This window comes from Acipenser ruthenus, chromosome 2 (assembly GCF_902713425.1).
Source record: "Acipenser ruthenus chromosome 2, fAciRut3.2 maternal haplotype, whole genome shotgun sequence".
Classification (NCBI taxonomy): domain Eukaryota; kingdom Metazoa; phylum Chordata; class Actinopteri; order Acipenseriformes; family Acipenseridae; genus Acipenser; species Acipenser ruthenus.
The window spans coordinates 112,427,360-112,715,717 of NC_081190.1; the positions used below are offsets into that span (position 1 = coordinate 112,427,360).

The window sequence follows — 288,358 nt, forward strand, 5'->3', positions numbered from 1 at the left end:
AGGAAAATGGATCATGAGACAATTTAGTCATACAAAGGCACCTGTTGGTAATAGTGGTCTTTCTTCAAGTCCTATATAAACTTGTAACTTCAGCCACACCCCCTTGTTTAGCGAGTGCAATTGTTCTTCCTCCAATCTGGGGCGATGACTTGGTGTACTGCGGCTCCGCCCCCTTCCAGGATGGCTGACTTCCGACTGACCCTGGAATGAACTGTCAAACCATCCAGTCCAGGGCACACTGTTCCCTTTACACAGCGCCCTCACAGGTCGGGAGGGAGATTTATAACCAAGATTCATTCTTTCTCTGTCACACACTGTCATTCATAATATTACACATATAAAAACTATTTTACTTAATTATTCTATTTTAAATTTCAAATTACTTGGATATGATTCCTGTAAATGTAACAGTAAATCAAACATAATCATATATACATCTATTAAATTATAATGGACTACACATGATCAAGCTAACTAAATCAATTAATAATCTTAAGAAATATGCAAAATGGTCCCAACTGAGTACACTGCATATTTATATAATACATGCATTTTTAAATTAACAAATGAAATAGCCTTAAATTATAAAATATATGAAAGAAGTTTAAAATACACTATTTAAGCTATACTGCAATTCAACTGACTGTAGGTTCCAGGTCATGAGAAATATCTAACAATGCACTCTATGGGTACTTTGATTGTACAAATGTGTACCACACTTGAGACAACTGTAGCCTACATAAAAATGAAACATGGTCACTTTATTGTATGTCTTTATTCAGTTAATTCTATATCTTGGATACTTCATTGAAAAGTACAGAGGATTTGGATGCCATCATGTGTACAAACATGGTCATTGCATTGCTTGTCTAGCTTTCACTCAACATGTCATTTTACAGTCCAGTTTTAAAATATAGCAGGTAATCAACAAATGAATACAAATACTTAGTACTATATAAAAAATAAAATACGTGTACAATACATGTACTCAGATCCTGGTTTAGATCAACTCTTAGTTATATCTTATTATAACTAGGACTTCACCATGCTTACTGTATGCAAGTTACAAATCTAAGTTACTTGTGGTTATTTTAGCAAAGTATGTATTTATTTTTTTTACACTTCTATTTAAGGAACGGAACTGTATTAAACCTGATCACAATCATTCTCCTTGCTCATTATTATTACTGGCAATTGTCTTATGTAAACAAAGATCCTTTACAAGATCAATTCTGCATTTGCAAAGATAGCGAGAGAGCAGATTGATTTTGTCAACAGATGTTGAAAGGCTCTTTCTCCACATGACAAGAAGTTCATAAATCTGATCAGTCAGATTCTCTGGGATTCTGATTGACAAGTTGGATGGAACTCCGAGCGACAGCACAAGCCATCCAGCGTCCTCCTCGGAGAGCTCATCTGATAACCAGCACCACAAGGCATCAGAGAGGGACTTTGAAAGGGAAATACTTTGCTGTGGTTAAATCAAGGCAGAAGTTATTTCCAACATGTTTTCTCTCAGCAAATATCTTTGCACTTTTACTTTCTTACCTGATAGGTCAGAGGAGACAACTTTGGCAGTTACTGATCTCTCTCTCTCTCTCTCTCTCTCTCTCTCTCTCTCTCTCTCTCTCTCTCTCTCTCTCTCTCTCTCTCTCTCTCTCAATTAGTACCAGAAAAAAAGAATGAACCCACAAGTTTAGATAAGCCAAAGAAATCAATGAGTCCTAATACTATATTCATACAAACTGTGTCTTGTGTACCCATATTACACTTAATAAAAAGTCTCAATAAAAGATAGATACTGATATTTATACTGTAGTATGCACCTGAAGTGTACAAGAACTATGATGTAAAATGTTAATCTTTCATTGTATGTGGATTACTGTGCCTGTTCAGTCTGTTTCATCATTATAATTTCTGTGGCAATCTTTATTGTCATGTTTTATAACTTGGTCCTTGACATCTGCATTCTTGGCTCAGACATTCCTCCTTGTCACTCATGAAAACCAGCCAAAAGGAAGTTACAACTTAAGAACGCTGTCAGAACAATAACCAAAGCACCCCCCTGTTCAGCTCTGTTGTTGCTAAGGAACCCCTGTTTATTCATTCCCACCCCCTGTTTTAGCTATGACAGAGGGAGTAGGCGTGGCCAAGCTGAGGTTCCCTAGCAACAACGAAGGTTTCTGCTTGGTCTTTGTGATGCATTGTGTTTCCCGGTTTCTAAGTAATCAAAACATATTTGCATTGATCTGAGCTCTTTTATTAAGATCATTCAGAAAGTTTAGCCATTAATGACATTTCATTCAGTAATAGAAGCAGCAATTTAAATTGTATATCAAAAATAGCGAGATAGAAACACAAGCACACTCTTTTCACATCAATTAAAAAGACTGCATGCTGGCAAACATGCCGGCAAAACAAATTTGGTGCATTGGTGCATACTGTATTTCCTCTGATTCCAAATTCCTTAGTTAGTCATGTTAGTGTGCTGAAGTAGCAAGTTTCAGATCACATCATTTATGCTAGAAAGTTTGTGGCTTTAGGTATCCATGGACATGCAACAGGATTTCAAATTAAATGGCTACACAACTAAAATATCATAAAATACCATCATTATTTAGCAGACGCCTTTGATAAAAGTGCCTGCTAAATAAACCACATGTTCATACATGTTAAAAGCCGACAAGTCTTGTGGTGTTTAGTAATATCAGTGTGTGCTTCATCGGGATTTATCATTTTCCACTGGTAGTTCGGATAGATGTTACTTAGTAATGGCCATGCTTTATCACAGATAGGCATTTGGTCTTTACCTTTGGTAAGGTCAATGGGAGCTTGCACACAGGACCTTGTTGAGGGAAGTCGGAGATAGTAGTGACTATCTGAGTCCTTGTTGTAGAATATTGCCATCCCTTTGTAATAAGGGGAGCAGTAGTTACTAAATTCATCTCCCAGCTTGAGGTACAGTTCCAGTCTGTTCCTCTTCTGAGAGGAAAGTGAGCTTTTGAAACTGGGAATCGTCATTGCCATTTCCTGTAATAGGGGCAGTGTTAGTGTTACAGTACTTAAAAAATGAGACCTTATTTATTATTACCTCAGACAATAATTATTACCTCAGACAATAATGACTCTTGCAGGTTATTAACTCGTTAAGTAACTTTGTATCAGTCATTATTAACATCATTATCACCATATCACTGCACTTTATCAGCACCAGGCACATCCCTGTTTAAAATGACTAATGTCGGAAGAGTAAGGCAAATGCTTGAAGTGTGACACAATCCCCACGGTGATTTTCGGCGTCTACCGATTCACTCCGAAGAAGTTTTCTGAATGTTTTTTGTCTCCATTCCGGAGTTGATTTATGACCAAGATATTTGAATACAAATATCAAAACAATTGCAATAGGTACAGCACAGGAGACAGCAATGATTAGCAGTAACACTAAAGGGTGCTCTGTAACACTTTAAAATTGACATTTCTAGCATTGGTATACTTTGAAACTAGCAAGAAATTACCTGGTAACTATGTTGTTTATTGTTTATATGGTATTATATGGTTACAAGTGTTTTATTTATGTTAGACAATTAGCTTTTGACTTTGCACTCCCTATAAAAAAAAATTGCAGTTTCTATAAGTGTAACAACCTCAACATTAAACGTTGCTTAATTCATACATACTGGTTGTTCTCTTTTTCTCTTCAGCACAAACTGATGAGTAATATTAGAAGAAAAAGGAAGAAAGATAGAAAGAAAGAAGCTACGGGATTTGTTTTGTATAACTACCAACCTGAGGATGAGATGTTTTCGCTAAACTTTAGAATAAGTTGTTCTGTTTCTCGCATTGAGATCTCTTCAGATGGATCTGGCGGGCTACAGTCTCCTTCCTCGCGCAGTTTCATCAACTGCCAGCTCACTTCTTTATAGGGCATGACCACAGCCACAGCATCGTTTGGGTTCTCTTTTTTACGATATAACACAACATTAACCATGGTCTCCTTGTTACCCCTCCATTGCGCCTCTCCACCATGGGTGAGGGTATGGAACCAACTCCCCAGTAATGTTGTTGAAGCTGACACTCTGGGATCCTCCAAGAAGCTGCTTGATGAGATTCTGGCATCAATAAGCTACTAACAACCAAACGAGCAAGATGGGCTGAATGGCCTCCTCTCGTTTGTAAACTTTCTTATGTTCTTATGTTCTTATGTCGCCACAGGTGGCTTTTTCAAGATCACTGATGAGAGTGATCAGGAATGCATATTTCACAATTAAAAAAACAATCAATCTGGAAAACATGCATACATCTTATTACTTTAACATATACATTGCATTAATTTTTTTATGATCAAACTCAAAGTCCACAATCAAAGCAACTCTATCCAGGTACCAGAATACAAAGAAACATTTGTTCATAAAGTGCAGTGATATTCCTTAGGATCGCAAAATGTTGCTAAGATGATGATGATATTTTAGTTGTGCAGCCATTTAATTTGAAAATTGAACATTCTGAAATGGTTCACAAAAATGTAATGGATGCTTGAAGGATATTATTTGTTATCCATAATTTCATTATTATTATTATTATTTATTTCTTAGCAGAAGCCCTTATCCAGGGCGACTTACAATCGTAAGCAAATACATTTCAAGTGTTACAGTACAAGTAATACAATAAGAGCAAGATAAATACAATGACTTTGGTTCAAGCAAGTACAAGTGTGACAAAATACAATTATTATTATTATTATTATTATTATTATTATTATTTATTTCTTAGCAGACGCCCTTATCCAGGACGACTTACAATCGTAAGCAAATACATTAAGTGTTACAATACAAGTAATACAATAAGAGCAAGAAATACAATAACTATTGTTCAAGCAAAGTACAAGTGTGACAAACCACAATTCAATAATACAGCAGATAATCAGGATATGATTAAATACAAAATACTACAGGTTAAACACTTGGCAGATTACAGTATTCCGAAGTACAGGATTAAATGCAGTAAAATAGGGGGCAGATAAGAGCAAAATATAGCACATTTAAATGAAGGGTGATAGTGTCCCAGGATACAAACAGAGGAGTTCTACAGGTGCTGTTTGAAGAGGTGAGTCTTAAGGAGGCGCCGGAATGTGGTCAGGGACTGGGCAGTCCTGACATCTGTAGGAAGGTCATTCCACCACTGCGGAGCAAGGGTGGAGAAGGAGCGGGCTCTGGAGGCAGGGGAGCGTAGCGGAGGTAGAGCCAGTCTTCTAGTGCAGGCGGAGCGGAGAGGTCGAGTGGGGGTGTAGGGGGAGATGAGGGTCTGGAGGTAGCTGGGTGCAGTCTGGTCAAGGCATCTGTAGGCTAGTACAAGAGTCTTGAACTGGATGCGAGCGGTGATCGGGAGCCAGTGGAGTGAGCGGAGTAGTGGAGTTGCGTGGGAGAAGCGAGGCAGAGAGAACACCAGGTAATTTCATGATTCAGGACCTCATTTACTTGCACTCAGGCCCACCGAGAGGGCGGGGAGGACGGGGAAATTTCCCCGGGGCCCTGATGAAGGGGGAACTTTTTTTTTTTTTTTTTTTTAATATATATAAAATATTTTAAAACAACTAGCCCTGCACAAGACCCTTTGAGTTCCCACCACCACATTAAAAAGAAAACCTCCCGTACTGCACACCGAGCCGACGTGCTTCTGTTGTGTAATGATTGTGTATCCAGGCGCTGTCAAACACTTCCTTTCACACAATGATTTGAACTTTCGCATTTCATATTTTAATACACCAAAAAGCTGAAAAAAAGGCATAGCAATTTTATGTATTTTTAAAAACTTTAAAAGAACCCTAAAGTTGCACAATATATACCACAGTATGAATTATTCTATTATTAAGATCTATAATTTGCTCAAAACAATGCGGTGCAACAGTTTGTTAGAAAAATTGTATCGTGTAAAATAAATAAAGTACTTTCTTCAGCTGGTGGTAAACAAAATTTGAGAATGCTTAAAATACAAATATATTTACCAATTGTATAGCAACACCATTAAAATGTAGTTTATGCTAAAAACATATGTTATTTGAAGTTAAGTAAGCTTCTGATTAATGACTATTACACGTGGAGTTTGTACAAAAAAAAAATGTATTCACTTACCTAAAAAAAAAGTTTGGATAGTGTTATTAACTTAATTTGAGTAAAAGTAAACTATCCTGCTGTAGATTTCAATTGAGATATTGAAACTTCTAGGCGCCGTTGACAGTTTCCTTCAAAATACTGTATCGGTTGAAATGATCTTCCTCAGACACTGCTAAGATTTCAAGTATCATTGCTTGGTTTAGAAGCTTGGTTTAGACTACAGTATAGTACAAAGTAGAATGAATGTAGTACTTGGGGGGGGGGGGGGGGCAGCGGGACATACCAATCCTTCCCCGGGGCCCATGACAGCTCTTGGTGGCCCTGCTTGCACTGCTGTTTGTACAGTCGCTGTCCAGTGATTAAACTGATACGGACCTCACTGTGTTTACCTCGTGCGATGAATAGGAGCACTCTTAGGAACTGCAGCACTTGCTCGTCCTGCATGGTCTGTATCATCTCCTTGCTTCTTCTGCTCTGGGTTTGGGGGACAGGGAAGAGTAAACGTGACAGACTTCCGAAATGGCTGCAGTGAGGGATGTGCGATATAAAGCAGGGGTTCTGGTCGACACAATTGAATGGTATGCATCACTCTGACTTCATTGACAGAATTGTTGCATTAACTGGCTAGATCCAAAAGATTAGCTGATACAATTAATTAGGAAAAAAACATTAGAAAAACCTCAGGTATTGAAATTATTATTAACATAAGGCACATTAGGACAAGTGGCATGTTTTCTTATGCATTCATTTGGGTTGTATTACAAGTTCCCCAATGCTAGTGTTTGAATTCCCCTCACTCATTGTTGTCATTTCATTTTATTTGTAATTATCATACATCACACAGTACATTTTTAAATCTGTGCCCATCTATTGTAAATATCATATTATGTCCGTCAGGGTTGTTACAATAAAATAGTCTCAAAGCTACCTCTTTTTCAAAGCTAATAAGTCTAATTAAATATTTACCATGAGTCTGTCCTGCTTCATTCTCAGCTCACAGTCTGAGAACTATATTAAATACAAAAACAGTTTTCTTACCATTAACTTACCATTGCTGGAATTTCACTAGACTTTAATCTCTGCAAATGAACACTAAACAGTTTAAAAATAAGGGAATTACTTAATACTAAAACATGAATTTAAAGAATTTAAAGATCCGTTTCATGCAAGGTATTAATTCTATTTTCACCTTCCCTTCTGAAGGGCAGCAGTTTGTATGTCAGCTAAGGGCACTGTTCATATATTTTTGCTTTCACTGAAATCTGACAAAAGAGAAACAGATATAATTCTTTTACAGTATAATGCAAAGCGAGTGGTGCATAGCTAGCATTTGTGTTATTCTCCAGAGAGCTGCAATGCATTTTATTTGACACTCAGTAAATTAGGTCTTGGAAGGACAATGAACGTTTTTAGTGTTATAATGATATGATCCGGTTGCTGTTCACAATTAATCATTTCACTTCTGTGGTGAATTACTTATCAGGGGACAAAATGGGTTGAACTGGGTCAGACTGGAAGAGACATTTTGTTTTTCATTTTACCCTCTTACTACCAAAGCTGGTAGTAAATATAATGTTGTGTCCGTCTTGGCAGTTACCTTTGATAAAAAACCCACTTGTTTGGGGAATGCAAAATAAATGCAAGTTAATTTATAATATTTGAGGTGCCATTGTATTTGTGGGTCAGATTGCATGTATTTGCTCTGCACAATGCCTAAAATATAAGATGTGTACATGTAACTTGCACTGCCGTTACAGAGCCTGTCCCGTCTGTGAGATAAGATGATGTTAAAAGCCCAATTTATTTATTTTTTATTTCTTAGCAGACACCCTTATCCAGGGCGACTTACAATTGTTACAAGATACCACATTATTTTTTTACATACAATTACCCATTTATACAGTTGGGTTTTTACTGGAGCAATCTAGGTAAAGTACCTTGCTCAAGGGTACAGCAGCAGTGTCCCCCACCTGGGATTGAACCCACGACCCTCTGGTCAAGAGTCCAGAGCCCTAACCACTACTCCACACTGCCCTAACCACTACTCCATGGATGCTTGCTTCGATTCCGCAAGGTCGTCGATTTGCCAGACCCACCCAGTTACATACATATACTACTAAGCAGTGTGGAGTAGTGTATACATACAATTACACTGTATAAAAGTGTAATTGTATGTAAAAATAATGTGATATCTTGTAAGTCGCCCTGGATAAGGGTGTCTGCTAAGAAATAAATAATAATAATAATTATACTGTATTAATACAAAACTGTCCTGGATTTAAAAACTGTTAGGCAGGTAGTTTACAAACCTGTTGCCCATTGTAGGTTCCCTCAAAGGAGACAGGATTTAGCTTGAGTGTAACTCATATTCAAACACATTGACCAAGATATCATAATTCCCCCTGAAACGAGCACTAAATAGTATGGCAATGGCGACTGGAAAGGGCATTTTTATCCTGGAGTCAGAACACTGAATGCTGATGATGTTGCTTACCAGTTCTTCAGAGTCTGACACAACTAATGAACTCATGATGTTTACAATTTTACAGGTCAGTTTCTGTCCTATAATATAAGGTGCTGTAACGTAGCAGGCATTTTGTAGATCACTGCTGTCTTCTAATTCTGCCAGAAGCCTAAGAAAACAAGATTTGAGAAATTCTAGTTTAGATGTTAGACAAGTAAGAGAGATCATAATACTGTCACATATTGTGGCAGGGAGCCCCGCCGCTGTGCATATTTTATGTTTTATGTGGTGTGTTATATGTATTGGTGCACGGGGTACAAGGTGGGCTGTGTAGCACATGTGATTTAAAAAGTATATGTGTATTTAAGCACAGGGATTGCACAATCACTTCACATGCAGATAAAATGTGTAGTAGTTATGTGGGCATGGGGATTGCACAAATTAATTCACGTGCCGGGGTTCAAGTGAATGATTAATTAGCATTTGAATCCCGACACAGCTGTATATATACAGAGGTACGAATCACTCACTCGGGTTGTGTGTCCAGGGAGAGAACGGGAGAGAAAGTTATTATTTAAAATGTCTATTCTGTTGTACAGAGTCACTTAAAGAGTGGGACGGCTTGATTGGCAGATGTAAACACATTGTGTTTGTACAGGAATGTATTGCTTGATAATTTCTGAAATAATCTTAAAACTTTAACAGTAAGTTCGTTTTTTCGTTTACTTTTTAATTTACCTCCTTTGACACGATGAGGGTGATGTTAAATGAAACATATTTTAATTGCATTTGTCATAAAGCAGGTAATGCATGTCTGCTATGGTTTTTGTTGCATGTTATACTGAGGAACCACATACTCAGCTGAGCAGGTAGTAACTTCACCTACCCTGTTACATGGGCTACAAGAACACTCGGCTGCAAAAAGCAGCACAGATCTTATTTGCAAAACACCTGGAATACTCCCTTAAGTATGCTAAACAGAAAGCATACCTGAGAGAGAATCCACTTAAATCTTGACAGTTACCCATTTCATACTACCTAATTAATGTAAGATCTTGAAATTGACTTTTTTTTTTTTTTTTGGGCGGTGTGAATAGTATCTAGTACCTAGAAATAGAAATATAGCTTAGCAATGTTGAAATGCAATTTCAGTTCACCTAAAGCTTTGAAATAATGATCAAAGCCATCATGGCAGGCACTCATTATTAATGAGATACAGAGAAGAAATAAAGGCAGTGGATCAAATAAGAACCTACATTAATCTCAAATGTTCCTTAAGCTCAATTAACACATTAACATGCAACAAATGTAAAATCCTTATGGGATAAAATGTGACATGCTTCAGTGCAGAGTAACAGCATGTAATTGATAATTATGTTCACTTCTGGCTAAGCTTAAAATATACACTTCTAAATCACAGTTTCACAGTAATGATTTTACTTCAGTATACATGTTAAAACAACTCTAAGCAGACACAATAGGGAAAGCAAAGCCTCAGGAAGCATGTTTATGAGGCCTGACAGCTGTACTAAATAACTTCTGACAGACTGTCTCTGCAATTATAAACACAATAGGAGTTGGAAGACTATGTTGGTGGCTTGAAACCAACATAGTCCCTTGGGCCTTACACTATAGCAGGGTAGTTTTATTTAAATTGAGGCTTTAAAGAGCAATGGGTATGAAATATCACAGTTCTCTTAACTTATGTATTGTTCTTGTTTAGTTACACGTTGTATATCATATATAATTTATCTTTAAGTCATCACTTCAATGTACACCAGCGTGTAACCGTTAACATTACCCCCTGCAACAAATACATCAGTGTGGAGTACCACATAGAACATAGTATTGTGGGGGCAGGTTCATGATTACACTCTACCAGCAGTGGTTCGAGAGAAGACATGTTTGAGACCTCGAACAGAAAATAATAAACAACAACAATAAAAAATAAATGAAATGTAATATTCAGACCAGGCCACATTTTGAAAAAAAAGCCATTACCTATAATGTGAAACATCTCACTCTTACAAAGTTATGGGTGTAAATGTTATTCATACAACTAATTTAATAATAAGAACAGCGGTAGATACTAATACCACCAATCACCAATCATTAAAAATTAAAGATCATTAAATACATCCAATTAAAATATAGGTTAGAAGTAGCTAATTAGTTTGCTTATGCTCCTTTGGACCACCCTCTTGGGTCTTCATGTTCATGGGATTTTTCAGATTCTTTCTTGCCATCCAGGGTGCCAGTTGTTGTCACTGGATCAATGTCTTTCAGTGCAAGGTCAAAATTTCCAACATCGTCTACTGTGTTGCTGTCTTCCTCTGGCTTTGATTCTTCCATTTGCGGGTCCCCGTTCTTATTGCTGCTTTCCAGCTGCACATGTGCCATAATCGTTCCTTTCTCTTTTTCACGATCAGATTCACTTAAGGATTGCAATAAAGTACTTTCTACCCCTTCTGATGAAGCATGTTCCTTGTTAGTCACGTTACCTGATGGCAAACTGTCTGTACCCAATTGTTGTGACTGTTCATGGATAGACGGGATATGCTGAGAATGATTATCCTGTCTTTTGTTTGCTTTCTATTCATGATGCATTCTGAATAAGGCCAGGGTTTTGATTTGAATCAATAGAAGCAGATGGTACACTCAACAGTTTAGGACATCAGCAGTATCCACCGTACATTTTACCGTACATGGGGCAGCAGTGTGGAGTTGTGGTTAGGGCTCTGGACTCTTGACCGGAGGGTCGTGGGTTCAATCCCAGATGGGGGACACTGCTGCTGTACCCTTGAGCAAGGTACTTTACCTAGATTGCTCTAGTAAGAACCCAACTGTATAAATGGGTAATTGATTGTAAAAATAATGTGATATCTTGTAACAATTGTAAGTCACCCTGGATAAGGGAGTCTGCTAAGAAATACATAATAATAATAATTTCATCTCATATAGGGCGTTCTTTGTAGTTTTTAGATCACTAACAAAAGCATGTTATTCATTCTGAATCTTCTTTAAGTGCTCCTCAAATGAACTTTCTGAAAAAAACAAAAGATTATTATTATTTGTTTATTTAGCAGACGCCTTTATCCAAGGCGACTTACGGAGACTAGGGTGTGTGAACTATGCATCAGCTGCAGAGTCACTTACAATTACATCTCACCCGAAAGACGGAGCACAAGGAGGTTAAGTGACTTGCTCAGGGTCACACAATGAATCAGTGGCTGAGGTGGGATTTGAACCGGGGACCTCCTGGTTACAAGCCCTTTTCTTTAACCACTGGACCACACAGCCTCCTATAAAAAGATGAAAAAAAAAACAATGATTATGTCTCCCCTCCATAAAAATCATATATTTCTTGTGGTTGCACCCAAAGTGTTGACAAAAGTGTATGACAAGTGGAATCTATTTGCCATTGACTTTCATTAGGATTCCAAATCTGTGTTCTGCAATATACAGGATACTGCCTATTGTTGATATATAGCAGGGACATTTAAAAGAACTTCCACTGACAGCACAGCAGGGCAAACAGCTTTTTTTTTTTTTAATTTAGAGTGACCAATTTTTTTTTTTTACCCCCCCCCCCCCCATTTTAAATGTCCAATTATGTTTTTTCTTCTCACTGCAGCGCTTCCCCACACAGCACAGACGTTCTGAGAGCGTCCTCCGATCTCACAAGCCTAAAGCCAGAATCGTTTTTATGCCGAGCAATCCAGTCCAGAAGTGGGCGGGCTACAGAAACCCGGAAGACAGAGCAGACAGCTTTTGATTGATTGTTATTTTCTAAATATATGCTTGTTAAAATATGCTATACCTCAACCCTGATTTTGAATTAGGTGATATACTTTGTGCATCTAGTTAAGCATTTGTAATAATCATTAAACAAACCACAGTGCATTTGAAATGAACTAGCATATATTACCTTTCACATCTGTATCTTTATAATTTATCATATGGGTATTTTTCCACGGCAAGTATTATTGTTTCCTCCATCATTTTGGATACTTCACCCTGCTGGACCACATGCATTGAAGCTGTTCTCTGATTGGTCAAATCACAAATCACAAAAAATAAGATTCAATTCTGTTTATTTCGCGTCGCTCTAGTGTCAGCCTGGCGTCGCCTCTCATGTTACCTGTGGTGTGAAAGATACTTATGAAAAGTATAGTTTCTATTCATTTTGTTGGATCGCTGCACAGTTTCACTTTTCACATCGTGTCTGGTGTGTAGCAGCCATGAGGTATCGACACACCGGACGCGATGCGATTTGTCCTGTGATAAAATTGTACTTTTGCTGCGACACTACCTTTCACACCAGTAGCGACTCTCCTCTGACTGTATCATCAGCTGGAAAAAATCACGCGTGTAATGGTCCTGTTTACAGCTAAGAGGGCAGCAGTGTGGAGTAGTGGTTAGGGCTCTGGACTCTTGACCGGAGGGTTGTGGGTTCAATCCCAGGTGGGGACACTGCTGTTGTACCCTTGAGCAAGGTACTTTACCTAGATTGCTCCAGTAAAAACCCAACTGTATAAATGGGTAATTGTATGTAAAAATAATGTGATATCTGTATAATGTGAAATAATGTATAATGTGATATCTTGTAACAATAGTAAGTCGCCCTGGATAAGGGCGTCTGCTAAGAATTAAATAATAAAAATGAAGAATACATAATAGCTTTTCAGAATACTTATTTCTGTAAAGGTAAACGAATCATACATGCCAGCTATATCCAGTTCTCTAGAAATGCCAGACATTCTCCCTCAATGCTGTGTCTTTATAATTTTTGTGTCCTTTATTGTACAGCTCCGGGTATTTTGTTTCTGCAAGAATTATCCAAATAGCAGTTCAAGTTTCATTCCTTGCCATTGCCATTTCTTTGCAGTAAACAGTGGCCATAGACATGATTTCATAAAGTAATAACATGAGGTTTACTTGTGCCATTTTGTAGCTGAACAAGCAAACGAAAACTGAAATTTAACTTTAAACACTTCAAATAAAACAAACGTGGAAATGGCGTTGTAAAATGAAGGGGAAAAAAACTCACCATTTTGGTTATCGTTTATTACATAACAGAAAGCTGCAACAAAAAAATATATAAGATATAAAATCGATATAAAAATCACTACAAAACATTTCCAGCAAGTTGGGCACTGTTTAAGCAACGCATTTGAGAATGACGTGCCTGCCTTTTTTCTGTCCCAAGAGATTCTGACTCGCTCTAAAGCAGCACAACGCATCTTTGACCCAGATGGCCTTTGTGATAGAGATCGAATGATTCTTGGTGTTAGATTGCCCTCTCGACCTGTGAGGGCACTGTGTAAAAGGAACAGAGTACCCTTAACTAAATGGCATGACAATTTATTCCGTAGGGTAGGTGAAAGTCGGTCATTTAGGAAAGGGGCGGAGCTACGGTATCCAAACTCAATGACCCCGACGGTAAACGGTGTGGCATCCGAGGATTGGAGGAACGGATGCTCTCGTTAACCTAGGGGTCATGAGCGAGGATATAAATAGGGGACATAGCGTAAGTGATCTGTTCCTTTGTAAATGGTTAGAACAACCTAGAAGGAGAACGCTGTGATAAATAAAACGTGAGTGTTGTGTTTGTTTGTTTTGTCTTAGTAAAAACTGTTTGTTTTTGTTTCTGAAGACTACTAACACTATCTGGAGCTGCGGCCGCAGGCCAGCAACAAACCCGGACACCAGCACTTCCCTGTTTCATAACGTCTTTTCACCACGAGCACTAGTTTCACGCACTAAATAAACTCTGTGTCTTTGTGTTCTGTGTTACGTGTGGGTGAGAAAAGAACAGGACTTTTTGTTATTGGTTTTGGGTCAAACCCGAGGTTTACAAACAAAGTGATACACGCTGCTGTATCACTTCCAACATTTATTATTTACAGGTGTTTGCCCTAAGGCTCTGGACATTGTAAAACAATAAACACCCTTGCACCTGTTAATCACTGTCTGTGTATTTTGTATCCAAAATATCATACAGCTTGGACCATGCCAGGGATTGCTTCTCCTCATCGTGCAATCTTACTGGCCAGACACCGAGCACATTCAGAGTGGATAACAAGCAGGGCTGGTCTCTGTTCCCAGAGATTGGTAGCCTGGATTGCTCGGCGTAAAAGCGATTCTGGCTTTAGGCTTGTGAGATTGGAGGACGCTCACACACCCTCAGAATGTCTGTGCTGTGTGGGGACTCGCTGTGTGAGGAGAAAAAACATAACTGGACATTCTAAATTGGGGGAAAATAAATAAAAATAATAATTGGTAATTTTAAATTTTAAAAAAATCAGTTCAGTCAGACAAAAGGCTGATATATTTAGGCCAGGTTTTAAAAATATTCACTGGAGATAGAACTTGTCTCAGCATAATTAAATTGAAAGTTTGTGTATTTCAAGTTGCACTGGAGCAATATAAAGTAGGATTTCAGTCAAAGACCCAGCCAACATATTGTGTAATTGAGGTGGCTTTAAACATGTAGACACTTCTCAATGTCTATTGGCAACATTTCAATACATTTTTCAGCACTTCAGGTTTGCTATGTATTTTGACTAAAAACTGATTTGTTGAATAGACCATTGCAGTGCTGCTGTGTAGAAGTGATTTGAATAGACCATTGAAGTGCTGCTGTGTAGAAGTGATTTGAATAGACCATTGAAGTGCTGCTGTGTAGAAGTGATTTGAATAGACCATTGAAGTGCTGCTGTGTAGAAGTGATTTGAATAGACCATTGAAGTTCTGCTGTGTAGAAGTGATTTGAATAGACCATTGAAGTGCTGCTGTGTAGAAGTGATTTGAATAGACCATTGCAGTGCTTCTGTGTAGAAGTGATTTGAATAGACCATTGAAGTGCTGCTGTGTAGAAGTGATTTGAATAGACCATTGAAGTGCTGCTGTGTAGAAGTGATTTGAATAGACCATTGAAGTGCTGCTGTGTAGAAGTGATTTGAGTAGACCATTGCAGTGCTGCTGTGCAGAAGTGATTTGAATAGACCACTGCAGTGCTGCTGTGTAGAAGTGATTTGAGTAGACCATTGCAGTGCTGCTGTGTAGAAGTGATTTGAATAGACCACTGCAGTGCTGCTGTGTAGAAGTGATTTGAATAGACCATTGCAGTGCTGCTGTGCAGAAGTGATTTGAATAGACCATTGCAGTGCTGTTGTACTGAAGTGATTTCAATAGACCATTGCAGTGCTGCTGTGTAGAAGTGATTATTGTTTTGATCTATAGCTGAGCATTAATAAGTAAACGTGGCCCAATGCCAGTATAGTCTTTAATGCTCAGAAAAAACAAAATGGTCATGAAACAAGCATAATTTGTCTGTCAGAATTTGTCTAGCATTGAACCCAATTGTCTCCATACTTGGTACACTGTGTAAATATGTTTGGCATGGTATAGACTAGAGTGTACCTTTTAATTGAAGTTTGGGGTCACTACAGAGACTGCTGAATGATTCATTTTCATAACCTTGTGTAACAGCCCTGTACAGGGTTTGTTTATTTTTAGAACGGGGTCTCCCCCTCCACCCCTGTGTTATTTTGTATTTGTTTATGATTTATTTATTGTGTTAAATATATGGATGACAGCGAAGCGCCATGGGTATTGTTTTGTATTTATTTATTGTTTATAAATAGGACGGCGTAGCCGATTGTTTTGTTTAGTAGCGTGGATGAGTAGCCCCATGAACAGCAGTTTAAAAACCTTGTGCAGAAGGTGGTCATCTCCTGAATTAATTAAGTGATTAATTTGTTGCTAAATCGGGAGATGGTCACCTGCATAAAAGCTTGCAGCTCTGTACCCTCGCAGTGGGTGTTAGAGCGGAGAGAGCGAGCGAAAAAGAAACTAAAAGAAAAACGTAAAGGATCAGTGACGGCTTTTGCCCAGCCTGATCGTGTATTTTGTGTTTGTGATTTTGATTCTGTTTAAACCTTTTATTTTCGCTCTGTGAGCAAGTCTTTTTGTTAAAACCATTTATTTTATTTTTGTATTATTTAAATAAAACGGCACCGGCACGTCTCTTTATTTTAAACTGCAGTATTTGGTGTCAGTATTTCCCTTCCTGCATCTGACCTGATGTCACCACCCAGCCATCCTGCCACACGTGGGATCACCAGCACCTCTTGGACTCAGGCAGAGTAGGATACTGCAGTTTGTTTTGTTTTTTTCCCATTTTTGCTATTTTTCTATTTTTCTTTATTATTACTTGTGGAGAAAGGAGAGTGAGGAGGAAGAAGGATGGGAGGAAAATGGAGGATGGGAAGGAGGAAGAGCTGCAGAGAGCTGCAACAACAACAGCAGCAGCAGCTGAACAAGAGGTGGTGGTCCCGGGTGCCAAATAAGTTTGGGCCCCCGGACTTGGCAGCCAAACAGGAGCAGTGGAGGATGGAAGGGGCTCCTATGTGACGCGCCTGTGGAGAGTTTGGGCATGTCCGGGAGGACTGCCCCTACGGAGACCCTAAATATGAAGAGGCATGGAACCAGGGTCTGGTGGGGGATGCTGCAGAGTGGTTCTGGGCAGTAGACCAGACCCGGCCATCTCCAGCACCCAAGAGGGAGGAGCCCGAATGTCCTGCGCCTGAGTGGGAGGAGCCGAACGTCCTGCGCCTGAGTGGGAGGAGCCCGAATGTCCTGCGCCTGAATGGGAGGAGCCCGAACGTGTGGAAAATCTAATTGTTTCTATTTAAGTTGTAAGGCTGTAACATTTCTTTCCTATAAGCTCTTGACCGCCTGAACTAAGCTGAACTACTTCTTATTTTTTAGCTGTTCACAAACTGGCTAAAACCAGTTTGCTTGAGACACCTCTCTCTTTTCCAATTTCAGTAGCGATTCCTACCTCTACACCTTTTGCTCCACGTGCTTTTTTTTCTGACCGGCAACTAACTATTTTAATATATATTGGAATTAGTCCATTTCTATTCTAACCCCCCTTATTCTAAGACGAGAAATAATTCTGGCCTTGATGCCGTAAGTTTATTGATAAGAGGATACCCGCATTTCATGCCAAGTATACCTCCTTGTACCAAGCAATGATCTTTCCAAAGGTCGGCTTGTAGAAAGTTCGAGAAGACAGGTCACGTACTGGTCCTTTGTAAATCTTTTAGTCCTTTTTACCACAACAGTTTGTATTACTTAAAACAAACATATTAACACACACTTATTTAGTACAGCAACTTTCTATATTCAAGCTGAAATGTGTTAACAGAGATTTGGCACTCAATTCTGTGAGCCATGCCTATCTTGATAAGCCGGCTAGTGTATCAAGCTGTACCTGTATCTACTACATGGTTTTTACATAGAAAATATACAAAGCATTTTACAATATTTGTTACAGACTAAAGATTACACCGTGTAACAATTATTTTTTTTTTGGTTCCTGGGTAGTAAGTGTTATTTCCTAATTGCTTATGCCTCAAAAGTATAGAACATGGCTATTATCCCCCACAAACTTTGCTTTTGTGACCAGGACAGTGATATTTTGAAATTTACCTATTTTCCAGAACATTCCAGATAGATTCAGTGCTGAGTAAACTTGGAGTAACTTCTACAACTTTCTAGAACTTTCCAGTAATATAAATAGTAGTATAAATACAGGGGCCTTAAGCACACCAATTCAGTTTAGTTCCAGCTGCCTAAGTGGATACATATCTGCATTTTTCTGAGATGGCATCAAGGTCATAAGAGACTTCAAAATGGTGGCATTCCTGATGGGTCTCCAAGGCGGTTTTTACCAAGTTTCCCTGCTATCTTTGCCTTTGGGACAGCAGGGACACCAAGGCGCACTACCACAGGCGGGACTGGCCACAGTGGACCGAGTTCTCTGTGGGGAGGAACAACGTCAAGTGGGAGCCACTGGTGGACCCCCGGAAGGTGCTGATGCCACCACTGCACATCAAATTGGGCCTTATGAAACAATTTGTCAGAGCTCTAGATAAGGAGTCGGCAGCCTTCAAGTACCTTCAAGACTTCTTCCCTAAGCTGTCTGAGGCAAAGGTCAAAGCCGGTGTCTTTGTCGGACCACAGATAAAGAAGATCCTGGAGTGCAATGAATTCCCCAAGAAGCTCACTAGTAAGGAGAAAGCGGCTTGGAACAGCTTTGTCGCAGTGGTTTGGGGCTTCCTGGGCAATCACAAGGCCGAAAACTATGTGGAGCTGGTTGAGACTCTGGTGAAAAACTACGGCACAATGGGCTGTAGGATGTCCCTCAAAGTCCATATCCTTGATGCTCATCTTGATAAATTCAAGGAGAACATGGGAGCGTACTCGGAGGAGCAAGGCGAGCGCTTCCACCAGGATATACTGGACTTTGAACGCCGCTACCAAGGACAGTATAACGAGAACATGATGGGAGACTACATTTGGGGGCTGATTCGTGAAAGTGATTTACAGTATAATCGTAAATCTCGAAAAACTACTCACTTCTAAATCTTTTGTAGTCATTTTTGTATTACTTTAGTATAAATACATGTTAATTTGGATTCATATGTTGTTTTTTTCTGACTTTATGTGAACGAAAAGACACAAATTTGCCTGTTTTCTCATTGGAAATAGGTAAATTTCAAAATATCACTGTCCTGGTCACAAAAGCAAAGTTTGTGGGGAATAATAGCCATTTTCTATACTTTTGAGGCATAAGCAATTAGGAAATAACACTTACTACCCATGAACAAAAATTGTGTTACATAGTGTTATTAAACACTACAAATGGTTACAACACATGCATTGTAGTACAAATGGTTACAACACATATCATTCCATTAATATATTTAAATCATCCAGTCCATGTCCAGTGTTTCAGCTCATTCCCAGCAGGATTCCATTTCTGTTCTTGGTTCAGCAAATACCACCACAGGCCCCCTGATCCAACGTTTTGCTCTACATCATCAGAGGGCAGACTTAATATAACTGAATCTGAATCAATCGATGAACCGTGAATACTAGCCACCGGAATTCTCCATGCAAAGGGATCCAATGTCTTTCTACACATAATATCTGGTTCAGGGTCACCCGTGACAAGTCGGTGCGTCCACAGCCCAAGAGAGGGAAGGCCGAACATCCACAGCCCAGGTATGCACCAGCAGAGGGAGAGTACCTGCTGGTTCCACCTCCGCCAGCAGAGGGTGAGTTCCTGCTGGTTCCGCCTCCACCTCCGTGGGAGGACGACTTGCCGCTCCCACCTCCGACAGCAGAGGAAGAGTACCTGCTGGTTCCACCTCCATCGCCGTGGGAGGACTGTGGGTCGCTCCCACCTCCACCAGCACAGGTAGAGTTCCTGCTGGTTCCGCCTCCATCGCCGCCACCAGCAGAGGGAGCATGCCTGCTGGTTCCGCCTCCATCGCCGCCACCAGCAGAGGGAGCATGCCTGCTGGTTCCACCTCCATCGCCGCCACCAGCAGAGGGAGCATGCCTGCTGGTTTCCCCGCTGCAGCAAGAAGGGGAGGAGCCCCTGCCACCTTTGCAGCCAGAAGGGGAGGAGCCCCTGCCGCCTTCGCAGCCAGAAGGGGAGGAGCCCCTGCCACCTTCACAACCAGAAGCGGAGGAGCCCCTGCCGCCTTTGCCAGGAGCAGAGCTGCAGGAGCTGCCTCTGCCTCCACCACCACCACCTGCGGGAGAGGAGCAGGAGCTGCCTCTCCCTTCAAGACAAGACGAACCGGGACAGGAGGCTGGTGGAGGCAGGAGGCTTGCATAGGTTGCTGAGCCGAGCAAAGGGGAAAACCGCCGGGTCGCAGCGGCTGAGAAGAGAGCCAACCCCAGCACCACCACTGCTCCTGGCTCCCCTCCTGCAATCGCCTCCCGTGGGTCCGCTGCCGCCGTCGCCTCCTGAGGGACCGCTGCCACCCTGTAGTGCATCGCCCGGGATGCCAGTTTGCCATCGCCGGGTGATGCCAGCTTTGCACCGCCCGGGGATGCCAGCCTCGCACCGCCCGGGGATGCCAGCCTCGCACCGCCCGGGGATGCCTGCCTTGCACCGCCCAAGGATGCCTGCCTCGCACCGCCCAAGGATGCCTGCCTCGGACCGCTCAGGGATGCCACTTCCGCGTCGCCTGGGGCTGCCTGCTGCTCCGCATCGCCTGGGGCTGCCTGCTGCTCCGCATCGCCTGGGGCTGCCTGATGCTCTGCATCGCCTAGGGCTGCCTGATGCTCCGCATTGCCTGGGGCTGCCTGCTGCTCCACACCAGTTACAGGGTACGAGGGAGAAGTGGAGCTCCCGCTGCCATCTCCATGGCCAGGGGCTTCCCTCCCGAGTTCGCCTCCCGAGGGTCCGCCGCAGGAAATACTGTGGCTGGAGCCCCATGAAGGGGAGCTGCTGGCCATGAAGAAGGGGGGGAGGTCAGGAGACCAACTCCCCCAGCCACACTTTCGCGGCAGGAGATAGTGTGGCTCAAGCCCCAGAAGAGGGAGTTCTTAGCCACAAAGAAGTGGGTGGTGGAGGACATTCCACCATGGCCACCCCCAGAAACACCTTTCTTCCCCCTCTTCCGGGACTTTGAGACTAAGGGGGGAGGTGGCTGTTGGGGCCATGTGTGCGTCGCACAAGGGGGGGGGGGGATATGTAACAGGGCGAGCAGCCCTTTACAGGGTTTGTTTATTTTCAGAACGGGGTCTCCCCCTCCGCCCCTGTGTTATTTTGTATTTGTTTATGATTTATTTATTGTGTTAAATGTATAGATGACAGCGAAGCGCCGTGGGTATTGTTTTGTATTTATTTATTGTTTATAAATATGAAGGCATAGCCGATTGTTTTGTTTAGTAGCTTGGATGGGTAGCCCCATGAACAGCAGTTTAAAAGCCTTGTGCAGAAGGTGGCCATCTCCTGAATTAATTGATTAATTTGTTGCTGAATCGGGAGATGGTCACCTGCATAAAAGCCTGCAGCTCTGTACCCTCGCAGTGGGTGTTAGAGCGGAGAGAGCGAGCGAAAAAGAAACTAAAAGAAAAACGTAAAGGATCAGTGACGGCTTTTGCCCAGCCTGATCGTGTATTTTGTGTTCGTGATTTTGATTCTGTTTAAACTTTTTATTTTCGCTCTGTGAGCAAGTCTTTTTGTTAAAACCATTTATTTTATTTTTGTATTATTTAAATAAAACGGCACCGGCGCGTCTCTTTATTTTAAACTGCAGTATTTGGTGTCAGTATTTCCCTTCCTGCATCTGACCTAACGTCGCTGCCCAGCCATCCTGCCACACCTTGGTATACAATTATAGTTATATCAATGGTGGTATATTGATATGCTGCTGTACATCAATTGAATAGATGCCATTTTGTTTTGTTTATGAAACTAGATGAATGGAAGCTATACTGAACCCCAATTCAACATTGTTTCATATGTAATGATATTGTTTATTGTACAACACAGGTTTGCGATGAGTTTGAAAAGGAAACTATATTTTAATAAAGCCTTCAATTAAAGGTCAGACAAATGCTTTAACTATGGTTCTCTATCAGCACTTAGTAAATGTTTGGCACACTCCTGTGATATAATGTTAATGCCTTGCAGTGCGTCTTTAGTACAACTACACACACACACACACACACATATACATATATATATATATATATATGTATATATGTGTGTGTGTATATATATATATATATATATATATATATGTGTGTGTGTGTATATACGTACATATGTATATACATTGTGGTAACCTGACTGGTGATGAAGGCTGGCCAGTGGCAGAAATAGCAAACACCCACAGACAGTACTGCAGTTCAACACCTTGGTGCATTTTTAATCACACAAACAAACACAGCACTAGTGCTAGGACTGAAGCCTCAGCTGATTCATCCCCACATGAACCAATTGAAGCAAACAGTGTTACGAAGCAAAGGTTCAAGTGGTTCACTGAACCACTACGTCATGTGACCCATGAACATTGTTTAGCAGTAGCTGAAATGACCTTTTTTTTAAATCAAGATGCTGCTTTTTGTTTGATATTTCATAAACATTTAGGTATTATTTCAAATTAACAACAAACAAAAAAGCATTAAGTAAGTATGTACAAACAGAGCTCTTTATGAACATTATTGGTAAAACAAATCCTCCGATCTATTATAAGTGTATAAAGGATACAGAGTACACAATTTCTTTAAAAATGGAAATGGCAGGGATTCGAAGCCACTGTTTTCCACCTCTCTACTTTATAGCTAGAGCTATACTACATGCGCCACCAATGAATCTGCTTGGAATCAAAATATCCTGCTTAGCACACCATCTACGGTTGCTGAAGTCATCAAATTACGCTGTCTCATTTCAAGCAACAAGAGCTTGTTTTCGATTGGACAACACTTTTATTGATTATTTAAGAAGGTTTTATTGGTTAGTCGTATGTGTGGTTGATCTATAAAATAAATATTCCAGGCAATTTTGAAAAAAGCAACGTCCGGGCTCTGTCTTTAGAAAAAGCACTGAAATGTTCCTTTACACAGAAAATTGTTTAAATTATATATGCTCAATTAACCGAGAAAATTCAAAATGAAATTGCTTGATATTGTATGTCAAAAGTGTATGAAATGTCAGTGCAATCTACCAAGAGATGGCACTAAAGAGCATGACGTGTTTCATGTGCTTCAGCTCAGTGAATCTTTTTGCAAACCAAATGATTCAGAGGGTTCAGTGAAACACAGGAACAAAATACATGCTTTAAACTCTTAAACACACAAAACAAAACAGCACCCAAACACAGGTGCGCAGTCTCTCTCTCTCTCTCTCTCCTTTTCTTTCTTCCACTCTCCACTCCTTTGTCCTTTATTATAGGGTGTGACCAGGGGTAATTGACAATTAATCATTCAATTACCACCTGACCACATTCCACACTTTTCTAATCACACCTCTATCAGTCAATTAGAAAATTTAACAATGAAACACAATTTCCATCACCAGACACCCCCACACACGTCCACCCATGTGCAGAGCAGAGGTTCTGGGGCAACACGGGGAGCGAAGTAATACATAGTTAACTTAAACACAGTTATTCAATACTAAAGATTGGAAGACATTGGAACGTGATTCTCAACCGCTGCTTTTTGTTTGTTTCAATAACAATAAAACGTTTTTTAAACAAAATGTAAGAGGAATCTGGTGTATAATATTAGTGATCAAGTCTTAAAGAAGAAGAGATTTGTGAGTGAGTAACCAACTCCTTCTCTACGAGCATCATCGATGAAAGGGGGACTAAACACCTTCGTTAAACCTTGGTCACTTATTTTCTTAATATGATTAAACAGTGTGCTGTATAGCAAAATAATAATAATAATAATAAGAAGAAGAAGAAGAAGAAGGTATGACCATATACAGAAGGCCATCATACCAGAGTATTAGCTCTTACACGTTCTGGGCATTGTACTGATTTTGACTGTGTATATAAACAATCTGGCACATTATATACTTATATTTTAACTGTCAAGTTAAATACGGTAGCAAATAGATTAAGTAAGCTAATTGCAATTACGACTTAAGACTTGATATATAGAGATATATATATATATATAGACTTGTTATATATATTGTGAAAGAATCGAACCTCTTCGCGGTTCGTTGCCCCTTTAAAAACACTGACCCAACACACAGAAATGGATTTTTAAGCGTGGTTACGCTATTTTTAATGAAACACAAAAACAAAAATAAACAAAACAAACACCTAGCTCTCTTTGAGCAATAACTAAACAGAACAGGAACCTAAACTAAAAGACAGGACAGCTAAGCTGTTTACCTGCATCAAAACAGCACATACACAACAAAAAAGGCTTCACTCTACCTTTTTCACTTTTTTAAAATTACAGCTGTACCCACACACCAGCACAGTCGGGCCTCTACCCTCTTCAGCAGCTGCCCAGAGCAGACTGACTGCTCTCCTTTTAAACCCTGGACCTGGCTCTAATTTTCAATAATAGCCAGGTGCAGGTAATGATCAATCAATAACACAATTAAACAAAAACAATTAAACAATTAAACAAAACAATTAACAAATCAAAAATGTGCCTTACGCACGTGTTTTCCTAGAGGGAGGAATTAACCCCCTCCCTGCTGTCTCACACCCCCCCCCCCCATGTCTTTTCAAGACACTGGCCATACAACGGCCACCTCCCTCCACCCTTAAAAGACCACCCACCCTCAAGTCCACAAATGTCCATTTTCGCCCTCTTCCACGGGCGGGCTTGAGGGTGGGTTGGTCCCTCCGGCGTTTCCAGGGAGGGACCCAGGACCGGCGAGGAGGGACCCAGACGGCTTGTCCAGGGCGACCATAGCGCAGACCGGTGACCGGGAGCCAGGACTGACAGGCAGAGGCGTGCGCCTGTGGACCTGTGCAGCGACCTCTGGAATTCCAGGTGGAGCGCAGCACGATGCAAGGGGAGTGGAGCAATCAGCAGGGGGAACGCTACTGACCTCTGCCCCTTGCGTAGCGACGTCTGCCTCTTGCGCAGCGACGTCTGGGATTCCAGGGGGAGTGGAGTAAGGGACCAGGCAAGCGACTGTGCCTGGCAGTGCTGCGACCTGGGAGCAAGGTCCAGCGCAGGGAGGTCTGGGCATTCCGGCCAGGTGTCCACGATGACGGGACTGGGGACCTCCCTCGGCAACGCCGGACTCACTTGCATGGATGATGGTTCTGGGAGAGGCGGCTCCTCCCCTCTGGGCTCTGGTAACGGCAGCTCCACCCCCTCTGGCTCTCGGGACGGTAGCTCCACCCCCTCTGGCTCTCGGGACGGCAGCTCCACCCCCTCTGGCTCTCGGGACGGCAGCTCCACCCCCTCTGGCTCTCGGGACGGCAGCTCCACCCCCTCTGGCTCTCGGGACGGCAGCTCCCACTTTTGTAGCAGCCGCTCCAGTTCCGTTGGCTCCCGCTCTTGTATTATCAACGGGGCCCCGCCCAGCTCCTGTCTCTGCCTCTCCATCTTCTTAATCTGCTCCACCTGAGCAGCTGTGTTTTTATTGAACATCTCAATTAATTCTTTAAAATCCATTTGGGTCTCCAGGGGCACCCACACTCGCTGCCACCATATGTGAAAGAATCGAACCTCTTCGCGGTTCGTTGCCCCTTTAAAAACACTGACCCAACACACAGAAATGGATTTTTAAGCGCGGTTACGCTATTTTTAATGAAACACAAAAACAAAAATAAACAAAACAAACACCTAGCTCTCTTTGAGCAATAACTAAACAGAACAGGAACCTAAACTAAAAGACAGGACAGCTAAGCTGTTTACCTGTAACAAAACAGCACATACACAACAAAAAAGGCTTCACTCTACCTTTTTCACTTTTTTAAATTACAGCTGTACTCACACACCAGCACAGTCGGGCCTCTACCCTCTTCAGCAGCTGCCCAGAGCAGACTGACTGCTCTCCTTTTAAACCCTGCACCTGGCTCTAATTTTCAATAATATCCAGGTGCAGGTAATGATCAATCAATAACACAATTAAACAAAAACAATTAAACAATTAAAGAAAACAATTAACAAACCAAAAATGTGCCTTCCGCACATGTTTTCCTAGAGGGAGGAATTAACCCCCTCCCTGCTGTCTCACAATATATATATCCAAGGAGGTAACCAGGAGGTCCCCAGTTCAAATCCCACCTCAGCCACTGACTCATTGTGTGACCCTGAGCAAGTCACTTAACCTCCTTGTGCTCCGTCTTTCGGGTGAGACGTAATTTTAAGTGACTTTGCAGCTGATGTATAGTTCACACACCCTAGTCTCTGTAAGTCGCCTTGGATAAAGGCGTCTGCTAAATAAACAAATAATAATATGTATATATATATATATATATATATATATATATATATATATATATATATATATATATATACAGTGCCTTGCGAAAGTATTCGGCCCCCTTGAACTTTGCGACCTTTTGCCACATTTCAGGCTTCAAACATAAAGATATGAAACTGTAATTTTTTGTGAAGAATCAACAACAAGTGGGACACAATCATGAAGTGGAACAAAATTTATTGGATATTTCAAACTTTTTTAACAAATAAAAAACTGAAAAATTGGGCGTGCAAAATTATTCAGCCCCTTTACTTTCAGTGCAGCAAACTCTCTCCAGAAGTTCAGTGAGGATCTCTGAATGATCCAATGTTGACCTAAATGACTAATGATGATAAATAGAATCCACCTGTGTGTAATCAAGTCTCCATATAAATGCACCTGCACTGTGATAGTCTCAGAGGTCCGTTTAAAGCGCAGCGAGCATCATGAAGAACAAGGAACACACCAGGCAGGTCCGAGATACTGTTGTGGAGAAGTTTAAAGCCGGATTTGGATACAAAAAGATTTCCCAAGCTTTAAACACCCCAAGGAGCACTGTGCAAGCGATAATATTGAAATGGAAGGAGTATCAGACCACTGCAAATCTACCAAGACCTGGCCGTCCCTCTAAACTTTCAGCTCATACAAGGAGAAGACTGATCAGAGATGCAGCCAAGAGGCCCATGATCACTCTGGATGAACTGCAGAGATCTACAGCTGAGGTGGGAGACTCTGTCCATAGGACAACAATCAGTCGTATACTGCACAAATCTGGCCTTTATGGAAGAGTGGCAAGAAGAAAGCCATTTCTTAAAGATATCCATAAAAAGTGTCGTTTACAGTTTGCCACAAGCCACCTGGGAGACACACCAAACATGTGGAAGAAGGTGCTCTGGTCAGATGAAACCAAAATCGAACTTTTTGGCAACAATGCAAAACGTTATGTTTGGCGTAAAAGCAACACAGCTCATCACCCTGAACACACCATCCCCACTGTCAAACATGGTGGTGGCAGCATCATGGTTTGGGCCTGCTTTTCTTCAGCAGGGACAGGGAAGATGGTTAAAATTGATGGGAAGATGGATGGAGCCAAATACAGGACCATTCTGGAAGAAAACCTGATGGAGTCTGCAAAAGACCTGAGACTGGGACGGAGATTTGTCTTCCAACAAGACAATGATCCAAAACATAAAGCAAAATCTACAATGGAATGGTTCACAAATAAACATATCCAGGTGTTAGAATGGCCAAGTCAAAGTCCAAACCTGAATCCAATCGAGAATCTGTGGAAAGAACTGAAAACTGCTGTTCACAAATGCTCTCCATCCAACCTCACTGAGCTCGAGCTGTTTTGCAAGGAGGAATGGGCAAAAATGTCAGTCTCTCGATGTGCAAAACTGATAGAGACATACCCCAAGCGACTTACAGCTGTAATCGCAGCAAAAGGTGGCGCTACAAAGTATTAACTTAAGGGGGCTGAATAATTTTGCACACCCAATTTTTCAGTTTTTTATTTGTTAAAAAAGTTTGAAATATCCAATAAATTTCGTTCCACTTCATGATTGTGTCCCACTTGTTGTTGATTCTTCACAAAAAATTACAGTTTCATATCTTTATGTTTGAAGCCTGAAATGTGGCAAAAGGTCGCAAAGTTCAAGGGGGCCGAATACTTTCGCAAGGCACTGTATATATATATATATATATATATATATATATATATATATATATATATATATATAGTAACGACCCTGGCGATGGCAGTATCCTGGACGTTGTGTTTGTCTTGTTTATTACGTCCCGTTTAAGGTTCAGTGTATTGTGAGGGTACGGGGCACGCCGTTTGTGTGTGTCTGCATGAGTGCGTATGTGTGTGTGCAGTGGGCGGTTCCCCCGGAGGCTATAAGTAGGAGGGGGAAGAGCTGCGAGGGGGAGAACGCGTGTGGATGTCTGACTGGAGAGAGACTGCAAGAGACAGAGTACCGGCTGAGAGAGTGCTTGTCTGTGAAGCAGTGTGTGAACCCCCAGTGAGTCTGCGGTGTAAAAGAGACAGACAGATATTTATTATTTTGGCGTGAACCCCAGCCCAAACAGGGTTTTGTTGTGTTTATTAAAAAGAAGAATAAAAGTACGTGGTCTCCCCTGAGTCTGTCTCACCCCCATAGCACACAACGCTACAATATCTATATATATATATATATCTATATATATATATATATATATATATATATATATATAACAAAACGGACTATATAGACTAGCAGCTATATTATCATATATACAAAATAAAACTGACAACATAAAAATCTACCATAGTATTTGTACCACCGGATTTGGGATATTATGGTGATACTGCATTATAGTACCATAATACAGCATTGTACATTGATGGTATAGAACATACTGCAGAGATTTGCTTTTTTTACTGATTACTTATGATACCTACTTTTACCATAAACAATCCGCTCAACCGTGTGGTTGAACACGTTTTTAATTAATTCGTATGCTGTTGTTGTTTAATGCATTTGGCTTTTATTAATATCTTTCTGTTTCTTGTGGTCTAAAATATACAAAAATAAGTAGTTGCCCCTTACCTACGGAGAAGCTTTTGAAAAAAATAAGTAAATCGGATTTGTTTTCGTACGTCTACACTTCGTGAAATGTGACCACTTTGTAATAAGTGTAATTAGACGATGCAGTGCCATCTAGCAGCAAAACAAGGAATACACTTCAAACAGCCTGTAGAGATGGCCAGTTCTGTCTGTGCAAAATCCTGCAATTTTTTCATTGTTAATTTGTATGTTAAAGTATGCTCGACCGCCCGGTTGAGCTGGCCGTTAATTAAGTTACTGTACACTGTACCAGCAGCAGTCAATGTAATCTAGAACACTGTAATTGCAAGCACTTTAACAGCAATTTTATGCAAGTGTGTGCACAGGGCTTTTGGAGTATATATGAACCCCTACATACATTATAAAGGTTGGACAGAGCAATATGTAGGAGTGTACAACCGGAAGGGGTGCTTCTGTTTAGGCTATATATAATGTAAAGTCCTATAAGATATTTACATACCCATGGCTGATTCCAGTTAAATATATATTTATCTAGATAAAAAAAAAAAAAGGTTTGAAACAAAGTAAATGCATAGAGTTACTGGAATCATACCACGTATGTTAGTAAGCTTTATGTTGTAAACAATATCATAACATTTTTTTTTAATTTTTAATGTTTTTATGTTGGAGCTCCACCATCTGGCAGAGTGCGCGTATAACAACACCGACACAAGACATGAAAAGAAAATGCACAGTGATAAAACAGTTCCAACTTCAGAAAGATTAGATGAAAAATCACTCGGCCTGATTCACAGAACTTACCTCAAGCTTTAAATAATGAAGGTGTATTGAAACTATCTAATTGTATTATTTGTTTATTTATGCAAGGCAACATACAGAGACTAGGGTGTGTGAACTATGCATCTGCTGTAGAGTCACTTACAACTACGCCTCACCCGAAAGTCAGAGCACAAGGAGGTTAAGTGACATGCTCAAGGTCACATAGTGAGTCAGTGGCTGAGGTGGGATTTGAACTGGGGACCTCCTGGTTACAAGACCCTTTTCTTTAACTACCGGACCACACAGCCTCGCCTAATACTGTATACTGTATGTATAATGTAAGTAACACCAAACACACACCTAGACCTTTAAAAAAATATTACAAAGGAGTATGACGACAGACAAAAAAAAAAAAAAAAACAGCCCACGAAAGAACCATGAAACCACCAAATAATTATGTATGTGTTACTTCTATATCTTTATGTTCACAAAGTCTGTTTCCATTCACATACAGCAGGGCATCTGAACAAACTTCCTCTTTATTAGTTGCTATACATGTGCACATTTGCAGGCTTACTTGCTATCATTGATTGCAACCACTTCCTGTTGCATTTTTAATTGTTAATGTCTACTATGCATTGTACAAAATGAGAAACTAACACCTTCCAAATGCTTTAAGAGAGCGTTGATCACATTAGTTAGTTGTTTGGTTCTTGTTTTGTAAAATGAACATGAGTTTTACCTCTTTCAAAAAAACAGAGTTCTTTCAAGACAGGAGTAAACGCTTTGAAAATATGTTCATAACCACAAGACCAAGAATGGCATGTTCGAACAGTACATTGCCCTACGTGAATTATTCATTTAGATACATTGAACCTTTATTTGTTGCCAGGGGCTTCAGTACCAGGCCCAAACATGCATTTTTCTTCCATGTTGTATGCTTCTATTTATTGAATTGAAACAGCTCACTCACGTTTGCTACAACATTTTGCCCATTGTTTCGAGACCCAGCATATTAGAATATGGCTACCACAGCAGCAACTATCGAACACAAGGACCCTGCTTTAGCTTCCAGCAGTATAATGTGTATGTGATGCTACTGTCATGCGTATATTACTGTTTGTATTGATGCATATAAGATATGATATAATAACACCAAGTGAAAGTGTTAGTGTTTAAGCACAGCAAGCCAATCAAGTTGTATTATAAATATGCCCTTATTGTTAATGCTCCTCCCATTATACATATAACACAGCAGCAACAACAGCTTTTTTTGCCCATATTGACTAATTCACAGACAATATACTTTTTACAATGGCTGCAGAACTCCAGTAAAACATCAACGTTGCTGTATCATAATGACAGTAATGCAATTTGGTTTGACATATCACACTTATCTTAACTAATGTATTCTGCTTTTTGTTGAGATTCACTTAGCATCATCTTCTGTAACACCACATCATGGAGACTTTCGCAACCTAACTTTGCATGGCCTCCTCTTTCATCCAGGGGAAGGTCGAGGGCTATGTGTGGATCCAAAATTTTGACCCCCGGGGTACTTTATTTAGTATTTAGTAACTGCATCACTGCAGTAGCCATGTATCTCAAATTAAAGAAACCCACAAAACAAAAATAAATAAATAAAAAGAACAAAAAACAAAAAACAACAACACCCAAGATCGGTATCTTATAGGAAACCATAAGGCTACCATTCCCCAATTTGCCAGGCATTAAATATTGAATTTCCCAGGGCAACGTCTATCTATGAGACCTGAAAATGGTGAAGACTGCTGTCTCTGCTGTTCATGCAATGCCTGTGAGACCAATATTTAATTACATTGATCTCCCAGATACATGATCACACATTTATGCATGGATGCCAAGGTCAGTTCATCAAAAAATATTATTTGAATAAATAAATAATACTAATAATAAACAGTCGGCAGTAAATTCTCAGAGAACGTATAGTGAGCCCTCGTGTGGTTCGTTTGCCACAACTTCACAGTTTTGCTTTCTTTCAGGGAGTGCTGTTTGGCAGCTGCAGTGGGCGGGGGAAATGATAAGCAGTAAAGCTAGGGAGGAAACTGAAAACCAACAGACGGGAAGGAAAAAGCCTCTGTAAAAGTAAGAAAGAAAGAAAGTTAAAAGAAGCGTTGATTACAAATGTGCGTGATTTGACAATAATTTGTGAGTTGAAGAAAGAGAGGACCATTTCAACTTCCCAGCTTCATACCAGGTGAGACACATTTACGAGTAACAAATCTGACAGTTCCACTCTGGCGGGGCACTTCAAGATAAATCCGCGCATCACACTAAGTAGCTTTTTAGTGCAGGTATTATTATTATTAGTATTGTGGTCAGAGAGCATAGGAGACATCGACACAATTATTACTGCTTATTTTTGTACTTGAAGAAATAAAACAAATCCTAAAGTAGAACAGCTTTCACCCACTGAACTTTCTGTATGCAGTTAAGTGTCCTGTACAACTTAAGTAAATAAAGGTGTATTCTCTAGACGCTTGTTGTCTTGGGGATGAAAAAAAAAATGTAAAGGTTGTTATGAAGTGTGAATATTTACCTGTCTTAATGGCGTATGATGAACGATTAAGGCATTTCCTTGGTCCCAGGTATTTCTTTTAAATATGTATGTAGTTAGAAGAATTTCAGGAAACATAAGGAATTGTTCAAGTTTGGAGGAAAGCAACTTATTTGAGGAGGATTCGAGTCCATGCAGATCCCTGCTAATTGTTCTTGTTATTGAAGGTTTCTTTTGCTCAGCTTTTGATGTTTGTTTTGGTCGTCTCTCTCTTTCTTTTTCTGCTTTTCGCCATTTGAAGCATTTAGGTCTCGTTTTTGGCACTGTCTTTCGATTTTTTTTTTTTTAAATATACTAAAGTTTCTGTTGTGGGCTTCATTGCTAGCTCTACTGTAGCTAAACAAGTGTACTTTTAAAATAATACAAGCGCAAATCACACCTTGTTCAAACGACGCTCACAAAGGGTACCAAACTAAAGAATGTGAGATCCAATGAAGACAAAACAGCGATTGGCTGGATTACATGGGGGAAAAAAATACATATGTTAAAGCATGTCAGTTGAAACTGAGTATACCATAGATGTAAATGTTTACATGTAACTTTTTTTTTAGTTAACCTATGGTTTAAGTCCTACAAGTGGCCATCGGTAGTTCTAGTTCTAGTACCACAATTGCATACCTTATTGATGCAGCGAGGCTAATTTAGATGTATAGGTTCTTGATGAGGAAACAGTTAAAACTTAAGTCAGCCTGTGGTGTTATGTAATTTGGGACTGTCAGAAGTTGAGGACAAAGGTTACCCATTTTATTTAGTTTTGCTTTTGTCTTTTATTGCATCTATAGAAGATTAAAATAACCAATATAAACAGACTTTGCTCTAGAATTCAGTACAGCACCATTTTAGAAAAAAGTATGAACTGGTTTTGAAATCTTCTCTGAAAGCACCTAACCCAAAATATATATATATATATATATATATATATATATATATATATATATATATATATATATATTTTAACCTATGGTCATACACAAGCATTGTTCAAAGTTTGGAGAGGGGGTAGGCCTAATTTTCTTCATGTGGTCATCTTCTAAAAAAGCTTGTCTCCATTCTTGACACATTATGCCTTTTTAATTTGACAATTTGGTTTCTTCTCCCCTCTCTGGTTGTGATTTTATTAGTCTGGTCTGGCAGAAACCAATGTGGTGTTCTTGTCTTTCCACTGTGATGGGTTAACCCAGCGACCCACCTCAGGATCTGGGTTAACACGCTTTGACCGAGACAAAATGCTTGACGACCGTTCGTGAGCCGACGTTTATTCTGTTTAGGCATACTTTTGTTGATTGAGACACAGCATGAGCCAGATTGCAGCAGGGATGAAGAAGCATTTGCTCTAATCAACATTTGGGCCGACGGTTCAATCCAGAGAAGCTTGGATGGAAGTGTCAGTAACAAGCTGCTTCCGGGGCATTGATACTCGTATTGTGCACTTATGTCTGTCACCCAGGTCAACCCTGCTTTATCAAAAGCAGTATGAAATCACATAGCCTACCCGCATGACACCGGGTCCTGACCCAAGCAAGTTCTGACCCAAGTAGAGCATGCCAGTGTGAAAGGGGCTTTAGATTTCTGTTTTCCCTATTGTTCTTCCCACTAATCTGGCATCAGACCGGTCTGTATCAACTCCACCTTTTAATACCTGCTAATACTAATTAATAATGCTGATACCAATTCAACATTTGCAACAGATCCAACACTGTCTAGGATGGCATCAGTTAAAGCAAGCAGTAACAAAAAAATGAAAAAACAGTAGTCCCAATGACTTGCACGTACAGTGCGAACAGGTATCCTTTAAGTGTGGGTAATGTAAGGTATGGTCTCAGTTATGGAAAGGAACATTTTTTTATTGATGTACAAGCGTTTTACCTGTAATACCTGTAGTTGACAATCTCTGGAATTTCCAAATTCAGGGGTTTGTGACGAGACTTAAGCAGCCTTTTGGTCCACTTGCTGCTTCACGAACAGTACACTACGAACACATGTTTTATGGACTTAACTTCAGAATACCTTAAGAATGACTACTTTGCATTAAGGGAGCGGTGTACCAGAAGAATGCTTAGTTAAGATGTGGAAATAGCTGGAAGTAAAATGGCATGTACAATAGCGTAGCCTGATGCGTGTTTCCACAGGCCTTGTAAAACATCAGCAGAATGGTATGCATTACTCATATTTATAAAGATTTGTAGTATTTTGTTCTCGACTAATCTGTATCCTGAATTAAAGATTATTATTATTTTTTATTACAATGAAAAGGAAATTGTAAGCCTGCACCTGTTAATAAAGGTCATTCTTTAGCACACACTTCAGTGTAACATAGTCTGGGGTTATACTGTACTCTGCCCCATTTACATTTTTACATATCTCTACGCAGCCACTCATGCATTTGTGGTGAAACTTGCTAAAGACATTTTTTATAACAGGTTATTAATAGTACATGAATATGGGGGTAAACAGACTGTCTGTCAGTCTATCAAACTGTCTTCAGTTCTGATGAAACCCAACAAAGGCGTTCTTTAGCATAACCCTTTGTGAGAGTATCAGAATCTGGATTACCTGTGCATATAGGGTGGATGTAGGTCAGGCCAAGCTACTATTTCATGATACTAATGGCTCTAATTTTGTATTTATACTTGTGGTGTGGAATGCATCACTGACACTGTCGTTTGTATTTGTACAAGAAATGGTGGAAAATGCAACTGATCCTCCCAAACAGCCACCTAATCAGAAAACATACCACTCTGTTCTCAGTTCTTGTTTCAGGCGCTTCATTGGAAGCTGTAAATGAGTGTATTTGATTTCCCTTTTTTGTTCATGCTTGTTTTGCATACATCCCTCAGATAATGCTATGTTTGTTTTTGTGTAGTACTGTTACTGGTACCTCTTTATCGACTCCCTGAAAAAGAGATGAGAGGCACAAAAAACAAGTATTACTGTGGAGATGTTTGATAAGTATATAGGCATATCAAAGTATATTATTGCAATTTAAAAGGAATAAGATCTGAAAACAGCATGACGACTTGCCTGCTTTAGTTTCAGGTTATTTGTTGCCGGATAACTTCTTATCTTCTGTAAACAGAAACCTGTAGTTTTTAATTTTAAGTTTAATTTTTAATTTAGAGTTCTTACTTTCACTCAAAAGCATTCCACTAGGGTTCGTGTTGCTTTTATATTGCTACATGCTGTATAGTTTAAAGCTTTTTAACGTGTCAAGCAATCAGAGACTGTAAAAACACACTGCTGAGAAATTTGTGTATAGCTAGACTGGACTGACCACTCGTGGGACATTTATTATCATTACTTACCTCTCCAGTGTCTGGTACTGAAAAGATATAGAGATCAAATGAACAAATACACATTTTATCCTGGCTGTCGGAGGCATCCAACACATTGGAACTGGATGATCAGTAAATTAAATAAGCATTTTGTTTTTAACATGTCAGTTATTTAAAGAGAAGCGACTCTCTTTAAAAGAAAGGATATAGTAATAACCCTAGTGGTAATGAGTGAAAAAATATGTATGTGCCTTGTCATTGTATGTGCATTGTCATCATCTAATTCCGTGTTTGGACCCTGAAATTCTATTTTACGACACTGAAGTCTGCAAAGTATCGATCTTCTTTTAAGCCTAAAAATACAACCATATTTTTTTGTTTTATAATAGAGGTGCTTTTGAAAATATTTTGCTTGTGGCAATGTAAAATCTGCTCCCAGTCTGCAGGTAATGGACGGCCTTTGCATGCAAGATTAACCTGCTTCTCCCAGGTATTAACTTGAACAAATTACTGATTAAACAGATTATGAATGGTGACACAGTTATAATAAAAAGAAGAATAACCTGATTAACTATTTTTTCCCCCGTTTTATTATATATAATTTGACTGACAAACTTCTAGTTTAGGACAGAACACCAGACAGTAATTCTTAGTCTTTGGATGCATTCAAGTAAAAAAAATAATCTCTTTGGTAACACACATATTCGCTTTCTATTTGGCAAAGTTATTATAAATAGTCCAACATACTCTCAGCATAATTGTGTGCCATTTAAAATGTTTACAAAATCAAAAACCTGAACCTCAAGATAAAACTAAGTAACAATGATAAAATGATCCAAAGGGAACTTTCTTTCGCTTTGAACTTTCTGTAGACTCTTTGTTTTCTTCTTTCATTTTTCTTTTGCAAGTAAGAAATGTATCAATTTTTGATTCAAAGTGATACACAGGATAATATGGATGAACTCTGTCAAACACCGAAAACAATTCAACCAGCCACTATTGCTGTTGCTAGAATTCACATTTTTTTGTCCCTTACGCCTTATGCATTAGGGCCCTTCCTCCTACTTGGTTGTATCCTTATTGCACTGACATACATTAAGGTGACTTTACATTTTCTTTTCTTTAACACAATCACAATGTTTTGATATTTGTATTCACATTTTGCAGATCTAGACTAGTTATGGAGGGTGGAAGACGGACAGACAGACGGAAGGCGTTGTCTTAGTTATGGAGGGTGGAAGACGGACAGACAGACGGAAGGCGTTGTTTTAGTTATGGAGGGTGGAAGACGGACAGACAGACGGAAGGCGTTGTTTTAGTTATGGAGGGTGGAAGATGGACAGACAGACGGAAGGCGTGGTTTTAGTTATGGCGTGTGGAAGACGGACAGATAGACGGAAGGCATTGTTTAGTTATGGAGGGTGGAAGACGGACAGACAGACAGACGGAAGGCTTTGTTTTAGTTATGGCGTGTGGAAGACAGACAGACAGACGGATAGACAGACGGAAGGCGTTGTTTTAGTTATGGAGGGTGGAAGATGGACAGACAGACGGAAGGCGTGGTTTTAGTTATGGAGGGTGGAAGACGGACAGATAGACGGAAGGCATTGTTTTAGTTATGGAGGGTGGAAGATGGACAGACAGACGGAAGGCGTGGTTTTAGTTATGGAGGTTGGAAGACGGACAGATAGACGGAAGGCATTGTTTTAGTTATGGCGTGTGGAAGACAGACAGACAGATGGAAGGCTTTGTTTTAGTATTCTGTGCCCTGCTTTGCATGCTGCAGACAATAATGCAAGACTGAATGAGTGTAGTCATGGTTTTAATAGAAAATTATTCACGGAACGGCATTATTTAGCAAAGCACTCAAACTGAAGGACTTGTGAACGGGAAGTTTATTTTTTTTAAACTTTGACAGTTCATTGGATCGAAAGAGGGTTACTTGTATCTACTGTCAAAGTGAGTTCCAGTATCACAGAAGGTCATCTAGTCTGTTTTACCTCCTGTGTGCTAAACATGCTTTCACTTCTCAAAATACATTCTAGTAGTTTCTGCTACAGACATCAACAATACAACAACAAATGAAACCCATCAGTTTCGACAAAGTACACTTTTAGAAATTCAGGATCATTGCAAACCCATAAATCAAGTTCAGCACGACACTGTAAGTATAACCAGTGTTGTTGGATAGCTACCGACTGCAGACCCGTTAACATTGTAGCTTTGTTTTTATTTCAATAACCACATTTATTTTTAAATTATATTATTTACAAGTATGGAGGATATAACCGTTACTCAGAGAATGTTTTGTTTTATTTAGGCAATTTAAAGTTATTAATAAGAGCACTTAAAATGATTTATTATTATTATTATTATTATTATTATTATTATTATTATTTAAACGGCAATGAAAAACATCAGTTTTATGAGTAAAGGAAACTGATAATTTTAAATCAGAGTGGAGAACGAGAGAAATTGGAAAAGAGAAATTACAAATTCTGCTTGTGTTGGAAGGTTCAGCACAGCATGTGTTTTGGAAGGTAGTTTTGTGCTCAGTGAGCTGTATTGTGTAAAAGTGTTTATGTTTGTTTTCGATTATAATTAACACATGGAGCAGCGCATCAACCTGCAGTACTTGTGTGGCAGTGTCAATTTCCTGGTCTGGGGATAAAAGGAAAGATGAACTGATTTAAAAAAAAAGATAAATTGCGATTACATTTTTTTAATCTATTGACAGCCCTAAAAATATATACATCCTCTATAAATCGTAAGACCTAGAACTGACCTGAGATTCATCCACAACTTTATTGACTCTGGAAATGCACTTTCTGTTCATCCACAGAGAAAATGAACATTGATAATAATATAATATTATGCAATGTGATTGAGCAGTCACAATTCACTGGGCAACAAGTACACCTGTATTGAGGTAGGAGTCAGTATGGCAAGAGAAAATTAAGAGCCAGTAAGTTTAGAACTTTAACTTTATCTGTATCTGTGAGAAGACTATACCTGTCTGTTTTCCAATCTGTTTGGTTAACATTAAATCCCTTGTCAGTACTATTTCAGAAGAAAATAACAGCTGGTGACTTTGACCTCTCCTGAAGATTAGTGGCTGTTTACATTTAGGGCTACCAGCCCTTGCCAGTGTATGCTTTGGGTGTGTTGTTTTATTCACTGGTTGTTTCCCAAATGGACAATAAAGTATAGTGGGGATGCAACTGGTGAATAAAACATGAGATGGAAAATGTTTTGAAGAATTTATTTCCTGGAGAACTATATATATTGGGGCTGTCAAGCAATTCAACAAATTTAATTTTAATCTTGGGTAAAAAATTAATTAATCTCAGTTAATCTTGGTTTTAATTTCATATTTAATTGATACAATTACTGCACGTTTGTTTTATTACTGATGCTATTATTATTATTATTATTATTATTATCTTACTCCATAAAAACCCTGTTTTCCTATTTTTGGATTCTAGTTATACTTTTATATTTGTTGTTAAATTGTTTGAACCAACTGCTAAATCACAATGGAGTCAGTTTATTACTCACCTTACTGCATTTACAAAGATAGGTTTCCTATACTCATAAATGATGTTTTTCATTGCCGTTTAAATAATAATTTTAAATTCTCTTTTATGAATAACTTGAAATTGCCTAAATAAAACAAAACAGTCACTGAGTAACGGTCTATCCTCCATAATTGTAAATAATATAATTTAAAAATAAATGTGGTTATTGAAATAAAACAAAGCTGCAATGTTAACGGGTCTGCAGTCAGTAGCTATCCAACAACACTGGTTATAGTATTGTACTTAGCTTGATTTCATGGGTTTGCAGCGATCCTGAATTTCTAAGAGAGTACTCTGTCGAAACTGAAGGGTTTAATTTGTTATTGTATTGTTGTTGTCTGCAGTAGAAAAACTATTAGAAAGTGTATTTTGAGAAGTGAAAGCATGTTTAGCAGCACGCAGGTGGTACAGTAGACTAGATGCACTTCTGTGATACTGGAACTCACTTTGGCGAGATACAAGTAACCCTCTTTTGATCCAATGAACTGTCAAAGTTTAAAAAAAAAAAAGAAAACTTCCCGTTCACAAGTCCTTCAGTTTGAGTGCTTTGCTACATAATGCGGTTCCGTGACTAATTATATATTCAAACGATGACTACACTTATTCAATCCTGGCATGCACTAAAAAATAAATAAATAAATAAATATAACTTCGAACAAATTAACTTGTTAATCGCAGAAGTTAAATACGATTGACAGCCCTAATAAATATATATATAAGGCCCTGTGAAAATCACGGAAATTTTCTTTAAAATTAGGGATGCACCGAATCCAGGATTCGGTTTCGGATTTGGCCCGAATACTATATCCACTCAGACGCACATCCATTTTAATACATCCCTCCAGTGTGTTTAAATAAGACACGAATCCGGTATTGAATGTAACTGTTGTAGTTAATAACAAGAAAACGTTTGCTGAATTCTGTCGCAGCTCTCAACTCCCAAAATTAACTTACTGGGGGCGCACGCACTAAACACATTGCACAGCTGCTGAATGCAAACTGTATACCCCCGTATACAACAGCACATTCACATCACACTTTCCATGCTTTTGTGCTTTGTTATTTTGTCTGAGACGTGTTGTAGAGATCATACCGAGAGAAAAAAAAAATAAAAAATTGTGCACAGAAATATATATTTTTTTGTAACTTTACAACTGTCAGATGTGCAAGACGTTGTTGAACAATATACTTTAGTAAATTAAATTTTACGTTACTGTAATGTGCCAAAACAAGTTGAACCATTTGGGAACAGCTGTGTTTTATTAAAATCATTTTTAAACTATTTCGTAGCCTGTTTGATATGTGTTACACACAGTGCATTTAAATCAATGTGGGTTTTATTTCTTTGGGAGATTCAGGTCACTCATCACGGTAATTTTCCGGCTAGGAGTATCGCATACACACACCGAATACGTCTTTGGAAAACCCAGAGTCTGTACTTTTTAAACAAGCAATTTTAGGTGGCTTTTACGGTGCCTGAGTAATATGTGCGGAACCTTCGGTGCGCTGGTGCCCCAAAATGAATGGGTCTGAGTTTTAAGAGTTAAAGCGAGTCACCGCTTGCAAAACAACACCTAGATAGACTTAATATCATATTTTTTTTTTCAAAACTGTTTACTTATACTGCAGTATACTGAGTTGCTATAATGCTTAAAGATAGCGGCAGAGAATCACGTACGAGAGAATAAAGTCTCGCGGCACTTAAAATATCCAGCACTACTTTTTTAAATTTTTTTATTTTAACCAGACACCCACTTCTTTATAGACTGTTGTAGCGTTCCAGGCATTCTAAATTGGGTGAAAAATACAGTAGCTTGGTGTCTTAAAATTTTCCCGCACTGAAAGTTGCAGATATACGGGAGCAACTTGGAAAATGCGCGATTCCCGCAATCCCGTGCTGAAATTCAAGCCCTGTTACAGTGTGTAGTATTTTAATTTCCTGCTTAGATTGCATATATAGTGACATGACATAATCACTACACAGCACTGTGTGAACAGCGAATATTACACACAGGCACATAGCACAGCTGTAAAGTTTCGTTAATGTGATTTAAAAAAAAAAATAAAAATTATGAAATACAAAGAATTATGAAATTATTTTTATTTCTTAAGAATATTGTAAAAATTGCGGTATTTGGCTAATTTCACAATTTTCAGAGGGCCTTATTTATATTAGTGCTGAGACGAACACAGGATTTTCATGTTCGGATATTCGCTCATAATTTAAATATTCGTTTGGATATTCTTTCGTTTTCAAAAAGTAATAAAAGCCATTCTATTGCTCAGAACGCAGGCAGAGACAGCATAGCAGCAGAGGCAGAGGGGAATTATAATATGTAACACGTTAAACTAGAAAAATATCCCAGGAGTTGTGGGATATTACGTTGTGTAGGCCTTACTGTACCCCAGTGAATTAACTACGAAACAAAGAATGCTAAATTCCTGAAATAAACAGTACATAAAGTTGACACCGCATTTTCTTTATATTGTACTTTTTTTTCATTCCTTGCCATTGCCGTTTCTTCACAGTAAACAGTGACCATAGACACGTTTACTTAAAGTAATAAGATGAGGTTTGCTTGTGCCTTTTTGTAGCTGAACAAGCAAACAAAAACTGAAATTTAACTTTAAAAACGTGGAAATGGCATTGTAAAATATTTATTACATTCCACATAACAGAGAGTTGCACCAATATATATATATATATATATATATATATATATATATATATATATTTATCATTAAGGGGACAACTTAGCTGTAGGTGCACTGACTAGTTGTCTGGCCGACATAAAAAAAATGGCTTCCCCTGTAATTGGAAGTCTGTAATTAGAAATGTAGGCGTTATTTTCGAACAAGATCTTTCCTTTGAGCAACATATCAGGAATGTCACTAAGATACTCTTTTTCCATTTACAAAATATTGCTAAACTTAGATGTATTTTCTCTGTCTGATGCAAAGAGACTAATGCACGCTTTTATAACATCAAGGATAGATTACTGTAATGCACTGTTCTCTGGTATTTCTGGCCATGTTGATTTCACAGTTACAACTTATACAAAATGCTGCGTCCAGAGTTTTAACAAGAACCAAGAGAGATGAACATATCACCCCTGTTTTGGCAGATTTGCCCTGGCTTCCTGTTAGTTTCAGGATTGATTTTGAGATCCTGCTCCTGACATATAAAGCTCTCCACGACCGTAGTTCCTTATACTTAAAAGAACTCCTGACTCCATATTCTGCTAGTCAGCCTCTTAGATCACAGGGTGCAGCCTTGCTTAACATTCCACGGATACAGAAAAAAAACGCAGGTGGCAGAGCATTCTCTTACAGAGCCCCTAAACTGTGGAATGGCCTGACTGCCACCATCTGTGAGTGAGGCGCTCTCTGCTGCTGTTTTTAAAATAAGACTAAAAACATACTTTTATGACAGACTGTTCACAGTCCTGTAATTTATATTTATTTATCACTTGTTTTTACTGCTCTTTAACTTATTTACTTACTTATTTATATGTATTTATTTATTACATGTTTGTGTTGTTTTTAAGTATTTTAATTTCTGTATTCTTAAAAAAAAAAGGCTTTTATTTTATTTTCTTAGCGCTTTGAGGCAAATTTTTGTGAAAGGCTCTATATAAAAATAAAGAATGACTGATTGATTGAGATATGGGTCAGAATATATTGCCACGAGTGCTCCAGATAAGGTTTGGGGTCTGGGAGTAACAACCTGTAATTGTAACACTGAGAGAGTAAAGGGCTTTGCCCACTTGATCCGTTCTGTCATGCGTTTTTTAACATGCGAATTGTGATGCATCAATTAGTTTTAACGAGCATGTACATTCACTATTGCACCTTGCACACTGAGTCTGTAACTACGTGTTAAATGTTTTACACCATGGAAGTGTGTTTCCTAGTATCTGAAGACACTGTATTCTGGGAGATATAGTTGTTAGTGGAAGTTTTAGAGGAGGCAGACAAGCTATGCAGCAAAATTGCTGTGCATATTTTTATGCATTCAGTTTTAATTTAGTGCATATTTTGGATTTCTTAATGCATAAAAATGGCAGGTACAGTGCTACTAATGCATAGCCACAAGTGCATTGCTAGCTTAAAACTAATGACACATTTTTGTGTGGTAATATATTCTAACCCATATTATTATTTAATATATTCTGTGTTTCTTGCCTTCTAGTTTAAAACAAATAAATACTGTTAATGTTTGTATCTTTTTTCAAATGCGAGTACTAAAACAAACAAAAAAAAGAAAATGGCAATACTTATTAGGTAAGGTTTACAGGAATTATTTTATTAGCTTCATATACTTTAAGCACTTTTTATGCATCAGCCAATAACACTTTTGGCTGATGAAACATATGAAAGCTAACTTTGGTTGCCTGACCACAATGTGAAAGAGTGTATTTTGTACACCTCAGCAACTCTGTGTTTCTCATGGAGTACAACAGAATAAAATTACCAGATCTACCAGGGTCACCTCTGGCTGCTTGACCAAGTTCTGGTAAAGATTGAAAGGTAAGTTTAAGAACAAAGATTAGGAGATGAATTCTGCTGTTTAAGACTATTGTGACTGAGCTCCATGAAAGAAACGCTGTGGTAATTGGAAGAGGGAGGAGAGGGAGTACAATTGGTAAATGCTCATTTATATTTTAATTTAGAATTATGGTAGAACATGGTGTTGTGATGAGCTGAAATATCACTTTGGCTTTGGGTGTGATGAGGCACAACGCAGAGTAACTCTGATCTGTCACAAAGCTTGTTGCTATGTTTAAATGTTTTTTTCTACAGTGCCGGAATTGCTGTCTGCATTCTTTTTTCACTTTTTTCTTTTTACAAACCATTCAATCTGAAATGACATACTAGGGATGCTTTATTTTTGTTGACAAAAACTCCCATGTCTAGTTCATCATGTGATGACACTACTTTGCATTAATCCAAGCTGGACGCCACTCCACCACCACATTTTGGGATTTCCTCAATTAAATGTCAGAAAATGATCAAATACAAGCTAGGATATGTACACAGTAGTTTTGTCTTGGGCAGTCGACTGTAAATGTGTATAATTTACCAGTATAGCAGTTAAGTATAAGGCAGCTTTTATTATTATCGAAACAGGAAGCAATTGTGTCCGCGTTTTGTGTTGTGGTGTATTAGGAACATATTAACCCTGCCTGTCAATATAGGTTTCTAGTTTCCTGTGCACATGCATTCTGAATACATAAGTTTAAGTTGGGGTTGGAACAGCTCAGTCCCCTGTTGGGCATGCTTTGTCGGCTAGATGAGCTACAACATGTGTTGATGCACCCCAATGACAGTTTTGTTCAACCTACTGAAGAAGAGAATGGGGGTGTGAAATAGGTTCCACATACTGTATAGTTAGAGCTTGATTTTTTTTAGTTTTTATTTTTTTGTTTAGTTCAGGGTGTGTTTTTTCGGTTTTTATTATTGTTTTGCAAAATCGGTTATTAAAAATAAACAACACTCAAACACATCAGCTTTCGGTTTCTATAACAATTTAAATTTAAATAACATTTTCCTTAATTGTAGTACTTTGTAACTGTCAGAATATAATTATTCAGTGTTGAAGTGCACATTTAGGATTCAGGCAATTGTGAGATGTAAAAGGTACCAGGTAGCTCTTAATTTGTGCTGGGGTGCAGTCCCAGAACCTCTTCAGTTATGAAAGTTAAAAATCTCATACACATTTTTGCTCTCAAATTTGTTTTCTTAAAATTCTCAACACGGTTCTTGCGTCTACGCTAAAGAGAGACAGTCTGCTGCCAAGTTTGTATTTTATACTTTACAATTTTAGCTGAGTGTGTCTTTAATGACACTGGCAGCACAACAAGGACTGTGACTCCTGTCGTTTTTTATTCACAAATAAGCTTACTTGATTTGAAAAACATCTTCTTACGCTACTTGGTTTGAATGAGTACACAACAAAATATGAAAGCTGAACATTCATTTCAACAAAGAACATGTTTTAACGAAAAGAATACTGTAGCCTACTTCAATATGAACATTAAGATAATTGCTGCAGTATTGCCACTTACCCGGTTTAAGTGATAACAGATTAAAACTTCTGAAAATACAGCTGTCTGTCTGTCCACCAACACGCAAGCACACCACGTGTGTGAGTCTGAAAATCACGCGAGAGTGAGGAGACGTGCGAGAGAAGTACTGAGTTTGAAAATGAAATTTGTTGGACTGGTCAAAAGAGAAGAGCAAGTCCAAATTTAAAAAATAGACTCAAAGGATATTATGTAGGCTACAACATTCTGAAACATCGGTTCACATTCAAGTTCTCTGTGCTGTTGAAAACAAAAAAAAATCTCTTAATAAATGTTGCTGAAAACACGACCATGGTAAGATAAATGTAAAATGATATCTGCCGGTTTATCTTCTGTATCTATATATCGCTACCTGTTTATCTATACATGTGTATGTGCTACTGTAAATTGCTGTTATAGTGTATATATAATGGGCATAATAAGTAAATAATGTTTATTTATTGCCGATGAGAAACATCCCCATAACATGATGCTGCCACCACCATGCTTCACAGTAGGGATGGTGTTCTTTGGGTGATGCGCTGTGTTGGGTTTGCGCCAAACATAACGCTTTGCATTTAGGCCAAAAATTTCCATTTTAGTTTCGTCAGACCACAAAACTTTTTGACACATGGCTACAGAATCTTCTGAGTGTTTTTTTGCATACTTCAAACGGGATTCAAGGTGGGCATTCTTGAGTAATGGCTTCCTTCTTGCCACCCTGCCATACAGGCCAGATTTGTGCAGTGCTTGGGATATTGTTGTCACATGCACACTTTGACCAGTCTTGGCCATAAAAGCCTGTAGCTCTTGCAAAGTTGCCATTGGCCTCTTGGTAGCATCTCTGATCAGTCTCCTTCTTGCTCGGTCATGCAGTTTGGAGGGACGGCCTGATTTAGGCAGGGTCTTGGTGGTGCCATACACCTTCCACTTCTTAATAATCGTCTTGACTGTGCTCCAAGGGATATTCAAGGCCTTTGATATTTTTTTATACCCATCCCCTGATCTGTGCCTTTCAACAACTTTGTCCCGGAGTTCTTTTGAAAGCGCCTTGGTGCTCATGGTTGAGTCTTTGCTTTGAAATGCACTACCCAGCAGAGGGAACCTACAGGAACTGCTGAATTTATCCTGAAATCATGTGAATCACTACAATTTAACACAGGTGGAGGCCACTTAACTTGGTGTGTGATTTTGAAGGCGATTGGTTACACCTGACCTAATTTAGGATTGCTATTACAAGGGGGGGGGGGGGGGTGGACACTTATCAACCAAGCTATTTCACTTTTTATTTTTAATAAATTTTCTGCAGATTTCTAGAATGTTTTTTTTCACTTGGAAGTTGTGGGGTAGGATGTGTAGATAAATGAAAAAAAAAACTATTTTAATGCATTTTATTTCCAGGCTATAAGGCAACAAAAGGTGAACATTTTGAAAGGGGGTGTAGACTTTCTATAGGCACTGTATGCAAGCTTTATTTATTTATTTATTTATTTATTTATTTATTTATTTATTTATTGTCCTGCGGTTGCCTTGAATTAATTTTTATGCAGGTACTACTACTTTTATATATGAATGATGTAGAATATGTGGTTGTAAACATCTAACACTAGTACATTCAATATTCAAATAAACGTGTGTGATATCTGATGTGCTGTTCTTAAGAAGGTATATATAAAAAAAAAAAAAAAAAAAACTACATACACATGGGTATTTTTGAATACGGAAAAACAAAACAAAACTATGAGTTCCAACAGTCAACGTTAGTAGCAACAAAAAACACAGTCACTCAGAAAACCCGTTGTTGTAAATCATGGCATACATTTTGAAACTGTCTGTAGACATTGACGGTCTCCAATATTCAACCAAACCGTTCACAGCCTCTGTAAAGAAAACCAATGAGACATCGTAACAGACGGGATCAGTTTTGTTTTTAAACCTACTTCTTCACAGGTTGCAAAGTAAGCTCGCTTCAGCTCCTGTGCATGTTTGAATAAAGCCCGAGCATGAATGACAGAATCCACTAGATCTTTAAAATGATCTGAAAGAAGGCCAGCCTTTATCACTGCGTCTAACAAGTGGCAGGGATCCCGTACATGTATTGTTCTAAAATCAGGGTAGGTAGATTTCAAGTCACGAAATAGTTTTATCATGTAGCTTGCAGACTCTGAGCACAAACATATCACATCAGACCACGACTTTTTGAATTTGTTCAAAACTTTTCCAAGTGTTGCTAAAGAAAGGGGAATTGCATACCTGCACAATTTCCATATCGGCCATTCCAATCTTTCTGCCATTTACGTTCTCATAATCATAGAAAGTGAACAGGATACTCGCAGCTGGATCGCCATGTATCTCGGGACTTTCATCAAGGGTAATGGCGAGTTGTTGTTTTTTTTTTTTTTTTTTTTTTTACCTCCCACCATGTTTGCAATGCGTTCCAAATAATTAAAAAAAAAAAAAAAAAAACTTCTGGCAAATACTTGCTGTAAAGCTGGTGTGCATGCAGCATGGTTTTTGCTGCAGGAGCTCTTTTATGAAACAGATCACCGATAGGCCCATCCGCTTGGTTTAAGATGGTCCCTGATTGTGCCATTGCTCGAACAAATTAATGACAAACGTCCTCCTTTTCCTCGCGCTTTCTTTTCATTCTTGTTACAGTTTCTGTTAATGACATCTGTACCGCACCAGATGAGGTTGATGGAATTTTTAGTTTGATGTGCAAAGCACTGCATAAGTGCTCAGAGATTCTACAGGCCGTTTTGCCGGGTACCACGGAAATTATAACCCTGCAGTATTTCCACACAAATTCGGTCTTACCCTATAACAATTTCTTCCACCAAATCCTAATTTTCCTTGACATAATCGCTAACCCCTTTCGTTTTAGGCCTCATTGCCGACCGCGTGTCTTTCACACAGTTTATTTTTTCAACCAGCCCCACTCACGTCATACTAACCAGTGTATTCTCAGGGTGACCTTTCTATCCTCACAGCAAGATGGGGCTGTCTGCGGGATGTAGGAGGCTGCCTTCCACCACTGCCAGCGAGTTTGGGCACGGTCCTCTGCTGTTGGGGTAGAGGGGACATTGCATCCGGTATACTGACACTCATTACAATTTGCACGGCCTACTATAAGGTATGTTACAGATTGGGGTCATACAGGAGAGTGTTAGTCCATGGGCCGCGCCTATTGTACTGGTTCAGAAGAAAGATGGATCCTGGCGGTTCTGCGTGGATTACTACAAGCTAAATGCAGTGACCCACAAAGACGCCTACCCTTTGCCCCGGATTGAGGAAGCATTGACTATCCCCTCCAAGGCAACCTGTTACTCTATCTTAGATTTGGCCAGTGGTTACTGGCAGGTGGAGGTTGACCTCCGTGGTCGACAAAAGACCGCCTTTACTGCCCCGATGGGCTTATACGAGTTCAACAGAATGCCGTTCGGTCTTTGTAGTGCCCCAGCAACATTTCAGCAGCTGATGCAAAGATGCATAGGAACACTAGTAACTGAGACCTTGTTAGTTTACTTGGATGATGTGATTATGTTCTCTGCAGATTTCAAAACTCATCTCCGTGACCTGGAAACCATGTTTAAGCGGCTGTCCAAATATGACCTTAAACTTAAACTTGAGAAATGCCGGCTGTTCCAAAAGAAAGTGAAGTTCTTGGGACATGTGGTCAGCACAGAAGGGGTATCCCCAGATCCAAAAGAGATGGACAGTGCAAGGCCTATTATTTGGACCGGCAATTGTGAATAGGCTTTCAAGATATTAAAACAAAAGTTGACAGAGTCCACAATAAAAATGATTGTCCAGTAGAAATGTCTTCCTTTTGAATGCCACTTTCCAGAAAAAATAGTAGTGCATGGTTGACATCATTAAAAAGATATTGCTAATGCAGTGTTTTATCGGTTTTAAAAAAAACAAACACATTTTCTAAGTAGGTCTTCGGGGGTGTGTTTTCGGTTATTAACGGTTAAAACCGAAAACATCAAGCCCTATGTATAGTAATATAATTTTCCCTTGCCCAATTATTTGAATTACTATTATGGGAGAGAAGACTGAGATAAAAAAACTGGATCATTATGATTATAGTTATATATTGAAATGTGTTATATTATCCAACCCTTGGTATGTCAAATCCTTAACAATACTGTATGCCAGAGCGATATAAATATGAAATATCTATTTAATATTGCATTAAATACATTAATAAGACAAGTGACTATGTGTGTGACGTATTTTAAGAGATTCAATACATTAACAGGAAGACCTGGTAACAGAAGTTAATTTTAGTTTACAATTTTAATTTCCAGGAATATGTAGATTGGTATACCACTTCCTTTTGAGGTCTGCATACACTGTTTTATCTGGGTTTGTCACTATGTTGTCTGCATTTACGGTAAATCATACATTGCAGGTGTTTGATGCTCTTCTGTGCTTTTTTTCAGAAAGTTCTGTTATCTAGTTAAACTTTTAACTTAAAATTAGATATATGTTGTACTGAATTTTCTGGACTTGTGTACTGTTGGTTTACTTGATATGTTTTTTTTTTTCTTAACTAAATACAATATAAAATTGGTTCTGTAAATTGTTTACCATATTTAGGGCCCTAAGAAATCTCTGTTCATGAGAACACAGATGGAATCAAAGAGTCCCGTGCTGTACGGGGGAAGAAAAAAACAATAATACATGCATTTGTCAGAAGAGCATTTAGCGAAAGGGAAAATGTGAAACTTTTGAAATGTGCACGCATTTTGTACAGTACAGGGCAGGCACACAACATTCGGATGGGGATGCCTATTTCAATTGCCTGTTTACTTTCGTCCCACATAATTGTTAGCTAAATTGCATTTTTGAAAACAGAAACAAAATAAAACCCCAAAAAATCAAACAGATTTCATAGGGTCTTAAATATTGGTGTTTTACTGTTACATTTATTAGTAATTTACTCTGTTAAGTTTCAAGCTATCTGTCAACCATAACATATCTTCTGGGCTGACTCTACCTGGGATGTTTTGACACATTTGGATTGTCTAGTCTTATAGTTATGACTGATAACTGTCATTTATGAACCAAATCAGAAATCCATTGTATTGTTTCAAGCATTTTAAAATCACATCTAGACTTGTTGTATAACTAAATCTATTTTGTTTTTCTGTTTCTTTTTAAAGGTTGCTGATTTATCGATTTTTAAATGATGGTGCAACAGTACCTTTAAAGGCAAATAAGTACTCTCTTATATTAAAGGTCATGGGGACTTGACCTCAACAACAGTTTTTCATAATTAAGAGACACTTGTAGAGCGTCATGATGTCGTCGTCTACTGACACTGGTGAAGACATCCGAGTCTGGTTAGAAAGCATCCACCTACAGCAGTACATCGGTGGTTTCATACAGGCTGGTTATCACACGCTGGAAGACTGTGCCAATCTGAATAATGAGGTTCTTCTGCACATTGGGGTGACACCTACAGGACACAGGAAGAGAATTCTTAATCATCTACAATCCCTGCCCCTGCTGGATTGCAGTGACAGAGTGGCAGTAGATGAAAGTGAAACAAAAGCAACACCAGCTGGGACCGGTGGTTACGATTCTTCTTTACAGACTAGAGTATCAAGTGAGAAAATAGGAGGACAACCAACTCCCAAGACTAGAACTATTTATTCAAAAGGTAGAAATGCTGTAAAAGGGGCAGAGATCTTGTCTAAGGCTCAGGATGATGGACATTATATTGAGCCATACAGTCAATCACATAATATTGAAGCTAAGAGTGCAGACCTGGTCTGTGGGTCACAAACAGAGCAAGGCAAGCCCCAAACGTGCTGCATACAAAGTGAACCTCCTTTTTCTTCACTTTCTTCCTTGTGTCCGATATCTGAAAATGAACATTCATTTGAGGAACCCATATACAATCCTTTTAAAGGGAAAATGGTCGTCAATGAGTTATACTCTGAAAGAACAGACTTGGTAGGACAGGCTCCCATGCAGCCAGTTTCTAGGTCGTTTAAACTTCGTCACAGACCAGTGCCACAAATTCCATTTCACACGGTTGCTCCTTTGGAAGACAAGTAAGTTAATTCTCTGATGAATTCCATCATGCTAATAATGTGTTAATGACTGCCAAGAAGCACGGTATTTGTAAATATCAATCTATAAGGGAACTGTATCTCCTTGCAGACGTTTTATTTTAACTCCAGTGTAAGCGGCTAATAAATTGTTAGTCTGATTTTTAATTAGTGACCACAAGCAAACTTCTTGAGTAAAAAATCCCCTGAATTAAAAACGAAAAATTAAAAAAACTAGAATTCACGTTTCGTATGTTAGGGTAACTGCAGTAGAGTTATAGGGTTGTGGTAATTGTTTGTTTATTAGTTTTAAAATGTTTAGTAAAATGTGGCATATTTTTTGACCTCGTTAGTACAACCGGCCCCCTTTGCTAATGACATCTTTGTAAAATGACTTTACACTTACTTCAAAGATGCAACACCAATAAACTTCGTATCCCGCGCAGAGGGAGAACTCAAACGTAAAACGTCATTAAGTGAGGTTGGCATTGCAGGGGAGTGACTTTTGTAAGCACTATGAATGCTTATTCACTACTGCTACACTCCTTTAGAAAATTTGCTTTCCTGCATTTTTTCAATGCAACAGTATATGTGTACATATAAGTATATGTATATGTGTACATGTAAGAGTATATGTGTACATTTGTTTTAAGTACTGGCCCAGAGGACTACTGAGACACAGACATCAACTAGTCCTCATATATATATAATATAATATATATATATATATATATATATATATATATATATATATATATATATATATATATAAAATATAAAACCGTATGTCCCAAATGTGTTTTACATTTTCATTTTCAATTTAGCAAAGCCCCAACCTAATTAAATACAGAGAGTTTGTTGTAACACTCCTAAAGAAGCAGGTAAATACAAAATGTTATCATATTACAAAGGTGTGCCAACTGGGTACCAGTCTTGTTTGTTTTTTTTTCACTGTAAACATAGCCAATGATGGAACCCAAGCATTAGGTTTACATTATTTCTTAATGTGATGGGTTTAATACCATACCAGCAGATATTCTAATTATTTTAACTTAAGTATTTGTGTCTATATGTTGATTGTTGCTAGCTCTTGCATACCTTATTATAGCCTTTACATTGTGTGCAGTAACTCGTCATTGTCTTGCACAGGAATCTGCTAAAAAGAAGAAATGCTGAACTGTCATCTATCTGCAACGTACAAAACATTTCGAATGCAGCACTGCAGAAAGGTTGGTTTGGCTATTTTATTTGTGTGATCACTGTTTTGCTACAGTACTACTTTCATAGCATTGACCGCAAACTATTTTAAGTTCTGTCTCTTTTTCCTTCCACTCAGTAGTGTTTGCCCTCAGAACCTTTTTTTTATACCATCTACAGTAAATATTAATAGAATCACTGTACTAGAACCTGACCTTGTATGCATTAAAAGTGTGAGAATTTTTTTTTTGTCTTGTCGGATTGAAATGTTTATATTATATTGCATTAGCCACAATTGCATCTATTTTTTTTTTTTTTAAGTTCTTTTTCTAATTGTATGTATGTTAATGCTTGTGGTCTATCATAAATGCAATTATTAAAAAGAAAAGTGTGTGTTTCTTTCTGTCTTTAGTGTTCATTAAACCAGTCTAGACAGGATGACCTAATAACACTTAATAAAGGGTTCTCCCAAATGTTTTTACTTGGAACACTTGCCTAGGATAAATGTAGAGCACCCCATTATTTTCAATGCCCTATTTTAACCCCAAAATACATTAAAAAAAATAGAATGGCAACTTGTAGGAACATGTGGCAGTATTACCTTACACCTGCATCACAAATTACAGCCCTCGGCTTCTCTTGGGATGTGTTTGCGCCATCTTGTGGTAGGAATACTGCAAGTCAGTTTTGTAGCATTTACAATAAAGCAGGCAAACAGGTTTCAAATGGTTGATGTGCCCAAGAAGAGACAATGTTTCTGAAAGATAATATTGCTGCATTTTTCAAATGATAATGGAATTTAAAAAAATGTCTAATTTGATTTGAGTTTCATAGACTGGACATACTGTCAAACATTTCATTCACACATGTCTTTAGTATGACTTACAAAATAAACCCCTTTCCTTAAATTGCAAGTGTTAAATAATACCTGGAAATAATGAGCCTGATTTATCAAAGTCTTTACACCAAAATCAGGGCCTAGCCAGCCATGAAAAATCACAGAGGCATTTATGTGTGTTACAGTGTCTATCGGGGGCAAGCCCCCAAACCTTTACCTAAAATTATGGAATTAATTATTCCTTATTATTAGTCTGATATATACTTCTTTCTAATCAACATTATTACTTTGCCTCACCTTGGCATTCCAAAACGTTTAACTAACAGCTATGGTGGTATGATCTGAGCTGTATGGTGATTTAGAAAATGAGGTATCTAACCTACAACCATGTGTTTTTGTTGTTTTTTTACATATAAAAATATATTTTGTACTGCCATTTACAAATAAATATATAAATAAATATTGTGATTTTTAATTATATATATATATATATATATATATATATATATATATATATTATATATTTATTTATTTATTTATTTATTTATTTTTTTACTTTTTTTCAAAGCATCTCTTGAGTTCACCCCATCTCCGATATGTCCATATGGAGAAACATTTTTATATAACAGTCCTGGACAGTATCAAGTAAGTATGCAAACTAATATTCTCAGAAGAATGGCAATGATGTATATATTTTGTATTCAGTTATGTTGCTCCCGGCCATGTACTTAGTTAAACGTTTGAAAAAATATGTAGAATTCCAAGTGATTTCTAACAATTAACTAGAGATATAAAACCGGTACTTGCAAGGGTTATTTTGTGTTATTATTGCACTGACAACTGGTAAAGACAAAAAACAGAAATCAGTCACTTGCTACATAATTCAGAGCTAAATGTAATAATGCTTTTACAAAACAAATATAAATATACCTTTGTTAAACAAGGGTATGGAAATATGCAAACAAGCCCAGATTTACTAACTGTCATACAGCAACCAAGAAACCAGCAAAAAATCAACAGTAACCTAAAACTTTGACATTTAAGAAAACTTTTTGCACAAAACATGCACAGTAAAGGAACAGCACAAGTTAGTAGCAGAACACAATTTTAAGATGAAAAAAATTCTGCTTAAACCTGTAATCACTTAACACGCCAGAAATTCTATCTTGAAAAAAATAAGCTTCACATAGATTAAAACATTCAGAATTGCAATATATTGGATAGAAAACAAATGATGCACATTGTATAAGATAAAAAAAAATTCCAAGGTAATTAAACTGTTTATTTTAACCCCATGAAATGTAGTGCCAAAAAACTCTGTTGGTGGACTGCGTGTGGATTTGACTCACTACTTGCAAAAGTTCAGCAGTTCTTTAAATGGAAAGTCTGCAGGCTTGTGAAACTAAAGCTGATGGGACACTAGTCTACATGTTGCTAGAACAATTTAGGAAAGGATACTTTTGTGTAGAAAGTGATGTGCAATCTACAAGTTTTCAGGCAACTTAGTTGCAAGCAACTGTATCAAAGGACTGTTGATTTTGTAGAAGCAACATTATGTCATAGAATAAATCAGTCAATGAAAGTGATGTAAAAAGTCATGTGACTAGCTTCTTCGCTGGCAAAAAGAATGTAGAAAAATGGCGTAGAAAATTAATGTGGAGCCGGTGTGGTATATTGTGAGGGAGATTTTTCACTGCAGTGAATCAGGTAAGGCACCAGCATAGCAGCGCTGTGGTGTTGATGGTGGGCTACTCGGGAGATGCTGTGGCCGTACAAAATCACGCTAGTGGTCGCATTTGAGAAACATTGTTCAAGGTAGTCCCTCTCTGCATGAAGAGCTTTATTGTGGTTGTGTAGTTTTGTATGTATAAGGTGCCCTGTATCAAGAATGATGAGGATTTCCACTAAGCTTAAAAATAATGAAAATCTACCTCTGATAACTGTATGTTGGAGTGGGTCCAGTTCTTGCTTGCTTGCTTGCATACTTGTAAAAAATGCCCACGCATACCAGAAGTTACTTTGGTTTTCTAAATGAAAATCAATTTTAGTATTTTGTCACTGGCTTAAGATGATTTGCGGTTTTTTAAATCATGGCTGAATGTTATTTGATAGTAGATAACAAAGCATATTATTCACCTGTATTTATGAACCTAACAATAGTCTGGGCCTTAGCTTTAGATTTGGTAAGCTCCCCAGCCGCACTGTGCCGAGCGTTTAGGGCGAGTCATGCAGTAAGGGGCTAGGGGCTAGGGGCTAGGGAGGAATTTTGACTGGGATTGGTTTGGCTCACCACCCCACCCCATAGCGAACACTGCTGGTCAGGTAGTGGGGCCAGGGGGAAACCAGGTAGTGTGAGCATTTGCCTCCAGGCTTATGCCAACAAAGGTATGCCAATACCCTATGGTGAGGTTTTTCTGAGTGAACAGAGGCATTGACTTTGAAGATTTGACATAGAAATATAAGTAGAAGGAGTGACAAAATAATAAACACGCAGTAATTATATTTGTACTACAAAACATAAGTAAACTCACATTTTGACAGCCATTGCCATTTTATAACAAGCTATTTTTATTAAAGTGGCACATATTTCATATTAGAATATTTAACACCCTAAAAATCTAGTTTTTAATACAGCATTTTTTTCTATTAGTATTATAATTGTGTATCTTTCTCAGAAATTGTCTGACTTTAGCTGAGTGCTTTCAATGTTTATTAACCTTTATAGAATAACAGGGTGCTTTTAAAACAGGACCATGAGTGAGGCATCACTTGCTTATACATTTGAATGGACTTTTTAAAACAATGATTAAAAATAATAACCACGTTTGATTCAGTGTAACGTTGAGATAATAAACTGAAAATTTAAAGGAAGTAACTAGGTAAACCTGAGGTTAAGTAACTATGAGGTAAAGTAATTGCTTCTCATTATCCTACCTTTTTTTTGTTTTTTTTTCCAGGAGAACAGTCCACAAGAAATGGAAGAGCAGTTACAGAGTTGGAAGTTGTGGTAAAACTATTAATCTCTCATTTATACTTATTTGTATTGTTCCAGAAAAAGTCTTCGGAAACATGAGTTTTTTAAATGGAGTTCAGTAAACCTATTGCTTAGGTTCGTGTTCCGAACTGTATATGTAAAATTGCATTTAAAAAACACTGGTCATACTATAAATTGTTTAACAAAAATATAGTCTTTTGTTAGACACATTCACAGAGCTGTTGTAGTATAATGGGGTGTTTTAAAAATGGTATTGTCCTTTTGGTATGCATGCTGAAATTGTTCTCGGCAATAACAAAGGACAATTAAGCAATACAGTGGTATCCATGGCAACTATAACAATAATGAAGTGTGGCGCGTTTTGCCCCCCACTAAAGTGAAGGTCAGTGCCACTTGGTGATTGGTTGAACTGTCCTGCATCTTTTGCACGATAGAGGCCGTTATCTGATATGGGAACGTAACTCAAAATGTTAGCGTCACATCATCAACAAATGTTACGATTGTCTCTAAAGCTTAGTCTTTAAGTCCACAGCTCTCCCTGCTGTTTTGTTTTATGCATTTTCTGTTTGCTTCTGCCACCTGGTAGCAGGACTAATGAAGTGCAGCTGTCAGAGCTGGTCAGAAAGAAAACAGGATTATAATCTTGTAACATTTTGGCTTTATTGTACTTCCGCTGTATGTCCATACAGGCATCCAGGATATTACCCACATAAATGTTGGAATAAACAAGTTATTGTCGTCGCAATATTCCCTGGGTTTCTCGTGTTAGTTGAGCTGAAGTCAGTTGTACAAAGCCAGTTTTTCTCTCCTATTTAAAAACAACAGTTTTTGATCTGCAGTTGTATTTTGTACAGGGGCTACAATCTCATGTCTGTAACCCACTTTGTTTTGTTAAAACCTGCTTTGACACATTCAATTATTACATTGGTATTCAAGGACCCTTTCTAGGGCATTTTTTAAGTGCAGTAGGAGTTTTTTCTTGTGTTCTGAACTCTTACTAACCTCTAAATGTTTTCATGAATTAAAGCTCTGTGAATTGGGTCCAGGGCTTGAAATAAAATCTACAATGCCTTTTTTCACAGTTCCAAGGAATCAGACATCACAGACAGTCAAGACAAGGCACAGACCCAACAGAAAGACACTTCATTGTCGAAAGAGGACTATTCTGATTTGGAATATTCCACAGTGAAATGGTGTTCAAGGACCTTCACAAGAAGAAGCCCTGATAGAACCAAATATGATTCATTCACATTAGAAACCTTCCATCAAACTCATTCACACCACTCAGCCTATAGCATGGGATATTCCTTGCCATGTGATGTGGTGGGCGCACGAGCATGTAACAACCTTCCAGCTCGGATTGACTCAGAAATCTCTCCCTATGCTTGCTACTACGGGTCTTCAAAGAGAAGGAGTCTAAAGGGATGGCTCGATAAGCTTTCTCCTCAAGGGTATCTATCAAACTTAGCTGTCAAATCTGTGGACTGTATCTAAATCCAGGCGTTTTCATTATAATTGAACTTTTTCAGGGGGGGGGGGGTTTGTATTCATAGTTCCTTTTCAGTTGTCATATTTAGGTGGTTTTGAAAATGTTCTATAATTTTTTTTTTTTTAAATCATGTACATTCTTAAACCAACTAAATGCACAACTGGCCTTTTAAGAAAAGATGTTGAATAAAAATAAAACTCAAAAAAACACCAAGTGACAAATCCTCAATAGATTAAGTACTGGACAAATCCTCAATAGATTAGGTACTGAACAAATCCTCAATAGATTAGGTACTGGACAAATCCTCAATAGATTAGGTACTGGTCCGTTTTTAATAAGAAACTGATACAATTTAAACAGAAGGAAAGCAAGACATTGACAATATTTTATGTTTTCAATAACAATAAGGGCACAGTCTACCAGTTTCTTATCACAAGAAACCCCTAATTTATTGGGCATTGTCTGTGGCATCAGATGGTAATGTACTCTAATCGTTCCCCTGATTCATGTAGAATGGAGGCCAGTACCAAAAATATATGTAATTTGGTGGCAGGTTGACCAAGCTGGCAAACGGGGAAGTTTGAGTCTGGAATTATTTTAACATTTTACGGCTGGTGAAATATAGCCTGTGCTACACCATTTAGGCATTAAAGGCTTGTTTTGCAGACCCTAATTAACACTAACCATGATCTACCTTACCTAAGGTAAATTAAAGATGGTCAAAGATTAGAGTTAATCAGGTTCTGTGAAACCAGCCTCCTATTTGTTGTAGCATAGGCTATATGTATTCATTTAAAAAATAAAATCTATATTGATAATACATTTAGATAATTTCCAAATAATTTGTTTCTATACATTAAATACTTTGTGAATGTCTTCTATCGTAGTGACCAATTATTCGCAAATCCAATGTTCATTATTATCTCAAACATAACCCTTATCTTTTTATTTGTTATGGTTTTTGGGATAACCTAACACATGACTTTGTTTGATTAGCATATGGACATTACTCAATATTAGGTCTTCTGTATAGCTGTGAATGGATGTGTCAGGACCTAAGTTAGCACCCAGTATGTTTGCAGTAAGCCAACAAGGAGTTTTATGTGAACTAATGAGAACAAGGTATCGAGCTTTGCAAATGAGAATGATATTAGCTAATTAGTATTTGTGCCAATGAGGATTGTATTAATTGCAAAATACATTTTTAATGAATTTAAAACCTTTATTTTGATCTTTGCAAAAGTAAAAGGATTACTTCTGTTAAGCTTGGTGGTAACACTTACTATCATGTATAATGGTGGTCAGAATTAATTAGCCTTTGACAATTGGAGTAGCTCCAAAGGGCATTGACTTTTCTGGAAGTTTTTGAAGGATATAATCCAAGTTTACAAATGATTTACTTGAGTTGCAAATGGCTATGTTTACTATAATAATAGAGGTAGCACGCTATTTTAAATTGACACAGATTTACAACATACGTCTAAGTAATATCAGTGATATGGTGATTATTTTATATTTGTCTGATAAACTTAGAAAGCGATTATTCATCGACGACACCCTATTTGAATTATAACAGTACTTTAAAACTAACCGAGATAAGATGGTGAGATTTAAAGTGTTTAATCGTATTATGTTAGTGTTAATAAACCAGCATGAACTATCCTGGTCTGCTGATCTAAACCTCCCATTAAAGAGAAAGTGAGAAAAGTGCCTTTTGAAAGATTATCATTTAAATAATTCAAATCCTACTTCAATCAGTCATATTAAGGAAAAAATATGTAACTCTAGTAAGCAGTATGCATTTTAATAAAAACTTTTTGGAATTGTGTTAACTTCATATCCTTTTTCTTGTAGAAAATGTGTGTTTCAGAAGCGATGGGTTAAGTTTGATGGGGAAAATCTGTCATACTTCAACAATGACAAGGTATGTGCATAAAACAAAAAATAAATCATGAATTCTCTTGTGATTCTGCTATTGTTAGAGCTTAGAGGGATGCTCCAAGTCCTGTGGGAAAAGGCATTGCTGGTTTAGAAATAAGAACTTCAGCACTCTCACTCACTTGCTCTGATTTTGGATTTTAACTTTTGTTTGACTACATTCTTCAGTTGCACAAAAACCATGAATTTGCTTCATAAAAGCAGGGAAATACAAGAACAAAAATGTGCAGCTCCTTTACTGACAATTTGTTAAAATAATAAAAAATACCGAGGTTGGTATTGTTAGTATTGCCTGTATGTTAGTCATGCTTCTTATTGGAAAGCTGTGCTTTACAGTAAGTCAACTTCAAATACAAATTTTTATTATTATTATTATTTATTTCTTAGCAGACGCCCTTATCCAGGGCGACTCACAATCGTAAGCAAATACATTTCAAGAATCACAGTACAAGTAATAATACAATTAAGAGCAAGATAAATACAATGACTTTGGTTCAAGCAAGTACAGGTGTGACAAAATACAATTCAATGATACAGCAGATAACAGTGACAGTGATAGTTACATCAGGATATGATTAATTACAAAATACTAGATTAAACACTTGGCAGATTACAGTACTCTGAAGTACAGGATTAAATGCAGTAAAATAGGGGGCAGATAAGAGCAAATAAAGCGCATTTTAAGGAAGGGTGATAGTGTCCCAGGGGAAAAACAGAGGAGTTCTACAGGTGCTGTCTGAAGAGGTGAGTCTTAAGGAGGCGCCGGAATGTGGTCAGGGACTGGGCGGTCCTGACATCTGTGGGAAGGTCATTCCACCACTGCGGAGCGAGGGTGGAGAAGGAGCGGGCTCTGGAGGCAGGGGAGCGTAGAGGAGGTAGAGCCAGTCTTCTAGGCGGAGCGGAGAGGTCGAGTGGGGGTGTAGGGAGAGATGAGGGTCTGGAGGTAGCTGGGTGCAGTCTGGTCAAGGCATCTGTAGGCTAGTACAAGAATCTTGAACTGGATGCGAGCGGTGATCGGTAGCCAGTGGAGTGAGCGGAGTAGTGGAGTTGCGTGGGAGAAGCGAGGCAAAGAGAACACCAGGCGGGCAGCGGAGTTCTGGATGAGCTGGAGCGGACGGGTGGCGGACGCAGGGAGACCAGCCAGGAGGGAGCTGCAGTAGTCTAGGTGGGAGAGTACCAAGGCCTGGACCAGGAGCTGGGTGGCGTCGTTGGTGAGGAAGGGTCGGATTCTTCGGATGTTGCTCAGGAAGAATCGGCAAGTGCTTGCCAGAGTGGAGATGTGCTGGGAATAAGAGAGGCAGGGGTCCAGGGTGATTCTGAGGTTCTTAGCGGAGGAAGAGGGAGAGAGTGTGGTAGATTCCAGAGGAACAGAGATAGAGAGATCAGAGGAGGGGGAGGAGGAGGGAAAGAAAAGGAGGTCAGATTTAGAGAGGCTGAGTTTGAGGTGATGCGAGTGCATCCAGGAGGAAATAGCAGACAGACAGGTAGAGATATGGGAGGAGATGGTGGAGTCAGAGGTGGGGAAGGAGAGGAAAATCTGAGCATCATCAGCATAGAAATGATATAAGAAGAGGTTTTCGATTTTTATTCTGCCTTTTATCTTCAGTAGTGCCAGCAATGCAATATTTTGTTTAACTTGTCAGTTTCGTTTGGTTTATTTAAAGCTGAAGGCATGTTGTTACTGGAGAGAAATTTGCACTGAATTTTATTTTATTAGAAGTAGGGGGTTTAGATTTTCTCACCTTTTTAGAGTAACGTATTTGTTTTGAGCAGACTCTGTACTTCTTTTAAACACCCTGAGACCTGTTATTTGTGCAGTGCAGTGGATTTGGTACTTAATTCAGTAACTTTCAATGTGTTCTTTGTTTTTGACCAGCAGCTGATTAAACGCTGTGTCTGACTAAGCAGGGTGGGGATATCTAAGGTAAGTCTGGAAGTTTGATGTCATTCATATCTAACACCTGCCTTGCCTAACTTAGTCACAGTGAATCAGAACGATGTGTAGCAATCTTGTCACTGTGGACTTACTCTGTTTTTTTTTATCTTTTTCTGATTCTCTTTGAGTAATGCAGGCAAGCCGAAATATAAGGTATAATTGACATCCAACTTGCTAGCGTTCCTTGTATATCCCCCCTACTCAGTCAGGCACAGCGTTTTAATGCAGCAAAACAAATGGAAAGTTATTGAAACCAAATGTGAAACCACTTGAATCATTTCAAGGCTAAGTGGTCGATCTAATGGTAGATATTGTTGCCTTTACCGGAACCATCAATAATAAAGCCACAGAGTACAGAAATATTGACTTTGCAGACATTATATAAAACTGACTGTACAGGTACTTGATATACTGTAAAAACCTTTGTATAAGTCTATTTTCTAGGTATTTTAGGGGGTCCTAAATAAGGGGAGCGACTTCTTCACCGGTGTGACCTATACGCTTTTTCCTGAAATTGTTGTCTCAAAAAGGGAATACGAGTTATACACTAGTGCGACTTATACACCGATTTTTATGGTACTTACACTGGCAAGAAATGCATTGCACAACTACCATAAACATTTGAGTGTATTCTAGGCAATTCTATAATGCCTGACTTTGCAGCAATTTGAATTGCAGCAATTCCTTAACCTTAATCTGCTTCACCAAGTACTGTCGATCATGATCCAGTGAATCTTTTGAGTTGTAGGGGCAATGCATTGCTGGGCATCCTGAATCCTGTGGAGTGTTTCATAATACATTAGTAGTAATAGAAAACATTTTAATTAAAATACAACTGATAAATAAACTCTTGAAGTGGAATATAGACTGCATCTTTGCAAAAATGTGCAAAGCACTACCATTCAACCATGAGAACAGTCGTATGCTTTACATATTTGGAAGTAAACAATATCACATTAGGGTATTTTATTTATCTGGAACACAATATAATAAATCAATGTTTTTCTGTTGAACCAACCAAAGCCTCATTACAACTGCTCAAAAATAAATCATGACTGTAGAATCCCTAGTTATAATCTATTTATTTATGTTAAAGGTGTTATGAACTCATAATTGGAACTTCAATAACATATTTTTTAGATTTTTCTGTGAAAATTGCATTCAACTACAATATTTGTATTTTCAGTACATCTCCAGTGGGAATTCATTTTAAAAAGAAATCTCGTTTGTATGACGCCTTGGCCATTGCAGTCCATTCTTAGGAGAATCCATTACAGCAACGTGTTATGTTTTGATGTAACATTTAGATTGAGGTGTCTAAGCCTTCATTGGGATGTGCATTATGGACAGCAGAATATGCCTTTCCAAAGATGTGTAGATGCCTGATGCAGCAAAAACATATGCCTGGCAATGCACAAACCAGGAAAAGATATTGGGAAAAAAAAAGATTCAGAAACTACAGTACATTTACTCTAGTGGTCATCTAGTGGCTTAGTATTTTAAAGGCATTGTCAACCCTGATCTTTAGCATAAGGAATACGGTTCATGCTAGATTTTAATGCTTCGGTTACAATTTGGAAATTGCACTTTGATCAAATCAGTTGAGTTTTAAGTTTAGCGTGTTTAATCTTTTATATTTAATTGCAACCACAATATTGTTTACATACATTCATATTTGTCATTTATAGTCCTTATTTGTGGGGGTATAGAGTACAGTTTTCTAATAATATACAAACTGCTGTGCAAAACGCTGTCCAGTGTTCAACAAGGCACTGTCTGATGTCTTGGCCCTGATAATAGCTGGAGCAATAACAAACATATGATCCTGCGCTCGAATCTCAAGAGGTGTGTTCGATATAAACAACCATGTTTCAGTCAGAGCAGACTGTCATACAGGTTTGGACTGGAGAATAAGAAGTGCTTTTTATCGTTGAGTTGAATTATGCATTTTGTTGTTGTTGTTGTTGCAATTCTAAACACTGGTTTTAAAACTTCAACTGACAAAATGCATGCATGCTCATTTAATTGTTTAAAATTGTCCAGCCTAAGTTAATAAACAATTGCTACAATAAAAAAAAACATAGTCTGGTGATGTTAAGTATTTAAAGACAAGGACAAATAAGTACATTTGTAACCAAGTTGCTTACATAAAAATGTACCGCATTAATACTACACATCCCCATCACAGTTATGCTGCCATGCTTTTAGTGCTAGTACGGTAGATTAGCACGTTGCTAGGATACACACTTTAGGCCTCTACATTCGCGTTGGACAAGCCAAATCAGAAATAGGCCTATTGAGTTCACGTTTTCTTGATTTAAAAAAAAAATGATGGCAATACGTTTTTTTGTTTTGTTTTAAATCTGTTAAATCTACAGATTTTATCTTATTTTGTTTCAAAGCATGTTGTGTTTGGATTATATGGCAATATTATATAAAAAGAAGCTGAATTTATTACGATAGTTAAATTAGTCAGGATTTGTGAGATTAATTCAGATGTTTTGCTTTGCTTTTGGACATAAAATGTTAACAATAATAAACAACCATAGTTCAGATAGAAATTACTTCTGTTAAAATATGGCTTTTCTATTATTATTGCAATTTTAAACATCTGATGTGGACACACATTCTTTTCAGTTGTTAAACTCAAGTCTTTTTTATTTCTTTTTTTTATAATTGGAAGTGTTCTAATTTGAATGCAAGTTGTGCCTTTTTGTTGAACTGTTATGCACAACAGTGTTCCCGTTCAAGTAGGGAATATTAACCATTACAAAATGGGTGTTTCCCGTTTAAGACACCCGAACCTGAAACCTTTTGTACCAAAGACTTCTCGTCACTGCATTGTGAGATGGCTGCTGCTTCGCCCCCGAGAGCATAAAGGAGCTGCGCACACTGACAGCCATTTTCCTTTTCAGCTAAGTCTGAATACTTGAGAGAGTGTTAAAAAGAAAAAAAAAAGCTTTGCTTTTAAATGTTAAATTAATATATTGAAGCACTGGAGTAAAATTGTTTATTTCTATCTTTTCTTGTGTTTTCAGCCGAGTGCTGATAAAGTCCCGCCGCGGCCTATTGCCCCGCAGGAAGCCTGCGGCTCAAGTGCCGTCCTTCCTGGGATCCTTAGCACTCAGTCGGCTGTGCAATATTCTACTCCACATGAGTTTAGAAAATACATTTTATATATATATATATATATATATATATATATATATATATATATATATATATATATATATATATAAAAATATAAATATAATATAATTTTCGGGTGTCCTTTGCAGTCCATTTATTAAGTGCGTGTCAGGCACGCCAGGTCTAATTTATTTTCACACGCGCAGTTCATTTTAGACGCGCTGTTTAAAAGTATTTTTTTCCACAGTCAAACAGGTTTAAAAGGCCCTGCATAACAACAAAGCACTCACTAGGCATCTCCAGCCCCGCCCCACCCTTTCGTTCGCTATAGCTTTCACCTATGTAAGAAATAATTAATAATAATAATAATAATAATAATAATAATAATAATAGTCGTACATACCGATCAATCATCTCCTGATCACTCGTTTTATCGCCAAACTCCTCAATAATGCGATCCAAGTCATTATTTTATTACTATAACATCTCAAAAAAGCTCTGCAAATGTCTGTGTTCTCTGTGCGCTGACGCACTATCAGCCAGCTTGTTTACTTATGACCTCCCCGTTATCTGATACCAGGGCCATGTATGACTATTCATGAGATACGCCATTTGTTTTTTTTTGGGTTTTTTTTTCGACTTGTCTCGGCTCCTGTCGTTCCCACTCGGCCATTGAATGGTTTTCTCGGCTTTTTCCGGAGAAAAAATGACTAAAACCTGTTTTTTGCGTTTCTATAATGATGTCGGACAGGGTCCGACAATGGACCTGATAGGAATAATTGCAATGTCGGACCAGGTCCGACAATGGACCGCAAAGGGTTAAAGGGAAACACCCATTTTTTAATGGTTAATATTCTATTTCAGGGAACCAGGGTTATGATATTAACGTTTTTAGTTACTGGACCTTCTGTTTAATAAAAACATTTTTGTTCTTTATTTTGAAAAATAAAACGTCAGTGCATCGATTATCGTTGATAAACCTCTGTATGGTAAATGAATATGAAATTAGGGTGCTGGTTGCACCACTGGTTGTTAACCAACCCTGTTTTTTTTTGTGTGTATTTCAGTAAATATGTACATGGTCATATGTCTAGTGCATTTTACTACTCTGGGGAAATAAAATTACCTTTACTATGCTAAGTTGTTTAATTATTCTTTGTAATATGACCGTTGCATTCTCAAATTATTTAATAGGCTGTGTCATTTAATATGGTTACTAAGCCAATACATAATTTGTTGCACATTACAATACATACAGATACAGCTGCCTTATTGTAAAAAGACGCCTTCCTTCACCCCCAGTGATTACTGGAAAGCGATGTTCCAAGCTGTAGTCTATATATAATTGAAACCCAACAAGTGTGTTCCTCATTTCATTTAATAATAGATTTTGTCTAGTCAGGGTTATTAATACCTTGTTCCTTGGCTACAGGAGCTTATTTTTATTTTGGGGTAAGATGTTTATTGTTTTGTTGTACAGCTATAACCAGCATTTTTGCATCCCCTAGAATTTTACGTTTGAGACATAATTTAAAAATAAGAATAATAACAATATATATCTAGTCTACCGGAAGCCGTAATAGTAGTACAGTATTTCATGTTAGATTTTGAAATGTCACCTTTTTCTATTTTTGTCAGTTTTCGTGTTAATTAATATGGAAAACTACAAAAATGGTATGTAATTAAATATGTTAACGTAACATTATTCATCAGGTTTCATTCAACTCTATAAAGCAAGTTAATTCTATAGTGCTGCAAGACATTTGTTCATAGCTGTAGTTAAATAAATGGCTTTAAAATCAAAGTTTTTACCACTTGTTATGATTACCAACATTGTTTACTTTAATTTGAGATGCAGTATACAAGAATTAAAACAATTCAATGGCTGCTTCCTGGTAATTTATCACTTTCTGTGCTGTATGTCACAACTGATTGCAGCTCTACCATTGGAGTAGATTTTATGTTCCACTGTAGCACAGGGCAGAATGTACTTTCTTTGTCTAATACAACTAATCAGTACACTAACTAAAAATCATGTAGCTTTAATTTGGACAAACGCACACATATGAATGTGTCTCTTTAGATTTAATATTACTACACAAATTTTGTATTTTTATTCTGGCTTTTGGTTTTGCAGGAAATGTATTCCAAAGGACTAATTCCACTTTCTGCAATAAACACGGTTCGACCTTTGGGAGATAGCAAGTTTGAAGTTGTAACATCCCACAGGACCTTTGTTTTCCGGGTTGAAAAAGAAGGTAAGCAAAATCTATTTCTTAAAGGCATTATTTACTTATTCCCTACTGTGCCTGTAGAGCAAGCCAGCATTAAATCAGCTTATTTGCATCTGATCTTTTCGACTTGCAGCTAAATAGGCATGTTGTGTTGGATGCTTTGATGCGTTTCAAGTTTTGAGCTTGTGGTTTTACACTTTTGGAAATTTATGCTGACTGTTCCTAGAATTTGGACTGATTTTAATTAAATAATTCAGTTTTCAATTTTGCTTATGTAGTGTTACCAGTAGCATAAGGTTTCCTTCAAAAACAGTTTCTCATTTTTTTCTGTTATGGCTATCCTAAATAGCTAATCTTTTACAGAATGTTAGTAAAAATGTTTATTATTGGAACTACTTTTTTTTTGCTGTCAAAATACAGCTGTTGTTAAAAAAAAATAATAAATACAGCAGTAACAATGGATCAACTTGACTGGTGGCAGATAAATAATTGTGTATGTATGCATCTGCAGTTTATTATAAAGCAAACACAAATCATTTGAGATACAGACTTCATATTTATAAACTCCTCAAGCTTGACTTTATCTTTTACCAAATGAAGCTGCCACATTGTAGACATGTATTGTTAAAATAATGTGTTGGTTTGAGATACTAGATGCAGCGAGATATATGGTACACAACTGTATTCTAGAATTCTATGTCTGGTTTCATTTATAATGCAGTTTCACAAAACACAGCCACTGTTGGGTTACTTAAACCCTGCAGTTTTGAATTTACTTTGGAAGCATAACCGATCCAGCTAATCAGTCACTTGATTTTTTTAAGGACCACAGAGATTTTCTTTTATTGTATTATTTATTTATTTAATGAGGAAGTGAGCACTTGAGAATGCAGACCTTATGCAGATTTCAATGAGTGGTGAGACACAAAGTTACAATTGCATATCACTGGTCTCTTACAGGTTATACAAAACTATTGGAATGACCATATTTACTATATTGGTGGCCTCTGTAACCCTTTTGACGACATGGTAAAAACACAAGGTTATAGAAGCCTATCTCTTACAAGTTCAGTTTCTCAAGTTCAAAAGTCACTATGATTGGAATGGAGGGGGGAGGGGGGAGGGGGGGCTGCTCCACAGAACAATGTATGCACTTGTGCAGGTAGATAACTGCATATAGAGATTGTTACGACAGCACTCACAAGTAGGGCTACTGATGTTCTGCGATCGCAGAATTGGGCATTTTGGGAATGGAATTTTGCTATGTGTGTTTATTTATTTATTTATTTATTTGCACTACACCCTGCCAAGTTTAGTTCATTCTTCACGTGACTTCACTCACTGTCTCTGCTGAAACTCAACATGACGGCTGCACCAACAAAGAAAAGAAAAATGCAATGTTTCAGCAAAAGACAGGAGCTAAAAAAGGTTCTGAGTACCTATATAAGGATACTATTCTGCACATTTTGCTGTCATGCATGAGTCGATACCATTAAAGATCATAAACCATGACCGTTTAGTAATTAAATTTGATTATCTGCTGAAGAAACGAGCTATACATTCTTTAAAGGATATTAACCGCTTCACTGGTTAAAGGATGTAGTCACTGCACTACACACCGTTTGTTTCATAAAGACATTCGGTCTGGAGACGCACCTTTTGTTAAATTTAGCAAATAAGGCAGAATTAGCAAAGAAACAATTGGGATGATTCATTATGCATTTAAAAGGCGCCATTTTAATTATAATCGGGTGATACAGAGCCGTGAACCTGTGTAGCAACGAGTCTGTCAACATGCTTTTTATTTATCAGTGTTTCATATTTTATTCTGGGTATTGTAATGCCAGTAAAACACTAAACTTAATTTGAGGAGTACTCTGCATAGGATTGCTCTTACATGATACTGCTGGACTGTCACTGAACTCTTTCATTTTTTTTTTATTGTAATGCCAGCAATAAGCTAAAAGGGTCTTTTCAAAACACCTGTATTTGTAGACTGAACTACAGTGTCAGTGGAAGACTGTATGATTCTCACAACAGTGCTGGACATCATTTTTCTGAACTGTTGTAATATAATTATGTTTTCCTGCTCATTTTAATGCCAGCAATGAGCCAAGTGATCCATGTTTGACGCGTCTTCAAGAGCTTTACTTAGTATTACAGCAACAAGTGTGATAGAAAATCTTGGCTTTAATTTAAAAAAAAAAAAAAAGACAATTGTGGCAATATTTATGTATTCATTTACTTAGTTTAACTATCAACATTATATTTATGTTCAAATGCCATGTTTAGTTATCAATACATTGATAAAAAGTGGGGAAAAAATGGAATTGGTCATTTTTGAAAAACAAGATTTGATATTCCTCATAATGGAAAACCAATAGCCCTACTCAAGGTATCGAGTCATAGCTATTATTATTATTATTATTATTATTATTTATTTCTTAGCAGACGCCCTTATCCAGGGCGACTTACAATTGTACAAGATATCACATTATACATTATTTCACATTATACAGATATCACATTATTTTTACATACAATTACCCATTTATACAGTTGGGTTTTTACTGGAGCAATCTAGGGAAAGTACCTTGCTCAAGGGTACAACAGCAGTGTCCCCCACTGGGAATTGAACCCACAACCCTCCGGTCAAGAGTCCAGAGCCCTAACCACTACTCCACACTGCTGCCCAGCTGTACTGTGCATTACTGTTTTAAAATGTAAATATTCCGTAAACATCATATTTATATGAAGCGAGTTTGTGTCTGTGGAAAATCCAACAGATAGATGCAGTACTCATTGTGGTTCATACAGCAGATGCACTGTAATAGATGTACAGCTGCTAATTACTGGTACCATGGAGATTAGGTTTTTAATACAGGAAACCTAATTTTAGTCTGACAGAACCTTGTAACTTAAATTCTCTTTAACCTGATTAAATCACACGTTTTTCTTGCAAGCTTGTTTTCCTCTCAGAAGATGGTTTATTTTAGTATTCATAAATGTACTGAATGATTTTCAGTTATGGATGATGATCTGGGTGAGGCACCCCAGCATAAAGGGGGATTTTGTAAGGCCCATTTTGTTTGTTTGTTTGTTTGTTTGTGTTAGATGAAAAAGGCTGCATTGAAATAGTCTTATTTTATTCACTTTAGGAGCTAGTGGGTGTTCATTATTTATGCACTCGCCTGAATACTGATTCATTTAACTTTAACGTACAGTTTTTTCAACACAATTTGCCGTCCTGTCTACAAAGTTTTAACTCATGAGTTGTTGCTGTTGTTGTATTTTTTCTAAGTCTGTTTTGATTAACTAATACTTAAAAAATAAATTTTGTGTTTAAGTAGCTGCACGCTAGATGACAATTATGCTTTTGGTGTATCGGTTTGTATATACAGTACAATAAACTCCCTTTATTGATTTTTAAAGATTTGAGGCCTTACAGGATATACCGCCTATCATAAAAGCATATGTATTGTGTTTGTACAACATGTCCTTTTAAATTCTAATAACTTTGTGATCTTTTTCACCTTGTTACATTTTTTTAGGTGACAGACATGACTGGATAAATACACTTTTGATTGCTTTGAGAACTCGGTCCAGAATTTCTCAAGGGAGTTTCAAACGTACCTTTGACAGGTGTGGATATCTGGAACTAAGGGGGCACAAAGGAAAAATCTTTATGGTCCTGGTTGGAACTAAAGTTAGACTTTGTAAAAATGAACAGGTAAGTTTAAAAAAAAAAAAAATACCTATTTTTAATTGCTTCATTTCAGTGGAGGCATCACACAGTCTTGGTGACAGCCCTATATAAATAACCTATTAAACAGGAAGTTCATCTTTTTGATGTCTGCTGTCAGTTCGAGTGATTGCAGACATACAAAGTTAAGGCAATAGGGAATGTAATTTGAATCTACTGTACTGTATGTACCATAGTCTACAACAATACTCTATATTCATGCAGATCTTGATCCAGTTGTTATATAGTTTTGTTGTCTGTTGTTGTAGTACCATATTGTAAGCTCTGGAGTGCAGTGTTGTTTTAATAACGTTAGCTGGTGATTTTTATTTCAGGTAGTGAGATAGAAAGAAAGTGATTAAAATATGTATTTTTGTATTTAAAAAGCAGTACAATTATTATTACATTATTACATATATTTGAATTCTCTTGTAGGATGCAAGTAAAACATTAGTATGTGTTTGTAAGATTTAATATAGAGAGCATTTAAATGTAATATTAAAACCAGTGTTGCACAGATAGATATTCTCAATCAGTAATGTTCGTTGCAGGTTTTTGGTGCAGTATAGTTGTCTTGTACTCACAAGAACTGTGAAAAAGTCAAATGGGAAAAGGGAAATGTAACTTCAGGACTTAGGACGTTTTCTAAAACATACATTGCAAGCAGCATTTGATAACATTGCAAGTTGATGTACCCACTGTGTTCAATTAAATACTAGCTTAGTCCATGCATATTCCACTGACAACAGCTTAGTTCAAAGTGTCATTTTTATAACTCCCTGTAGTAGAAATCTCAGATAAACTTGCTTACTGTTGTTTTGCTACAGTAAGTCGTCTTCATTCTTGTTGTTTGGGGATTTGAGTTCTATGTTCCTACAGACCCCCAACATGTGACATCTACAGTACAGCCAGTAATTCACTAACTTAAATCATATTTCATAGCATAACACTCATTGCTTCCCTCGCTGTGTTTGATCTATGATTCAACATACAAGTGATTGTTTTCTGTTTTGCTAGGAGTTGAACTATCACTTATGGGAAGATATATGTACTGTATTTATACAGTGTAATTGATGTGTTTACACATTCCCTGTTACATATTCCCAACATAATAATCAAGATGGAAAAATAAGAAACAATACAAATCTAAAAAGTGGAAAAATGTGAATAGAAAATACCAACAGCACCAACAGAATCTCCAAACAAGTGCCTTTTCATCTTTGCTTTTATCTTAGTAATGCATGCCTACACCAAAGATATTTTTTGCCTTAATATTGTATGAGAGCAATGATGCTGTATACTGTACAATTAGCAGTTACTCTAAAGATGATTGCAGGGCAGCTTGCTATAGAAAATACCAGCAAGCCAGATACAGTGCAGTCGATGATTAGCACTTACCCGTAATTGGTCACCAAGAGGGATGTTGATCATTAAAGACAGGCACTGTGCAATCATTGCTGTGCTTTCAAGATCTCAGAGGTGCACCTTCTCAAGAAGTTTCTATTAAAAATAATTGCACAAACAAATGTATTTATTTCTCCAGCCAAAATCCAAATGTAATCATTAGATTGATTTATCGCATTGTGCTAAATCTTGCTAATATTAATAGACACATTCTTGGCAATCAAGAGTGCTCTTTGGTAAAAGTAGCTGTATGATTCCACGAAATTAACAAACACACACAAACCAAATGATATAATAATAATCACAATGTAATCACAGTACCACAGAGTTAAGGATGATGGTACAAAATCACAAAATTACTAAAAAGATGTTGATTCACCATTGTTATTAATAGTGCTTTATTTCTACAAATTATAGTTAGGGCTTCTGTTTTTCAGGTTTTATTAATTGTATTTTTCGGTGCTTATTTTTAGCTATTTTCGAGTTTTATGTAAATCTTTTTTTTCTGAGCTTTCGTTTTTGATATACTGTATGAAATTAGTGTTTTTGGTTACTTTCCAAAAAGCTTGAGGTTTTTTTTGTGTGTGTGTCAAAATATGTATAGTAACTCGACAGCACTTGCACACTTAAGTTGTGCCTTCTTTCCTTTGCTGTCTTCCACAACGAAACCCCTATGGTCACGGGCACATTCTTCTGCGTGTTTTTGTGTGTAGGCAATTTTGTACATTTCACCACAATTCTGTTTTAAATCCTTTGTATCTTAACTGTAATACAGCTTTAAATCCCACAAACAAGCCTCCATCCTGATTGTAATCTCGTTTTAAATCTCACAAGCGGAGTCTCCAATAGAAATGTAGGAATGTGCTGTCACTCAGTAGTTGGGGCGGGTTTAAAGTATTCAGAACTAATCAATGATAGATACAAGTCAGGAAGGCGGAACACTGCCCAGCAGCACAGGGAAATGTATTTATTATTATTTTTGTAGTAGGTTTTATTTTTTTAAATGTGAAAAGGGTAACGTCAACGTGAATAGATTAACCATTTCCACAGTTTTTACTGTGTTTTCAGGTGTTTATTGGCTATCCACTGATTTCATTTATTTTGTATCGGGGGTGTTTTATCGGTTAAAACCAAAAATCAGAAGCCCTAATTATAGTACATTTAATATATATATGTGCTAGAAATGAAAACAATGCTTCTCTTGAATGTATTATGCATGAATATAACTAATTTGGAGTGCAATTATGAGCAAAAAATTATAGCGTAGAACCATTTAAATGGCCTTTACACTGGTTGCTGGAGCATTGCGTTTTAAACAATAAAACATTAGCACTTTAACTATTATTATACAGCATTATTATTATTATTTATTTCTCAGCAGACGCCCTTTTCCGGGGCGACCTACAGTCGTAAACAAAAATACATTTCAAGAATCACAGTACAAGTATTTATACAATTAAGAGCAAGTAGTAGTATCATTACAGTAGTAATGATCATGGTGTAGCACCACGAAATGACTTGTGAATAACAGATTGTTACACACAGCATTATTATTGTTATTATTATTTATTTATTTGGCAGACCCCTTTATCCAAGGCGACTTACAGGTGTTAAAGGGCAGTGCAATGCAAGATTAATATTTGAATACAGTATAGTTTACAGTAAGTGTAAATAATACTACTAGAATACAATATGAACTAGGATGCAACAAGTAAGGATTACAAGGTCAATCTCCAATGACATGCTAGTAGTGCAATAGTGCAAGGATAGTGCATTACCAGAGGATCCAGTAACATGGTGTGTAGGTCAGGCAAGTCCAGTGCATAGAAGGAAGGGTAGATCAGGAGATCTACAAGTGCAATCTAAACAGGGGGGTCTTGAGGAGGCAGCAGAAGGCAGTGAGAGACGGAGCAGTCCTGGTTCTCCGATAGCTGGTTCCACTACTGAGGGGCTAGGGAAGAGAAGGAGCGGGCATGGGAGGATGGAGAGTGGAGGGAAGGCATGACCAGGTGGCCAGTAGAGGAGTGGAGAGGGCAAGAGGGGGTGTAGGGAGACATGAGGGGCCCAGTGGTTAGTGCCTAGCAGATTAATAATATAACACAATGATAGTCATTTGACCTTCTCAGAAATGGAAACAGCTGTCAGATATTTCTGTCAAAGGCAAAGACGCTTAAAACATACTTCAATTTACTGTACTCCATATTGTTGTAAATCAAGTCAGCATTACTCCTGCACTGGCACGAGCTAAATACAATTTGCTGCATTTCAAAGGTACATCTGTTGGGAGATTTCAGAATGCTTATACAGCACATAGTATTGCCAGTTGGATTTCCCACAGTGGTTAGTGTATAGCTGCAGATGAGCTTCCTTAGGGGAGTGGCAATCTTAACACCACCATTTACACAGCAGTTAACATCTGTTGTGGCTAAAAGCAACTATCATCTCCAGCAACACCATACCAAAAAAATATATATATAGTTGTCGGTTTAAGAAATTGTATAGGTTCACATAATTTGTATGACGGTATTGTATATTGATATACTTGTATGCAATATATTGATTTAAACATTGAAATGGTTATTCAGAAGGGAGAACAGCGGTGTAAAATAGCAGTTGTGTAACTAATAGCAAGAACATATTTGACTCTATACTTAAAAGGCGAGCCTTCCCGATGCATAGTCTTCTTTATAAGATAAAAAAGCACATCTTTAAAAATATATATGCAGTTGCAGAATATGGCAAATCTGTAGAAGACTGTGAATTCTGCAGGAGCCTGCGAATCCCACGATATCCGAGGAATTCTGTTATCTGCAGATTTGGACTGGCTCTAGTGATGAGACATTTTAATAGCAGCTCCAAAACTCATGGAGTATTGAGTTGTTAAAGCATGTCAAAGATTTGATCTTGTCTGGTCTGCTGTGGTGAATACTAAAGCCTATTTGAATGATGCCTTGTTTCTGTTAGATTTCTGCTTTTTTGTCAAATCTATTGTCAGGTCTGTACGGTTTCTCAACAGAACAAGGGTTTTAAGGAAGTATCCTAATCGTTCCAAGTGCATCACATGATTTAATGATTGGCTATGGGGCCATATTCACACAGCATTTACCTCTGCGCTAAATGTGCACCCTTATTTTTATTTGTAAAACTAAAATAAAAAAAAACCTGCTAATGTTAAATTAGCAAAAAAACAACTACGGTGCTCTCAAATTAACCTCCTGAGTTATGTATTAGTTGTTAACAAAGTTAATCCATTGTTAATGATTGAAAACAAGGTGCTTTTAGTTTGTTCTTGAGCTTTTAGTTTGTTCTTGAGCTTTCCTTTTCTAACTGAATGATGGAGTCTATCACTGACTGGCAATGAATCATAGTTCCTGTGTGTATGTGAACAAGGCACAACTGATTGCACTGGACTCGAGTTAAACCTTGCCTGATTAGTCCTGGACTCGGGAGCAGCCCTGAGTGCTGATTAGATACCCAGGATAATATTTGGACACAGTACAACTAGGTGCTTTATTGAGCTCTATCATTATGTTTTATATTATTTCAGGATTTTAAATCTGGACTTGCCATCACTGTCATTGGACTGGATGTTACTACAGTGAACGATCTTGAACGCAAATGTTTTGAGCTAAATACACCTTTCAGAAACTTTTGGTAAGTATAGTTGAATACATTTCTTTTGTAATTGTGGCCTTTGGAAAAGTTAATTATTATAACATGCAAATCACAGGAGACTGAACAGTTTGGTCAGTTTGGTCCTTTTAGAGGTGTGTGACAGGACTGCTTTGTGTATACGTCCCCAGACCAGGAAGGTTTGAACAAAAATAAACAACGCTTAGAGAGCAAAAATAAAAAGTTTGAACAAAACTGTCACGAACACAAATACCTCCACCAAAACCAAGTACCGTACTGGTCTTTCCAGCATGATCAGCAATGATTATTTTTACTTTGTTTTACTTTTACTTTTGTTTTCTCTCGAACACCCGCTCTCATTCCTCCTTCTTGAACCCCCACACCAAACACACAAACAGACATGTTTGCATACATGTGGCTATCTCCGAATTAACAACCAATGAATCAATTCAGAGACGGCCACATTCTGCACAAGTTTAGTGGGATGGGGCTTCAACCCGTTTAAATAAACATAAACAATACATTTTAAATCATACCAATACATTCTCCCGTTTCCAATAAACACCAGACAATACAACACATTTATCAGCAGGGCTTGGCCCTGCCCCTTATTTACACATAGGGCTTTTTTGGCGTGCCAAAACATTTCATGAGCAAGACCCAGATCAGAAACACCAGATGGTCACAGAACTGGGCCATGCGTCTAAGTTGTAAGTTTAATCTAATGTCTGTTCAGAGCCAGGGTGAACACGTTTTGGAGATGTTTGTGTTTTTGAGCTGCACTGTTTTGTTTCTCTTTTAAAGCCACTACTTTGTCAGTGTATTCTGTGCCTCAAGGCACTTCAGTTTTTGCTCTCCTGCACTTTTGCCCTGTCCCTAATTGTAAGTACAGCACCGTACTGTAGATTGAAGTCTGTCTTACATTAGTTTCCCAGTCTTCTGTAGAAATTGGTCCCAATCCACATATTGATTTTACCAATCCTCACTACTGTGTTTAATCAGATTTTGATGGTAAATTCAAACCAATGTTTTTTAAACAAACGTTCTGAATATGCTACAGTATGCGTCAGTTTTCGCTTATCCACCTGTTCCATGGTGTAACAGGGCGAGGAGCCCTGTAAAATGTATATGTATTTATTTATTTTTAGAACGGTGTCTCCCCCTCCGCCCCTGTGTTACTTTGTATTTGTTTTGTTGATTTATGTATTTGTTATATAGGACGAGCGAGGTGCCGTCCTTCAGGGTTCTGTAGTATTATTTTTGTTGTAGTATTATTATCGTTATGATTTATTTATTATGTATTTGTGACGGCGAAGCGCCACAGGGTTTGTTTATTGTTTTATTTAAAGTGTGTTCTGGCAGAGACGAGAGTGGGTACTCGTCCTCTGCCAGGAATAATTAAAAACCTTGTGCAGAAGGTGGCCATCTCCCGAATTAATTAAGTGATTTAATTTGTTGCTAAATCGGGAGATGGTCACCTACATAAAAGCCTGCAGCTCTCTGCGCTCTGGGTATGGGTGTATGAGAGGAGCAGAGAGAGAGAGAGCGAGGAGGGAGAGAGAGAAAACAAAACTAAATAATAATACAGGAACAGTGAAGGCTACTGCCCAGCCTGACCTGTGTTGTTTTGTGTTTGAGATTTGTTTTGTTTACCTGTTTTATTTTCACTCTGTGAGCAAGTTTCTTTTTGTTTAAACTTTTGATTTATTTTTGTATTATTTTAATAAAACGGCGCCGCCGCGTCTTTTTCTGTTTAAATCTGCAGTATTTGGTGTCAGTTTTTAGTTCATGCTTCTGACCTGACGTCACCGCCCAGCCATCCTGTCACACATGGTCATACAAATGATGTATGAATATGAAAAGTAAATTTACCTGCAAGCCTTTATTTTAATCTTCCAGTAACAACCAATAAGCAAACCAACCTGTTTTCTATTCACCAAGTCTAAGAAATGATGATATTTCAAAGCTGTTTGCATGTTATTATTTATTTCTTAGCAGATGATGGTGTATAAGGCTGATTTAAAGGTTAGGGACCACACTGTATTTCTTTTTCTACACCCAGCTGCGATGCTTCCAGCCCAATGCAGCAAATCCCTGCTGTTCATTAAACTTGAGGCTTGTTTTCTATCCCTCCAGCCGTGGAAGGAAAAGAAAAGCTGGAAAGACAATGGCTATTAATTGATTTTATGACAATGGCTTTGGGCATTGCTGCTACAGTGATTTGAAACCATCTTTGCCATGCTTACAAATTCATTGTGTGACGTGCCTGGGCTGTTTTGGAGTTGTTTGCCCTTAGAGTTGTAATCAATATAGCGCTTAAAGTGAGCTTCTCCTCACACCACGTATTTAAATGGAATTTCTGATATCTTATTTGTGTCTTCTCTAATATATATATATATAATGTTATCTTGAGGCCCCTGTGAATGCACCTGTATTTTCTATAATTAGAAGTAGACCTCCCAATAACAAACTAGGGAGCATAAAAGGGGAAGTAGCTAGTTGAGAAAAGCTGAAGGCTTGCTTGTGTAGGCTTGTGTAAGTTGAACACATTTTATAGCTTATACATTGGCCAGCAAGGTTTTCTTTTGTTATTTACTTCTATTTGCTGGTCTTTGGGGTTTATATAATTTCCGTTACCGAAATATACTACAGTATTACTGCAATGCTAGAAGTAAAATACATTTTACATTACCGCAATGAACTTCTGTACAAATGTTTTGTAACTTTCTAATGGAAGTAACTGTATCCAAAATATGTTTTTTGGATGAAGTAAAATTTCGCTTTAGGATTGTGTAATCTCTGTTTACTGTGATATATATAGCAAAGTGTAATAAAGTATTCTACCATAGTGAAAGCATGGAGAAGCACAGTTAAGTATGTTTAAGGATTGTAAAGGAAAACATAAACATTATAAAAGACTTTAAAGGTACGTTTACCATGGTAAACATCTATAGGGGTATACAGACTTCTATAAGGATACAGTATATACAGGGTTGTTCTAAAGAAACTACTCAATTTTGTAGCCATGCTATCATCAGGATACTAACGTATAGTCCCTGCGTTAACACAGGTACACGGTATGCCTGTGCCAAGAAGTTTGTTCGGTAGTGCAATGATAGGCAAATCATTTTGGTAAAAATGTCTCTTATATTAATGTTTAATTTACAAACAAATGCAGCCCCTATGCACATGAACAGACCTCTGTAGTTGTAGGTGTGAAATAATACAGTACACTTCACCATGACTGAAACAAATAGAGCTCGTCTAAAGGCTAATAACTGAAGGATTACCAAGTTTGCTGATAGCACAACAGCACAGGCTACCGATTTTTAAACTGTTTATATCTCTGATTGACACTTGATTTGTGCACTCAGTGGTCACAAAGGCGGAAAGGGGGGAGGGCAGTTAAAACATCTAATGAATTTAAAGAGAACTGTTTCTATTTAACACTTTAAAGAACATTAACATGGGGCATAACCTGGTAGTTTTTAAACAAATACAGGAATGTGTACAATGTGTTTTAATTTGTCCTTAAAGTCAAATTAATAAAGGAGAAAAAAATGAATTGTTGCAGCTTTGCAGCGGATTCGGAAAGAGAGAAACAGGAGTGGATTGAAGCAGTCCAGGAATCGATAGCAGAGACACTCTCCGATTATGAAGTAGCTGAGAAGATCTGGTTCAATGAATCCAATAGGAGCTGTGCAGATTGCTGTGCACCCAAGCCTGAGTGGGCATCCATCAATCTGTGTGTTGTCATTTGTAAGAAGTGTGCAGGTAATAAAGACTAAACTCTTTGAAATGTCATTGCTCTCTGACTTAATACACCCTTGTCTTCCCCTTTTCTTCCCACATATCTCCTCTGAAATATGACCAAGTGCAAACATCCATTGACATCAAAAGATAGCTTTTATTTCCAAGCCTGGTTAATATCTCGAACCACATGGTATTACACATTCACCCTTACAATACATTCTTACCAAGCAAGAATCTGAGTGAAAGATTTGAGAATGTGTGTGTGGTTTGTTGTTGTTAAGGAATCTTTATGTGTGTGTTAGTCAATTATTTGTTAGATGATTCACAGTACAAGAAATTTGATTTTGAAAGGCTGGGTTTGTGTAGCAGATTACATTATCGTAGAAATAAAGATAACACACATTATTTTACCTACACCCAGTTATTATTTTTTTTAAACTTCACTAGTCTGTAAGGTGAAAGCTATTGCAACTCAGACTTTTCTCTGTTAGGCAGAACTATGCTGTTGCATAAAATACAGTTTTAAATTGATTTAAGATTATACTGTATATGATATTTTTAACAATTATAACTTTTCCTCACCTGCAGCTATGGCCACAAGTTTTGCATCACCTAGAATTTTAGGACTGAGAGTTAATGAAAACATATATATATATATATATATATATATATATATATATATATATATATATATATATATATATATATATGAACATAATTTAGTATGTCATTCAATATGTTAATGTAACATTATTTAATGTGACTTTATAAAGCAAAATTAGTTAATTCTATAGGGTGATGCAACACTTTTGGCCAAAACTAGTAACCCGTTCCATTTTCTGCAAATTACTGTATTAAATAAATGATTAATCAAAAGTTATTATAGCAGCAACAGCAGCAGCAAAACATATTACTACAAAAGGCAAACAAAAAATCACATATACAGGCAAAGAAATTCTCCTCACCATAGATGCACAGACCTTTTCACAAGGCAATTTATACACAAACTACTAAATAATGCCCACGGTGGACCCATTTATAAACATCCATCAGAGGCTTGTCTTAACTAGGTACCAATGTTACTGGCAAAAAGGAGATCAATACAGTACACAACTCTGCTGCTGACACATTAAAAAAAATCATAAAAGAATGCAACATGAAATGCTAATGAGCCCCCTGATGAATAGCCAGTGCACAGCTAATCTTTTAAGCTTTTCAAATAGTTGTGCTTTAATTTTCTTTGAAATCAGAAAGCACATACCAAACTGGAAAATATGACATGTCTTGCTTTAACATAAAAAATAACCAAGCAAAACTGAATGATCAGCTAGATGTAATCTATGGAATAACAATGGCATTGCCCTTTACTGTTGACACCAACAAGAAACCTCAATTGCAAAATGTTCAACTAGGTGGAACTACACTCAAAATCTAATTTAGAATGGGTTAAATAAAAAAAAAAAATATTTTTTTAAAGGGTTTTGGTTCTCCCTTTTCAACAATCAATATTCTTTTTTTAGGTTTGTTATTTGATATATTCAGTACAGCCTATTATGATTGGCAATAAAACATATACTGTATATTTTTATTTGTTGTAACATATAGGTTGTGATATCAGAAATAGCTATATAATTTTGTGTGTGTGTCTCGCTTGTAAAAGTACTACCTATTTGGTGATTGCCTTTTTATTTTCTTCCTGCCTGAAAATGTTACACATTTACAAACTGGATTTGTAATTTTGACCAATACATTTTACAAATTTAGTAATAAATATCAATAGGCATTTTCACTTCATCTGAAAGATTCATCCAGGCTTTTTTTTATCAAGAGTGAGAGCTCTAAATGAACTGAAAGACATGTTAAGAAACAGGAGGCTATTAAAAGTGAGAACTTGAAGCTGCTTACAGCAACCATTTTCAGTTACCAGGTTGTGTTTAATTAAAATCTTGACTGTACTTATCTTTTGCAACTAGTTCAGCTGCTCTTTTTTTCAGCTCAGCACAGGTCACTGGGATCCAATATTTCAAAGGTTCGAAGTCTTAAATTGGACACCAGTATTTGGAACAATGAGTTGGTGGAGGTAAGAAATATGTTTTATACACTAATGCCATACTATTCGGTTGATGGATGTTTAACCACGCCCTGTATTGCTTGCAAGGGTATGCTGGATAAAGAGGCTGCTGTATTTATTGTGGATACTGAGGGTGCTTTCCCTCTGAAACAGGGGTATAGTGGAGGCACCCATATATAAAGATATATGTATGTACAATTATTACAAGAGTAGTGGTACCCACAAATGTAATTATTATTTTAGAAATTATGAACAACTGGCGGTGGGATGTTTATTGCCTGTTAGCCACTCGGACCCTCCGTTTAAAAAATATATATATATATACAATATTATGAAACTAATAATAAAGAAGCCAAGTTCTTGACTGTATTGGCATTCAAGGTGTTTTTTTCTTGCTTTGATTTACAATTTACATTTTAATTGCCAATGTAGACATCTGTCTCTGTGTGTACGTTATGCTGAAGACCTTGTTTTTTGTTTGTAATCATTGCTGTGATTTCTCACCGAAGCTTGTTGTCCGTTTCTTTCTCAGCTTTTTCTAGTTGTTGGCAACAGGGGTTCAAATAGCTTCTGGGCAGCAAACCTTCCTCAAGAGGAACAACTAGATTCGGATGGATCCCCAGAACAACGAAATGCCTTCATAGTCAAGAAATATAGAGACAGAAAGTTCAGGAAAATCTTATCTGACTTTGTTAATCAAGAGCAGTTAAACCAGGTAATGTTGATTTGATTATTACCCAGAATTTCAAGCTCTTCAGATCCCTGTGGCAGATTACTTTATGCATACACAGTGATGGCTCACTGTAATGTTTGAGTCATTTCAAACTTCTTTTAAATTCCCACAGCAGAACAGAAAAAATGCCCCCATGGGGTTGAATATTGCCCACTTGCCCAATCTTTCTAAAGGCATTGCTAGCCTGAACGGTTTTGATATCAGAATCATATGCTGACTTTTTCTTCATGGATACTTGAGATTCAGATTGTTGTGTGGATACATGCTGTTTTGACAGAGCCGGTGCCACTTAATCAATCACTGTAGTGAAAAATGTGGCTTGTCAATCCTTTGCTAATGTATATCCTTGAAATCCAAACCTTCCGCAGCATGTGATGCTGTCATTCATTCATGGCAGCCGAACAACACTTTTTTTTTTTTGTTTACTTTTAAAACCTTTACATAGCTGTTCTGTCTGCAGCAAATAAATAGATTAGTTGATATATTCATAAATGATGCAGTTTGTATTGTACAGTACACTGTATACATGTACCTACAAGAAACTAAACTGTCTATTGGTCACACTGTCCAATATGGTGGCAATGGCCACATTGACATCGGTTTCTACAATCTACGGCACGTTTAAGAACGACTTCCTTTTGTTTACTTAAACTGTTTTGAGATTACAATGATATTTGTAGTGCCTGATTTTAAACTTTGTGTGAACATTTGTTATAGGAATGGCTCCCATTGTGTATATGTAACGCTGGGTGATTTGCAGCAGAGCAGGTGTATGCACGACGTTTACTCACAAACCATGCCTTTTTATTGGTCGCACTGTGATCTTTGAAGACATGATTCCAAGTCTTGTTGATTGCTTTCTGTTAATGGATATTTAATTTTTTTTTTAATTCAAGTTCATCAGTGGATATTCTGTCTAATTTGGAGTTGGATTACAGTCATGAAAGAAAATGCAATTTTTAACCACCTTCCGTTTTCTTCCATTTCCAGACTGAGTCTTAAAAAAAGTAGCTCAACAGAAACAACATTGTGTTTTTTTTTTGACCAGCTTGCTGGTTTGCTTTTCAACATGCTTGCATTGGCCTTTTAGTGAAGAACAATAAATAAAACAGGACAGATCTATGCAAACTGCTCTTGATGTTTTGCACAGAACTCCCCACAAATTGAATCTTTCTAATATTTGTAAGTGAAGGTTAAAATCTTTTTAATTTACCATTTGCACCTATTCTCTTCTCCATTATTCTTGCTTTCTCTTTACAGCTTATTGTTTTGTTTCTACCAGGGTACCCTTTTGAAGAAAAGCTTTTTTAATTTTTTTAAACTTTACTTTTTGTACTTTTAAAACTAAAACAGCTGGTTAAAAAAAGTGCTTGGAATTCAAATGAGTGGTTCAGCCTCCCCACATCCAGAATAACATATTTTAAGTTGTGATCATTAAAGTATTATCGGGGGAGGGTTGGGGGTTGGGTTCTTTCTTATTGGTTGTGGGCTGGTAACACACATGTTAATTCCCCCCCCAGAAAATTGAGGCATATCCAATTTTATGATATTGTATTCTGACCCATAGAATTCACAGTACAGCATAAGTCTTAAAATGAAACAGTTAACTCTGGAAAGTATTCTCATGGTTAAACTAAAAAAGCAGTGATAACAAAATGAGCTCTTTTTGTCTTTTATACTACATGATTCCCAGGACCCCAATTAAAAAGTACTCGCACTGTCATTGCATATACCTAGTCCTACTGTGCAGAATCTGTCTGAAACTTATCACCATGTCCCTGGTTGAATAGCCTAATGCAGTAAAGTCACTAATAATAAGATGCCCAGGGTAAAGTTACCAAGCTGCATTGTTTTTAAAGGTTGTTCTAACCTCCCCAACTGTTTCATATTAAAATAAAAAAGATGCACTTATAAAATAACTTCTAACTAATTTTAAGGACGTTTTTTGTTGGAGAGGTTAGAACAAAGTACATATAAATGCTGTACAGTGCAACTTACAAAGCGTCTGTCTCTTTTAAGATGACCACTAATGCGTCACAAACCTACAGGTAATACTTTATGCTATGTGTAAAATTCTCACAAGTGTGATTCCTTTTGGGTATCTGCAGATTATAATACAGTAGTTTAATATTTGCAAAGCTTTAATTCAGTTTTTTAAAAACTGCTTTGACGATATGAAATACAGTTTAATATTCATGAACATGCTTTTGACTGCATATTTAAAATAACATTCTAGAAAAGTTTCATAAATATCAGACCTTTATTATATTAATCAAGTTAAAGCTTGAGCCGTTATCTCTAATATGTTTGCAGTTGAAGCAACAACTAGTACAAACAACCTTCTTGATATTTGAACTAGAATAAATATAAAGGTCCTTCTTGAAACAGGAGGTAAAAAATAGTTGTATCTGTTATTGTTTATCTGCATTTCTACATAGAAATAAGGCTTTTCATTATTAAAACACCGTTTTTACTTTCATACCCACTGTGAGTTTACAGGGCACACTGTTTTTGTGCTGACTGGTATTTGTTTTAATGTGGTCATTAGCCAAATCTTTTGAGGCACAGTTTGACAGTGTGCCTACTGGAACTATTAAACTAATTACAAGTCATGCCTCTTTTTGTGCTAATAATGAGCAGACTTCAGAGGGCTCAGCAGCACATTCAAATTAGAATTTCTGATTAGCCGATCAAAGCATTAAACTAATGTTCTCTATATTTGTAGGCCTTATGTGTGTCTGTACTCCAACAAGACGTCCTGGAGACCATGTCCTTGGTATTTAGTGGCGCTGATGTCATGTGTGCTACAGGAGACCCGATCCACTGTACTCCTTACCTACTGGCACAAACAGCAGGTCACCGATTGCAGATGGAGTTCCTCTACCATAATAAACTATCAGGTCAATACATCTTTAACCGTGCTATAAACGCTATAAACCGTTATGGTGCTATTGTGTAAGCTGGAAAACTGTTTAATGTGAGGGTTTTTTTTAATGCTTACTAGGCAGAATCATTTAAACATTGTGTGTGTGTGTGTGTGTGTGTGTGTGTGTATTTTATATATATATATATATATATATATATATATATATATATATATATATATATATATATATAAAAAAATGTGTGTATGTGTACATACATACATACAAGTGAATACTTTGTTTTATTTAGATAAAAAAATACTTGCTAGTTAAAGGAAACCTGAGAGAAAATATACTGTTTAATATGAAATGCAGTAAGGTGAAATGCAGTAAACTGACTCAGTTGTGATTTGAGGAGTTGGTTCAAACAATTTAACAGCAAATGCTGGAGTTTTTCTGTATAATTCTGTGTAAATAAATATAAGACCATAAAGAGGGACCAACAAAATGAACCCAGAAATAAGAAAACAGGGTTTTTTATGACATGCTGTTTTTTGGATGATGTTAATAACAAAATAATAATAGTAATAATAATATCAGTAATAAAACACATTTTGAATGAGATGGATGCAGTAATGTATCAATTAAATATGCAATTTAAAACCAGGATTTACTGAGATTACAATATATATATATAATTTCACAACATTTGTGATGGTCCAGTTCTTTGGGTATAACTGTGATGTGCACACAATGAATGGCTACAATGATCATTATCACAGTAATCTGAAAAAACAATTTTTCCAACTGCCCAGAGGTAAATTGGGTCATTAATAACACCCTACTACTACTGTAGCAGGAACATGCCTACTTGGCTCATGGAGAGAAATAGTTTCCAGCAGATTTCATGCATCATGCACTTCCAGGCAGATGTACCGTAGTTACCATTGCATTCATGCATCTTTATTACCTGTTTTGGTTGCTTCAACATACATTACCATGCCTTGTGAACAACTGCACAGTATTTTACTCGTGGAGTGCAGCTGTCTTGGGAGACACTGCTTTTGGGGGACAAGCCAGTTGCATGTGAACCCACCATCATGCCCCATGTGAAGTCACATAGATCCTTATACTTTGTTACTTTATAGTTGCACACAACTCTACAAGCCAAGGGAATGTTCTAATTTTAAAACTAAAATGGAATTATTTAAAATTGTATTATGTGTATATGTTATCACTCAAGAACATCCTGTTTGCAGAAGAAACATACATACAGCTAAAGTGTTAGACAATACACAAAGAATCAGTGAACTTATAAACAATTTATCATCTCAGGTGAAGATAGACCACCCTTCTCTTTATGCTGTCACTTTTCATTGGTATGATCCATTTTGAATTACTTTTATAAATAAAACTGTTCACTTTCCTTACAGATTTCCCCAAACTTGACCCTGTGTATGAAAGGAGATTTAATCATGATGCATCTTCCTTCATGCATGGTTTTCTTTATGAAGCTGTAAATATTGCTAAGTCCTTTACTGAGAAAAAACTGAAAGACGGTAAGTAATTTAGCATATTGGAAATGCTCAAATGTTCTGTCAGTTGTGTATGATATTTAGTGTTCTCCTTTTTCAATATTGGCAGCTGTCAGGCAGGGATTGTTTTAATAGGGAAATTCATAATTCGTTTATGTGACATTAGATTGATGAATTGTGAAATGCTATATATTGTAACCTACTTTGGAAAGAACAGAAGTGTTCTCATTGTATAATGTACATCATTTTAAAACACTAATTTAAGAGCCGTTACTTTTGGAACAGTATGATTAAACTTGTAAGGATGTTTTTTTTTGTCACATACTTTTTTCAAAGTACTATGTAAATTGCTCATGTAAATACTTTGTTTTCTATAAGTCATAGAAGACAAAATACCATTAATGCACCAACTAAACCTAAACTTTTTAAGTGGTACCCAATTACTACCTAAAAGCCAGTTTGATACCTTCAACTTTTCAAACAGAGAAGTGAAAATTGCACATTCAATTTTAGAAAAAAAATTCAGCCTCTCATTTTTAATGATGGTCTGTTGGAAAGCATTAAAGCTTTTTCACCAGTGTTTTCAATTTCTATAGGTGTGTGTAATTTGGTAACAGAAAAAAGCTAGAGAAATGGGGTTGGAGGTTTATTGCATTTTGAAAAGAATTTGCTAGGAGTATCGCTATCAAAGTAAACTCATTTTAAAACATTCTTCTGTCTTTGTATGCAATACAATATATTACATATCCAGTAAACGGTCATTTGGTTTTCATTACTAGTTTCTGTATTTTATTCATGCATTCTAGTCACACGCAATGACATCCATGGATCTATGTCCCCCACTCCCCCATCTCCCGCCCCCCCCAGCATGCGGATAAACAGAGTTCTACTGTGTATATCAGGGGTACTCAATTATATTAATGAAGGTCCAAAATTCTCAGTTACAGCACATTTTCACTCCCATCCCAATACCGACAAACAAACACAGATACAGTTTTTACACATGTTGTTGGTTTGAGAGTTCTTCACTAGGTTTAAAGGAGTTTTGGGGGGAATTTCTGCAGCCTTTACTGATTTGTTGCTGTACTGTTATTTCTCTGCCATAACCATAGAAGTATATAACTACTGTATTATTTGATATGTATGTGTCAGCAGAGCCAAACATTGTTTCACCATTGCAAAAACAAAGCAAATTGTAGCAAACAAAAGTGAAGCAAAAGAAAAAAATGAACTGAAAAATCACTGTGCTTTCTATTTCAAGTGAATTTAAAAATAAAAACACCTGACAAATAATACAAAATACGGTCATTTTACATTCAGTACATTTATAATTGGCTAATACTCACAGGAATTGGGGGAAGTGGCAGGTCCTCAGGGCGTTGAGTTACAGCTGAGCTCAGCAAGAGCAATGCAGAGATGCAAAGATTTGCATCAGTCAGAACAGAACACTGATCTTAATAATGTTCGTCTTGCAGAATGAATATCCGCACACATTGTGTGATCTGCAGGTATTTAAGACAGCAAACATTTTAACTACATGTGTTGTAAGACTGACTTGGATCACAGAACTTGACAATTGTAATTGGCAATACAATTAGCATACACATTGCTAAGCTTTGCACACAGCACATTTTGATGGATGGTGGAATGATGCGATATCTGTCGTGGCCAGGTTCTGTCTGTTGTGCTACCGTTTGCAAAGTGAAGTTTCGTACACACGAGTAGTACAGTATGGTACGGTACAATATTGTGTGCGTTCCCCGAGTCAGGAGTACCAACTGTAACACAAATACGCATTGACTCGTATGTGTTATTAAAAAGAGTATTATGTTGTATGTTTTACTGGTAATATTTTTTAATCGGCTTGGAAAAGCTACTTAACAAAAATGAGCTCTCACCGGTACTCGTCATTGTTTTCTTGATCTTTTGTGAAGTGCGATTTTCTGAACTTGTACCATACGGTATTAAAATTGTATCTTAATTGTGTAATTTCAAAAAAATGACTAATGACGGTTGTTTTATTAGATGTAGAGAAGGGATATGTTGACGCCACAGCAGCCAACAGAGTTGCACTTCATTTGAGCTGCTAATACTGTTGGCGTGTTGTACATTTTGTTTCATTCATCGCTCGCACGGAGTATCTGCTACTTACTTACAGCGACACCTACTGTACCCATAAGAGCATCTTTTTATGGTTTGCCAAAAATAGGAAGTTTGGACTGTGGTCATAAAAATTATTCTGTATTTTACAAAGCAGAGGCACTGTGGTCTATTCATTGCAGGAGAAGCTGTGCTGGTTTCAAATCTGAGCTCAGTCAAGTCTCTCAGCTGCCTGTTAGACTTGCCTCATTTCAAGTATTCTTTGTCAAATGTATTTTTTTTCTGTAAACCTCATTAAAAATTGACCTCCTGACACACACCCTATTGTAACAAGCAGTGTTTTTTTTATATAAGCCTGGAGTGAAGTTCCAATAAAGAAAAGGAATGTAGAGATTAACACCTACTCCCATTAAATTCTATGAATAATTAGATAGTTTCTCTCTCTTTTTCTTTCTTTTTTTGTGTGGTGATATCGCGTGGGCACTTATTTCTGGGCTATATGTAGAAAGACTCACACCTCTTGCATACAAGTCAATTGTTAATTTTGCAGTCAAGTGGATTTTAAAAAGGTTGTTTTTCCAGAAAGCTTTAACAACCTCGGATGACTATTTTTCTTTTTTTTGGTTGGATAAATATTCAAATAGTCACCACAGGTGCAAACAATAGAACTTGTATGCACCTACAAAGTGATTTGCGTGTGCAAAACCCTCAATGCTGCCATAAATCGTGTTTACCGGCTGCTAAAACTGCAGCGTATGTGAAGAATGGTGTTCACCTGGCGTTCTGCACCTGCTATCAAATTTGCACTTTGCCATCATTAATCCATTAAAATTAGATTGAAATGCATTCAAATGAAGAAAAAAGCATGGAATTTGGCAGAATCTGGATACTAAGCGGGTGCAAACATTATAATGTGATGTAAGGAATTTGCCTTGCACTTGGGCAATTGCTGACCCTCCAAAAACTTTACACCTCTCTTATGCAAGGTGCAAACCATTGTAGAAGCGAGTAACTAAGAGCTGTCATTGGCTTCAGGATGGCTGCTGTGGTACACTTCCTGATGCGGCGACATTTGGCTCTTGTTGGGAGAGACAGGACCACATTCGGAGGAGAAGGGCAAGACGAAGAAGACCCTGCATATTCAATCCTAGGGTCACTTTGTTTGTAATGCCAGAGGATGCAGTGCTAAAGCATTATCATCTTGCTCCACAGGTCATCCAAGACCTAATAGCTGAATTGAGGGATGAGCTAGACCCCCGCATCAGTCTAGGGACTGCTATCCCTGCACTTGTGAAAGTGCTGTGTTCTCTGCCCTACTTAGCCTCTGGTTCCTTTCAGACCACAGTTGGAATGTCTGGAGGGATAGCCCAATCCACCTTTTCCAGAGTTCTAGGCACATTTCTGGATGTCATGCTGAAAAGGGCAAGCTCATACATACAATTTCCTAAGGATATTCGCATAACTGATGTTGGTTTTTTCAAACAACTCTGTTTCATGCTGAGTGACCTTAGCCGTAAGGACTCTCAGCTTCTAAGAAAGCATATTTTTTTCCTCCCTGTGCACCAAGAGGACTTTGCTGCCCTTCCACCGATATATTTTTATTTGCTTTGTATTTTCGTACTCCACAAATGTCATACAGCGACTACTGTCTGTACTTCTAACTCTGCAAGTGCAGCCACTAAATAGACCATTGCGCTCATTGAGAACCTCATTATCATAATTGCGGATAATTATTTGTACGTGTTGAGTAATTTGCATTGCTCTTAAGCTTACATAGGGCGTACTGCAAAATAATTGCCTGGCCGCAATGCAATTTGTATTCTGCATCCGCAACTATTTGCACTGCACCTATACTTACATCACACCTCTAGAATACTCTACTATAAACGTTTAGGAGTCCAAGTGTCTAAGCTGGTAAATGCATGACCAGATGCAGGGGTGAGTCATAGCCAGGGGAGCGTAGGTTTACTGGCCAATGCGCCCGGGGAGCTCAAGTAATTGAGCCTTTGTCCTCCAGAATCTACTGGGTGTGAAGAGGAGACTGACTTGCCGATGGGGTCAGTGGTTGCACACTGATCTTGAGTAACCCTGAGCTGGTGAGGGAACATAGACAAATGTGGATAAAAAAATGGGAACACTATAATTGTATTTAAATCTGACACAAAAACACACACACACACAGTGGGAAAGTGGAATTATTGGCCTGCACTTAAGCAAAGCAGTGGTTCTGGTAGGGAACTTCTTTAACCTTTGTTAAAGTCACATAAATATTAAGCATACGCTGGGCACTTCCAATACCAGTCCAAATCACCAATCCAATAGCTGGTTACTTCTTTGTCCCTTGAAAAACAATATGTCCAATGATCGGCAAGGAAAGGATTTATGTAGGATTTGTATGAGGCTGTGTGGTCCAGTGGTTAAAGAAACAGGCTTGTAACCAGGAGGTCCCCGGTTAAAATCCCACCTCAGCCACTGACTCATTGTGTGACCCTGAGAAAGTCACTTAACCTCCTTGTGCTCCATCTTTCGAGTGGGACGTAATTGTAAGTGACTGCAGCTAATGCATAGTTCACACACCCTAGTGTCTGTAAGTCGCCTTGGATAAAGGCGTCTGCTAAATAAACAAATAATAATAATAATAATATTTTATTTCAATCCACTATGTCCTCACTGTGTGCCAGAGTTCACCTCCTCCTCTCCAGCCGCCACCAGCTTTTTTTTTTTTACTTCGTCTGACGGGGGAGGGCAGCTATCCTGAAACCCCTGCCCATGGCTCCTTACAGCCAGCCTGTCAACTTATCTGCAAGCTAATTCATGGGCAGGGGTACCTTAAAAGGCGAGGCCAAAGAATGTAGCATAAATGATGTGCATTGTAGTGAATTTTCTGACTGAACAAAAGTTCTGTACAGTAAAATTAACTGACAGACAAAACACAAGAGTTAGTAAATAGAAATATCAAGATAATTGGTTAAACTAGGTAAGTGTTAACCAGTGAATTTAAATGTACACAAAGCCAGATTTAAAAAAAAGAAATAAGCATTAAGCTTTGATGCATTCACTGAGTGTGTGAGGAGTATAATTCCAAAGGCGAGTTCCAAAGCTGAAAGCCCTGGCTCAGCCAGGACCAAGAGTCTACAGTGTTCCCATTTAAATCCACAGCAATTATTTATCTGGCAATATGCATTTAAGTATGGGAAAAGAAACTGCAACCAGACTTGGGTTATGATTAAGAAAAAAAAAACAGCAACACTAGCAATAGAACACATGTAAGGGAAGCAAATGTATCCTATAATAATTTTAAATACCAGCTATCACCCAATGTCTGTATGCATTTAGATGTGGATGACTGACTTTAACTGTAGTTTCACCAAAGCTGAAGGCTGCGAGGAGCCAGGGATCTTGGGGCAGCTGTCAGCTTTAGTGCAATGGGAATGGCATTCTTGGCAACACTGACAAGTTATATTTTCTTTTAATTCATCACAGGCATCTTGACACACTATGACTATCAAGGTGGCATCTCTGAATAATTGCTTTGAGTCCAGATATTGTTGGCCTGTTTTTAAATCTTGCCAGGATAGGGTCTGAATTTCAGTTTTGTGTCTTCCGGGAAAGATAAAGGATCCCATTTTAAAATAAGTGCAAAGGAAAACAAATGGGTTATTTTGGTTCCAATGTCCTTCTTCCACACCACTTTGGGAAGCAGGATCCTAAACTGCAAAAATATGAAACAATGTCTACTGTATTCCTAAAACATAATTGATCATTTAATGTTTATTTGGATTGATTAGTTCTCTTATTAATAATATGTAATAATGTTTATTTGGATTGATTAGTTCTCTTATTAATAATATTTAATTGACAATAATATTTTAAGTGTTACAAAGATCGAGGATTTACTATGAACACACATACACATGCTAGACACAAGGGATGTTTAATCAATAGTAGTATTTTATTAAATACACGACTGTTATTTAATAAAATTCTCTTAGTCTCTAAGCACCAAACACAAATCAAAAACTCTCACTGCACTCATGCTGGCTAGCAGGCAGTTGAAATATGACACCGCCTGTCTCCTCACACACAAAGCAGCCACTGCAGCAGCTCAAGCCAGCTGTGACGTAGCTAGAAAATTGCTCACACACACACGCCCACATACAAGCACAGCCTCAAATCAAATGATGCAGACCATCTTTGAATATATCACATTAAACTTATTAATGGTGTATAGATTAAGGATATGGCAAATTTACTTTTAAAGAAATTCTTCATACAACAGTATGAGGTAGATTACTTATAGTTACTTCATCAAGTTTCGCAAACTAAATAATTAACAGTTCAATTCTATGTGAATGTGTTACAATTAATTAATTTAGTTCATGAAAGGAAAATGCAACTGGAACTATACTCAACGGTTCCTTGAAGCTTAGACTTTTGGTCTGCTGGTTTGGAAACTCAATCTCTTGAAGTGTCCAGTACAAAAGTCTCTCCTCTCAGCAACAAAGTCTTCAATCCCACGTTGGATCAAACTCGGCAACCAAGCTTTCAATTCTCAATACAATCAACAAACAGCTGCAACAGTCTTCAGTCCTCAGTATAGGATCCACAACAGCGCCTGTCCGCTTTGTCCTCTTCGCTAAATCTTTTAGCACAGTTTCTTTTGGATACTGTGGTTTTAAGTGTACAGGAGACCCAGACAGGTTTGTCTGATAACAGTCTCTGAAAGTGTTACGGCCGTCCTCCAGCCGGGCCTCAGTCTCGTTGTTTGTGGTATTGACTCGCTTGCAGCTTGCTTCCTCGTTTTGGGTCTGTTTTTAGGCAGTCCCGGAGTTGCAGCTTCGCTTAGTAGAGTGACAGCACCTTGTTTAGCATTCGATGTGGAGCGCAAAATGTTTAGTTTTGCTTGGATACTTATAGTCTTTTCACTCTGCTGAGTAGCTACTTCCATGAGGTCACCTGTGTACCTCGTCTTTTTAACTCACATATCTTTGAGATTTGTCTTTTGTCTGCTTCCTTTCATCCAACGGCTTGTTGTTGCAGTTGGGACGTGTTGACATCTATACTTTGTCGTCAGTATTCCTGTCAGGAACCAAGGGACCCTTTTTTTAAGACACAACAGTTTGCTCTTTTCCCAAGACACAGCAGTTTATATCAGTTATATCATTAATACACGTTCAGGTATTATTTATTTATTTATTTATTTATTTATTTAGCAGACGCCTTTATCCAAGGCGACTTACAGAGATTAGGGTGTGTGAACTATGCATCAGCTGCAGAGTCACTTACAATTACGTCTCACCCGAAAGACGGAGCACAAGGAGGTTAAGTGACTTTCTCAGAGTCACACAATGAGTCAGTGGCTGAGCTGGGATTTTCTATGTGTGTGCTCATGCCCTGCCGTGGAGATTTCTGATTTGTGGATTAAAACTCTACAATATGGCAAAAAAACTATTCAAATAAATGTAAGAACCGGGATACATATACCAGCAATACAAGTTGTTGTAGTTACTGTATGCGCGAAGCTCACGGATATACTGACCACATTTCATTCTCACATGATTGATTGAAAGAGGCTTTTCATTTAATGGAGTGTAGTGTGCCTGTCCTTTTGGGTTTTTTTACAGCAATAATTGTATTTCAGTAATTGCACTGAACAGCAATTTAGACAATTCTGGAGCCAGATTTTCAAAGAGTTTACTCCAGTATTTAATTAACTTCTATTTTTTTGAAAGAAGAAAAGAAATCCAAGAGTAACATTGCCATGGAATTTTCCTCTTTGAAAAAACAGAAGACTGGTGTTTATATAACTGCCTTTGAAAGATATTGAAGGAGTATCCTTTTATAAACACTTTACAAATCTGGTCTTTATGATTTGAGTTTTCATCTGCCCAATAGCAAAACTGAGATTTGTATCAGTTCTTTTAAGTGATTGTTTAATAATAAATAATAATAAGTGTTTTAGTACTCGTCCTCTCTGATTGCTAAACATTTCAGTGGGAGATGTTGCAGCGTTTCTGGGACATCTATTTTTGGATGTTGGGTTTCAGTGAAGTGGTGGTGACTTTAAGCACAGCATGCAGGTTATCATCCGTCAGTCTTGTTCTCAAGTATAACTTGTTTAGTTTCATAATGGCGAACACCTTCTCACAGATAAGTACTGCCAAACAAGGAGACCAACTTTAAAGCTTCTCTACAGAGATTGGGAAACTGATCATGATCCAAAGATTGGTAGAATTCCAACAGTGGCACTTCCAAATGCTTGTTCTTCAGCATGCTGGAACACTGCAAGTCAATGACTTCCAGTTGGAGTTCGACAGGGTCGCTTTCAGCATCAACGGAGAAAGGGTCTGAAAAGAGTTTAAATGAGACTAGCTCACTCTTGAACTCTTCAAATCTGCTGCCAAACACTTCCTGCAGTTGTTTCAATACACTTACATGGCGATTCCATTTGTATGTTGTGTCCTGTAGAAAGGCTTCTTGACATGCTTCAAAGTGTGTCAGCTGCCCTTTCTCAAGCTGGCTTGTAAACAGCTTTTAATTTAATTTCAAAAGCACAAACAGCTTCAAACAAATCAGAAATAAGATGCTAACTTGCCTTGTAACTTCAAGCTTAAGTTTCATAAAATGACCTGTAATAATATCAGTTAAAAAAAGCAAGATCAGTAATCCAGTCACTGTCTTCCATAACATAAGTGTCCCATCCCTTCTTTCGCAGAAATGTTTTTATTTCATTTCTCAGTGCAAAGAACCGCTTTAAGACGTTGCCACGGCTAAGCCATCTGACATCCATGTGATACACAACGTCAGCATAAATGGCACTTCTAGTTTCCAAAAATAACTGAAATTCATGATTTAAAAACGTGCATGAAGTGAAGTTAACTGTCGACACAATCTCTTTTTAAATGTCAAATGTTTCGCACATGTCTCCTGGTGTATTATGCAATGGTACTGCTTCAGCAGCTCAGCTCTTCACCGATGTGCTTCTTTAAACACCCTGTACTCTCACCTACCATAGCCGTTACACTATCGGTAGTCAACCCCACCAGCTTATCCCAGGGCAAACATAATTGTTCTACTGTCAGAGCCAGTGGTGCTGCCATGCAGAGATGCAAGGGATGTCCGCTTCTGATGGACTTTAAATGGTCCCATTACTCCATGATTGAACATGTTAAAGTTGTGCCGTGCCCCTGGCATTGGTGCTTTCATCAGGAGCAGCTGAGAAGTACACAAAATCATTACATACACGTCATAGCTATTGTCAGACATGTCTGCTATATGTCGCTGCATAGCCATTCTGGGAAGGTTAAACATTCTTAAAGGTATCTTTTTTTGGTATATATAATTGATGTTGATTTTTGAACACTAGAGGGCATTGCATCTCATGTTTTGTATTATAAGAGAGAACCTGGCTGCATGGAGTAGTTGCAGAACAAATGCAATATATGCTTGCAGGCAGGCAAATGATTACGGGCCTCATTAAAGGAGGCAGTGGGCCGGATTTGGCCTGTGGGCCGTATGTTGTGCACCCCTAGTTTAAATAAATATGTGTGTAGACGCAAACATTAAAACCATGGCTCGTCACCAAAGATAATTTTGAAATCGCCTGTCACCTGATTCATCTGCATTAATAAAAGCTTTGAATGCAAAGAATATATATTAGTGGCATGCTTGTTGAATATTACCTATTGCTGGAGGATAATTCAAGCTAATTTGTACTATCGATGCATCCTGATAATAGGTATTTAGTGTTTTCTCAATGCATGCATTTATATAAAGTGTAAATTAGATTTATTGTTAGAAATTTAGATTTGTTTTATCTATCTCTATCTATCTATCTATCTATCTATCTGTATGTATTTCTGATACTGATAAATGAGCATTTTTAGGTAATTGGTCATTCCATGGAAAAGTTCTTCTCAAGAGCGTTTACTCTTGTACGAAGTGCAATGGACTCAACTTGCATTGCATGCATGCATACTTTCATTTAAATATAATAAGAATTAAAGTGTTTGGTTGCATAATAATAAAGATGGTTTCAAATACAGAGCTGCAGCCTTTTTTATATTGAATGCCAACATTTCACTGTTTCAGCACCACTCACTGTGGAACTAATGACCTTGGTTACATTACATGTAAATAACATATTTGCTTTTGCATTATCATCGAGCATTAAGAAATCGTCCAAATGGCTCACCTGGTAGAAGCACAGTCATGTGGTGTGCAGGGGGAGTTGTACAGCGCAGGTTCGCATCCTGGCTGTTCGAAGTAGGCCGGTCTTCACTGGGGACTGTGAAGGGAGTGTTGCACTGGCTTAGGCACTCCCCTGGGTTAGGGAAGTAAAACCGTCAGGGACTGTTCCTCCTCATCGCTCTACAGCGAACCCTGCTGGCCAGGCACGCAGTGAGCTCAGAGCCCAGTTAGGTCAGAAGCTCACTGACACCCGCTCTCGAGTTTCTGAGTGAAAAAGGAAGCTGGCTTGGTCGTGGGATCGGAGGACGGCCACTGTATCTTCAGGTCTCCTGAGCCATGTGGGGAATTGCTGCGGTGAGGAGAAAAGCGATTTGGCATTCCAAATTGGGAAAAAATGGGGGGAAAAAATTAGAATTGGACACACTAAACTATAAAAAAAAAAAAAAAAAAATTGGGAGCAAAGCAACAATTTAAACATTTCCTGTCCTATTTCTTTCAGACATGAGTAAGCGATGGTGCACCCTGGAAGGTGGGTTTCTAAGTTATTATGAAAATGACAAGACCGCAACACCCAATGGAAGAATCGATATCAGTGAAGTTGTCTGCCTAGCTGTGGATAAGACTGAATACATAATGGGAGTTGGGTAAGTATTAATCATTATAAATCATTAAACCAATCAAACCATTTAATTCATGAAGGCTGCAGGACATCCTTATTTTGCTTGAAGACATTACCATTCTATACGTTATTACCCATTGTTTGATGACATATTCCAGTTTAGAAGGACAGAAAAACTATATGAGAAGCCTATATACAGACCCTGAAAGTCAAATTTTTTAGTTGTTGATATTCCAGGAGAATTGGGAAAAGCAGACAGGAAATTAATCCGTAAAGTACTTCCTAAAGGTTGACGGGTCCTTTGAGGGTGCGGTGCATGATGGAATAAACAACACAACGCATTTAACACAAGTCTAATGCAGCAATGCATCTTGTTCTTCTATTCTTATTTTCCAACGTGTGCTCGTGAAACACACACGCTATTTACAAATATCTACAAATAATAACAATCCTCTTTGTTGACAATCCCCAGTCCAGCCGAGCTTTCTAGAGTGGTAACGCGTTCACTCACTGATGGTTTGTTTTGTCACTCGCTCTCTGTGATGTCCCCGTCTTTCTCAACCTATATAGGGGCTGGTCCTTTTACAGTTATGCAGCGTAATTACAAGAGTAGACAATCGACTTCGGGATAACATCTTTTTAATTTGAAATGAAGTACATTGGAGAAAAAAAACAAGAATAAGTAAAATTCTACGGTGCAAATACAGATTAGCTGAGTGCTGCCGACTTCTAGAGACAGACACTGTTGACCGTGACACAGTTGATTTTGTATTAACAATGTACACAATCAGCTTTTTATTTTCTTTTTGTTAGTTTTACACTTAAATATTGCATTACCATAGCTAATATTAGATTCAATGTCAGACCTTTCAACACTTGTTTAAAATTACATATTAGTTACGTGAGCCATCCAAAGTATAGTTTGGTTTCATTCCATGTATATGATAAATCAAAGTTATGGTGATTATCTTGAACAAGATATTGCAGAGATAATTACAATGCAAGATAGAGTTTGTTGTAAACACAACACAATGTTGAGTAACATCTTTATAATATGATAAAATGCTGACTGAGAGCAACAACAGGTTTGAGTAATTTTAATTTTTAATATTGATAAAACATGCACACAACAAATTTGTATAGACAACGTTCTTGCCCCAGTAAGCAAAACCAGATTGTTCTGCATAATGTATTTTTTTATTTTTTTTATTAATGACTTTGTAGAAAATGCATCACGAAAGTGTTTGATATCTGTCCATCCACACTCGGCAATTCAGCCCTTCATTTCTTTACTACCCCAGGCCTTCCATAACTGAGATGATAACACACTTGTTCGACATATTAGAATCTACACCAGAATTAGAGTTCTGTTAAAACAATTACATGATCCCACCTTCATCACTGCAGTCTCAGATATTGACTTGTTTTGGAAATCTGCTCCGGCAAAATCTAATGGTACAATATCCTGCATTTCCACCTGTGACCTAACATTTTTTGATTTGTACTATAATTAGTGGGTTGACCCACATATCTGTTGGTCGCATAGCTCAAGACCTAATTCTGAAATGTGAGATTTTAGCTCTTTACACTTGTAAAACTAAAAGAAAGTTTTGGCTGATACCTACACCATATGTTTAGTTTCCCTTCCTGCTTGCCTTTTCACGTTGGCACATTGCTCCCTCCTTTTTTCTATTTTCAGTGTTCTTATTGTTGTGGTAACATAGAAGTCAAAACCAAGTTTACTTTTATATTTCCAGTGTTCTGGAAACTCTTGTCAATCTATCAATACATCTCACTGTGACCTGTGTTCGAAGATGGCAGGGATATTTAGGTCAGGTGTCTGACAAAAAACCTCATGCTTTGGGATTTTTATTTGATGCAACTGTATTCCGTTTTTGGGAAAAGTTTGAAGAAAAATGAAAAGCCAAAACGTCAAATCCTGCTATCTCAGACACTGTTTGAAGTAGTGACTTCCTATTTGTTTAAACGGTAGATGTAAATGTGTTGGCCTTGACATTGACCTGTGGATATACAGTGCCTTGCATAAGTACTCACCCCCCTTGGACTTTTCCACATTTTGTAAAATCTACATATTTTTCAAAATTATTTACAAATAAAAAACTGAAAAGTCTTGATTGCATAAGTATTCACCCCCTTTGCTGTGACACCCCTAAATAAGCTCTGGTGCAACCAATTGCCTTCAGAAGTCACATAATTAATTGAATGGAGTCCACCTGTGTGCAATTAAAGTGTCACATGATCTCAGATCTCAGAAAGAATATGGCACAACCGCGACTCTGCCTAGAGAAGGCCGTCCACCAAAACTCAGTGACCAGGTAAGGAGGGCATTAGTCAGAGAAGCAAACAAGAGGCCAATGGTAACTCTGAAGGAGCTGGAGAGATCCACAGCTGAGATGGGAGAAACCGTCCATGGGACAACTATAACCCGGACGCTCCACAAAGCTGGGCTTTAAGGAAGAGTGGTGAGAATAAAGCCATTGCTGAAAAAAACCCATATCAAATCCTGTTTGGATTTTGCCAAAAGGCATGTGGGAGACACAGCAAATATGTGGAAAAAGGTTCTCTGGTCTGATGAGACCAAAATTGAACTTTTTGGCCTTAGCGCAAAACGCTATGTGTGGCGCAAAGCCAACACTGCTCATCACCCTGAGAACACCATCCCCACGGTGAAGCATGGTGGTGGCAGCATCATGTTATGGGGATTCTTTTCATTGGCAGGGACTGGGAAACTGGTTAGGATTGAGGGCAAGATGAATGGAGCCAAATACAGGGAAATTCTAGAGGAAAACCTGTTTCAGTCTGCAAGAGACCTGGGACTGGGGCGGAGGTTCACCTTCCAGCAGGACAATGACCCTAAACACATAGCCAAAGCTACACTGGAGTGGTTTAAAAACAAGAACCTGAATGTCTTAGAAAGGCCCAGTCAAAGCCCTGACCTCAATCCGATTGAGAATCTGTGGCAAGACTTGAAAATTGCTGTTCACCAACGGTCCCCATCCAACTTGACAGAGCTTGAGCAATTTTGCCAAGAAGAATGGGCAAAAATTGTAGGATCCAGATGTGCAAAACTGGTAGAGACTTACCCAAAAAGACTCACAGCTGTAATTGCTGCCAAAGATGCTTCTACCAAGTATTGACTCAGGGGGGTGAATACTTATGCAACCAACAAATGTATTTTTTGTGTTAAGTATGTTGTGTAAATCAAATGGTAAAAATCCTAATTAAATCCATTTTAATTCCAGGTTGTAACACTACAAAATGTGGAAAAGTCCAAGGGGGGTGAATACTTATGCAAGGCACTGTATTCTTTATATTTAGCACACCGCAGAATTCTGTGTTTTTTTGTTTTGTTTTGTTTTGTTTTTTTTCTCAGATAAGTTTAATTATTGGTGGAACTTGCCAGTAACTTTTAATTACACACGTTTCTTTACTGGTGTCAAGTGAAAATGATTGATTTCACTGCCACAATATTTTGTCCTCTGGGTCATATCAATGATACAAATACTTTACTTCATTTATACAAATATTACATAGATACAGTATGTCATACTCCTTGCATAAAGGCCCATGGAGGTTTTTTTGTATTCACAGAAACTCCCATTTTTTGTTTCATGTGCCTTGACATTTGAATTAGTGTCATTCTGTATTTGGAATAGCTACTGGTGTATGGTGCTATGGTAATTGGGGTGTGGCATGTATTTCACCACTGACACATCTGCTTGCTTTACTGGGTGGCTCAGAGGAGAAGACCCAGGTCAGAGCTGTTCTCAAACCTAAACCTAAGCCAGGGTATGGGATAAGAACCACTCATTGTTATGGGAATCACTAGAGCACCTGGCAGCATTAGAGCAGTTTGTGAATCGTTTCACTGGTGCTCCTTCAAGTGCTTGTGTATGCTTTAACACAACAAGTTGCCCTGTGTGTGCTGAGGGATTAAACATAAGCATTCCCTGTGGGAGTTATTTTAACAAGCTGTTCTGCTCATGCCATTAGGCTACGGCCAGAGAATTCAGACATTTTACCCTTTCAGATGCAATTCTGTGGGAAAGCCTTCATGTATACCTATGTTTTTGCATACCGATACAAATACAGTCAGAATACCTTGTTATCTGTATTTAGAATCCTTTGTATAAAATTGTTTTTAATTGTGCTTACTTTTTTGTGTTTTTTGCTGTTTTAAGCTCTAAGAAATGTACCACCATTCTAATTAATTCCATTGTGAATCCAGCATTTTTTTCATCCATGCTATGAGCATATGAGTTGGTTGCTGAAGCATAGAGAAGAAAAAGTCATTCATCATATTTAGTTAGACTATACTATACAATGAATGAATGCATATATGTACTGTATAGGACTGTCCCTATAGAGGCGTTAAGAGAAAACAAAAAAACTATGCCTCAGGCCTGTTGATATTGTCGGTTTTATTGCTTATTTTCCCTCTTGCTTTAGGGCTATCTTTACCTTTGAGATATATCTGCTGTCTGAGCGTGCCTTCCTGTTCGGAACCCAGACCACAGGATCTCAGAGCGACTGGGCACAGGCAATCGCAAAGGTAATAACACTAATGAAATGCCCAAGGAAAACATCAGGCCTTCAAATAAAAAACAAACTTAACACAGAGAGCCATTGGTACAAAGATAACCTTTGTGTTCAGTAGATAAATTATTATCATGTCACTGTAAAACTACCTTGATATGATAAAAGGGTTAAACTGAGGTCTAAAAAAGACCCAGGTTCATGAGTATCAAATACAGTTTATACAATGATTTTATTGTATAGCGCAAAAGCTAACTAGTAAAACTGTTGTTGCATTTTTACAGTATTTCAGAATTGGTTAATTCATGACATAGTACCCTAAAATATTATTATTTGGTATTAGTATATATCTCTGTGATTTTAATCCTGGTAATAGTTTTTCATTCAATATAGTTATGTGTTTCGTATGTTTGTTGCTTTTTAGCATTTCATCCCCTCAGCGGTTGAAAACCTGTCAGAGAAAGATTATGAATTGATTGGACGACTCTACTACAAGGAAGGCCGTAATCTATATCACTGGGGAGTTGGGTGGTTTGCTTTAGACAAATCCTGCCTATATTTCTGTGATGAGCTAGACAGAGCAGAGGTGGAATCATTGCAGTTAAAAAGACTTCAAGAACTCAGTAAGGTTTCCTTTTTTTCTTTTGTTTTGGCATCAGTGCCATGGCCTGGAACGTTAGGCAGTATTGTTAACATTTTAATGAATTACAAAATTTTATTCTGTGGATAAAAAAAATAGAAAATCATTGCAGTATTTAATTAGTTTAGGGTTCATATATTTTCATTTTATTTGCTGACTTAAATGAAGGTATGCTTGAGTTGCATGAAGCCACTAAAATAAATATGCAGTAGCCTCAACGCATTCATTTGTTTCGCATTTAAATATTTGACATCCATTTGGGGCAAAAGTGATTTAATAGTGTGGTACCTTGAACAAGAATTAGGTTGTGTAAGACAGAAACTAATTGGAATAATCTCTCAGCCCTGTTGAAGACCAGGCAAATCATATACAGTGTAGTTATTTTTCCCCCATTATTTATTTATTTATTTTTTTTACGATAAAAGCTGAGTATTGGCAAATCTCACTGGTAAATATCGACATTTACCAAGTAAAGTGGTAAATGCCAGAAATAAACATGATAATGCTTTACTTCAGAAATGTACTGGTAAATCTCAAGAGTAACCAAGTGCCTTTACCAATATGTTTTCAGTAAATGTCCGAAGGCAATATAATTCTTCATAATTCTGGACATTTACCACCTTACTTGGTAAATGTTGACAGTTACCTGTAAAACTAAGATTTACCAGATTCTAACTTTTACCGTAATTAATATAAAGTGTATATATATATATATATATATATATATATATATATATATATATATATATATATATATATATATATATTGTTTTTCATGCACAGGAAGCATGCTTGACCTATTGTGTGACTTTTTTTTTTTTCAATTTACATGTTTTTTCATGTCCAGAATACAGTGTTGAATTAACGATGGTGTCTGATTTACACTTAATAAGGCAACACTTGAAATAGTGTAGTACAGCTTTCAAATATAACAAATGTCTATGTTTTACCTGCAAGACACACAGATACTAACTATGCGTATTCTTCATGTGTATTTTGCCCTCGGTATTATCCTTTCAAAGACACTTGCATCACAGTTTTCTAGGAAGATAACCCACATGCTTTGCTGTATTCAGTAATATTCTATCTTTTGTAACTGGTCAAAACTCTATAGAGTCCAATTTGCTATCATAATCCTTTTTTCAACTTGAAAGGTTTAAATGTATGACCAGCCCCCTGTGCTTGAACCAGTTTTTCTTTCAGCCTACCTATTTTCTCTTAATCTCTGACCGCACGTTAGCCATCAATCTCTACAGCAGAACAGCGTAAATGCTTTTGATAATCAATCACAACCCCTGAAGCATCCGCATTTTCAACTACACCTTCTCATTTTTTATGTGGTCTGAATGTTATTATAAACATTCTAGATGTACCAGTAAACAATGTGGTTTTCTTTTTAATACTGCTTTGTATTGTTATGTTTGTTAGATGGAAGTGTTTAAAATAAATGCCACTTGTTATGCAAGTGTGTCTGGCAGACAGTCCTTTAAAGCGCCTTCACCTTCATTGTTTTTTTTGTTTGTTCACAGCTGTTAGCACACAACTTGAAGGTGGTGAAAGGATTGACGTTTTGTTACTGGTTGAAAGTGGAAGGTAAATGTAACAGTTAGTCTTGCTGTTTAACAAACACATTTAAAGTATCAAATGATTTTGTAAAAGCCAACAGGATATATGTATGTTACATTCAGTCAGGATTCGGTATATCACCGATACAAATAACCGTTTATCAAAGAAAGAAATGAACAGTCATTTCGGTCTTTGAGCAAATTATTTTGCTCAAATTGCAACATGGAACATACCAAACAAGCAAAGCACGAATCAGAAAAGAACAGACAGCTTCTTCGGTCTTTGAGTAAAGCGATATAATCAAATTGCAAAATGTGCTTTGAGCAAATGCACAGTTCCATAACAGATTTTGAAGATGCTGCTCAATCTGCGAATAGCAATTAATTCTGGGGTGTTAAAAATGGGCATCAAGTGAAATACAAACTTTAATAAAAAATGTTTTATTGAATGAATATGAAATCAGTATTCTATTCATGAGCCACAGATTAACTGATTGAGACCATGGCCTCATTTGCAAGGGGGTTGTGGTAATCGATTTAGGAGGATAGTGACCTCAAACATTAAACTTCAAGCGAGTTTGAAATAACGTTTGTAATATTCTCACCTTGTTGTTTTACAAAGTACAGTTTTAGGAGGAAGAAACTAACAAAATTGAAAATTGATTGTTTTATTCATATTATAAGACAGAAAACAGGTTTTACAGACCCCGATAAGCACCAGACAGTGCTGCGGCGCCTGTGGAATAAAGACGGAGACTGCTTTTTGACAACAAGAAGATCTTCTTAAATGTGTTTATTTAGATGATGACAACTTTGGTAAATGGACATTTTCAAAAGAAACCATATTGAGAGCTCCACTGGGCTACCGAGCCTCATTTAAAAACACTGTTTTGAATGTTTAGATAATAACAGTCAGTTATTATCTAAAGTAGTTCAAATCATTTCGATACATATAAAGGAACCATAATGAGAGCGCATTTAAAAAAAAAAAAATCACTTTTGTAGGAGTGGGTATTGGAACTGAGGATATGTATTGCAATACAATATCCTTTTTGTAGCGAGGTGACCAGAACTGAACACAATATTCTAGGTGAGGTCTTACTAATGCATTGTAAAGTTTTAACATTACTTCCCTTGATTTAAATTCAACACTTATCGCAATATATCCAAGCATCTTGTTGGCCTTTTTTATAGCTTCCCCACATTGTCTAGATGAAGACATTTCTGAGTCAACATAAACTCCTAGGTCTTTTTCATAGTTCCCTTCTTCAATTTCAGTATCTCCCATATGATATTTATAATGCATATTTTTATTGCCTGCATGCAATACTTTACACTTTTCTCTATTAAATGTCATTTGCCATGTGTCTGCCCAGTTCTGAATGCTGTCTAGATCATTTTGAATGACCTTTGCTGCTGCAACAGTGTTTTCCACTCCTCCTATTTTTGTGTCGTCTGCAAATTTAACAAGTTTGCTTACTATACCAGAATCTAAATCATTAATGTAGATTAACAATAGAAGAGGACCTAATACTGATCCCTGTGGTACACCACTGGTTACCTTGCTCCATTTTGAGGTTTCTCCTCTAATCAGTACTTTCTGTTTTCAACATGTTAACACTCCCTAATCCATGTACATGCATTTCCTTGAATCCCTACTGCATTTGAGAATTAATCTTTTATGCAGGACTTTGTCAAAAGCTTTCTGGAAATCTAAATAAACCAGTCCCTTTAACACTTCTGCCTCTGTTATGCTGAAGTTATTTAAAATTAGGATAGGAACAGGTCGACGTGGGGCATGCTGTCCGTGTCCTCCTTTGTAAAAACCTGTGAAAAGTAATAATTTAATATATTTTCTATTTTTTTTTCTTCATCTATGATTTTGCCATTTGTGTCTCTTAGACATTTAACCTCCTCTTTGAATGTTCTCTTGCTGTTATAATATTGGAAAAACATTTTGGAATTGGTTTTAGCCCCCTTAGCAATATTGCTTTTTATCTCTCTCTTGGCCTTTCTAACTTCCTGTTTGACTTGTGTTTGCAGTTCCAAGTACTCTTTCTGTGTACTTTGTTTTTGGTCCCTTTTAAACGCTCTGTAAAGTGCCTTTTTTCACTGAATATTTTTTTTAATTGATCTATTAAACCATTTTGGCCATTTTGTTTTAGATTTAGATTTGTCTACTTTTGGGATGTAATTGTTTTGCGCATCTAGTACTATATTTTTTTAAAAAACAGCCATCCTTTTTCTGTGGATGTTCTCTCTATTTTACTCCAATCTACTTCTGTTAGTCTCTGTTTCATACCTTCACAGTTTGCTTTTCTAAAATTGTAAACCTTAGCTTTAGTCATTACTTTTGGGGTTTTAAAAAATACTTCAAATGAGACCATGTTGTGGTCTGAGTTTGACAATGGCTCTCTGACCTCTGTTTTAGTTATTCTGTCTTCATTATTTGAAAAGACTAAATCAAGGCATGCCTCCCCTCTAGTCGGTGCCTTGACAGATTGCGTTAGGAAGCAGTCATTTGTCATTTCCACCATTTCAATTTTGTCCATCATGATCCCCACCGGGTTGTAACAACCGGACTTTTAAGACACAAGCCAAAACTAACTGATTTCAAAAAACAGATAATTAATGATTGACAGCGAATAATGACTGATTGACAGCGAATAATGGGACCAAAAGTTCGTGGGTAAGAGTGTTTTAATCTCCAGTAACCTTTTTACAGTGGCAAAAAACTGTAGAACAGTACAATGTCAATACAAAGGAAGCCAAATATACCTTAAACACTGCTCTAAGAAACCTCATAGCACAATAGAATGCATAGTATACACACTGATATAAATATTTTGGAAGTGAAACAGCAAGTAATATGGCAAAGACCACTCAAAATGACCCTGTTAACCCTGGATATTTCTGGTAAGAACGGTACACAAAACAGTTTGAAACACAATCAAAAAGTATTAACAAAAAAAAAACCCAGTCCATGTAAATTAATGCAGTTACAAAGTTCCTTATTGCAGAAAAAAAAAGACGACAAACAAGACAAAGTCAATCCAAAAAACAAAATCAATTGTGCTTCAAGACAAAACAAACTTGCAAAAAACATATTCCAAAGAAAAATAAAGTATCAAAAGAAACGCCCATAATACTATAAAAAAAAACAAATGTAATCCAGCATTGTCCAGCACAAAAAGGAAAAGTCTACCAGACCGTCTCACCCCTTCCTGCCGTGTGTCCGAGGACCCACTGCGCGTTGTTCCTGGGTTGCAAATCGATCTCCGTTTTCTTCAGTTTCAAATCATCCATATATATAAAAAACGAACAGCATTCGAGCTTTATTTGTGACAGTTAGCTCAGTACTACTTCAGAAAAAATGTTACATCGTTTCTAGATAAGCTTAAATAATTTAAAAAGCAAAAAAGAAACTGCAACAAACTCTCTAGCAGTTTCCTGCTTCCTGCTTCCTGCTTCCTGCTTCCTGCTTCCTGCTTCCTGCAAACACAGCTCAGCTCTCCTATCAGGCCACACCCCCATTGCCCACAATACTCTCTTTTTATCAATGAAACCCAGCTGGCTTTAATTAAAACAATTACCGCAACTGGCATAATAGAAGAGCCTTCACATAGGAAAAATAAATACAATGAACCCTGATAAATCCCCTTCAAGCCTGGACACAACTAAGCCAAACGGGAGATAAGTTAATAAATAAGGCAGAGAAGAACAATTTATTTTAACCTGGCCAGGTTTAATCCATTCTAATTAAAGAACAGATAATGATGTATTTTTAACATCATTTATGTGGCGGTCGCCACCGGGTTCTCCCATTTTATACAGGGGAAGTTGAAATCCCCCATTAGTATGGCTTCTCCTTTTCTACACGCATTTCGAATGTCATTGTACAACAGATTATTTTGCTCAGCGTCTGAATTTGGTGGTCTGTAGCATGCTCCTATTATTATGCCCTTTGAATTTTTGTCCATTATTCTGACCCATATTGATTCTGCATTGTTTTCTTTGTCCTGATTTAACACCTGGGCTTCGAGACTATTTCTTATGTATAGCGCTACTCCTCCGCCTCTTCTGTCCTGCCTGTCTTTCCTATATAGTGTGTACCCACTAATATTATATTCGTCTCCATCACTCTCAGACAACCAAGTTTCTGTAACACCTATCATATCATAGTTACTTGTTCGTGCAGTAGCTTCAAGTTCTAACATTTTGTTTCAGAGACTTCTAGCATTAAGATAAATACATTTAATAATTGTCTTACCTGAGTTGTTGCCCTTGTTTTGATGTGTCTCCCTTCTGTTTTTTTTTGTTTTCTCCCCCCTTCCTTTCTAGTTTAAATGCTTCTGGACCTCCTCAAGGATCCTTTCTCCGAGTAGATTGGTTCCCTTTCTGTTTAAGTGCAGTCCGTCCCACCTATATAGATAGTCCTTGTTGTAGAATGTGCTCCAATGTTCAAGAAAGGTGAAGCCTTCCTGTATGCACCACGATTTCAGCCATGCATTTTGATTTTGTATTTCCAGCTGTCCATATGGCCCTTTGTAAGGTGCCGGCAGTATCCCAGAAAATACCACAGTTTTGGTCTTGTCTTTTAATTTCCTTCCTAGCTCTCTGGATTTGTTTTGCAGGGTTCTTGGTCTGTCTCTTCCAATGTTGTTTGTACCGATGTGGACGACTACTACCGGGTCGTCTCCTGTTTGTTCTAGAAGCCTGTCCACGTTCTCAGTGATGTGCTTGACAGAGGCTCCTGGAAGGCAGCACACTGTTGTAGTAAGGGGGTCCAAACTGCGAACTGAACTTGCTGTGTTTCTCAATATGGAGTCCCCAACGATCATGACCTCCCTTCTTTTTGCTGCCTGGTCAGCACTGTTTATAGGGTCCTGGATGTTGTTTTTTTCATTCTCTTGATGTTGGTTTTGGTCATCTAAATGTTGAAGTGGCTCAAATTTGTTGGATATCTGGATTTCTGGTTGTTGTGTTTGACGAAGTTTCTTTTTTTCCCTGCTTCTGCCTATCTGAACCCAGCTGTTTCGACTCTCTTCCATCTCCCTGGTGGCTTTCAGTCTGCTAGGGGTGCAGACTTCCATGAATTGTGGTTGTGTCAGCTCCTCAAGCTCCTGTTGCTGTCTCATTTCCTCCAGCTCCTTTTCTTGCAGACTTACTCGTTGGAGCAAGTCCTGGATCGTGAGGCACTTTACACAAACTTGGTTGAGCTCTGTTGGGTTTACTCAGATTTCCCACATCATGCAGTTGTCACAGATTACTGGCTTGAAGACCTTTTTTTTTTTTTTTGGAAGTTTAGTGTAGCTTCTGCAGCTGTCAACCTGCTTTCAAACTGCTTCTAACTGAGCTGTACTTGTCCACGATTGTACTTCTCCCACGATGTCGCTTCCACACACTGTCGCTGGGAAGACTCTGCCTTTTGTTTGTTTGTGTTTGTGCTGCGGGCTCCGCCCCTCCCCCGTGTGTCAGAACGCCGCGGAATTTGAATCAGCTGCTCCGAGTTTCAGCTTGTTATCAGAAAAATACACGCAGCTGTAAGGCTTTAAGCTGCAATGTTTTATGATTAAAGCAACTCCAGATTTAATTTAAAGATGTAATTCCTCCTTTCTGCTTCTAACTGCGTTGTACACTTGTCCATGACTGTACTTCTCCCACGATGTCGCTTCCACACGCTGATTATTTTTTGTTGGATCCTCTGAAGTATGTGTATGTGCTCCCAATTTGAAAAATAAAAAAACAGTTCTGGTTTGAAAGCTATTTTAAATTTTTATTATAAATTAATCTATTTATTTTCATTTTATGTTAAACATGTTTTTCAAAAGTTTATCCTATGATTGTGGCTATAAACACAGGTTTAAAGCTGCTTTATATATCGGTCAGTGCAGAAACCCGGGTTTGGAATAAACGACTGACCTTGCTTTTAAGATTTAATTTATATTACAAAAGCATAAATAAGTGCTACACATTTATTTAAAATAAAAAAAATAAAAAATACTGGTTAGTAATGTTGTAAACGATTTATTTATTTATCTGCTTTGCTTGTTTTTTTCTCACAACTTAGTTTCATCTGATGAGATCAAATGCGGTAGGTCCTGGGGGAAAAAAAGATACATTGTCCAGAACTGTCAGCAGATAGTCTTTAAAAGTAAATGTAAAAACAATTAAAACTGCACTGATACAGTTCTTAAATTGGTGATGAATAAAAAATAACTGAGCGTTTGTGTAATTCGTTATTTTATTGGATGCAGAGCTCCAGAAAAGACGGGGGAGAGGAGGATGTGATAAACTATACAGGGCATCATGGTGCTAGAGATGACCTCATAATCAAAAGGAATAGAAAAAAAACATGCATGATAAAAATAACCAAACCACCAAAGGCAACATTTACCCACTAGATGCTTTCAAAACAAGCCCAATTTGGCTGGAAAACCGCCAATCTGGCAGCACAGCATGCATGTTACCTCAAGTTCAATGTACAAATAATTTGTACAATTAGATTTAGAAAAATCTATATTTTAATTGGCATTCCGGTACTTCAAGATGTTCGACTACACCACCATATGTAAGGTTGGTGGTACCGCCAGCATATTTTACTTCAGCCTTGCATAAACAACATATGCAATGTTTGATGCTGTGCAGCCATCATTTTTAGATTTTCCTTTTTATTAGGAAATTATTCCACACATGTGACTTTGCTTTGCAGAATTTGAGCAGCTCAAAATCTCAGTGTTCTTCTGCCATATATTCTTTTGTGTTCGCATTGCTCGCATTACGAGTTCTCGCGGGAATTATTTTCCGGTGGATGTTTCTCTGAATCAGTTAAACCAAAAATACTGGTATTATTGCGCACCCCTAGTTTTTTGCAGGGCTTGCTGCTGTGGCATTTAGAATTGCACTGATTGCCCGTACGCACACAGAAGCACTTCTTTGTTTGGTCAGACTTGTTGCACTTGCAAGAAATGAAGCCTTGCCTCTTTAAGCTCTGTTCAGGAACTGCGCATTTGCTCAAAGCACATTTCGCAATTGACTCTGAGTGTAACATAAATATTTTTTTTACAAAGTAAATATACAGTACATGCATTACCATTACGCTACCGATAAACCCTTTCATGGTATAGACTAAATAAATTAGTTGTAATAAAGTTCTTGAAATCTCCCACAAGCACCTTCTCAGTACTCTGTCTCCTTTTCAGTAACCAATTGCTGCTTTTCCTATGACATGTTGTTAATGTCTCTGCATTTGTACATGACATCTCTCATAAGTGCACAACTGAAATATGCACTGAAGGCACTGTGATTGCTAGCAGGTGATGGTAATATATATTAGTTAGATTTTTTTCTTAACATGCTTAATGGAAGTACAATATGTGTTTTTATTTTATTTATATAGTTCCCATTCATCACTTAACTATTTGACCTTTTGTTTGGCTGATTTTTATCAAATTTCTGCTTCACAGAACATTGTACATCCATGGCAATACTAAGTTGGATTTCATGGTCTGGTATTCTGCAATCCAAAAGGCAGCAGGTACAAACAGCAATGCATTGCCAGACCAGCAACTCAGCAAAAATGACATTCCTATCATCGTGGAGAGCTGCATAGCATTTGTTACTCAGTACGGTGAGTATTTTCAGAAAAGTTTCAAAGAGCCCATTAAAAAATGTAAAAGGATATCTAGTTATTACTGTAGGAAATGGTCAGAACTGCCACTCTCCACTCCTTAGGATTTTAATGACTCTTCTTGTCATTTAAGGTCTGTGCTACGAAGGTATTTATCAGAAGAATGGGAACCCAGCACTGGTTGCGCAGCTTCTAGAGCGATTTAGGAAGGATGCAAGGAATGTGAAACTAAGAGCTGGTCAACATCAACTGGAGGATGTAACTGATGTTCTGAAGTGTTTCCTTTTCAAGATATACGATGCTCTGCTCACTAAAGAGCTTTATCCATACTGGATATCTGTATTAGGTATTCTCATTTATGTTACTAAAATCTAAGATCTATAATATGTAATTATTCACTAGCCCAATGACCCAATTTTAAATACTATAACCTACTGTTTTTTGTTTTTTTTTTACTTTATAAATGATTCCAGTCTTTACGCATATTCTGAAACTGTTGAAACTTGAGCTTAACAATTCTTTGTGGAAAAGTGTTTTTGTTTGCCACTGTAAAGTACCAACCTTCATTAGAAAGTTGTGGTAAATCTAGTTAACCTGCTCTATAACTGCAACAGGGTATTAAACAAACAAACAACAAAAAGACAATGCTAAACTTGAGTACAACTACTTCAAATCTATAGTTACAATTTCCTGAAAAAAATAAATAAAATGCGGTATAAAAAAGGTAGAACGCAATGAAAAAAATCCAATTGAGCCTGTTGTTTTTTTTGTTTTGACGTGAATTTACAACAAACTTCTATGATCGTGTTATTTCATGCATCAAAGGAATTGCACTATAAATTAAATGTGCATTGCATTAAAAGCTTGTTAATAACAACTTTGTACGATTTTAAAATAATACAGAAACGTATACAACACATATGTAACAGGATCATTTGTTTTCCTAGCTGTTATCTATCTCTGAGAATGGTTAAATGTAATTATTTGTTAAATGTTTCCATTAATATTCCCTCTCAACACAAAATGTATTTGTTAATGTGCTGTGCAGAAGCTGCCAATAGACCATCACTACCTCTAATACCATTGAAGTTTCTTTTTGAACTACGCACTATTAATATGTGTTTTATGCGTTGCCCTTTCTCACTCAGCAACGCCACTATTAGTATCTATATCTTCACTGTCAAGTTAAAAAAGGCTGTAACCACTATAACGAGTATAAGAGAAGTACCATTCTTAGAATTAAATCCTGCTTTATTGATTGAACTACACAGCGAGTTTGGCGTGCTTCTGAGATTTCAGTGGTTTTATCATCTACATTCTAATTTATATTCATAAATGTACAGTATAAAAAGATGAACCTGTTTTCAGACTATTTAGCGAAGTCTGTTGTGAAATTGCTAATAATATACTTTTGACAGTGTGGCGGAGTGTCCCGCCCCTATTTATTATTATTTGTATTTTTGTTTGCGGCGCGGGTAAAAGCGCCGCGTCTTTTATTGTTATATTTAAAAACCTCGTGAGGATGCATGGCTGATCAGCTACTGATTATTTAACTAGCTGACAGTCATGCATCCTTACCAAACGCGTGCAGACTCTGGCCGGGGGATAATAAGATAATTACCAACTAGTTAAATCCCTCGGCCAGAGTATATAAACGAGCAGCACTCTGCACTCGGTGTGTGGAGTGTTCGAGAGTGGAGAACGGGAGAGAGAGAGGAAGAAAACAATTGCTAAAACGTGCTGGAGTATCCAGCACGAAACTTACTTGTTTGTTTATTCGTTCGGCCCTCGTGCCCTTTTGTTTGGTGTTTTGTTAAATCTTTTGTTTTTGTTTTGTTTATTAAATACGCTGAGTGCACCAGCACTCAGCTTCAACCGCCCATCCACTGTTTTGGTTTGAGTTACTTCCTGGTCCGTGACGTCATCCACATCACCACTGCGAGCCAGACTGCCACAGACAGTCATGAGGAAACACTGATGCAGCTCTGTGCCGTTCCCCTTAGAATTTGACACATTTTGACCCATGGGACAATTTTAATTGAACCAAACTGGCACCGGCCTACTCCCTCCAAGTGTTCCTCGATTGGAGCGCACATTTCCAAAATCTAGAAAAAGTGATTATGATTCTTTAAATAATCTGTGAAGTTAGTTAGAAACCATTATGTGTACTGCTTAGTGGGAAAGTACTAAGAAAATATATTAAGCCTACTATAACTTCTAAAAAAAAAAAAAAAAAAAAAAAAAAAAAAGATATTGACAGTAACAGTGGCAGTCCTATTACATTTCCTTCGGTATAACAATGAAATACAACTGGTTTGGGGTCTTTGTCTCTATAAAGGCAACTCGGCAATCCAAAAAAAAAAAAAAAGGCGGCCTTTAGCATTTTAATGGTTTTCTTATTTCTGCTGTGATATATTTCTTCATTTTTGAAGACTAATTTTCAGTCTTTTTGTGTTAGATCTAGAAAACAAGAAAGGCCGAATTGAAAAGTACACAACCTTTATCAGATCCTTGCCTCGAGTCAACAGGACAACTCTGTCAGCTTTGATAGGACACTTGTACAGGTAAAATGGATAACTAACACCTTTTCTTTTTTTTTTTTCTTCTTTTTTTTTGTGTTGAATGTGGGAATTGTCTGTTTGTAGTGACCTTGTTAATTTTTAATTGATTTGATTGTATTATGTAAACCTTATTAATTGCCTAATGTTCGTTTAACACCAGTTTTTGTAACATTATCAGTTATACTTTACTTTTAACAAAATTAGTATAAATAATAATACAGAACAGCAAGCGTTTAGCCTCTGAGCAATAACAAAAGCTCTCTTATTCTCAGAATGTTAGACACGTGGTCCCAGCAATGAGACAATTGTCAAGGTATACCTTTTAATGAAATTGTTTTTTTTATACACTCGTGTAAGCACATCTATTTTTTAAATAAACACACTTCTACACACTTTACCCCACTGCTCCTGTAAACAAGTACATTCTGTATCGCATGTAATTCCAGGATTTTGAACTCATTCAACGCTTAGTTTTATTTTTATTTATGTAAATACATATTTTAAAATGTAGGGACAGACCCAAGCTGGGACCCAGTTAACGGGTCTGTTGTGACTGTTATTTTTCCTAAACTGCACAGTGTGCCATTTTGAGTTGAGTTGTTTACTGCTTCACAGGCCTGCAGCGCTGAATGTATTAAAGGACACAGTGTACATGTCCATAGAAAACTATCTATAGATAAATGATAACTGCAAGAGACTGAAACGTCTTCACAAGCGTGAACATTTCTTGGAAAACAGTTACTATGCATATTTGTTTGCAGGAATTAGAGGGGTTTACTGCCTCATTAAAAACTTTCATGTAGTTCGTACAGTAATACTGTGTTGTATGTTTTTTGTGCATGGATTATTTTTACAGCAAGAATAAGAAATTATACAGTGTTAGAAATTTAAAGTCCTCATGATTTAACGTGGCTGGGGCTAATATGGGTCATTCGACAAAGAAGTACAAAGTTGAGGTTCCAAAAAAGGGAAAACTAACAAATTATTGTTTTCAGTGTAACTGCTAAAATTAATTTATTGACATTATGGTCTACCCTTCCTACTAAATATTGGTGCTCTGTGACCGATTCATTTTCCTTTTTCCATCCTGGCTGTTTGTCACAAATGATTGGAACCAAGTAGTCTGAATTGACCTGACCTATAATCCAAACCACACTATCATAGTTAATGGCAACTTGATATCAACTTTAGAAATCAAACTTTGATATCATATTCTACAATAAGTGTGTAAAACAAAAAAGCTTGTTTATTATTGTCATATCATGTTATGTTTAATTTATAAGCTACATTTAAAGTAATGTTTTAGTAATACAAAATTCACAAACATGTCGTCATACACTTATATTTTTAATTTTATTTGATTTATGTTGTGCATAGAATGATGCATATCAGTATTTTTAGTACATTATTAATGATTATCAGTAATCAGCAAATGCTTTTATGAATAGAGCCTAAGTGACTTAAAAATACTTTTTTATACAAATTATTTCCACACTAGAATATCTGATTTAAATTTTTCCTTTTATTTCTTTATCCAGGGTGCAGAAATGTTCAAATATGAATCAGATGTGTACACACAATTTAGCTTTGGTATTTTCATCCTGTTTATTCCAAACTGAAGGACAAACTAGCCAAGAAGTCACTGTCATTGAAGACCTTATAAACAATTATGCAGAATTGTTTGATGTGAGTAAACATTTGAGATTACTTATGTTTTATCGTCCGTATTCAATTACTTTTGTTGCATGGCACATCAATTTTAACGCACACTATTTTGACCCTTTTCATAAATATGTATAAGCAGTGATAAAACTGAAATATTCTTCCAAAGGCAAAAGTATTCCTGAATTGAACTGCATGGTTGAACAAAGCTATAATTGTTTGCCTCAAGCAATAAACATATTTTGTTTGTTCTAAATGCAGTTAATTATAAGCAAAGGACTTTTCTAGTATATCATGGATATCTAGTGCGTTGGACGTATTTATTTTTAAGCCAATTTATATTTTTTGTTTCTAATAGAACAGGGAAAAAAAGTCGAAAGATGTTTATTTTGTTACAGGTCTGTAGACTTGTGTCATACCCTATATTGCAGTAAAAGGCCTGTGGTGGTTGTATTAACAGTTTTCTACCAAATGGCCAAGTTGCAAAAACTTTTGTTATTACAACGTGTGCATAGTTTTACTGTGTGCCCAGCGCACTACCCTGTAATGTAAATTTTCAAAGCAGACATGCTTCATTTAAAAAGTTTAGAGTTCTGCTTTCGTATGTTGACTCTTACGTTCGCACAGACTTGGTATGTACTTTATAATGCAGGCCACACACTAGTACTGGTTGAGCTGCTCTGCAAGGGTTACTCTTTTCTCTAAGAAACCATATTCCCGACATGTGTGAACATTGCCTTTTTGCTTAGCTTGGGGTATATCTACACATGTCATGGCTTACTCTGGCAGACACAGAAGTCATCAGAAACATATTTAGGCTATTTACATTATCATGGCACTAAGGTCATATCATATATTGCCTTGGCCCAGGTTAGGCAGGTTTACATATGTAGTCCCATATTTATCTAATGAATATATATAATGAAGGTGGGACTATGCAGTTCACAAGTCTGTTTTCAACGCTCTTTTCAAAATGTCTGCTCTAGTGCACTGGGGTTTGAGATCAGTCCTCTAAATCACTGAATGATTAAAAAAACATAAGTGCTCTGGCTGTTCTGTTCCATACCACATCATGGGTCATTATTGTTGTGTTACCTGTTTGACAATGTGAGAAATGATTCCTGCACTATGCGTGCACTAAAGCGGACATTTTGAAAACAGCTTTGAAACAGACTTTAAAGTTATAAGTTTAAAAAGTTGTCAGGATGTTAACAATGAAAAGAAAAAATGACAGGTAAGTTATTTAAACAGTTGTAGCAACACGTGGGGACGTGTAACACTATATATTTCAGAACCCAGCAACTTACTCTTTAATATAATGTGTATTTCTGGTCAACTATAATCCAGAAATACACACAGAAGTTCAGGGTATTTCAATATGCATATGCTGTTTTTTTTTTTGTACCACACAGGTTAATGAATATCAAGTTAAACAGATGGAAATAGAGAACAGGTTTATAACCAAATTGAAAGATACTTTGGTAAGTGACATTCCAACTTCCTAAACTAGATAAGCAGTTATTAAAAGTAGACATTGCACTGCTTGTATAAATATTTAGGCATTACCGTGAGGGAACTTAAATGCTCTTGTAAATACAATGGCATTGCTATTTCAACTGCTAATATTTCAGTGAGAGTTAATATTTTCATAAATAATGGAAACTTCTCTGGTCAAATGTTTACCATTCTCTTTGACTTTTGACTTGCTTCATAAAGTTGAATGAAACCTACTGAATAATGTTACGTTAACATGTTGAATTACATAATGTTTTCATAGCTTAATGAAAAACTGACAAAATGGAAAAACTTTTTTTTTTCGAAATCTAACATGAAATACTGTACTACTATTATGGCTTCCAGTAGACTTTTGTGATATCATTTTGTAGTTTCTTTGATTACATGATGTTAAATAAAATATGTAAATTATGTTCATATAGTTGTTTATATATATATATATAACTGTATGAACATAATTTGGATATATAAAATTAGGGGTGGGCACCAATATCGATAATTTCCATATTGCGGTATTGTACAGCAAAATACCACATTATATTTTAATTGAAGGATTGTGGAAAGCAGATCTCTCTCTCTCTCTCTCTCTCTCTCTCTCTCTCTCTCTCTCTCTCTCTCTCTCTCTCTCTCTCGCTCTCTCTCTCTGATCACAATGTTAAAAATGCCTGCAAGCTTTCCCACTCGTGTGACGACACATTCATGTGACAGACATGGACCAATCAAAACGCGAGACTGTTATGCGGTTCCATCCCAAAAACCGGGCCTGTGTCGTACCTCTATTTTTCTGTGTTTTGGAAGACTTCGATATTATCGATATTGATATTGAAATACTTGCACGATATCGATATACAATTTTCAGATCGATGCCCACCCCTTATATATATATATCTCAATCCTAAAATTGTAGGTGATGCAAAACTTTTGTTCATAGCTGCATATTAAATCACTCTGTCAGATTTGTATTGTGTATACAAGTGCATACGACAGTCCACTTTGTTTTTTGTTGTGTTATTAACAAGCTTAGCATGAAGTTATTTAGTACCTAACAACTTAAAACCTGTTAAAGGGAATTACTCTTGAGTATCTACACAATCCACTTTGATAAAACAAAATATGTGTGGCCCCTTATTAAGAGACTACTGGCTACTTGGTCCAAAAGGCTAGGTGCGTACAAAGCCACAACATTCTAGTGCAACACATCCAGAAACCTTTTTGGTTAGAGTTGAGAGCTGGACCTATTACTAAAGAATAGGAGAGGGGGGATGCTGGGTGAAAATGCAGCAGCACATAACTGTGGTTGCTATGCCAACCCAGTAAAACCCACAGCAGCAGTAACAAAGCCTGTGAGGACCAACATCTTCCAGTTTGTTTGGCTGCCAAGAAAAAAATAGCTGTGGGTGCTTCTGAGAAACCGAACAAATATACAGTGACCAGAAATCGCTGCAAACAGCAGCCATGCTGTCGGTTATCAATGGGCAATTTTTAGATAACCTGTTAATGACACTCAAGCAAACATTTAAATGTATTGAAAGAAAAACAAATGCTTTAAAAGTAGAAGAAATACTTGTAATAATGATATACATGATATACAAGAAATACATGTATAATGATAATGTATATCATGAAACCAGATGGAAATCATTAAAATCAGCTTTGTTTGTAGTATTCACAGGCAGGAGACATCATCATTGAGGTTTACCTGGAGAGAAAGGTGCCCGAGCATTGTCTTAATGTCAAGGTAAGTATTTGAATACAGTAGTCATAAACAGAGCCTAAAACAGAAGCAGTTGATTTGTTTTTGTGGGTTTATAATTTCAACATGATGGGGAGATTTTCAAGCGTTTTACTTCAAATTATACTCAAACTAAAAACTGACTGAAAATCAAGAGTCCTAGTAACTGAAACCATAATATTTCTTGCTGTGATCTTTACCAAAATAGTGTAATTTGATTGTTTCAAAATAATATTTTACATTCAAATTATGTAGCTGACCGTTTTTAAAAATGTATCTGTATGCTTAAATACTGTAACAATTTCTAAGAAACACGCTTGGACTCAAAGAAAATTGTGTTAACAAAAAAAAAAGTACGTTGTGGTTGTACATTTTCAGAAATAGAAATTCTTGCCGGCACTATGAAATGAAACACTGATTGGTGCAGATGCTGCTCTCAGTTGTTGGTCCTCAAGTGGAATTTACAGAAAGCATTGTGTCGATCCCTTGCTGGTTTGGCTGGGTAAAGATTATGATTTCAGATGAGATTATACTGAAATCCTTCACACTAGTACAATAGATAGAGATCATTGTTTTCATTGGACTTGACTGAAAAGTCTAGGATTAGTTATAGTATGGCGTTTGTCATTTCTGGTTCTCTCATTTTAATCTCTTGGAGAACATAAGATATAAGCACAGCTTTATAGTATATGCTTGATACAAATAATTTATTTTACAGTATTATAAGTTATTACCTGTTCTATCTATCATTTTTGTCATGTGAAGAATAAAAATCTGTATGTCAAAATCTAAAAACTGAATGTTTATGTAATACCTGTATTAAAAAGCAGAAATGCAATTTAGATTTTTGCTAACCAGATGATCCCTCGAATCCCATCATATTTTTAAAATGGTAGATTATTTTATTTCTGTTTTGAAAAGGTTTCTACCTTCATATGAGTTGTTTTTTTACTAGTTTTGTAAGATGAACAGTATTTTATTCAACATTAAAGTGGGACGACTGACTCTGGCCCTTAGTGAAACAAGAATTGCTCCAAAGTGGTGTTGTTTTCAGTCAATGATGAATATTCTGTTACACCAGTAGATGGTGTACCATGCTTGGGACATTAATTGACAAAACATACATATTTTATATTAACTAAAGGACATGTTTATTACAAACATATGTAGGCTTGGCAGTGGGGTCTATTCGTTTGATATGCACTGTGGCTAATCTAAGTACAGATGTTCTTGAAATAACTAAACAGGACCCTTGCTGGAGTTTCACATGTTTCTACTGACAGGATTGCACTGAAGAATTTTAGAATTTGAATTACCTCAGTGGTGGTATGTAGATCCACCTGTTTTAGATCAATTTGGATACACTTATTATATAATAAAATGCATTGTGTTTGTATGCTTTTTAGCATTTCTAAACCATAAGTGTATTTATTTTCTTTTCTTCTGATGCTTAAATTGTGCCATGCTTTGCAGGTTTCTCCAACCATGAAAGCAGAAGAGTTGGCTGATTGTGTGTTGGAGATGAAGAGAATCGTTCCTGACCAGAATGATGTGTGGACCACATTTGAAGCTATTGAGAATGGGGAGCTCGGTTAGAGCGTTTAATACTATACGATACAGCCAGTTTACTTTAGTTTCCATTCAGAATGTGTTATTGGTTGCATCAAAGTTAACATTAGCTATTTTTAACTTTATTTAATAAAACTGTACCCTGAAGAAATGTGGTGTCTTACAAATTCGCTCACATTGTTCACGCTGTGCTATTGAAGAAATATGTTGTGCAACTAGTGTACCAATGGGAATCATTCTGAATTCTAATTCTATTGGGCTATAAGACTTGCATTACAAATCACAAGCTTACCTTTTTCTACTGTACTTTGTATATAGACAAATAGCTTGAAAGTATACATTATTCTTAAATGACAACAATGCACTTTATTCATTAGGGTTATATTGAAAACAAATGATAATTCATATGGGTGTTTATTGAAATAAGATGGTTTGGTGCTTAATGGTCTATTTTGCATATGAGTATATTTTATAATTGGGTGCACATTTTGTAAATGATAATTGCAAATCTGAAGCGCATAAGCAAAATTTGAAAGGGAAGTGATTATTTACAGATGGGTCATTTTCTTGTGGATTTTTGAATAAGCTGTAATTTAAGGCAGTGGAAACCATAGCACTGTAATTTAGACGATTATAAATGCTTCTGTTTTTTTTTTTTTAAGAGATTGCCTTTAATTACCTTCTTTTCCTAGTTGCACTGTACAGTAATTACGTTATTTTGTGTTCTTAATGCATCTACTACTTTTCTTTTGAATGACCCATCTGATTTTCAGTTCTTGCCTGCTGTCTAATGGATCTTTGTTCATATTCCTGATTTACGTAGAACGTCCATTACACTACAGAGAGAAGGTCCTGGAGCAAGTCCTTGAGTGGAGCTCTCTCGAAGAACCTGGCTCTGCATTTTTAATTATCAAAAATGTTAAGGCGGCCAATGTAGATCGACTCCTCCAAGGTACATTTTTCAACATTAGTTGCAATAAGGATTTACTATGCACTGTGCTGTTCTTTAACCACTATACATTAAAGTTGGTAGCTACAGGGCTTTTATGACCCATGATGGTGGTCTTAGGACATTGTTGCCCATTTTTGTGGTGATTTGAATTTATCATAATACACAGTTTGATCATGAAAAAGACTTTGGCTGGCCTATAGTTGATTGGCCTGGAAGCAGTATTTTCATCAATGACTTAAAAACAAGTCTGTGACGGGGTACACCCATTAGATAAAGCGCAGCAGCCACTCCAGGAAGGTTGATGAAAGTGGGGAGTAAGAATGAGACGTGAGTGAGTTTAAAGAGAAATATAACTACAATTGCTACTCATGGTGGATTTCAACTAGCACGGTACGGTTTCAGTGTTTTGTGTGTCTGTTTGTTTTGGCCATCGTGCAGTTTGTGTTTTGTTATTTAAAAGTGTTTTGGTTTGTTTGTTTTTGTGTCTTGCCCCGCAGTACTTGCCTGTTGTGTATCCATCATTTCCTGGTCTGATGTTTCCACCAAGCCATCTTTGTGAAATATGCACGGACGCAGGCCAGGAATAGTACTGCGGGTGAAATATTATTATTATTATTTTTTTTTTGTGAACAATTTTTTTTTTGGGGGGGGGGGGGGAGTGGGGGGTTTGTTAAAAATAAAATTAAGTGATGGAGTATGTGGAGCCTGTCTGGAGCATGGGCACCTCCAGGACGTGTGCCCCTGGGAAAACCCCCTCGTCATCAAGGCCTTCGATCAGGGTGAGGTAGAGACCATGGAGGAGTGGATCCGCCTAAAGGCCTTACCGTCGCCAGGAGACCTGCCTCACCTGCCTAAAAGAGGAAGAGTGGTGCTTCGCATGTGCCGAGCCCGGGCACTCCACCGTCGCCGAAGAGGAACAAGGGGAGGCGTGGCTGTCCCCGGTAGAAGGGGAAGAAGCCGGTGCAAACTCCAGTGCCCACTAGGGGGGAGCAAGAACATCCAGCACCCACGAGGGGGGAGCCTGATTATCCAGAGCCCATGAGGGCTGGTGGACCCAGAGGGGAGCATGAAGAAGGACCTCCTGATGGCAATCAACCTGCTGTGGGGCAGAGATGGGGAGCAATGGGAAGCCTGGGAGCAGCAACATCACCCAGCGTCCCTCCTAGACATTGCATATTCGACTGCCTGGAGGAGCCATGCCTACTCTACCTCTACAGATAGTAGGCATGTCCACACCAGTCCCCAGCGACAGAGCGAGAGCCGCACCAGTCCCCAGCGACCGAGGGAGAGACGCCTCAGCTGCCAGGGGAGACTACCCGCTGCTCCCGCCTCCTCCACGAGGGGGAGACTACCCGCTGCTCCCGCCTCCACCACGAGGGGGAGACTGCTCGCTGCTTCCGACTCCACGGCCAGGGGGAGACTTCCTGTTGCTCCCGCCTCCGACACCAGAGGAGCTGAAGCTACCTCCCGAGGGTCAGCTCCTGCCATCGCATCCCAAGGGACCACTCCTGCCCTGTCCTTCAACACCTGGGAATGCCGAGCCTGCAACGCCTAGGGCTGCCGAGCCTGCAATGCCCGGGGAGTTTTTTGGGCTTTTAAGGGGGGGAGGTGGCCTTTGAGGCCATGTGTGCTGCGCACAATTCCTGGTCTGACATCCCCACCATATACCTAATTTGTTAATAGGATTAGATTTAGAAAATACAATTGGGTACTGAGTAAAGAATTATTTTCTATTTATTATTTTATTGGTTAGATCTTCAACAGTGAAGTGTTCATAGCTAGCATAAATAATTTACCATACCATCATTTGTCTAGTGTTTATGACTCATTTAGAAAGATAGCCTTGCTTTTAATTTTCTAGATCTTCAGGTATAATAAATAGTAACCCCCTTTTGTTGGTAAGATATGCTTCAGTTTCACGTCTCAAAGTTTTCCACTGCTTGTAAATACTCCTCATGTAGGCGTACAGGGTGATTGATGTTTGTGTTATTAGGTATGCTGTTTCCTTTGGCTCTGTCTTAGTAAATGTTTTCCAAATCCAGCTCAGAACCCACCCACTCTAACAGTATTACCCCATTCATTATGTCCCATTCACACTAAATATTGGGATAAAAAAGAAAGCCTTGTAAGTAAATGAAGTGTGATTTTACTGTCAGTGTGTTACCTGCAAAACTGTGACAGTTTATTCATTGCACTCCTTCAGGAAAGGGTAAATGCTAAGTGGCAATTTGTTGCTGTGTTGTTGCTTTATGCATCCTAACACAGGCTCTGATACAATCTATGAAATGTCAGCACATTTTAAAGGGAGGTGTGTAGTTCACATCTAATTTGAAGGGGTGGAATTCTGGATGGTTCTCTGATCCAGTACCTTTAGTTCAGAGCAAGAAAAAAATGTATAGAAAATAATGTAATGCCTCAGCATGCATACTAATTCTGCACATTTGATATTTGCAATGTTTAATTACCACTAGCATATTTGGCTGAGCATGGTGGAATTGTGTAATGAGGCACACTGGGTTGTGAGAGATTTGCACTGAAATATATTTAATAAACTCACTGTTTCAGGGGGATGAAATTACCAGTGCACAGCCCAAGTGCACCAGAAGTGGTCATTTTCACACTGCTTTCATTACAGAAATTCCATCTTTCTCACAGTCCCAAAGGTAAAATATTCTGGTGACTTTATTATAAATAATAAATAGCAGAAACAATAATACATTATTATTAACAACATATATCATGGGGTTATAATTTTTAAGTATGCAAATTCAGGGGTATGAAGTGTTCATTTAAATTATATTGAAATACAGCCGGCACCTGAGCAAACACTACACAGTGTGTGTTGCAAATTAATATTTATATTTTAACAATAGCATTGTGGTTTTAGGCTACACAAATAGCACTTATGAGAAGGGCTCAAGATTCTGCAGATTTTGGTGGGAAATAAGGCAGTGCTTTCCATTGAAAAGATGAGATATTTCCTGTTTTGTGTCAATTAGGTTTTTTTCCTGTTTATTACATGAGAATAGCTGTCATTTATGTAATGATAATATTGGACTCGCCAAGATTAAAAGGAGATACTTGTGATGGGGACCAACCAAGATGTAGCTTTTCTGTAATATATTAGCCGTCAGTGCTTTTCCTCCACCAGGTAACGTGGATTTCCTATTGGCTCGGTGTTGATGACTGAAGTGTAATGCTGGCTCTAGGGATCAGCCTATTTGCAGCCTCCCTGGCGCATCAGCACACACAACGGCTGCAATGCTGGTGCCAGGTTTAATTACCTTCCATCCAATCCTTTTCATTGACATTAACTTCCCCCATCACACGCCCTAGCCATCCGTTTCATGCAAACCTCATCAGTCACCTCTCTTTTGAGGTCACCAATCAGCCATTTTCCTCCTCAACCAGAGCCAGTTGCTTCTTCTCTCTGCCTGCTCAGATAAAGCCTTCACTATATACTGCAGTTCCTGTCCACTGAATCAAAAATTGTCAAGATGCCGTGTCATAGAGTGTATGACGAATCCCCAACAGCCTACCGCTACTGAATAAACCCAGACTCTCTACCTCACTGTTCCACCTCCGCGGTTAACTCAGCATACCAGGGTTTCTTCCTCTCATATGCCTCATCCACAAAATCCTCCCATGGCACTGTTGGTTCCACCAGGAGAGTGCTGAGACTGGCCACAGGACAATGTCCTTCTCCTCTCTAGCAGCCTCCAATTGTTCCAAGCAAATCTTAGTTCTAATAACCTTTCCTGTTGGTTGCTGTCCTGAACGGAGGAATGTTGTGCCAGCTATTGCTGATATTGGCAGCAAACTTTTGATCTTCTTATTATTATGCTGTTTTTTCCAGCCACCTTACATCCTGTAAGAATGTGCTTCAGGGTAGCCGGTGATGAACACAAAGGACGTGCAGGATTCTCGCCTACCCAAACATTCAGGTTCTGCGTGAAGGAAGAACATCATATGTGGACCTGATTAGGAAGCTGATACTTCTCTGTTCCATTGTCAACAGGTCTCGCCAGACAATCTTCCAATTCTCCCCATCTCATCCATTCTCCCTGCTTAGGCTGGGACACTGCCTTGACACACCTCATCCTCTCCTCCTGCTTTTCCACTTTAGGAACTTTTTCCTTTCAGCTGGAGCTGCTTTGTGCCTCTCTGCTTTGTGACCAAGGCCTCCTCTTCCCTGTTGTACTTGCCCCATGATATCACCGATATGAAGGGCAGGTTTTCAGCTTCCACCTTGTCCTTTGCTGCCCACTTTCTTCCAGTTCTCACTATGGGTGCACTCTTTACGTGATTCCATCAGTCATTTCCATTACAACCTCAGCACACTTGAATTCCTCAGTGAGAGCTGGGACTGTCAGCTCCAGTTTCACTTTACCGTAGAATGCTACCCTGCTAAAGCATCATGGAACTCTCAGCCATTTCCTAATATATGAACTAATCAAGGCTTCCTGTCTCTCTACTATTGACAGGGAACCCTCATAAACAGTAAACAGCCACAGCAACCTTGGAAGACCAAACTTGAAAGCAGCAGCAGCAGATTAAGCTTGCCCGGTAGTGCCTTTCTGTCAGTCCTCTTCAGCCCTTGCACTGCCTGTTGTCTCACCTCTCCCACTTAGGCTGCGTCCGAAAGACCCCTCCTGCTCTGTGCAATGCCCTTGGGACTATCTGTTTTATCCACGCTACCTTCATCAACCTCCACAAGAATCTTAGAACCCCAGGTGCACTCTTGTAAACTCAATATGGTCCAACATTGGGCCCAGGCAATGATGAAGCCCTTGCTTTTTTCACGGCTTGCTCCACCTCCTTCCACTTAGGAGAAGAATTTAGTATTCTGGTGAATTAATAGGTGGTATATCTGAAGGAATCGACCTAGGCTCCCCTCTTCTTGAACTAGCACATGTCTCTTCTAGGTGTATCTCCAACTCGGGCTTAGATCTTTATAAAAGTTGGTTCTTGCATTCTCCTTCTTTATACACTGCTTTGCACAACTTCCCAAGTTTATGCTTTAGATTATTTTGCAGAAGACTGAGGGCCCTCATCTGAAGTTCTTCAGCCCTCCTCCATTGCTTCCTCAGTTGCATCCAAGCATTCTATCTTCAGCTGCTGTCTAGACATTCCCAGAATGGTAGTTATTTGTTGTTTTCTACCTTCTACTCCAAACCTCAGACATCACACGCTCAGATGGTATCCCTGGACTTATCCAGCTTTAAGTTTTGATAAATGCGAGACCCCTGCCCCTTCCCCCTCTACCATCTCTTTCTCCCTTGATGAATCTTCAGACCCCTGACCGTTGTCCTCTTGGTCCAGCCACAGCTACAAACCTGTCACAGCAGATCTGGAGCTGCACAATTGGGTTGTCTGTTGTAAAGTAAGGAAGTGTGTGTAATAAACAAGTGTGCTTTTAGGCAGTTTCTGCTGTATTTGGTCATACATTAAAAAAGCCGTAACCATACCACCCCTTACATCAACTTCAATAAGATATCAGATTATTAGACTACACAAGTATAAAATATGCATACCTTAGATTTAAGGTATATTCAAATGGAAGGGTTGTTGTTGTTGTTGTTGTTGTTGTTGTTGTTGTTGTTGTTGTTGTTTTTAAGTGAACAGATGTCCTAGTTTTGGGTAGATAAAAAGACATTCAGCATATGAATAACTCATAGCATGTGAGATATAGTAATGCAACTTTTTTTTCTTTTCTTTTGATCAGGAAACACCAAGGGCTTTATTAAAAGTGGATACATGAAATTCAAGGAAGGACCATCTAAACTATTGTCTGGAAATAAATTCCAGGATCGCTATTTTATATTACGAGATGAAAAGCTGTTGCAGTTCAGAGATATAAAAGTAAGTGAAAAAAATGTTTCCTTTTAAAATTGCTTGCAGTGAGGCTGAAGGCATTCTCCCACCTTTTTTAGATATATTTTAGTCAATCAACTTTGAATGTCAACATTTTATTAAAAAAATATATTAAAAAATGTCGACCCTGGAGTTTCTTTGAAGTTTTACCTCATTATTTTCAATTTGATTGTTTTCATTTATAGCTGTATTACATTATAAATTCCATTCCTACACAAACTGCTTTGACAAGCAAGTTACCCCTTCATGGTGGCCCAGAGACAGCACACACCAGTTTATTACTTGTATATCAATAAACAAATTAAAATAATGAGTTCTCACCACTTTGTTATATGAGAGGTTCAGGTATGTTTTTGTAGTAGTGCAGTTCAATCCTGAGAAGTGTGTTGCAGAATGAGTCTGTAATTGTGGCCATAGCAATGTAGGCAAGTTTTATAGTTATTATTTTTATAGTTATTATTTTGTCAGATATTACCTACTAAGTCTAGCAGGTGCTCTGTTTCAAATAATGCATGCAGTATGTTTTCATTGTGTTTCAGCCCCAGGGTAGTTTTAATTTTCACACTAGATCAGGGCTGTTTTTTAAGCTGTGTGTGTGAAGATATATTAATAGTTCATGTGAAAACACTTTATCTTCAAGTGTATCTATTTGAACCAGGGCTGGACTTTGTTAATTAGGTTAACCTCAGGATACTTCTGAATGTGCCGAACTATTAGGCGATACAACTGAAACTTGGCACAGTTGTTGGCATCAATTTCAGAATAACGCAATTTGGAAAATGTGCTGTAAACCATAATGAAAACAAGTATGATAAAACTGCAGGAAAAAAAAATAAACACTACTACAAACCAGGATAAAAATCTTTATAACGTTATAACTGTATATAATTTATATTTAATTATTAACAATAAGAAAGGATTAGTTTACAAATCTGAAGAGTAAGCATAAGATACGTAATCAATATAGTCTTTAAAAAAACGATATCTATCGGAACATTTAATGGGAGAGCACACATGTGCAACTTAGTTAATATTCTGCTTGGTTGAAGTTTCCAAAAAGTGTATAGATTTAATCAATTACACTTTACAATGCAACATTTATATTTTAATTTCAAGGTTTGACTTGTTATATACCTTTTAATATTTTTCAGAGCACCAAACCTGAAAAGGAGATCTCTGTGAAGTCCTTCAAATTTTACCTGGGCCTTAAGAAAAGACTGAAGCCTCCAACATGGTAACTAATGTTACGTTGTAAAGTCACCATAAACTAAACAAACACAAAGATGCAGATGGTTCACAGTCAACTCATCCCAAAACTAGGTTGGCCGAAGCACTGTTGGACACAAGTAAAATCGGACATAAATCGGACACAATTAGAATCATAACTGCACTAGCCTTTACAAAGACAGCTAGTAAATCAAATGTAAAACAGCTGTATATGTTGTGTTGCACTGTGTAGTTAAAAACTGCTAATAATAATAATAATAATAATAATAATAATAATAATAATAATAATAATAATAATAATACATGTTGTATTGTGTATGAAGTAAATTATGCTTTTGAGTGCCAAAATAGTGTAAAACATTCCCTCTGTCCGAGTAGTATGCTGTAGCTTCCTATTCACTTGTTATATGACGATCTGAAATGTAATGGATACAGTTCCTATCCAAGCATACTGAAACCGAGGTGGGTCTTAAAAAACAAGCAAGTAAACGGCCTTATTTTATACAAAACACAACATGTATATTATTATTATTATTATTATTATCATTATTATTATCATCAGCAGTTTTGAATTATGCAGTGCAACACAACACATATACAGTGGTTTTACTTTTGACTTTATAAAGTAAAGTTACGTCACACTTCACTTACGTCTGAGAGGACTTCTAGTTTTGGCAGATCTAGTTTTGGGCCGAGTTGCCTGATATCTGATGCGGATGATGCCACCTGCAGTTGCTATGGGACAGATCTCGTGTTTATCGCCCTTGCTGTGCTTCTTTCCCAGTTACATACAATAACACTAATATATGTTTTGAATACACACATATCTTGAGTAGTTAATGGTTGTCTTGCCATATATATTATTATTATTATTATTTATTTCTTAGCAAACGCCCTTATCCAGGGCGACTTACAATCGTAAGCAAATACATTTCAAGTGTTACAATACAAGTAATACAATAAGAGCAAGAAATACAACACTTTTGTTCAAGCAAAGTACAAGTGTGGTACAAAGTACAAGTGTGTGTGTGTGTGTGTGTGTGTGTGTGTGTATATATATATATATATATATATACACACACATACATAAATACATACACTGATAGAATATAATAGTTGATTCCCGGGAGGGGGTTTAAAGATTTCAAGGTCATTTTTGCTATCTCTGAAAAAATGAGCCCTTGGGTGTTATAATCTATTGAACTATTTTAACCTCAGTCTGTTCACAGGAGGTTCATTACAACATAGATTTCCATTACATGAGAGTAGATGTTAAAACTTCATGCTGATTTGAACTCGGCTCTCGCCAAGATAAGCACCAAAAGTGTAGTCATCAATTTCTCATGCAAGAACTACATTATTTTCTAGACATTTAAAAATGTGTTTCCAGGTATATAAATTACAGTAGTATGGACCTATGGTCAGAGAGCAAGTTTTATTCCTTACAGATGAAGATGAATATTAAAACCCCACACATTTCTTTTTATATCTGCTGTATTATTCCAAACTGTATATTTTAAGCACAGTGAATGCACATCATTTTATTGCTTTATTGTGTGCCATAAACAGATTGAACATTAGACATACAAGGTGTACAGTACACTCTGCTTTATAGTATTGTAAAGTTTTGGCTGGGTAGTATTTATTATTTATTTATTTAGCAGACGCCTTTATCCAAGGCGACTTACAGAGACTAGGGTGTGTGAACTATGCATCAGCTGCAGAGTCACTTACAACAACGTCTCACCTGAAAGACGGAGCACAAGGAGGTTAAGTGACTTGCTGAGGGTCACACAATGAGTCAGTGGCTGAGGTGGGATTTGAACCGGGGACCTCCTGGTTACAAGCCCTTTTCTTTAACTACTGGACTACACAGCCTCCTACACAAGATATGCATGCTGTTGTACACGAGATGTAACTCTAAGGCAGCTGAGGGTGAAAGTTACTTTTTAAAAATGACAGTAGACTTCATGAGCCCCTGGTGACTCCCGTAATAAAATCCTTTTTTTCCTACTCTTTTATACAGCTGGGGATTTACTATATACACAGAAAAGCAGCAGTGGTAAGTTCATACTACATAGTTCACTATTTAAATATATCACTTGAAATATTTATAAATAAAAAAGTTGCCAATAAAAATAAGATCTAGCTGTTGGTATTCATAAGAAGATAAGGAATAGCAAGAATTATAGACGTCACGCATACCTCTTTGTATGTTAAATATATGTTTTTCTAACACAATATATGTTTTTCTAACACATTTTCTTTTAAAGTTTGAGTAAATTCAGGCAAACAAATACTTGATAACTAAGTTTGAAGATTTGTGATAAAGAATACCAAAAATAATGTCATAATAAATAATGTCAAAGTAAAAAAGGGAGGGTGCTGTTTGATCCCAGAACTCTGCCGAGTAGTATTTTAGAGGATTCTAGTGATTCAGCACCAACACTGTGGTATGGTGCTGTAACTCCCTGCTCCCTGTTCCTTCTACTCTCTGTCCTAAGTCTGTGTCCTCTCAGTACATGTAGTTCCCTCAGTCTGTCTTCATAGCTTATACCTTTTGACCCTGTGATTATGTCCATTTTGTAGTGCGCCACCAAAATTGAATACAGCTGTCACAACCTCACCATAACATTTTCTGCCTATATAACTAAGCATTATGTTTTACTTTGATTATTTCCCACACTACACTTGATGGCAGCCTTGAGTCAACACTATTGCATTAAATTGAGCCCTTTTCTTGCACACTACTAAATGCAGTCTAAATCTCGGCAACATATAATAAAAACGATAATAATACTACTAATAATAATAATCTTTATTTATATAGTGCCTTTTATGGTAAAAGCGCTTTACCAAGAAAATACATTTAAAATACAGAGAAAATTAACAAGTATGCTAAAAGACAGAATTTAATAAATAATTAAGTATTAGTACAAAAATGATTTTAAAAAATGTAATACAGACTAAAAGAAAACATTCATTTGAACCATCAGAGACAGCAGAAACAAATCACATTAAAAGTACATTAAATTTTAAAAGGCTATGTTGTAAAAATGTGTCAAGTCTTGTTTTAAAATTGCAATTGAAGGTGCAGTGGGTTCACAGTCTAGGAGCATTATAACAAAAAGCAGCCGCTCCTTTCCTTTTGCGCTTTACCCTCGGAACACGAAGCAAGCCACTGTCAGCTGACCTCCGTGTACGCACAGGCTGATATGGAGTTAACATCTCAATTAAATAGTGCGGTGCCTGGCCATTAAGTGCTTTAAATATTAGCAATATAATTTTAAAGTCAATCCTATAACTAACTGGAAGCCAATGCAGTGATGCCAACACAACAGTAATATGTGTCCCCTTTCTTTTGTTTTAGTTAGAACCCTAGCAGCTGCATTCTTCAGAAGGTTTAGATGTGACAGAGCATGACTTGTAAGACTAGAAAACAGCATTGCAGTAGTCCAATCTAGATGAAATAAAGGCATGAACTACTTTCTCGGCATCAGACAAGAAAGAAATGATCTAATTTTAGCAGTGCTTCTCAGATGATAAAAAGACACTTTAGTAATTTTGTTTTAATATGAGATTCAAAGCTTAGCTCAGAATCAAATATAACCCCCAGGTTTGTCACCTTGGATTTCAAATTTGAAGTCAGGTTACCCAAATCTATTTTTGTCAACTCTATCTTTTTCTGAGAACCTATTAATAAGACTTCTGTCTTATCTCGGTTTAATTGCAGAACATTTGAGACATCCAACTTTTAATATCAGCAAGACACTCAAGTAAAACTGTAGTAGCATTGATATCACCTGGTTTAACAGAGATGTAGTTGTGTGTCATCATCATAACAGTGAAAGTTCACCCCATGTTTACGAATAATCTCACCTAGTGATTTTAGATAAGATCTAAACCTGTTCAGAACAGTTCTAGAGAGACTGAAACTTCTCCAAAATAGTATTACTATCAAGGAAACTATTAATTTGTTTAAATACCATCTTTTAAAGAACCTTCGCTAAAAAAAGGTGGTTTGAAATAGGTCTATAATGTCTTAGAATTGAACTATCTAAATTTGTTTTTTAAGTAGGGGTTTCAACAGGGCTGTTTTAAAAGCAGCTGGAAATATCCCTGTTGACAGCGAACTCTTAATTATAGTTAGAGCATCATTGCACAGGTCACTGAACACGTCCTTCAGAAATCTAGATGGTTTTGGATCCAAAGAGCAAGTAGCAGATTTCATCTACATTACTATCTTATTTAGCTCTTGAATATTGATCAAAGAAAACATCGCTGATTCAGCCAGTCTAACTGGCATGTTTGAATGAGTCATGTTGTGAAATTTATCCCTAATATTCACTATTTTTGTTTGAAAATAGTTTTAAAAATTCTTCACAGTAACTGAGGCCTCAGTGTCAATTACAAGGAAGGATGAGGGATTAACTAGCCTATCGATTGTTGAGAAAAGGACCCTAGAGTCATTCTTATTTACCTCAGTAAGATTAGAAAAATAAGTGCATCTTGCTGACTTTAAAGCTTCGTTGTACTTCAATTAAAGTTTTCAAAATATCATAATGGATTTGTGATTTTGTAGCTCTCCATTTACGTTCCGCCTTGTGACAGTCTCTTTTCATTTGACAGATGGCATTGTTAATCCAAGAGCAGTACGCTTTGAAAAAGCCATTCCAGTTCTAACTGGGGCCCCAGTCTCAATAGTTGCTAAATGGCAGTAGTTCTCTATGTTTTCTGCTAATGTGATAGAACCCCTCCTGTTTGGATGCAGACCATCTTTCTTAAAGAATCCCAGTCTTTCCCCAAAACTGTCCCAAGTATCAATGAAACTCAGATTCTCAGAAGCACACCACTTATCTATGAAACCCAGATTCTCTGAAGCACACCACTTATCTATGAAACCCAGATTCTCAGAAGCACACCACTTATCTATGAAACCCAGATTCTCAGAAGAACACCACTTATCTATGAAACCCAGATTCTCAGAAGCACACCACTTATCTATGAAACCCAGATTCTCAGAAGAACACCACTTATCTATGAAACCCAGATTCTCAGAAGCACATCACTTATCTATGAAACCCAGATTCTCTGAAGCACACCACTTATCTATGAAACCCCGATTCTCTGAGACACACCACTTATCTATGAAACCCTGATTCTCTGAAGCACACCACTTATCTATGAAACCCCGATTCTCTGAAGCACACCACTTATTGTGGCAATGTGCCCCGTCCCTGTGTGCATTTGTGTGTATGCGTGCGTGTGTAAATGTTGGTGTATAGATTGGTACACGGGATATAAACGGGTCTGTGTTTCACGTGTATTTAAAAAGTGTAGATTTGTATTTAGGCACGAGGAGAGCACAAATCACTTCACGTGCTGGTTAAATGTAATATGTGAGCACGGGGTTGCACAGAATTAATTCACGTGCTGGGATTCAAGTGAATAATTAATTAGTAATTGAATCCCAGCACAATAGTATATATAGACGCACATTTCTTGCACTCAGGGTTGGGTGTTCGAGAGTGGAGAACGGGTGAGAGAGAGAAGGAGAAACGTAAAGTAAAATAATAATCAATAAGTGTTTTGTTTGTACTCACCGTGTTTGTTTGTCTCCGTGCACCGTTTGTTAAGTGTTTAGTCCGTTTTGTTTATATGTTTCTTTTGGCTACCAGTGCCGTGTCCTGTGTTTTTGTCTGTTCCAACCTTTTATTTTCTGTTCTGTTTATTAAATGCTGAACGCGATCACGCGTTCAGCCTCACCAAAACCCCATCTCTCTGTCGTTTGTGTTCCTGTTTCTGGTCTGACGCCACCCACTCCGGCCGTCTTTGTGACACGTGGTGTCCTGCGTGGGATCGACAGCGCCTCCAGGACTCAGGCCAGAGCAGGAACCGCAGTTTGGATTTAAAAAAAAGAAAAAAAAAAAAAAAAAAAATGGCAGAAGACGCCATCAAAGTGCGGGACTGGATGCTGGAGAATGCTGGGCTGGAGGCCCAGTCTCTGCCCATAGTCGTCCAGGCCCTGTGGATGATGGACAGTGAGAGATGGGAGGCCTATCAGGAGGAACACACCCCAAACACCTTGGAGGAAGGTGTGGAGTTTGTCCTCAGCTACCTGGAGGCAACCATAAATGGAACAGCAGCCCAGGTAGCAGGACCACCAGCAGAGGAGTACCTGCTGTCCCCATCTCCACCAGCAGAGGGTGAGTACCTGCTGTCCCCATCTCCACCAGCAGAGGGTGAGTACCTGCTGTCCCCATCTCCACCAGCAGAGGGTGAATGCCTGCTGGTTTTGCCTTCACAGCCCAAGCGGGAGGCAGAGACGGATAAAGAGGTGAAGGACAGGGAGGAGGAGTGCCGCCTAAGGGCCAGGCATCCACGGCGATGTAACAAGCCATCGCCGGGGTGCCTCCTCTGCGACCAGGATCACCTGTTCGCCCACTGTCCCTTCCGCAGCTATGGGGAGGAGCCTGAGCGTCCACAGCCCAAATGGGAGGAGCCTGAACGTCCTACGCCTGAGTGGAAGGAGCCCGAACATCCTACGCCTGAGTGGGAGGAGCCCGAACGTCCTACGCCTGAGTGGGAGGAGCCCGAACGTCCTACGCCTGAGTGGGAGGAGCCCGAACGTCCTACGCCTGAGTGGGAGGAGCCCGAACGTCCTACGCCTGAGTGGGGGGAGCCCGAACGTCCACAACCCAAGAGGGGGGAGTCGGTGCGTCCACAGCCCAAAAGGGAGGAGTCGGTGCGTCCACAGCCCAAAAGGGAGGAGTCGGTGCGTCCACAGCCCAAAAGGGAGGAGTCGGTGCGTCCACAGCCCAAAAGGGAGGAGTCGGTGCGTCCACAGCCCAAAGGGAGGCAAGTCGGGGCTTCCACAGCCCTGGGACCCAAGCCACCAGCAGAGGGAAAATGCCTGCTGGTTCAGCCCCAAGAGCCGGAAGGGGAGGGGTTACAGGCTCAACCCCCTGAAAAATTTTGGGGGGGAGAAGGGCAGGATGCTGGTGTCCCCCAGCAGCCTCTCGCTATGCTGCTGAAGGCAGCACGGCGCGCACATGCCCAGCCGCCACAGCAGAGGGAGCCAGCACCGCCAGGAGCAGAGGAGCAGGAGCTGCCTCTGCCTCCGCCACCACCACCGCAAGGAGCAGAGGAGCAGGAGCTGCCTCTGCCTCCACCACCGCCAGGAGCAGAGGAGCTGGAGCTGCCTCTGCCTCCGCCACCGCCCGGAGCAGAGGAGCAGGAGCTGCCTCTGCTGCCCGTACCTCCGCAGGGAGTACGGTGGCCGGAGCCCCAGAAAGGGGAGCTGCCGGCCACGAAGAAGGGGGAGGAGGTCTGGAGACCACTTTCCCCAGCAGCAGTTTCGCTGCAGGAGTTCTTGTGGCCGGAGCCCCACAGGAGGGAGCTGCCGGCTATGAAGAAGGGGGAGGTCGGGGGACCACCTGCCCCCGCAGCTTTTTCGCTGCAGGACGGAACCAGCATGCTGTCAGCCGTGCCACTACCGGCAGGGGAGCTGACAGCATTTCCAGCCATGGGCCCACTGAAGCCTCCCTTCCCAGCCCGAGACTTTGGCCTGGACTGCTGGGTTTTTAAGGGGGGAGGTGGCCGTTGAGGCCATGTGTGCTGCGCACAAGGGGGGGTATATGTGGCAATGTGCCCCGTCCCTGTGTGCATTTGTGTGTATGCGTGCGTGTGTAAATGTTGGTGTATAGATTGGTACACGGGATATAAACGGGTCTGTGTTTCACGTGTATTTAAAAAGTGTAGATTTGTATTTAGGCAAGAGGAGAGCACAAATCACTTCACGTGCTGGTTAAATGTAATATGTGAGCACGGGGTTGCACAGAATTAATTCACGTGCTGGGATTCAAGTGAATAATTAATTAGTAATTGAATCCCAGCACAATAGTATATATAGACGCACATTTCTTGCACTCAGGGTTGGGTGTTCGAGAGTGGAGAACGGGTGAGAGAGAGAAGGAGAAACGTAAAGTAAAATAATAATCAATAAGTGTTTTGTTTGTACTCACCGTGTTTGTTTGTCTCCGTGCACCGTGTGTTAAGTGTTTAGTCCGTTTTGTTTATATGTTTCTTTTGGCTACCAGTGCCGTGTCCTGTGTTTTTGTCTGTTCCAACCTTTTATTTTCTGTTCTGTTTATTAAATGCTGAACGCGATCACGCGTTCAGCCTCACCAAAACCCCATCTCTCTGTCGTTTGTGTTCCTGTTTCTGGTCTGACGCCACCCACTCCGGCCGTCTTTGTGACACTTATCTATGAAACCCAGATTCTCTGAAGCACACCACTTATCTATGAAACCCAGATTCTCAGAAGCACACCACTTCTCTGTGAAACCCCGATTCTCTGAGACACACCACTTATCTATGAAACCCGGATTCTCTGAGACGCACCACTTATCTATGAAACCCGGATTCTCTGAGACACACCACTTTGCCAGCCAACTATTAAGGGGAAATTATGGTATTCCTACCAAGTGTTTTTGTTTTATGCCGCAGGGATTTAAAGTGTTTCTCAAGTGTCTCAGATTCTCTGAGGCTCATATCATTCGTACCCTCATGAACAAGAACAGTTTATCCCTGTGTTAAGGTGATTATGATTGAGGCTATGACTGCATGTTATGGCAGTAAGGATGATAGGTAGAGCCTTGTGAAATTATTATTATTATTATTTATAAATTTTCGTTATATTTTTCACAAACGATAAATACGTGAAGTCCCCCACTCTTTTTAATTAACTGCCTATTTATAGTAAATACTGCCCATGCCCTCTATATTAAAGTAAGATCAAATAAAAAAAAAAAATATATATATATATATATATATGTGTGTATATATATACTGCACTACTATTGTGGGGCTGTCATAATAATTGCATATACAGCAATCTGCCCATTAAAAAAAAAAGATAGGAATTGTATTTCAGTCCCATTTCACTGAAGTAGGGCTCCAGTACACAACAAGCTTGGGTTTTCTCAGTATTTAAACACTAAGCAAAGGAGATTCATTCATTCAAATTCATTCAAACCCAAAACAGCATTTGCTCCAGTGCAAAGTTTGCACCGCTTGAAATAAAACAAAGAATTAGCACACTAATGCAAAATACAAACAAGCCATATATCCCCCTAAAGGAATAAACAGCTAATGCTTAACGATGGTATCTTCCTACTCCCATTCCAGCCGACAGCTGCAAAATCTGCACATCATTATTTTGTCGCCGTCAGATGCACACATCCCCTCATGCTCAAGTTCTTTACAGCGTTGTTTAATTGTTATGTGTTGTTTAGGCATTTCAATTCCCAAAAGTGGTGAACGACTTGCTCCAAACTGTACATTTGCGCAAGTGCTAGACAGAGCTTCCATTTCCCTTCAGACCACGTCTATAGTAATGGCGTCTATAGTAAAGACGTGACAACTATGATTGCAAATATTTAAAGTATTTTTTGTATCAACCTTCCAATTAAAAAATGTCATTCTATGTTTGCTTTCTAATGATTTTTCATTTTTATTTCAGTTTATATGTTTTGTGTTATTTCGCATTTGCGAAAAACACGGGTCTCTACTGATAGGTCTGTAGTGGTCCTGTTCTGTCTATCTGCTTTCTTTCCCCAAAAATGCATGAAAGTGCAGTCATGCTATGATGTTACTTTGAGATGTGATCCATTTAAAAAAAAAAAATCCCAATTGATGATAAATTTAGGCAGTTATCGCTAGTGTGGTCCATTAGAGTGTTTCAGTATCTACATTGTATGACTTTTTTTCTGCCTGATTAGGTATTTGTGTTGTGATGGACAAGACATACAGATGGAGTGGATGATGGGAATCCTCAGAGTACAGGTATGATATAGACACATTATATTATTTATCTATCTTGTGCATTAAAAGTGTTCTTTCTTTCGAATCTGATGAGTAGCTTGATTCCACGGATTGTTTTATGTAATGTTTTTGTTTTGTTTTATGAAATACTCCTGAAGTCATTGAGTTGTTTAAAAGACATACTGGCGTATATTAAGTCTTGTTGGAAGTAAAAGGATATTCAAAGTCACATGTAAAAATGAGCTATTCAGGTAAGGATTTCTGTACTTGGTATCCTTGGGACATGCATACAACTTCCTTTTCTCCCAGTCAACATGTATTCTGTTACAGCAGCACTTTGACTTTATAGACTCGAATTCCACAAGGTCAAAATGAGTTCTCCAGTCCCTGCAGGGATAGACTGGGATAGACATTTGTTCATGTTTGATATTACCTTAAATCATCACAACTCATACTAGAAAGGTCAAAGTAAATCAATATTGTATGGTGTGTATTAGCTATAAAGAAACACATTTAGAAAAAATGTGATGTACAAATCATTTAATGTTAAACAGTAGGCTTGATTCTGAAAAACAATTTGTTTTTTATTGTTTTCAGAAGCAAATTGACTTTTTTGTACACACTTCAAAACCCTACTAATCAAAATTCACAATTTCAGCTCAATAACTTGTACACATACATTGCGCAGAAGTAATTATAATGTTGATGGCCCTAAATATATATATATATATATATATATATTTAAGTTTTGACCTTTCTTCAAGCTATTTATGCTGTATTTTCAGAGCGTTTAGTCTAGTTTAATTTTTTTTTTAAATGTTGTGATAGAATAAAAGGGAAAGGTAATAAAAAAAAATGTGGATGTGAGAATGAGCAGAGGGCTGTGTCCAGTTTTTCTGTAAAAAAATGTTGTCAGGATTTAACAGTTTCTAAGAGTGTCCACTAGAGGTCGTGGGAGAACTCTAAATGTCTGTGTACAACTCAGGTGTAAAGAATTTGGTATAAGTGGTCATTAATTATCTAATTACGAGCCCTATAAAAGGAAGCTCTTTTGTCTTGGTCTAGCTGAAGGAGAGTAGGAATTTGAGAGCAGGAGCGTGTGTGAACCATGGAAGCCAATTTTTCAAGTGTTTCTATCCGGTGAGTTTTATCATCTACCTGTTTAAAGCCACCTGGAATGAGAAACCACATCAACAGCCCGTGCAGGGTGAGCCAGGGTGTGTTTGTGTCCCAAACAGGACAACATTATAGTGTTACTGTGAGTAACCATTTTCGTGTGCTTTTGTTGGAGAAACGGGCTAGCCGTTCCAGCCTCAGTTAGGGAAACTCAGTGTTTAGTTAGCGCTCCTTGACGAAGTTAGGCTTTTGTTTTGTGTGTGTTTATTTGTTTTGCTTGTTTTGGTTTCTCCGTGCACCATAAATAAAATGCATCATTGTTTTGGAAAACAAGCTAAAGTCTCCCAAGTACTTCACTGCGAAAGTCCTGCACAACATACAGCCACTTTGTCACAAGGTCAGAAGTAACAGATGTTATTTCTACTTCAAAGAAGTAGGAGTTAATTAAAGGTTGGAATACATACTTTGACTATATGATTGGTGGTAGCAGTCTTGGCTGTCACCACTGCAATGTATTTTTGTTCTGCATTAATAATAGTTACAGCACTTCATAGACATCTTTCTCATTAACCTCTAACTGGTAAAACAAGATGGCTGCCAGAACTACATTTTTTTCTTAACCCTTAGCGGTCCATTTATTCAGTGCGTGTCAGGCGCGTCAGGTCCGATTTATTTTCACGCGCGCAGTTTATTTTAGACGCGCTGTTTTAAACCTGTTTTACTGTGAAAAAAATACTTTTAAACAGCGCGACTAAAATAAACTGCGCGTGTGAAAATAAATTGGACCTGACGAGCATGACACGCACTGAATAAATGGACCGCTAAGGGTTAAAAGTATTTTTTTTCACAGTAAAACAGGTTTAAAAGGCACTGCATATCAACAGGACACTCAGTACTGCATCTCCAGCACCACCCTACCCCTCGTTCGCTATATTTTTCAAATAACTCGTAATAATAGTACATACCGATAAATCATCTCTTGATCACTCGTTTTATCACCAAACTCCTCAATAATGTGATCCAAGTCGTTATTTTATTACTATAACATCTCAAAAAGCTCTGAAAATGTCTGTGATATTCTCTGAGCGCTGGATGCGGAAGCAGCTATCATGTTTGTGTATGTCCGTGTTATCTGTGTGGTGTCGGGTCTGTCAGTATTCATGAGATACGACCCCTTTCTTTTTTTTCGGCTTCCATCGGTCTCACTCGGCCATTGAATGGTTTTCTCGTCTTTTTCCGGAGAAAAAATGACTAGAGACCTGTTTTTTCCGTCTTTTTGATGATGTCGGACAGGGTCCGACATTGGACCGGAAAGGGAAAATTGCGATGTCGGACCAGGTCCGACATAGGACCCCAAAGGGTTAAATTTAAAACCACTTCAGTTGAAAAATGGTTTATTTGATTAACTAAAACGTTGACAAGCATCATCCCTGTGTCAATACAAAATGACTTTTTAAAAAATTGTGCATAAACCAATATAGCCGCTGACGCATTTCTTTAAAAACCTTTCAAAATCTTCAAATGTAAAACTAGCTTAGAACTCCTTACAGAGTGCAGATAAGGTAATGGTTACTATGGAACACATATAGGAACCCATATATGCTCTATTCAGAAAATGCCAGGCCTGTGACCTTTGACCTCTCCTTTAGGCTAAATGCAAAACTAGCTTAAGATAGGGTACCGTAGTGGTTACTATAGAACACACATAAGAACCCATGTATGCTCTATTCAAAAATTGCCTTGACCGTTAGGGGGTGATTTAACCAGCTCACCCATCAATCTATAAAATAACCTGCATATGTGTAGCTTAACCAGCTCACTGGTCAATGTATAAAATAACTAAGGAGATGATAGTAAACCATCTTTTTTACTTACATCCGTGATCACTGCCTGGTAACAATTCACAATATAAAATTATGTTTTGGTTAGAAATGGTTAGAAATAAAACCAGAAACCAGAAGGTGAATCAAATAATACAAAAAAGTATGTAACAGATGTTACAGATTTATATTTATTTATTTTTTGCAATTAAGCTCCCTGACATTTATTTCTGAATTCACCACAAATGCTCTAGCATTAACTATTGTAGCATTAATTACCATCTCCTTAAGCTGGGTCCACACCTGAGCGATCAGTTGCACAACTTAGTTGCATGCAACCAAGTCGCTTATATGTGGACGTCCCTGCAACCAGTTGCAAGCAGTTGCACAACCAGTTGCTTGAAGTAGAACAGTGCTCTACTTTCCAAGCAACCTTCTGAGCGACTTCTGTAGACATAGGCGATCACGTGGCAATTCGTGAACTCTGATTGGTTCTTATAATGCTGACTGCACGGCTTACATATCCTGGCATAAAGAAGCGGTAATTTAAAAAATGTCGGCGGTGAAATTAAATGGTTTCGTCCAGCTTTTACGTGGCTTTGTTTTTTCTTTAGGGAATATGGCATTTAAAATAACAACAATTGAAAAAATAATAACAGCCAACTTTTCCTTGTTAATTACTGGACACATTACGACCTGACCAAAAAAAGTGTTCACCTCCGTTGTCAAAAAATAAATAAAATAAATACAATTCTAAACTTGTAGACACAGGACAAAAAAAAAAAACTGTCACCTCAGTTATGATAAAAAAATGGAACTTGTAGACGCTGGAACCTTGTTGCTCAAGTAATTGCTCAGATGTGGACACAGCAATTGCTCGCAACTGAGTTGCCCAATTTTGGGAGCCATTAGATTGCGCAATTTTACACATGAACCGTGATAGATATATATATATATATAGTCCTGAACAGAGAATTGCTTTTATTGTCTAAAACTAGAGCTCTGAACAAAGTCAGCTAGTAAAACAAGGACATACATAAAGCCTTTACCAGTCACTTAATTTTGCTTACATTATCAATCGCTATTAGAACTAAAATTAGAGCTAAAAGGGTCAATCCCATAATGCCTCTTAGTAACAGTTTCAAATAGGCTCTTCTGCAGCAGCTGTATTTGTAGGGAGGGTAGGATAAGAAATATTGGATTTCTTTAAAGCTTCTGTTGGTAAATCCTCCACAATCTGTTAGCCAGGATCCTTAATGTCACAGTTTCCATAGAAACAGGCACAGAATTGTGTAAAATCACACAGATGAAAGGGGAAGTGTAACAAACAAATTGATTCAAAGGTTATTGATAACCTCTAAGGAACAACTCATTAAAACCTGGCAGTTTTGTTGCAGATATGTTGACAAGATACCGCGGAAGACAGACGCACTGTGTAAGAAACTTGACCGAGGGGTGAAGGGAAGCATATTCATTCTGTCAAACTGTAACACAGCATCATTAACAATTTCAGAAGAAGATTATAGTGTACAGTATACATCTTGTCAAAGCTTGAATCACAATATGAACACAGATTAGGAAATTTGATATACAGTCAAACCCATTTACAACGTACCTGGGATATAACTAGGGTTTCTGACAGCAAATAAACACTGAAAAACACCGGAAAAACTGTAGAAATGGTTAATCAATTCATGTTGACTTTACCCTTCTCCCATTAAAAAAATAAAACCTACTACAAAAATAATAATAAATACATTTCCCAGAGCTGCTGGGCAATGTCCCACCTTCCTGACTTGTATCTATCATTGATTCGTTCTAAATATTTTAAACCTGCCCCAACTATTGAATGACAGCACATTCCTACATTTCTATTGGAGACTCCGCTTGCAAGATTTAAAACGAGATTACAACCAGGAATGGAGGCTTGTTAGCGGGATTTAAAGCTGTATTACAGTTAAGATATGGAGGATTTAAAACAGAATTGTGGTGAAATGTACAAAATTGCCTACACACAAAAACACGCAGAAGAATGTGCCTGTGACCATAGGGATTTCATTGTGGAAGTACTGTCGAGTGACTATACATATTTTGACACAAAGAAACGCTCAAGCATTTTGGAAAGTAACCGAAAACACTAATTTCATACAGTATATCAAAAACAAAAGCTCCGAAAAAAAACGATTTGCATAAAACTCGAAAATAGCTAAAAATAAGCACCGAAAAATACAATTAATAAAACCCAAAAATAAAAGCCCTAGATATAACGTACACACTGATATAAATAACCAGTATCATGGAACCGAATAAAATTGTATTTAATCCTGTTTAAATTCTCCTTTTAGTACGTGCTCTGGTATTGTGCACGGACCCCAGTGGCATGCAGTGGTCTGTGCTGCACATATTGTGTACTTGTAGGCCTACTTCTTGCTGTTTGAACTTGATCTTGCTCTCTATTACTATAATTTATGCAGTATTATCATGGCCAGCACTAAACGATCGTTAATTTCACTGTACATTATTGGACAAATCTTAACGGGACGAAAGCAGTCAGAATTATGTTGTCGAAGAGCTCAAAGCAGCAGTCGCTGAGGCAGTCATCTAAGGCCCTGTCCACATTAGAGAAGAAAAATCGACAATCGAGTTCAAATCCGATTTACCTGAACCGTAGCCCAACAGTGTTAGAGCGTCCAGATTGCATTAATGAAACCGGGTTAGTGTAACCCAGCTGTTGTTGAAAAAACTTCACTGGATGACTTCGCTGGATGACTGTATCCCAGAAACCCCTGTGATATACACACATTCTTCTTTCTTTGTCCCCCTTGTAAATGTTGTTATTTATTTTCATTGAACATGGGAGCAGAATGGAGGAGCTACGAGAAAGTGCCTAAGTAATCAAAAGGGGAATAATTCGTATGGGAGGAGAAAATGCCCACTCCATAGTAAATAAATTAGATGGGTATTTGCCCAAAGGGAAAATCTGGGGCGGATAAGACGTTCTTTAATTTAATTTAAAGTCAAAATAAAGACCTTTTTAAGTTGCTAATATGTGATGTGATCTAATAATAATTGTTTTGGACAAAGTTTTGTGTACTACAGTACATTAGCATGTCTGACTGTACCAATGGAATATGACAAGAATAAACCCTCCTGTATTTTAATTCGGGTTTGTCTTCTTATTATACTTGTCTCATGTAACCAGGGGGATTATGGCAACGTACTACCGAAAGCACTAGGGGATATCGGAGGATACTGTGTAACCAGACTCGATCATGGTTCACATCCAAATTACAGTGAAACCAGTTTATCTAACCCAGTTATGCAGACAGCCGAGTTCGATACTACCTCCTGAGTAGGTTTCAAACTCGGTTGTTGAACTCAGTTATGAACTGTGTTTAGTGTGGATACAAATCGAGTTAAGCACTTTCAACCCTTAGCGGTCCTATGTCGGACCAGGTCCAACATTATAATTTTCCCTTTCCGGTCAGATACATCATAAAAAAGACGTAAAGCTCAGGTCTCTAGTCGTTTTTTCTCCGGAAGAAGCCGAGAAAACCATTCAATGGTCAAACAAGGGGTGGGGCAGGGCTGGAGACGTGGCACTGAGTGTTCTGTTGATATGCAGTGCCTTTAAACCTGTTTTACTGTGGAAAAAAAATACTTTTAAACAGTGCTTCTAAAATAAACAGCGCGTGTGGAATTGAGATGCGCTGAATAAATGGACCACTAACTGTTAAACAGGTTTTGAACCCTTAACTCAGTTCTGAAACACTAATGTGGCCAGGGCCTATAAGACTTAAAATAGCTTACAGGCAATGATTACTGTACTGTACCTGAACTGATAGTTTGTATGGTAATGTTTATTGACTTGTATATTTTTATTATGATCAGTTTTATTATTTATATAATTTATTATTACTGTACTGTATTTTTTTATTAATTCGTTTATTTCACTAATTACAGTACAGTATTATTCAGTACATTAATTACATGTTTTTTGATATTTTTTATAATTAATTTAGCCGACCATCTTTATCCAAGGCAACATAGAATTACTGTATTAAATAATTAAAATACAGAATGTTACATACTGTATAGTAATGTACAGTACTAGTTACTTGTTACATTGTTTTATATTGTTTCTTCTGTAATAATCCTTTATACTACATACATTGTATATATACATGAATCAATTAGTACTGTACTGGGTTTAGATTTTTGTGCCGATTTGGCGGGTATGTGCATGCATCTGGTTATTGCATACCTTGGTTATAACACACTGTTTTTACAGTCGTACGTTGTATCACAGTTTCACTGTATATATTCAATGCAAACACATGTTGCATACGTTTCAAATAAAAATACTGTAACCAAAAGACCATGGGGTGCTATAATGAAAAAAATGTCAGTTTTAATGTTACTTGGCCTTTTACCTATAATTATTACATTCTTAGATTAAATATTGTCTCTGTGGTGTAGAAAGTTAAAAGCAATCACTAAGTATTTCTTTTTTCATCTATATTCATTACTGTATTTCCCCCCAGTGAAATTAAGTAAGCTTGGTTTAGAGTATTTGCCCATTACCAGAATGTATCCTACTAACTTTCTTTCAAGGGTCCCGCAAAGCTCATTAAGTCACTGGATTTCAGCCTTTAGCCCTGTTTAACACTAATCAGAAGAGATAGGTATGCATATTAATACACTGTATGTATGAACACAGAAAACATTCCCTGAAGTAGAAATGTAACCATTACCTTATGGATGTTTACCTCCTATAGACCCCGAAACCTGAATATTCTATACCAAAGCTGCTAAGCAGAGCCTGTGACACAGTCATGCCTATAAAAGGACTGTTTGCACAGATCTCAGCTCCATTTTTCCTTTCAAGATCTGATGTGACGGGAGCCTGGTATCAGATAAGTTCTTGTTGCTTATGAAGGTATGGGGAGTAGCCCACACCACTGCATTGCATCTGTCTTTGACAGATGCACCCTGGAATAAAGCCCACGAAGTTGCCATGCCCTGGTGGAATGGGCAGTGAGCTTCTTTGGAGGGGGCAAGTCGGCTCGCTCATAGGCAGTCCTGACTGTATCTGCTATCCATTTAGACAACCTCTGTTTAGACAGGACTTGACCGTGGGACTTCGCCGCATAGCAGACAAAAAACTGTTCGGACTGCCTCCAACTTTTTGTCCTGTCAACGTAGTACACCAGGGCCCACACTGGGCAGAGCGTATGAAGCTGTTGCTCCTTGTCAGACTGGAGAGGAGGTGGATGGAAAGCCTCCAATTCCACAGACTGGTTGACATGATTGGTACGGAGTGTAACTTTTGTCCTGGTTTCTGTAAAAATTAAGCAGGCTTTCGCAATGGAGAATGTCTGCATCTCACACTTGTCGCCCACTTTGGGGAGGTGATAGCAAGCAAGAATAAATAAGCTTGAGCGAAAAATATTTCAGCTCAGCTGAATGCATGGGCTCAAATGGAGGCTTCATGAGTGCATTGAGCATCACGTTTGACCTCCAGCAAGGAACAATGTCCGTCATAGGTGGTCAAATCTGCCGAGCTCCTTTCAAAAATTGCCCCGCCAGAAAGTGAGCTCCTGGGGAGACCGATAGACCTTTAATGTAGAGGGGGATATCCCCTCATAAAACAGGTCCTGCAAAATTGCAGTATTACTGCCATGGGACAAGTCATAGGATTGAACTCACAAAGCAGACACCACGTCTGAAAGAACTGAAGAGGGTCTATCATGCGAATGGCTCGTTTTTGCAGCAGAGCCGTTAGCTCCTGAGACGCCACCGTGGCGTCTTTCGCGTCCGTGACTGATGGTGGAGTCACACTCCGAAAGGGATGGGGGGACTGTGCTTGAACTGCACTGATGCCAATACTCCAGATGGCTCCCTGAGAAGAGGACCTGTGCCTGTGGCAGCAAACTCCTAGGGCTGCTGCTCGGCTCGTAGCTTGGACTGAGGCTTTTGTCTGTGCTGGGTGGCGGAACCTATTAAAGTCTCTGTGGCGAGCACCCCGGGCTGGTTCTGAACACCACCTCTGGCAGCAGGCTCAGCCGGCTGTGCCGGACTCTGAGGCTGCTGGGGCCTTGTTTACACATTGGAGGTGGTCGCTTGGGAAGCAGGCAAACCAGCTCCTTCGTGGATTCCCGTGTGCAGTGAGAGTGCTGCAGCATCTCATCCATCGCAGGACCAAACACGTGCCCTGGTGTAATAGGGGTATCCAACTTTGGTGCTTTGTCCCCTTCAGGCATGGGTGCCTGGAAAAGCCAAAGCTGCTTCTGTGCAGCTATCAATGCAGCTAGATTCCTATTTGCAGCCTGCCCATTCATTTTTGATAGACGGAGCAGGTTGTTATTAACCAGGGGCAGCTCATCCAGTTGTAGTGGTGAGGGCATGTGGCTGTCAGAGAGGGACCTCAACAAATAGGACTGGTAGGCTGCCAGAATACCATTATAGTTGCCAAGCCATGCGCCGAATGCACTGGCTGAATAGGCACACTTGAGGATCATCTCCGAGACCCGGCACTGCTTGTTGGGCCAAATAATGTCCTTGGACAAGAGCGCTAAATTAGGCGCCTGTAACAACACGGCAATTCTAGCCTCCACCGGCGTAAATTGGACCAGGCCCAGCTTCTCCGCCACATGCACCCTATATAGAGTGTCCATCGACCGGGAAACAGCAGGGGCTGTATCCGGGTGACCCCATGACTGGATCTCAAAAAGAAAATCTGGCTGCACTGGGACAGACACAGAGGTGGTAGGCTTTTCATCAAAGGTGGACTGCCTTGTCCCACCTTCTGTAGGCCAGGCCACTTGCAAGCCTGCAGTGGCCCTCTTGATCAGTGGTGGAAGCTGTGCCGACAGGGAGAGCTTAACCGCAGGGGATGTGCTGTCTGACTCCTGTTCACCCACCTCCTCAGAGTCCTCAAGGGGACAGACAGAGCAGGCCGTGCCGAAAATTCACGCAGTAACTCTGCGAGCCTCGTTCCTTGGTGGGAAACAGTGACTCCTTGGCGTGCTCTGGCCCCAGACAGGAAGAGCATCTGCCGTGCTTGTCTTCAACAGGCAGACTGGCCTTGCATGTGTCACAGGGATAAAACCCAGGCATGATGCAAGTAGCAATGCAGTGTACAGTAAACAATGTACAGGTGCTGCCCTTAACACTGGCTTGGTACTGGACCAGGGATGTAAGCACTGGTCTGTAGCTGTTCGAAACCGAGACGGTACCGAGTTGGTGACATTAGCCCCGGGTCGGTAAGGTACAGTACCGGGTCAGTGACAAACACCAGGTCGGTACGGTACTGGGTCAGAACTGTGACTGTACCTGTAGCACCTGGTTGGTACAGGACTGGGTCGGAACTGGGTTGAATCAGTACCTGTTTGATAACTTTAGCATTGGTGCGGTAACCTTGGTCCGGGTTCGGTACGGTGTGGTACCGGGTTGGGAACGGAGCGGGTCGGTAACCTTGGTCCGGGTTCGGTACGGTGTGGTTACCGGGTTGGGAACGGAGCGGGTCGGTAACCTTGGTCCGGGTTCGGTACGGTGTGGTACCGGGTTGGGAACGGAGCGGGTCGGTAACCTTGGTCCGGGTTCGGTACGGTGTGGTACCGGGTTGGGAACGGAGCGGGTCGGTAACCTTGGTCCGGGTTCGGTACGGTGTGGTACCGGGTTGGGAACGGAGCGGGTCGGTAACCTTGGTCCGGGTTCGGTCCGGTGTGGTACCGGGTTGGGAACGGAGCGGGTCGGTAACCTTGGTCCGGGTTCGGTACGGTGTGGTACCGGGTTGGGAACGGAGCGGGTCGGTAACCTTGGTCCGGGTTCGGTACGGTGTGGTACCGGGTTGGGAACGGAGCTGGTCGTAACCTTGGTACCAGTACGGTACGGGTCCACCGGTTCGCAGTTACCACGTGTAGCGCTGTACAGGGATTCCCACCAGTACAAGCTACTGGCAAAACCACACACAGTACCCACGCGTGACTGAGGGAAGCCTGCTTGTTAGTAGCCCTCGTAATGATGATGCAAAGCAGTCACCAAAACGGCAGCGAGATACTGTGGAATGAGACTGCAAGCAATCTCAATCCGAAGCGAGTGTCTCGGTCCAGAGCAGCGTTACTGAGCCCAGCAGCTGTTAGAGTATTTCTGTAAAATCAATGCAGAAAATATAACAAGAGAAATGTATTTCTCCACAGAAAACAGTAACAGCACAATTACAGTTCAGAAAATAAACATCTCGTAACTTAAAACGATCATTTTAATTTAACTCCAGCCGGAGCTAAGCAGCCTGGAGGGAGAGCACAATTCAGCTGACTTATGTTGCTTGATCCCTGGGAAGGAGCGACTCCACCTGCTGGCTTCACACAGGGCACAAAGTCGCTGCGGGGCGTAACAAACAACAGGCTGTAGTGCACAATATACACATATTTATTAAATTAAAAAATAAATTATATTATACAGTCATAAGCAACAAATACTTATCTGATACCAGGCTCCCCTGTCGGGTCAGATCTTTAACGGAAAAATGGCGCTGCGATCTGTGCACGCAGTCCTTTTGTACCCTCGAGGGTGGGCATGACTGCGTCTCAGGCTCGGCCGAGCAGCTTTGGTGTATAATATTCAGGTTGTGGTTGCATTTCTACTTTAAAATAAACTACCTGGGAGTAAAGAGTAAAACCACAGTAAAGTAAACTATTTAAACTGTATTTAAAAAAAAAACAAAAAAAAACCTACAAGTGTCATTTAGCATCCCAGTCAGGAGGGCTTACTGTCGATGTCTTCAGAGTTGGTACTCCGATGGTGTGCACTAAACTTTAACCATTGAAGTGCCACATTGTTTTAGCCTTAGGCCATGTCTATGGAACATGTCTACATGGTACTCTGTATGATACTCCGTTAAGTTCCATTAACAGTGACTAAGATGCTGTGAACTGTGACCTAAGGTATAAGCACTTTTGAATGTTTGAAAGTGTCGGTCGCAGGAATAGCTGGCCATGGTTGCAACTGTAAGCCTTTGCAGTTTCTTTGCACAGGATTTCCACTTCCCTGTTGGATCATAATGGGAACCCATGTTGACAGAAATAGGCAGTGAGGTTCTTAGACATCTGTAATGTTGTTATAATACTGTGGCGCTGTTTGAGTCCAGTCCATGTTTTGAGTGAAGTAACGTAGCTGATTGTTACGTCACTCCAGTCCAGGTTTTGGATATAGCGGGAAGTTGCAGTTGCAAGCTGGAAGCGCAATGTTGTTTGTTTAGGTTTAACAATTAAATGAATACAGGTTATGAATACTCATCATACTGCCTTTGGATTGTTCTTCTCAACACACAAGAACACTATATTTGGCGACGAGGATATCTGAACAACGCAACATGTGAGTTAAAATAAATAAATAAATAAATAAATAAACACAACCACGAAATGGCGGCTGCAGCTGGACTTCCTCCGTTTCCTTCATTTGACATACAACTGGACTAAGTGGATTCAAAGATTTCAGAACTTCATTATTGCATTAAACATTAAAGACAACAAACAAAAGAAAGCTATGCTTTTACATTACGCTGGACCTGGTGTGTTTGATGTTTTTGAGACGTTGCCAGAAACCGGGGGAGTGGATGCTTATGATACTGCAGTAACGAAACTGACTGAGTACTTTTCGCCGAAAAAAAACATTGAATATGAAACATACGTTTTTCGTTAGGCAAAACAGATGGCAGATGAAACCCTTGATGCATATCATACGAGACTCAGACACCTGGCAGCAACATGCGAGTTTGCAAGTATAGAAAGGGAAATCAAATCTCAAATTATTTTAAGCTGCACATCCACGCTTTTAAGAAGGAGAGCGCTACAAAATGCTGACATGACACTGAAAGAACTGCTGGACACAGGAAGGGCTATGGAATTCTCAGAACTTCATGCAAAAAGTATAGAAGAAACAAAACAGCAATTTCAAAACGCAATGCCTGTGAATTCCATTCAACACAACAAACGTCAATTCACCAGAGAAGCATACACCAACAGGGCACCTGACAATAATAAATGCAACAACTGTGGAGGCAGCTACCCTCACAGAGGAGGACAGGCCTTTTGCCCGGCTAAAGGCAAAACATGCAGAGCATGTGGAAAACTGAATCATTTTGAAAAATGCTGCCGTTCAAAACTGCACTTGCCCACCACAAGGAACCCTGGAAAGCAACATATAAAGTCCAAAGTGCATGAAGTGCATGTAAGTGATGACTCTTCCAGCAAAACTGACAGAAGATCAAGTTCAGATGATGAATGCCTTTACACTGTGTATACCATTAACCCAAAACAACCTCTTACCAAGATTATTGTTGAGAACACTGCTATTGATGTCATTGTGGACTCCAGTGCCAGCGTGAACATAATGGATGAAACTGCTTACACCAAACTACAAGACAAGGTACAACTCCAGCGCGCAAACATTAAAATTTGCACATATGGATCTCGCACAGCCCTACCACTGTTGGGAAAATTCTGCACTACAGTTAGCAACAGCACAAAAATTGTCCCTACTGTTTTCTACATTGTCACTATGGCTCGTTGTTGAGCTGCCAGACAGCCACTGAACTTGGACTTTTAAAAATAATTAATTCAGTGTCACATACAACTCCAAAGGTCCACCCACCATTCTTAGAGTCACTCTTGACACAACATACAAATATCTTTGAAGGAATTGGAAAGTTAAAAGATTTCCAAGTCAAGCTACATGTCACCCTGACATTCCACCAGTTGTCCAGCCACATCGAATAATTCCTTTCCACGTATGAAAAAAAGTAGAGGAAGAACTAAGTCTGCTTGAAAGTCAGGACATTATAGAAAGAATAAGTGGTCCAACACCCTGGGTATCGCCAATTGTTGTGGCTCCCAAACCCAAAGACCCAGACAGAGTTCGTATTTGCATTGATATGAGATTACCAAACACAGCCATTCTGCGAGAACGCCACCTGACTCCCACAGTAGATGACCTGATCCATGACCTCAATGGAGCAGTGGTATTCTCTAAGCTTGATTTAAATGCTGGATACCACCAGCTTGAGCTAGCACGATTGCAGAAGAGTACATAAGTTTCATTGCTGATCACACGGTCCCCAAGGCGATGACCATGCTAGAAGTGAAACAAGAAACCAAGCAAGAACCTACACTACAAAGGCTAGCAGATTTAATTCAGAAAGGAAATTGGCATGACATTAATAAAACTCCTGACACACTCACAAATATTGACTTTACCACACTTAAAGCTTTCTATCCCCTGCGCAATGAGCTTACCACCAATGCAGATGCGGACATCATACTCGGAGGCAACAGACTCGTTATACCAACCTCGTTGCAGTCTAGAGCACTAGCTTTAGCTCATGAAGGCCATCTAGGCACAGTCAAGACAAAACAACTAATAAGAGACAAAGTTTGGTTTCCAGGCATTGATAAACGTGTAGAAAATCTAATCCACAACTGCATCCCATGCCAAGCTGCTGTGCCACAAACACACATGGAACCTCTTCAAATGTATGAACTTCCAAAAGGACCGTGGTTTCAAGTGGCCATTGATTTCACAGGACCTTTTCCTTCTGGGGATTATCTGCTTGTTGTGTTAGATGAATGCTCCCGCTACCCAGAGGTAGAAATTGTTAAGTCCACGTCAGCAAATACAGTCATTCCAAAACTGGACAAGATTTTCTCATCTTTTGGAATTCCGCAGGTTGTCAAGACTGACAATGGTCCTCCTTTCAATAGCCAAGAGTTCAATAACTTTTCTACCTACCTTGGTTTCAAACACAGAAGAATTACACCCTACTGGCCAAGAGCAAATGCAGAGGTGGAACGTTTTATGAGAACACTTAAAAAGACAGTTTCTGCCACACATTCCGAGGGCAAGCCATGGTGGAAACAACATCTTTTCAAATTTCTCAGGAACTATAGAGCTGCACCGCATATCACCACGAAACTGACCCCAGCTGAACTGATGTTTGGCAGAAAAATCAACACTACACTTCCCAGCCTGCACCATCAAACTGAAGACACATCACTTCGAGACACCGATCGAAAAGCCAAGCAACGCATGAAGACATATGCAGATTGTCACAACAATGCACATCCTTTGGACATCAAAATAGGTGACACGGTACTTTACCGCCAACTGCACAAAGGTAAACTATCCACCCCATTCCATAGCACACCATACCAGGTGGTCGACATCAAAGGATCAGTGCTTACAGCTGAAAATCACGGACAACGTGTCACTAGAAATTCATCACACTTCAAAGTGGTCAAAACCCCAAACAACGATTTACCTGCCATGGAAGAGGTAGGGGATGTCCCCCAGACAACATGCACCAATTTAGGAGGAGGCAGAGAGAATTCAGAACTCCAGCGTGATCAACAAATCCCATCACATGAAAGACATTACCCTTCAAGAGAAACTCGAAGACCTCCAAGATATCTGATTAAAGAAATTTGATTTAATGGACTTTCCAGAAATCACACAAATTACAGTTTCAAAGACTTATCTATTATCTTGTTAAAACAAGGGAGAGATGTAATGTTGTTATAATACTGTGGCGCTGTTTGAGTCCAGTCCATGTTTTGAGTGAAGTAACGTAGCTGATTGTTACGTCACTCCAGTCCGGGTTTTGGATATAGCGGGAAGTTGCAGTTGCAAGCTGGAAGCGCAAAGTTGTTTGTTTAGGTTTAACAATTAAATGAATACAGGTTATGAATACTCATCATACTGCCTTTGGATTGTTCTTCTCAACACACAAGAACACTATAACATCTACATTATTTTATTGTAGGTTTCACACAGTTACAACATTTGTTTAATATATATATATATATATATATATATATATATATATATATATATATATATATATATATATATATATATATATATATATATATTTATGACAAGACTTCCCTGTGTGTGGTAGAGCAGGGTGAGTGAGAGTTGTTGGCGGCCACCTTGGTGAAGGAGTGGCCTGTAACCAAGATGGCCACTTTTTGCACAGCCAGGTGGTGATTGATTGATTGAATGATTAATTGTCAATCATCCCCTGGCCACATGGTATAAAAGGAAGGAAGAGAGTAGAGTGGAGAGAAAAAGAAAGAGTGCATCGGATAGCCATAGCTTGTGTGTATTTTTAGTTTCCTATCAAGTACGAAATGTAACCATTACCTCATGGGTATTAATCCTTTGACACCGTCTAACCTGAATAGATATCCCAAAGCTGCACACAGTGCCAGTGATGCAGTCGTGCCCGCCCCCGAGGGCATAAAAAGACTGCTGACACTGATAACCTCATCATTTTTCCTTTCACCGACCTGAGACGAGAGAGCTCTATGAACAGATAAGTGTTGAATAAAATACTTTTATCTGCTTTTCACTTGTGTATTACACTATTATTGTGATTTAATTACGTGTTTTAGATAAATTATTTAATGTATTGTGCACTCAGTCGTGGTTTTTCGTAAGTCCCGCAGCAGCCTTGTGCTCCACGTGAAGCCGGCAGCTTTTTTTCTCTGTGTATTTTCTGTTTTTTCCCCACACTAGGCTGCAGGGCTCAGCTGTCCTGCGTTAGACCGAGACGCGCTGGGTCAGGCTGCATGCAGTTTTTCTCAGTGTCTCGTTGCCACATTAAGATCTGCTCACAGAATTAGTGTGAAGACTGTTAGCTAACAGTCGTTTTCGAACTATTGGTCAGCCAAGAGCGTTATAGGTGGGCATCCCTATATCGGTAATATGGGGTTAACTGTACAACGAACAAGGTTACCCCCACCCATTCACTAGCAGTCACTGGGCTCAGCTCAGTAGAATGCCACTCCACAGGCAGTTTTACTGGCCTTGTAGCATTGTTGCAGAGGGTTCAAGGGAAGCATGTGCTTGGCTGTGCAGACAACGCAACAGTGATGGTTACATCTACCACCAGGGTGGCCTCAGGTTCCCCAGTCTCCATCAAGTAGCCCACAAGCTGTTTCTCTGGGCGCACGATCATCTCCTCTCCCTGCGAGCAGTACACCGGGAAAGCAGAGATAGGCCTTTTGCCTCCCAGGAATTGACCCATTGTCCCCGCTGGTTCTTCATAACAGGAGCCAGGGACCCACTGGCAATTAGATGCCTTGGCACACCAGTGGCCAAGGCAGCTGCTGCATGCCTTCCCACCACTCGCCATGCTCCCACAGTGTCTGGAGAAAATCACACATGACCGGGCAGGGTGCTATTAGTAACTCCTTACTGGCCCAGGAGTGTGGTTTCCAGTTCTGATACAGCTACTGAGTGGCCAGGCGTGGAGCATGCCTGAACATCGCGACCTACTCAGTCAGGCGCAGGGGACGTTGTGGCATCCCAACTCATCGAGCCTGCGGCTCTGGGTCTGGCCCCTGAACGGCAACATTTGAGCCATCCGGGGCTTTCCAACAAGGTTACTGACACCCTGCAGAATGCCAGAGCAGCATCCACACATTCCCTGTATGGGTACAAGTTGGGCATTTTCAGACGTGGTGTTTGCCTAAGGGCTTTGACCCCATGACCTGTCCCATGGCAGTTATACTGCAATTTTTTTTGCAGGACCTATTGATAAGGGGAATCCCCCTCTACATTAAAGGTCTATTGGCAGCTATTCAGCTTGCCATATCATGGAGGAGGCTGTGTGGTCCAGTGGTTAAAGAAAAGGGCTTGTAACCAGGAGGTCCCCGGTTCAAATCCCACCTCAGCCACTGACTCATTGTGTGACCCTGAGCAAGTCACTTAACCTCCTTGTGCTCCGTCTTTCGGGTGAGACGTAGTTGTAAGTGACTCTGCAGCTCATGCATAGTTCACACACCCTAGTCTCTGTAAGTCGCCTTGGATAAAGGCATCTGCTAAATAAACTAATAATAATTAAATCTCCCCAGGAGCTCAGCTTTCTGGCAGGGCAATTTTTAAAAGTAGCTCGGCGGCTTCGGCCACCTATGAAGGACGTTGTCCCTCGCTGGAGGCTTTACGTGGTGCTTGAAGCACTTTATGAAGCCTCCCTTTGAGCCCTTGCATTCAGCTGAACTGAAATATTTATCCTTGCTTGCAATCACATTCGCAAAGCAGGTGGTGAGATGCAAGCATTTGATTGCGAAGCCTGCTTAATTTTTGCAGAAGCCAGGATAGGGGTTACGCTTCGTACCAATCCTGGTTTTTTGCCGAACACTATCTCGGAATTCCATGTCAACCAGTCTAGATTTGGAGGCTTCTTCCAGTCTGACAGGGAGCTGCAGCTCCATACGCTCTGCCCAGTGTGGGCCTTGGCATGCTATGTTGACATGATAAAAAGTTGGAGGCAGTCTGCACGATGTGTTGTCTGTTCTGGAACAAGTTCCATGATCAAACCCTGTCTGGCAGAGGCTGTCAAAATGGGTCACAGACACAGTCAAGACTGCCTATGAGCTGGCCAATTTGCACCCTCCAGAAAAGCTGACTGCTCATTCCTTACGGGCTATGGCAGTTTTGTGGGTTTTATTCCAGGGTGCAATGACATTTGCAATGCAGTGGTATGGGCTACTACCTATACATTACTAGGTTCTATCGACTGAATGTTGTGGATCCACAAAACCCTTACAGCATAAACATAGAGGTGAGTTTTCCCTGACTTTTTTAGCCCTAGCTACTTGTACTGGGGTTTTGTAGCATTCCAGTTGTCTGCAATATTGCCTTGCGACAGCTTTGGTATTCATACTTGATAGGGAACGTTGGGTTATTATCATAACCTTGGTTCCCTGAAATAGAAATGTAACCATTCAAGGTCGCTGCATTCATTATTGTAGCAAGTCTTCAAGGAAAAATGATGATGATATCAGTGTCAGCAGTCTTTTTATGCCCTCGGGGGCGGGCGCGACTGCATCACTGGCACTGTGTGCAGCTTTGGGATATCTATTCATGTTAGACGGTATCAAAGCCATTTATAATGTAACCATTACTTCATGGATTAATACCCATGAAGTAATGGTTACATTTCTATTACAGGGACTAGACCTTTAAACCTTTTTGGGTCAAATATTTCAAAGGGCGCAGACCAGCCTTGCCCAGGAGGCTACGCCACACTGTGGCACCTCAGCAGAAGCAGTAAAGCTATCAGACCTTTTGTCAAAAGGCAAAAAAAGAACCAATCATTATGGGTCGTGTACTTCTTAAAAAAAGTAATACGGATATAGAGAATAAGTCATGCAAATAAAACAATCTCTTTGAAGGGTTGGGGATACTTTGTGATGCAGAAAAAAAAAAAACTCGAGGGACTGAGATGTCAAGAACAAGAGTGAAATCTTGTTTAAGATACAGAACAAAACCATCATTTAAATACATTTAGACCAGCCTAAGGAAAGAATTCATAAAGCATATGTTTTCTGTCAAAACAGCAGCCTCACTGTATGACTGTAACATTAATATTCAGTGCTTCATTTAAATGATAGAAGTAGAATAATAACTAGCTCAAGTATGTGGGAAATTGTTTTGATTTTTGTATGCTTTTTTTAATTTTTATTCATTTTTTTCGACTTTTTTTCCCCCAACTTTATTTATTTTATCTTGACTTTGTTATTAACTTTTGCGTTAGGAACTGCGTTAGGAATTTATCACATGGCTTTCATGTATTAAAGTGGTAATTGTGTTCAAATGAAACCTCTCCATAGGGTTTTATACCCAAGACCTCTTCTTGAGACATAACAATCTAGCTGTGCACACAGGTTTGGTCATCCTGGTCTTGAATGTCAATTGTTTATTGTTTTTTTTTTTAAAGAAAATAGCATAGTAAACCCAGACAACTGCGGTATTGTATGGTCATTTGGGAGTAAATATTATATATGTAAGACTTTGCTGCACCCTTTTGAGGACTACAATCATTGTCTTACATATTTAAAGGGAAAGCATAGTTCTTAAAGATCCAGTGCTGTAGCTGACCCTTCATAGTAGTGTACATGCATTCTTAACTGAATTGTGTTGTGCTGTTTTACCAATCTGTCATTGTCCCATTTCGGAGAGAGACACCTCCTGGGTTACCTGAGTGAATCATTTGTAGAAATAGAATTCCAGTCTTCGAAGTGCTGTTTAAAAATAATTTATATTCAGAAGACTCCAGGAATCAAGATTTACCTGCTCACTGCAGTAGAAGTAACCTGTCATTCAAATCCCGCCACCTTGTCAGGGGAGGAGTTAGGTTCTTTATAAAATGACTAGTAACGGTATAAGTTCTTACAATCATGTTTTTTATAAACATTTTCGAAGTATTTATTAAGAAGTCCTTCTCATCATGGAAAAATACATACCGTACAAGGAACTATACCAGCACTGTGCAGTTTGATATGTGAACTGTACCAGCACTGTGCTGTTTGAGATGTGAACTGTACCAGCACTGTGTGATATGTGAACTGTACCAGCACTGTGTGCAGTTTTATATGTGAACTGTACCAGCACTGTGTGCAGTTTGATATGTGAACTGTACCTTTTCTGTTTATACAGAATGGAGATGATCTGTGGTCTCTGGGTAGAACGCATCATCTGCCAGTTGAACATAAAAGCCCAAAAGTTGGTGGCGTCTCTTTCATTCCAGCTGTCCAGCAACAAAATATTGGAGAAATGAACGTCAAACAGGTAAGAACAGTCCCACCAGAAACCCTTTTTTTATTATTTCTTACACACCTGATGACATTCAGGAATGTAACTGTTGGTACAGTTTTTAAGTCCATTACACAGCAAGTACTGTAACATCTAGAATCCTCATGAACTTCAGATAGACAGACAACTCATACACTGAACTTGGCTCAAGTAAAGTGGGTACCTGAGGCAACCAAAGATACAATGTCCTGTGGTTACAGCGCCACCTCTGGTGAAAAAGTATCTGTCATTCTTAGCCTGCTGCATACAAATTAATTAAAAGTTAGTAACACATGAATGAATACATCAATTCGGAGCAATTCCTTTTAGGGTCAATCTCCATAGACATTCCTCCTTTTATACAGAAGCATGATTACAGTGGTAAAAGTTTTTAGAAATTTGCAAAAGATAAAGGGTTTTTTTACAGAGCCAATTTTATTAACACACAACAGACAATGCTTCTTAATTTCCTATCCATTTAGTCTGAATTTAAGTTGTGAACAATGTAAATCAGTGAGTTGGAAGCGGGATAAATACACATGGGTATCTTTAATCCTTTTTTTATACAGATTGACAGGAAATCAGACACCTGTAATGCTGAAGGCAGCTGTGAAGAGGATGCTAATGCCAGTTTAAAACAAAAAGCCTCTTTGGTGGCCGACTGCTTGAAACAGAAAGAAGCATCAACAAGCAGTGTGAACATTGTAAAACCGAACAAGCGGACAAGAGGATACCAAGCATATTCTGATCCTTCCCGTAACAATGCAAAGCATGGAATAGTGAGAGATAAAAGCCCTCTTAACATGTCACCAAATGCCATGTATCGATGCGAGGCACAGCTACCCCCAAGTCTTTTACAGGAACTTAACACAGTGTTGAGTAAAAATAACCGAGGTGCTAAAAAGAAATAAGTCAGATGCAACAAATAAAAAATCACACTAAAAGAAATGTACCTTTCAAACAAAGATACAAAGGTTTTGGGCAATTATTTTTTGTTGCTGACATTTTTAAAGCTACACTGATATTTCCGGTAAAGCAGGTTTCCATTAAAGAGCAGCAGTAAAGGTCACCCCAGGCTTTACTTGTAAGGCTTCAGTTTTGATTTGAGAAACGTGACTATATTATACAGTTTGTGCTATATTAAAGTTATGTCATTATGCAAGCTAAGTAATGAGCCATACAACTCCAAACGTCCAAAAATAAGAGAAGCCCACAAATTAAACTCCGGACAGAACTAACGGATGGATTTAAATCTGTGGGTGACTGAAATGAGCCAGGAAATCCAATCAAATCTCAGCCTTCCGGGTCAGCTGTCTCCGTCATGACTGTGAAACACTGGATTCTGGACTGCAGTAAAAATACGTCCCCTTTTAAATAGTGCTTGTTGGTATATGTTTAAATGTGTTCCGGATTACTGTCAAGCTTGAATAGAAATACTGCACCTTTCTTCTATCAATCTTGATCAGATCTTCAACTCCAGTGGCTGAAAAACAGCCGCAGACCATAAAAGAACATAATATGCTCAAATTTTAGTGTCAGCCAAATGCATACTCTGCACTGAATTTATATTACAATGTTGGGTTTGTCTAATAATATTGAACATTTTGTCCCGTCCCGTCCCCCCCCAGTGTAAGCTAACATTGAGACTACATTGAACATACTGTCAGATGTTTCTGTAAGGAATAAGAGCCATTGTTAACCTCAAATAGTGATTTCTCACTAACACACTGCTAATTTAAATTCATTTGAAAACTAATAGGGGAGGGGAAAACTGCAAATGACACCTCTATCTTCTGCATATTTCACTTTGGACGCTTTTAATGTTGAAGAGTTGGAATGACCTTAGCCTAAAGTTGGTTATTGATTTAAATTGATGCATATTGTGTTCTATTCTATTTAAATTAAATTAAATTGCTGACACCAGGCCGTTAAGTTAATTTTCACAAAACTGCCAGTACAGACGCCTAGAGTCCGATGTGGCCTTATTGACAAACATAAATTGATTTCAACAAGATGCTTAGTGAAATATGTTTTGACATTGAATGAATACATAGAGGACATATCATGAAAAACCATGACATACAATATTTAATATGGTTGGACCTGCGATAACAAACAAGCCTTTGAGTGAGTTTGTTATCCTTCCGACATACATCGCCCATGATGTCCAATACAACGTTTTTCATGTCATATCTTGCTTATGCCACAAATGGTCAGGTTTTCTGTAAATAAGATATAAGGTACTGTACGGTAATCCATTGCTTTTTACATGGCAGTACAGAGCAGGGGCAACTGAGCTGGCTGTAAGAGTGCATGTTTCATTCCATTCCTCCCAGTGGCTTGTAGTCTTTTATCTCCATTAAAATATCCTCCTCTACAGGAAGTCAAAATTTGGATCAAAGTTTACTTCCATCCTAAAATATTTGTTTTGTAAATAGTTTGTTTAACATGATATGCAATAGAATGTATTTGTGTTGCAGTATGTCACAATGAAACCGGTAGATGTACCTCATATACATCTTCTCATACATGTAACATTCATCTTAGGATCTTTTGATGTATCTCTACAGTTTGGTGGCATGTATTCATTAATGGTGTGTTGATTAGCTGTACATACACCCCATTTTGTACAGAAACAGTATAAAAACAATTTTGCACACATAAACTGTATTGGCATCTTACAGTATTTCCACACTACTTTCTACAATTTCTGTGAGTCATTAGGGGATTGTTCTAAAGCTAGAATACTGAACGTGTGCCTCCCTAACACAAACTTGACAGGATAAAATAATGCATTGAAGAGCTATAACCAGATTACCCTTACACACATTGATTAGTCTTGTAGAAAAAGTGCAAAGTCAAATTCTCAAAACAATCTCAATAATGTATAAAGAGCTTGGTACTAAAAATGCACATGCAAGTTTGGCAGCTGTTCCATTAAATATTGATGTTAACATTTTCTTTTATAATGCCTCACTTAGCAAGCTGTCTTTTTAAAATATAATGATGTGTTTCTTTTGTACAGTTTCTTTAAAAAATATATGTATATACACAAATTAGAATGGCAAGTTATGTAAATATATCGTATCATTTTTTTCACCGAGTGGTTATGTTTTTATTTTCTGGTTTGTGCTTATTTTACTTCCTCAACCACCTGGAATATGCATCTCGCAACCACCTGGTAATTAGGCATGTGTATTACTGATCAAAACAAAGGAAAGAACACGACGAGACATGCTGTAGTAGTTCTAGTGCATTGTGTAATGAATTGACATCTCAGCCCATTGAATGGAATGGAAAGGCAAGGCAGAACGTCGCCTGGAGGTAAGTGTCTTCTGCTGATGTCAGTATTATTAACCACTAAACTGCTGGGGAGACACAACACATGTGCTGTGAAATGATCGTTACACTCATGAAATCTAAAATGTAACTATTTCTGGTGAACTGTATTTTATGTATAGCCATTGACATGGTTAAGAGTGTAATAATTCAGTTTTGTGGAACATGATTTATGTTTATTTTAATGTCCACGTACTAAAGTAAAGAAGAAAAAAAAGACGACTGGATCTTTTACAAGCTTCCAAGCACTAAAAACTTTTTTTACAGAAATTATATATATTTCATATTAATGCACAAGACTTATCACTGCTATAATGTTTCAAATATTTAACACCACCCTCCATAAAGAAATATTAATAAACATACTGTAACTTACCATACCAGGCATCTTCATCTACTGTGTAGCTGATAATACTCTTCATGAACAGCATTTCAACATATATTTAAATCAATGGCTATAAATCACACACTCCAGTTGCAAAGTATATCCAGTTCTTTGGCAGTGTACTCCATGATGCCCACCTTCATCTTCTGGTAATTCATAATTCATGAATTTTAAATAATCAACGACAATAAAATGACTTATAATTGTAATGTTCTTTTGAAATCTAGCCCAAACTAATTTGAAATAAAAATATTAAATAAACATAAGTAAACTTTTTTTTTTTTTTTTTTTTTTTTATAACTTCATTTTTAGATTGTATTATTTCTTGGTAGAAGACGTATTTGGATGGAGAGCTGTAGCTGATCGGCCCCCCCTTCTGTCGTGCAGCATATTAGTAAAAAATATGATTGAATCCGATTTTCTTCGCATCGCTGGTTGTGTCGCCTGGGGTGTAAAAGGTTCTTCTAGAAAGCACAGGGTCTGTAAGTTTAGATGCATCGGGTTTGGTGAGTGGCGACCTTTGTATGTGTTCGGTATTTAGAAAAAAGCGACTTTATTCCTTCTCCTAACATTGCTTTTAATAAGCTCCCCATCAATTATCCGATGCTTCTGTTTAAACTGCTTGTAGCTTATGAACCTTTTTAGATTCTGACTTCATATTTTCCTCTGGGTAAATCTGATGTTTCCCTTTTCTTTGACCTGTATAATAAAGACCTGACTGTATTCTGTGATTATCTAGGTTATATTTGATAGTGGGTATTGAAAAATTAACCCTTTGTTGCCAATAATTTCATAACGCTACTACCACCACAGTGTCATATCACTTGTATCTTAGAAACTATGTAAGGTAGTTACTTCTATTTTCAGGGTTATATAAAAAAAAAAACGCATGTTAAATGTGTTGGTGACCAGGACCAAAACTTGTGGTATCCCGCTTGCAGCTTGTTCAGAATACCACCGCTAGAATTCTGACTAAAACCAGAAAAAGTGAACATATTACCCCTGTTTTGGCCTCTTTACACTGGCTCCCTGTGCAGTATAGAATTGATTTTAAGATTGATTTTAAGATTTTGCTGTTAACTTACAAGGCCCTGAATGGATTAGCACCTAGTTATTTGCAGGAGTTACTGACCCCGTATCTTCCAAACAGCACTCTGAGATCACAGGATGCGGGTCTCCTAGGGTCAACAAAATCAACACGGGAGGTAGGGCTTTTTCTTGTACAACTCCTAAATTATGTAATGCTCTGCCTTCGTTTGTCAGGGAAGCTGGGACCATTACAGTTTTCAAGTCAAGACTAAAACCACACTTTTATAAAATGGCTGTACTGTACAGTGCTTTGCGATACTTGTATAAAAAGCGCTATATAAATGCAATATATATATATATAGAGAGAGAGAGAGAGAGTACACTTTGAGTAACTCTTAATGTTTGGTATACAGCTGAATTATTTTCTTTTCTTAGTTAAGTTCCATTGTCTTGTCCAGTAAAGATGAACTGTTTCTCTGACACATTGTTTTAAGCTCTGGTAATATTTGATACAGACCACACACTTTTGAGATGTGTCTCTACAATTGGTACACAGCTTCATTCCATGAGCCTTTCTGTGAAGTTCCATTACAGTTATTGTCCTGCCCAGTAAAAGCTAACCATTTTACTGACATTTTCTTTAAACGCTGTACATATGAATGATGCAATTTTTTTTTTTACATATCCATTTTCATTTCAATCTGATTTGACCCTAACCCTAAACCGCTGTGCATGCTTTATTTTTGTTTACACAGACACATTTATATTTTATTTTTCTAAAGAACACAAATCACATCCCTGTGCATCGCTTCTTTCTTATTTCTACATTATTATATTGAAAGCCTTAAAAACTGTACCTGCACTTATCTACCCAAACATAACACTATGTAACACAATTTTTGTTCCTGGGTAGTAAGTGTTATTTCCTAATTGCTTATGCCTCAAAAGTATAGAAAATGGCTATTATTCCCCAAAAACTTTGCTTTTGTGACCAGGACAGTGATATTTTGAAATTTACCTATTTCCAATGAGAAAACGGGCGAATTTGTGTCTTTTCGTTCACATAAAGTCAGAAAAAAACAACATATGAATCCAAATTGACATGTATTTATACTAAAGTAATACAAAAATGACTACAAAAGATTTAGAAGTGAGTAGTTTTTCGAGATTTACGATTATACTGTAAATCACTTTCACGAATCAGCCCCCAAATGTAGTCTCCCATCATGTTCTCGTTATACTGTCCTTGGTAGCGGCGTTCAAAGTCTTTGAGGGACATCCTACAGCCCATTGTGCCATAGTTCTTCACCAGAGTCTCAACCAGCTCCACATAGTTTTCAGCCTTGTGATTGCCCAGGAAGCCCCGAACCACTGCGACAAAGCTGTTCCAAGCCGCTTTCTCCTTACTAGTGAGCTTCTTGGGGAATTCATTGCGCTCCAGGATCTTCTTTATCTGTGGTCCGACGAAGACACTGGCTTTGACCTTTGCCTCAGACAGCTTAGGGAAGAAGTCTTGAAGGTACTTGAAGGCTGCCGACTCCTTATCTAGAGCTCTGACAAATTGTTTCATAAGGCCCAATCTGATGTGCAGTGGTGGCATCAGCACCTTCCGGGGGCCACCAGTGGCTCCCACTTGACGTTGTTCCTCCCCACAGAGAACTCGGTCCGCTGTGGCCAGTCCCGCCTGTGGTAGTGCGCCTTGGTGTCCCTGCTGTCCCAAAGGCAAAGATAGCAGGGAAACTTGGTAAAACCGCCTTGGAGACCCATCAGGAATGCCACCATTTTGAAGTCTCCTATGACCTTGATGCCATCTCAGAAAAATGCAGATATGTATCCACTTAGGCAGCTGGAACTAAACTGAACTGGTGGGCTTAAGGCCCCTGTATTTATACTACTATTTATATTTTTCTTATATTACTAGAAAGTTCTAGAAGTTACTCCAAGTTTACTCAGCACTGAATCTATCTGGAATGTTCTGGAAAATAGGTAAATTTCAAAATATCACTGTCCTGGTCACAAAAGCAAAGTTTGTGGGGAATAATAGCCATTTTCTATACTTTTGAGGCATAAGCAATTAGGAAATAACACTTACTACCCAGGAACCAAAAAAAAAAAAAATTGTTACACAGTGTAATCATCTGGAATATCACAATATTTACTTCAAGACTTTATTTTGACAATCTATTAAAATAAATAAATAAATAAATTAAACTAGCCATTTAGCTCCTAATTAAAAGCAAGAGAAATTGTAATGCAATTGGGAGACCAATTGTAAATGGTCCATTAATTTCCTTGCATGACATGTTAGTAATTAAAATGAAAATGTAAAATAGTGTAATTAAAATGCATAACTGGGTAAGATGATTATTTATCTGGGGCATGCAGACCAACCCAACTCTTACCTGATAGGTGATGTTCCCCATCCTGACAGGTTATAAAACTCCATCTCAATAACAGCACACAGTCCTTAACATAGACTCTCAGTTCATGACAAAGTAATTCGATATTTGTGTTAGAGTGAATTCCTTTTGCTGTTTCAAAGTTTTTTTTTTTAAAAAAGGAAATATTAACAATAATAATAATACAAACTACCACAAAAACAACACGCTTTCACTGTTACAGAATCAGAGAAACATACTTGATTCAGCTAAATAGGCATTTAATAATTTACATTGGTCTACTCTGTTTGCAGTACAGCAAGAATGTACAAAGTGAAAAAGCATTGTTAATGCATCTGAATCTGAGCTGAATTTAAAGTTCAATCCTTGGATTAACACAGGATATCGTACAGTATTATACACCATCAGGTATGACAGGTTTATAGTGTATAAATCCCCTCCCACATTGACTTATGCCACTTATATTTATTAAAGACTATTTCATGTGAGTGCAAGTTAATGTGTGTGTAAAATTAAGTAACGTTCACCCACGTCATAATTGCCATTTCAACTTACATATGGAATCCCTAGTAAAACCTGAGTAGTATGTATTATTGTAAGAGAACTCTGCCTAATAATATTCTCACATTTTGATTAACCAGGATTTCCACTTCTGTATAACTAGACCCTGTACACTTTCTCATGTTTCTTTATGCATGTTTGACCTTTTATGTGAACATCAGGCACCCTGATTTGTCAATAGAAATTTGACGATGGAGAAGAAAGTATTGCCTTCGCTGTGGCTGTTGGGTAACCTGGAGCCATTTAGAAGTGCTGTGGACAAATCTGAGATTGGAAAAGGGAAATCCAAATGTCCTCCGTGTCATCCAGGCTTTGTCAGATTTGCAAAGTGAAATAATAAAATGGCCTTCTGTTACCCAGTTTCCTGTTCTTGCGCAGGGATTTCAAGACAAAAAACAGGATTTCCTGGTGCTATCAGGACTCTAGATGGCACCCACATTCCAATTCCTGGACGTTCACTCCGCAGACACTCCTGCATCAACAGGAAAGGATTTCCCAGCATTTACCTGCAAGCTGTGTGTGACAGCAAAATGAAATCCCTCTGCCATGATTCTAGGGTATTGAAAAACAGCCCACTCTGGAATCCCTTAAAACAATCAATGTGCCTGGCAATTACCACCTGCTTGGAGACTGCACATCCACTGAAGAATCTTCTTTTGACCCCATACACATAATGGCTATTGAATGAGATCCAGTAGAACTTCAACAAAGCCCACAGTTCAACAAGAGTTGGACAGTTTATATCAGGTTTATATCAGGTTTGCTGTTTTGGTGTTGTATGCAACATAGAGTTAGGCCTGGATTAAATTTGCCTGTAAAGACAGTAAATGTGTAGCAATTTCTACTATAACATTCATTTTCATCTTTCTCCATTAACTTTCTGACAGCTTTATAGATACGTCACATTGTATATCCTATGCAATAATCTGTAGTCTAGACGAGAGTTTAATGGGAACACTTTTATGAAACATATTCACAGAAGGCTCAATTATTTAAAAAAAACTCTTTAGGATTTTCTGGTCTCAATTTTACATTCTCTAAGCCAATCCGACCAGAATATTCCCATTAGTACTGGCTTGATTGTTTGTCTGAAGTAATAAAGTCTCAATCTTCCCTGAAGGTTTGAAGAATCCATGAAGATTATAAAAAGCTAAAACTCTATATAGACATACTGCACACTACTGTGGCGTGCTATTTAAGACATGGTGTGAAAGCAGAAATGTGGGGTTTAATATAAAAAAAATAAAATAAAAAAAAAATCCTTGCATTGTGAAAACGATTTCTTAATTTTAAGTTTATGTTTTGCTTTGTCTACATTTCTCACCGTTGCATGTATTTATTAACGCAAACTCTATTTTCATGCTTTTGTTTTGTTTCTTCTGTGTTTTCACTTTGGGGCTTGATCTGAACATGAACATAAAATCCCTTTTAATCCATTACTTTAATATCTTATTATATATATATATATATATATATATATATATATATATATATATATATATATATATATATATATATATATATATAATTATTATCTGTTGTTTCAGATTAGATCTTTATTTGCCATGAGTGAACAGACTCCTGAAGGCTCATTTTGGAGAAGTGAGATTAGGGAGCATATTAGGGTTGCTTAGAACCGCATAGGGCAAGCATTGTTTACTGAAGCATACATACTGTGTATGCATGATATGTTTATCCACATTAATTCTGATTTCAGATTACATTTGTATTATTAGATCATCAGTGCACATGTAAAATTGAGAGTGGAAATTATATTAATTTGCTTGTTACCTGAATCAAACACAAATATTAGATTTTTGGGGGAAAATCCACCATAAAAGCATATACGCATTTGTTGACTACATTTGCCCAGCATTCCGATTATTAAACAGGCTGTGACAGGTTGACCGAGTGATGACATTCCCAGACCAGACAGGGGTCAGAGAAAAAAACAGACAGGTACTACGGGTGAAAGAGTGTTCTGGATTTTTATTTAAACAAAAATAAACGAAATATTTAAACAAAAACACTGCTCACAGAGCGAAATAAAAGGTTTAAACAAAAACAGTCTCGCGCAACAGAAAACCAAATAAATACCGCGCTGGTGATTTCCAGCACACGTACCATTTGGTTACTTTCGTTTTCGATTTTCCCGTCTCCCTCTGACACACGTTCCTTCTCTCGAACACAACCCCCCAAACACACAAAACCACAAGCTTATATACATATGCACCTTACATTAATAATAACCCCCTTAAACGATAATTAAATAAAAGGCTCCAGCCACAAACCACCTCTGGCAAACCACATTTAAACCAATAACAAAGAAAAACATCGTATTTTAAATCAACACAAAATACATTCAAATCATACAATACATTAAATCACCAAAACAATACAGTATTTACAATACACCTGATTTATTTACATGCAGGGCTTTGCTCTGCCCCCTTAATTATGTGCAGGGCTCTCTTCTGCCCTGCCACAGAGGCCCAGGGCTAAAACATTTTATAAAAAATAGACAAGGCAGAATAAATATAAAGAGCTTGTTTCCATTGCAGATAATATTGAAAACTCATTAATTATGCATCTGTTTTTAATTAGCTGATATTATTCTGTAAATATTTAATGCCTCCTTGAATATTAATTTGAAATAATATATTGTAAATACCTCACTTTTTTAATTACACTGCTTTAGAAGTGTTTTGAAAGAAAATGAATTGCACAGATATTGTCATTGTTGCCTCTAACGACTTAAAAAGGGCAAAGTGAGAACTTCAATGAAGAACATTTACAAAATTATAGCCATGAGTTATAGAATATGTTGATATTGCTATACTGTTTGAAAGTGTTTCAGGTTTGTTTTTATGTTTTTTTAAAGTGATGCACTGCTATTTACTTTTATTCTCAGTTACAATATTTGGGGGATTGTAATGTAAAAACAAATGCTGTACAGAATTGTAATTAGCTACACGGCTACTACTGTTATATAGCAGACTTAAATCAAAGTAGAATTACACAAAAAAACAAACGTTGTAGATAACAATGCCTCTGAATTTTTTTTTTATATTAAGCAATATTTTTCAGTAAATATTGAAAATTCATCATTTGAAGGGCATGTTGCTGACTCTTCCCTCAAGTTTTACTGTAAGCAGACACATAGTTTTACTGTAATCAGTCACATACTGGTGTACAAGGATTTGTTATTCATTTATATAAAACTTTTTATAGACTCCATGAGAATGTCAGACTTCAGAAGTTTGTTCCTGATAAAAAAAAATTAATTGCATGCATAGTTACTGATAACATGTAATGTAATTAAATAAGTTATTGCATTTCAATTGGTCAAGTATAAAATAGATTGAACATCCAATCTCGGCACAATCGTACCTGAAGATAAGGACTAATTTGTCCACATCAAAGGATTTGCAGCAAGCTAGACGTGCCATGACTGCTTCAGATTAGGCACTCATCAGTTGAACGTGTGTTTTGTGCTGTGCAACTTTTTATGTATGAAATACTGGAAAGTTTAGCTGATTTGTATTGCTGTCCAAAACAACCCCTAAACTGTGGCAGGGATTTCACCACAGAAGAGCCTCAGTAACCCCAGTAACTACTCTTTAATGAACATCTCCATTGTTTTCAGTGTTGGTAACAGCGGCTTGCATTCTGACCATTTCATTGTTGTCATTGTTTGAGCAGCTTGAGTACTACATGTGTGCTGGTGCTTTCATCTTTTTATTCACCCCTGGTTGGGTGGTGAATGAAACTTCTACATTTTATTAAAGGGGGTTTTGGTATTTTATTTAGTTCATGAGGTAATTGAAGTCTAATTTAACTTCATCTATATTTGGTGACACCCACCCTTTCAGGTGACATACTATAGTCAGTCTGGATATGGTGACTCCCATTCGTTTGACTGGATTATTTTAGAAGTAAACCTGATGCAGACCTATAACTACCCTTGTGTTATATTTTCAATGCAGGCTCCAGGTCTTTTACTGTACCTCAGAGAATTAGAATGCATAAGCCTTGATTATCCTCACACAATAGAGCAGGTTTTAGGGGTCATCTGTTGAGATCTTTATAGAAACGCCTATGCTAATGAAATAGAAACTCAAAAAATGTGTCTGTTCTCTTGAATCTTTGTAGTACCGTCTATGTTATGTCAGTTCTGTTCTATTTACAGTGTATATTTGTGTGACACCTACATGGATATATTTATTACACTGTATTTGTAAGTCACACAATAAACATGTCATAATATAAGAAAGAGAAAGAAAGGGCAGTTTTTGGTTTGATCTGATAGAATAATATATCAGCACTGAAGTAATACTGTAATTTACTTAACGTACAGGTTCTGGTGTTTTACTAAAATATCCCGAGTTGTTTTTGAATGAGCATTTCAAAGAGTGGATGTATTTTATTAATTTATTCTTTTTTTTCCTCAGGGAACATGTGGAGAGGCAGAATAGATTAACTTGAAATCTACCCAGCAGTATCATCTGCTAAAGCCCATGAAGTGATATGCTAGCTTACCATCTTTCATTCTGCTTTCCTTAGAGACAGTAACCAATCATTCAGACATGAATGCTAAGATACATTTCCATTGATAGAATGGCCTTGATGAGCATTCTGTATAGTGAGTGCCTTATTCATGCATGACAGGGTGACTCACCCAGTGGTACCACAAGATATTCATGGTAAACGAAACTTCAATAAGGCTGTGATAGAAGCTGAAAGACTGATTAAGTGCCTGGAAAGGCACACAAAATAGTTAATGTAATGACTATCAACAAGGAGGAGCAAAATGTCAGGGGAAACAGGCCTATTTTGGCATTAATGGCAAGGATTACATGTTGGGTAGAGGTCCCATTTTCTCACGCTTTCATGAATTTAGAATGAAGTTATTTATAACAGTTCATAACTGTAAATCTACCCTCATATGATGCACAAGCAAATTATGATTACGTGTGATGTCCTGGTATCCTTATTAGTCTACTCATGTGAACATATTAAATGGCGTCACATAGCTACAAAAGTTTCAAAAACTGTAAGATATCAGTGTCGTTTTTTCTTGACAGCAATTAGCATTTGCACAATGTGGAATTCAATATCCCAAGCAGTGGTTTTTAATGTTTTAGTTTTTATCAGGGTCATTTTTATCAGTTTTTTTTTTTGTTTTTTTTTGTTTTTTACAACCTGATCAAATGTATCCTGGTAAATATTGGTTACAATGAGTACTGTAAAAGCATACAAAAACGTTTTAGTAAAATCTTATTACAATAAATTATGGTGTTCAGTATATATACCTATTTGTAAACATTCAGAATTATGCAGCATTGTTTCTGAAACTGAAGATGCAACACATACAAAAATTTGGAAAATACATGTGAGTAGACACTGAAATTTACAGATCCATAGGATATCTATTATCAAGATAATATTATCCCTATTATCCCTTTCATATACATAAGACTTGTAAGAGGTCTGCAATGGAACCCGTTTGATTCCATAAGTTGAATATACATTTGAACCAGAACCGATCTAGATTATGTCGATCTGTTACTGAAGCAGTAGTCACCAGGAAGACTGCAATACAGTTTGTCGAACAGAGAGTAATAGGAAAATACTAAAAATGTAGAGAAGAAAAAGCAATAAGTGTTATGTTCATTGCTCTTCCAATTACTGAATCATTCATCGAGCTTTTCTGATTATTCTGTATCTTCAAGCCTTATAATGTGCAGATGGTTGAAACAGATAATAATGTATTATCATTATGTTTATATCTATGCAAACATTCATTTACGGTATAACTGACACGGTTTCTCTTTATCTGGTGCTGATTTAATGACACCCACAGGTTTGTGAGATTTGTGAGTAGCTGCTGTGCAACAATAGCAACTAATCCCCATCTGAATGACTAAGCTAGCTTGGCAGATGTAAAAGGATTTCAATATGGGTTAAAATGTGTGCTAGCTTCAGAAAAAGAATATTTGGCAAATCTAGAGCCATTCTGATGCATACAAGATTTGATTGAACAAGAATCATCACTGTTTCAGACAATTTATTCTAATTACAACTTCCTAAACTTTATTTTGAGCCTAATTTATTTTAAATAAAATGTTATTCTGGGATAGTTAGTATGTAAGCATTATATATATATATATATATATATATATATATATATATATATATATATATATATATATATATATAAACTGCAGTGTACAAAATTGAAGGCATATGAAAGAAAAGGTTTTTAAAAAATGTACACAAAAAGTTTAAAAGATTAAAAAATCTTTTATTTTCAGGACATAAACACAGTGCAGTAAACTTGATGTTATTCAAGAATTGTAATTATACAAAAATTCTATGGGTGATGTCATGATTATTAGAATAGAATGTTCATTCCCAGAGGTTCCAGAGTTCCCAGTTTCAAGATAAACTCTCGTTCCTTTTGTTTCCGAGCAACATTTGTTCCATAGCACTGATTGATCACACAGACTGTGATGTCTTCAGCAGTGTGAGCATCACTGTTGAAGTGATGGGCTACTGGAAATGCAGTGGTGTTAATGCAAATGCTTCTTAAGTGTTCTACAAACCAGTCTGCTAAACGCCTTTTAGTTTCCCCAATATACAATTTGTTGCATTTCTTGCAGATAATGCAGTAGACTATTCCTTTAGAGGTACATGTAAAATGTTCATGAATGTTGAATGAAGATTTAATGTATCTAATCTCTGTTTCAGAATGAATGTATTTACAGGTATTACATCGTGGTCTATTACATGGATATGTGCCTTTCAAAGGTTCCCCAAAGGACGAATAGCACTGTGTACCACATTTTCTTTTATATTCTTGTCTCTTCTATAGTGCCTATAGAAAGTCTACACCCCTTTGAACTTTTTTCACATTTTGCTGTGTCAGTGCCTCAGAGTTTCATGCATTTAAATGAGGATTTGGTTCCACTTATCTACACACCATACTCCACACTGTTAAGGGGAAAAAAGTTTTTTATTGAGAAAGAAATTATATATTAAAAATACAAAACTGAAAGATCATAATTGGATAAGTCTCCACCCCCCTGAGTTAATACTTGTTGGAAGCACCTTTGGCAGCAATTACAGCTGTGAGTCTGTTGGGATAGGTCTCTACCAACTTTGCACACCTAGATTTGGCAATATTTGACCATTCTTCTTTACACCGTTCAAGTTCTGTCAAGTTCCTTGGGGAGCGTTGATGGACAGCAATCTTCAAGTCATGCCACAAATTTTCGATTAGATTTAGGTCAGGGCTCTGACTGGGCCACTCAAGGACATTTAGCTTTTTGTTCCTTAGCCACTCCAGTGTAGCTTTGGCTGTGTGCTTTGGGTCGTTGTCATGCTGAAAGGTGAACTTCCATCCCAGTTTCAGCTTTCTTGCAGAGGGCAGCAGGTTTTCCTCAAGGACTTCTCTGTACTTTGCTCCATTCATTTTCCCTTCTATCCTGACAAGCGCCCTAGTCCCTGCTGATGAGAAACATCCCCATAACATGATGCTGCCACCACCGTGCTTCACAGTAGGGATGGTGTTCTTTGGGTGATGCGCTGTGTTGGGTTTGCGCCAAACATAACGTTTTACATTTAGGCCAAAAAGTTCCATTTTAGTTTAGTCAGACCTCAAAACTTTTTGCCACATGGCTACAGAATCTCCTGAGTGTTTTTTTGCATACTTCAAACAGGATTCAAGGTGGGCTTTCTTGAGTAATGGCTTCCTTCTTGCCACCCTACCATACAGGCCAGATTTATGGAGTGCTTGGAATATTGTTGTCACATGCACACTTTGACCAGTCTTGGCCATAAAAGCCTGTAGCTCTTGCAAAGTTGCCATTGGCCTCTTGGTAGCCTCTCTAATCAGTCTCCTTCTTGCTCGGTCATCCAGTTTGGAGGGACGGCCTGATTTAGGCAGGGTCTTGGTGGTGCCATACACCTTCCACTTCTTAATAATCGTCTTGACTGTGCTCCAAGGGATATTCAAGGCCTTGGGTATTTTTTATACCCATCCCCTGATCTAAGCCTTGGTGCTCATGGTTGAGTCTTTGCTTTGAAATACACTACCCAGCAGAGGGAACCTACAGGAACTGCTGAATTTATCCTGAAATCATGTGAAATACTACAATTTAACACAGGTGGAGGCCACTTAACTTGGTGTGTGATTTTGAAGGTGATTGGTTACACCTGAGTTAATTTAAGATTGCTATTACAAGGGGGGTAGACACTTATCCAACCAAGCTATTTCAGTTTTTATTTTTAATTACTTTTCTACACATTTCTAGAATATCTTTTTCACTTGGAAGTTGTGGGGTAGGATGTGTAGATAAATGAAAAAAAAAAAGATTTTAATGCATTTTTATTCCAGGCAACAAAAGGTAAAAATTTTGAAAGGCGGTGTAGACTTTCTATAGGCACTGTAACTGACATCAAGGGGGGAGTCTTGAAAATAGGTGCTGTTGATGGGTCTTGTTGTAAAATTGTAAAGTTTCTTTGCATAGTTGTCTGTATCTTTCTGTTGGTAGTGTGGTAAGTGAGGACCAGAGGGATTCTATCACCTGTGTGTTGTATATTGTTATTATATAAAGTATTTGTTTTATTTATATTTGAAATGCGGGATTTAGCTTTAGTGACGATCTTGTCTGGAAAGCCACAATTTCCAAAAAACACACACATTTCCTCACTTTTGGCGAAGAAATCTTGATCCTCGCTCCAAATATGTCTGAGTCTTAACAGTTGTGAATAGGGAATCGAGTCACAGCAATCCTTAGGGTGTGAGGAGTCATACTGCAGATATGAGAATCAGTTGTTTTGTAGTACACAGTGGTGTTGATGGTAAAATTCAAAACCGTGATGGAAATGTCTAAGATATACTATTGCCAGTTTCTGATATGTTCCATGTGAAATCCAGGGCTGGGTGGAAATTTGTTACTGACTGAATGAACTGTTTTAAATCCTCAACAGAGTCAACAGCTTGCATGATAGACGGCTCACAGGACAACAGCTTCAAGCACAGCTTAACACTGGTCGAAGTAAGCAAGTCTCAGTTTCAACTGTGAAGAGAAGACTTCGGAGCTGCAGGTTTGACAGGTCGAGTGGCAGTAAGAAAGCCATTGCTAAGATGGCAAAATAAGAAAAAGAGGCTTGCCTGGGCCATGAAGCACCGCCACTGGACTACTGAAGACTGGAAGAAGGTCTTATGGACCGATGAATCAAAATTTGAAATCTTCGGTTCATCACGCAGGGTTTTTGTACGCCGTCGAGTAGGCGAAAGGATGGTTCCTCGGTGTGTGATACCAACTGTCAAACATGGAGGAGGAAGCGTGATGGTCTGGGGCTCTTTTGCTGGATCCAGAGTCGGCGACTTGCACAGAGTGAGTGGCACCCTGAACCAAAACTGCTACCACAGCATTTTGCAGCGCCATGCAATACCCTCTGGTATACGCCTAGTTGGTCAGGGGTTCATCCTACAGCAAGATAATGACCCAAAACATACCTCCAGGCTATGTCAGAACTACCTTAGAAGAAAAGAACAAGACGGTAGGCTTCAAATCATGGAATGGCCAGCACAGTCTCCAGACTTAAACCCCATCGAGCTGGTTTGGGATGAACTGGACAGAAGGGTGAAAGCAAAGCAACCTACAAGTGCAACACATTTGTGGGAACTTCTGCAACAGTGTTGGGAAGAACTTTCCGAACAATATTTGATTTCCATTGTAGAAAGAATGCCACAAGTGTGTTCGGCTGTTATATCTGCAAAAGGTGGCTACTTTGATGAGTCAAGAATTTAGATTAAATTTTGTTAAACAAAACGATTCCATGATTTCTTTTTTATCTCCAATTGTTTATTTGTTCTATGCTTTAATTTCAGAGTACATTGAGACATTAAACTGCGTAAATTTCAATAAAAACTGGAAAAATGGAGGTGTTCTAAAACTTTTGAACGGTAGTATTAGCTCAAAGAGCCAGCTGCCCAACGTTTCGATATGTTGTACATATCTTTCTCAAGGGAGCCTGTGTTTGAATCAAAACATTGGAGGTATATATATATATATATATATATATATATATATATATATATATATATATATATATATATCTATATATATATATATATATATATAAAAGGTAATGTAGGTACATAAAAATGAGAATTGATAAAAAAGGAAATATATCAGGACGTTTCGGATTACAAGTGCTTCTTCAGCTGGATGGAAAAAGCAGTGCGTAAACAAGCTGTTAAAAACAAGTTGTCTTTCAGAAGTAAAGAAAAGTTCCGAAGGATGATGACATCATGACTTCAGAATAGAATGTTCATTCCAAGAGGTTCCAAAGTGCCTAATTTGAAAATGAATTTGCGTTCTTTTTTGTTTTCTGGCTGCATTTGTCCCATAGCAGTGATTTATCCCACACATTATGATGTCTTCTGCAGTGTGATCATTAGTGTTAAAATGTCTGGCAACAAGACATGTAGAAGTGTTAAAAGTGATCAGCTAAATGTTGTTTTTTTTCTCTGATGTACAATTTGTTACACTTCACTCAACCAATGCAGTATACTATTCCTTTACTGGTGGAAGTAAAAGTCTCATCAATCAATCAATCAATCTATTTTATATAGCACGTTTCATAGTGGACTACCATCACAACGTGCTTTACAAGATGCAGTAACAAGAAAATCCATAATGCTTTAAATACAGAGAAATGCATAATACATGAATGGTGAATGAAGATTTTGCCCCTGTGATTACTGTGGATGTATTTACAAGTAGCACAGCATGACCTGTTGCATGGAAATTAGTCTTTAAGATTGACACAACTGGGTCGTTGTAGCTGTTTCTATTTGCTTCTGAAAATTCACATGTCTGCCAACCCTGGTCGCCCCATTGTATCAGCATGCTCCTGCCCCACAGAAATAAGTTTCTTGATAATACTTTCAGACCCACTGTAGAATCTCTGCCTACATATATCAAAGACTAGATAATTGTGCCTTACATAGAAACAGTGAAAAGCTCATTCTTTTCACAATGGATATCAAAAGCCTCTACACAGTTATCCCCAACAGTGATGGTTTACAAGCACTTGAGCACGTCCTTGATAAACGGACAGTAAAAGAACTTGCCCTTTCTTTGAATTGTTTTTGCTTTAATGGAGATTTTTATAAACAAGTGGTGTCCCTGTGGGAACTAGCAGTGTGGAGTAGTGGTAAAGCAGGGCAGCAGTGTGGAGTAGTGGTTAGTGCTCTGGACTCTTGACCGGAGGGTTGTGGGTTCAATCCCTTGAGCAAGGTACTTTACCTAGATTACTCCATTAAAAATCCAACTGTATATATGGGTAATTGTATGTAAAAATAAAGTGTAAAAAAAAAATAATGTAACTATGTAAAAATAATGTGTTATCTTGTAACAATTGTAAGTCTGCTAAGAAATAAATAATAACTAAAATGGGGCCCTCATATGCCTGCCTTTTTATAGGATTGATTGAAAATAAAGTTTTTCAAGAGTACAGAGTAAATATACCTATCTGTGTGGTCCAGTGGTTAAAGAAAAGGGCTTGTAACCAGGAGGTCCCCGGTTCAAATCCCACTTCAGCCACTGACATTGTGTGACCCTGAGCAAGTCACTTAACCTCCTTCTGCTCCGTCTTTCGGGTGAGACGTAGTTTTAAGTGACTCTGCAGCTGATGCATAGTTCACACACCCTAGTCTCTGAAAGTCGCCTTGGATAAAGGCGTCTGCTAAATAAACAAATAATAATAAATAATAATAATAATAATAATAATAATAATAATAATAATAATATCTTAGATACATTGATGACATATTCGGCATCTCAGTTAACTCTAATGAAGAATTACATGATTTCATTAATTTTATTGACTACTTCCATCCAGCTCTGGAGTATACATGGAACATCTCTAAAATATATCATTTTGGGACATGACCATCACTGCTTCTAATTCTACCATCAACACCACTGTCTTCTACAAAGAAACAGACTCTTATTCATACCTGAGATACGACTCTTCACATCCTAAAGCTTGTCGTGACTCCATACTGTACTCCCAATTATTAAGACTGAGATGCATTTGGAGTGATGATATTGATTTTTCAAACAAAACAAATGAAATGTGTGAATTTTTCAGAATCTGTGGTTTTCCAGACACAACCATTAGAGAAGCACAGTTACGTGTATCTACGATAAACAGAAAGGATGCTTAGTACAAAAGCAACACATAGCATACTAATCATACCTCCCTAATTCTTACCTATCATCCTGTGACCAAAAAAATACAACATATCATACAAAGACATTTTAATATTTTACAACAAGATCCCTCTACAGCTCTTATTTTCAATAATCCACCACTGATTTCTTACAAAAGATGAAATTATTTTCCTGTAACTCACTGAAGCCCATCTATTATATATCTTTACTCTTGTTAAATTAGCCCAAGTTCCTATATCATTGTACCATACATTATTTATTCATTTTATCACGTTTTTAAATAATAGCTGGCCATTTTAAAGGTCAGAGGTAAAATCATTTATCCATTACTTACATCTTTTTCAGATTTGAAATGGCATGAAAAGATTGTTTTCAAGCTCTTTCAACCTTGTACGCCTTAGCTGAACATTAAGATATCCCTAGAGTTAATACAAAACAGACGGGCCAACATCTTGCCTGTCTTAGGACAGGGAATTAGACAGCTAGTGAAGCAGTTCAACACTACCCAGGGGAAAGTCAAAAACACAAAATGGTAGTACACACTGGATCAGCCTGCAATAGGGCAAATATAGCACCAACCTATATTCTTTAATTTGATCATTGCATTTTGCCTGTCAATGTATTGTCCCAAGCAGACCACTTAGTAAATGTCTAACCATTTCCTGTAGTGGTACATTTCATATAAAGCAATAGTGGGCTTAATAAAGGACATCAAACATGTGTTTATTTTACCCAAAAAATAGAACAGTGTCTATTTGGAATGCAACTTTCCAATTAATGAGCACTTGCAATTGATTACCATTGCAGGTATTGCTCTGAACTAATCTTCACAACAACTCAGTATGCTCCTGGATGTTTACTATGGGGTGGAGTGGGTTGGTTACAGCTGTCCTCATGACTATATACATGTTCATGGTTTATTTATTAAGTTTATTTTTATTTTTAACTACTGAATTCGAGGGATTACTTTCACTGGATCAAGCTCTGCGTCTGCTTAGCAATGCAATGGTGTAATTTGGAACAGTGCGATACACTTTGTCATTGTGCAATTGGATTTCAATGAATGCAAGAAAGATTCCAAAATGATAACATGTAAAAAATATATTCACTTGGCAGGAATCCTTTCAGAATAATGCAAATATGTTCTTCACCTCAGATACTTAAAAGTGATACAATGTGTTTGTGTTCCCAAACATAAAACATTTCCCATTCTTGTACTATTTTGTTTTTATTTGGAACCCTCTGAGATGTGCTTATGTCACAGTTGCAGTTTGTTGTGTCACTTCCTCCACCAGAGCATATTCTCTCAGTATGCACTCCAGTCTCGTACCATCAGAGTCACAGTTTAATCCATGTCAATATTGCTCTGCTGCCAATGCGAAAGGCATGGGACAGATTTCAAATCTCTTTCAACTAGAACCTGGTGGCAAGTGGAAACCAGGCAGCAGCTGATGCTATATGTAGCTCCCAACATAAATAGGGGTAATACATTACAGCAAGTAAAGATGTGTTTCTATTCATTTCAAACAGAAACTAAAAATAAGCAAAGCCCTCCCTCTAAACGACATTAACCTGCTGGCTGTAAAGGTCTCCCAGGAAATACACCAAGCTTTTGTACCACTATAGAATACACACAATGCTGAAACAATACAATTCACTAGCCACTTCCCTTAAGGATAGAAGGTGTTCCTAATGTTTTGTACACTCAGTGTATATATATATATATATATATATTTTTTAAAGGAACGCACATTTTTACAACCTGCTACAGTATGCTAGCATTATGCAACAATTACGATATGGAATGCTCAGGTTGACAAAGAATCAATGAATTGTGAACTACAGTACTTATTCTTTTTAGAGTTACACACAACAGGCATCTATGAATAATAACATTGTGGATGACATGAATTGAATTCAAAACAGTTTGTTCTGTTCAGCTGACTTTCTATCATTGATAAGAACACTTTATCCGCCCTTTATGTTGGTCAGACCCAGAACTGGAGATATATTTCATATGCAGTAGGATGTGCACCATGTAGTCTTCAGGGATGTAGCAACCAGCCAAAACAACAAATCTGATGCTGAATGTTAGCGAAACAGACACACTACTGGAGCCTAAATAAAACAGTACTTTCATTTACCCAGCCAACTACACTAAAACCAGATTATTAACCCTAACCCTAACCCTACCAAACTACACTAAAAACAGAGTATTTACCCAGCCAACTACATGAAAAACAGATTATTTCTAATTCCAAAATATTATGCTACAAGTCATGCACACAAATATAACTCGCTTCTGCATTGTGTTAATGGATTGTAGGGTCCTTCAGAATAAGAAAGATAGTTGCATAATATTTACACTGTAAATACACATCTAGACATAAATATAGTGTAATTACAAGACACTACAAGTGTCATTGTGTTGCATTGTTACAACACAGTTGTGTGTAATTAATGTGTTACTGCAGTGTAATAACAGTGTAGTCAGACACAATTTGGTCATCCATTTCAAAATATTTTATAGACCCCACGTCTAATTCAACTCTTCCAGAGCACATCCATTTTACTGTTTGTTGGAACGTGGAGTGTTACAACAAAAATGATCATTTTAACGCTTGTAGTCATAAACTTGGTACAGATTCCTTTCCGTTTATATTCCAGTTACCTTTATGCTTTTATACGTGCACCATTACATCAGAATTAAATGAATATGACATGTTTTGAGTTAGTGTATGTGTGTGTTTTTTAATCCAATTACTAATATAATAAAATACAATGGGGCACACTAAAAACAGGTGTAGTATTGCTGTTAAACAGGTGGGTGACAATGTAATCGACATTATGTGTGTTTTTTTTTTTTAAATAGACTAAAGAAAATTCTGAATAATAAAATGAAGACTTGCTTCTCTTAGAATATAGTAATTTAAAAGCCCTGTATTTTGGTTACTGGAACTTGTAAAACATAAAAAAGTTAGCAATGTTATTAGAAAATAATAATAAATTTGTCTAAACTATGATACCATTTATCATAGTCAGATAAGAGTATCTGGCCAACCACAGCACAAAGAAGAGCAATTATTTAAGTAGTACGGTCAGCACCGCTTTATCGGGACGCCGCGGGAGAAGTGAAAATATCCAGAATAAGCGACTGTCCCAATTAAACGAGAGGCATTTAAGATGACCTTAGTGAACAGAAAAATAATTAAAGCACATTACATTATGATTAAATGTTACAAAATGAATGACTGTTTTTTTTATTTCTACATGAAATGAAAAAGAATGAAATTTTTTTACCTGCGATGTTGACACGGCAACTTTCGCAACTTTCAGCTGCGCAACCAAATCACTTTCGAAATAGCGCAACTTAATCGCCTGCAACTGCTTTGTCCACACCTGAGCAACTAGTTGTGCAACATTTTTACTTCTGCCAATTATGCTGACCCTGCTGGTGTCGTCGGTTCTTTCCTTCAGTCTGTCATTATTTTTAGTAAACAATGGCTTAACTAATTACCGATGAAGAACTGGCTGCTATAGTCGTCTCATCTGTAGTTAAACTAATTTTTAAATGTACTGCCTCTTTACCACAGGAAAGAAAACAACAGTCAGGAGATTGTAACAACCAATAATATTTCGCAACTGTGCACATGATAAAACTACAAATCGCTCAGCAGATCGCTTGAAAGTAGAGCTTGTCTCTGAAAAGCAACTAGTTGTGCAGCTGTTTGCAGAAACATCCACAGATAAGCAATTCAGCTGCATGCAACTAAGCTGAGCATCTGATTGCTCAGGTGTGGACCCGTCTTGAGAAACCATAGAAGACTCTAGCTCCTTCAAGAGTTCAATGTGGTTTACGCAATTTACGCATGTAACAGCGTAATCATGTACTCACTGCACTGTGCTATGCGAACCAGTCTTGCTCTGAAAAGCGACCTCCGTTCATCATTTGAAAATACTGCCAATACCCAATTAAACAAAGTGACGTCCTAATTAAATGACATAAATAGCATTGAGAAGAACCGTCTCCCAGAGTTGTATCCCAGGCGCCGACTGTATATTCTCTATTGATGTGGAGCGAACAGTACTTATGCTGAGCTCTTTAAATAAAAGCAAGCTAGGCAAAGCCTTTCTGTATTAAAAACAGTAATACAGAGTAATACAGTAATCATGAGTGGCGTAGCACTGCTAGTGGGAAGCGGTGAGGGCAGAGACCGCAAAATCGGTGGACACACATAAAACAGTGTGGCAGACTAGGAGGAGGAGAAGAAAATGTAGTCCAGGAGGGGATAAAGGACTACATCTCCCAGAATGCCACAGGAGTGACCCAGGGGAGGTACACCTGTCTCCCATTAGTATAATGAAGCCCTGCTTAAAAGAGTGGGAAACCCTACAGCCAGGGCTGTGTGAAGCCATGTGTTTGTGAGTTAAACAAAAAAAAAAGGTACTGTGTAAAACCTTTTGTGTGTCTAACAGTGTTCTGTTTAAAAAATAGTTTTTTGGATTGGTAAATGGCTTAGCCGTCCAGTGTTTAGTAAGGTAATCTTCAAAAATGTTTAGTTAGCACTCCAACAAAGAATTAGGGTTGTGTGGTTTATTTATTTTTTTGTTATTGTAAAATAATAAAAGTGTGCATACACACTGAAATTTCAATACCGTGTTGGTATTGGGAAGGTTTCACTATCAAAACTCTGTGAATGTTACCTTACCGGCCCAAACAAGTCACTTTGGTACCACGGATTATATTTTTTGATGTTTTAATATTTAACAGTTTTCTTTACATCTTGTATCACTGGAGTCTCAGTGGCACATATCATCAACTTCACTGTTCTAAGAGTAAATAATGAGGTGCTTGATTCAGCTGGATGTCCGATTATGTAAACTTTTCTGTTTCAAGTCTGGACTGAATTGTATTTGGCAAACTAACTTTATGAATTTATTTGAGTCTTATTTTATCGATCAGAAATGTAATGTTTTGAAATGTAGATAAAAGCCTGCCTCCTATGTCAGTACATTAAGCAGCTGTTTGTCTTCCCACTGCATCTCAGCAAAATGTAGAACTTAATTTCCAGCTTCTTACTCCAGGCATTCACTGGTATTTATTAATCAGTTCCACCCAGTTAGCTGGCTCATTCCAGTAGGTAGCTTGGAGTTATAGGTAGTAAGCAACTTACCCAGCTAAGAGAGAGATGGATTACTTACAAAATGCTTTCTATGCATTTATGTCAATTCCTAGTAGCTATCAAGAGCAGCAGCAAAAAAAAAAAAAAAAACAGCACAGCAAAACATATAATCCTTTACTTGGGTCTTTTAATTTGCCAATTTTTGACAGAGTAATCTAAAAATCTGTACTATGGTACAATCTCTATCTTGGGTAACATCAATATGAACAGCAGTAATTTGTCACATTTGGATCAGTTTTAAACATTTGTGCAAGCCTGCTTTATTTAGTTTAAGCCCGTAAGCCAGCAAAGCATTGACAAAACAGGTGTCCTAAGCCCCAAAAGCAGATTCAGTCTCTTGCAGCCCCTGCTAGAGCTAATGTGCAGAACCATTTTCATGGTGCACAATGAGGAGGCTGGCGCAATTATCGGCGCCCTGCTCACAAGCAGCAGCCACAGCCGCAAGCCTCTACGAGCCAGCAGCCCTAGGGATTTGCTGCCACAGGTCCAGAGCCTATTCTATCAGGCCCAGCTGGATTATTGGCGATCATGCACCATGGACAGCTGGGTGATTACCACCATCAGGGCCGGTTACTCTCTGCAGTTTCAATTTGGACCCCCCTCCTTTTCAAGACATGATTGCAACTATGGTCATGAACCCTGAAGACTCTGTATTAGTGTCTCAGGAGGTGGGAGCCCTGCTGCAGAAACAGATGATTGTTCACCCTCTCAACGAGAGAGAAGGGTTTTACTCCCTGTACTTCCTGGTGCTGAAACAGGATGGCGGCCTAAGACCGATTCTCAACCTCTGACAGGAGAAAGTTACATACGCTCTGTTGTATTATGTTGACCGCACCCACAGTTGGCGGCAATCTGAGCAATTGTTTATTTGCTACGGGTCTAAGTTTAACGGACAAGCCCTGTCTAAACAGTGACTGTCAAGGTAGATTGCATACAATCTAGCCAACTTGCTGCCACCAGAAAAGGTCATTGGTTACTTCACAAGAGGCCTTGCAACCTCTTGGGCATTATTCCAGGGCACATCTGTAGCAAACATTTGCAACGCTGCAGCATGGGCCACGCCTCATACTATTATCAAGTTCTACTGACTGAATATCGTAGGTCAGCAGAACCCTGGTTTTGGGACCAGGATTTTTTAAAATTATTATTCCACTTTAAGTCCTGGGGAGTTAGCCACACACCTCTTGGGCTTCTGGTATTAAGTACTGAGGTTATGTAACCTTGCAGCATGTACACTTCCCTCACTATACTGTGGACTGTATGCCAAGGAACCTCATCGGTCCTCGGCCAGAATGTTAAAAGCAGTTATCTTCCTTTTTAGCACATCTGCCAGTGCTGCAAGTCCTTCACTTGCAATGGCTTGGGTATTCTATCAGGCACATTTTTTACTTGAAAGGGAACATTAGGTTATTATCATAACCCTGATCCCCTGAAACAGAAATATAACATTACCCTTCAAGGTCGCTGCCTTCACTCCAACGCAGCAGGCCTGACAACCAGCTGGTGTGCTATGTCGTTGCTTAAGACAGGGCCTCTCATCTCTGGTCCTTGGGGACATCCAACGGTCCAGATATTTAATCCAACCAGCACTTAATAGATTATTTTAAAATGTACACGGCTTAATATTGCATATGAATATATTGCACTGTAAGTCGCCCTGGGTAAGGGCGTCTGCTAAAAAATAAATAATAATAATAATAATGAAACACTTAATGTAATAATATTTTCACATGCATGTTAATATGATACAAATAACTACCCTGACTACTACGACTTCTACGACTACTACTACTACTAATAATAATAATAATAATAATAATAATAATAATAATAATAATAATAATAATAATAATAATAATACACTTCATGTTGCATGTTCAGTGCCAGGCTACACCAACAGTGGTTACAAAAATCCTGAGCTACATTCCCACGCTTTTCCTGCTGACACGACCAGGAGATTACAGTGGATTGCCATCATTAAGAGAGGACAGATTATGGGAATGAGAACCGATTAATTATGAATTGCTTGTCATCCCTAAAATATTCTTCTCAAATGTGTGTGTCATTTTCTCAGCTGTTTTTTTTAATACCATTAGTATTTTATTAATTAAAATGTGGTTCCGGGCCGTTTTGTCTGGTTCCGGTTTTTACTCCATCCCGACATTAACTCCTTCCGTTATTGATATGCATAACTACGTGAAGTAGGGAATGGCATAGACTTCATGACAGCTGATCACTGCTTTAAAAGCTTTATATCTTTAAAAGATACACAGGCAAGAATAAAAAAAAAAAGAAATCAGTGTATCCATCTGTGGTGTAGTGGTCAAGGCTGGTCAGCAGCAGAAATAGCAAACCCAGACACAGAACTTCAATTTAAAGTGCCTTTGGCGCACTTTTATTATATGCACAAACCAAAGCAATAAATGAAAGGTTTATACAAAATTCTTGCATTAAACAAACTCTCTCCATGTGCTGTCCTCAAACAAACATTCCTGGTGCAGGGCAGAAAGCACAACACGCTGCTCAGAAAGCACACCCTGCTGCTCTCAGCCCTGCTCAGGTGTGCAGACCAGGGGCACTTGACTTCATTCATTCAAATCCCACCTAGCCACATTCCACACTTTTCTATTAAATAAAACAATCAAACGATCAAACATTTTAACACGTGGCTGTATAAAAGCAGCCACAAAACACACATTTTGCTTGTGTAGGGCCTCTGCCCTATCCCACCATTCCAGTACAATCACACCGGCTGAAATCTTTTCACTGGAAACTGGCAAAACAGTATATAAACCAGCCCGATGGTAACCCTAGCAGTATACTGGATTCAAACTTACTATTCCCTGCCAATATACAGTTGTTAAAATACCGATTCAATCAAACTATCCCGTATTAAAAATAACATTTGAGTGATGACACCAAGGGGGAATATCCTGACGGAAATGTCAATGCAATCAAAATGTATTATATCTGTGCAGTTCCCCTTGTTAAAAGTTCACAATTGGCTCATGAATATTCATGAGACAAAATGAAGAGTGGCCTGTGCCTGCTCTTTCCAATGAGGCCCCAGATGTCTTACTGTCTCTTGAAGCACCTGAGTAAAAAAAGAGTGAGATAACATCTTAATGTATTAGTCTCACGCTGAATGTGTGAGACTTGACATGTCTGCAAGTATTTTCATTTCAAAACTTGATATCTTGGACTAAACTAAATTATTGTACTTCCTGGGTCTTTTTACCTGGAGAATGATTGAAACGTCCTCACCCCTTCACTGTCTTCTTTCCTGTGAATAGCCAATCAGATGCTTCCCCTATTTACTGACATGCTTTCAGCCAGTAACATGCTTTGACCCAGAAGACACTGCTGAGGTGAATTGACCCAAGGAGTACAAGTTCAAACAGATATTCTAAGAAGAAGGTATATAAACTAATATCTTCCTTTAAAGCGTAAGTAGCAGGATTTAGAAAAAATATAGCGTTATACATCCCCACATGTTGCTACAACTGTTTAAATATTATTAAAGCTGATAGTGTAAGGATTATTGTGAACATTGTCAAACAGGTAACACAGCAATAATGACCCATGATTTTTAGTTTTTTCTTCTAATCGCTCTTCCTACAGTGATTTCGAGGACACACCCCTGATCTCAAACCCAAGTGGACTAGAGCTGACATTTTGAAAAGAGCTTTGAAATAGACTTTAAATTTATAGGTGTAAAAAGTTATCAGGATGTTAACAATGAAAAGAAAAATTACAGGCACTTTATTTAAACAATTGTAGCAACACGTGGGGACGTGTAACACTATATTTTTCAGAACCCCACTACTTACTTTTTAACCTAAAGTAGCACCAGAAAAATTATATTTAAAATTCATAAAAATGCATTCTTTTTGCATCTTTGTTTTACCCAGAGACAGAATGATTCTTGGTAATGAATTTCTCTCCCGACCTGTGAGAGCGTTGTATAAAGGGAACAGAGTGCCCTGGACTGGATGGCCTGACAATTCATTCCCTGGGTTAGGTGGAAGTCAGCCACCTACAAAGGAGGCACAGCTGGGGTACATTAAGTCATCGTCTAGAGGGAAAGCGATGTGGCAACCGTGGATTGGAGGAGAAACGGCTGCACTCGCTAACCAAGGGGGCGTGGCTGAAGGTACAAATAGAGGATGTAGCTAGGTGATCTGTTCCTCTGTTATGGTTAAGGTCGAACCGCTAAAGGACAAGTAAAAAGTAACCGTTTGTTTGTTACATCTGACGACTAACACAATCCGGAGCTGTCGCTACAGGCCAGCACAAACCCGGACCACACTGCACTGTTGTTCATAGATAAATTGTATTTGCACCACTAGCACTAATAGCACTCACCCTGTACTTGGACTTGTGTGTGTGTATTGTGTGTGTGTGTTTAAATACTGTGCTAATTATTTTGGGACTGAATCCCTTGTTTATTTAGTAGAGTACTACACATCGTTGGGTACTGCCAGTCCTTCATTTATTGTTTACTGTTGTCATCAGACTACTGGATTATTATTATTATTATTATTATTATTATTATTATTATTATTATTATTATTATTATTAATTTCTTAGCTGACGCCCTTATTCAGGGCGACTTACAATTGTTACAAGATATCACATTATTTTTACATACAATTACCCATTTATACAGTTGGGTTTTTACGAGAACAATCTAGGTAAAGTACCTTGCTCAAGGGTACAGCAGCAGTTTCCCCACCTGCGATTGAACCCACGACCTTCCGGTCAAGAGTCCACAACCCTAACCACTACTCTACACTGCTGCCCGATTACAAATTAAAACCACCATTTCACCAGTACTTTGTTGTCTATTGTTATCTTGAACACTGCATCACCTCTACACCTGTGCACTGCAACCCACTTTGCCACAGCCCCAGACCCCGCTTATTTAGTTGGTGACTTTGTATGTTTGTCAGCTGTTTGGGAGTTTACTATTTGAAGTACATATAACTGATCATAAGAATTGTAAACAGTAAATGTGTTAAAACAGATTAAATAAATGGATAGACAACGTAAAGGTGATATTGTACAATGTTATCTAAAGGTAAATAGCTAAACAAAAGTTAGTTTATCACGGATAGCTGAATACCCCAGAGAGGTGGACTTTATGGTTGAAATGAAAAAAATAAATAAATGCAGACAGCAAAAGCAGGAGCTGATAAACAGCAATGTTCAGCGAAAGATAAATGGTTACAATGATCTGACATCCACATTTATCAGCCAGTGGGAACCTTTTTATCTTAATGAAGAATGTTGTTTACAAGTTTATATTTCCCTCTATCTCGTCTATATAACTTTGTCTTTGTTTGAAAAAACAAGGTTCAGCAAAAAAGTAAATAGAGATAAATGAGATGAGACTCCTATAGAATGAAATAGCAATAGACAGGTTTACTGTCTTAACCAGATCTGCTCATTTCAAAGCCCAAGTCCTGTGTTAACCTCTCTTCCGTTTTGAAGTTACTTCATTTCATACCTAATTCTAATCCTGATATATGCCTGTATTCCTGTTATAGCCTCACCAAATTATAACCCTAATCTAGATCCTGCCCTTTGGAAGATTATGTCCTCTCAAGATACAATTGTTCAAGCAATGATCCTCCACAAACTATTCAACATATAGTTATTTTATTGTTTCTGTAGCCAGAGTTATTACAGTATGTTATGCTGTTCTTTAGACAAAACTGTAATACATCAAGGATTACGATATTGGATTTTTTTGTTAATGTTGTTGTTGTACCACCTGCTGCAAACGAGTTATGTGCCGATCCAGTATGGGACCCACATAAGTGCCCACTTGTGGAGTAGAAACTGTGAACATCACAAACCCATTTCACACAGGCTCCCGCTAGCCACTGTTTTTCAATTACTACTGACTTCAAGGCTGCAATTGAACCAGTAATCCAGAAACGATAAGCATCGTATCACCTGCTAACTTAGTCACTCAGCCCAACTTGTGAAATGTCCAATATTTACAGCTACAATTGTATATAGTGTTGAGACCTTTTGCAACTTTGTTATTTGCTGACTGGTATTAAAAATACATTTCTTGAGCAATTGTTTCTGATGCTTTACACTGGCTTTGATCAAATCAATATATGTTACCTATTATGTTATGATCCCATAGTACCAAGCATAAAACAGACAGTCATAGAAGTAGAGTCAACAGAGGCTTTCAATACTTGTGTTACAAGAGTTATAGCTTTTAGTATGACTTTCTTTCAGTGAAAACAGGTGCATTATTTTGATTGGCTTCAGAACATCTAAATTGATCTAATTTTCAATTGAGCAACAATTTCCCTGCACAATCAACATTTTCTGAATGTTGCGGATCACTTAATAGAAGCTGGCACTGTGGAACTCTCAACAAAAAATGGAATGTCAATAAAAAGAACATTGAATCTATAGATCATATACAAAGTAATCAACTGTATTTTTTTTTTTCAAATTAGATTCAAATAGTATAGATCCCCAACAGCAGTGATACAGTGCACATCACCATAGGGGGTGTCTGTATACTGTCATCCTTTTATCTAGATTCATCCTGCAGGAGTTTTCTACCAGGGTGACCCTTTTTAACAACTAAGATACAGTGGAATGAGGTCTGTATATTTGTATACCTTTTATATGCTCCACTGTGTTCCTGATTGGTTTACATATTCTCCGTACAAGGTCCATTAATACCGGCTGGTGTAATTTAAAGAGTGAGTAGTGGGATTCCAAAAAATATAGTGTTACACATCCCCACGTGTTGCTACAACTGTTTAAATAACATACGTGTCATTTTTTCTTTTCATTGTTACCATCCTGACAACTTTTTACACATAACTTTTTAAAGCCTGTTTCAAAGCTCTTTTCAAAGTGTCCGCTCTAGTGCACAGGGGGTTGAAATCTGTTCTCTAAATCACTGCAGGAAGAGAGATTATTAAAAAAAAAATAATAATAAAATAAACAACCATAACAAGTGCTCTGGCTTTTATGTTCCGTACCACATCATGGATCATTGCTATTTTACCTGTTTAATGTGGTCAATAATTTTTACACAATTAGTGCACTAGTGCTGACATTTTGAAAAGAGCATTGAAACAGACTTTAAAGTTTTAAGTGTAAAAGGTTTTCAGGATATTAACAATGAAAAGAAGAATGACAGGTATGTTATTTAAACAGTTGTAGCAACACGTTGGGATGTGCAATGCTATATTTTCCGGAGCCCCGCTACTTACTCTTTCATGAGTTGATTGGTCATAATTAACGTTGTAAATGCAGAGGAAACTTTAAAAAAAGACTTGTAGACAGCTCAGAAAACTACAATATTTCATTTGAGTAGCAGAATTGACACATTAAGACATTTTTGTAGGCAGGGGATGAGAGATGAGATTCATTATTTGGAGTGATGGACAGCTGCTGAAAGTTTTCATATGCCCCTACTGGTGAAGCTAATGACAATATACAAACCCCTTACATGCATGTTTAATCAGTTAATTAAAATGAATGAACTACCAGCTGTTTAGAAGCAGACTAACATTATCCTTCTTCATATGGGTGTTGACAAACTACATAAACCATCTCTATATGTTTTCCCAGTTACACACAATATCTGTTATACATGAATCCCCATTTAGCTGCCTATTCCTATAGATTTAAATTTCTTTAAAGAATTTTAGAATGATGAAGGTCTTTTGACATCCACAGTTCTACAGTACTTATGACTCACTGAAAAAAGTACATTTGAATGAAGTTCCATGATTGATTGAAGGCCTACTTCAAATCATATATGGATTTGTTCCACTGAGCACATTCTGCATGCATATTATAGGACATGCGATTTACACCAAGCAAGGAGTGGTTTGAATTCTGGCTTTAAATTACATGCAGGTTTTGACAATCATTAACCTGGATTTTGATGTGGCCTAAAGGAATACCTTTTGATGGCAGAACAAAATTCCCTAAGTACTCTATGCTGGACAGAGTGGACCTTGTTAACAAAACTCAGATTGTTAACAGACTGTTTTTATGATTATAAGTGGAATGCCATATCATGCAATATGACTATGAGTTAGAGGACCACAAAACCAAGCTGGGTGCTGAAACGGTGTAAGATAATAACAATTTCTAATAATATTATAAATAATAAAAAAATAATATTGCACTTAGAAACTACTATATAAAGCTTTTATTATTATTATTATTATTATTATTTTTGATTTTTTTTTTTAGAATTTTGTCCACATCATGACATCTGTAGACAGGATTTAGATAAAATGGAATTGTAACAAATCTGTAACAGTGATTGGTTGATTTCTTATACATGATTTATACTGGTAATTTGGTATGCATTGCTGGAATTCACTGAGCACTCTAAAATCATATGACTCTCAAGTTTATTTTAGTTTTCATGTGTAACATACATTACTTTAAAATGTATGTTTTAAATAAAGTTTCACTGCTCCTTTAAAAGTAAAGTATTTTTTAAAATCTTCTGAAACCCGGCTGCTTTTTTTATTTATCTTGTCTAGCAGAACACTGGAATAAGTGATTGTGAAGCATTAAAAAACATTACAAAGCATATGCTTTAAAGTATACACATAAGTCTACAAGTCACAAAAGTATAACACACATTTTTGTAATCAATGGCACACAGACTGCAGCAATGATCAATTGCACATACAGTATCTGAACATGGAATCTACATGATGTTGGAAGGGGAGGTGTCAAGAATCATTCATCTTTAGAAGCACAAAACATAGACTCTTTGAGATTGGAGTTGCCTTGTCAGGAGACATTGGTCAGTTTCATCCCTTAGGGCCTCGGCTGAACAGAGATCCAGGCCAAGGTTATGTAGCTATTGTAACTGGAAACCATGGTAGATGAAGTCTGCAATAAGTCATTTGTTTCCTGACAGGGATGGCTACTGCCAAGATTATAACATCCCAATCCATCAATCCTGATGAACCAAGTCAACTGAGGCTCTGTGGGATGCATTTTACTGTGTTCTCCAGACAGCCTACTTAAAGGTGTAGTGCCCTAAGAATTAAGTTGGTCATAATAACATTCTTTGCAGCCATTCCAGTGTGATAATTGACCTTTGCTTTTTCTTTCCAGTCAGGGTATCTGTTACTAAAGTCAGTTATCAGGCAGGTAAACCACACCAACATCCCATCTCATGACAATAACGACGCTGCATCATCATACGGTAAAGTTTTTCAGCCAATCAGAGTGCTGCATTTGTGTTTTTTCCTGAGTTTCCCTTTCTAAAAATGAATAAACACAGCGCGCTGCCATCGAGACAGAACACAACAACAATAAAAGCTACAAATAAATCTGAAATACAGACTTAAACTAGGGGAAAAACTAGCTAACAAATATTTTATGCTGGTTCCATTTCTAATCATTTTACTATCAATCAATCAATCTTTATTTTATATAGCACCTTTCATAGTGGACCACCATCACAAAGTGCTTTACAAGATGCAGTAACCACAAGAAAATCAATAATACTTTAAATAAAGAGAAATGCATAATACATGATACACAGTAAAAAAAAAAAAAAAGGAAAATGCATTAAGAACATAAGAACATAAGAACATAAGAAAGTTTACAAACGAGAGGAGGCCATTCAGCCCATCTTGCTCGTTTGGTTGTTAGTAGCTTATTGATCCCAGAATCTCATCAAGCAGCTTCTTGAAAGATCCCAGGGTGTCAGCTTCAACAACATTACTGGGGAGTTGGTTCCAGACCCTCACAATTCTCTGTGTAAAAAAGTGCCTCCTATTTTCTGTTCTGAATGCCCCTTTATCTAATCTCCATTTATGACCCCTGATCCTTTTGTCTTTTTTCAAGTCAAAGAAGTCCCCCGGGTTGACATTGTCTATACCTTTTAGGATTTTGAATGCTTGAATCAGATCGCCGCGTAGTCTTCTTTGTTCAAGACTGAATAGATTCAATTCTTTTAGCCTGTCTGCATACGACATGCCTTTTAAACCCGGGATAATTCTGGTTGCTCTCTTTCTACAGCAGCAATATCCTTTTTGTAACAAGGTGACCAGAACTGAACACAATATTCTAGGTGAGGTCTTACTAATGCATTGTAGAGTTTTAACATTACTTCCCTTGATTTAAATTCAACACTTCTCACAATATATCCGAGCATCTTGTTAGCCTTTTTTATAGCTTCCCCACATTGTCTAGATGAAGACATTTCTGAGTCAACATAAACTCCTAGGTCTTTTTCATAGTTCCCTTCTTCAATTTCAGTATCTCCCATATGATATTTATAATGCACATTTTTATTGCCCGCATGCAATACTTTACACTTTTCTCTATTAAATTTCATTTGCCATGTGTCTGCCCAATTCTGAATGCTGTCTAGATCATTTTGAATGACCTTTGCTGCTTCAACAGTGTTTGCCACTCCTCCTATTTTTGTGTCGTCTGCAAATTTAATGATTAAATACAGTGGAAAGTGCATAATACATGAAATAGTAGCAGCAACACAGCAGCTAATAGCAGATATCATGCTTAAAGAGCATGGAAGGCAAGATAGAACAGGTGGGTCTTGAGAGTTCATTTAAAGCGAATGACGGTGGGAGCAACACGCACCAAAGCTGGGAGAGAGTTCCAAGAGTCAGAGCCATGAAGCTAAATGAGCATTCTCCAAGTGTGGTGCACTTTTGCTTGGGGATAACAAGCAGGCTGGAGGACCTCAGCTCACAGGCAGGGACATAGCGGGTCAGCAGGTTGAGGAGGTACTCGGGACCTGTGTGATGAAGGCCATTGTAGGTGAGCTGGAGAGTTTGGAAAATAATCCTGAACTTTACAGGTAGCCAGTGCAGCTGGGTAAGATGGGGTGTGATGTGATCACATTTTTTACATCTGGTAAGGATCCTGGCAGCGTTCAATTCTGAACTAGCTGCAGTCGGTTTATGGTGCATGCCAGGAGACCACCATATAGAGTTGCAGTAGTCGAGTCGAGAGGCGACAAATGCATGATAGAGTGTCTCCGCATCCGAGAGGGAAAGGTAGGGACGGACTTTAGAAATGTTTTGAAGATGGTAGAAGGAAGATTTGACCACGGAGGAGATGTGGACATCAAAGGAGAGGTTGCTGTCAAGAAGTACACCAAGGCTTCATACTGTAGGGGAAGGCAGCAGCAGACAGTTTCCGAGGTTCAGGGCAGCTATATTTAGATTCTTAAGTTTTAGATCCTACTAGAAGGAGTTCAGATTTGCTAGTGTTCAGCTGAAGAAAACTGGCAGACATCCAGGCCTCGATGTCTTCAATGCAAGCCGAGAGCCGGACCATTGCAGAGGGGCTACCAGGGTTGGGTTTTAAGTAGAGCTGGGTGTCGTCAGCATTGGAGTGAAACATGAGGCTGTGTTTGGCGGATGAGGTGGCCCAAGGGAAGCATGTTGATATTGAAGAGAAGGGTCCCAAGAACAGATCCTTGGGGGATACCACAAGTGACTGGGTTTGCAACGCTACTGCATCCAGCATAGAAAACAGACTGCATGCGTCCAGATAGGTAAAAGGACATCCAGGAAAGACAGGTTCCAGAGATCCCAGCATACTTCTGAAGGCGGTCAAGAAGAATGCCATGATCTGTGGTGTCAAAAGAGGCTGTTAGGTCAAGGAGGACAAGCACAGAGGGAGCACCAGCATCAGCATTGAGCAGGAGATCATTCACAATGCGGAGCAGAGCAGTTTCAGTACTGTGATGTGGCCGGAAACCAGACTGTAGAGATTCAAGCAGATTGTTGTCTGTGGGAGGTTTTTTGAGTACCAGTGTAACTCGGGCAAACTTAAGGGCAGCAGGAACCAAGCCAGAGTCCAGGGACAGGTTGAGAGTGTGCATAATGGAGGGAGCAAGATCAGAAGCACAGAGACGGACAAGGTTAGTTCGCCAGGGGTCCCAGGGGGCAGGTGGCAGTAGTTGATTTCAACAGTAAGCTGGAGACATCAGCAATGGAGAGAGGAGAGAAGGAGGAGAGGGCAGGAGGGGCAACTGGAGGAGCGTCAAGGTGGTCAAGTAGTAAACTGGGTTTGTGGTGGGAGAGTGTAGAATAGATGTTGTTGATTTTGTTCTGAAAGATGACAAAATCATGACAGGTAAGAGAGGAGGATGAACAGGAGGTGGATCTGTCAGTGGCTGGATGTAGTACTGTGTAAATGGTCTTAAAGAGAATATTGGGCAGTTTCGATCTTTCTTGACGGTTCTGGTTGTAAGCGGGGCAACAGTGTCGATGATATTGGTAAAGGTGGCGTTGTAGAGGGTCATAGCATCATCAACTGAGGATGGTAGTTTACCAGTTAGAGGGGATGCAGAGACACATTCTGAGAGTTTCAGAGGAATCAGCAGATTCTTGGTACGGAAGGAGACAACAGTATCAGTAGCGGAGGAAGGAGCAGGGAGATTATTATTAGCAGTGATTAGGAAATGGTCAGAGAGAGAGATATCTGAGACGGAAAGATTGGAGACATCAAGGCCCCTGGGGATGAGCAGATCCAGGGTGTAACCTTGGGTGTGAGTGGGAACGTAGACAGATTGAGAAAGTTCAAGACACTCTAGAATCGTGTTGAAGTCGGTCACTAGGGGGGAGGAAGGCAAGTCAGCATGAATGTTGAAGTCACCTAGGAGTAGGATTTTGTCAGTAGGAGTGCAGACGAGGGAGAGGAATTCTGAAAACTCAGTAATAAAAGCAGAGTTGTTCTTAGGTGGATGGTAGATAACAGCAAGGGTGAGGGACATGGGAGAGGGGAGCTTGGTGGTGAGATGCTTAAATGAAGAAAAGGCAGGTAAAGAAAGAACTGAGGAAGCGAGCACAGAATTTACAGTAACAGCAGTGCCCCCGCCTCAGCCAGTGAGGTGAAAGAGGTTTGTCAAAGAGGGAATAGCCCTTTGGGATGGCTAGATGCAGCGAGTGCATGTCGTTTACAGAGTGTCAGGTTTCAGCTAGACAGAGAAGATTAAGATTGGTTATAAGTTCGCTGAGAAGCAGAGATTTGTTAGTCAGAGAGCGACAATTGAAAAAAGAGATTTTCAAGTTTGTAGCAGGCAACGTAGGGGGAGAAGGAGTTAATAAGGGTATGTCCAGCAGGTACTTACCAGTGTTCATTCTGGGAGTGGAGAACGAGTGAGCACGCTGTGTCCAGGGGATCCAGGCGTTAGGTGTCAAGGTAGGAATGAGGCCTTTAGTAGCCATTGGGAGGGATTTGGAAAAGGTCCTCTTTCCACCTGTCCTCGCTCTGACTGCCACAGCTCAGACTGCCCTTGGATGTGTGACCCTTGGACTGGCTGGCACTTAGAATGGCTGGCGTTCTAAGACACTGATTGCTATCCTGTCAGTCTGGATCAGGCAGTTCAAAAAATAAGAGACCGAAGGTGGCATATCCGTGTCACCATAAGCCAGAGATACAATTACAGGCTTTTTATTGCAGGCTTTGGTGTTCTTTATTTGTTATAATTAGTTGTAGCCGTTACAATAGATTGAAAATGTAGTAATTTTTGTGTCGCGTTAAATCCCTGTCTTTGCTTCCAGTATTCTGTAATGTTGTCGAATTGCTGTACTGGTATTTGATGAATTTTCCTGTTTTCTCCACATGTTTTTACTAAAAGTTTTAGTAAATTTATATCACTCAACGCATTTTTTCTTGTGGCAGCATTTTCCTGATTTTCAATGAACACTTCTCTGTTTTCATCAGTAACATTTTTAAATATTGTGCACAGTTTAGTAACTGAATACACTGTATTCTGGGAGATGTAGTTGTTCGTGGAAGTTTTAGGGGAGGCAGACAAGCTGTGCAGCAAAATTGCTATGCCCATTTTTACGCATTAAATTAAAATTGATTGCATATTTGGGATTTTTTTATGTGTAATAACGGCTGGTATGCAACTTATCTGGACCACTGCATGCAAGACCTCAAACCTCTTCTCTCTTGTATAAGGTATTGATTCCTTTTGAATGGAAGGCCTATGCAGTCAAAGTAACTGGTCCTTCGATCAAACCAACTTAATTTCTAAGAGGGCTGCCCACTGATGATGGAAATGAAAATGAGGATTGGGAGCCCACTGGTATGAAAAATAGTGAATTCTGGCCAACTCAGATATTTTGGAGGGAAGGAATACCAAACAAAATAGCCCTCTGTGATCAAATTGAAATATATAAACAAAATAGTTATCAGTCCAGAACCATTACTCCCTGTGGGAAACTCTCTCTGAAAAGGGGGACAGACCGGCATGTGTCCAGACTAATATGTGTATGTCAAAGGTGGAGAACTGGGTTATTATTATTATTTATTATTTGTTTATTTAGCAGACGCGACTTACAGAGACTAGGGTGTGTGAACTATGCATCAGCTGTAGAGTCACTTACAACAACATCTCACCCAAAACATGGAGCACAAGGAGGTTGAGTGACTTGCTCAGGGTCACACACTGAGTCAGTGAGTGAGCCGGGATTTGAACCAGAGACTTAGTTACAAGCCCTTTTCTTTAACCACTGGACCACACAACCTGCTATGGGTTATCGCTAGCAGAACCAAAACCGTGTCCTGCATGTACCTATATGTTAAAGCATTGTAGAATAATGTTTGAATGTAATGATCCATAAGGATTATCTTTTTTCATTTAAATGTTGAACCAGAGGATATAAGGATAATTTAATATTTGGGATGTGAAGAGACTCACCGGGTGAGATGGAGTAATTTGGGAAAGTTAGAATGCAAAGATGGGAAACCTGCTAACAGAGTTCAGGTATCCTGCAGGTATCAGATATTTGAGACTGTTACACACCCTTGCCAAGCTCAGTGCTGGATTCCGGACCTGGTGGTGGCTTTTAAGGAACCTTTAAGAACAGAACCAGAAAAGGATTTCCAATCCTGCTGGGAGCATTCCGATATCCTGTACGCAAACTGGATACTGTGTTCAAGAGACCATTGGAAGAAAAGTATCTATTAAGGGAAATAATATTATTGTAAATTTGTACTGGTTTAGAAAATGTTTAAAAAGCTAGACACATAAATATTATTGCAGAAACCTATGTTAGCCTAAATGAGAGACTTAAGAGTATATTTTCCCATGAAATGTCTTGAGATAAGCTAAATAAGTTTAATAATTGTATCAGCACATGCTAAAGTTATTAAACCAGGTTCCATTAAGTGTTTAACATGTTTAATACGTTGCAAATAGTATTAATATTGAGGCACAATCAAGACGTTATGAACTTTATACATTGCAGCGATCTGTATTCCCGCTGCCGCTGTGTTTACCTCTGTATGTGTAATTCTAGCCTGCTTGCTTGCTTTCTTTGTCTCCCCTGTGATTGGTCCTGCCTGTGTGTGTTACCATTGGTCCAAAGTGTGTGGCCAAGGACCAATAGGATGTGTGTAATCTCTGCTCTCTGATTTACATACGGGGCGGTGTTAAGTATATAAGAAGGGCTGTGACTGGCAATCTGAGTCACTGTTTTGGATCCTGACAGAGCTGTGGACTCTGGTGTGTAATTGAGAGAGCGCCAAAATAAGTCTTTCAAAAGAACCAAGCATCTTTCCTGTTTTCTGCCTCTTTTGAAACGCTATATTGGTGGTAGAGTGGGATGGAGTCTTCCAAAGGTGTCATTCTCTTCAGATAATGTCTGCAATCGTGCTAAGTTTGAATATTCAAACTCTATAGTTACAGCCTCAGTTTAAAAACTGAATTACAATCCTTTGATCACAGAAACAGTTTATTTTAATACAAAGAAAAGAATTGTATTAACAATGATACATTTTCTTCACTAGTGGGAGAGCCTGGTACCAAAAAGTATACAGTGCTTCCTTGCTATAAGGCTCTTGGTTATAACGTGCCTTGGATATAAGGCTCCTACAGTATGTCCCCCAATTCCCTATGCTAGTGATTCATGCAATATTTCTACAGCAAATACAGTACTGGTGTTGTTCAAACTGTAAACAACTTCTCAGTCTAACTTCCGTTTCTGTCTCTCCCTTTTGATACAGTATCTGAACTGAAGAAAAGCTGCGCTGGCACTTTATAACACAGACATCTTATTCAGCATTTGATTTATAGCTAAATAAATATTAGGCCTATTACGTGGTTATCTTTCCTAATGTATTTACTTTTTTGCTGTGAGAGGAGCTGCGGTTTTCTCTGAGAGACGAGACGCTTCAGCCCCGCACCGGAAGCTGAACCTGGGGCAAGCCCATTCCTTCTTCTTCTCACCTGACCCACTCCCCTTCTTGCACTTGGTTTGCTTGTCTGTCACTTCGAACTGAACTCCCGACCACCATTTAGCCAGGCTATTTATAGTTTAAAAACTGCTAATTAAAATGATCCACGAGTGGGAATGTTACCTTTTTTTCTTCTTGATTACATGGTGTTTTATGCATGGTTAATTCACAGAAAGTTACATTTTTGCTTCACTATACGTGCATTATAGAGAGGGAGTTATTTTATTTTTTATTTTAGTCGTGTGTCCCGTTTATAACACTCTTTGGTTATAACGCTCATATTGTGTGTCCCCCGAGACCCGCGTTATAGTTAGGGAGCACTGTATTATTAAGTTCAGTGATAAAGGCTGTCAAACAAACCAGATGTATAGGCTTAATTAAGCCTTCTGACGCATGGTAGGGAGAGAAAAGGTCATATAAATATGGGAGCAAAATTACAGTTAGTTATCAGACCAGTTTGATAACATAGACTGCCTGATCCTTCTTCTTTGCGAAGCTGACTGCTGGTGTTGTACGCAGAGCCTCTGGTTTGGACGACTCTCCTTTATTTGTTCTGCTTTATATTTTAAGGCATACTTCTCTGCAGGGGGTAAGCAGAATCTTGAATTTAGTATTAATGCTGTTAGTTTGCAAACACACCAGACCGCCTGGATTGTCTATGAGCAAGGATTCGAAGTAGATCTGTGATCACTCGTTCCATTTAAGCATTAATAAACCGAAGGAGTAAATATATACTGTGATTCGTTAAACTTTAAATACTTGAGTCTGTGTAATTATTCTTGATTAACTGTTGTCTGTGTATGTCAAAATATGTAAGCCAGTACATGAACAAAGCACTATAGGAGTTTATGCAATCGAGGTGTCCCCCTGTTTGCCTCCCCTTATTCTATTAGAGAATTTAAAAAGTGCACAAACGTGACAATCTGCATTACATGAATTATAATTGTTGGGTATTACACAGGCATGGCAATGGAGGAAGAGCCAGAAACGAGTAGTCTTAATTTGTTTACAGCAGTGCAATAATAGTTGACTGTACATTGTGTTTCAAAGGCACGGTCTGCCAGGACAGGATGTTAAGGATATTGTAACAATCTGCTCTCAGTCATGCTTAATATAATTATATACAGTCAAGTAGTAGCTTAACTACACTGAAAAGAAGGTGATAGAAAGTGTAACACACCTACCATTAAACATTCATAAGAATAATCACAATATCTAACGTAAAGCCTATATAAACCGTAAACACATGCTGTAGGTAAACAGATTGATGACTGTACAGCTCTGGCCAAAAGTTCTGCATCACCTAGAATTTTAGGATTGACATAATTTAAAAAAAAAAATACTACATGAACATAATTTACAGTAAATATTTTATGAACATAAATAATCTACAATGTCACAAAATTCTGTTGGAAGTAGTACAGTATTAGATGTTAGATTTTGAAATGTCACATTTTTTCATGTTTGTCAGTTTTTCATTAAGTATATGGAAAGCTAAAAAGCGGTATGTAATTCAATATGTCAAAATAACATTATTCAGCAGGTTGCATTCGACTTTACGAAGCAAAATTAGTTCATTCTGTAGGGTGATGCAAAACTTTTGGCCGTAGCTGTACAAAAAACAAAAAAACAAAACAAAAAACCAAACAAACAAAAAAAAAACACAACAATAGTTAGCTTGTCACTATTAAAAAAGAAATATGGAGGGGAACATTTGAATAATTTAGCCATACAAAATTTTCATAAAACAGATGTGCACATAATGATATCCCTAGGAAATGTTGTGAGGCTGACCCAAATTCTTCTGACAAGCATTCACAGCTGCTGTAACGTGTGTACTCTCTACAATCAACAACAGGGGCTGCAAAAACAAGCGAGTACATTACTGTCATAGACCCAAATGCTGCTTATAAAACTGGAATTTAAATATACAAAAAAGAACACTATGACAACAAAGCCAAAAAAACCCAAAAGAGATTTATTACAGTTGGCTGGGAAAAAACACCACTACACTTCATGTCTTCAATTATGGTGCCAGTTTCTGTTTTGAAAACATTTAGCATTAGACTTCAATGGAATCATGGACATATCTAAGAAATATCTCATCGTTCTTCGGAACAATCCTACAATATTTCCAATTGTCATAACAAGTCTTTTTGCTAATGTTGCCCAATGTGTTTATTATAAACTAGATCACTGGTACTTTTTGTGGCTCTCTAGTCCATTTCATAGCCTTTTCCAATAAGATCCATACATTAAGATTAAATACTACTTTAATTAGTTACAGATATATAAACTTTTTTTTTTATCTAGATTGTATCTTATCTGATACCTGCAGCACTCCAGCTAGAACACAGAAATAGCATGCAAGTTGGAGTAGAAAAGACCTGGAGGACTGACAGAGTCTGGATTTCTGGGCCCAGGTGTTACCGGCAGGGAAGGAGACTCAGACACAGCGAAAAATAGATTTAAAGGGTACATAAGGACCTTTTTATTTTATTGTTCCCATCTGTTGCTACAACTGTTTACGTAAGGTGTGTGTATTGTTTAAATTTTTTTTTTTTTTTTTACATTTTGACCAATTTTTGAAAATTTAGAGATGGCTTCACATGTACCGCATGGACCTCTCAGAACTACATTTCCCATCATTCTCCTGCTCACATATGTAACTGAGATGGATTTACCAGTGAGCAGGAGGATGATGGGAAATGTAGTTCTGAGAGGTCCAGGTGCCAAGTGAGCAGATAGGAGTAGGGGCAAGCTTCATTTGAAAGTTTCTACGAGGGGTTCAGTATGTCCTTTGAAGAAAATTAAAATTAATCAACTGTAACATAACCAACCCTTTTGTTTTTCTCCCTGTGTCCAATATATCATGGCGTGGATGTACTGGTTATGCAGTTCCCCAGGGAACTCCATAGGCACGCATTGCTGATTGGAGTCGAAGATAAAAGAAAAAAGAAGAGCCTGGTAAATTGTATGATAATTGTAAATCCTGGAATGTGCGAGACAGCCAGTATCAGAAATATTAGTAATAGTATGGACACCTCTATCTCTCCAAAGTGGGAAAGAAAAGGGTCGACCCCTCGATAGCAGCGCATAGTTAAGAAAGATAGGTGTGTGGGAATGCCATTTTAGTTAAAGTTTTGTGTGTCTTTCAACAGAACGCCAAACAGTAATTAACTGTGAGATTATAGGGCCTAAGCATAATCTACAGTGCTTGAGAGGAATGTGTGAGTGAATCAAGTCTTGTAATCTACGTGGAGAAACCAATTTTTCTTCTAGTAATCGCTACGAGACCAGAGCACCAGGATCAAGCCAGACTGTAAGTGGACTTAATATAAATGACCAAAAAAAAAGTTTAAAGTTTGGCAGTGTTAAACCTCCCGAAATCTTTTCACGCTGTAGAGTAGAAAATGTAATACGTGGGCGTTTGCTTTTCCATATAAATTTAGATATCAAAGTGTACAATTTGTCCAAGTGTCTGGGAGGGAGAGAGAGAGGGAGCATCGAGCTGAAAAAATTGATGCGAGGGAGTATATTCATTTTGATGCAGGCTTGAAACGAGTTAGGAAGTTGTGCCCATCTATCTAAATCTGACTTAACCTGATCAAAGATTTTGTTAAAATTAGTTGATACAGTAGACTGTAAGGATGGATGGATATCAATACCCAGATATTTGAAATGTTTAACCAGCGGTATGTTAGCACCAATTATTCTATTAAGGAGCAGCCACATTCTCACATGTTTTTGGCAGGGACAGGAATTAACCCCATCCCTGCCAACCACCGCCAAAACACAAACAAAGAAACGTGCTGCCGCTCTGCCACAGTTTCCCATAACAACAGACAAGTACTCTGAATCCTAAAAAAACCTGCTGCTATATCAGATTCATTAATGAATCTGGCTGGTGTTGCCCACCCAGTTTCCCTGGGCTATTGTTTAGGATTGCTTTAACTAAAATACATTACAGGTGGAGATGTTTAAAAGAGCACTTTGGTTGGAAAGTACTATAATAACAGTATTTGCTAATTCATATTCATAACATTAAAATGCAGTACCTCAGATTTGCCACGATCTGTTGATGTTCATCAGCCTTTCTTGTGTGGGTGTGTGTTCTTACTATTGTACCTTCCTCTGGCTTTAGCCTACTCTAAATGGCTGGTATTAAAATTCCATGTATTTTATTTACAGTTTTCCATTGCCATTTTAGTTGACCTTTTAAAAAAAAAAAAAAATCTGTACTGCAGAACCAAAGACCATGTTAATGACTAATTCAGTGCACTCTATCAATTTTAAAGTCCATTAACTTTGCTTAGCTTTCTGCATACCAAGTTTTATTATTATAATCTCCCAGACTGTAGCATCTAATTATCATTCTAAAAGGGAATTCTAGTAATACAACTTGGGTTACAAATGCATGACTATACTGAGTGCATTAATATATAAAAGCTGAACATAAAATAAAGTATTTGACATAATATATTTTACTAAATACCAAAAAGACACATACAGCATCCAATATTCTAAATAAGCTATGATCACAAGGAAGATATTGTATATGTAGCCAGTTTTGGTCTAGGCTTACAGTACTATAACTATATTTCCTTAAGAAAACATGTATGTAAAATAAATCGCTTTAGCCTCCACAAATCATATTGTTATGGTGGTAAATAGGTCAGTACTGTGTAAAATTAGAGCAGCCTCTAATGGCCTCTTCTTGTTCATAAATGTTCTAATGTTCTCATTCAGTAACAGTGTTGCATGAAGGAACTCAATCCCACTTGAGTCCTGAAGTTCTCTGACAGTATGTTTTGTGCACAGGCATTTGGCAGACTCAGCATAACGTGATGATGTAATGCTTTTGTACTGTTTAGTGAAGTCTGGTGCAAAGTCAAGGCAGTTATGGTGTTTACCATGTAAAGTGTGACAGACAGACAGACAGACAGACAGACAGACAGACAGACAGACAGACAGACAGACAGACAACCAGATCAGTGCATAAGGGTCCTTGTTTTTTGAATGATGATGCTGAAAACTACATAATTAAAAAAACAAAACAATTTTAATTAAAAACAGAGTAGACAGTTCCCAGCAATTCACTAGCTTTAAAAAGGTTCTTAATAAGAAATTGACTGAGAGTACTGAACCATGAAAAAAAAGGTTGCATCCAAGCAAATGGGTACTTTTTTACTTTCCACTTTCACCGAGAACAACCAACCCGTATTGTTCTAATACCTTCCAATTCACAGTTACCAGGCAACAGTGATGTAGTTTTTGCAGCACAAGTATCTACTTCTGAATCAATCTTAGGTGAAACAGCATTTACTGTAACATAAATAAAAGACAAGTGGATACCAGACTATTTTATGTATTATCTCTAGCAAAAGTTTACTTTGATAACCATGATAATAAACAACACAGTGAAAACATGGTAACTTCAAGTGGTATGTGTGGAAAAATGATGAACAACAGTGCATATTTATTATTATTATTATTATTATTATTATTATTATTATTATTATTATTATTATTAGGCTTCCAAGCCATAGGCTGGCGAAGCCTATTGTTTCTGTTAGGATTATTATTATTATTATTATTATTATTATTATTATTATTATTATTATTATTATTATTTTTCTTTCTGCCGAGACTTCATCAGAGGCTTATGAAATCGGGTTTGTAGGTAGGTGGCTATGTGCAGATAACAGGTCTTGTGTCCAAACTTGCGCAAGTCACATGGTTTGGCAGCCATATTGGACTTTGCAGAATTTGTTAAAACGCCTATCTATCGGAAACCGCTTACTGCAGAGTTCTGAAAATTGCTATACATGTTGAGGGATAGTCCATGATTAACTGTTGTTAATATGAAGCTGATTGGTTATGTGGTTTGGCAACCACATTGATTAATGACATAAAAATATGAAATTATCAAAATTCAAACATCTTCTCTGAAACCGCTTATCCGATTGAAACAAAAATTGGAATAAAACATCTCAGTATGGTCATCTGTTACGCTTGTTCAAGGGAAGTTGCTACTGTGAAAATCATGGCGTCCACGCTGCATGACATCATCAACATACACAACTGGCTATAAAACTGCCTATGCTGCACCAAAATGCACGACATTTGACACGGATGTAGAGGACTATGGGATGTTGTGCCATGGTCAATATGGCGGCCTTTGGTCACATGGTGTGGCAGCCATCTTAGATTTAATAACATTTTTTGTGCAATTTTCGAAAGCCTTAGACCACTGACAGCTGCCATGCAAGGAGGCTGTGTGGTCCAGTGGTTAAAGAAAAGGGCATGTAACCAGGAGGTCCCCGGTTCAAATCCCACCTCAGCCACTGACTCATTGTGTGACCCTGAGCAAGTCACTTAACCTCCTTGTGCTCCGTCTTTCGGGTGAGACATAGTTGTAAGTGACTCTGCAGCTGATGCATAGTTCACACACCCTAGTCTCTGTAAGTCGCCTTGGATAAAGGCGTCTGCTAAATAAACAAATACTAATAATGTAATGATAGATTTCTACCACTGCAATTAAACATTCTGACCACTGCTGACAGCTGCCATGGTTGAGTCTTTGCTTTGAAATGCACTACCCAGCAGAGGGAACCTACAGGAACTGCAGAATTTATCCTGAAATCATGTGAATCACTACAATTTAACACAGGTGGAGGCCACTTAACTTGGTGTGTGATTTTGAAGGCGATTGGTTGCACCTGAGCTAATTTTGGATTGCTATTACAAGGGGGGTGGACACTTATCCAACCAAGCTATTTCAGTTTTAATTTTTAATTAATTTTTTACACATTACTAGAATCTTTTTTTCACTTGGAAGTTGTGGGGTAGGATGTGTAAATCAATTATTTTTTTTTTTTTTAATGCATTTTAATATCAGGCTATAAGGCAACAAAAGGTGAACATTTTGAAAGGGGGTGTAGGCTCTCTATAGGCACTGTAGATCCTCTGGCGTCACTAACACTGACACCCATTACAGTTTAACAAGCACTTTCATTTTTCTATTTGACAGTTGACACTGAAGTTGTAATACCAGCTCACCTCACTTGACTTACATTGTCTGTATTGTGTCTTTTTTTAATTAGGATAGAAAACTTGCTTCCTGACTTTCATGTTTACCTGGCAACCTCATGTTTACTGCCAGTCTCGTACGATTCCGATCAACCTGAGATGAAATATCACTAAACAAGTATATTCCTGTGAACAATGATATTCCTGTCAGTGCAGGGCCAGTTGGTCTGTCAACATTGATACTTTTTTTTACAGAATGCCAAATTGTCAAAAGCATTGAAAAACTTAAATGATAAAAATTAAGGAAACACAACAACTCTATGCAAATCGCTTAAAAAAAACCCTACAAGCACAGCCTAATACTGCTAATGTATTCATAAAAAAAAATGTTGTTGTGTTTTTCATTACAGACCTGTAAAATAAAACAATCTGTTGCACTGAGAGGAAAACGAAAACAGGAATTATGAGCAGGCAATTTAAAATACTGTTGGTCTTCAATTATCTTTGATTGTTTCAGTAACTGAGTGGTATTCCATGATGGAGTGATGTAAGCAGGCAGGATATGATAATAACAGGAAGCCCCCTATTGAATGAGGTAGGTATTGAGATCCTGAGTATACATGTGGTTCAATCATTAGTATGTCATTGCCTAAATGTGTTGGTTGATGTGCTGTCAAGGTGCTGGAGAGAGAAGAGGGTCTCATAACAAGCCGTGGGAGCTGCTGAGACAGCAGTTCAGCACTCAACTGATTCACAATAAGCAAGCTACAGAATTAAAGTCCCAAAAAAGGCAAGACACCTTGAAAAGAGGAAATCGATCCCCTGAAAAGGTTTTACTCAACTTGAAAAGACCACAACACTTGAAAAGTGTTCAGATAACTGGCCAGATTTACAAAGTCTTAACAGAGAAGTATAATTTGCAATTTTTTTCTGAAAAAAATTGATTCAGCACAGTTTTAAGTATTTTTAAGCTGCCATAAAATCACACTGCTGCTTTGATCCTTTTTTGCATCTGTATTTAAACATTTTGGTTTAGCAGTCCTCTCCATTTTTCTTCTTTTATTTAAAATGTTAAATCATACCAGAAGTGTAATTAGTACACTATTTTTTTATTCAGTTTTAGTATATTTTGCGAAACTATTCAGGCGTAGCAAATGATTAGGTACAGGGCAGGTCATAACTCTATATGCAACCAATAAGGATATGCTTCTCAAGCTCCAGGGACGGAGGATTAAACGCCCTCCTCGTCTGCCTAGAGGACTAAGATTGGTGCTTTACCTGCGGGGACTTTGGGCACTTGGTTGTATGCTGCCCCCTCCAATATCAGGAGGAGGAGCTACCTGCCCGAATGCCCGATAAGGAGAAATGACCTGCCCAAAAGAGGAAGAAGGGGAGGGGTAGCCATTCCCGGAAGCGAGCAGAGGATGCCCCGCTGTCCCCAGAGCCAAACGGGGAGGGGCTGTTGACGTCCTGAGAACCGGAAGGGGAGGAGCTTCTGTTGTCTCTAATGCAAAAGGGGGAGGTTCCACTACTGTCTCCAGAGCTGGAAGAGGGCTACCTGCCGGGTCTAGCATTCACACGTCCAGAAGGTCCAGCGTCTGACGTCTAGAGGGTCCCGTCCCAGCCAGAGTGCCCAGCGCCACCGCCCCAGCCAAAGTGCCCAGCACCGCCGCCCCCAGCGCTGCCGCCCCAGCCGGGGTGCCCAGCGCCACCGCCCCGCTGGACTGCCCAGGGCCACGCCCCAGCCTGAGTGCCCAGCGCCGCCGCCCCAGCCTGAGTGCCCAGCGCCACCGCCCCAGCTGGACTGCCCAGGGCCACGCCCCAGCCTGAGTGCCCAGCGCCGCCGCCCCAGCCTGTGCCCAGCTCCACCGCCCCAGCTGGACTGCCCAGGGCCACGCCCCAGCCTGAGTGCCCAGCGCCGCCGCCCCAGCCTGAGTGCCCAGCGCCACCGCCCCAGCTGGACTGCCCAGGGCCACGCCCCAGCCTGAGTGCCCAGCGCCGCCGCCCCAGCCTGTGCCCAGCTCCACCGCCCCAGCTGGACTGCCCAGGGCCACGCCCCAGCCTGAGTGCCCAGCGCCGCCGCCCCAGCCTGAGTGCCCAGCGCCACCGCCCCAGCTGGACTGCCCAGGGCCACGCCCCAGCCTGAGTGCCCAGCGCCGCCGCCCCAGCCTGTGCCCAGCTCCACCGCCCCGCTGGACTGCCCAGGGCCACGCCCCAGCCTGAGTGCCCAGCGCCGCCGCCCCAGCCTGAGTGCCCAGCGCCACCGCCCCAGCTGGACTGCCCAGGGCCACGCCCCAGCCTGAGTGCCCAGCGCCGCCGCCCCAGCCTGTGCCCAGCTCCACCGCCCCAGCTGGACTGCCCAGGGCCACGCCCCAGCCTGAGTGCCCAGCGCCGCCGCCCCAGCCTGAGTGCCCAGCGCCACCGCCCCAGCTGGACTGCCCAGGGCCACGCCCCAGCCTGAGTGCCCAGCGCCGCCGCCCCAGCCTGTGCCCAGCTCCACCGCCCCAGCTGGACTGCCCAGGGCCACGCCCCAGCCTGAGTGCCCAGCGCCGCCGCCCCAGCCTGAGTGCCCAGCGCCACCGCCCCAGCTGGACTGCCCAGGGCCACGCCCCAGCCTGAGTGCCCAGCGCCGCCGCCCCAGCCTGAGTGCCCAGCGCCACCGCCCCAGCTGGACTGCCCAGGGCCACGCACCAGCCTGAGTGCCCAGCGCCGCCGCCCCAGCCTGAGTGCCCAGCGCCGCTGCCCCAGCCAGGGTGCCCAGCGCAACCGCCCCAGCTGGAGTGAAATATAGCTTAATATAACTTGGTTTTAAATGTTTAAGTGTAGCATGACTGAGCTCTTGTGCACCAATATATCTCAAAAGAGCTGAGTTAGAACAACCTTACTTATACGTACTGCTGACTGATAAAACTCATCATCACTGTTGGAACAGATAACGAGGCCGTTAAACATTTACAGCTTCACTGTTTTGTGAGGAATGTATCCTCAAGGCTCTTTTGGACAGGCCATTTCAATGTGCAGTTGTAAAAAGTGCAGGATATAAAAAGCCCAGTCTTTGAACCAGCAGCTGTATTACCTGCAGCAGTAAATCTTTCCTGGCAATGTGCTACACAGCTCCTCAGGCGAAGAGGCTTTTGCTGACTTCGTACTACTGGTCCTCAGAGAGATGACCTAGCAAATTTCTGTGTGTGTGTGCTACTGCAATAGCTAACGTTGTAACGGAAGAATAAAGTTTTGGGAAACGGGGGAGGATTTTTTTCTATCTGTTCCCACAAGAAACAGTCTCTAGGGTCTTCTGTATTTGAGTTTAAGGATTAGTTATTTGCTTTCTCATCACTGAACTTGTTTTCAGTGACTGCTTATATAAATAAATAAAAAAAAAATCCCATGCTGTACTTAAAAGGTAAGATGTAGCAACTGATTTAAGATGCACACCACAGCTATAGTTTGTGTCCCCTCTGTAGCTGTGATTTTGTATAGAGATTATTCGTTTACTGACTGACAGTTACCACAATTGCAGAGGGGACAGAAATTTTTGTTGCACACATTAAAACAAACCCCTGATTCAGAAATACAGTTTTATGGAGGAGCAGCCTCTGAGGTTTAATAAACATTAGTGAGACTTGCTGAAGGATTTTTCATATACTTAATCCTGTCAAAATATTTTTTTTTCAGAACCTTTATATGGTACAGTAGATGTGGATCCTCATTCACCTGGGGCCAGTTTTTTAAAACATGTAACCTGGATCTAAATGATCTGAGTTTTGTAATCCTTTATTTTGTGACCAAGATTACTTTTATCTGGATCGTTTTGATTAGTTTTTTTCAGAACATGTCACTGCTGGATTACATTTATCCAGATTAAAAATAATCACGATGACGAAATAGGCCATTATTTATGATATAGCCTAATTTAACACTAGCACGATCAAGGCGGTCATTTTGACCGTTTTTGGAATTTAAATTTAAATTGCTCTGCGTGTGTTTAAGATAAGGAGTTGTGCTTTCCTGACTTCTCCTAAATATATGTATTAATTCCCCTGACAAAGAAAGAATCACGTAGCTGCAGAAATTAGCGAGCTAAAATACTGTCATACTTATTCCAACCAGGAGCGGTCAAATTGACCGATACATATTATGACAATTAAATCTTGCAGTATTATTTGTGTTTATCAGTCAGGACTTGCAGCTGTATTGAAGTTTGATTATATCAGTCTGCATTCCTCAAGTTAGCTGTCTGTTGACATTTCTATTGTTTCAATGAGCCTCTGATAGCCCATCAGTCAGCCTTGACAGCTCACGGAGCCAGACTGTCTGTCTGCATTGGTTACTATGAGTCACACATTTTTCTAAGAAATTCATTGTTACACCAATACACATTGCAAATGGATTGCTGAAAAAGCAGGACAGAAAAGTGTTCGGAATTACTGCAAATTTTACCAAACAAGATTCTGATGCAGCTTAGACGGACAATGTGGTAAGTGCACTACATATTTTGAAAAGAGCAGTAACTGTGTGATTTGTGCCAGCACTTAGACTTTGTAAACAATTGTAAGTGAAACCCATTCAGATGTTTATTTATTCAAGTCATTTCGATTATAGTATGTCTCCATATAAATGCATAGCTTCGTTTGCGTTTTGTTATGTAGGCAATATAAATCAATGTATTAAAAAAAATATACTTATTTACATTGTTTCAGTTGTACAGTTTTGTCTGTATATGATATACCTGTATAGACACAAATTTATTTTCAAATATTTTTTTACCATTTTTTGAGGTTATGCTTTATGTAATATGTCTGTATATAAACACATTTATGTTCAAATGTCCATTTATTTACAATGTTTCCGGTTGTGTAGGTGTTTTATGTGACATTCCTGAATAAAACTATGACTTATATTCAATTGTTTGTCTTTTCATTATATTTATAATAATATAATAATAATTTATTTCTTAGCAGACGCCCTTATCCAGGGCGACTTACAAGATATCACATTATTTTCACATACAATTACCCATTTATACAGTTGGGTTTTTACTGGAGCAATCTAGGTACAGTACCTTGCTCAAGGGTACAGCAGCAGTGTCCCCACTGGGGATTGAACCCATGACCCTCCGGTCAAGAGTCCAGAGCCCTAACCACTACTCCACACTGCTGCCCGTGATTTATGTTGTTTTTAATACGCCGGTCAAATTGACCGGTCTTGGCTGTTCTAGGTAAGCCTATAAATGCGGCCGTTCTAGTGTTAAAAAAGAAATAATTATGAGTCTTAATACATACTCGTTTTGATCTGGTTTTTCAGAACATGTCACTGCTGGATTGCACAATATCACTATCAATTGCAATGTACCAACCACTGAAGGTGAGGATTTGAGCAGCGCCCTGCCGGAGCCTCAGGCAGGACACCATGATGCACCTTCACAGAACCACAAGAGAATCGACTGCCTGGATGGGCAGTGAGGGATGCCATTGTAAACTACAGTTCCGCACTTTTCTAATTTACACTAACAATTAAACAATTCAAACAATTAAGCCCAATTTAGTGGGTAGCTGTGTAAATGGCTGAGCCAAGATGACCACCAGCTATCAAACACACACACACACACACACATTCATGTGCACAGCCTCTGCTCTGACACATACAATCTAGCTACAAAGTCTTTCTAGTATCCCTTCCAAATTAGGTTTTTAAACTACTGATAATCCAGTGTTTTTTTCGAACTTTGCAGAATCACTTTTACCTGGGGGGGTTATCTATATGGTACCCCTGGAAGACTAGTAGGCTTGCTGTGTTTCAGCTGGAGGAAATTTGACTATTGGTTTTAAGAATTTCTGTGACATCTGTATTGTTTTAATATTTTTAACTGATTGGTCTTCATATTTATTTTACACTGAAGCTGTGTTTTCTGTGAGATTTGTGACTACCAACTGATTACCAACTAAGCCAACTTCTTGAATACTAATCAAATAAACCATTTTACATTTTCATTCTGCACTTTGTTTTGCATGCCTCTAAAATGCGCACGGTAGAATTAACTAGCTTTGCTGGAGTGCCAGTTTACACTAGAGTTAAAACCAGAGTGTGTGGAAATATCTGTACACTACAGTCATTAATCAGATTGTAGAGACAGAAATATGTGCTGTTCTGCTTGCCTTTTAAAAAATGTGCACAGAATGACAGAATTGTGAATCTTTTCAGCAGTGTGACATTTTGTGCTGACACATCCAACATAAACATGCCATTTTATCATGAAAGAGGAGATTTGGTCTCCTATTCTAAGGGTTCTCACATTTATCATGCAAATCCATTTAGCGTGAACAACTTTGAACAAGCAATGTGAAAGCCTTTCCAATGACAGAAGTATTTGCAAACTCATTTCAGCTGAAGTTTTACAGAACCTTTGTTTATGTTAAATGCCTTTCAGCTGTGGTCGGCATGGATTTTAAGATGGTCTGAGCTAGTTGTGCTGCTTTTTAGTTGATCCTAGGCTGGTTGCGTTGGTTCGATAAATAAATAAATAAACAGTACTTATAAGTGGCCTTATAACTCAACTACAGTCTACACTCTTACACTAATCTAGTATTAGGCTGGTATAGGCCAGCTGGGTAGTTAGAAACAAATGTGTGTACAGATTCCCATCTTGTCCTGGGTATTAGCTCATTAGCAGTTGCTAAACATTGCAGCAATGAATGGATACAAGCTGTTATCATAGGAAAATATTCAATGCACATGTATCACATATTAAATACTATGGTATGTTTTGTTTCTCTTTCAACAGTAATCCCAGTCATCCATAGGCCCACATGATGATTAATAATACCGCCTCAAAAAAATTAAATGTAAATGTATGTAGAAAGGTTAAAGGGTATGAAGTTTATTTTAAAGCATTTTGTATGTGTAATATGATCTGGAGCAGATGGCTGGGTCTAAATAAGGAGACCACACCCGAAAATGCCCAAAACTCCCCGCTTTAATGGTTCACCAACACTCTCCATCTTCTCAGATCAGACGCAGTGTTATCGTAGCAGCCAATGTTTATTCAGCAAACAAACAGTGCCATTTTCTCATTCACTCACTCCTTCCAGATCATCGAACCATTTCAAAACTGGAACACCTTTGCTCACGGAGCATTTCAATTCTGTCATTTGCATTATTCAAGGCAGGACATGTATATCTCGTCTCCTTGTTCTGTATGCTATAGTAAAAACCGGCCCATTAGAATATTGCCAGTATGCCCGGAGTGGGGGTCATCTCTCCACCAGGGTTTTTTCCCCTCTATGGCAAGCTGTGAGATTAGTCCAAAATAAATAATTTATATATATATATATATATATATATATATATATATATATATATATATATATATATATTAATTATCAATTGCCACTAATTAACTTGTATTTTCTTTACTAACCCTTCTTTTTTGCATTGGTGGCACAGTTGTGAGGAGTCAGGGGTCCTTTTTTGGGGTCAAGTGAAGCTCACTTCTCAACCTTAGAGGCCCAGCAGCACTGGCTTCGTCCTCCGCTAGGAAGGTTCTACACGAGTCAAATCTATCCAAACTCTCTTTCATTTTCCCATTCTCTATCACTATAGATTCTCCTTGGGGGAAGTAACGGTTGCTTCCCAGCCTTGTAGGCCGATCGATTTGGTCTCACCTCCACGAAGGCAGCTCTCCGCGGACCAAGGAGCAACCCTGTACTCTTTACTAATGATATGCTTTCATCTGTACCAGGCTCCCTCTCTCTCTGGAGACCCCTCCTTTGCATGTCTTATTCTTTCTTTTCAGCGTTCCCCTATCCCTGCATGGCTCTGTCTCGGAGGTCAGGCTGCAACGGTCCCCCAAAGCATAGACGACCCTTGCAAGTCAGGGAGACTTCTCTTGGATCTATCCACTTTCCTTCTCTTCATTTCCCCTTGGGGGAAGTAAAGTTTGCTTCCCAGCCTTGGAGGCTGATCGGCTTGGTTACTTCCACCAGGGTGTCTCTCCGCAAGCCAGAGGGGAATCCTATCATCTTTATAAAGTCACAAGCACATAATTCCTATTTCAAGTCCCAGGGCTTTACTCCGCACAGCCCTAATTGCTGTTCCATGAAATGTGAATAGTTTTAATAATTCACAAAAAGTCATATGGAGATTTTTTTTTCTTTAAGGGCAAAAGAGCAAAATGCTTAACATCAGACTCACCATGACATAGAACATGAACATTATTAAATAAATGAATAAATACATACATGCATACATAAATAGGGTCAATCCATCCTATTCAGTTCCCCAATGTTAATGAACTTAAGTTTTTGCTGTTGCTGCTCCTGCTTTACCCATTCTCTCCTACTGTATTGAAATCTACAATAAAAAGGTACAGGAATAAATTATGTGTGGAAATACTACTTCAAATATCTGGACATCATTTTACCAGAATATATTTTCTTCAGTACCAAACAACAGAAATGTGCTTTAGTTTATGTTTACTTTATCTTTTTTCTTTTTCACAATTCCTAATGTCATTCTCAGTTGCTATAACAAGAGGGAAGCAACAAAACATGCCACTGGTGTTCTGATTAACATTCAGGAATAAGCAATGTTCACAGGCATAGTTTTTAGGAGATATGTTTCTCAACTGAGAAACTGACAACTCATGCTGTTAGTTTTAAAAAGCCATTGTTGGATAATGTATGTGAAAACTAGGATTCAGCATCTGTGGCTCATAAATATGCAAAAAAGACCACAGTCTTTCTATATTGTCTACACAGAATCAGTCTGGTGCAAGCTGTAAGGCCATCTTTTTCATGTAAGGTCATAGTTTGAATACTTCCTGTTTCTTCCACGTGCTAATTAAAGCAAATTGTTTTTTGTACCTAGCCAACATTTTCTGATCCACAGTGAATCACCATTCGGTCCTTTGTCTCACATAACCTCACCCTAAACTGCTGTTTTTCATCTTTTGGTCAATTTGAAGCAATTTGAAACACGCAGTGCGTTTACATGAGCATAAGAATTCCAATATTTTTCCGAAAACTAATTCCAATATCAACAGTCATGTAAACACAGTTTTCGGAAAATGTATCGGAATATTCCTTAGGTCCGTTTTCGGAAAACAGCACCTAGAAATTTCCGATTCAATTCCGAAAACAAACCAAATGTATATCATGTAAACGCACTTTTCAGAAAACTTATTCTGATAGCGTACTGCACATGTGCAAACGTTGACCTTCATTCCTGCACGTGGTTTTAGAAAACAGAGAAAATAATAATAATAATGTGTAGTCAGTCTGCATGGATCCATTTGCTCCGTTGAATCGTATTTTGTCATATACTTGTACTTGCTAGAACCGAAGTCATTGTATTTAATCTTGCTCTTAATTGTATTAATACTTGTACTGTGATTCTTGAAATGTATATTTGTTTACGACTGTAAGTCACCCTGGATAAGGGCGTCTGTTAAGAAATAAATAATAATAATAATAATAATAATAATAATAATAATAATAATAATAATAATTTAGGGATAAAGTAATATTTGCCCGTATGTATTTTTTTAATAGCCCATACTGAAGCAGCACATGTTTTCCAGCTTTAAAATGACGTGAAAATTTAAAATAATGTCTGCACAAGAAACTGGTAATATAGAACAGGATGAGCTGTGTGAAAGGCTGATTGCACATTGTAGGGAATCTGAAAAGAGGTGTAGGATAGTAATCTTTTGAATTTAAGACCTGACACTTCGATAAAGCACTTGTTATTGGACTGATCTCCGTTCTATCACAGAAAAAATGTCCGGTCTGTTCAAATCGTACTTAGGCTACTACAGTACTTTGCATGCGAAAATATCCTGTGTTTTCCGAAAACTTCTAATTAGACTTTCTATCGTTAATCATGTAAACGCAGAAAAGTGACGTTTTAAGAAAATCAGTTTTCTGATTCAGTTTTCCGAAAACATTAGTTTTCGGAAAACACTTTGTCATGTAAACGTACTGAATGTTTATTCACATAAATGACTAAGAGTCCCCCAAAAATGGTTGTAATTTAGCGAGATGGTCTCCATTGGGTTGGCATGGTCCAGGCCCACAGGTGTGCATGAAGCTGAACTCTTAAACCTAAACCCTGGGACCAAAACACATTTGTCCAAGATTTGGGCTTTTGTTTTTTAAAGTTTCTTCAATAATCAGCTAAACATGAAGGCTGTGGGTGGTATAACTATTGCAAACACTTATGTTAAGTTGAGAGAACCTTTTTATTTCTGTGTTGAAAAGAAATATTGATACACTTCTCATGTACAACTCTAGACTAGACTTTAGACAAAAAAGAAAGTTAGACATAGACTTAAGATAAAAGCCCCCCACCCCATAATGTGTTGTATTTACATAGAGTACAGTGACAACACAATAGTTAAGTAAATGTATTATTATTATTATTATTATTATTATTATTATTATTATTATTATTATTATTATTATTATTATTAATAGGCTAAGGTACTTTTACAGTGACACCTTAAAAGCATTTCAGTCAAAATGTCTTGTTTGCAATGAACAATTTCAAATATTATCTGTATGTTTTGGATTAAAATTAGGTTTTGAAATGTTTACGAACAACTGACTTTCTGACAGATAATGAATGTGATCTAAAACAGTGCTAGTGCATTGATATAGTGGTCCACATCTAGTTTGTTGGTTTTGATAAAAACAACATGTAAAATACAGTGCAAAATTATCGTGGTAAACTTGTATAAGGATTGAAATTATATATATATATATATATATATATATATATATATATATATATATATATATATATATATATATTAAAGTGAGATATATCCTGGCTAATTTAAGGACAAGAAATATATGGAACACAGTTCAACTGCAGAAGCCATGAAAAAAAGATCAAGGGCAACATTGTTTTTGTTAAGTTCAACATGGGGATTTAAAACCAGTTGTGATGAAAGTTCATTGATCACTTAGTTTGAAGATATTGATAAAGACAGAAATATTTTGCACGTTTCTTTGAGAGACAACTCCCTTTCCCCACTCACCCCGCTTTCTAGATCAAATGCCATACTCCTCCCCGCTGAAGTGTGAATCGCTGTGTTGGTCGTGATCAAAGCAGCACATAAAGTAGCTTACCAGGTCACAGCTTTCACAAGAATAGCAATTATGATGTTTTTTTCTTGCAATATGGCAGTTTTAAGTCATTAATTATAATTATGATTAAAGTCATTTTTGTGTCGAATTGTAGACCCTCCTGAATAATTTACCTTGTTTTCGTTTTATTGTTGCACATATCTATGACTGATAACAACAACTGATAATCATTTAACAAATGTTCTAAGAGCAAGACATACAAATTATATCTAAATCACCAGGATATAATAAGTACGGTAAAGTCATTTGTTAATTCAAGTATGTATACTATATTCAGGAGTTTAATTTTACCTCTGCTTAAACTTTAAGCCCAATATTTGTCAGATAAGCCATTAAAGTAACATCTTTGACTGCTTTCTCAGAGACTCAGTGTCTACTTTTATTTCTCAAAAATACTATGTGAATGTTACTCATGTACAGGACACTGTTTCTTGCCCTCAGGTAGGTTTTACTGCAGTCCGACAGCTGCATTGAGGTGTGACAAGATGGCTTTCACAACTGTTATTCATGGAACTTAATTTAAACCATTAGAACAAACAATAGAATGTTACATGTCTTATTTACTGGATAAAAATACACTTCATTTGCAGTGGATCCTTTTCACCTGCTGACAATGGTGGAGACTTGCCTGGTAGTAAAGCCTGCCATATTACATTATAAAAGCATGTGTGGTTAACCATGTACATATTGCTGGTGATACATCACTGTCATTAACTAGAAACACCTCAACACTATGCTAAATAAAGCACTTAAATAACCTGGAGTATATAAAAACTAATTTGAAGGAAATTCAGTGTTTTTATTGGATGGAAACATGATAAAACTGATAAATCTCTAAACCAAAATATAATTTCACATTTTTTCATTATGTATCTTTTTTTCTTTGGTCTAAATTACTATTATTATTATTTGTTTATTTAGTAGACTAGGGTGTGTGAGCTATGCATCCGCTGCACCGTCACTTACAACAACGTCTCACCCAAAAGACGGAGCACAAGGAGGTTAAGTGACTTGCTCAGGGTTACACAATGAGTCAGTGGCTGAGGTGGGCTTTGAACTGGGGACCTCCTGGTTACAAGCTCTTTTCTTTAACCACTGGACCACACAGCCTCCTTTAATAACTCAAACATTACAGTCATTATGTACATACATATTGAAGCACAATCGCCGCCCTTGTTTTGTCTGCCAGGCATTAGCTTAGAAAGGAAAAGTGTTTCTCAGTAATGGGGAGTCAGTGAGTGAGCCAGGATTTGAACTGGGGACCTCCTGGTTACAAGCCCTTTTCTTTAACCACTGGACCAAATTATTGTGATTAAATGAAATGCGCATTTATTCTTGGCATTAGTTAATTTTGGTACTCTTGATTGGGGAAATAAAACTTGTTAAAGTAAAAAATGGTGACACTGTACTATGTACTGTGCTCTTATTAAGCTAGTATGGAGCATGCACTGATTTCTCTTTGTTCTTAATATGCAGAGATATTCCTCCCAGATTCTGGAGAGGAGATCTCAGGCAGGTTACCTGGGATTTCAGACAATTTTTTAATCTATCGACTGTGATTTGACTTTTAATTTAGTGATGCATTGTTTTTGTGTGTTCATGGAAAATTAGAAGAGGAGGAGAGAGCTGTACTGACTGGGTTTTCAATACATACAGTCAGAAAAAGAGTCATTAAGATCAGTTTCTTAATTTCCCTATTAAAAAAAAAAAAACACACTTAACAGTCTGCTGTGAGACTGGAGGGTGCCTACACAGCAGATCTAACAGGGCCCCTACACACCAGTTAGCATTTTATAGCATTTGCTTATTCTGTACACAGTATAGCTTTTAAACCTTTTTGCACTGGCCAGTAAAATAAGATATTGCTACTGTATGTTGTCTTGTGACCATGAGAATTGAAGTTATTGCATATCGACCTACTGTGGATAAAAGTTAGATGTGTGTAAAAAACAAATATAGATGTGTGTGTAGTTCTTTGAAGGCATTATTAAAGTGTAATTTATGTAGGAGAGTGTATTCATGGGCACTGTAAGAGGGTGGGTGGTGGTGTTAGTAATAACACAGCACAGAGTCAATGAATGCAGTAAAAACACTATGTAAATTATTTACAATTCAGTGTTCCAACCAGCAAAACACCACCCTCGTCAACAATTAAGGCTTTACTCTGCACAGGCAGACAGACTTCAGGACCATGGGCATCAATCCATAGTAGAGCTACAGTCGGGGTACTCGTAACTTGTTTCAGCACTAGCTTTGATTAGGTTTTGGTTGTTGATCTTACTGCTTATTGTCTTACTGCTTGTGGCGGAGTGTCCCGCCCCTATTTATTATTATTTGTATTTTTGTTTGCGGCGCGGGTAAAAGCGCCGCGTCTTTTATTATTATTTAAAAACCCCGTGAGGATGCATGGCTGATCAGCTACTGATTACTTAAATAGCTGACAGTCATGCATCCTTACCAAACGCGTGCAGACTCTGGCCGGGGGATAATAAGATAATTACCAACTAGTTAATCCCTCGGCCAGAGTATATAAACCTGCAGCTCTCTGCACTTGATGTTGGGGTGTTGGAGTAGAGAGTACGGGGAGCGGAGAGAAGGTATAACATTTAAAAACAATTGCTAATACGTGCTGGATTATCCAGCACGGCACTTACTTGTTTGTTTATTTATTCGTTTGGCCCTCGTGCCCTTTTGTTTGTATTTTGTTTAAATATTTGTTTGTTTATTATTAAATACGCTGAGTGCTGTTGCACTCAGTTTCACCCGCCCATCCACTGTTTTGGAGTCAGTTACTTCCTGGTCCGTGACGTCATCCACCACACCACTGCGAGCCAGACTGTCACATATGGTGTCCAGCGTGGGACAAACAACGCCTCCAACAGCCGGACCAGGACAGAAAAGTGCCCTTTTTTTTTTGTTCGTTTTTTTTTTTCCCAAACTAAATAATGGGAAGAAGGAGGAAACAGCAGCAGCAGGTGCAACAGCGCGGGGCTGGTCGCAAGTCCCGCCGGGTCTCTGCTGTGCTGGACGTCTGCCTCACCTGTCTGAGGGGTGAGGAATGGTGCTTTGCCATTGGTGAGGTTGGGCATGTAGCACCCGACCAACCCCCTCCATGGCAGGTGAGGGAGGAGTCTGAATCCTGCGCACATCCTGCGCACATATGGGAGGAGGATGGCCCAGAGCAGGAGCTGCCTCTGCATCCTCTGAGGCGGACTGGTCCACTCTCCTCAGAGGGGATCTGGGACTGGCTGGCGGAGCCTGAGAGGGATATCGTGGACGCCCTCCCTGCTGTGATCAACCTCCTGTGGGCAAGAGATGGGGAGCGCTGGGAGGCCTGGGAACAGCAACACCACCCAGCTTCCCTCCCAGACATCGCAGCCATGGTGTTCAACTACCTGGCTGCGGATATGGGAGAGACCCTGCTGCTGCCATCTCCAGCACAAAAGGGAGAGGAGCCATCGCTACCGTCTCCACCAGCAGAGGGAGAGGAGCCATCGCTGCCGTCTCCAGCGTCAGAGGGAGAGGAGCCATCGCTGCCGTCTCCAGCGCCAGAGGGAGAGGAGCCATCGCTGCCGTCTCCAGCGCCAGAGGGAGAGGAGCCATCGCTGCCGTCTCCAGCGCCAGAGGGAGAGGAGCCATCGCTGCCGTCTCCAGCGCCAGAGGGAGAGGAGCCATCGCTGCCGTCTCCAGCGCCAGAGGGAGAGGAGCCATCGCTGCCGTCTCCAGCGCCAGAGGGAGAGGAGCCATCGCTGCCGTCTCCAGCGCCAGAGGGAGAGGAGCCATCGCTACCGTCTCCAGCATCAGAGGGAGAGGAGCCATCGCTACCGTCTCCAGCATCAGAGGGAGAGGAGCCATCGCTACCGTCTCCAGCATCAGAGGGAGAGGAGCCATCGCTACCGTCTCCACCAGCAGAGGGAGAATGCCTGCTGGTTTCGCCTCCACAGCCTGGGGAGGAGCCCGAACGTCCTACGCCCGAGTGGGAGGAGCCCGAACGTCCTACGCCCGAGTGGGAGGAGCCCGAACGTCCTACGCCCGAGTGGGAGGAGCCCGAACGTCCTACGCCCGAGTGGGAGGAGCCCGAACGTCCTACGCCCGAGTGGGAGGAGCCCGAACGTCCTACGCCCGAGTGGGAGGAGCCCGAACGTCCACAGCCCAAGAGGGAGGAGTCGGTGCGTCCACAGCCCAAGAGGGAGGAGTCGGTGCGTCCACAGCCCAAAGAGGGGGGAGTCGGTGCGTCCATAGCCCAAGAGGTGGAAGTCTGCGCTTCCACAGCCTTAGGACCCAAGCTGCAGTCCCAAGAGCCAGAAGGGGAGGAGTTACAGGCTCAACCCCCTGAATTTTTCTGGGGGGGAGAAGGGCAGGATGCTGGTGTTCCCCAGCAGCATCTATTTATGCTGCTGAAGGGAGCACGGCACACACCAGCCCAGCCGCCACAGCAGAGGGAGCCAGCACCGCCACAGCCTCCCTCTGAGTGGCCAGCATCCGCCCCATCGCCTCTGCCTCCACCACCACCAGGAGCAGAGCAGCAGGAGCTGCCTCTGTCTCCACCACCACCAGGAGCAGAGCAGCAGGAGCTGCTTCTGTCTCCACCATCACCAGGAGCAGAGCAGCAAGAGCTGCCTCTGCCTCCGCCACCTCCACCAGCAGAGGGTGAATGCCTGCTGGTTCCACATCCACCGTCGTGGGAGGACTGCTTGCCCCTCCCACCTCCACCAGCAGAGGGTGAATGCCTGCTGGTTCCGCCTCCACCGTCGTGGGAGGACTGCTTGCCCCTCCCACCTCCACCAGCAGAGGGTGAATGCCTGCTGGTTCTGCCTCAACCGTCGTGGGAGGACTGCTTGCCCCTCCCACCTCCACCAGCAGAGGGTGAATACCTGCTGGTTCCGCCTCAGCCGCCGTGGGAGGACTGCTTGCCACTCCCAGCTCCACCAGCAGAGGGTAAATACCTGCTGGTTCCGTCTCAGCCGCTGTGGGAGGACTGCTTTCCCCTCCCACCATCGCCATTGCCTGGGGATGGCTGTTCTGCATCGCCTGGGGCTGCCTTTTGTTCTCCACAGGACACAGGGTACGAGGGAGAAGTGGAGCTCCCGCTGCCGCCTCCATGGCCAGGGGCTCCCCTCCCGAGTTCGCCTCCCGAGGGTCCGCTGCGGCTGCCGTCGCCTTCCGAGGGTCCGCTGCGGCTGCCGTCGCCTTCCGAGGGTCCGCTGCGGCTGCCGTCGCCTTCCGAGGGTCCGCTGCTGCTGCCGTCGCCTTCCGGGGGTCCGCTGCTGCTGCCGTCGCCTTCCGAGGGTCCGCTGCTGCTGCCGTCGCCTTCCGAGGGTCCGCTGCTGCTGCCGTCGCCTTCCGAGGGTCCGCTGCTGCTGCCGTCGCCTTCCGAGGGTCCGCTGCTGCTGCCGTCGCCTGGGGTCGCCAGGGATCCTGCTTCGCCTGGGGTCGTCGAGGGTCCGGCTTTGCCTGGGGTCGCCAGGGATCCTGCTTTGCCTGGGGTCGTCGAGGGTCCGGCTTCACCTGGGGTCGCCAGGGATCCTGCTTCGCCTGGGGTCGCTACACGATGGCCGGAGCTCCATGAAAGGGAGCTGCCAGAAATGAAGAAAGGGGGGGAGGTCAGGAGACCAGCTTCCCCAGCCGCACTTTCGCGGCTGGAGATCATGTGGTCGGAGCCCCACGGAGGGGAACTGCCGGCCATGAAGAAGGGGGGAGAGGTCAGGAGACCAGCTCCCCCAGCCACACTTTCGCGGCAGGATAGAGTGTGGCGGGAGCCCCGGAAGAGGGAGCTGCCGGCCACGAAGAATGGGGGGGTGCCAGAGATTCCACCATGGCCACCCCCCAGAAGTAACTTGCTTCCCCCTCTTCCGGGACTTTAAGACTGAGGGGGGAGGTGGCCGTTGGGGCCATGTGTGCTGCGCACAAGGGGGGGCATGTGTGGCGGAGTGTCCCGCCCCTATTTATTATTATTTGTATTTTTGTTTGCGGCGCGGGTAAAAGCGCCACGTCTTTTATTATTATTTAAAAACCCCGTGAGGATGCATGGCTGATCAGCTACTGATTACTTAAATAGCTGACAGTCATGCATCCTTACCAAACGCGTGCAGACTCTGGCCGGGGGATAATAAGATAATTACCAACTAGTTAATCCCTCGGCCAGAGTATATAAACCTGCAGCTCTCTGCACTTGATGTTGGGGTGTTGGAGTAGAGAGTACGGGGAGCGGAGAGAAGGTATAACATTTAAAAACAATTGCTAATACGTGCTGGATTATCCAGCACGGCACTTACTTGTTTGTTTATTTATTCGTTTGGCCCTCGTGCCCTTTTGTTTGTATTTTGTTTAAATATTTGTTTGTTTATTATTAAATACGCTGAGTGCTGTTGCACTCAGTTTCACCCGCCCATCCACTGTTTTGGAGTCAGTTACTTCCTGGTCCGTGACGTCATCCACCACACCACTGCGAGCCAGACTGTCACACTGCTTTACAGGTTAATTGCTGACACACGTGTGAATTATTATTTATTTATTTATTTATTTATTAATTAGCAGATGCCCTTATCCAGGGCGACTTATAGTTATTACAAAATATCACAATACAAAGTATCACCTTACAAAATATCACAGTGCAGAAAATCACATTACAGTTAAGCAGTTATAAAGTACAATAAAATCAGTAGAAAATAAGATCAAATTCAAATAACAGCAAAATAAAGACTACAATAAATAATTACATTTAAGAGCAAGTTTGACTAAGAGTAGTTAACTTATAGTAAATATATTTGCTTATAGAGTAAAGTCCATTAAGAGCACATAGTAAGTATGATAAGTGGATAAGAACAATTTCAAATAAGAGCAGTTACCAAAAATGTGAATATGGGTATCTAAAAGTACAATCAAGTACAAAAGACAGCGAATAGTTAGAATTAAGAGCAGTAGTAGAATACGGCAAGGAAGGTAGCAGTTCAGTGCAAGTACAAGCTGATGCAAGTAGTGGTACAACTGGGTGCCATATAGTCCAGTATGGTTGAGAGTTGTGAGGTTTACAGATGCTGTCTGAACAGGTGTGTCTTGAGGAGGCACCGGAAGGTTGTCAGCGATATCCATGGGTAGGTCGTTCACCCACTGAGGGGCAAGGGAGGAGAAGGAGCGGAGAGGGGTACAGGAGGGGTCAAGGGTGACACCAAGGTTCTTGGTGGATGAGGAGGGAGAGATGGTGGTGGATTCAAGAGGAATAGAGATAGAGAGGAAGAAGCAGCGGTAGAGAAATCAGGTTGGAAGGATTAGAGAAGTGCTAGTGAGAAAATTTGCGAGCGCAAGAGGAGAGAAGGACAGATAGCAGAGAAAATCATAGTGGATAGACGAGTTTACTCCTACCTCTCCGATCGCACATACAGGGTGTCCTGGCGTGGCTCACCCTCTGCCTCTTGCTCTCTTTCGACAGGTGTCCCCCAAGGCTCTGTCCTGGGACCCCTCCTGTTTTCTCTCTACACTCGCTCCCTGGGTCCCCTCGCCTCCTCCCATGGCTTCTCGTATCATCTCAATGCTGATGATGCCTAGATCTTCCTCTTTTCCCCCCTCTGACTAAGATTTACATAGAATCAAAACTTTTGTTTTTAAAAGTTCTAAAAAAGGCTTCAGGAAATAGGAGAGGCTATGGATCAAGGAAAATGACCCACCTTGTTTCTTTTCAAAATGACCAATCATTGACCAAATACTTTGAAATATTCTAATGAGAGATTCTATGTGATTGGAGAATTTGGAAATGGACTGTCTCTTTTCCAAGGATATTTAAACTGAAGCACAGGACATTTCAGCACACACACACACACACACATACGCTCCTAAAAAAAACAGACATCTGCAACCTTTTTGACTCATTTTCAGCCTCTCCTTGAGCAGTATATCGTATAAAAAGCATTAAAACAAATTAACATTGAATTTATTGGAGCTCTCTTCCGTCACGCTTTGTGTGACATCCTGTTGTTGACTCGCTCTATAGCCACACATAGTATTCTATTGAGCGTATGTGCTGTTCCTATATTATGTAGCCATTGTTTTGTTATGGCTGCCCTTTGTTGGTTACTGTTTTTCCTTTTGTAATTTTTGCACCCGGACGCTTTGTATTTCAACATAATTCACCCTGCCGGCGTTCACTGGTGTGGGTGGCTGTCAACGATATGACGGAACAGCGGCGCCAGAAAGGTTCCAATATGGCAGCGGCCTGCATTTCCAGCTGACCCAGAAAGCTGACACAAAAATTGAAATACTGGCCAAACGCTGAACTTTTTAACAAAATTGGTGCAGCGAGACGCATTTGTTATGTATACACAGCATTTAGAGAGCCTTGTTATTTTGAGTACAGTTCCCCTTTAAGGACAGGGCATGGGCCAAGAAATCCATTTATTTGAGAAAATCTAAGAAACCTAAAACAAATGTCACCACTGAAGTCAATGAATTTATTTATTTATTTCTTATTTCTTAGCAGATGCCCTTATCCAGGGCGATTTACAATTGTTACAAGATATCACATTATTTTTACATACAATTAGCCATTTATAAAGTTGGGTTTTTACTGGAGTAATCTAGGTAAAGTACCTTGCTCAAGGGTACAGCAGCAGTGTCCCCTGCCTGGGATTGAACCCACGACCCTCCGGTCAAGTCCAGAGCCCTAACCACTACTCCACACTGCTGCCCTGACCATGTTTAGTATTACAAAGTATTTAGGGTATGACTTAATAAAAAGTGTCCTTGAGCTACATTTCTCATCGGCTTCTGTTTTCCATATGTGGTAAGCATACATCAAGCTAAGTTATATCCTAAAGATCCAGTGGCTAACACAGTATTTCCTTTGATTTCTAGTCGACCTGAAGTGACACAAACATTCAATTAATTCAGTATTTGGATGCCATCTTGTACAAGCCCAGGTAAGAAATAGAATGGAAACTGCTCTACATTGACACTGAAATATCTAGGCAAAACAAATACAGTAGTTTGAACAATTTCAAATAAAACCCTGATAGTGCTACAGGGGATGCAGATTGTAATCCAAAAATACAATACTAATTGACAATTTATCTGACCATTTTAGTTATGTATCCTAAAATAACCCATAGTTAGGTGCTAAAGGGCAACAACTGTCTAATAAAAAAGAGATCTATCATATATGATGATAAAAACCTGCAGTATACATAAATAGTCAGTTATTATAATGTATGCACATTTTTGTGTCATTACCTTGGGTATAAAAAGTGATGCTTTTGCAATTGGATTTCCGTTTTCCCTGTTAGAGATTAATCATTTTCAGAAGAAATGTTTGATAAGCCCAATTAACTTTCTCATTCATTTATCAAAAAGTATGGACTCGATGCTTTTCTAAATGAACACATGCCTTCTGAAATGTATCCGCAATACAGTTTGCTGTGGGGGATTAAATAGGAAACGAGAACTTAAGAAGAAAAGAAAAACAAATAAAGATGTGAAAACAGCAGGGAGTTGGAATTAATAAAAATGAATTTAAAGAGGAATCTGAGAACAAGAGGTTTACAATTCCACGTGCATCATTTTAAATAATACTACAATAATTTATTCACACTTTGTAGCTGTTTTGAAGCACACAACTACATTGCGGAATCTTTCAGTTTTTTATATTTTATTGTGCAGACGTTCCTTAAAAATAGTTTTTAAAAAATGGAGCACTAAACGCTGTGCCCTACTAAGGACCAAGACTAATCAATAACAGTGTTGATGAAGCTTGATGGCAGTGATCCTCTTTGACATACACCTTTTATTTGTATTTATGGGACACATATGTGGCTTGTACCTAAAGGGTTAGAGTAGCTATAATGACAGATGTTGTATAGCCCTACCAAACAACAATTTCTTTTTTTTTTTAACTGTTATTATGCTATTTTCAATGCAGCTTAATAGTACAAAGACTGATATTAAAACAATCATGACTCTGAAATAGTGCATTATATAAACACTAAAGAAATACTACTTGGCATTTCTTTTCAGTTGCCAATATATAGTAAAATGTCATTAGCCTAGAACAGGTAGCTAATAAATTAGAAAAAGGGTATAATGTTAAATATATATATGTAAGTGTGCACATGATTTTTATAAAAACATTTATACAGAACAATAAACAATTTTTTTCTTAGCTGGTATGCGAGGAACAAAACACATTTTGTATTAGAATCAACAAGTAAAATCTACTTGCATATCTAATAATCACCATAGAAATGACGATAAAAGTACACAAAATACTGTGTTTTAAAATAAAGCTTGGAACAAATGATTCTACAATACTGATTTATCTGTGCTTGTGTTTCTTGTCAAACTGGATGCATTCTTGCAGCTCCATGCCTCATTCTAGTCTGCACAGAACAAGCTCTGTTCTGAGAAAAAAAAAAAACATGTTTTTTCATGCGACCCTTTTTGGTGCACCAGGAAAATATGTGAAAGGAAAAACTGAAATAAACTGCAGTGTGTTATGCTAAGTAAAGAAAAGCGGGGTGTGTGAATGTGAGGCACGACTCCATACCAACAGTAACACAACTAACACATTCCATACATGCACCACTTTCTGTCTGTTAAGTCAGTCTCCACTCAACTTCCAACGGTGTCCACTAGTCCTCATCCTGGTGCTACAGTGGTGTTAACATCGTAAACTCCCATTAGAATTTCAAACGCTCCAATCAAATCGTTCCAAATTAAAAGGCTAAATAGAATCAGTTTCACCAACCGATCTACATAAATTATACTGTATCTTTTAGTTCTGGGATTAACCTTTATTTCCTTTGCCTTTTTGATATTCCTCACAGCAAAAGTCAACTACAATGCAAAAGTCTTTCTTGTGGCAGGTCTGTTCTAATTCTGTACTACAGACTTGCAAATTACCCCCCACAATTCCCACAGATATGTATGTAATGAGTTAGAGAAAATCCATTTTATACACATTTTAAAGTGTATATTTTTTTATAAATGCATTTGACATTTTGGCCTAGCAGAATTTAAATATTATTTAAAATCTATGTAAAATTAAAACTGATTACTTACAACACTGAAGGCCACTATTGACTTTTAAAATGGAGTTTAATGCCATTGTACCAGGATCTGGTTAATAGATCCTGAATGACTGAATATGTTTCTGTCATCCTGCAGCACAGGCCATATGTTACATTATCACATTCATTAGAGGATGCATATCAGCACAGTGACACAAACCATTCTTGACAAACAGGGAAAACATCTAATATACAAATACCATCTTTGGTGAAGGAAGTGTCTGAAAAACGCAATGCATGAAATTTCCTTTTAGACAATGTAACAGGCATTTTACACTTAGATTGAAGTGTTTCATCTCCAGAGAACCTATTGGTGTTATTATTATACCATCTTTTGGAATTATAAGACAAAGGTGTGAGAAGGCAAACTAACCGAAACTATTCAGCTCATGTTTAGTTAACTCCCCTCTGATTTAAGACACACTGCCACTGCATCCATATGAATCATTTTAAATGCTGAGAGGGGCATGGTCTGTTACCAGAGTGAAGGTCCGTCCCACAAGGTAGTACCGAAGGGCACCCACCACTCACTTAATTGTAAAGCACTCTTTTTCAATGACCGGGTAATTCTTTCCGCTGATGTAAATTACGGGATGCTCCTTCTTCTCCATCTCCTGGGACAGCACCACCCCCAGACCAACTTCCAATGCGTCATACTGCAAGATAAAAGGCTTATTAATTCAGGGGACTGGGTCAAACATTTTTTTTTAATATATCAAAGGCCCCCTGTCAGGCCGTGGTCCATTTGACTTTTTCAGGTGCGCTTATCTTTGTCAGGTCAGTAAGGGGTCCGCCACTGACGCGAAGTCGGGAACAAACCGCCCGTAACACCCCCCCAATCCTAACGCTGACCTGACCTGGTGTTTCATCTTGGGAATGGGGGTAACCAACAGTGCTTGTACTACATTTACAATGGGCCTCACTATCCCCCTTCCCAAGACATAGCCTAAATATTGTGTCTCCTCTTTTCAAAAGGTGCACTTATCCACATTAGCCGTGAGACATGCTTTCCTTATTGATGTCAGTACTGCTGCCAACCTCTGTAGGTGGTCCGCCCACGTCGATCTATAGATGGGTATGTCATCTATGTACACGGCCGCTTACTCCCTATGAGACTGGAGAATCCTGTCCATAAGTCGTTGAAAGGTCGCTGCTGCTCTATGTAGACCAAAGAGCATTGTTCAGAATTGGGAAATACACTGTGGAATGGAAAAAGCTGTCTTCTCACAGGAAGTTCGTGTCAATGGTATTTGCCAGTAAAATTTAGTCAGATCAAGTGTGGATGTAACCTGTGCCGATCCCAGTCGATCCAGCAAATCATCTATCTGGGGCATGGGGTATCCGTCGAACTTAGAGAGGGAATTAACCTTTCTAAAATCAACACAGAAGCGAATGGTTCTGTCTGGTTTAGTTACCATTACTAGCAGACAGTACCGCTCGCTCTGTGACGGCTCGATAGCCTCCACCCCCTTTATGATATCCCTCTGTCGTTCTGGCACCCGACACATTCTTTCTCTCACCCTCACCTCTGGTTTCGTGATTATAGCATGTTCTATTAGATTAGTTCTACCAGGTTTCTTTGAAAAAACATCAGCAAATTGATTTATTAACATTTTGAGATCTCTTTTCTGCCCATAGTTTAGATTCTCCCCCATCGGGATGTTTATTTGCTGCTTGGTGGACGTACAGGGACTCAAATCAGCACTCAGTTTGACCACGTACCTTACAACATTGCAGGCTTGAGCATACCTTGAGCAACTTGCACATTTGCTGGATGCACTCTGACATAAACGAAGTACCTTGGTCAGTGAATATCTCCTTTAGAACCAGTTAGAAGCAGTTTGAAAGCAGGTTGATAGATGCAGAAGCTAAACTAAACTTACAAAGAAAAATAAAAAAATTAACATGGTCTTCAAGCCAGTAGTCTATGACACCTGCATGATGTGGGAAATCCGAGCAGAACTAAACCAAGTGTGTGTAAAGTGCTGCACGATCCAGGACTTGCTTAAACTAGTAAGTATGCAAGAAATGGAGCTGCAGGAAATGAGACAGCAACAGGAGCTTGAGGATCTGGCACACCCACAATTCATGGAAGTCAGCACCCCTAGCAGACTGACAGCCACCAGGGAGATGGAAGAAAGTCGAAACAGCTGGGTTCAGATCGGCAGAAGCAGGGAAAAAAAGAAAATTAATCAAACACAACCACCAGAAATCAAAACATCCAACAAATTTGAACCACTTCAAAATTTAGATGATCAAAACTAACATCAAGAGAACGAAAGGAACAACATCCAGGACACTATAAACAGTGCTGGCCAGGCAGCAAAAAGAAGGGAGGTCATGATTGTTGGGTACTCCATATTGAGAAACATAGCAAGTTCAAACATAGCATAGGGCAGCAGTGTGGAGTAGTGGTTAGGGCTCTGGACTCTTGACCGGAGGGTTGTGGGTTCAATCCCCAGTGGGGGACACTGCTGTTGTAACCTTGAGCAAGGTACTTTACCTAGATTGCTCCAGTAAAAACCCAACTGTATAAATGGGTAATTGTATGTAAAATAATGTGATATCTGTATAATGTGATATCTTGTAACAATTGTAAGTCGCCCTGGATAAGGGCGTCTGCTAAGAAATAAATAACAAATAATAATAAATAATAAAGTTCAGTTTGCAGTCTGCACCCTCTTACTACAACAGTGTGCTGCCTTCCAGGAACCTCTGTCACGCACATCACTGAGAACGTGGACAGGCTCCTAGAACGAACAGGAGACGACCCGGTAGTACTCGTCCACATCAGTACAAACAACATTGGAAGAGACAGGCCAAGATCCCTACAAAACAAATCCAGAGAGCTAGGAAGGAAATTAAAAGACATGATCAAAACTGTGGTATTTTCTGGGATACTGCCGGCACCTTGCAATGGAGCATACGGACAGCTGGAAATACATAATCAAAATGCATGGCTGGAATCGTGGTGCATCATTCTACAACAAGGACTATCTATATAGGCGGGGCGGACTGCACTTAAACAGAAAGGGAACCAATCTACTCGGAGAAAGGATCCTTGAGGAGGTCCAGAAGCACTTAAACTAGAAAGGAAGGGGGGATTAAACAAAAAAACAGAAGGGAGACCACATCAAAACAAGGACAACAACTCAGGTAAGACAGCCATTAAATATATTTATCTAAATGCTAGAAGTCTCAGAAACAAAATGTTAGAATTTGAAGCTACTGCACTAACAAGTAACTACGATGTGATAGGTGTTACAGAAACTTGGTTGTCTGAGAGTGATGGAGACAAATATAATATCAGTGGGTATACACTGTATAGGAAAGAAAAGCAGGACAGAAGAGGCGGAGGGGTAGCGCTATACATAAGAAATAGTCTTGAAGCCCAGGTGTTAAATCTGAACGAAGAAAACAACAGCGAATCAATATGGGTCAGAATAATGGACAAAAAATCAAAGGGCATAATAATAGGAGCATGCTATAGACCGCCAAATTCAGACGCAGAGCAAAATAATCTGTTATACAATGACATTCGAAATGCATGTAGAAAAGGAGAAGCCATACTAATGGGGATTTCAACTTCCCCGTATAAAATGGGAAAACCCGGTGGGGAGCACGACGGATGAAATTGAAATGGTGGAAATGACAAATGACTGCTTCCTAACGCAATTTGTCAAGGCACCAACTAGAGGGGAGGCATGCCTTGATTTAGACTTTTCAAATAACGAAGACAGAATAACTAAAACAGAGGTCAGAGAATCATTGGCAAACTCAGACCACAACATGGTCTCATTTGAAGTAATTTTTAAAACCCAAAAAGTAATGACTAAAGCTGAGGTTTACAATTTTAGAAAAGCAAACTATGAAGGTATGAAAAAGAGACTAACAGACGTAGATAGTAAAATAGAGAAAACATCCACAGAAAAAGGATGGCTGTTTTTTTTTTAAATGTAGTACTAGAGGCGCAAAACAATTACATCCCAAAAGTAGACGCATCTAAATCTAAAACAAAATGGCCAAAATGGTTCAATAGATCAATTTAAAAAATATTCAGTGAAAAAAAGGCACTTTACAGAGCGTTTAAAAAGGGACCAAAAACAAAGTACACAGAAAGACTACTTGGAACTGCAAACACAAGTCAAAAAGGAAGTTAGAAAGGCCAAGAGAGAAATAGAAATCAATATTGCTAAGGGGGCTAAAACCAATTCCAAAAAGTTTTTCCAATATTATAACAGCAAGAGAACATTCAAAGAGGAGGTTAAATGTCTAAGAGATACACATGGCAAAATCATAGACGAAGAAAAAAAAATGGCAAATATATTAAATGATTACTTTTCACAAGTTTTTACAAAGGAAATAAAGACAACATGCCCCACATGTCGACCTGTTCCTATCCAGTTTTAAATAACTTTAGCATAACAGAGGCAGAAGTGTTAAAGGGACTAGGAGCTCTTAAAATAAACAAATCAGTTTATTTGACACAGGGGTTGTACCGAAAGACTGGAGAATTGCAAATGTAATACCGATCCACAAAAAGGGAGACAAAACCAAACCAGGTAACTACAGACCAATAAGCCTGACTTCTATTATATGTAAACTTGTGGAAACTATAATAAGATCCAAAATGGAAAATGACCTATATGATAACAGCATCCTGGGAGACAGTCAGCATGGTTTTAGGAAAGGGAGATCGTGTCTAACTAACCTGCTTGATTTTTTTGAGGATGCAACATTGACAATGGATAATTGCAAAGTATATGACAAGGTTTATTTAGATTTCCAGAAAGCTTTTGAGAAAGTTCTGCATCAAAATGAACGCAGTAGGGATTCAAGGAAATGCATGCAAAGAGATCAAACAAATCAGACATGTGATTAAGACCTATAGTATATGAGTCTAAAAAGTGTAAAAAGCAAAACAATAACAGTAACACAATTCATATGCACCAATACCCGAGTAAATATAACACTGTGTTTTTGCACCACTATCTAATTGGTCTTGAACAGTGAACAGTTTTACACATTTTTCTTCTTCTTTTTATTCATTTATTTATTTTCACACAATTTTAATGACAAATAAGAGATAAGGTATGGAAATTGCATTACAAAATCTGGTACCGTTATGAAAGTATGGGTAAAGAAATCATGAGAAAAGCTAAATAGGTGATACCACACAGAAATCTAAGTGTGAAACTTAATGTAAACCAATTTTACTGTGATTTAAAAAATGTTGGTCAAAGGAAATGTTCCACTCTAAAACAACATGGGCGTTGAAACAAATTTTGTTTTAAATTTGTCAAAGAAAAAAAGCAATAGCGTCTACTTTTTTAAATGTGTTTTTGTGTTGGTATTACAGATTTTTTTTTATTTTCCTTGTTGGTTTATTTGATATCCAGTGTATTATTAAATGTTATACTGCAGTACACACAGACAATATCTAATAAGCTATGTGCCTGTTAAATAACTAATATCTTCACTTTTAACTTACTCTGCAGACCCAAGCTATTGTCTGTTTTGTTGAAAAGCATTAACTTTTAAGATATTTTGTATGGCAAAGAAATGTTCCATGAGTTTTATGCTCAACAAGAATTGAAATGACACATTGGGACTATGAAATGATCAAAGTACTTTTTAAATAAACATTAAACAACTGTGTCTAGTCACTTTTTGGGTGAAAATCAGGGCCAGAGATACATTGTAACAGTACTTCTGATACTAGCCTCGTCCATCCAATGATGTCCTCTGAATATGAGTATCGGTGTCCGAGTACTATTACAAGTAATGGGTTCTCTGCACACCCCTACAAATTACAAACATTCACACACTCAATCACCCTTTAAATAGTATTTTAGCTTGTTTGTAAATTAGTTAAGTTAGATACATGCAACACATTTGTCCCCAAACATGGTGATTTGCAGAAAACATTTTTGCCCACCAGAGTTAAGGAAGAAACTCTTGCAATAAAAAAAAGAATGATCACAGTAAAAGCACTGTTAAGCACAGAGAGCTAGGGTAAAGCATATTAAAAAACACAGACAAAGCTTTTTTCTCAATGCAGAATTGAGGGGTAAAAATCCTCACAACTGCTCCTGTGAAACTTGAATCTCTTTTGAATATCTGGCCAATAGTTTTTGTTTATCATTATGAGTATGCCCTGAAACTTCCCTTATAATATCTTGACTGATCAGATTATTCAGATGACAGGTTAATTGTCATGATGTCTTCTTTAATGCTAGTTTAGGTATGCAACCTAGTCAGATTAGAGTAAAGAATCTACGGGCAAGTGGAATAAGCCAGTGAAATAGAAAGTATCATACCATAAGGAGGCTGTGTGGTCCAGTGGTTAAAGAAAAGGGCTTGTAAACAGGAGGTCCCCAGTTCAAATCCCACCTCAGCCACTGACTCATTGTGTGACCCTGAGCAAGTCACTTAACCTCCTTGTGCTCTGTCTTTCGGGTGAGATGTAATTGTAAGTGACTCTGCAGCTGATGCTTAGTTCACACACCCTAGTCTCTGTAAGTCGCCTTGGATAAAGGCATCTGCTAAATAAACTAATAATAATAATAATAATACATCTGTGAATCATACCATACATCTGTGGTGATCATACGTCTCTAAGTTCACTTGGAAATTTAATGTAATTTAACTGATACATTTTCTTTATCGCGATGCAGGATACTGTAATACGAATGCATTGTGGTGTAGTTAAAAAATCAGACGGACCAATACAAACAACAGAAATAATCTCAAGATATTGGGGTTACCAAATCCCCTTTAATACATACTGCAATCCAGTGCAGCCACAAAACAGACACTGAAAAAGACAATTCTAATGTTTGTCTACAAGTTTAAATAAAAATGATCTCAATATAATTTAACAGCATGCAAAGTATTGTAAAAAAACATTAATCAGCTTGTAGTAAAAAATAATGTAAATCTCAAACATTAGTTATATTTGTTTAATTTTGTCAAGCTACTGTTGTTTTTGTGAATCCCGTTTTGCATTCTATACAGCTTCTGTCAATTAACATGTCATTAATTATTTTTTGCTGTAGGCACACACTTGCAATTTTCTATCAGGCATGTATGAATATATCTGCCTGTCACAGCTCATGGTATGTCATTTATGGAAATATATCATATAAATGATCTGGTTTACAGCTTTTAATGTAGCTCCAGTGAGAAAGTGTTATCTGAAATAATGAATGCACAAAGAATGCGCTATACAAATCTAAAAGGGTATTATACTATTTTCTAGAAGAATAACATTTACATGCACATGCCAGAAGATTATACATTGATAAAGAACATAAGAAAGGTTACAAACGAGAGAAGGCCATTCGGCCCATCTTGCTCATTTAGTTGTTGGTTGCTTATTGATCCTAGAATCAAGCAGCTTCTTGAAGGATCCCAGGGTGTCAGCTTCAACAACATTACAGGGGAGTTGGTTCCAGACCCTCACAATTCTCTGTGTAAAAAAGTGCCTTCTATTTTCTGTTCTGAATGCCCCTTTATCTAATCTCCATTTGTGACCCCTGGTCCTTGTTTCTATTTTCAGGTCGACATTGTCAATACCTTTTAGAATTTTTGAATGTTTGAATCAGATCGCTGCATAGTCTTCTTTGTTCAAGACTGAATAGATTTAATCATTTTATCCTGTCTGCATATGACATGCCTTTTAAACCAGGAATAATTCTGGTAGCTCTTCTTTGCACTCTTTCTAGAGCAGCAATATCATTTTTTGTAGCGAGGTGACCAGAACTGAACACAATATTCTAGATGAGGTCTTACTAATGCATTGTAAAGTTTTATCATTACTTCCCTTGGTTTAAATTCAACACTTTTCACTATATATCCGAGCAGTTGAAACAGCATTTAAAACTGCAATCACTATATACCCAAGCAACTGAAACAGCATTTAACTCACTCAACAATCGATTTTTTTTCATCTCTGTCACTAAGAATTACAGAAAAATTGGCAAATACACTGTGGTATTTATTTAGCCAGAGAACAGAACAAAGAAAACTCTGAGGCAAGCAGTTGCAGTAACACTATTCAAAAGCCATCTGAGAAATCACCTCACAAGTCTCACTCAGCATGAAATATACTGTATATGCAGCAGTGGCATCTACTTATTAAACTAAATATCGCCTTATAAAACTGACTAGAGAGTATGCAATGTTTAAACTCGACACAAGAGATACATCTCACCACTACCCTCCGATTTCAGAAACATACTTAAAACAAAATTAAAATCTCTCCTGCTCTCTGCTGACACAACTGTGGGCTTTTAACCCTTTGAGTAGTGAGTTCTAAAATGCACTGCCGGTCCTACAGGAGTGTGGCAAAGTGCCCCCCCTGTGTATGTTATATGTTACGTGTTGTGTGTAAATGTTGGTGTATAGGCATTGGTACACGGGATATAAGCGGTCTGTGTTTCACGTGTGTGTAAATTGTATATTTGTAGTTAGGCACGGGGATGGCACATCACATCACGTGCAAGTAAAAAGTAATATGTGAGCACGGGGAATTGCACTTTAATTAATTCACGTGCAGTTGTACCGAGATTCCAATTGAATGATTGACTAGCAATTGAATCTCGGTACAACTGCATAAAAGCTGCATGTTTTCACTCACTGGGGGTTGGTGTTCGGTGAGTGGAGAACGGGTTAGGAGACGGAGGGTATTGTAAAGCAAAATAAGTAGTAAAAGAAGCTCACCGTGTTTGTCTGTGTAGTCCGTTTTGTTTGTCTGTTTATTTTGGCTCAAGTGCCGTGTCCTGTGTTTTGTTGCAAACCTTTTTATTTTCTGTATTAAATGCTGAGCGCAATCACACGCTCAGCTTAACCAAAACCCAAATCTCTGTCTGTTTGTTATTTCCTGCATCTGGTCTGACGCCACCCACTCCGGCCGTCTTTGTGACACGTGGTGTCAGAACCGGGACAACAGCGCCTCCAGGGCTCAGGCCAGAGCGGGAACCGCAGTTTTTTTTTAGGGAAAAAAAAAAAAAAAAAAAAAAGATAAGAAATGGGGAGAAGAGGCTGGAGAAGAGCACAGGAGGGCAAAGGGAGAAAGGCAGAAGCAGGTCTGTCGTGTTTCAACTGTGGCCAAACTAGCCACACCACCATACCCTGCTCCGTCCACAGGACCCTACAGGCAATGGCCCAAAGACTGGGATGGGGGGAGTGGTGCCCTGGCTGTGGGGCATATGGGCACCCGTTGGCCCTATGCCCCATGCAGGATGAAGAAGAGGAGCCCTTGCTGCCACGTCCTATGCCTGAGCGGGAGGAGCCTGAGCGTCCACAGCCCGAGTGGGAGGAGCCCGAACGTCCACAGCCCGAGTGGGAGGAGCCCGAACGTCCACAGCCCGAGTGGGAGGAGCCCGAACGTCCACAGCCCGAGTGGGAGGAGCCCGAACGTCCACAGCCCGAGTGGGAGGAGCCCGAACGTCCACAGCCCGAGTGGGAGGAGCCCGAACGTCCACAGCCCGAGTGGGAGGAGCCCGAACGTCCACGGCCCGAGTGGGAGGAGTCGGTGCGTCCACGGCCCGAGAGGGAGGAGTCGGTGCGTCCACGGCCCGAGAGGGAGGAGTCGGTGCGTCCACAGCCCGAGAGGGAGGAGTCGGTGCGTCCACGGCCCGAGAGGGAGGAGTCGGTGCGTCCACTGCCCGAGAGGGAGGAGTCGGTGCGTCCACGGCCCGAGAGGGAGGAGTCGGTGCGTTCTAGGTCCGGAGGGGAGGAGCCAGTGCGTCCTGTGTCCGGAGGGGAGGAGCTGAAGGCCCAAACCCCTATTTTTTTTGGGAGGGACGAGGGCGTGAAGCTCAGGCTCCACAGCAGCCGCTGTTTTTGCTGCTGAAGGGAGCCCAGCGGAGACGCCCGCCACCAGCTCTACCCCCGCTGTCGGAGGTGCCGGCAGCGCCACCAGCACCACCTGAGGGAGAGGAGCAGGAGCTGCCTCTGCCTCCACCACCACCACCACCTGAGGGAGAGGAGCAGGAGCTGCCTCTGCCTCCACCACCTGAGGGAGAGGAGCAGGAGCTGCCTCAGCCTCCACCACCTGAGGGAGAGGAGCAGGAGCTGCCTCTGCCTCCACCACCTGAGGGAGAGGAGCAGGAGCTGCCTCTGCCTCCACCACCTGTGGGAGAGGAGCAGGAGCTGCCTCTGCCTCCACCACCTGAGGGAGAGGAGCAGGAGCTGCCTCTGCCTCCACCATCTGAGGGAGAGGAGCAGGAGCTGCCTCTGCCTCCACCACCTGAGGGAGAGGAGCAGGAGCTGCCTCTGCCTCCACCACCTGAGGGAGAGGAGCAGGAGCTGCCTCTGCCTCCACCACCACCACCACCCGAGGGAGAGGAGCTGGAGCTGCCTCTGCCTCCACCTCCCGAGGGTCCGCTGCTGCTGCCGTCGCCTGGGGTGCCAGACATTCCACCATGGCCACCCCCAGAAACAACTTGCTTCCCCCTCTTCCGGGACTTTGGGACTGAGGGGGGAGGTGGCCATTGAGGCCATGTGTGCGTTGCACAAGGGGGGGTATATGTGGCAAAGTGCCCCCCCTGTGTATGTTATATGTTACGTGTTGTGTGTAAATGTTGGTGTATAGGCATTGGTACACGGGATATAAGCGGTCTGTGTTTCACGTGTGTGTAAATTGTATATTTGTAGTTAGGCACGGGGATGGCACATCACATCACGTGCAAGTAAAAAGTAATATGTGAGCACGGGGAATTGCACTTTAATTAATTCACGTGCAGTTGTACCGAGATTCCAATTGAATGATTGACTAGCAATCGAATCTCGGTACAACTGCATAAAAGCTGCATGTTTTCACTCACTGGGGGTTGGTGTTCGGTGAGTGGAGAACGGGTTAGGAGACGGAGGGTATTGTAAAGCAAAATAAGTAGTAAAAGAAGCTCACCGTGTTTGTCTGTGTAGTCCGTTTTGTTTGTCTGTTTATTTTGGCTCAAGTGCCGTGTCCTGTGTTTTGTTGCAAACCTTTTTATTTTCTGTATTAAATGCTGAGCGCAATCACACGCTCAGCTTAACCAAAACCCAAATCTCTGTCTGTTTGTTATTTCCTGCATCTGGTCTGACGCCACCCACTCCGGCCGTCTTTGTGACAAGGAGTGAGGTTTTTTTTCTGTCTTCTGCATGCCCTTGATTACACTATGTAACACAATTTTTGTTCCTGGGTAGTAAGTGTTATTTCCTAACTCCTTATGCCTCAAAAGTATAGAAAATGGCTATTATTCCCCACAAACTTTGCTTTTGTGACCAGGACAGTAATATTTTGAAATGTACCTATTTCCAATGATAAAACGGGCGAATTTGTGTATTTTCGTTCACATAAAGTCAGAAAAAAACTACATATGAATCCAAATTAACATGTATTTATACAAGTAATACAAAAATGACTACAAAAGATTTAGAAGTGAGTAGTTTTTCGAGATTTACGATTATACTGTAAATCACTTTCACGAATCAGCCCCCAAATGTAGTCTCCCATCATGTTCTCGTTATACTGTCCTTCATTGACAGCTCATCCAGGAGCCTCAAAGCCATGCTGCTCCATAATGGTAACAAGTACCCGTCTCTTCCCCTGGCTCACTCGGTGCACCTCAAAATGGATTACAACAGCATCAAGACCTTGCTGGACGCCTTGAAGTATGATGAGTACGGCTGGGACCCCCGGAAGGTGCTGATGCCACCACTGCACATCACATTGGGCCTTATGAAACAATTTGTCAGAGCTCTAGATAAGGAGTCGGCAGCCTTCAAGTACCTTCGAGACTTCTTCCCTAAGCTGTCTGAGGCAAAGTCAAAGCCGGTGTCTTCGTCGGACCACAGATAAAGAAGATCCTGGAGTGCAATGAATTCCCCAAGAAGCTCACTAGTAAGGAGAAAGCGGCTTGGAACAGCTTTGTCACAGTGGTTCGGGGCTTCCTGGGCAATCATAAGGCCGAAAACTATGTGGAGCTGGTTGAGACTCTGGTGAAGAACTACGGCACAGTGGGCTGTAGGATGTCCCTCAAAGTCCATATCCTTGATGCTCATCTTGATAAATTCAAGGAGAACATGGGAGCGTACTCGGAAGAGCAAGGCGAGCGCTTCCACCAGGATATACTGGACTTTGAACGCTGCTACCAAGGACAGTATAACGAGAACATGATGGGAGACTACATTTGGGGGCTGATTCGTGAAAGTGATTTACAGTATAATTGTAAATCTCGAAACACTACTCACTTCTAAATCTTTTGTAGTAATTTTTGTATTACTTTAGTATAAATACATGTTAATTTGGATTCACATGTTGTTTTTTTCTGACTTTATGTGAACGAAAAGACACAAATTTACCCGTTTTCTCATTGGAAATAGGTAAATTTCAAAATATCACTGTCCTGGTCACAAAAGCAAAGTGTGTGGGGAATAACAGCCATTTTCTATACTTTTGAGGCATAAGCAATTAGGAAATAACACTTACTACCCAGGAACCAAAAAAAAAAAAAAATTGTTACACGGTGTTATTATGAGCACAGCGTATAAACAAGCTGAAAGCTATATGTTTGTATGTATGTAATGAATACTGATGAAATACAGACAAATCATTTTTACCGTAAATAAATAAATATATATTTTTAATTTAGTCATAGGGAAAGGTTTTGACTGTTGTATGATACTCCTTGAAGCATGGAGCAACACACAGAGATGGGCACCGCCTCTTCACAGTCACTTGATGTTGGTGGTAAATATTCTTCACTTATGTCTTCACTGACACCCTCGCTGACATCAGATTCAGTGGAAGAATTGTATGTATTTGAATTTAATTCAGAATCTGAATTCAGTATTATTACTAATACTTCTTTCTCACTAAGTGATTTTCGCCGGTTTACAAACACTGTTGACATTTTTGTGACTGGGATAATTATTAACTATGGAGTAGACAGGGAGAGAAATAAGCAGTCTGCATCTGCCAGCACTGAGAAATGCCAAACTAAAATAAACTGTGTCTAAAATAACTGAAGTTGTTTTTGGTATTTTTTATTATTATTCCTTACCAATCAATACTATTTCAATAAATAGATTTTTATTTACATAAGCTTAAAACTTAAATGCAGTATAAAAGGGGTTTAGTGTTTGTTGTCTGGTTTAATGTATATTGATTTAACATTATACTATGTTTAAAAAAAAGCCATATTTTTAAAATCCAAACTACCACTTGAGAATCCAAACTCATGTACAAGCTTATAAACTTAAAAAAAAATGTTTTGTATACAAAATTTAATAATAATAATAATAATAATAATAATAATAATTCACTGTACAAGAAATCAACACACAAACCACTCTCTGGAGCTTTAATAATTGTATCTATTTTTTTTTTTACATTCCTGTAGCCTACAGCTACTGGCACTAGCACACGGTACAGATGATCAATGAAACTGTTGCAAGGTCATCTTTGTTTTCCACAATTCCCGAATTCAGTTAATCAGCTCTAGATGTGTTTGATTAATTTAATACATCGGGATTTGCATCCTGGATAGATGTTTTAGAGTTAGTTTGGTTATAAATGTTTTGCTTTTTTAAAGACTAAATTCATAAAAATGGACAGACCAGACCACAACAACGTGATTTTTGGAATAGGCACAATGAACATTGCCAGATGAAAGGAGGTTGAGGATAGAACTGCATTGTTTTCAATTAAGTTTTAAGAAGTGGTCTGTGGATTTTGTCATAGTGGGTGAACAGATCAATTATTACACCGGTAAAAAAAAAAAAGGTTTGTTTGTGCTGTTGGGATATTTTGCATGTGTTTATGAAATAGCAGCTACAATACTAGTCTTTTACATTAGTAGGGTTATTCAGAATACAATTGCCCTCTTAGTATCACTGTATGTTTATGCATTTTAACTACATTGATTTTATTTTGACAAACAACTTGGATTTTATTGTGTTCTGATTTAGATGTGTTCTTTATAAAATATTTTCGCTATTTTTTTAAGCGCATTAGTGAACGACCCTTATCTGAAAATAACGAATATTACTTACTTTGTAACAGTCATTATTATCCTAAACTATCCTAGTCTTTCAAGATAAATTTCTTTCTGTAATATTAATCAAATTAGGTTGAGTTTATTGATTTTGAACTGGAGCATATATGTGCGAGTATACAATGGTTTTAAAACTCTGATTTCGCCTCAGTTGCATCACTTGGACTGTTTTCCGTCATAGCTGCTATGTTTTAAGCTTAGAAGCAAGATCTCTATATCAAATATCAAATTAGATGCCACAAAATTTACTTTTATATGGTTAAGGTGTCTGAAAAAAACTATCGGAGAGTTTCATTGTTGAGAAAAAGTGAAAAACACTGAGGCTGCCATCAGTAAAATTGTAAATAAATGGTTAAATGCATTATTTTGTTTTGTGGTATCCATTACTGTACATCCACCCAAAGTGAGCACAGGTGAACGGGCCTCAGGATGGTCAATAACACAATCTGCTTATAAATAGGCCAAGGAATCGTGAATTCACTGAAATTGAGAGACAAAACACAAGGCAGAAACCTTTGACCTTTAATGGTGAACATAAGTGGGGCTAGTATGACCACATTATTGTGCACCTCAATTTTGTATTTTTAATTTAAATGTTTTTTTTCTTTTTACTTGTAGATTGCTAATCTCCTGTAAAATGAATCCGATTAAATCAAACTCAACTGTCAAATTCAAAAAACAGTCTCAACTGCCAGAACTAATGACTCTAATTGACTCGAGCCAGATAGGTGACTTGACTCGACTCGAGTCTTACCCCCCAGTGACTCAACTAGACCCAAGTCCCAATTTTTGTGATCGATTACAACACTGGTAATTTTAGCTAAATGCATAAATGTTAACGAACACATTCTTAAAGTTCAGAGTGTAAGCACAGCTCTGCAGCATACAATGCCAAATCAAACACGTCAATGGGCGGCGTGCATACTTTATTCGCCTCGAATTTGCTCTCTTGCGCCGTTCGCGTCCAGTCTGCATAGCCTTTTAGCTTTAGATTTAGCTGGCAAAATTATTATTATTATTTTTTTTTTGTGAAAACCCAGTTTTATTTTTTTAGATTTAATTGCTGAACGATAATGTTTTTCAGATTTTTCTGTTAGGTAAATGTTGAATCGTCAAGTGTAAAAAATAAATTAAAATTCACAGATTTATTTGTTACAAACCCAGGTTTAACATATCAGTAAATGTTCACTTGCTAAGCGCCAAAAAAAAAAACTGGGGGCAATAAAAAAGAGGGGTGGCATTTAAAAAGTTTGCGCACCACTGTCCTATAAGTTTAGTCCATATATTTAAATTGAGTACGGGTGCTGTGTTAATAACCATTGTATTAAAATTAATTCTCGGATTCATAATTACTGTTACAACCACTGCTGCATTTTTACTGTATATAGGGGTGCTTTGTCAGTTCATTTATTATTATAGTTTATTAACATATGTCTGCCTATTGCTTTTCTGCTATTTATTCTGTTCATTTTATATTGACATAAGTAATATTTTATTATTTGTTTATTTAGCAGATGCCTTTATCCAAGGTGACTTACAGATACAGAGTCACTTACAATTACGTCTCACCCGAAAGACGGAGCACAAGGAGGTTAAGTGACTTGCTCAGGGTCACACAATGAGTCAGTGGCTGAGGAGGGATTTGAACCGGGGACCTCCTGGTTACAAGCCCTTTTCTTTAACCACTGGACCACACAGCCTCCTGTGATTGGCCTTGGAATATTGGGTCTGGTGGTCAACTCTTTCTTAGAGAACACTCTCAACTAGGATGGCTCTTGTGTCACTTGGCAACTTCACTGGTGAGGAAAATCACCAGAGAGCAACGAAACAGGGAAAATTGGGACACCAATGGTCAAGCAACAACATTTTAGGACTTCCACAAGGGTTGTAGAGGTCAGTGTGGTGGTGGATGGCTTTCATCATCAAGAGAACTTTAAAACTGAATAATGCTACATTTTCATAGGTATACATAACTTCTTGATGGAAGGCTCCAACAGTTTTTTGTTGCATCACTGTGTCCCATATGGAGGTTTGTGTGGCAGTACCAGCATTCAGCACTACTTTATGACAGCCCTGTGTATAAAATATATTTAAACAAAGTGTACCTGACTCATGAAATGACAAAATTGGTTATTTTCAAAGCTTGTACATAAAGCCTGAACGTAACACATCAAATATTTGATATATGGCTTTTTTTTTAATGTAGCGTGCCCAATTAATTCACCCCATATCTTCTCCCCAATTAAGCATGTCCAATTATGTTCCATCACTGCAGCAATTTCCCATACAGCTCAGGAGAACTGAAGCTTCAGTGAGCATCTTCTGATCCCACTTTCAAGCCTTTTTTCTTGAGACTGGATGTCAGTGAGCTAGCAGCATCTGGTAGAACGATAAGAGGAAACAGTCCTTGCCCGTTTTGCATTCCTGAGCCAATGGAACACTCCTTCCAGAATAACCCGTGACAACTGACTTTCACAGGCAGGACATTGACCTGCACTCCCTTGACTGTATGATGCACCCTGCTCACAATGTGGCCATACTTTTACCAGACAAGTCCCTCTGGAACCCCCACTATAACGTCTTTTAAGTTCAGTCGGGTAATTAATTTCTCATTTTTTGTAACTTAGTTTAAAATTAAATGTTTTGTACCCTTTGAGAAAAAGAAAAATGGCTCCAAAGCTTTGAAAAATGTCTCCAATATATGCATGCATGTGTATATGCTATACAAACAAACTCTGACATCGACACATTTTTGTATCCGTCTCACCTTAAATATAACAGTCGATTTAAATGTAACTGACCTGCATCACAGAAGAAATAATTAAATACTTTCATCCCACATAGTTTCACTTCTCTGTCCTCCTATAACATTGGACTTTGAAAAGCATCTTGAATTTGAAAAGAAAGAACAATCTGCCTTAAGGATCTCTGTGTTCAATTCTCTAGGTTTTCAACATTTTAAAATGAAATATTAGTTGTTAACAAAAGCCTGAAATGTTTAGTACACAATACATTTAACAATATGCTAAATTGTTTTGGGTTCACTTTGGTAGTATGTCAAAAAGCTGACAGGTTACCACTGCCTATAGAAACATTGTAAATTATAAATGTCTTCATCTATTTCTTCATAATGTCCCCTTTGACACTGGCATGCTCTGCCTGGGTTGTGAGCCGGTGTCATGCAGCAAAATTCACATGACCACCCTTTCAGCTGTTCAGTTTCTGTGGATTGAATCGTCGGCCCAGATGTTGATTACAGCAGATGTTTCTTAATCCCTGGTGCATTCTGGCTCATGGTGTGTCTGAATCAACAGAAATATGGCTAAACAGAAATGTTCCTTATGGAAGTGAAACCTTCACGCAGGCGTGGCTGTTTGTTACTTTGTCGCTTACGAACGGCTATCATACATTTTGTCTCGCTTGACCCGGGTCAAAGCGCAATGATCCACATCCTGAGGTGAGTTGCTGCCGACCCGGGTATGCCCCGGGTACATGGTTTCAGGTAGCCAGGACCGGATCAGAACATTGGTATGAGCGCCAGTGTGAAAAGGGCTAGTATAATTAGTGTATTATGTACTGCATGCAACAGCAAATTCAGTTTCATTAAACACTTTTGTGAGGGTTCAAGTACCCTCTCTTCTAAAAACATAAACTCTGAACTGACTATTGTGTTTTAACTGATTGAACATTGAACATAAAGGGACTGTATTAGTAACACAATGACAATAACAGCGCTGGAATACTGTACTGATTTAAATGCACATGTATTGTTTAAACTGGCAGGTGTTTCCGCGGGTGCAGGCATGACGGGTAGAGAGAAAAAAAAGAACAGAAATCAAAATGTTAATTGAAAGGGGTGCTGAGTGCTCAGTGCATATTTCCCTGAGAAGGTGCACATTCTCGGAAAAATGAGTAATTTGTATTTCGTAACTGAGTTGTTTAAAGAAAGTAAAACTAAACTCAAATAAAAAATAAACTAAAATATTTACCGTTTTGTGAATGGCGTTTAGTCAGTGTGTTGCTTGCACAAGTTTTAAGATTAAAAAGTACAACAAAAGACAATCGTCTTTTGTTGTATTGGATAATGTATTTGGGAGACTGTGGAACAAATGGCAGGTGTGTTGAGGTCTAGATTGAGAAGCACAAGAAAGACAATGGCTGCTGGCCACATGTCTGAACAAAGTCAGGGCTTTTATCGTAAAAAATAAATTCATTAAGCTGTAAAAAAAAAAAAAAAACTAAAACAAATACCAAGGAAGAGAGACATGGCAGTCAGAATGCAGACCTACAGGGGATACACAACCAGGCTGGCCCCACTGCGTGACGCCACATCATGAGAGAAGCAGTGTTGCCTGCTGTACCTTCTGAGGCAGCACTGTTGTTTGGTTTGGAAAAGTGGAGTTACACACAAACAAATGATTAAAAAACAAAAAAAAATTTCCAATCTTTAGATTACAACCAAGCGATTTCATATGCCTCTTTTGTTATGAGTCAATAAAATAGCTGAATCTCAATAACAGTGACCATGCTTATTATTCATAAAACCACATTACTAACCATGAAGGGACCATGTCAATCTGAAGAGATTAAAGGATCCACAGTGATTGCTGAGTTTGCTACAGTGGAACAGAACCTCGAGGGCATTATCAGTCAAGAGAAGAACCTTTAGAAATACAGCAGGACGCAACAAGGATTTTATTGTGCTTTAACACTTGGGCTGAAGTAGTGTAGCTTCAATGCTGCTGCTGCTAATACAGAACTTAAAAGTAAATGGTAGTTAAGGGAACACGACTGCTGCATTGGAAGGTGGCGGTGTGATCAAGGATGTCACTTTCTAGATGGCAGTCGACCTTATTTGACAAAACCATGAAGAAAGTGGTCCCTAAAGACCTCAAATTGCATTGTAATTTAGCTGGGGGTTCAGGGATTGCAATGTTCCACATTCCTATTGTTTTTCAACCAAGTGCAGTTTAAGATTTTAGGTGAATAACCGCCTGAAGAGCTGAAATGTTTGACCTTGACATGGCTATTATCGTCAAGAGGGTAAAAAGGAATTTAATTTCTAGCAGTGGTTGCTCTGACATGATGCTTTGCATTTTAAGATAAAGGTGTCTGAGACAGAATCAAGACTTGTGGGGCGGGTGTGTGTGTGTGTGTTTGTGGGGGGGGGGGGTCTTGATTGGTTTTTATTATTATTGTAGACCATGCTTTTGGTATCCTGTATTTAGCAAGTTGTCTATTTTAATGACTTGTGTTATTAGAATTAAATAAATGTATGTTATTGTTTGTAAGCGATGTTTTATATTATTGTACATTTTTAATTCATATGCACTTAATTGTAATCTTTTAAAAAAGAAAGCCTCCAGCAATGCACTATTTGCCGTTCACAGTGCTAGGTAATAAGCAGTGTCAGAATCGAGTCAAAAGTCACTGGGGGGAATGCTCAAGTCGAGTCGAGTCATTTATTTGGCTCGAGTCAGTTCGAGTCATTAGTTCTGACACTTAAAAAGAAAAGAACATTTAAAGTAAAAATACAAAATTGAGATGCGATTACTTGGCCTATTTATAAGCACGTTTTCTTATTGACCATCCAGAGGCCCTTTTACCTGTGCTCAATTGGGTTGAATGTACAGTAATGGATACCACAAAAAAAAAATGCATTAAAAAAGCAAAACATGTTTTTTAAGTTTATAAGCTTGTACATGAGTTTGGATTTGCAAGTGGTAGTTTGGATTTTAAAAACAACTTGTAATTTCTAAAAATATGGCTTTTTTGCCAATTCTTAAACCAGACAACAAAGACTTACCCCCTTTTCTATCGCATTTAAGTTTTAAGCTTACGTAAATAAAAAATCTATCTATTGGCCTACCAAATAAGTATTGATTGGTAAGAAATAATATAAACAGACCAAAAAGGATTTCAGTTATTTTAGACACAGTTTATTTTAGTTTGGCATTTCTCAGTGCTGGCAGATGCAGGCTGCTTATTTCTCTCCCTGTCTACTCCATAGTTTTTTTCAAACTCGCCGAGCGCAGATTTACCTTCCATGCTGCTGACGCTCTTCTCTGTCTCCATGTTGTCACGTGTTCCTCTCACTGATGAAGAGGCAGGGCTTGTACGCATTAGTAGTAGTGCTGCAGTTATTGAAAACGAAACTGATCGTCGAATTTATTTTAACATAGGAGGCTGTGTGGTCCAGTGGTTAAAGAAAAGGGCTTGTAACCAGGAGGTCTCCGGTTCAAATCCCACCTCAGCCACTGACTCATTGTGTGACCCTAAGCAAGTCACTTAACTTCCTTGTGCTCCGTCTTTCAGGTGAGGCATAATTGTAAGTGACTGTGCAGCTGATGCATAGTTCACACACCCTAGTCTCTGTAAGTTGCCTTGGATAAAGGCGTCTGCTAAATAAATAAAGACTATGGCTCGAGTCAAGTCGAGACTTTTGGGCCGGGACTCGAGTCGAGTTGAGTCACTGACTCGAGTCATTACAACTCTGGTAATAAGGCATCCTTAAAAAGTGCTGCAGATTGTCCTGCGTGTGCAGATAATGAAGGGGAAACACACGCACCCTTTACATTTGTGATTAGGGCTATGTGTATATGTTCAGGGCTAGAATGTATTTAAATCTGGTTCTGCATGTCCAGTCCATGTATTCACAGTCATATTTTAAACACCCTTTGTAAAAGAAATGTTATTTTTCTTTGTGGATTAATTATCTTTACATATGAGTTCACAGACATTTCCATTTCTTATAGGCGTCGACCACCTCATTATAAGAGTTGTTAATTGTGAAACAAACTGACCCAACCCGGAACCGACAGTTATTTACCCGACCCAAAGTAAAACAACTGTTATTAGAGCCGGCCTGACCCAAACAACAAGTGGCACATGTTTCCTTTCACTGCACTACTACAGTATTAAAGCAGCAGCCGTGTCATCTGGAAGCCTGTCACAGTGTGAACTACAGGCAACGTTTATTCCATTGTGAACCTACATAGAGGACTGTAACATTAATTCATTAAATAAATAAAATGTTTTTGTGTAAAAGTACAATCTCGTAAAAGTGTGATTATATTACAAACAACAAAAGTGCAAATGGAATTGAGAGGTAATATTTGTGTTTTGTAAAACACATAAGAACAGGCTACTAAAATGTACTATTTAAGAAAACTATATACAGTCCACAAAAGTGCAAATACAATTAAAGTTAAATATTAAGTATTAAAGTAACTTTTGTAACAATATACAGTGCCTTGCGAAAGTATTCGGCCCCCTTGAACTTTGCGACCTTTTGCCACATTTCAGGCTTCAAACATAAAGATATGAAACTGTAATTTTTTGTGAAGAATCAACAACAAGTGGGACACAATCATGAAGTGGAACGAAATTTATTGGATATTTCAAACTTTTTTAACAAATAAAAAACTGAAAAATTGGGCGTGCAAAATTATTCAGCCCCCTTAAGTTAATACTTTGTAGCGCCACCTTTTGCTGCGATTACAGCTGTAAGTCGCTTGGGGTATGTCTCTATCAGTTTTGCACATCGAGAGACTGAAATTTTTGCCCATTCCTCCTTGCAAAACAGCTCGAGCTCAGTGAGGTTGGATGGAGAGCATTTGTGAACAGCAGTTTTCAGTTCTTTCCACAGATTCTCGATTGGATTCAGGTCTGGACTTTGACTTGGCCATTCTAACACCTGGATATGTTTATTTGTGAACCATTCCATTGTAGATTTTGCTTTATGTTTTGGATCATTGTCTTGTTGGAAGACAAATCTCCGTCCCAGTCTCAGGTCTTTTGCAGACTCCATCAGGTTTTCTTCCAGAATGGTCCTGTATTTGGCTCCATCCATCTTCCCATCAATTTTAACCATCTTCCCTGTCCCTGCTGAAGAAAAGCAGGCCCAAACCATGATGCTGCCACCACCATGTTTGACAGTGGGGATGGTGTGTTCAGGGTGATGAGCTGTGTTGCTTTTACGCCAAACATAACGTTTTGCATTGTTGCCAAAAAGTTCGATTTTGGTTTCATCTGACCAGAGCACCTTCTTCCACATGTTTGGTGTGTCTCCCAGGTGGCTTGTGGCAAACTGTAAACGACACTTTTTATGGATATCTTTAAGAAATGGCTTTCTTCTTGCCACTCTTCCATAAAGGCCAGATTTGTGCAGTATACGACTGATTGTTGTCCTATGGACAGAGTCTCCCACCTCAGCTGTAGATCTCTGCAGTTCATCCAGAGTGATCATGGGCCTCTTGGCTGCATCTCTGATCAGTCTTCTCCTTGTATGAGCTGAAAGTTTAGAGGGACGGCCAGGTCTTGGTAGATTTGCAGTGGTCTGATACTCCTTCCAATTCAATATTATCGCTTGCACAGTGCTCCTTGGGATGTTTAAAGCTTGGGAAATCTTTTTGTATCCAAATCCGGCTTTAAACTTCTCCACAACAGTATCTCGGACCTGCCTGGTGTGTTCCTTGTTCTTCATGATGCTCTCTGCGCTTTAAACGGACCTCTGAGACTATCACAGTGCAGGTGCATTTATACGGAGACTTGATTACACACAGGTGGATTCTATTTATCATCATTAGTCATTTAGGTCAACATTGGATCATTCAGAGATCCTCACTGAACTTCTGGAGAGAGTTTGCTGCACTGAAAGTAAAGGGGCTGAATAATTTTGCACGCCCAATTTTTCAGTTTTTTATTTGTTAAAAAAGTTTGAAATATCCAATAAATTTCGTTCCACTTCATGATTGTGTCCCACTTGTTGTTGATTCTTCACAAAAAATTACAGTTTCATATCTTTATGTTTGAAGCCTGAAATGTGGCAAAAGGTCGCAAAGTTCAAGGGGGCCGAATACTTTCGCAAGGCACTGTACACCTACTACAATATGGCAATATCTACTCTATCTTTTCCTTTAAAGCTGTAAAACTACACACTTGCCTTTTACTTAATATTCCTGCTCAAAAACAATAAACTGTTGAGGACGATGTTCCTAAAGATGCGGTGCGGCAATTCTCCAGTGTACGACCAGCAATGCTAAAAGATGAATCACAAGCAACACTTGATGCTGAACACAGAATCTTAATGCCAGCTGGAACATCAGGGGGAATTGTTTTTCATGTGTTCTCCAAAATGACAGAATATCTCTGTCATCATTCAGGGCAACTTCCTGTTCTAAGTATGTTGAGACTTCGTCTGCTACCTGTTCTCCCACACCCACATCTTCCCACAGACTAAATTCAAGCTGAGATGCACAGCTTGAGCCTGTTCGATCTCCTCTTGGATTGGAATCTACTGCTGGGACATGACCTTCCTGTGTTCTGTTGCGATCAGTCCCAGTTTCCGCTGTTGCAGTAAACTTTGCCACCTCAACCCTAGCTCTTCTATAGCTCTCTTCCCTCTCTTGGTTGTTAAAACATCCATAGTTGTTTGAACTTCGGCCACAGCAATACTGCCAGCATAGTGTGATGCCCAAGTGCAATTCGGTCTGCAATTAGTGATTTGCAGCGTTTTTTTCAGGATCTTTAGCGCTCTTATGTCAGACGGAGAAGGCTGGCAATGAGTTAACAGATTCGTCTTCCACCGAGCAATGAGGTTGATAGTAGGATAATTTGACCCACTCATTTCTTCACTTGCACGTTTAAATGGTTAGAGAAAACAAACAAGTAGCTGAAGCAAGTCCTTACTGATGTTGCTTATTCTGTGCATTTCGCCGTGGCTCAAGAGAGGCATTTGAACATCTTCAAATGATTCCAGCACTGATTCCACCAACTCAAACTTTGTATTTCACCGAGTTTCACATTCTTGTTTCAGTGAGCGCTTCAAGTTTACTTGCAATCCTGAATGTTTAAAATAGGTAGCCAATGCCTTGCATTGCTCAAGGCAACTGGTCAAGGGCTGCAATGCTTCTTCTGTTTCTTTGCTCTTTTTCAATGTGTGCTTCAGAATTGTATTAAGCACATGTGCAATGTCCATTGGCCTAAAGCTGCTTGAACATTGGCTGCCTGGTCACTGACAAACACAAGATTGTCGATTTCTTCAGGTGACAATCCAAAGTCTGATAACTGCTTTACCATTTCCGATTTTATGTTTGCTGCAGTTTTTGATAGGTATGGAAAAACAGATGTACAAATCACACGAGATTGCAGATTCCAGTCTCCATCGATAAAATGCAGTGTTATACACATGTAGCTGACTTTTCTGTAATCATCTGTCCACATGTCGGTTGAAGCCCCACAGGCCGATGTTTCTGAGATTGCCTGTTTGATCACTGGCAAAATTTCTGCTTTTATCATAGCACATTTTTCATGACTGAAATGAGAGATGGTCACTGCAGAAGGAATGAGATCTCCTGCATTAACTTTTCCATGTGCAGCTATGTCAACAAGTGACTGCGCAAGTTCTAGAGAAGACAAGCTTTCAAACATTCGAAAAGGTCACCAATCTTTTGCACAGATTTTAAGGCATTTGTCTTTTATGGTTTCCTTATATTTTGTAGGCACTGTACCTGATCTGACAAAAAATGATGTAATATGTGCCTGGGTTCATGTCATTGCTTTAATGCATCCCTTTTTATATTTCAGAAGACTCGAAGTTCCAGTTTTAACTGCATTGTATCGCAGCAGGGTTACGCAATCAGTATATTTAGCTGCACTGTTTTCCTTTCTTTGTCCACAATGACAACAAATGTTCCCCAAACTGCAGATTTTTCGGAGAGCTTTTCCACCAGGTATTCGTATTTTTCTAGTTTTATTTTCATGTCCTTCATAAACACATCCATTCTTCTGACTGATCTGACGTGTCTTGCGCGTGCAATCCATACCCGACCCGAGTGTTGCTTGACAATTTCAGACCCGAAACCCATTCGGGTCTGGGTCGTGTCTCAGGTCCGGGTAGACCCATGAAGACCTCTACATCGAGGCACATTGCGTTGTGGCCACCCTCCCACTGGGAACATCTTGAAAAAAGGTGCTAGATTAATAGTAGTGTAGTGTCTGACAAAGTACTCCATTAGTGCAACAAAGGAGTTTTTTTTCAGCATTGCTCACAGCAAGGCAAAATCAACAAGAAGAACAAATGGCCTTTAGGATCAACAAGGCCCTTGCAATACAAGACCGGCTGAAAAAAGAACTGGTATTTGTAAGAAAATCGATGAAATACTCTGATGCAAAATATTCTCTTTCACAGAACTTAAATATACTCCTACTGATTTAAATCACACACGTTATACAGAGTAGTGTGCAAAACTATGGGGCCACCCTTCTTAAAATTCCCTTTGGAAGCTATAAACAAACTGGAATGTAAGCAAAGTCTGCATTCTAAAGAAGCTGTGTGCACAGAACTATGGAAGAATGCAGTAAACATCCATATATAATCAACAATAGTTTACATGTTGTCTTTCAGCGATTATCCTTTCTATTTCATGTATTTTCTTTTTGATACTCTCTTGTTGTATACTGTAATAGGTAACTTGACATATTATTTCTTTAACTGCTGCCTTTATCCAAGGCGACCCATCTATTTATTGATTATTGATTATTATTTATTTTGCTTCAGTCTCAAATAACTCAAGATATTTTAATGCAGTACATAGGTAATAATATTTATAATGCTGTATTTATACAACACACTGGGAATTAAGGCTTAGGCTATTTGAATAGGAACGGAATAAAAATGCCAAACAAGATTTATATTTATAGCTGAAACTGCTTCTGAACAAAATAAATCTATAAAACAGTTAAACAAATAGTAAAAGAAAAAACACTGGTTTAATAATGCAAATGTTTGATTTGCATTAAATAAAAACTGAGACCTTACAAAAGAATCCAGTACCGATTAGTGTCAAAGGTATCTTGTCTTTCGTAATAATTATTATTTATTATTTATTTCTTAGCAGATGCCCTTATCCAGGGTGACTTACAATTGTTACAAAATATCACAGCACAAATTATCACATTATAAAATATCACATTACAAAATCATAATACAGATAAGAGCAGTTATGAAAGTACAATAAGATCAAATTCAAGTAAGATCAAAATATAACTTATAGTAAATATTTGCTTACAATAAAACTTCAAATAATTGCCGGGTCTCAAATAATCGCCTGTCTCCAATATGCGCCGGGTCTCTGTCATTGCCATTAAACTGAGGAAGATGAGGAGGAGCTTGAGCGTAATGAACTGCTAATAAGTGACAGCGATGAAAGTGACTCTCAGGATTAATAAATAATAATAATAATAATAATAATAATAATAATAATAATAATAATAACAATAGTAATAATAGAAAATGTAATTTAAGGTAGGCCTACATGTAATGCATATTTGTTTAATGCAGTTATTACGTTATTAAAAGTTTTGATCATTTTAAGTGTGCTGAAAGTAAGCCATATACCAACCTTTTGGTGTATTTTAATGTGTTTTGTTGTATTAGCAATGTAAAAGTTTGAGATTAAACAATACATTATTTTTGATAATGATACTTATTGCTTTTATTGTTAATTTTTAAAAACATTTTAGAAGTTTGTATTATTATTATTATTATTATTATTATTATTATTATTATTATTATTATTATTATTATTATTAACAATGGTAGATCTAATTCCATTTATAAATACAAATTCGTGCTTCTGCTTGTTCATTTTCTAACATTTTGCATACCGTATCCTTGTTAACCAGTGCTTATAAAAATATGAGTATGGTTACCTATAAGACTAAAATCAAATACAAGATACAGTAAGTAGTTATAGTTAGGAGCAGTAGTTGAATGCGGCAAGGTATGAAGCAATTCAGTGTTGGTACAAGCTGATGCAAGAACTGGTACAATTGGGTGCCATATAGTCCAGTATAGTCGAGAGTTGTGAGGTTTACAGGTGCTGTCTGACAGGTGTGTCTTAAGGAGGCATTGGAAAGTGGTCATGGACTGAGCAGTCCTGATATCCGTGGGTAGGTCATTCCACCACTGAGGGGCAAGGGTGGAGAAGGAGAGGGCTCTGGGAGCGGAAGGGGGGGAAAAGTTAATCTCCTGGTGGTGGAGGAGCAGAGGGGGTGAGAGGGGGTCTAGGGAGAAATGATAGTCTGGAGATAGGAGGGAGCAGAAAGGTCAAGACAGCGATAGGTGAGGACAACAGTTTTGAATTGGATACGAGCAGCGATAGGGAGCCAGTGCAGATAGCAGTGTAGAGTGGGAGAAACGAGAAAGGGAAAGACAAGGCGAGCAGCAGAGTTTTGGATGAGCTGGATTGGATGGATGGCAGAGGTAGAGCGACTGGCCTGGAGGAAGTAGCAGTAGTCAAGGCGGGACAGTACCAGGGCCTGAACTAGGAGCTACGTGGAGTAGTCAGTGAGGAAGGGGCAAATTCTGTGTATGTTACTGAGGAAGAAGTGACAGGACCGTGCCAGAGTCGAGATGTGCTGAGAGTAGGAGAGGGAGGGTTCAAGGGTGACACCAAGGTTCTTGGTGGATGAGGCAGGAGAGGGTGGTGGATTCAAACAGAATTGAGATAGAGAAATCAGCGGTGGGGGAGGAAGGGGGGGAGAAAAGGAGGTCTGATTTGAAGAGGTTGAGTTTGAGATGATACGAGTGCATCCAGAAGGAGATGGCCGAGAGACAGGTAGAGATACGGGAGGAAATGTCGAAGTCAGAGGTGGGAAAGGAGAGGAAGATCTGGGCATCATCAGCATTGAGATGATACGAGAAGCCATGGGAGTAGATGAGGGGACCCAGGGAGTGGGTGTAGAGAGAAAACAGGAGGGGTCCCAGGACTGAGCCTTGGGGGACACCTGTTGAAAGAGAGCAAGATGCGGAGGGTGAGCCACGCTAGGACACCCAGTACGTGCGATCGGAGAGGTAGGAGGAGAACTAGGCAAGAGCAGTGCCAGAGAGTCCCAGGCAGCATAGAGGTCGAGGAGAATTAGGACAGAGGAGAGGGAGGCAGCATAAGCAGAGAGTAGAGAGTTTGTGACGGGGAGAAGAGCAGTTAATAAATCAGTAGCAATATTTATTTAACAAAGAAAATGTGAAACTATTATCTATTTTTCCATCTTTTTTGTGGACCCGGTGTAACAGTTGGAAATACCTAGGTTTTTCCAGTGGGCTAGTACATTAAAAATATTCCATATATACCAAAGTGTACATGACTTGAATGGATTTAATCTTTCTGTTTTTAGTAAGAAGGCGGCATTAGGCTGATGGACAGAAAACATGTATGCTGCAGAATTTCCTAACCCTTTTCTCACAGGAAACTCTAATAAATGTAAAGACTTATTGGCAATGTAATAGGAATATGGTTTAAGAAGTAATTTGCAACATTGAAATCAGCATTCATTTTAATTTTCTCAAGACTCTTGATGACTTTATAGTGCTAATTATGCCTATTACTGTGTCATTTACTTCCGAATGTTATGAGTGTTCCCTCCTGAAATAGAAATCCCCAATTTTGCTCAGTAATGAAGAAAGCTGTTCCATTTCAGTGAGTCTTCTAATATAATGACTTTCATTGGATTATAAAACAATGCATTTAGTTGTACAAAGATTGGTAATGCATATGTTCAGTATAGACTTCATCAGTAAATTACTTCATATACAGTATATCTTTTTTTCTAACTTGTGCGTACTGTGGTCAAGTATGGTAAGATAAATCCATTTGTCAAAGTGGATGTATTCGAAGAATGCATCTCTGCTCTCCCTGCTCTCCTCTGAGATAACAGATACTACTGTGGCTAATGGTCTCTCCTCGCTCCCCCTGGATCTTGACTTGAGACTGATAGTCATCACTGCCCTATAGGAGCCAAGGAGCTTATTCAGTGTAAGTTTTTACATGATTTTTTTCTGAATTTAAATAATAGCAAAATATTTTTTATCTGTACTCAGAATTGCCATATTCGTTATGAATATTAATTTGTACTTGTTGCTCGGCACAGCTGTTTGAAACCTATGGGTGTACTTATCTACAGACAGTAAACCCAAATTGTTTTTTGTTGAACTTTACCAAGGTTAAACTTTAACTATATACATTGTAAATTGGCAAATTAACATTTTACACAGATGACATTATACGGACGGACACCTATGTGTGTATGTGTAGTGAAGTTTTATCTTAAGACCATATACCTTTTGCAATACATACTGTATACATTACAGACACTGTGACCGCTAGTTGTCACATCATTCAGCTCTTCTCCTATCTTATTTTCCAGGCTTACTAGGAGCTGAAATATTTATAGATAACGATCAATGCTTGTTGCTTCTAGCAACATTTTAATTACAAGGCCTATTGGATTATTTGAGCTGGCTAGGCTGATAAATGATGAATACTCAACAATGAAAGGTAAATTATTTCCCTGCAAACATACATCTATGATGTCAAAAGTCTAACAGTGCTGTATCTGACAAAGCACCTCAATGCATCTTCATGTTATTTGGTGCTTGCATGTAAAACAATAACATTTTTATGTTTGCTAAAAGCCATATTCAGAATTGTATACATTGTACAGCTCAATACTGTCTCACTTCCTCAAAGCTTATTATTATTATTATTATTATTATTATTTGGTAATTTTAAGGTACAGTTCCTATGTTCCTATTATGGCAACGTATATTTTAGTTTCAGTTGAATAGAAAAGAGTACAGGGTTTCCCCTTGACTCATGGAGAGACCGAACCGATCGGTCGGCCTCCAGTGCTGGGAAGCAACCATTACCCTCCCCCAAGGGGAACCGAGAGGGGAGAGAACAGGAAAACAAAAGAGAGTTAAGATAGATTTGGCCGGGGGTCCCCTCTGGCTTGCAAAGAACCTTCCTGGCAGAGGAGGAGGCCTGCGCGGATGGGCCTCTAAGGCTGGGAAGTGAGCACTTTCCCCCAAAAGAGGCTCCCTGACTCCCCCAACGGTGTTGAGGGTAGATGGCTCAGCTGCGTTTGTTAGCTGTGTAGCGATACATGAACATAGCGGCACATAAACGAAAAATGCAAGACAGACAATAAAGGCATGATTTGGGGTTTAAATAGGGAGATGGGCAGGTATTATTGGGTGGACAGAACGGGGGAGGAGCCCTAGCTCCTGTCCCCTAAACCACACTCAAGGTTATAAAAAGGCAGAATTGCAGAAGCTCATTAGTGCCTGTGGAAGGGTGGTGGGCAATTCACTGACACACAAGTTTTATTTGAAAACACTGCACTGGTGCCCAGTTTCATTATTTTAGCTGTTTTTTTTCTTTTAGTTAAAAGCTGGCACACTCACGGATGCTCAAAATAATAATGAAAACAAAAGGCAAAATGAAAAGGGAAAATAAAACACAGTAATAAAACTACAAAACAAAAAGTGCTGCTTACGCAGTGCCCCCATTGCCACTAAGCCGGTCAGTATGGGCCTCCAACCTACGCTCAGCTATTTCTATATACTGGGGTGGCCAGAGTTCCCCGTATAACTACACTCGTCCCCTCGGGTACGTAATTATTTCTTTTACTTTTTAAATTATTTTAAGGCAGGCTGTCTCCCTCAGCCGGGCTTGCCTGGTCCTTGTTTACACTGGTGTCTTCTGCCAGCTTCACTGTATATTCCCAAACACGGCCACCCGAATGCACAACAAAGTGCAGTTATGGGCCGAGCAATCCCCCAAGGCCCGCCTCTCAGCTACTCAAAGAGAGGGAAAGCCAACACACCCTCTTCCCCACCTCTCCGTGTCATCGCCATGACTGACAGGTGGATCTTGCGAGACTGCTGCCCTTTTCCTGCAGAACCACGGACACACCAGATAGTCAGCACAGATCTCCCCTATTACACATAAAGAAATACATATTTATTGTGAAACAACGCAATATTATCTTGTAATAACCCACTAAATATTTTTTCTATCTGTGTCGTTAATGAGCTTCCATACAGAATAGTAGTTAAGGCAGTTTTTTTCTGAAAGGAATAAAACTATTTTAACAGCATGAAACTACCAGGATTTCTTGGCATCAAGTGATGACAGACAACATAGCAGGAGAGGTTAATCTGTGTAAAACAAACAGAATACCTTGGCAATAATTTCTTGTGTTTGGCTGAAACACAGATATTTCAGTTTCAGTTGTATTTGTTATATTTAGCCCAGTCCCTGACCACCTTCCGGCATGTGTGTGAGTTTGTAATAGTAAAAACATTAGTAAAACATTTTTTTTTGTTTGCTCGCTTCCATTGTCGTGCTTTTTTTCACACGCATACGTTTTAGCGCATATTTTTGGGGGGATGGAAACATACAGTAGCTACTGACAGTTTCCATAACAAATTCAGACCTCACAAGTTTCTCTTCTCAAAGAGCTGAAACGGCATCAAAGCAGCCGCTGTCATTCAGTTTGCCTATATCAATTCTGAAATTGATGAACACAATAATAAATGGACGACAAAGTACAAGCATTGAAACACAAAGGTGACAGAAGTGTGTGGAACTTATTTTTCTAGGTAAGCCAATTGTTTTACATGTGTATAGTTGTTATATCTAGCGAAACCGTCGTCAGCCAAGGGGGCCTGATCATAACACCACATTGAGCGAAACTGTCGCTGCAGCATCTCTCATCTCTGATGTTTCTGAGATGCAACAAACACTTGTGATTGTATCACAGGTGTCCAGCTCAGTTTGGAGGGATCCTAGTGTCTCTCGGCTTCCACATGTCCCAGCAATATACTTAATCTCTTCCGAGTCAGTACAGGGGTTGCAGCAGTGAGCTAGGTTGAATAATTGGCAATTTCCTAATTGGGGTATAAAAGGTTGTAAAATAATTGCAGATTCAAGTTTCAAGTTCAAAATTCTCTTGATGTTTCCAATTATATGTAAATATTTAATGTAAATGTTTTTATACACCTTTTCAGGCTGTGTAGTGTGTAAGTGGTCTTGGTCTAGGTCTCGGTATGTTTGGTCTCGGTCTTGGTCTTGGTCTCGGTATGTTTGGTCTTGGTCTCAGTCTTGGTCTCGGTATGTTTGGTCTCGGTCTTGGTCTCAGTATGTTTGGTCTTGGTCTCCGTACGTTTGGTCTCGGTCTCGGTACGTTTGGTCTCGGTCTTGGTACGTTTGGTCTCGGTCTTGGTCTCGGTCTCGGTACGTTTGGTCTCGGTCTTGGTACGTTTGGTCTCGGTCTCGGTACGTTTGGTCTTGGTCTTGGTCTCGGTCTCAGTACGTTTGGTCTTGGTCTTGGTCTCGGTCTTGGTACGTTTGGTCTCGGTCTTGGTACGTTTGGTCCGGTCTCAGTCTTGGTCTTGGTTTCGGTACGTTTGGTCTCAGTCTTGGTCTTGTTCTCGATACGTTTGGTCTCGGTCTTGGTCTTGGTCTCAGTACGTTTGGTCTCGGTCTCAGTCTTGGTCTTGGTCTCAGTACATTTGGTCTTGGTCTTGGTCTCGGTCTCGGTACATTTGGTCTTGGTCTCGGTACATTTGGTCTTGGTCTCGGTACGTTTGGTCTCGGTCTTGGTCTTGGTCACGGTACGTTTGGTCTCGGTCTTGGTCTTGTTCTCGGTACGTTTGGTCTCGGTCTTGGTCTTGGTCTTGGTCTCAGTACGTTTTGTCTCAGTCTCGGTCTCGGTCTTGGTCTCAGTACGTTTGGTCTCGGTCTTGGTCTCGGTCTCAGTACGTTTGGTCTTGGTCTTGGTCTCGGTCTTGGTACGTTTGGTCTCGGTCTTGGTACGTTTGGTCCGGTCTCAGTCTTGGTCTTGGTTTCGGTACGTTTGATCTCAGTCTTGGTCTTGTTCTCGATACGTTTGGTCTCGGTCTTGGTCTTGGTCTCAGTACGTTTGGTCTCGGTCTCAGTCTTGGTCTTGGTCTCAGTACATTTGGTCTCAGTCTTGGTCTTGGTCTCGGTCTCGGTACATTTGGTCTTGGTCTCGGTACATTTGGTCTTGGTCTCGGTACGTTTGGTCTCGGTCTTGGTCTTGGTCACGGTACGTTTGGTCTCGGTCTTGGTCTTGTTCTCGGTACGTTTGGTCTCGGTCTTGGTCTTGGTCTTGGTCTCAGTACGTTTTGTCTCGGTCTCGGTCTCGGTCTTGGTCTTGGACTCAGTACGTTTGGTCTCGGTCTTGGTCTTGGTCTCGGTCTCGGTACGTTTGGTCTTGGTCTTGGTACATTTGGTCTTGGTCTCGGTACGTTTGGTCTCGGTCTAGGTCTCGGTACGTTTGGTCACGGTACATTTGGTCTCGGTCTTGGTCTTGGTCTCGGTATGTTTGGTCTTGCTCCCGGTCTCGGTACGTTTGGTCTCGGTCTTGGTATGTTTGGTCTCGGTCTCGGTACGTTATTGTTATCGGTTGCCTCGGATGCCAGTTGAATTTGTAGCTGAAATGGGGTGTTTACGCTTCAACCTGTGTAGCTTCGAATTTTTCTTATTCTTACTGTGAGACAATAGAGAGCTTGGATAATGTCTGTTGGGTTGTTTTTTCTTGTGTACAGTAACCTAGTAACATTCATTCTGGGAGATGTAGTTGTTAGTGGAAGTTTTAAGGGAGGTAAAGAAGCTGTGCAGCAAAGTTGCTATGCGTATTTTTACGTATTCAGTTTGTGCGTATAATTTTTTAATGGGTAAAAACAGCAGGTACTCTGTTTATCTGGACAGCTATATATACTTGCACAAATATATACTTGATTCTTCTGTTGCCTCAAACTTTTGTCTCTTGGTTTAACTGCTTAAACTATTTTCAGTTTAAGCAGTAAGACTTAGCTTCAGTAAAGAACTGTTCCAAGAGAGAACTGCCACTTGCCTCCCTGTATCCTGCTGAGAATGAACTACATGTAAATGTGTTTTTTGCGAATCCTAACAACAATGATCTTGTTGCACACCATAAACCATGTAATATGCTTTGCAATTATCCATTGTCGATGTTGCATCCTCAAAAAAATCAAGCAGGTTAGTTAGACACGATCTCCTTTCCTAAAACTATGCTGACTGTCTCCCAGGAAACTGTTACCATACAGGTAATTTTCCATTTTGGATCTTATTATAGTTTCCATAAGTTTATAAATAATAGAAGTCAGGCTTATTGGTCTCTAGTTACCTGGTTCAGTTTTGTCTCCCTTTTTGTGGATCGGTATTATGTTTGCAATTCTCCGGTCTGTCGGCACAACCCCTGTGTCAAGAGACTGTTGCATGATCTTGGTTAGCGGTTGGTAAATAACTTCTTCCATTTCTTTGAGTACTATTGGGAGGATCTCATCCGGCCCTGGGGATTTGTTTATTTTAAGAGCTAAAGTTATTTAAAACTGGATAGCAACAGGTCGACATGTGGGGCATGTTGTCTGTATCCTCCTCTGTAAAAACTTGTGAAAATATAATCATTTAACATATTTGCTATTTTTTTTCTTTGTCTATGACTTTGCAAATTGTATCTCTTAGACATTTAACATCCTCTTTGAATGTTCTCTTGCTGTTATAATATTGGAAAATACATTTTGGAATTGGTTTTAGCCCCCTTAGCAATGTTCATTTCTATCTCTCTCTTGGCCTTTCTTCCTTTTTGACTTGCATTTGCAGTTCCAAGTACTCTTTCTCTGTACTTTGTTTTTGGTCCCTTTTAAACGCTCTGTAAAGTGCCTTTTTTGTCTGCTTTTGGGATGTAATTGTTTTCTTTTTTTAAATTTAGTCGTTGCCAATTAGTTTTTATTATTTTCTCCCCAATTTGAAATCCCCAATTATTTTTAGTCTCAGCTCACCACTACCACCCCTGCGCTGACTCGGGAGGGGCGAAGATGAACACACACTGTCCTCCGAAGCGTGTGCCGTCAGCCGCCCGCTTCTTTATACTCTGCAGACTCACCGTGCAGCCGCCTCAGAGCTACTGCGTCGGAGGACAACGCAGCTCTGGGCAGCTTACAGGCAAGTCCGCAGGCGCCCGGCCAGACTACAGGGGTCGCTAGTGCGCGGTGAGCCTAGGACACCCTGGCCGACCTAACCCTCCCTCCCCCCAGACGACGCTCGGCCAATTAAGCGCCGCCCCCTGGGAGCTCCCATCCACAGTCGGCGGTGGAATAGCCTGGACTCGAACCGGCGACGTCCAGGCTATAGAGCGCATCCTGCACTCTAGCGAGTGCTTTTACTGGATGCGCCACTCGGGAGCCCCCGGGATGTAATTGTTTTGAAAAAGGGAAACTGCTGTGTACCAAAAGGTGCAAAATCAAAAAGAAAAGGTAATGTAGGTACACACAAATGTGAATAATTGATACAAGTCCTTCAGCTGGATGAAAAAAGCAGTGCTATAAACAAGCTGTTATAAACAAGTTGTCTATCAAAAGAAAAGTTCTGGAGGATGATGACTTCAGAATAGAATGTTCATTCCAAGAGGTTCCAGTGCCTAATTTGAAAAATGACTTCACATTATTTTTGCTTCCTGGCTGCATTTGTACCATAGCAGTGATTTATGCCACAAATTGTGATGTCTTCTGCAGTGTAGTCATTTTTATCAATTATTCACATTTTTGTGTACCTACATTGCCTTTTGATTTTTAGTTTCAATTTTGCTCATTTTAGTACACAGCTGTTTTCCTTTTTCAAATTGTGTACAAATCCAGTCCGGTAATTCGGGGGGGGGGGGGGGGGTGTCTGGCCTTGTCTTTACTTGCTTTTCTAAAAGTTTTCATGACTGACAGGAATACGTTCTTGTTGGTTTTAAACTCGCTGTCAGCAGAGATGTTAAAACTTCTACTGTTAAAATATGTATTTAGTCCAGCTCAGCGTTATAAAACTAGAGACTGAATACTGGTCCCCAGTTGAACTTCTTGCAGTGGCATAACATTCCCTTATGATGCTGAGATTTTTTTGGATTTATTTCCTTAAAATGAATGTTCATATTTTTCTTTAAACCAGTCTTTGAGTACATTAACAGCCCATGCTGTAGTTTTTTTAGTGTATTTTCAGTCTTTCTTTTCATCTCATTTTCTTTTCTTTTAATTTAGCTGTTCTGTTATGTGTCTACTCTTGAGAATTGCTGGTGCACTTATTTATTTATTTTTTTCAGGTAGACTGCTGTCTTTGCTCAGAAAGTTCCTGTTGTACCAGTGATCTGGAGTTTCATCCCCAAATATATTAAAGGAAATAGGTGGAATTTCACTAATTTTTGGCAGTGGTTTTGTAACTAATAACAAATAAAATGGCAGTTTGTCATGGAATTTAGAATGTAGTGATGCTTAGTGATTTATTCAGTGTGAAGCGGCTCATTAGTATGCAAGCCATGGTATACACTATATATATATGCATGGTCATGTGATGCTGCTTAACCAATCAGAGGTTATTATTTTTTCAAGCCGTGTTATATATATACAGTGCCTTGCATAAGTATTCACCCCCCTTGGACTTTTCCACATTTTGTAGTGTTACAACCTGGAATTAAAATGGATTTAATTAGGATTTTTTGTCACTCATCTGCACAAAATAGTCCATAATGTCGAAGTGGGGAAAAAAATCTACATATTTTTAAAAATTATTTACAAATAAAAAACTGAAAAGTCTTGATTGCATAAGTATTCACCCCCTTTGCTTGAACACCCCTAAATAAGCTCTGGTGCAACCAATTGCCTTCAGAAGTCACATAATTAGTTGAATGGAGTCCACCTGTGTGCAATTAAAGTGGCACATGATCTCAGATTAAATACACCTGTTTCTGGAAGGCCCCAGAGTTTGTTAGAGAGCATATCTAAACAAACAACATCATGAAGACCAAGGAGCTATCAAAACAAGTCTGGGATAAAGTTCTGGAGAAGCACCAATCAGGGTTGGGTTATAAAAAAATATCCCAAACTTTGAACATTAGGGCATTAGTCAGAGAAGCAACCAAGCAACCACAGCTGAGATGGGAGAAACCATCCATGGGACAACTATAACCCGGTCGCTCCACAAAGCTGGGCTTTATGGAAGAGTGGCGAGAAGAAAGCCATTGCTGAAAAAAACCCATATCAAATCCCGTTTGGATTTTGCCAAAAGGCATGTGGGAGACACAGCAAACATGTGGAAAAAGGTTCTCTGGTCTGATGAGACCAAAATTGAACTTTTTGGCCTCAGCGCAAAACGCGTGTGTGGCACAAATCCAACACTGCTCATCACCCTGAGAACACCATCCCCACGGTGAAGCATGGTGGTAGCAGCATCATGTTATGGGGATGCTTTTCATCAGCAGGGACTGGGAAACTGGTCAGGATTGAGGGCAAGATGGATGGAGCCAAATACAGGGAATTTTTTAGAGGAAAACCTGTTTCAGTCTGTAAGAGACCTGGGACTGGGGCAGAGGTTCACCTTCCAGCAGGACAATGACCCTAAACACACAGCCAAAGCTACACTGGAGTGGTTTAAAAACAAGAACCTGAATGTCTTAGAATGGTCCAGTCAAAGCCCAGACCTCAATCCGATTGAGAATCTGTGGCAAGACTTGAAAATTGCTGTTCACCAATGGTCCCCATCCAACTTGACAGAGCTTGAGCAATTTTGCCAAGAAGAATGGGCAAGAATTGCAGGATCCAGATGTGCAAAGCTGGTAGAGACTTACCCAAAAAGACTCACAGCTGTAATTGCTGCCAAAGGTGCTTCTACCAAGTATTGACTCAGAGGGGGGTGAATACTTATGCAATTTTTTTTTAATTAATTTTTGTGTCACAATAAAAAAATCATTTTGCACCTTCAAAGTGTTAAGTATGTTGTGTAAATCAAGTCCAAGGGGAGTGAATACTTATGCAAGGCACTATATATATATATATTGTAACAAACTGGAGGGGTACCCTGCGGGATACTCCTCTCAACGGCTTCCACCGACGAGCACAGACACGTAGAGATTGCAGGCAAGTAACTTTTATTTACAATATTCAAACACAAGAGACTCTTTAAATCACTGAATGCCCTGTACGGGACACTAACTGTCTCACTTCTTCGCCCCTCTCTATCTAGTATAGAATACCAAGTCCCTACAGGTCGGAGCCTGTAGAAGTCCGCTACCTCTGCTGGGGTAATCCTGCAACACGGGTAAGTATCCACGGACTCCTCGCTCGCTGCAGGCTCTCTGGCCCAGAGGTAAGAACCGCACCGACTCCCTCTGCTGGAGTCTCGCTGCAGCACAGGCGAGGACAGCGCCGACTCCCTCTGCTGGAGCCTCGCTGCAACACAGGAACAGGTAAGGACAGCGCCAACTCCCTCTGCTGGAATCTCGCTGTAACACAGGTAACAGGTAAGTACAGCGCCGACTCCCTCTGCTGGAATCTCGCTGTAACACAGGTAACAGGTACCGGGAAGACTCTTGGTTGGAGTATGTAATGGGGCCCTGAATAAGAGCTCCTGGATGAACACTCCTGTGCCCCGCCTCCTAAGCAAGACGTGCCCAACGGCGTTGATGACTGTATCCAGACTGTGGGGACGAACCCCGGCAGCCAGTGTCCTGGGTGGTTCCAGAGCACCCCTGTGTACAACGTGCTTATTTTCCTGTTACAATAAAACGTGTCCTGCAAACCAAACTGTTGTTTTCGTCCGCTTTCTTTTCCCTTTTATTTCTACTCGCTGCTCCTGCAGCGCGTACTCATACAGTCTCTTTTCAAGTCCCGGATACCTCACACAGACACACAGTCGGCCGCCGTGACGGTCCTCAACCGACACGGAAGCTGCGGAACTGTTTTACTTAATACTGACGAGCGGCGTCCACACAAACGTTTAAATAAAACAAATTATACTAGCAAAACAAAAGGCTACCTCACCAAGAGGGAAACCGCTCACAATTTACACAAAACAAAACTCTTGTTCACAAAACAAAACCCGTTCGCTTTACCTTGCGAAGTTTTAACAACACTCTCTGCTCTCTGGGTATTTCCTGCAGGACAATCCGGCGGTGCTCCCCACGATCACCCCCGTCCTGTCCTACCCTACTTCCTTATATACCCCAGGAACCCCGCCCTACCAATTAGTGCTCCGGTTCCTGGGTGCTGTTTGCTTCATTTTCTGTAGTAACGCCGCCATTCCTTAAAGGCGACGTTACTTCTTTCTTACATATCCTCTTCCCCAGCTCCAACCTATCGGTTAGAGCGGCCCAACTAACCCCGTGTTTTCTCGACAGCCCATCCGCGTTTGCATTTTGAATCCCCCGTCTATGTTCAATCCTAAACTTATATGGCTGCAAAGCTAAAAACCAGCGGGTTACCCTAGCATTTTTCTCCTTATTCTCTTTCATGAATTTTAGGGGTGCATGATCTGTCACTAGGGTAAATTCTCTGCCTAACAGATAATATTTCAACGCCTCAATTGCCCACTTCACTGCCAAGCATTCTTTTTCAACCACGGCATATCTTCTTTCTCGTGGTAGAAGTTTTCGGCTTAAGTACCCTATGGGGTGTTCCTCCCCCTCAACTATCTGCGACAACACTGCCCCTAAACCTACTTCCGATGCATCTGTCTGTAATATGAAAGGCTGGGAAAAATCGGGTACCTTCAACACCGGGCTGTCACACAGTATCTGTTTAATAGCTTTAAATGCTTTATCAGCCTCGGGGCTCCACTTAACATGGACCGGGGCCGATTTTTTTATTAAATCTGTAAGGGGTGTGGCAATGGAGGAAAACTCCGGCACAAACCGTCTATAATATCCTGCTAACCCTAAGAAGGCTCGTACTTGTTTCTTATCTCTTGGTATCGGCCAATTTGTAATTGCCTCTACCTTGCTCGTTTGTGGTTTGACTTTACCGCCCCCTACGACAAACCCCAAGTATTGCGCTTCCTGTAAGCCCACAAAACATTTCTCCGGGTTTGCAGTTAATGCTGCTTCCCGTAAAGACTGTAATACGGCGTTCACTTTTTCAAGATGCGTCTCCCACGAATCGGTAAATATCACAATGTCATCGATGTAAGCCGAAGCATACTGTGCATGAGGTCTTAATATGATGTCCATAAGCCGTTGGAAGGTGGCGGGTGCGCCATGCAATCCAAATGGCATTACCTTATATTGGAACAGTCCTAGGGGTGTGGCAAATGCAGTTTTTTCCCTAGACTTAGGGCTGAGGGGAATTTGCCAATACCCCTTTGTGAGGTCTAAAGTAGTTAAGTACTTCGCCGAACCTAATCTTTCAATCAACTCATCGACTCTAGGCATAGGATATGAATCAAATTTCGATACCTGGTTGAGCTGACGAAAGTCATTACAAAACCGCCAAGTTCCGTTGGGTTTGGCCACCATCACAATTGGACTGTTCCACGGACTCGAGGACTCCTCGATGACGTCCAGCCTTTTCATCGCTTCGACCTCGCGAACGACTTCGTTCCGTTGGGCCTCTGGGATCCTATAGGACCTAACCCGGACACACACCCCCGGGGGTGTGTGGACCTCATGTTGGATAACCGTTGTTCTTCCTGGCATGGAAGAAAACACATCGTGGTTAGCTTTCACACATCGCTGTACCTCCTGGACTTGTTGGGGCGTAAGGGAGGGACCTATATTAACCGATCTCCCTTCCAGTCCCTTCCCGTCTTTTCCCAAGGCTACCAATGCGACCAATTCCTCCCGGTCTACCCACGGTTTAAGAAGGTTAATGTGGTACACTTGTTCTTTCTTTCGTTTATCCGTCTGCCTTACTTTATAATTAACTTCTCCCACTGGAGCTATTATTTCATACGGGCCTTGCCACTTAGTGAACAGTTTACTCTCTGGGGTTGGTACTAATACCATAACCCGGTCTCCGGGTGAAAATTTCCGGCGTACTGCCGACCTATTATACTGACCTGCTTGTCGGGCCTGTGCTTCCTCCATATGGGCCTTTACTATGGGTGTTATTTTTGCAATTCGGTCTCGAACCTGTAGGATATAATCTACCACATTACGTCCTGACGAAGTTTGAGCTTCCCACGTTTCCTTAGCTATATCCAGAATGCCTCTGGGCTGTCTCCCATATAATAATTCAAACGGAGAGAACCCGGTTGAGGACTGTGGTACCTCCCGAACAGCAAACATTAAATAGGGCAATAGGAGGTCCCAGTCCCTCCCGTCTTTGGAGGCCACTTTCCTTAGCATCGACTTCAGGGTCTTATTAAACCTCTCCACAAGTCCATCCGTTTGAGGATGGTACACTGACGTTCTAATAGGGTTAACCTTAAGGGTAGTACAGAAATCTCTCATCAACTGGCTCATAAAAGGAGTACCCTGGTCCGTCAACACCTCCTTCGGGATACCTACTCGAGAGAACAAGTGTATTAATTCCTTAGAAATAGTTTTAGATGCCGTGTTTCGTAAAGGGATGGCTTCTGGATATCTGGTAGCATAGTCCAATATGACTAGGATATATTCATGACCCCTAGCCGACTTATTCAAGGGCCCCACCAAATCCATCGCTATTCTTTCAAACGGGACTTCAATAATCGGGAGGGGTTGTAACGGTGCTCGGAAACCTGGATTTGGACTCGCTAACTGACATTCTGGACATGACCTACAGTATCGATCCACTGCCTTTCTAATGCCTAACCAATAGAACCTTCTCAATATTCGTTGCAGGGTTTTTTCAGATCCTAAATGTCCCCCAAACAGATGTGAATGGGCCAAATATAACACCTGAGATTGGAAAGCCTGCGGAACCAACAACTGTTCTACTGGTTCTTGATTAAGCTGAGTACAGCGATACAGTAGATCGTTTTTTATTATAAAATGCTCAAGCGGGTTAACCACCGTATTTTCAACCCTGCTGCCATTTATCGACACCACCTTTTTCCTAACATTTACTAGCGTGGGGTCTTGTTCCTGTTCCCTCGCAAAACTCTCACTGGGAAGTTGAAGACACTCCTCCCAAGAACCTTCCCTTGGGTTGTCTATAATTACTTCCCCCGATTCTGCAAGTATTTCTGCCTCAGTGCATTGAGTAGATACCCCCTTGCTGTTGCGTTTTGTCAAGACCCCAACTAAACTCTGTATCTTAGTGTCACGTTCCTGTCTCCGCTGTCGGCGGGACTTCCTTTCTTTTACACAATGACTTTCAATAAATAGGTCCGGGTCTGTAAATGGGAAAATAGCCTGGGGGCTCTCTGAAGGCTTACTTTCCTCCTCCATAGTTATTCTAGGCTTGGCCAATTGCCTATTACATTTCACCAAGGTGTCAAACCCCGGAATATTTCTACCAAGAATTACTTGGTGGGGAAGATGGGGGACTACTCCAACCCGTAAGTCTACGATCTGAGACCCAACTTCAATAGTAACTACGGCTGTTGGATAGTGCTTAACATCCCCATGAATACAAGTAATCCCTGTTTTGAATTCCTGATCTAATGCGCGATCTAATAATAAATCGGGCGTAATTAACGTAATTGCACTTCCCGAATCAGCGAGAGCCTCCGCCCTTTTCCCATTGACCGACACCAAAACCAAATAAGGGTATGCCCCGACAGGGTGACGTGGAACAATAATGTTTCCACAGAATGAGCTCTCTGCAATACTGGGTTTAATCACATTACACTCCATCCTTTCCTCATTCCTGCAGTATTTGGCAATATGGCCCAACTGATTGCATTTAAAACACCTATAGTTTCCATAACCCGGGGCCTCAGCCCTTACCCCCTTGTCTGTCCCCAGTCCCTTCACGGCCTCTGACCGCTCTTCACCCCTTTCCGGCATCGCCGGTCGCTTACCCGAACCCAAGTCCGATCGAGTCTTCCACGGGGGTGGTCTCGAGGTCCTCACCGCCGGGTTCTGGGGCTGACGAGAGAGTTCTTCTGCGGCTAACTGCCGCTCCACGAGGTCCACAAACTCATTAATGGACCGAGGGTCTCCTTGGCCGACCCACTTCCTTAATGGGGCCGGTAATGACCGTAGATACCGGTCCATAACGAGGATCTCCACGACCTTTTCCGCATTATTAATCTCTGGCTTGAGCCACCTAGTGGCTAAGTGAATCAGGTCATACATCTGTGACCTGGGTGGAATTCCCGGCACATAGCCCCAGGCATGATATTTCTGGGCCCGCACAGCTGAGGTCACCCCTTCCCGAGCAAGGATCTCCGCTTTCAGATGTGGGTAACTCTCAGCTTCCTGAGGGGCCAGATCATGGTATGCCTTTTGGGCCTCTCCTACTAAAAATGGTGCCAAGATTCCCGCCCATTTTTCTGATGGCCATCCCTCCCGGGTGGCGGTGCGTTCAAACGCCAGTAAAAATGCCTCCACATCATCCTCCCGCGTCATCTTCTGCAAGACGTGGGAGGGTCGGATTGAAGACACCGGTGGTAGTGTTGCCGACTGCTCCATACGCCCTTTTAACACGGCTACCTCTTGCCGGGTTACCTCCAACTGTTGGGCGTGCAGCCGGTTGGTTTGCTGCTGTACTTGAATACTGTCTTGTTGGATGGCTGTTGCATGTAACAGCGCACGAAGTAGTGCGTCGGTGTTCTCCATCTTGTTACGTTTCTCGTGGGTCCGACTGAAGTGTGTTTTCGGTCGTTAGGATCCCACCGCTGCCACCATATGTAACAAACTGGAGGGGTACCCTGCGGGATACTCCTCTCAACGGCTTCCACCGACGAGCACAGACACGTAGAGATTGCAGGCAAGTAACTTTTATTTACAATATTCAAACACAAGAGACTCTTTAAATCACTGAATGCCCTGTACGGGACACTAACTGTCTCACTTCTTCGCCCCTCTCTATCTAGTATAGAATACCAAGTCCCTACAGGTCGGAGCCTGTAGAAGTCCGCTACCTCTGCTGGGGTAATCCTGCAACACGGGTAAGTATCCACGGACTCCTCGCTCGCTGCAGGCTCTCTGGCCCAGAGGTAAGAACCGCACCGACTCCCTCTGCTGGAGTCTCGCTGCAGCACAGGCGAGGACAGCGCCGACTCCCTCTGCTGGAGCCTCGCTGCAACACAGGAACAGGTAAGGACAGCGCCAACTCCCTCTGCTGGAATCTCGCTGTAACACAGGTAACAGGTAAGTACAGCGCCGACTCCCTCTGCTGGAATCTCGCTGTAACACAGGTAACAGGTACCGGGAAGACTCTTGGTTGGAGTATGTAATGGGGCCCTGAATAAGAGCTCCTGGATGAACACTCCTGTGCCCCGCCTCCTAAGCAAGACGTGCCCAACGGCGTTGATGACTGTATCCAGACTGTGGGGACGAACCCCGGCAGCCAGTGTCCTGGGTGGTTCCAGAGCACCCCTGTGTACAACGTGCTTATTTTCCTGTTACAATAAAACGTGTCCTGCAAACCAAACTGTTGTTTTCGTCCGCTTTCTTTTCCCTTTTATTTCTACTCGCTGCTCCTGCAGCGCGTACTCATACAGTCTCTTTTCAAGTCCCGGATACCTCACACAGACACACAGTCGGCCGCCGTGACGGTCCTCAACCGACACGGAAGCTGCGGAACTGTTTTACTTAATACTGACGAGCGGCGTCCACACAAACGTTTAAATAAAACAAATTATACTAGCAAAACAAAAGGCTACCTCACCAAGAGGGAAACCGCTCACAATTTACACAAAACAAAACTCTTGTTCACAAAACAAAACCCGTTCGCTTTACCTTGCGAAGTTTTAACAACACTCTCTGCTCTCTGGGTATTTCCTGCAGGACAATCCGGCGGTGCTCCCCACGATCACCCCCGTCCTGTCCTACCCTACTTCCTTATATACCCCAGGAACCCCGCCCTACCAATTAGTGCTCCGGTTCCTGGGTGCTGTTTGCTTCATTTTCTGTAGTAACGCCGCCATTCCTTAAAGGCGACGTTACTTCTTTCTTACAATATATATATATATATATATATATATATATATATATATATAAATGCTCACCAATACAGATGCCCAGTATTCACAGCCACAAAACTACACCAAAAAAAAACAACACATTACCTACTTAAACTTATACAGACAATTAATATCCATAACGTTGAATACTGCAATGCAAACTTTGTTTAGCACCTACATAAACATGTAAAAAAATAATAATAATAAAGTAGCTTTCATCCATACCTGTGTCCTCTTTAGTGGCTTCCTTGGCCCTGTTTATGACTGCTAAGGTTGGATATGTCAGGCTGGTAGTTTGTTGTCATCAGACACAAACACGCATGGACTTAGTATAGTTTTCAATTGTGAAAACACCTGTTTACAGTGATAAGTAGAACCAAAGGCCGACAGAAAGGCAAAAACTACTTTTTTCATGCAGGTGTACTTCGAAGGAAGGGAAGACCAACACTCCGTGATCTTGAGTTGCCAGCCGCTTTCCTTTACAAGCTCTCCTTTTTCAAACTTTGATACCTAGATGCCTGAGCTTTGGAAGTCAATCAGCTCCATTTAAAATCCATCAATGTTCATCCACTCAAAATACAGAAGTTGTATGTCGCTTTCCTTCGTATTGTCAGGGTTCACAAGAAATGAAAACATGGGTCCTTTGTCTCGAAAGTCTTGGTATCTTCTTGTGAACTCATTTTTCAAGCTGTCCCATATAGTTGCATATATCCTCAGTGTTCACTCGATGCTCCTCTGAATGGGTTTTCACAGTGGGGATATCTTGTCAGAAAACCGATAACTTAGCACAGAAACCTTTCCAGTCTTCATACAGCTGAAGTATGGTTTTCTCTGTTCCTTGTAGCTTAGTATTCAGGTCGTTTAAGTGTGATGTCTGTCAGAAACATAAGTTTTGTTAGCCACTTGTCATCAGTAAGGTCTGTATATTGTTGACTACTTTCTTCTCCAAGAAAGAGCTTGATGGGTTCAAGACAAGCAACAAATTGCTTGAGCACGTTACCTCGACTCAACCAGTGTACATTACTGTGCAGCAGTAAATCTCCATATGCAGAATCCATATCAAAGAAGAGCTGGCAATCAAAAAGTTCACAATTTTCACAACTGTTGTCATTATTTCATTTAAATCAGAAGACGAGATCTTAGCACACAGGATCTCCTGATGAATGATGCAATGGAAACTCATAAGAGAACGTCCAATCTCAGTTTCCATAAGTTTTATAAATCCAGCTGTTTTACCCACCATAGCAGGTGCACCAAAGTGGTAACAGAAAACACTTTATGTCGATTTGTTGTTGTGTGAAAAAGTCTTTGACAGCATTAAGTGTGTCAGTAGCCTTCATTGTACCATGCATAGCACAAAGAAAACAGTTCTTCCTTAACTTTCCCATTGATACAGTAGCGAATAATTGTAGCCAGACGGGGGCTTTCGTCCAATGCAAGGCTCATCACATCAAATATTTGTAGGTCTTCCGTCATCTGTTTCCTAACATCAGTTGACATTTCATCTAATTACCTTTGAACAGTCCTGGCTGATAATGGCGTTTCTTCAATAAGCTGGCTGTCTGTTTTTCAAAAGAATCAACAGCTTTTCTAATGCACTCACATTTGTCTGCTTCATCGACTCCAGAAATGTTGGCTTCGTGCTTGGATGTGAAATGGCACTGGACGCTGGAAGTACGAGATACCACACTTTCACTGCACAGGCTACAAACAATACGATCCCCACATTCTGCAGAAATCCATATACTTCTCTCCATGCTGGCTGAAACATTTGAATATCTATTTTTTTTTTTTACTTTCCATAATGAATAGCTAGGCCTCCTAACATCGTGATTTACCGTTCATGTATGACCGATGACGTTTCATATCATATCTCTTCCGTCCAATCAACAATCTTTTTTCTTTTTTTTTCGTGGGTCACCATGACTACACAATAGTGTATACCTGCAAGACAGATGCACCACGTCTTGTACTACAAGCCTGGTACTACAAAGCTCATACCACACTAACTCCACCTCTACAGTGACGCAATCGCCAAGCCCCCACGCTGATCCCACCCATGGGAAGTCAAGTTTTTTTTATGAAATCTACTTTCCTCTGTATTGTCAATATTGCAATGTTTGTATTGTTAAAAAAGGCTCAGACACCTAAAAGTAAAGTGTAATATGCCAATTGTATGTGTTTTACAAATAATGAATACATCGTCATTGCACTATAAATTAACAATTGAATTATCATTACTTTTAAAAAGACAGTATTAGCTAATGCTCTTACATGTTTCCATATAACATAGCAAGAGCAGTGATCGTTGACTATTTGCAGTATGGAATGCATGATAAAAAAAGACAAAATGCAAGCATTTTCAGTGATATTTAGTTTCATCTGCAAGCATTGTCGGAAATGGTCTTGATGTAAGCGTATTTTAAAAATATTGCTTGATACTCTCTGATTAATATATTAACCTCTGCTTCTTTGGAAACCGCTCAATATCTGTTTGTGCCCATTGCAAAGGACCTCTATAAAAATGTACCATGGTACTTGTACCACTGGATTTGGAACAAGGTACGATGGTATCAGTGTGAAATTACAATGGTACTGTGTAATATATGTACATATCCTATACCATCAATGTACAATTCCCTATTATGTTACTATAATGCAGTACAACCATAATATATAGCTACACTATACCACGGTATAGTATTGCAATTTGATATCATGATACTTCTTAGAAATAAAAAAGTACAATGCTTTATTATAGTGATACTGCACTGTAGTACCATAATACAGCATTATACATTGATGGTATAGGATATATACATGTATTATACAGTACCATTGTACTTTTCACACTTGTTCCAAAATCCAGTGGTACAATTACTATGGCACATTTTCATAAGGGGATAGCTTCACACAATCTACATTTACCAAATCGTATTAGTTAAATTAAGAATTATGGATGCCATTCTCATTTAATTTACAATGTAAAATGTACATGCTTGCATGTCTGTCCAGGTTAGCCTAGATAAACGCAATCAAATACAGGGAGCTGAAGCTGGCTTTATTCAGGTAGTTTAGTCACTCATATCTTATTTGCATCCCAGTTTTTTGTTCCGTCCTTTAAGCTCATAGACCAATTGATTTATCAAAGTTGAATGATTACACCGTGTAACAATTTATTTATTTTTTTGGTTCCTGGGTAGTAAGTGTTATTTCCTAATTGCTTATGCCTCAAAAGTATAGAAAATGGCTATTATTCCCCACAAACTTTGCTTTTGTGACCAGGACAGTGATATTTTGAAATTTACCTATTTTCTAGAACATTCCAGATAGATTCAGTGCTGAGTAAACTTGGAGTAACTTCTAGAACTTTCTAGAACTTTCCAGTAACATAAATAGTAGTATAAATACAGGGCCCTTAAGCCCACCAGTTCAGTTTAGTTCCAGCTGCCTAAGTGGATACATATCTGCATTTTTCTGAGATGGCTGAGACTTCAAAATGGTGGCATTCCTGATGGGTCTCCAAGGCGGTTTTTACCAAGTTTCCCTGCTATCTTTGCCTTTGGGACAGCAGGGACACCAAGGCGCACTACCACAGGCGGGACTGGCCACAGCGGACCGAGTTCTCTGTGGGGAGGAACAACGTCAAGTGGGAGCCACTGGTGGCCCCCCGGAAGGTGCTGATGCCACCACTGCACATCACATTGGGCCTTATGAAACAATTTGTCAGAGCTCTAGATAAGGAGTCGGCAGCCTTCAAGTACCTTCAAGACTTCTTCCCTAAGCTGTCTGAGGCAAAGGTCAAAGCCAGTGTCTTCGTCGGACCACAGATAAAGAAGATCCTGGAGTGCAATGAATTCCCCAAGAAGCTCACTAGTAAGGAGAAAGCGGCTTGGAACAGCTTTGTCGCAGTGGTTCGGGGCTTCCTGGGCAATCACAAGGCTGAAAACTATGTGGAGCTGGTTGAGACTCTGGTGAAGAACTATGGCACAATGGGCTGTAGGATGTCCCTCACAGTCCATATCCTTGATGCTCATCTTGATAAATTCAAGGAGAACATGGGAGCGTACTCGGAGGAGCAAGGCGAGCGCTTCCACCAGGATATACTGGACTTTGAACGCCGCTACCAAGGACAGTATAACGAGAACATGATGGGAGACTACATTTGGGGGCTGATTCGTGAAAGTGATTTACAGTATAATCGTAAATCTCGAAAAACTACTCACTTCTAAATCTTTTGTAGTCATTTTTGTATTACTTTAGTATAAATACATGTTAATTTGGATTCATATAAGCATAAGCAATTAGGAAATAACACTTACTACCCAGGAACAAAAATTGTGTTACATAGTGTTCTCTATGGGGACCTCTGTCATGCTGCATGCTAAGGGCTGTGGAATATAGAGAGCTCAGAAGAAGATTTTCTATTGACAGTCAATAGAGCAGTGTTGGCTTGAGCTTATTTTATCGATGTTTAAAAATATACAAAACTTGTAGAGTCTGTTTTACTGTTGCCCAGGGTGTCTTGATTCACTTTTCTGAATGCAGAAAACACCCTTTAGGGGGCCCCGCACTCAAACGGTCTGCTGTGAGATTTAATGTGTTCATTACATGTGTGCAAAACGCTCAGGGGTGCAAATTTGGGGTACCTCATATAGCGCCAGCAACATTAAAATCTGGCACCAATAGATATGTTTACTTTTTTGTTTTGTATTCCTTAGCAACCATACTGTATATGATGATGGTTTCTCATTTGGTCTGGACTACTCACATGACCCACCCACACTCATCCACATACACAGGAGAGAAGGTTTGTGTCGTGTGGGAAAGTGGTAGCAAACATGTCGCAGCACATTTTTACACAGTTATCAGTTACATCTTTGTTCAGCAAGTCAAAAAGCTATGTGGGCAATAGTAGATTATGTAACAATACATTGTAAAATAATGTTTTGTGTTCACAAGCCTCTTCATTTATCACAAAAGTTAAGCTTTGCTAGTTTATAAACCACATTTTTTGATTAAATAATGCTCCAGCTTTGGTTAGATACATAACCAAAATCAGTTAAAACCAAATCAGTTTTTGCAGCTAATGTAAATCTAATCAATTAATAAAATTCAGTGTAGCTGAATTCATGAGCTATAGTTTCGTTATTAATGTCGAACGTTGGGGCTACCCAGGTCTGCCATCTTAGGTTTCTTAATAGATCCAGTTTGGTGTTATACATACACACACAGCACAATTGTTTCTAATACTGTTCATCATTTTGTTAATTAGATTTCTCTTTTACCCAGTAAAATACTCTATTTCTGAATGGAATAACATCATAATAATGACAATTAAATTACATCAACCCACATATTTTTAAGTACATGTTTGTTTACCAATTTTTTTTTATAAGAAAAAAATATATATTTTACAGGCTGCTATGAGTCTTGCCATGGATGAGAGAGGTGTGGCAGAATTTCCTTTTAAAAAAATATTACATACATGGGTGTGATTAGATATGGGGTACATTTTGTTAATTATTTTACTGTAACACAAAACATTAAAAACTAATTGGGGGGGGTGTCTTTGGTGCTGAACTTTCAAAACAGTTTTCTAAAAGATTTGCACCCCTGATGCTGTAGCTGCAGCTCATCATGTCGGCACCTCGCAGGTATGAGTCCCATGAAAATGCTACAGCACATGCATGGAAACAGATGAGCTGACAGAGCATTCCAGTGGTGGCTGCTTCTGGGAAGCGCAGCTTTTCCTGGCTGAAATTGATCAAGACATATTTGCATTCAATGAGGACTCAAAAAACAAAAAATATTGTTAAATTTGGCAATACTGTCAAATTACAGCGAACTTGCCAAGAATTTAGAATACTCAGATTTGATAAGCACTTTGCTGCCGCTAAGGCTTGTAATTTATGTTCTTATGTAATTTAGAACGTAAAATGAAAAAAAGGATTTGATAATGCCCAGGGGTTAATTTGTAAAAAATAATTTTTTTGAAAAAAGTGGCATTGCACACAGTGTCAAGTGTCAAAGAGGGATTTTTTTTGTTATTGTTATTATTTATTTATTTATGCCTGCTTAACTCACTTATAGCCAGACATTACAGTTCTTTTCAATTGGCCTACTGGGGAATGGTCATTTTAGAAAAAGTTAATACGTGATATTTTTGAAGTAAACTGGAATTCTGAATGCTTTGCAGTTGTGAATTAGCCTATATAAAATGGTAGTCTAACAAACAAATTGAAACAAGTATTGATTAACATTAATATCATTAATATCATTTCCTGTATCTTATATGTAGGGCCTAGGGCCCCGCACAGCCTAAGGCCGGGATAACAACTCCAGTGTGAACAGACGTTGTGATACTGTTCTGCAACGATACCGGTATAAAAATGCAAGTGTGAGTCCTGCCTGAAAGCTGAATTAGCCTATTATAGTTGGTAACTGTTCATCGGTCCTTTCCTTATAATAAGGTGGGGTGGGGTAATCAGTGCATCGACTATTTCAGAAAAGTGAAAATATATTATTTTGTTTTAAAAGCTTGCCGCTATTCTATAGGTGACAGCCCTTCATCTTCCCTCATTGATTTATGTAAATTGTTTAAAAGGTGGGACTTGCTGTACCCCCAGCCTTCTGTTGTGACAGTTCTTTCCTGCTCCTCCTCCCCTCCACTGACCTCTCGCTTTCTGGGGTCCATGGGTCCCATCACTTAAGCTACTCTGAAGCAATAAGAAATGTAAATATTTATTAAACCTTGCAAAGGAATGGATTGGTTTGCCTCACAAGTGTCATGTTGTGGCAAATGTGACCACATACCGTATTTTCTGTACATTTTTATATATTTATTTACTTTCTAAGTCAGAGAGAGAGAGATGTTTATTAGGTATTGATCTTCATTAATAGCTGTCACCCCATCTCTTTAAGCAGGAATTCTGGTATTCATTTTGAGCTCTGTTTTGAGATGGATGTTACCTGCTGGGTGACATTATAAAATGTATATTGACTGTTATTAAAATATGAGAGTGTACGATCACACTGTTATACTTGAAATGTTGAAATGTAAAGTGTCATTCCAAACACTAAATCAGCTGTCAGGATGTTGTTTGAAACTATTTCAAATGGGTCTCACACTCTACAGTCAAGTTAAAAATGGCCAGCTTGATTGCTGGTTTTGATCTATCCATCAGTAATTTATGGTGAAAAAAGCCTCAGTTATAATTATAGTTGTTTTTCAATTTCAAAATAAATATTATTTGGTACAGTGGTAGCCAATTGCTATTCCTTTTCTCAACTTGATAAAGTGGATGAAATATCCAATCCTACGCCTGTAATAATTTCAATTTTATAGTCACCGTTTGGCAAATCATAGCATTATGTCTCAATAGTTTTCTGGTATTCACCTGTCAAGACCATGCATGCATATTTATATATAATAATTTACAATTTAGCATTAATGCACTTTGGCTCATTCCTTCTTTTACATCTAAATGCTAATACATGAAGCCCTACAAAATCCGTGTTCCAACAACATAATAAACCTCAACAAAAATGTAAGTGTTTGACCAAAGTAAAATAATGGAATTGTTCCACACATTACTAAAGGTCTGGGCATTGCAGGTTCTTGCTAATTAAACATCCATAGTTATAATTTGCCTGCCTTGAAACATCAATAATAAATAGTCACCAGCATGGAAAGACGCTGTTGAAATTGCTGTTTATATTCCCGCAGGAAATAAATACAGTTGGGAGTTGATCGTTAATGTTTACAGAAACGTCCAGAACGCGACTCACTTTGGGACCGTGCAATGCCGGAATTATTTTTACAAAGCATGACCGGTTGAACAGAAGTGTTTTGCTGCTGTGTCCTAGATATTTTACATTTAAGAAATAACACTACACAGACAATCTCAGTGTGGTTCAAATGTAATTCTTCCAATAAACTGCCAGCTGCTTCTTCATACCCACGTACTGCTGGACAGTATATCTAGTAGATTAAAATGCAAAGCTTCAGCCCAACACTATGAATACAGTATTATCTATTCAGGCTATATCCTAACTGTGAAAAGATATAATATTTAATAGCCACTATAAACATGCTTCAGTTTCTAAACTTACAATCTGCATTTCAAAGTTTTAGACTTCACATGTCTGGGTATGCACACGCATTCATGATACATGCTTCCTGCCAGCGATGACACAAAAATGCCATGGGCACCAGGTGTACAATTATGTGTGGGGCACTGGGTCCCTAACCTTATAGAGTAAGTTAAGAAATGCCACAAAGGTCTTCTGAATCCTTGACTACAAGGATGGTGCTCTCAAAATTGCTGTTACATGAACTAATATTCCACTAATAGTCTGCATGTGTTACTATAATACTGATATCCTTATTCTGAATATGCTGTTTTCTTTATTTACTTCCACACATTGAAAAATAAAAAAAAAACATCATTGAAAAGCTCTTAAAATACAATGACACTGCTTTACACATAAAGCTGCTTTGTATACTCAATTTCCTTCACAACAAAAAACAATATCCTGGCACATTCTTTCCAGAGCAGTCAAAGAAAGAAAATGAAACACATAAATATATATGAATACTTAATGTGTGTGTTTTCCTGGCAAAAGCCCAAAAACTGCTGCCTCTGCAACTTGGCAATCATAACCTTTCTATCTATGACATTATTTAGATAAAGCAGCCAGGCATGTGATAGCATTAATTATTGATGAAGTAACAATAAATCATTTATAACAAACATAACCTGCAGTCTTTCAATTCACCCCAAAGCGTATTATATATTCATAACTTAGTGACACTTAATTGTATTGTTTATTCTCATAAAACTGTTGCCAACCTTTGACCTGCTGTAGATTTTTATTTTGGACTACAAATAGTGTTGAAGTAACAGTTACAGTATCTTATCTAGTCTTAGCGCAGATGAAGCCTACATACTGTATATAGCTCTTTGCAGAAGCGATCCCTGTACACTACTGTACATACATATGCTGGTCAATCATGATTATTTGTTTTACTTTTTTTTTTATGTTGGTGAGGACTGCAGTAATTTCAAACCATAGTGGATGCTGATGGAAAAGCTTGAGTAAAAGAGGGTGTGACAGTGTTTTTAATCTTCAAACTGTGCCATCACTGACACCCCACAGCTGAGTGCCAAATAATTAAAGTAAATGATGCACTCATCTTTACCATGTTACAGGGGCGGAGCCAGACTTCTGAAGGGGGGGGGGGGGATGTCCAGACCCCCAGGACCCCCCCAGATCTGCCCATGTATTATCATTAAAATAATGTAGTACAGTAGCCTATTGATTATGAGTAATTTGACTACAACTTCCGTGAATGCTGCAAACCATGATTGGTTTTGGCTATCTGGCTACTTTCGTATCGCAATGGTACCACCGTAATGAGGTGGATGCGGCATGGGAGAGACCTTTGTTGACGGAAGTGACGTTCAAAGCCCACCTAGATTTTCCAAAACTGAAAGAGAAAAAATCAGAAAGTGACAAAGTATTTTTTTTTTTGCAAACCTGTGCAGTTCCCCAGCAACTAGTTAGTTCTTTCTATTGTCACTTTTCACATTCTGATTGTTTCTGTTACCAATGATTGACAAGAAAACCAAAAAAAAAAACTCATACGATTTTACTGTTTTAACACGCATATTGCTACAGAAAAGAGAAATGAATACAGATCAATCTGCATACATATTGCTACAAACCTACCTATTGTTTTAGGTACATGTACAAAGCTGGATTAGATGTGCCAACATTAAATTCATGACCTTTGTCTTTTTATTTTTTAAACACTTAAGGTCTGGTCACACAGGCGACTTTTGTCAACGGCAACAGGGAAATGACAGCTGTTGCCGGCTTGTCCACCCTGGTCAGCACCCCAACGACACACCTGCAACGTGTCTCCCAGTTTAGGACGATTATGGTGATTTAGGACTTCAATTACCACGATGCCCTGTATTATTATTTGTTTATTTAGCAGACACCTTTATCCAAGGCGACTTACAGCGACTAGGGTGTGTGAACTATGCATCAGCTGCAGAGTCACTTACAACTATGTCTCACCTGAAAGATGGAGCACAAGGAGGTTAAGTGACTTGCTCAGGTTCACACAATAAGTCAGTGGCTGAGGTGGGATTTGAACCAGGGACCTCCTGGTTTCTTTTAACAAACCCCGGGTCCCTGCACTGACGATCTATAAAGCAGCTTTAAACCTGTATTTATAGCCACAATCATAGGATAAACTTTTGAAAAACATGTTTAATATAAAATGAAATTAAATATATTGTTTATAATAAAAAAAAAAATTACATTTAAAATCAATGTTTTTAGAGAATTTGAAATAGCTTTCAAACCAGCACTGTTTTTCTATTTTTCAAATTGGGAGCACATGTACGTACTTCAGAGGATCAAAGAAAAATGAGTAACTGGGCATTTCATATGAGAGTGTAATCTCAATAATTCCATAATATATATTGCAATACAGATCCTCAGTCCCAATACCCACCCCTAGTTTGCATTACGTTGTTGCCTGTGTGTTACCAGCTAGTCAACCGCATGCTTGTCTCTCGTGTGGCAACCGCAGAATACAAGACAACACGCAGGCAACAAAATGTGTTCTTCTTGTTGCCATTGACAAAAGCCACCCGTTTAACCAGGCCTTAGGTGCACCAACACTGAAAAAACAGTGACTGAAGTTCCTAGCTGGAAATTACTTCCACCTGAAGAACCATCTCTTTATCTAAAAAATGCGTGAATTGTGTTGGGTCAATGAGTATTCAAATGCAATTTACAGTATTTGTGTAATAATTGTAAACAATTTATAAAGTTAAAATAGCATTTTGATTACATATCTTCTTTGGCAAGATAGCAGTTAATCAAATGAACATTCTTACTTCCATTCTGGAGTGACAGACTCCAGGCTATGTCAAACATTTATGAAGAATCTGCCTATATTCAGCATGTAGAGACAGGCTGTCAAAGCCATTGCATCAATACATCATTCTGTTCTGTCTGCTTACCATTACAAGTTCCATAAAAACAAGTTATATCACACTGAATATCTTTTCTAAGGCTATTTTCTTCCTGGGGGATTCATCCAATTTCTCCACACTGACTTACATTTTCAATTAATAAAGGCAGTGTGTATGATCTTAACAAATGGACATAGAATGTATTGGAAAAAAACAACCTTTATAAAAATTCTGTTAAAAATGTACAACATTGTATTTTTCCTGGGATGTAATTATTATTATTATTATTATTATTATTATTATTATTATTATTATTATTATTATTATTATTAATTGCACAAATGCAATTCATGCCCACTAAGCAGTGGAATTCAAGCACAATTCAAGCAGTGGAAGGGTTGAAGAGCATAGACAGCAGCACTTTACCAGGAAAACTAAAACTCTGGTGCTTTCAGTTTGGTCTACTGCCGAGGTTGCTGTGGCCACTGACTGTGTACAAGGTGTCTTTGACAACAGTAGAGAAGCTGGAAGCTTTAATCAGTTCATACATCAGGAAATGGTTGGGAGTTCCACGCTGCCTCAGCAGAGTGGGACTTTATGGTAAAGGAATACTGCAGCTACCAGTCTCCGCTCTAACCGAGGAGTTTAAGTGCGCCAAGGTCAGACTGGAAATGACATTAGTAGAGTCACGCAACAAATGCGTAAGGGAGGCAGCACCTGTGTTGGAAACTGGAAGAAAGTGGGCGGCAAAGAAAGCTGTGGAGGATGCAAAGGCTGCCCTTTGAATTGGTGATATCATAGGGCAAGTTCAGCATGGAAGAGGGGGTCTTGTTCTCAGTTCAGCTCCTCCTACATGGCACAAGGCAGCCCCAGCTCAACGGAGGAAGCTAGTAGTCAACGAGGTGCAAAAGCAGGAGGAGAGGATGAGGTGCGTAAAGGCCATTTCCCAGGCCAAGCAGGGAGAATGGATGAGATGGGAGAGTGTGGAACAATGCAAGATTGACTGGCAAGACCTATGGTCAATGGAACAGAGCAGGATCAGTTTCCTCATCAGGTCAACATATGATGTTCTCCCATCAACACAGAACCTAAACCTCTGGGTAGGAAAGGATCCCTCATGTCCTTTGTGTTCATGACCTGCAACATTAAGGCACATTTTGACAGGATGTAAGGTGGCTCTTAGCCAAGGACGGTTTACTTGGCGCCATGACCAGGTGCTGCGATGTTTGGCCTTTGCATTGGAAGACAAGCGTAACATGACCAATAAGTTGCCACCAGTTCCATCAAAACATTACACACAAAAGACAACATTCCTCCGCCCAGGAGAGCAACCACCAAGAAAAGGTGTTAAAACCAATCCTCGCCCAGGACAACTGGAAGCTGCTAGAGTCTGGAAAATGCTGGCAGATGTTGGTCAACGGCTTATTTTTCCAACTGAGATTGCTACAAATAACCTTCGAGCAGATATTGTCTTGTGATCTGGATCAGCACACCTTGTTCACCTGGTAGAGTTAACAGTGCGATGGGAGGATGCTGTAGATGAGGTATGAGAGGAAGAAACTGCGGTATGCTCAACTAGCCACTGAAGCGGAACAGTGAGGATGGAGAGTCCAGGTTTACCCAGTGGGGATGGGTTGTCGAGGATTTGTGGCACACTCTACAACCCGGTTTCTCAGAGACATCGGATTCAGTGGCCAAGAGTTGCGTCGTACAGTGAAGAACTTATCTGAAGCAGCAGAGAGGAGCAGCAACTGACTGTGGTTGAGACGGAAAGATTCTGGCTGGGGATCTCAAGCACAATAGAAAGAAAGAAACGCTGATGTACAGGTAAGTAAGCTCGGCTGACTTGAGTGGGGGACGGAGGGGGGGTGATGCTGGGACGCCAGAATCACCGTCGAGCCCTCTTGAGGTGTCGTGGGCTAGTCGACGAAACACCGAGGATGGAAGCTGCCCACTTGAAGACCCCAGAGATGTACCCGACTTCGCTCAATCCAGATGGTTGTCATGCTAATGCGCTGGGGAGACCGCACTGTGGTTGATCCCCGGAGCCAGCATCGCAGCCTTTGTGTGTGCTGATGCGCCAGGGAGGCAAATAAGCTGATCCCTGGAGCCAGCATTACACTTCAGTCATCAAAACCAGACAGAAGGATATCTACATCATTATATGGAAGGAAACGCAAATGGATAGAGACACAGATCGATCATATTAGTTTACTGTAAAGCTACGTTTTAGTTGGTGCTTATCTTGGCGAGAGCCAAGTTCAAATCAGCATGAAGTTTTAACATCTACTCTCATGTAATGGAAATCCTGAGGGTAGTTTCACAGCCAAATCAGTTATTTCTGAACTAACCTTACTGTGAGCCTGATTTTCTTTCTTGGCATTCCAGGGGTCTAAGTTAAAATATATATGCGCACACTTAATATTAGCATAAAAAAATCACTACAT

At 39.2% G+C, this 288,358-nt stretch overlaps 1 protein-coding gene across 1 annotated transcript; it reads left to right on the forward strand.

Moving 5' to 3' along the window:
- Positions 1 to 31,644: 31,644 nt before the first annotated feature.
- Positions 31,645 to 162,633, forward strand: arap2 (ArfGAP with RhoGAP domain, ankyrin repeat and PH domain 2). Its single transcript, XM_034013433.3, has 33 exons — positions 31,645 to 31,909; positions 50,356 to 51,252; positions 52,399 to 52,478; positions 53,853 to 53,929; positions 56,242 to 56,291; positions 57,362 to 57,730; positions 59,623 to 59,692; positions 66,909 to 67,029; positions 70,557 to 70,735; positions 75,699 to 75,805; positions 79,359 to 79,558; positions 81,532 to 81,617; positions 82,141 to 82,323; positions 85,067 to 85,241; positions 86,639 to 86,764; positions 97,530 to 97,674; positions 102,120 to 102,222; positions 102,631 to 102,829; positions 104,376 to 104,439; positions 111,878 to 112,041; positions 112,175 to 112,387; positions 114,500 to 114,605; positions 116,141 to 116,288; positions 117,677 to 117,745; positions 119,443 to 119,517; positions 120,985 to 121,102; positions 121,904 to 122,032; positions 127,758 to 127,894; positions 129,058 to 129,140; positions 131,160 to 131,195; positions 138,916 to 138,979; positions 159,400 to 159,531; positions 160,104 to 162,633. Exons 2-33 carry the CDS (start codon positions 50,492 to 50,494, stop codon positions 160,443 to 160,445), a joined length of 4,911 nt encoding a protein of 1,636 aa, XP_033869324.3. The 5' UTR covers positions 31,645 to 31,909; positions 50,356 to 50,491; the 3' UTR covers positions 160,446 to 162,633.
- The last annotated feature ends 125,725 nt before the right edge of the window (positions 162,634 to 288,358 follow it).

Coding starts and splice junctions, on each gene's coding strand:
- arap2 (XM_034013433.3), top strand. CDS start 50,492: ATGATGTCGTCGTCTACTGACACTGGTGAAGACATCCGAGTCTGGTTA. Junction 59,693..66,908: donor CATACTTCAACAATGACAAG/GTATGTGCATAA, acceptor TTGGTTTTGCAG/GAAATGTATTCCAAAGGACT. Junction 67,030..70,556: donor TTTCCGGGTTGAAAAAGAAG/GTAAGCAAAATC, acceptor ACATTTTTTTAG/GTGACAGACATGACTGGATA.